The 247,567-nt window shown below is 42.4% G+C and overlaps 14 protein-coding genes and 1 pseudogene across 24 annotated transcripts; 8 read left to right on the top strand and 7 right to left on the bottom strand.

Annotated features, from left to right (window-relative positions):
- The first annotated feature begins 10,753 nt into the window (after window positions 1–10,753).
- LOC311508651 (chloride anion exchanger-like) lies at window positions 10,754–24,536 on the top strand. Its single transcript, XM_084573536.1, has 20 exons — window positions 10,754–11,266; window positions 12,094–12,233; window positions 13,349–13,459; window positions 13,532–13,695; window positions 15,302–15,466; window positions 15,555–15,707; window positions 15,972–16,054; window positions 16,602–16,749; window positions 16,850–16,963; window positions 18,834–18,911; window positions 19,006–19,101; window positions 19,233–19,339; window positions 19,821–19,890; window positions 20,991–21,083; window positions 21,316–21,411; window positions 22,677–22,907; window positions 22,991–23,045; window positions 23,810–23,955; window positions 24,038–24,097; window positions 24,228–24,536. Exons 1-20 carry the CDS (start codon window positions 11,136–11,138, stop codon window positions 24,249–24,251), a joined length of 2,265 nt encoding a protein of 754 aa, XP_084429662.1. The 5' UTR covers window positions 10,754–11,135; the 3' UTR covers window positions 24,252–24,536.
- A 1,741-nt stretch (window positions 24,537–26,277) lies between these two features.
- LOC311508653 (chloride anion exchanger-like) lies at window positions 26,278–35,490 on the top strand. Its single transcript, XM_084573538.1, has 18 exons — window positions 26,278–26,695; window positions 26,849–26,988; window positions 28,175–28,285; window positions 28,385–28,545; window positions 28,666–28,830; window positions 30,132–30,284; window positions 31,096–31,178; window positions 31,260–31,407; window positions 31,535–31,648; window positions 31,846–31,923; window positions 32,008–32,103; window positions 32,216–32,322; window positions 32,611–32,680; window positions 32,767–32,859; window positions 32,948–33,043; window positions 34,793–35,014; window positions 35,140–35,194; window positions 35,278–35,490. The coding sequence occupies exons 1-18, from the start codon at window positions 26,568–26,570 to the stop codon at window positions 35,439–35,441; spliced, it is 2,184 nt and encodes a 727-aa protein (XP_084429664.1). The 5' UTR covers window positions 26,278–26,567; the 3' UTR covers window positions 35,442–35,490.
- A 709-nt stretch (window positions 35,491–36,199) lies between these two features.
- cbll1 (Cbl proto-oncogene-like 1, E3 ubiquitin protein ligase) lies at window positions 36,200–40,387 on the bottom strand. 2 transcript variants are annotated; one of them, XM_084573414.1, is made up of 6 exons: window positions 40,370–40,387; window positions 39,222–39,386; window positions 38,119–38,225; window positions 37,955–38,038; window positions 37,797–37,870; window positions 36,200–37,533 (listed from the first exon to the last, which is right to left on the bottom strand). In XM_084573414.1, exons 1-6 carry the CDS (start codon window positions 40,380–40,382, stop codon window positions 36,516–36,518), a joined length of 1,461 nt encoding a protein of 486 aa, XP_084429540.1. In that variant the 5' UTR covers window positions 40,383–40,387; the 3' UTR covers window positions 36,200–36,515. The 2 variants fall into 2 exon arrangements, with proteins under 2 accessions (XP_084429540.1, XP_084429541.1); XM_084573415.1 differs by having other exon boundaries at window positions 39,240–39,386.
- A 1,135-nt stretch (window positions 40,388–41,522) lies between these two features.
- Window positions 41,523–59,324, top strand: ppp6r2a (protein phosphatase 6, regulatory subunit 2a). The gene is made up of 24 exons (XM_084573331.1): window positions 41,523–41,963; window positions 44,372–44,541; window positions 45,323–45,577; window positions 46,132–46,318; window positions 46,431–46,568; window positions 46,659–46,724; window positions 46,894–47,006; window positions 47,323–47,436; window positions 47,670–47,796; window positions 48,064–48,216; window positions 48,590–48,814; window positions 48,908–48,972; window positions 49,586–49,701; window positions 49,800–49,885; window positions 50,441–50,521; window positions 50,612–50,709; window positions 50,878–50,935; window positions 51,526–51,653; window positions 51,762–51,886; window positions 51,995–52,139; window positions 52,481–52,569; window positions 52,750–52,942; window positions 53,706–53,813; window positions 54,881–59,324. Exons 3-24 carry the CDS (start codon window positions 45,351–45,353, stop codon window positions 54,927–54,929), a joined length of 2,691 nt encoding a protein of 896 aa, XP_084429457.1. The 5' UTR covers window positions 41,523–41,963; window positions 44,372–44,541; window positions 45,323–45,350; the 3' UTR covers window positions 54,930–59,324.
- A 136-nt stretch (window positions 59,325–59,460) lies between these two features.
- Window positions 59,461–113,751, bottom strand: sbf1 (SET binding factor 1). Of its 5 annotated transcripts, none has more exons than XM_084573326.1 (42): window positions 113,399–113,751; window positions 94,573–94,661; window positions 92,473–92,610; window positions 92,057–92,179; window positions 91,721–91,831; window positions 90,528–90,605; window positions 86,323–86,428; window positions 85,732–85,864; window positions 85,510–85,618; window positions 83,494–83,607; window positions 76,846–76,923; window positions 76,269–76,382; window positions 76,015–76,143; window positions 75,777–75,875; window positions 75,488–75,695; window positions 74,993–75,105; window positions 74,640–74,789; window positions 74,061–74,129; window positions 73,719–73,874; window positions 73,272–73,531; window positions 72,984–73,156; window positions 72,812–72,885; window positions 71,429–71,621; window positions 71,203–71,330; window positions 70,938–71,113; window positions 68,604–68,740; window positions 68,216–68,423; window positions 67,928–68,124; window positions 67,623–67,760; window positions 67,408–67,503; window positions 67,056–67,130; window positions 66,356–66,528; window positions 65,968–66,144; window positions 65,777–65,878; window positions 65,504–65,689; window positions 65,075–65,201; window positions 64,873–65,003; window positions 64,315–64,659; window positions 63,290–63,495; window positions 62,897–62,984; window positions 62,670–62,801; window positions 59,461–62,250 (listed from the first exon to the last, which is right to left on the bottom strand). In XM_084573326.1, exons 1-42 carry the CDS (start codon window positions 113,451–113,453, stop codon window positions 62,152–62,154), a joined length of 5,793 nt encoding a protein of 1,930 aa, XP_084429452.1. In that variant the 5' UTR covers window positions 113,454–113,751; the 3' UTR covers window positions 59,461–62,151. The 5 variants fall into 5 exon arrangements, with proteins under 5 accessions (XP_084429452.1, XP_084429453.1, XP_084429454.1 ...); XM_084573327.1 differs by having other exon boundaries at window positions 94,573–94,658; XM_084573328.1 differs by lacking the exon at window positions 67,056–67,130.
- Window positions 113,752–124,620: 10,869 nt separating this feature from the next.
- Window positions 124,621–136,402, top strand: adm2a (adrenomedullin 2a). The gene is made up of 3 exons (XM_084573264.1): window positions 124,621–124,723; window positions 124,980–125,237; window positions 132,772–136,402. The coding sequence occupies exons 2-3, from the start codon at window positions 125,143–125,145 to the stop codon at window positions 133,178–133,180; spliced, it is 504 nt and encodes a 167-aa protein (XP_084429390.1). The 5' UTR covers window positions 124,621–124,723; window positions 124,980–125,142; the 3' UTR covers window positions 133,181–136,402.
- Window positions 136,403–148,737: 12,335 nt separating this feature from the next.
- On the bottom strand, window positions 148,738–156,659 carry LOC311508860 (annotated as a pseudogene). The gene is made up of 3 exons (XR_014699900.1): window positions 156,582–156,659; window positions 153,734–155,365; window positions 148,738–150,931 (listed from the first exon to the last, which is right to left on the bottom strand). The product of XR_014699900.1 is annotated as an uncharacterized misc_RNA (transcript).
- A 2,695-nt stretch (window positions 156,660–159,354) lies between these two features.
- LOC311508436 (E3 ubiquitin-protein ligase TRIM21-like) lies at window positions 159,355–162,331 on the bottom strand. Its single transcript, XM_084573189.1, has one exon. The coding sequence runs from the start codon at window positions 161,277–161,279 to the stop codon at window positions 159,642–159,644; it is 1,638 nt and encodes a 545-aa protein (XP_084429315.1). The 5' UTR covers window positions 161,280–162,331; the 3' UTR covers window positions 159,355–159,641.
- Window positions 162,332–162,677: 346 nt separating this feature from the next.
- LOC311508438 (E3 ubiquitin-protein ligase TRIM21-like) lies at window positions 162,678–169,232 on the bottom strand. Its single transcript, XM_084573192.1, has 3 exons — window positions 169,211–169,232; window positions 168,797–169,101; window positions 162,678–164,112 (listed from the first exon to the last, which is right to left on the bottom strand). Exons 2-3 carry the CDS (start codon window positions 169,097–169,099, stop codon window positions 162,775–162,777), a joined length of 1,641 nt encoding a protein of 546 aa, XP_084429318.1. The 5' UTR covers window positions 169,100–169,101; window positions 169,211–169,232; the 3' UTR covers window positions 162,678–162,774.
- Window positions 169,233–171,801: 2,569 nt separating this feature from the next.
- On the bottom strand, window positions 171,802–172,338 carry LOC311508859 (E3 ubiquitin/ISG15 ligase TRIM25-like; the record flags this gene model as incomplete). Its single annotated transcript, XM_084573850.1, has 1 exon — window positions 171,802–172,338. Exon 1 carries the CDS (start codon window positions 172,333–172,335, stop codon window positions 171,802–171,804), a length of 534 nt encoding a protein of 177 aa, XP_084429976.1. The 5' UTR covers window positions 172,336–172,338.
- A 3,951-nt stretch (window positions 172,339–176,289) lies between these two features.
- Window positions 176,290–180,786, bottom strand: glt8d2 (glycosyltransferase 8 domain containing 2). Its single transcript, XM_084573653.1, has 8 exons — window positions 180,300–180,786; window positions 179,762–179,948; window positions 179,503–179,620; window positions 179,343–179,427; window positions 178,793–178,905; window positions 178,299–178,465; window positions 177,550–177,662; window positions 176,290–176,766 (listed from the first exon to the last, which is right to left on the bottom strand). The coding sequence occupies exons 1-8, from the start codon at window positions 180,532–180,534 to the stop codon at window positions 176,588–176,590; spliced, it is 1,197 nt and encodes a 398-aa protein (XP_084429779.1). The 5' UTR covers window positions 180,535–180,786; the 3' UTR covers window positions 176,290–176,587.
- Window positions 180,787–184,918: 4,132 nt separating this feature from the next.
- On the top strand, window positions 184,919–190,179 carry ankrd16 (ankyrin repeat domain 16). Its single transcript, XM_084573530.1, has 7 exons — window positions 184,919–185,573; window positions 186,301–186,521; window positions 186,599–186,641; window positions 187,027–187,135; window positions 187,226–187,387; window positions 188,258–188,336; window positions 189,045–190,179. The coding sequence occupies exons 1-7, from the start codon at window positions 185,236–185,238 to the stop codon at window positions 189,185–189,187; spliced, it is 1,095 nt and encodes a 364-aa protein (XP_084429656.1). The 5' UTR covers window positions 184,919–185,235; the 3' UTR covers window positions 189,188–190,179.
- A 95-nt stretch (window positions 190,180–190,274) lies between these two features.
- Window positions 190,275–202,445, top strand: gdi2 (GDP dissociation inhibitor 2). The gene is made up of 10 exons (XM_084573529.1): window positions 190,275–190,416; window positions 196,537–196,644; window positions 196,821–196,920; window positions 197,124–197,258; window positions 197,364–197,562; window positions 197,718–197,849; window positions 198,666–198,765; window positions 199,310–199,481; window positions 200,500–200,699; window positions 201,076–202,445. The coding sequence occupies exons 1-10, from the start codon at window positions 190,372–190,374 to the stop codon at window positions 201,226–201,228; spliced, it is 1,344 nt and encodes a 447-aa protein (XP_084429655.1). The 5' UTR covers window positions 190,275–190,371; the 3' UTR covers window positions 201,229–202,445.
- Window positions 202,446–203,309: 864 nt separating this feature from the next.
- On the top strand, window positions 203,310–205,481 carry asb13a.1 (ankyrin repeat and SOCS box containing 13a, tandem duplicate 1). Its single transcript, XM_084573535.1, has 5 exons — window positions 203,310–203,722; window positions 204,305–204,461; window positions 204,551–204,685; window positions 204,980–205,171; window positions 205,285–205,481. The coding sequence occupies exons 1-5, from the start codon at window positions 203,489–203,491 to the stop codon at window positions 205,443–205,445; spliced, it is 879 nt and encodes a 292-aa protein (XP_084429661.1). The 5' UTR covers window positions 203,310–203,488; the 3' UTR covers window positions 205,446–205,481.
- Window positions 205,482–205,690: 209 nt separating this feature from the next.
- Window positions 205,691–213,385, top strand: LOC311508649 (ankyrin repeat and SOCS box protein 13-like). Of its 5 annotated transcripts, XM_084573534.1 has the most exons (6): window positions 205,691–205,792; window positions 206,373–206,560; window positions 206,747–206,903; window positions 206,982–207,116; window positions 207,374–207,565; window positions 207,945–211,569. In XM_084573534.1, exons 1-6 carry the CDS (start codon window positions 205,750–205,752, stop codon window positions 208,070–208,072), a joined length of 843 nt encoding a protein of 280 aa, XP_084429660.1. In that variant the 5' UTR covers window positions 205,691–205,749; the 3' UTR covers window positions 208,073–211,569. The 5 variants fall into 5 exon arrangements, 4 of the variants coding, with proteins under 4 accessions (XP_084429660.1, XP_084429658.1, XP_084429659.1 ...); XM_084573532.1 differs by having other exon boundaries at window positions 206,747–207,116; XR_014699765.1 differs by lacking the exon at window positions 205,691–205,792 and adding an exon at window positions 212,691–213,385 and having other exon boundaries at window positions 206,290–206,560; window positions 206,747–207,116; window positions 207,945–208,189.
- Window positions 213,386–247,567: the final 34,182 nt, after the last annotated feature.

The following is a 247,567-nucleotide window of genomic DNA, read 5'->3' as shown; positions in this document are numbered from 1 at the left end:
CTTAAAACTCAGACATAAATAGAGATAATTTATCTCTTCATCTTCATCTAATTAATATTACTATTGATACCACTGACCTAAACAATCACCATATTTTCCAGGTGACAGGAAGAGATGTGTGCTGCCTTACTAGAATGGGTAGTTGCATCCTTTCCACCAGTGGGAAGGAATCCATTAAGCTGAAGAAGGAGGGCTTTCGGACCTGGTTGGTCACAATGTCGTCTGGTCAGGGATGGTACATGTGGAGTCCCCAAGTGGGGGGGTTGTTCCATGGTGTTGTAAAGGAGACTCAAATGTATTATCAAACATCATAGTCAGGAAAAGCAATGCAGATTCTGTCCTGGACGTGGGACTATCCTTACTCTTGCAGATTGCCGAGAAGATCATGGGACAATCTAGTCTACACTTGTTCTGTAGACATTGACAGGCTTATAACGGAGTTCCCCAGGGAACTATGTTGGGGATACTGAGGGACTTTGGGGAACCTGGGAAATTGTTATGAGCTATCCTCTTACTACATCTATGTGCCAATAAATCTGTTTCTTATACCAAAAAAACAACTGCTGTCCATCCAGGGGAGCTGTAATGACACACTCAAATTTTTTTAACCATGCCTTTCCTGCTATGACAAGTGAAAAACATCTTCCGTGAAAAAAGCTACCTGATTTAATTTAATTACTGCGTGTATCCAGCAACCTCTTACTGATTTCCATAGTGAATTGCAGCAATGGAGTTATTTTTAAGGTCAATCCATCTCCGGGTTAAGTTGACCATAATTTATTTCCTTCTGCAAATGTAGACCCACACTTGTTTGATTTTGAGAGACAAAAGAATTAAGCATTCTTCTTAAGGTTGATGACTGCTCGCTATGTGACTGTGCCTGATCTCAGGCGTGAACACTTTCCTTCCTCCCACTGATGAGCCACCGGAAGTCTGAAAACACCACTGACCCCAGAGGAAAAAGACAAGCACACCAATATTGTCCTTGGGTTGGGATTTATCTTTGTCCTTACTCAATAAACAAAAGGAGAAGAAATAGGCAAATGACCTTGAGGGCACCATAATAAAAAAAAATAAAAAGCTTGCATAATATTAGTTTCAAAGCAACATAATGGGACAATCTTTTGATAAGCTCCTCATAAAATAAAAAGGAATGAGGCTCCATTTTGTGAAATATGTTTGTTCACTTTGTCACAACTTGAGACAGCATATAGCATAGACACAGTATCTAGCATATACCGTTTATCTATATATACAGATAGTAGTAGTAGATGGCGGTGAGTTATATAGATAAGTGACTTCAAAAGATAAGTCACCGCCATCTAACACTGGCATAAATGTGCACAGCAATAGCACACAGGCTTAACTAAACAAACCTCTTTGTTGTCAGGATCTTCCAGTTGAAGTGTGAATATCAAGGGTTGTGACATTGAATTGACTTAGATAAAGATTAATATACAGATCTGCATCATAACAATTTAGCAAAATAACATTCATGATGTTCCTGATAGTAGCCTATAGGTGTAGGCGTGTTCTTATCATTACAAAAGGAGAGTGAGAGCTGTTTAAATGGTTCTACTTGTTAAAACTGGAAAAGGTGTGCTATTTTGTTTCTTCTGTCTTACACCCTGTTTTTGCAGAGACATTTCCAATAAAATGTTGTTACAAAATGTAAATGTGTCATAGGATACAAATATAGACACAGGATGAGACAGGAACAGGAAACAAGATAACTTTAATAACCATTACATTGTAAGAAACAAAAAGGCGCTGCAACGTTAAGGCAGGGTAATACAAATAACCCAAGCATTAACATAGTCTGGTAGAAGTGCCAAGAAAATACAAAAAAGCTAAAGAAAACCGAAAATCCCGCAGCAAACCAAAAGCAGTCAAAAATAATTGGAGCAAAAAAAGACAAGGAACAGCAGGCAAGCACAACAGGTATCCAGAAAAGCTGAACAGACAAACAGAAACAAAGGGATTGGCAGGATTATAGTGAAACTAACGAGGGGTGGTAAAACATTTATTTTTAAGATATCATATAAATGATGGACAGCATTTTCCTTAATGAGAAAGCGAAAGGTACCAAAGCCCCATCCCTTCACATTTGATATCATTGAAAAGCCCTAAATGGCAGATATTTAGGTTTACAAATGTCCTCGGACAAATTTGAACTACTCGTAGTCAGTGGGATATAGGAAACCATACAAGTAAAGCATACTAAACTCACTTGTGAACTGTATGTTGAAGGTTGACATTCTGAGGATCTTTTTCTCTGGCATGTAGCTGCTGCACCTTGGGCAACCATTCTGTGACCTAATGCCGAGTAAGATGGCGACAATATGATAGCGGTCTAGTGCCTTGTATTCTGTAGCTAAGCTAGCTACACACCCGTAGCTAGCTTAGCTACAGAATACCAGCACTAGACCTGGCTTCCTAGTTCTGCTAGTAGGTTGCTTTGTATAACAGATTGGTCTTCTTACAAATGAAGAGCTGAATTTATAAGCAATAAAAGTCTTAATTAAATACACTATTGTTAACTAAGTTAACTAGCTAGTAATACAGTTTTAGCAAACTTGTGTTAGCTAGATTCTGTTGACCGTGTGACCGTGAGATTAGACTACATTTCACCTATTACTGGGACCCAATCTTTGTAAAGTAATTAGAATACTGAAAATGTTTTGTTTTGTTTGTTTTTTTTGAAAAAAAGTTTTTTATTTTTAAGATATCATAAAAAAAGAGTCACTCGGTCAACAAAATCAAGCAAAGCTAAACTTTTTTACGTGAGAGATTAGACTACATTTTGCCTATTACTGGGACACTTGATGGTAATTTACGATCAATATTCCTGGGAAAACAACAAAAAACACTATTCACAATATTCAGTCATTATCCATTCATGTATTATTGAGTTGCATGTTTAGCACAGTGTTGCTTACAGCTGATGTTTCCATCCCAAATGCAGTTCACTTACTACTTTGACTAATGTTATGTGTCGTAAATCCACATTGTTTTGTTACAATTCAACTAGAAAAGTAATTTGAAAAACAACCCAGTTGGCTGTGAAACTGCCTAATCTGGCAACATTCAGAGGTGTATTTGATTAAATTGGCTATGTCGTGCTAGTTTATTTGTGTTGTCTACTTAAAAGTGTATTATTCAGATATTGTGGATATGTAACAGAAACCTACAACAGCTACATAATGTAAATCTAAACCTATCAAAAAAATAAAACAGTAAATTAAATTAAATTTAAAGATCCACTCAAAGCTTTCAGGGAAACAAAGTCTTACTGATTGCATGTTCACTTCCAATGTTGTCATTTTTGTGGCGCTTTTGTGATCTTTTTAGTTTCATTTTCGTTGTAATCCACCCTGACATTTGACTAAATTAGTTGAATTTGGACTGAATCTCTGCAACACTGACTTGTAAGTGAAGCTGAGTTTGAACTTGGGAACATTTTAGGATGGTAACTTTATCGTTACTTCACACTCATGCTCAAAATTAAGTGTTAAGTGCTAACGTACCTTATTATCTCAATCTTATCATTGATTTATTTATTTTTTCCATGGGCCACGTGAACCTTTAAACTTTGCACCCCTTGGAGACATTCGTTCACGGGAGGAAAGCTCTGACTGGGGCAAGGTATCAGCATTGTTTTACTATTGGTGGAACAATGTTTACTCTGACCTCAAACACGATTGCTACAGCCACTGTACAGGAACACCTCATGGTCGGTAACATTAGTCACATGCAGGGGTTTTTCTCCCACACATACCGGCTGGCCCTAAGAAAAGACACTTTAAATGTACACCACAGCAGTCCGTGGTAATTCGCAACACACATAAGCAGTTTCAAGTGAGTCTGCAAATGTATAAAGGGAGACGGGCAAATATTAGAGCAACAAGGGATACCTGGAGACCGATCACAACTTGAGAGACCAGTCCACATCAGTAAGTGCCGCTATTACTGCACAGAATTTACACTTACTCCCCATCCTGGGGTGAGTTACACTGATTTACAGTTTCTCAGAATGGGAAGTTGTGAAAATCGGCTGTTGGTCTTATCAGTCTGTTGTCACGGATCTTTGATTGAACTGGTTATCTGCTATCTTTGCATGCCAAATCTCCAATATGACCACTGTAAATACTGTAAATATTTCTTTTCTTCTTCTTTTTTTTTTGCCGGCACTATCTCAACCAGTGGTTGTTGCTATTTATTGGTCGTAATGAGTTTAAAGTCTGTGTCATAAAAACACTTTTTTTTTTTTAACGTGTCAAGCTGCGGCTGCTGATAGTACTCAGTGTACGCACACATTTTGTTGGAAAGGTACCAAAAGGAGAATTTCCTTTCATGGATTTCTTGATAGCAGTAATTAATCAAATCTGGCTTTTAGATGGTGTTGTGTTGTTAATGCTTGTCATACCTAGAGTAGATATGGTTATCCTTTGCAGTAGTCTTTAATGTATATCCTTATAAATTTTATCTACTGGATTGTAGTATCAGAAAACACACAGTGTGGCTATATAGTACAAAAGATATCATTTACAATTTTCACAAAAGGCACTTTGACATGCGTGGATGTAAATTAATGGTGGTTTAATTCCATTCAGCTGCTTCAGTATTCAGGATCCGGGTATTTCTAACATGAGCTTAGTTTATAGTCGTGCAACACTTCTGCGCTGTAGGTACGAAGTAGCTACGCCACGTTGTAGCCTACGCCATAGTGTGACGTGCACCTCCCCAGAAATCTGTTGCAACGCAGTGTTGTGATTGGTTCAAAATGCGTTACCTTGTTTATGTGCCTCTGCGGCCGGCAGTGTTGCCAGATATACGATAATTATCGTACTTTTAAAATGGTTTAAGGGCCTGTACGATAGAAAAGGGCAAATATACAACAGTTTGCCATTTAAGTAACAATGAATAAAGCAGTTGTTTCATTTTAGTGAAAATAACTAATGGTCCACATTAATTAACTTCAACTCCAATACGAGCCACTCAGTTTCACTTGGCATTCTGTGAAGTACAGGTTGAAACTCAGCACAGCTGACGTGTTGCTGCTAGTGTTTTAGTGCCTTAGACTGGTTGCGGGAACATAAACCAATCTTTAGTGTCACACTGACATGGCTTACAGGAACACATCACTAGTACAGACCTATTAATATTAATTCGATAACAGACTTGCTTATGAGTGACCAGCAGAGGTTTTATATATGGCATCATCATATTTATGGTAGGAGGTAATACCCTGCTTAGTCACGGTGACCGGAGGTGAATAGTGTGGAGACAGGACACAACAACTGTGCGCTTAAATGACAGCTTAGAACAGCAGAGGAGAAAATATATTTAATGTTCCAGAAATTGTGTGATTGGCCGATTCAGACTGAATGGTTAAGCTTGATGAAAGAGAGAGTCGTCACAGAAAGAGAAGTGTAAGTTCCTGACCAAACTACCACTGAGCTGATTTAGTAATACATGTGAAAAAAAATAAATAAAAATGTTTTAGTGCTCATTAACACTTTGTGGTTTTCAAAGTTTTGTGTCTCCATACTCTGTTTTTTAAACTTCAGTTCCCAAATGCCTCAGTTTCACTTCTATACAGTAGGCAGTGTTTCTCAACTTCACCTCAGGTGTCTCCTTCCAATGGATAACGTATATCTTATGGAAAAATTTGAGTCACGACTATCGGAGCAGAGACAATGTTGCAACATCAGGTTAGATTACTCTAACCTACTTTTCTCTGCACATCCCCCCTATCTATTTCGCCACATCCTGTTCACACCAGTGCAGGACACCCTGTGTTCCAAAGTCACAAGCTGTTCTTGTGCTGGTTTTTAAAGAAAAAAAATAAACAAAAGCAGGCCAGGTATTAATTATGTTCTGATGTTGCAACGAAAGAGTTGGATGCCAAGACATCTACACAGTGACATTGTTGTCTGTTTTTGTATTCGTTCATCAGAACAGTATATTATCTTCCATTTGATAAGCCAGAACAGATAAGGCACACAGGTGAAATCACATACTGTATATAGTAAGCAGTACATGTCAAAATGCTTATTATGTTCTAGCAATACTAAAAAGCTGTTTTCACACATGCTCTGAAGCCACTTTTCTGGACATTACATAGGAGCTGCACACGAGAATGCAAATCTCCTTAAACAGACGTTACCTCGCCAGCTCCCTGGTATAAAATCTGTGTATTGTCCTATTCAGTGTATGTGCGGATAAAGCAAGTAATTCACGACGAGCGAGTCTGTGTGCTGACCTCCTCCCTCCTGCATGCTCCATCACTTAGCTAAACCAAACGAATGCTTTCCAGTAGTGAGAAAGTTTCTGACCCCCCTGTTTTGTGTGTATGTGTAACTATTTTTCATAAATACATGCATTAAAGGAAAAACTTGATGATTCCTCAATGTCATGGCATTGGTGACACCAGTTTATCAGTCTGCTGATACATCACTTTGGCTCAGACTAGGCCTGTCAGTAGATAAAATATTGAATCGCGATTAATCGCATGATTTCTGCGATTAATGCAAATGAATCCCTCTTTTTTTGGTAAATATCGGTTTTAAATGTACCTTGAAGGAAGGGATATTTTTAACTTTGTTTACTTGTATTGACATCTTAGCTCCTTCCATAATTCAGTTCACACTGACAGAAAATGCAAATAACTTTGATCTTGCAGAAAAAAGTCTCAAATCTGGTGGACTTTGCTGGCTGAATTTACAGTTCAAAAGACCTTGTTTCTTAATCCATTTCTCCTAATGCCTTTCCAGTAAATTGTAGCTACACACTCTCCCTCTAAACTGCCGGAGTCTCTGCATGCACATAGGTCACGCATTGCGCCACCTGCCACCACAAGTAACTTCTCAACCTATGGGAAACACTGCAGTTAAACTTGGACTCAAAAAATCAAAATATTTCTTTTTTTTGTCTCATGCACCAGTGCAGTTTTTATTCATATTATTGAGAAAGTGCCAGTGGTGATCCTTGATTCTGGACAGAACCAGGCAAGGAAGTTATAATCAACTCCTCCCGGCTACATGGCTGTTGAGGCAAGATTTATATACAGCGTGTAACATCAAGTATTAATACAGAATGTAGTGTGTTTATAGGAGGTTTGAGTCACCCACTGTGGCACCCTGATTTTGTAGGTTAATGGCTTGATTTGGTTCTCCTCACCATGTGGACGTGGCCGGCGTGATCTTTGAATCCTTTATAGAGTTTATCTTAATAGGTCTATGACCTAAATATAACCTCACGGAGCTGATAGCATATACACTATATTGCCAAAAGTATACGCTCATCTTTAACACTCATATGAACTTAAGTGACATCCGATTCTTAATCGATAGGGTTTAATATGACGTTGGCCTACCCTTTGCAGCTATAACAGCTTCAACTCTTCAGGTTTAGGAGTGTGTTTATGGGAAGTTTTGACCATTCTTCCAGAAGCACATTTGGATGTTCGATGAGAAGGCCTGGCTCACAGTCTTCGCTGTAATTCATCCCAAAGGTCAAGTTCTTCCACACCAAACTCACTCATCCATGTCTTTATGGACCTTGCTTTGTGCACTGGTGCTCAGTCATGTTGGAACAGGAAGGGGCCATCCCCAAACTGTTCCCGCAAAGTTGGGAACATGGAATTGTCCAAAATCTCTTGGTATGCTGAAGCATTCAGAGTTTTTTTCACTAGAACTTAGGGGCCAAGCCCAGCTCCTGAAAAACAACCCCACACCATAATCACCCCTCCACCAAGCTTCACACTTGGCACAATGCAGTCAGACAAGTACCATTCTCCTGGCAACCGCCAAACCCAGATTCATCCATCAGATTGCCAGATGGAGAAGCGTGATTTGTCATTCCAGAGAACACATTTCCACTGCTCTAGAGTCCAGTGGCTGCATGCCGTATGCCACTGCATCTGACGCTTTGCATTGCACTTGGTGATGTATGGCTTGGATGAAGCTGCTTGGCCATGGAAACCTATTCCATGAAGCTCTCTACACACTGTTCTTGAACTAATCTGAAGGCCACATGAAGTTTGGAGGTCTGTAGAGATTGACTCTGGAGAAAGTTAGCAACCTCCATGGCAATATAGTGTATGATTCTTGTCCTGTTTGCGACTGTTGGTTAATGATGTGCTAACCGTTGGATTTTTAAAGCAATTGGCCAGGTATGCTAATGATTCAGTATACAAATATGCTATGTGTTGCACTCCCTGCAGTTTTGGCCTTTATGGATTTGGCTTTAGAACAAAGAAGTGTCTCTCTCTTGTATATGCGGGTACGCCCAGAGCTCAACAGGTCCGCCTGCCTCATTACGATTGCTAAGCTATGACTGGACAACGGTTCCAAAACGTTTTATATAGCATTTAAAATACAATAAAACACAACAACAATAACAATAATGAAAGTACATTAACAATAAGCAATTAAAAAAGATGGTTTTATTTAATGAACCAAATACAAATTGAGCGATTTGGAGTGTGTTGATTTGATAAAGGTATGACAAGCTTGCGAAACAGGGGTAATGAATGACTTCTTGGAGCTGAGAAGGTAATAATTCCCACTGCTGCCAGTTTAGTTGGGTGAGTACGGGCCCAGGCGATATTGGAATAACTAATAAAAGGATAAAACATTGAATAATAAAGATTTAGCAAAACTTTTGTATTATATTACATAAGATAATGAATTTTTCATCTATAACAAAGTTTTCATCTATAATTACACCAAGAAAATGAATTGATTTGACATTAGCTATTGGGACATTATCAATCAACACAGTTATATTTACAGGATTGTTTTTAAGACTTTGACCAAATAAATTTTTTTTTTTTTTTTTTTTGAGATAAAAATTTGTATCTTATTTTTTGATAACTGATTTGCTAGATATGCCAAGTCATTGATAAAATTTTAAGGAACAACAATGTCCCCAAGACAGATCCCTGGGGTACGCCGCATTTTGTCACAAGAGGAGGAGAATTTACTCCTTTGAAAGCAACAAACTATAATTTTAATCAAATAACTAGAGAACCACAATAAAGACTGTTTATCCAGTTCAAATCTTTGTCTCTTATTTTTGTAACAGAATATGATGTTTTGCAGTGTTAAATGCTTTTGACTGCAGCAGACTGACTCTTGTCCTTTGCTTAGTATAGCCCATTAGTAAGATGTGTAATGGCCATGTACGTAGAACAAGATTTCCTGAAACCATATTGAAGTTTGGTATAATATTTCATTCTCTTCAAGATAGCTCAGCAGTCTGTTGTAAGTTAGCTCTTCGAAGATCTTAGAAATGGTAGGTAAAAGAAAAATGGGCCTGTAGTTGGTAAGGATGGTTGGATCCTCAGCTTTATAAAAGGGATAATTTTGGCTGTTTGAAATTTATGTGGCACAGTTCCTTTAATGAATGACAAGTTGAATATATGAGTCAGTGGATTGGTGATGGCATCAGGAATCACTTTAAGTAGCTCTTACTTTGACATTGTCAAACCCAGGAATTCTTCAGGGATCCTTCTATGACACAAACATATTATTCATTACTCCAGTATTTATTGCATTGTCACTAATTGCAACATGGCGTGACAGAACAAAGGGTGGCCACCTGACCACAGCCTGACTGCACAATGATATCACTCCAGTTTATTAATTTATTAATTTGTATGTGATGGAAATCTGAGCTCTGTGTGTAAAACTGGAGGTTTCACATATTCACACACATCATTCACACTCACACACAAACACACATTTCCCATGAACCTGGCCTGAACTGTGCTTGATCCTCTGCAAACAGAGCAGGCATAACCTCCACTTAATTCTGAGCAGACACTTCGATAAGGTCGTTCGCACACTTTCCTGTAATGTTTACATTCCAGCTGAAGGCACTGAAACCAGTGAGCAACACCCCCACCACCACCACTACACACACACATACACGAACACACACTTTCTACTCCCTACAAGTTTCCGCTCTTTCTTATCAGTTAGGTTTGTGCAGGTTTAAATTTCAAGAAAGACTTTTTCTCCTTGACTTCGCCTTGTGTCATCTTTGTGGAAGCAAAAACAAACAAACATTAAAGGTCAGTTGTGTTTTATGATGATTCATAATTATTATCTTAATTTGTAATGCGTTAAACTTTCATGCCAGGAATCTGATTATCAGAGGACCAAATTGTCCTATCACACTCTAGATATATAAGTTATTGAAATACAAATCTTGCTTTCAGCAGTTTCAGTTTTGCTTCCTGCCGCTTACGAACTATTTCTGTTGCTGGAGAGCCCGGCCTTTGCAGTACAACCTTTAGAGCTATTTCCCCTCCTGGAAAGCTACTTGATTTCCACTTCATAACAATGACCTGTCCTGTTCTGTCCTGTCTGTCCTGTCCACATCCTCCCTCCACTGAAAGTTGCAGGTTACGGATATCAGTGAGAACAATGGTCAAGGATAAGGCGAGCATCCAGCAGCTCGGCAAAACTGGGACTTCATTTTAATTGCTGTTAATAATTACAGTTGAGATAAGCAGCAGAGGTAGCATTTATTGATGGCAACACTTTCTGAGGACCCACTTGATCTCCAAGTGCTGGAGCAGAAAGAAGAGAGTGTGGAAGCTCTGAATTTGAGACCGATTAGGAGACTATCAGGTATGTGGAATAATCTGCAGTGCATCAAATGAGAGCAGGGAATTTTTATTTTTTAATTATTATTATTATTATTATTATTATTATGTCTAAAATCTTCATGTAAGAAGAAGGAGCTCCAGAGATGTGGATGTGTTCGGTCTTCAGTAAAAGGATGTTAATAATTTCGGAAGTGATTAGATCTTGAAAAAAAAAAAGTTAATCCGAGACGTTTCAGTGCTACAATTCATGGCAAAAGTATAAAAGATAAAAGTGTCTCTGGTGTTAATGTGTTTCTAGAGCTCAAACAGAGCTGTCCCATGACAATCAGGTCCTGACCTGGCTCACATGCCATGCCAGTATTTTTTGTGTCTGGACCTTTGTTGTTTGCTCTTAATGTTCTTTGATAAGTGATGTTCAAAGGTAAGACATGGCCCTCTTCCCAACCTAATGTGATTAATAGATCTCAGAGACACATAGAGAGGAAGCAGCGGTCTTCCAGGCAGCAGAGGCGAGATGATGCGACCAGGAGCTAAGCAGTATGTGGTGGCCAGGCCGCTGTATTCAGAGGAGTCCTTCGCTGAGGAGAATGAGAAGATCTACAGACAGCGCAAAACAATGCTGGACCACGTCACACAGTACTTCACGTAAGGAACAGCGCTTTGGGTCGTGGTCTTGGTTTCGGTGTCATTTCTGACTTCTAATAAGTGAAAAGCTGCTGTACTTTTGGAGTTTAAATTTGTGACGACCTTACGGGAAAGTCTGGGTAAAATGCACTAAATGCTCATTGTCATCAACAAAAGTTAGTATACAAACAAAACCTGCAGGATGTAATGTCATACTATAGCCTGAGCCTTGTGTATCTTTTTGTTTTTACAATTTAAAGTATAAAAACTAAAATGCTTGGTCAGTACAAAAACTCCAGTAAACTGTAGTTAGTAAGTTCTGAGCATAGGTGTTGGTAACTGTGCTGTATTTTCCTACTCTTCATTCTGGCCTTGGAGCTTTTCCACTTGAACTAATCACAGTCTTGCAGAAATATACTCATAAATGTGTTAACATATTGAAGTTAAAATCTATTTAATACAAATTTGACTCTCTTTTTTTCTCTCTGAATAGTAGAATACCCTAAGCTACTATATGGCCACTATTATGTATGGTCTTAGTGGAATTCTGGGTAAATAGTTTAAATGATTAAATTTAACAGTATTTGCTTACATATAAAATGCCATGTGTGCGGGATTGTTATGTTGTATGCATATTATATGTCTTTATTAATTCCACAGGTATACTGTGCTTGTGCACAAAGACAGAAACCGCCTATCTCTACTGTCTATCCATTTCTACAACTAGCACTTTGTGGTTATAACTGGCTGTTAAATATTTTTATAAGATCACCATATTTCATCAAATTCTCCTACTTGGTTTTCCTGTTTAATACTGACATGATGTTCTGGTTTACATATCACTGTAGTTGCGATGCCAAACGAGCCAAGAGCGCGGCTCTCTCCTTTCTGCCCATCATCGGCTGGTTGAAAACCTACCAGCTCAAAGAGTGGCTACTCAGTGACATTGTGTCGGGTGTGAGCACTGGACTGGTGGCGGTCCTGCAAGGTAAACAACGGCAAGTTTTTTTATATCATAGGTTAAATTTCTGGCATAATAAATGAAAAAAAAATAAATCTCCTTTTCATTGTTGTTTGTCTGATATTGTGTCTCTAAACAGGCAGATTTTGACAAAACTCAGTTGGATGTGTTATGTATTATATTTTTAACTAAGGATCTGGTAGAGCATAGGTTCAATTCTCACTCAGCAGGGAACCAGGACTTTAGATTGTGGGTACCTCCAGGAGGATTGCACGTTTCAGTGCGTGCAAGTGGTCACACTCACCAGATACCAGATTAAAATGTTATTAGGACAGCTTATTCTACTGCAGGATCTAAGAGCGAGAAGTAAGCCCACACAGCTTCAGGTATGCAGTACTGGTATCGGTAGAAAAAAAAAAAAACAAGTCTGGAAGTGAACATTCCAACGAGATGAGATTAATCTTTCTGCTGATACCCTTCAGGGTTTCCCTCTTTATTCAGGGTGTTTATGCGCTGTTCACATCATCACCTCACACATACACAGAAAGTGATTCCACCAAATGTTCATCCGCACATATTTAAGTGTCACACATCTACGCAATCTCCACGATTTCGATGTAGAATTATTTTGTTGTATGTCATGTCTATTCCATTTATTTGTTACCAGATGTTTTTGTCTTGCGTCTCTAATTAAAAAAAAAGAAAGAAAGAAACAGCTTGCGCAGCTTCTGTCTAATCTGATAGTATACGATAACATACATACATCCCCTCGTTTATTATCTGGCTGTTTAGCATTGTTTAGATAGGAGTTCATAAACCCTGAACTACTACCTTTTTTCTTTTCTATTTTAGGATTATCACTATTTGGATTATTTAGTATTTTTTAAATAATTATAATAATAATTTAAGAAAAAGAATTTATCGAAGCAGTGACAATGTTTAATGTCAAAGTAGGGGTATAAAATTCCATAAATGTAATCTTTTTACTTAATCCATTATACCTTTTACCAGGCAAGGTGTTTTATTCTTTATTCTTTTGTTTTTTATTGCATGTAGAGTAACTGAGATTGATGTTGAAGTATCTAACCATAACTCATGTTGAAAGTAGAAAATGTGTCAGTGTGTGTGTTTTGGTGTTGCAGGTCTGGCCTACTGTTTGCTGGCCTCTCTGCCACCCTGGTATGGACTCTTCTCTGCCTTCTTCCCTGTTATCATCTACTTTTTTCTCGGCACATCCAGACACATCTCAGTGGGTAAGGCCAGTTTCCTTTTCCCATAGCCTCCCTCAGAATGCCATAATACAAGTATTTTGCCCTCCTCTGCAGGTCCATTTCCTGTCTTGTGTCTGATGATTGGCTCGGTGGTCACCACGCTGGTCCCAGAGGAAGGGCCATCGACCTTCAACATCACTGGGTTTGAAGGCCTGACGAAAGACGAGCAGAGAGTGCTGGTGGCCTCCACTGTGACCTTCCTCGCCGGTATCATCCAGGTTAAACCACTCATCTCGTAAAATAAATCTTAATCAAGACTGTCTTGTCGACAAGCATCCCAGAAGCAGAACGAAACAGAGCACAATATCTGGAAACAGTAATGGCCTGGCTTTAAAATCTTGTAAAGATTGAGCCAGACTCAGAATATAAGTCTGGTAACAAGTAGGGGTTGTGACCCCATTTTAACATCACAAATTTCTGGCGACCCCAGAGACAGTTTTTTTCTAGAATTAGTTTTTGATCATCTGTGTTGCAAATACAGAGTAGCCAGATTACTGCACAGTGACATTTTATTTTCCCTGATAACATGTACAGTTAGGCGAGCTTGTCTTTACAACTGTGTCTCCGTTATCCGGTAATTACCGGACTTTGGCCGGTAAAATCTGCCGATGTGACGTATTTCTAACCCCACCGGTCAAAATGTAATTATTCCCTCAAAGCAAATTTTTAATTTTATTAAAATAGGCAATTTTATTGGTCATTTTGGCAAATAAATTTCAAGTGAGGACGAGACGGCTCATGCTACAGCCCCAAGTTAATTAGGATTCCATCAAGTGCGCAAGGCGACGCCACCGCTGCAATAGGGCCATTTTGGGTCAAGTGACTCAAGTGACTCGCACAACCCGGCTCATATTGACTCGGAGTGATCTGAATCCCTCGAAAGATCCGTGTTTTACACTACTACTGCAGAACCGAATCAAAACAGCGCTGCAGCAAAAATTCAGCTGCTGCACACTTCACAAAATGCGTAAAAAGTTAAAAAACGGCACTTTCAATAAAGCGATTATAAATTGACATGCTTTAATATCATTCTTATATAGCCTGCATATCATTTAGCATTTTAAGCTCAATAAATTCAGATAATATTTTACCAGAATTTCAAACATTTGTCCGGTAAATTGAAAACCTGCCGGTCACGTTGTCCGTGCCATTTTTTTTCTAGCGGAAACCCTGCACTAAATCCAGCTTCACAAAAAAAAATATTTTTATCAGTAATTTTTTTTGTCAATTACTAGACATTTCAGGCGACCCCCATTTGAATTCCACACGACCCCACGTGGGGTCGCGACCCCAAGGTTGAAAAACACTGTTGTAGAGGGTGATTTTTTGTATGTTTGTTTTTTTGCTGAGTGAGAGCCGCGTATTAAAAGTGTTGACGGTTTTCACGGTTGACAGTGGCACCTGTAAAATTTCCTTGCAAAAAAGCCTCCGTAGCTTCTTTTGTGTGAGGCCCTACAATATATTCAGGTCAAAAATATAGATTTCATTGTTTTAAAGCATTACTTTCTACTATGTTTTTATGTGTGACGTCGTCGACTAGTCGACGTCGACTTTCACCACATATTAGTCGACTTTAAAAGATCCATCATTCAACCCCTAACAAGGCAGTGGGGTTTCATTGTAGGACATGGTTCAACCAGTACAGTAATCATGCAATTGTATACTCCTACAGCCAAAAACGCTAAAAGAAACTAAATTGTGACAACCCATGTATAAATTACTGTGTTATGGAACAGGATGCTGCATTTGAGTATTTTCTTACCGTATTGCCCCTATTATTGATTATACTTCAGTGATCATGACTGCTCTTGATGTCTTTTCCAGTTGGCCATGGGTTTGCTACAGGTGGGCTTCATTGTCATGTACCTGTCTGACACTCTGGTGTCTGGCTTCACCACAGCAGCTGCCATCCACATCCTGGTATCCCAGCTCAAGTTTGTTTTAGGGCTACAAGTCCCAGGCATCAGTGGACCACTTTCCATCATATATGTAAGTACAGAACACTTTAAAGCTTTCTCTCTTCATACAACAGCCATGGTGGAAGTATTTATCTTATGGACCACTCACTATTTTTTAGACCCTGGAGATCATCTTCAACAAGATCACCTCCACCAATGGGTGTGACGTGGTGATCTCCCTGGTGATCATGGTGGTGGTGTTCATCGTGAAGGAGCTGAATGACAGATTCAAATCCAAGCTGCCCGTACCCATCCCAATAGAGGTTATCATGGTGAGCCATGTTGTACAACACGATCCTTATAAGCGCTTTCATAGCCTGTAGTGTTGAAGTTTTGTTTATATTACAAAAACAGCACATGACGCTGATAACGCTAATTTGGATTGGGACTTTTTATGACTGGGTGTGTGCAACGATCAATAAACTTAAGAGATCATTTTATTCGCAGAATGAACCTCTATCAATCATTTTGCAACAAATCCAGTGAGTTAGTCTTCACTCTTTTCAACTGTCTTTTATGTGCCATGTCTCCCTCAGACTATTATAGTATGTGGGGTTTCGTATGCATTCGACTTCAAGACGAGATACGGCATTGACATTGTTGGACATATTCCAAAAGGGTAAGCGATGGAAAACTAAACTTAAAGGCCAAATAATCACTGGATACTTCTTTTTATATCTGCTGTGAAAGGGTCAGTACATCCTAGTTTAATTGATAATTTGCTCCTAAAATCATGTAATTGTTACAACATAAAAGCCTGTGGTACTTAGTCTGTTGATGAAGATACATTGATTGAATTTAATGTTCAAAGTATTAATTAAGGATAAAAGATTCTTGAGCATTCTAAGATTTAATGGGGTTTTAAAGACATGTTGACAGTCCAAATAGGTCCTACAGACATTTCTAACACCACTGTACTTTGACAGTTGTGGAAAGGATGTCTTGAATTCATTCTCTAATGAATTGTTAATGTTTACCCTACTTTAAAGATTAACAGTATGTAACAAGTTAGAAATTATTCCGTTTTAAACTGAACAGGGGAGACACTATTTTTATTTGTGACAAAATGCATAATAATACCAACATCTCCAACATGCTGTATAAATATTCCTGGAAAGCATCAATGAAGTACTATACATAAGTGTGACTGACTTGTACCATTTCAGCTATGAGCCTCCGATGGCTCCAGACATGGACGTCCTCCAAGTGACAGCAGTGGAAGCACTTCCCATGGCCATAGTCGGGTTTGCTGTTGCCTTCTCCGTGGCAAAGGTTTATTCTGTAAAACACGACTACACCATCGACGGAAACCAGGTATGTAGCAGTATTTTGACATTTGCATCATTAACAGCTTAATCGGGACTTGTGTGTTATTTCTATACTAAGCAGTGTTTTCTCTCTGACCTGGTCGTAGGAGCTGATAGCCTTCGGAGTGAGCAACATCTTCGGGGCTTCCTTTAGGTCTTTTGTGGTGAGCACGGCTCTTTCCAGGAGCGCAGTGCAGGAAAGCACAGGGGGTAAAACTCAGGTAAACTAATATACTGCTTAATTTTTCCCATCTGGCTAACTGCTGTATGAAAGTATAAATATTTCCCAAGGAGCACGTGAAGAACAGATCATGGATTCTCTTGTTAATGAGTAGCTCTTGGATTCAAAGACTATAAGTCAGTGACTAGTTACTAAATAACTAGTGATAATGATATATAAATAAATCATTATTTAATGATAACATAACTCATATTTGTCATTTATGATTTCACTCTGAATCAACTACTGAGTGGCACAAACTAGTAATGACTCAGTATCTACTAGTAACTTAATGATTATTTATTCTTGTTGTTATTAAGATTGCAATTAATTAGTAACATTGTGGCTGCTCCTATGCCTGATTTAATTTGTAGTTAACCAAGGGAGACATTTATATTTTTATCCTCACCTAAAATTAGCTCACATATTATTCAAAGGTTTTAGTGAAAATAGGACCAGGCTGACTTGGACATTTGGGTTTTTTTCCTCATGAAATGTAAATTGACAAGAGAATACCACTCATTACCACTATAGGAGGCAATATGCATCCAATTCAACCTTTGACCATTTTATTTAGCCTGTTTTTCATCAAATTATTCCATTGTGCACGTTATAGAATCCATAAAAATATTTATATTTTTCCATATGGCTGTATGTAATTACCCAAGGAACGAGTTACCAAGGCATTTGCTATTTTCTGGATGAAAGCCTTATTGTACTTTTTAATTTGGTATCAGCACAAAGGGTAGTGGGGGAAGTACTCAGCATGATGTGTTGCTTTACAATTAATAGTTGAAGAATAGGTTTGCAAGTTTTCTGATATTTGATACACATTTACACGGTTTAAAGCACTTGTTTTTTATTTTACCAAATACTTAATTACAGAATCTGAACTTTTCAAATGAAAGAAATGTCTAATCTAATACATATATAACGTGTCTGGAAAAAATATCAGTTATCCTATTTATGGTATCAGTGCACTGACAAATGCACAGATCTTTATATTAGGGAAACAAAACAGCCCCTTTACAAACACATGGCTCAGTACAAGAGAGTCAATTCTTCAGGTCAGGACTCAGCAATCCACCTACACCTGAAGGGGCAAGGGACACTCTTTTAAGGACAAAAAACGTCCACGTTCTAGTTTTGTAGACATCTAGAGTCGAAAGATGAGTAAAAAAGCAATTCATGTAAAATCTCTGAATCTGGGAGGTGGACTTAGACACAGCTTATCAGAAGCTAATAAACACAGTCTAAATATCTGTCCCAAAAGAGTTTCACCTTCATAAACACCTTGAACCTACGTTTTTGTACATGGCAGGTGAAAAATGAGTGCAGAAGGTGTAATCAAAATATAACAACATGTAATCATTACCAATTCTGAACTTTAATAGGCCTGTAGAGCTACTGATAGGGAGATACAGAACATACTAGACGTAAACTAAGTTTATACATCCCTAACTATGTATCTATGTAACTATGACAGTTAAAGCTCACCTGGCCAAACCTATTTCCGAGACTGTGTTTTCCTCCCGAGATCCTGATACAAACACAAAGTTATGTCTTAAAATGATGCCACTTCAGTCACACACAATGCCAGTGTTTTCTCCATTTTGGCTTCTGTGCTTGATCTACGTGTTGTCTGGTTAATTGACACAGTTCAGCTCACCATGAAGTGACAAACCATCTTGAAAAGCGGTGCTGTTATCTATTGTATTGTCTGCTATTGTATGAAAGTTATGGAAGCTCTATTCAGAAAAATATGGTACTAATACATACATAATAACAGAACTGATGATCAGGAATTGCATAATGATGTTATTTATTGTTGTCAGATGTCTATAGTTCCGTACCTCTTCTGTCTTTCCCAGGTTGCCGGTTTACTTTCAGCTATTATAGTGATGATTGTCACTTTGGCTATTGGATTCCTACTGGACCCACTACCAAAGGTATGTAAACCTCAGAACTCACACAGTCTCTACTGAAACTGAAATGTATGATTTAAGACTTTGGAATCTGACCTTTGCCCCTTTGTTTTAACAGGCTGTACTGGGTGCTGTGGTTATCGTCAACCTGAAGGGCATGCTAATGCAGGTCAGAGAAGTTCCATACCTGTGGAAGAAGGACAAACCAGATTGTGTAAGATCTTGCACACTTGGAGTAGCTGTGAACAGTAATCTCTGCGCGTGAAAATGTATTTTGTCCGTTTTGGTGTTGTTTTTCAGTAAAAAAAAAAATAATAAAAAAAATCTCTGTTCTCTCATGTCCAGATGGTATGGGTGGTTACATGCATTGCAGCCATCTTGCTGGGACTGGATCTTGGATTGGCTGTAGGCCTTGGTGTGGAGCTGCTCAGTGTCATCCTCAGGGTGCAGTTGTCAGTATCTTGCCAGATGTATCCAAATGTTACACAAAATAAATGATACCAGTACTTCTTAATGTCTTAACTTGTGATTTTTGAGGCGTGGCAATGTCTGTTGGTTTGTTTATCATTTTCAAAAAAAAAAAGTTGAATGGAATTTTACCTAGTGACTGCAGTAATCTGTTGAATTTTGTTCTCTGACCCATGGAGATCATTATCCAGGATATTATCACTTAAATCCTTGATAATTATACTGCAATGACCTTTTGCTATCCTTTGCTATATTTCTAGCAATTTAGCAAAAGTTGCCATGGAGACACACTAATCTAAGACATTTGGCATGGTAAACATTGGACCAATTTCAAGATATCTCCATGAAGATTCTCAGTTATATTTGAAACAAAGCAAAAGCAACTAGTTTTTAATCTCCAGGTATGTTAACATGGTTGGTTTTAAAGCCTTGTTGTTGAAGTTATTACGTATTCTTTTGTTTCAGCCCTCGCTGTAGCGTGCTGGCCAACATCGCAAGAACTGATATCTACAAAGACAGAAAGGACTATATTGGTGTAAGTTGGCTTGCTTTGTGTTTTGGTTAAACTTAACCTTGAAAAAAGTCCTCTTTCTGGCAGAGAGATGGGATGAAAAGATCGCATACACTGTATGACTGTTAAATATAGGACTGCATAACACAGCCGGTTAGCTTAGATTAGCATTTACAAATGCTAACCTGGTATTATCCAATTTACGGTGGATATTACCACTTGAACACCAAGTATTTTGATGACTGTTAAATATAAGACTGCATAACACAGCCGGTTAGCTTAGCATTTACAAATGCTAACCTGGCATTGACCAATTTACGGTGGGTATTACCACTTGAACACCAAGTATTTTGAGTACCCCCCCCACACACACACACACACCCACCCCATCATAACCACAAGCATGTGAGTTCTGTGAAGGCTGCCCACTAAATAACCCCCTGTAAAATGTTGACTTGCCTTTTTTTGGATTGGTTCCCCTGGCCGTTTCAACCAATACTAATTTCGGGTAGAACTGGCACAGTTTGCATCTTAAAACCTGATATCAGAAATTTAGATTTGAACTGGCTGAAGAAGGAAACACTGAAAATTTTGTTTGCCCACAGCATGGGGGAGTGTAACTAACTGTAACTGCATTTCCTCATGTGCATGTAATTGTCTGTAAAATGTTGACATGACACTTTTACACTTCTGTTGTTGTAGGACTTCAACCAAAGAGTTATAATGTGAAACAACTACTTAGTGAGCTTTAGAAGTGCATTTATGAGGCTTTTGTTGCACCGTATAAAGCCAGGCTAGGTGTTTCCCCAGTTTTCAAGCTAAGCTATGCTAAGTTTGCTTGCCAGAAATAGCATATTTCTCCTATAACACTACATATTTCTTGAAACAAACTTTCCAGATTTGTTCAACCATTGCCTTAAGGCATATATTTTATTTAAATGTATTATTTATTAAGAGACCAGGTTTCATTTGCGTCAATTGCGACAATATCAGGTTTCATCATTCCAATAGTTTAGACTGTGGAAGAGGAGGGATGAGAGAAAACGTAGTCCCTTCTTCATTTGAAGACTAATTTAACCATAATCTTGTAATAAGTTCAGTCTTGTGGTTATGACTTTTTACAGATATATGAGCCAGAGGGAGTGAAGATCTTCAGGATCCCTTCACCAATCTTCTTTGCCAACATTGACTTCTTCAGAACCAAGCTGCTGGAAGCTGTAAGTCTCATGTTGTGGCAGAGTGTAATAGAGTGTAACAGTAATATAATAAAAAGGTGACTCAAATCCCAAACAATTTTAACAATTCATTTTCACAGACTCTTATATAGCGGAAAATTACAAAAAGGTGGCTGTAAAACAAGAACAATGATGCTGTAAAAGGATAACAAACGTCTCTGACCTCATTCTGTTGCATATACATGTGATTTGCATGACACTCATGTCCTCTCAGGTTGGGTTTAATCCATTGAGAGTGTTGAGGAAGAGGAATAAGGCACTGAGGATGATACGGAAACTTCTGAAGAAGGGTGACCTGCAATGGACATCAGTAAGTAATGAACTCAAAATCTCAGTGCCGTGGCCTTTGCTTAAGAGACGATACAAAGTTCACCCCCGCTTATCTTAAGTGAAAGTAATTGTGCGAATATATGACCTGGCCTGTGATCTGTCGAGCAGGTGTGAGTTCTTTACAACATGTCTCTGACTTGTTTATATGCAGGATTTACAATGCATATTTTGGAGTATAAAACATGCGCCAGTACCTTATAAAAGTGAAATATATTAGTCAGCTGATGTACTTCCCACCAGTCATAAAGTAGGTTTCCACTAGAATGTGGTTCAAATTTTAACTGGATATCCATAAATCTATATTCAAATTTGGGTCATTGAGTGACCCTTGCACCATTGCAAAAGAAGAGGGTAGAACACAATGCAAAAAACAAAAAAAACAACAACACAGATTAATTGTGTGATTTAATAGTGTTTCATGAAGGCAAACCAGAGCATCCACTACTGCGCTTAACCTAGCTGTTCCATCTATTAACCTGAAGCTATTTCTGGTTGAATTGGTACAGTTTGCATATTATACCTCCAAATCATGAATCTAGATTTGAACTGATCAAAGAAAGAAACACTGAAACAATCTTGTTTGCCCATAGTATGGAGCAGTTTAACTAACTGTAGCAGGTCTCCTGATTTGCACGAGCTTCTCAGGCCTTGTTAAGACCTTGAACATTACTTCTTGGCAATCTAGTCGTAATTGGCCAGCATAAATATTAAATAATTTAATTTCTTACTTCTTGTTTAGGTTTATTTATTACTTGGTTAGTTAACTTCCTCAAGGACAGTCTTTTTTAAAGGCTCTCGTTACTGATGAGACTTTTTCCTTTTCGGGCAACAGTTTGTTTTTCTGAATGAACAACATAAAACTCCACTTACAGAAAAGTACCCCTGCTTAGTAGAGGGTCTTTAATGTGACTCTTAAAGCAGGTCACTTGCTTTTTGATTGGAAAGGGAGGGATGTTAATGCTGTACGTGTCCTTAGTTTGTTTTCTATACACAGTCAAAATCTAAAGGCATGAACAAAAGTTTGTTCTAATGTGTCTAACAAACTCCCTCCAAGGCAGATTAAGCCGATTGTGCAATGTGGAAGAGGAAAACTCAAATATGCTTTGACTTTAAGTCAGCTTTGCTAAACTGGTCTGAATTGCTTGCTCACCTAACTTGGGTTCACCTCCAGATCTGCTGGGAAGAGCTGTAGCCATCTGTCAAGTAAAATCAGTAAGTGAGAAAAACAATATTTTGCCTTTGCAGACAGGGTTCCTTAATACCTTATGCGAATCAACCAACAAGGAATCAGAGGATGAAAACGACGTGGAGGAGCTGGACAAGCCGACTGACTTCAAAGACCTCCCCGTCCGGATCGACTGGAGCGCAGCGCTTCCCGCCAACATCGTCGTTCCAAGAGTGGAGCTCCACAGCCTGATCCTGGACTTTGCAGCTGTCTCCTTCCTGGACATCTCTGCTCTGAAGGGACTCAAAACAGTACGTTACTAATCCATAGCAGTAAAAGCAGCAGTCAGTTCAAGGTATTTTTTTTTTAATGAATCATTTCCAATCTTTTGCAGTTGCTTAAAGAGCTGATCCGGGTTGAAGTTGACATTTACATTGTGGCCTGTGATTGTAAGTATGAAACAACTAAAAGGATTAACGATTTGTAGTATCTGTAAGTCAAAAGTTTTACATGTTTAATTAATAATGCAGATTTTCACGACTATTATTTGTGAAATAAGATAAAATAACTCTGCACACTATTGAATAGTCCTACAACCAATCAGAGCCATTTTGTTGTGAACAAATCAACTCCATGCTCAGATGACATATATGACAGTCGCAACCCTTTTTAAGTCCACCCAAACTAATTGATTGGCCGAAGCATAATTAGTTCCCAAACTGTTACTCCAGACCTTGTGGTCGGGGAAAGTTGATCTGGCTTTCAGGCTAGCTATTCAATAATATAATAGAACCAGCTGGAGAGCTTCTATATAGTATGAAGTGTTTTTTCTCACTGAAATTATATGGAATAAAATATATAAATAAATCTGATATCACAAAACTGATATTAGGATAACAGAATTGTACGTTGGCCCCTATGGACATATCACATACATCAGTGACGGCACAAACATTAGGAGAAACATGCTCCAAATGACCATTTAAATGCAGAAGCTTTGTGTTTGGGGTGCCGCTTCAAAGCAATAGTGATTTTTTTTTTATTAATGTGCGGAATATATGACACAGAAACAAATGAAAAATGCCTATAACTTTCTAAACCACAAGCTGACATCATGGCAAGTTGTCCTGTTTACGATAAGACAAAGAATAGTATCAGACTTGTCACATGTAGGAAGCTAGAGTCATGAAACGTTTTTGGTTTTCATCTGCAGCTTACATCCTGGAGAAGCTGCACGGCTGCGATTTCTTCGATAACGAAGTTAAGCCATCAATGTTCTTCCTGACTGTGCACGACGCCATGCTGCACATCCTGGAGAGCCATCCAGACGCCACCAAAACTAAATTCCACGATGAAAAGGTAAGCGCGAATCGTATTACGCATGCTATTGTTAGTGCCGTCAATATGCCCAGACGGTTAAACTCTTTGTGTTGATGTGCAGATATTAACGACGGTCACGGTTCACTACCCCAGCGGCAACGCGAGGAGTCGAGATAGAAGCGTAGGTATCTTTTCTTGGTTTCAAAGCGACAGTAACCTGCTGTTCTTGTCAACACATTTACTTCATTTATGTTCTTTACTCCATGCTGTGTTGAAACAAACCGAAACATGAGTTTCGTCTTCATAAACAGGCTCCAGATCAAACCAAATTCTAACCTCAGAGGGAGAAGACAGCGATCTCTGGGAGAAGACGCCAAAAAGACCAAGGACAGAAAAACGTGTAAATATTTTGCAGATGATGCTGGATAGTGACCTGCGTGATAAATTATGATGTACTGCTTTAATTTAAGTTTACAGACACAGTGTTAACTGTAATGTAACCGTGATGTAAGGAACACTTGTTTTTTTTATACTGTACATAGTGAGTTTGTGGACAATTACATTGTATTATATTTGACATATTTTATAGTTAAATACACATTTTGCTCCAGCGCCCTGAAATAAATGTTCTGTGTGAAAGAATTAATGGATTTTGCAGTGGCAGAAATATTTAATTAAAATATTTTATCACTCTTGATAAAGGTGTGTCCATTTTTTTTTTTTTTTATTCATGTCTCTGTGTCTCATGAATGTATGTATCTGACAAAATGGCAGTTATAATAGAAAATAACATTATAAGCAAGTGCTATCACTTTCAGCCAGAATACATACAAGTTTTATTTGATTAATTGTTCATTTATATGTCACTATATCTACTTCATTGTTGTCTAGATCCATATCACCATCATCCTAACTTCAGTTCCATAAACAAACACTTTTTAATCCTTTTTAAATTAATCCCACTTGCACCATCCTGTTATTGAAAACACCTAAAGCATAAACCTGTATGTTTGAACCTGAACCCTATTTATAGGGACAAAAATGTTTGGAATTAGTCCAGTTTTGAGTGAGAATACTATAACGGACAATTGAAAAATGCCTGCAGTGTAATCACATGATGCCACAGTCCCCTGAACATGCCTGTAGTTGCCCATGACAGGCGTATTGTTAGTCCGGATACCAGGTTGACCAAATAAACGTAGCATATAACATCACCGGATATAATCATTGAAGTAGTAATAGCTGCTTCTAAAGCTGGCCTGCTAGGTGCAGACAAGCAGGTGTGTTTGTCCAGTCACTAACACAACTTCGCCATGTCCCAGTCCCCCGAAAAGAAGTCAATAAAAGCTTCTCAAAGTCTGATGCATTCTTTTGTTGCCACAATTTGGAGATGTCTAGATGACTATGCTTTCTCTCCTGTAAACTTGTCCCTATAGCTCTCCCTAACCCTTATGTTCACACGTAGGACTATTAGTAAAGACTCATGAACTCACAGGAGTTCTAAAGAGTGGTGTTAAAGATTAGTCTTGGGGCTCATTCGCCCTCTTGGAAGCGCCCGACCCGGCCTGAAGCTTGGTTACCACTTCTGCAATAGATCTATGCATGGCCTACGCAAGTGGCCTACACCAATGTAAGCATTTATACCTAATGTATACCTGATATAACTGATGTGTTGGGGCTGTTCTATAATTACTCAGATAAAATGCTTTTTTGAGAGTAGTCTTCAACACAGAATACAGCATAGAGCGAAGAAGAATACATCGCAACTAACCCAAAAATGGTGGAGGTAAATCGAGCTGAGGCGAACAGCTGATGGCAAAGCAGACACTGCCACAGCATCCACCTGTCAATCAAAGAGGACACGCCCTTAACTGAGCATAATTTTAAACCTTAATATAAGTTAAACAAGTAAAAATTCCCTCTCATTACAGATGTATGAGGACTACATTATATTAATTATATCTACAGTTTTTGTACCAGGCTGTAATACGGAGGTCTGTTGGGATTTGTTATTTTTGGAACCAGCCTCGAGTGATTTAAGGGAAGTTCGGCGATTTCTCAACACCAGAAGTTGCCACTAGGTTTGGTCAACAACTTCTGGTTCGCACCTTTGAACCGATTCCAAACATTTCTGTCCCTGTTAATCATTTAGGAAAAAAAATGATGAAATAGGATGCAGGGTTAAATACACTGTACCTGTACATTTCATATACAGGTGTGTCCTACTATATTCTTGATTTTGAGAGTTTGTTTTGAAGAAGGGTTGAACGTCAGATCTTCTAACAAACAGACCAGCAAAAGTGCATTAATCTGAAATATAGAAAACAAAATAATTTTAACAAACAGGGATCATTGTATCCCAGAATGTACATTTAGCATATTTCACAAGTGGCGGAAATGTCGAGAGGAAAACAGAGAGCTTCTTGGTAATGTTTAAGGAAATTGAAGTTAATTACAAGGACATAAAAAAAAAACTGTCATACATCAATGAATGACAAATCTGCGTATGTTAATGATTGAACAAAGCACAGACAAAACTGACATAAAGTTGAGATTGATCCCAGATTAGATACAGCGGCCAAAGGTTTATTCAGGGGCCTGTACATTACATTACGCTGAAATTGGAGTTCTCTAACACCTGTGCAGCAAGGATGGCGAAAGTGAGGAAACCGTATGTCGTGTCCAGACCTGTCTACACCGAGGACAGTTTTGCCGAAGATCATCAGAAAATCCACAGGAAGCACAAAGCCATCCTGGCCCATGTCAAAGACTTTCTGATGTAAGTGAGACCACCGAAATCAGCATGACGTTCTTTGATTTGGTGTAATAATTTGCATTCTTGGTTTAAATCTCTGGCTGCGATACAAATTTAGATGAAACTGTGAGTTAGGAGAATTTCTCAGAGTTGCTTTTTTTTGTGTGATTTAAACAGATGTGATTCAAAACGTGCCAAGAATGCAGTACTCACCTTTCTGCCCATCACTGGCTGGATGAGGACCTACAGAGTTAGAGAGTGGCTGCTGGCCGATGTGGTGTCCGGGATCAGCACTGGATTGGTGGCCATCATGCAAGGTGAGCAGCTGGATCATCATTTTGGGTGCATTCAAGGCAACCAAAATTTAAATCATCTGGCTAACTGTAAGGGAAGTTAGTGGTTCCATAACAAGAATAACAAGCACTAGGGCTGACTCCTGAATACGTGGACCTTACTTTTACTGTACTGTACCCCATTATTTGCGATCGGCAACATATTACAAAATGAGACAAAATCTGTAAACATATTCTTTGATCAGACATTTACTTTTTGAAACTAAAATCTTTATTTTATGTTCAGGTATACTTCTTACATCATCGCTTGTCACATCAGTTACAATCACTGATTGTGTTGTAGGAAATTATAGACCAGATAAGATAATACTTTATTGATTGCACACCAGGAAAGGGAAGCTTAAGCAACAAAAGACAGTAACTGCCGCACATCTGCTATAAAAGCATTTTATAGTAGATAAAATGCAAGCACTTTAATTTTGAGGTACTTGTAGAAATGTTAACTAGCTGCAAAGCTAAAGACAGTCCCATGTGCTGAAGCTGTGCTTTTTTTTTATTGCTTCCTTTCTGATGTTTTTTGTACATACATACATAAAAACATAAAAACATAAAAATGCTCATTATACAAGCGCTAACATCAACACTGAGTGATGAGAACATCCTTGCTAGGTAACTATTGCTGAATCTAGAATCTGGTAGTTAGCAAGCTAACGACCAGGTAGCTTAATGTAGTAAACTCAAATGTATAATGAAAAAAATGGCTATTGGGAGGTTTCTAAAATATATTATAAAACTACAAAGAAAAGAAATATACAAGTAAATCACAATATATTAATTTACCAGAAGTTAAACAGCACATAGTTACATTAGCCTTTAGCTCAGAGTGCTAATAGAGCTGCCAGCATTGCTACATCTTTACGTTCAAATTTTCGATCTCTGCGCTACAGGTTTAAATTTTAATTTCACAATTCCCTGCATAACAACGACTGGCTACTCACGGAAGCTTTATTTAGGAACTAAACAAGTATTTTGTGGATATTGTAACAATATAACTGCAAACATCTTCTTTTTTTGGGTGGAGGCGATTCACCAATGGCCTATGTTCCAAAAGGAATTCAAAGGCCTAAGAAGAAGAAGAGATCTACTTTAAAGTACTTTACATAACATAAAATAAATGACTGTTTATTATGATTTAATATTTTCTGTGCAGGACTTGCCTTCTCTTTGCTGGCCTCACTCCCCGCAAGTTATGGCCTCTACACAGCTTTCTTCCCTGTGCTAACATACTTCTTCCTCGGTACATCCAGACACATATCCGTAGGTATGTCATGCAAAACCCACCAGAAAGTATTTTCTTTTTTTTTTGTATTTACAACTCAATAACTTGACCTAATAAATCATTTTGCCACAAAATGGATAGGTGCCTTCCCAGTCCTGAGCCTGATGGTTGGAGAAGTGGTGACCCGTTTGGTCCCAGATGATGGACCACCGGCAAATCTCACAGACTTCGAGGGTCTGACTAAGGACCAGCAGAGAGTCTTGGTGGCCTCCTCTGTGACATTTCTCACGGGGATTTTTCAGGTAAACTGGATTCATAGGAAGAGCTCTGTGCTTCATGTCATCAGTTCTGGATATTCTCTGAGGTTTTTAAAACCAGGCTTCTTTTCTCTTTGCTTTCCTCTCCTATGCTTTTTGCTCCAGCTTGCAATGGGTGCCCTCCAGGCGGGCTTTATTGTCACATACCTGTCTGACACCCTGGTGTCCGGCTTCACCACAGCAGCAGCTGTTCAGATCTTGGTATCCCAGCTCAGGTTTGTGCTGGGGCTGACTGTTCCTGGAATTAGTGGTCCGCTCTCTATTATATATGTAAGTTCAAGATGTGTCTGTCAACTTATTCTTATTGTGTATTTACTGTGATTGCAAATTTATTTATTATTGTATTTGGACTATTTCTAAGTAGCAGTGGTTGACTACTTACAAAGTCATCATTGTTCGGGCAGGAGGAGGAAGAGAAAATAGATGAAGAGGGCAGGCTGCATGCCTCCTAAATGTTAGCTTTTCCTTGACAAGTAGCCAGCATAGAAACCCCTGCACCACCAATGATGAGCAGAACCAAAGTTGTGACTTCACTTTGGTTTGCTTGTTTTAAAGGATTAGTTTGACATTTTGATAATTAAACTTACTCATGTTCTTGTCCTGAAGCAAAGGAGAAGATTTATAAAACTCTCATATTTGTCCAAAGCTACTGCCAGCAGATACAGTCAACAGTAAGGCTGTGCCAGCCTCAAGCCATATTCACATTACAGTGAAAAAAACTAAAAGTGGTGGTCGGTGTGACACAGTGCAGAACCAGCAGACACAGTATCTACTACAGTGAAACTGGCTGGAGCTGTTCTAACCTGTGTCATTTTGTCTACAACGCTAATTTTCTGAATATGCTTGGTGATATTTTGAGAGAAATGTATTGTCCGATTGTGTTTCCCCACCTAATGGTGTTGGATGAGGCACGTGATATGAAAGCTGAGCTGGCTTCAAGCTTTTTTTTGTTGCTCCTCTGATCAACCAGTCATATGCATCAGTTTTTGTCCCTCGTAGTGCGAACGCACCATAGGTTGTTGCTTAGAAACAGGGAGCCCCTCTGATCGATTTGTTTGGGCTGTTGTGAGCACAGCAGCTGAGTTCTGTTCCGGAAAAACCGATCAGTAAAAAAAATCTCCAAATTATTTCCAAGAACGTAGAGTTGTTTTGTGTCAATTGCCCTGTGAACTCGAACCAAGGTCAATTGCAACATTGTGTTTTTGCCAATTCAAACACAAGTCAGTAATTACTGATTGCACAATCCTTCTCAGCACACATTAACAACCATGAAGAGCAGGAAACACAACATTTAGGAGGCAGTAAGGCTAGAATGTGTATACTAGCGAGAATTAGCTTACTTGCACTACTTTGCTTATAAATGTTAGCATAGCATAAAGCCTCACATTTACTTCACAGACATGAGTGGTCTAAACTGCTAATGCAGTCGTCTCGCTGCTGGATCGAAGAGCAAATAATGAAGTAAAGCATGCTATGTCAGATGAGCTGAATGGGTTGTCTCAAACAAAAATTGTTACTACAGTTGATCATAACTTACCGTGCTCACATGTTTCTTTGCTCCTGTTTTATAGACGTTGGAGCATATCTTTGTCCAGATCACCTCAACCAATATCTGCGACCTTGTGATGTCCATAGTGATTATGGTTGTCGTGTTCATCGTGAAGGAGCTGAATGACAGATATAAAGCCAAGCTACCTGTGCCCATACCCATAGAGGCCATCATGGTGAGGAAAAACCTTTAACAACTGAATTAACAACTGAATTGCCATGCAACATAAGACAGTGTAGGGTCTTTGCAAGTGGATCAAGTATTTGGACACAAATATTGCCCGAGCTCACTTCTATTTGATGCTGCACTGACTAAGGCAGGATGCTTAAAATGTCCAACTATTTTATTACACTAACCTGCCAACCCCTGCCTACGTGCTTCATCATATACTTCATGGCCACTTACCTGCATTGTTCATGTTGGCTATGTGGCGAGGAATAATGTTAAGGTGTGTGGACTACAGCTTAAATAGAAAGACAAACAATGCCAGCCTGGGAATTTTACCCAAGAATGACTGATCAGTAGCAGCAAGAATTCATTATACTAACAGGCGAGAGATGAGATTCCATCAATAACACATAACCCTGCAAGATGCATACAGCCTCCTGTTTTATAGTAAACCCATGGCAGATAATTGGCTGGAAATAGCCCAGGAAAAAAAAAAACAACACAACCCTAAACACATAGACAGGGGATACACTATGAATCCCTTCTGCAACTGCCGCATCTTGCAACCTGAGATTCAATGGGTATGGCATGCTGCATTGCTGTTGGTTCGAATGTGGTCGTATCAAAGCTGTTTTATACAAGTGCAGAACTGTATGGGTGCATCCCTATTTGTGTCAGTGTCCAAAGCTTAAAATATATAATATATAAGAAAGGTATCAGAAAGGTATGTAGAGATGGGCTCTGGAAAAGACATGTTTAGATTAAGTATAGAATATAATGATCCTTTAAGATTCTTTAGCGTCTGTTCATTCACACAGACTGTCATAGCTTGTGGGATCTCCTACGGCTTCAACTTTGAGGACAGATACGACGTCGACGTTGTTGGTAAAATGGTTAGCGGGTGAGTATCTCTCTTTGGTTTGATGTTCCGTCTTGTCATCCAGATCATTTAAATCCACAATGAAACCCAATCCTCTTCCAGGTATGAGACTCCCATTAAGCCCAGCATGGAAGTCTTCCAGGACAGTGCCGTGGAGGCCTTCCCTATAGCCATAGTGGGATTTGCTGTTGCCTTCTCTGTGGCCAAAGTCTACTCCATCAAACATGACTACACCATCGATGGCAACCAGGTTGGATACATGTAATAAATGTCTATCCATCATGAACTATACAGGTCAAAGAGAAACACTGAAATCAACGCAAAGGTAATCTTTCACTGTCACAGACCTAACGTTACTTGTCATTGTTCCATCCCAGGAGCTTGTGGCATTTGGGGTTAGCAACATATTCGGTGCAAGCTTCAGGTCGTTTGCAGCCAGCACAGCACTCTCCAGGACCGCCGTGCAGGAGAGCTCGGGAGGAAAAACACAGGTGAGAAAACAAACTCTCAACATTCATTGCATCTATTTCTTGGGTCATGGACATTTAGTAGGTCAAATGCTGCGCTATCTGATCATTTTGTCCCCCGGATTTGCAGTAAAATCGTTTTACGATCTTATTCCTGTCGCATAAATATTTCCATCATGTCCGTCTTTATATTAAACATTAACTTGTTTTTACACTTGCAGATTGCTGGGTTGATCTCAGCCATGATGGCAATGATTGTAACGGTAGCACTTGGCTTCCTGCTCGAGCCACTGCCCAGGGTGAGACTCATCTCTTATCTTATTTTTTTTACATGGGAGTTGCAGTGTTTGTTGTAATGTTCTTAATATCTGATTTGACTGCAGTCTGTCTTGGGCGCCTTGGTGATCGTCAACCTGAAGGGCATGCTAATGCAATTCAGAGAAATCCCTTACCTGTGGAGGAGGGACAAACTAGAATGTGTAGGTGCTTGACAACTGCGACACCAAAACCGAATCAAACTTTCTGCTAATCTAATTTAACTGCCACAGACTGTTCCAGTTTGAGTGTTTGATCTCAGGTGTTTGTCTGTAGGCAGTGTGGATGGGAACTTGCCTGGGTGCCATCTTGCTGGGACTGGATCTCGGCCTGTTGGTGGGCTTGGGGGTGGAGCTGCTCACTGTCATCTTCAGGACTCAATTGTAATTACACAGTTTGTGACATCTGAAGTACGCAGCACAACGTGGACAGAGCCTAGAGGAGATTAGCCACATTGGGACTGGGAACAAGTATATAAACCTAAGACGAGCTCTACTCTGCATTGACAATCTGTCTTCACACTGGTTAGACACATTACCGTGGCTAAGCTTTACATGGAAACACATAAGCATCTGATTACCAAAGGATAGCTGAATATATGAGCAAATAATTCTGAATGAGTTGTTAATATATGAGTACATGGTAAAACTGTTGACTTTCACACTTTCCAGTCCGCGCTGCTCCATCTTGGCTAACATCCCTGGGACCGACATCTACAGAGATCGCAAGGATTACCCACATGTAAGTATGCTAAATGAAAAAATAAATAATGAATAGTGACTTAAATGTTGTTGAATGGTTTCAGTCCGCAATGCCTCCCTTCTCAGCTAGTTGAACCAGAGGGAGTAAAAATCTTCCGGATACCGTCGCCCATCTTCTTTGCCAACATTGAGTTCTTCAGGGACAAGCTTGTCGAGGCTGTATGTATGACACATCACTCTCCACTGCGTTGGTTTGTTTTTTGCTTGGAACGCGCAAATTTAATACACGCCCAATACTTTGTTCCAGGTTGGGTTTAACCCTGTGAAGGTTTTGAGGAAGAGGAACAAGGCCCTGAGAAAAATCAAGGAACTGCTGAAGAAAAGGGATCATGCTGCTCGAGAGGTGAAATCTCAAACATACAGTAGTGGAAGCACAAATAATCTAATTTTCTAAAGGGAACATCTGCTACTTTATGTTGCCGTGAATTTAGTAAACTGAGAAATAAATTCTTGCATGGCACACAGCCGTTGTTGCACTGACAACCTACTGCACACATCGTACACGAGCAACCTGCCAAGCTCATGGAGGTGGATTGTTTCAAACCCAGTGTGCTGGTCTGCTCTGTCTCTGAAAAACGTAAAGGCATCTGAAAGTTATGCTCAACTTAAAGGGGAATTACCGTTTTTTACAACCTGGACCTTATTTCTGGCATAAAATACAATCGCTTACTCACCTATATAAGTTTGGTGTCATTTGGAGTCGTTCGGACGATATTTAGATCTGCGTATATTCATATAGTGGGAGTGACTGGGGCACCGAAACGCAGCCTGTAAATAACGCATTATCTGCCGCGAAACTCATTTATTTCACCGATATTTTGTTATGATACGCTAGTGCTATTCCCTGTTGAGTCCGGAGTTACCTGTTATCATCATCTGGAGTTTGTTGATTGACCTACTAACCTCTGACCTGGATGATGTAATCGCTGAGCTTGTTTACCTGTAATTTGCGACTGCTATTTTTTTGCCACATGGCTGAATATTTTACCGATTCTGAGGTTGTGGACAACGACTTTTGTTTATATCTTAGCGTTTTGAACCAGAGTATACGGATGAGGAGCTCGTTGAAAGGAGGATGCGGAGGCAGAGAGAGGAACAGCTGGCCAAAGAACAACAAACCGCTGCACGTCCACGAATAGATAACAGGCAACTCCGGACTCAACAGGGATTAGCACTAGCGTATCATAACAAAATATTGGTGAAATGAACGAGTTTCGCTGCAGATAATGCGTTATTTAGAGGCTGCATTTCGGTGCCCCAGTCACTCCCACTATATGGATATATGCAGCGCTCCACTCGATCTAAATATCGTCCGATCGACTGCAAATGACACCAGATTTATATGGGTGAGTAAATGACCGTATTTTATGCCAGAAATAAGGTCCAGGTTATAAAAAAAACGGCAATTCCTCTTAAACACTAAAAGACACTATATCTGTGAGGGAAGAAGCTACGCAAATAGAGCAAATGCTTTTGGAGAACAGATATCAGTGTTGATGTGTATCCTGAGCCTGTAGCTGCTACTTTGAAAGTAAAATTATGGCAATAGATTTATTTAGAGCAATATATAGTATATATATTATATAATTAGAGCAATTTGAGCTGACACAATTTTTTTTCCCCGAGCCACCTCAGTTTCTGGAAAGTTCCTTCTGACTGTATTGCATGCTAATGCAGCTGCAGCCTCTGATTCTCTCCGTTGGGATCGTCTTCCTCTGTCCACGGCAAAAAAAAAAAAACCCTGTTGTCTGTGTGACTCAGCCAATACACTATAAAAATTTCCCTCATTTCTCATTGACCATAACAGGTTCTGCATTCATATCAAAAGATGCCATTTTGCTGTTGAAAACATACAGTAGTTTGCAATACAAACAAGTGGCAGATTTTGAGTAGCCTCTATAATCCACCCCAAGGATTCCCAGAGACAGAAACTAAAAATCCAAGCTGAAATGGCTTGAAGTTCTTCTAAGACTCAGTGGTACAACTGGTTTTGAAGCAAGCCTCAGAGACACAGAGAGCAAATAACCAACACCTAACTAAGATGAGAAAATGTAAGGTTGAAAAAGTGCTTTTTATGACACCTGTACTACAGAAGGACTTGAGGCATTTATTCGGCCAAACAACTGATCAGACCTATGTGAGCATGGAGGACCTGGACCTGCCGACAGATGTCAAGGACCTTCCTTTCCAAATGAACTGGAACGCCGAGCTCCCAGCCAACATCAGTGTTCCCAGAGTAGACCTACACAGCCTGATCCTGGACTTTTCTGCGGTTTCCTTCCTGGACATCTCTGCTCTGAAAGGACTCAAAACGGTAAAAAGTCTTAAATTCTTTTAAGTACCGCACATAAATACTCTTTTGAAGGAATTGACAAATAACTTGTGATGTGCCAACTGGGGTTAAAACAATAAAAGCAATACTGCCGCATGTCTCCTCAGATGATCAAAGGGTTTACCAGAATTGAGGTGGACGTTTACATTGTTTCCTGCGACGGTGAGTATCACTGGTGTTTTTAACAGCGCTTTTTTCTGTTGCAAATTGCAAATCTAAATGGATAAAAACACGCATGTCGACAGCTCACATCCTGGAGAAACTGCACGGCTGCATGTTCTTCGACGACGAGATCCTGACCTCCATGTTCTTCCCGACCCTGCATGACGCCGTGCTGCACGCTCTTGAAAAACACCAGGACGACGCAAATCGTGGCTTGGATGGGACAGAACATGTGGGTTACAAGTGATAGATCTTCACAATATATTTTGGCATGACAGAGCAGGAAATGCAGTAGTATTAAACACGGCTCCAGTGAGCAAATGCTTTTGAAATTACACACAAGAGCTGATTTTCCAATATATACTGAAAAATAATAAATATCAGGGAAAGTATATCTTGTACACTTACAACATAATTATCTTTGTACAGACTTGTTGAGAAGCTTGGAAAGTCAAACATCTGCTGATCCATTTATCTGATATAAATTATTTTACGAGTCAAGAACAGGTGTAAATGTTTTGCCAGGATAATCTAAAGTGCATAAAGAAAACAAAAAAACAGTAATGCGTTTTCAGTTTCACTAAGTGGTGTAAACGTCTGTTTCTTTTGCAGATGACACATGCCAAATTATAGAAGAGCCCGTCTCCAGCAACATCCATTCGTGAAGAACCTTTCACTACAGACTGCAATTAAGTTCTTTTTACACTGTACCATATGAATCTCACTATAAATAAACCTTAAAAATTAATTTTGAAATTGAAGTTTATCATTAATTTCATTGCAAACTGTTCAGTACTTGAAGTCACAGGCCTTGTTACACTTTGTTGTAGATTCTTTTTGGAAACTGTTTCTGTAATAACTGTAAATCTAAATTTTTCAGTGTATTGGGAACTCCTGTTTCTTTATTAAATGCATACTAAACACATAAATGTTGTTTTCTGTAGCTTGAAAACTGGCCACGGTGTTCTTGCATCAACTGTCATGCAAAGACGAAACCATAAAATCTGCTGTTAAAAATTTATTGAGACAACGTTCAATGTACAGTACGTGTGTGACATCAGCTGACATATTTACACAGATTTTTACTGTAAGCTATTAAAAAAAGGGGGACATTCCTGCGCTTATCCAAATCAACAGTATGTTCAATGGGAAGTTGAGCACAGTTAACTAAAATGTGCACCACATACACATTTGCTTCGGGGCAGTTTAATCAAAATCAAAGTCCTACTCCCTGTAACCCTGAGGTTTGCTATCACATTATTCAGACAAGTAGTATGGAACAGAATGACACAGACTGTAGCCCATTTGTTCAGTTGGCAGTTTACTGATAATAAGGACGATAGCGGCCCTGATCTGGGTGGTGTGGCCCAGGCATCTGGCCCTGGGGCGGGGGACCCTGCATCCGTGGAGGTGGAGGTCCTCTCGGAGCGGGCCACATTCCAGGACTGAGCCCTCCCGGCTGGTTGAATGGGGGACTAAGAGTGCCTTGGTCTTCAGGGAACTGCTGCATGGAGTTTGGGTTATAGTGATGAGGTGGGGGGGCATTAACAGGAGGGCCACTGTGTTGTGGCGGAGGTCCTGGGGGTGGATGGTTCATATAAGGAGGCATCTGGCCCATGATGTGCGCTGGTGGTGGATTGATAGGTGGGGGAGCCGTGGACATGGGGGGAGGAGGGGCCTGGTTGTACACCATGTGTGGTGTCCCAGAGCCTTGGGGAGGGTGCTGCATTGGGTGGCTAATAGGAGGAGGAGGGGGAGGCGGTGGGCCGAAGTGCTGTTGCGGTGGTGCCATCATGTGGTGAGAGTGAGACACTACAGGAGGCTGACCAGGATAGTCCCCAGGGTGATGGTGGGGCGGCTGGCCAGGGCCTGGCCCACCAGAGTGGGGGTCACGAGAGGAAGTGGAGTCATCTTGGATGGGCACGGTGATGAGATTACTATGTTTGCGCGTGGTCACCGTGGCAATACGGAATGTCTCAGGACCCAGTGCAGAGGTCGGTGGCGGGCCCTCGTGACCGGTGGGTGGCGGTGGCTGACTGTAAGGGTCGTGACCGCCGTGCTGGAGAGGGCTGGGTAGGTGAACGTGGTTCTTAGGTAAGTGAGGCGGAGGCACGCGGAACCGCTCAGGGACCTCAGATGCAGGGGGCATGTGCACAGGCTCCTGGCGGCCTGACGAAGTCTTTGCTGCCCTCATGTGGCGGTGGTTGACGTGGGCCTGCAGGTCACGCTGGGACAGGTAGGTGCGCTTGCATCCAGGCACAACACTGCACATGTAGAGGGAACCACGCTGGCACTGCTCGATGCGCTGAACCGGATCTGTGCAGTTGAAGAGAGTGAGGCTGAAAAGACGGGACAAAGGTTGAGTATCTCAAAGCAAGATTCAAACAGAAACATAGCCGCGGCGCCGCATAAAATGTTTTTTCATAATGTTTTGGGTTTTCATTAGTGACAATTAGAGTTGGACAACACAAATACGAATCACGATGTGACAACAGAGCAAATAAACTGACGTCAACCTCATTTTAGAGAAATTTACCTTCCTGCCACGTATCAAAACTTAAACATTACAACCACCACACACTGAAAAGTTAAAAGGTCTCACCCTGGGCATAATTTGTCTCCTTTCTTCTCATGAAGCAAAGCACAGTCGTAGCAGAAAACGTGCTTACAGGGAATCTGAGGAGTTAAGAGGGCAAAGGTTAAGACATGAAAATTAATCTGACAACTTCAGCAGAGAAAAGGCAACATTAAAGTACATACCATCCGTCCATATAGCTGAATTGGTAGGCCGCACTTATCACAGAAGTGGATTGGGACTTCATCCCTCTCACCAATCAAATTTAACTGTTGGAAAAGAAACATCTTGTTTAAGATCTTGGATCTTCATGTTCGATAAATTCTTCCTCTCACTAAGGATGACATACCTTATAATCCCAAAACATTACTTGTGGGAATCTCCTCTGCGTCGCAAAGACATCACCAGATTTAGCACCACAATCAAACCTGTCCTCCTGCTTGAAGCCAAAGTTATCTGGAAAGAGACAAATGATGCGATGCTGGCAAACCGAGAAAGCCCCAAAACCTTTATTTGATCTGTAAAATTTTGTTGCTCCCAAAGTGGACGTCAAGATTTCCAAAGTAACATTCTAAGCAATCAGTGTGAAACTATACAACCACAAATGATAAACAACATTTCCCTATAGTTTTCCTGGACATCAAGCTAAATAAGTAAAACCTTTTTCCGGGCACCTGATCCAGCAGCTAAATGAAGTAAAATATTCTGTGACATCTAAAGTGTAATCAAGGACACACTCTGGAGGTATAAGACAAAACTACATGAAAATCTAAAATGTCAGCAATATCAGCAATTATTGATAATAAGTCCAACTTTTGACCTTCCGCAGAACTGACTGCAAAAAAAACAAACACTGTCTTTAATTCTTATCCTGGGCCTTTAAGAACCAACCAACACCTCTGAAGGTTTTAACACACAGAAGAAACTCTGGCTCCGTTAGGACCTTGCATTACCATCAACTGGATTTGGATTTGATGAAAGTGACAACCTTGGCGTGAACACATCCAGGACACACTGAGGACACATTTGAGTGATACAATCTCTGACCACATTTGGAGGTGGTCTGGGATGTTTCTGACCATATTCCTTTGGTAGGGTGAAAACACAATGCGCGCTGGGTCATATTAAAGACCACCTACTCGGCAGTGGTGATGAAATTATTTAAGACAGCACGCTGTCTGCAATTCAGTCATTTATAAACATATTGGTGTTACTGATGAGATCATCATGATGCACACATAATAGCTAATAGATAACAGAAATAGATGGTTCCATTCATGGTTCCATTGCAGCTGTAGCAATTCCACTGAGGCAGTGGCTGTATAGCACATAGCTCAGGGCGGATGTAAATGCAAGGTGTGAACGGGCCCACTATAAATAATAAACATCTAAAAATGAATTCTTAAAACACTGCGGCGATAACGGGCAGGCTGCACTGCACAGTGTGCCTACCATTTTCTCCAGGCTCACTTTTACATGGTCGGTTGCCGGGCCTCTGGACGCGCGGCGGGGGTTTGCTCCTCAAGGGCTGCTTGGATATGAGTTTAATGGGGATTCGCCTGCGAACATCCGGGCCACCCAAACTCCCGGAGCCATCGCTTCCTTGAAGATCATTGTCTGAAAGAGAAGCAGGGACGTGAAGTGATGCACTCACGCAGAATCACACAGTGAATTAAGACAGGTACATTGTGCAAGATGCATGGACTCAAAGGACACGCTCATATTTAATTGGATTTTTGTAAATGTTTAGCACAGAACTGAAATGAACAGAATGAAACGCAATGGTTTCTTTTGGCATTTGTCTTAAGCTGAGCATAGCATATATAGAAAAAGACAACGACTTTGAATTGGCGATGAGAGTAACTAAGACAGGGTAGTTATCTCTTGCCTGTTGACAAAAGCTAAAATGACATTACGAATTGGCAATCCCTTATTTTGCCGGGATGAAACCTTTTGGAGGAAATCCCCAAAGCCCTCGCGGCTAGGAAACAGTGACAACGACCCACTCAAAGTTAGTGATGTACTGTAACTTTGGTTAACTTACTACGTCAATATTACCATATCAAAACTAGTCCAATGTGAGCTTAATGGTTCCATTTTGAAAGCACAAGCACATAATGTCATATAAATATACGCAAATATTCTGAGAACACGCAGTTATCTTTTACAAAACCTTAGACAGATTAGTTAGCATGTGCTAGCATTAGTCAATTAGCATTCGCGCCCCAAAACAACAGCTCCTCGCGCTGCGCCTACTTAATAACGAGCTAAATATGCTCAGTATTTCAACTCAGCGCAGTAACTGCACAACCTTATAACACGTGCCCTGTAAATTCATTAAACGCGCTGAATGTTAACTTTTGGAGGAGAGACGCGGTCTGGCGTTACTCCATCGCTAGCCGATTCCAGCTAACAAGGAGCATGCTAGGTTTAACGGCGCCCGCAGAGATAAAGGTTTGCCGTAGCGAAGCCGTATTATGAGAGGGCCATTCCCGGCTATCAAACGAACAGTTACAGCAACCGCTACACCTGTGTAATTAACAAACGCATCGCATAAAAGAAGTTTGCTAACGTCGGCCCTGTTTTGGCATTTTGCTTACCGCTTTGGTCCATGATCCAACGAGTGAAACGCAGTGCATTGTGGGATACGGGCGAGGGAAGGAGGTGAAGTCAAAGGGAAGGGAAGAAGAGAGGAGGGAAGGAAAGCAGACGAGGAGAAAGTTGCTAAAAATACCGAGGGAATCCTTTCGCACTCAAAACGAAGTTATTTCGGTGAATTAATGTTGGGTAATCTTCGATTTCAGCGGTAGAACTGAGAGCAGCACGCATGTCATGGTGTGGATTCTTATCAGTTTCTGGGCTATTTGTAAGAACTTGTATTTGGTACATTTAATCAGAGCACTAAATGTATACATTCAAATAGTAATTTCTTTATTGCACTGTAATATTTTAATGTAACCATCTAACTAAAAATCACAGTTTTATTTTCTGAAGGATCTTTGAAAAATTCGGTCATATTTTGTCAGTCAAATAATAAAAGAAAGATCAGTGACTGGAAAAAAAACTGTTGAAGCACATTTTTCACTTAACCATATTTTGCCGTGTGTGTTGTGTGGACAAAAATAAATATTTACCTGCCACATAATAGTAAATTTGCCTGTTCTGAGGCTACGCTAAACTAAATCAACTCCACAACCAAAACATGTGTCTCACCTCCTGCGGATATATCAAAGTATATATCAAATAAACTGACATATACTTAAAATTGATACATAATTTCATAGTAAACAACAGTACAATTAATTGATGTTTATTTTAAATTAACTGTCATAACACATTCCACAGTCCACTGTGGCAATTGTTGATGATTACCAACTGTGGTAAAAGGAAAAATATTGTGCTATTTTGCATGTGGTGAACTGATTAAACAGAAGATCTGAAATTAACTGTATCCAAGTGCAAAGCAACTGTTTTATATAACCTATTCAAGAGGTGTGATAAAAAAAATATAGGCCTATTTCTTTAAATCTTAACTTGCATAGTTAAAATATTAAGCATGAAGGCCACTCTGTGTCAGACGAGAATAGGCCCCTGCAGCTGCAGTTCAACAAGTAATATTTATTTTATGTTCAGACCCTTAGAGTTTGACTATTTGTTTAATCTGATGTCCCACTGCCGCATCGTTTAGTACTCCAAGATGTTTTGCAGAGCTCAGTGCACTGTCTGAAGTCAGTGCACGTCCCCCGTGTAGGTCTACTGCGCGCTCTCGTAACCATGTCGCCATTTTGATTCGAAAAATATGACTGAGTTTTTCCTGCTTTGCATGCTAAACTTAGCCCCGCGTTTGAATTACTTTGAGCGTGAGTACGGATCATATACTCTATATCTGAATTAACCCGTATTGCTATTAATGCCAAGTAGCCATTAATGCAGGGGAAGTGTTCATTTGCTAGTCCTTAGAGTCACATTTGACTAACGTTAGCCAAGTTGAGCTAGCTAACAGTAGCCTGTGCTGTCGCAGACTGACCCCTTCAAAACAAATCACTATTCGCTCACAGGCTAATGTATGTTAGCTAACACGGCTAGCTGATAGTTAGCTGGATAGCTAGTGACTTAGTAGCTCGCTGCTTGACGAAAAACTGAAACATCAGTTCAGTCCAGACGGGAGTAAGAGCGGCGGACTTTCAGCCAAAGGTAAGTTTTTTTTAATCGAAAACATCATCCAGAGTTTTAGCAACTAGCTAACGTTAACTCTGCTGCCGAATCGACAAAGTTGGACCTAAGTTGGAGAGCTATTTAAGTTGGCTAACTCCGCTCAGCACACGTTAACTCTGGCTAATTAGCTTACATGCTAATGAGAGGAAAGGAGGAACTAACGTTAACGTTAGCTAAAATGTTTGCTAACTTCACAAGTCGGTGTCTACGATTCTCAAATTAACGTCGATCAATAACTGAATGTTGGTCGTTCGGCTAACTTTGCACAAGGAAGCTATTTAGCTCTTGGATTACTTAGCGCTAGTTAACGTAACGTAGTCGCGAAGTTAAGTTCAGCTGTTAACAGTTGTTGCCGTCGAATTTCTCGCAATTTAACACCCCACTGATATGATATCTCTTACACTGCTAATGTTTCGATTTTTCTCTATTACCTAATAACTAGTGCGCTAACGTTAGTTTAGTTCGTGGTGTTCTGTGCAGCCATTCGGAGTCGGCTGAGGCCAGCAGAGACGAAGCCTAGCTGAGACACCACAATACACAGTGCCTTCGTTAACATGCCGCTTAATTTGTAATTTGATTTAGTTTGTAATTTCAACCGTGTGGTTACTGTTACATTAATCCACGGCGTTTTTTAATCCGGTATTATTTTGTAGTGGTGTCTCCAACTGGAGTTGAAGTAAACAGAAATCTGAGCTCCTACCGCAAGTCAGTTGATGTGCATTTCATGCCAAGGCTATGGAAGCTCAGTTTACATTTCTTTAGCTACATACCCGTATACCTCTCATTGTTAGATCGTCTTGATAAATGAGGATCATGCACATCTTTAAAGTGTTGCAAATGATAGATGTACAAACTCGCTTTTTGCCATTGTCTTCAGTTGTTATGTGCAATAAAATAAAATAATGCCACATGACCATGTCAGGTGAGTGAAACCTGACGCTGTGCCTTGATTTTCAAGTGAGGAACCTAAAGCTGATTCAACACCATCAGCTCTTCCTATATGTGACAGTTTATTGTAAAGTCACGGACCATAATTTACATAAGAAACTATTTGACTCTTTTTGGACCACTATCTGTCTATAAATATAACATACAGGGTTCTGTTTAATACATTTACAACTAAACAGCAAGTTTAGTTTCCTGTTGCAAGTAAACAGCAACAGGATGAGTAAATCGGCAGCTTCTGTTTGTCCTCTGAAGTGCACTGCTGCAGATTAGTTAATCATTTGGTAGTGCATGTCACTAGGTTTCTAGTACATCACCAAGCGGCGTGTGCCGTCAGTTGCATCTTTATTTGCGTTCAGCAAGTAAAGGGGAGTCCATGTAAACATGTAGGTGGAATTCCCTTTCGCTTGATTTCACTGCTTTTTAACCCTCCTAATTACAGACTTTTGTCGACTCACAGCATCCACATGTGTGCCCATTGTGTGCCATTGTTCCTCATTTTATTGTCTGTTATATGTGCCAGCAGACTGTTTTTGTTGAGGTTGCCTCTGGTGGGTTCTATTTTGGATGTAAAAAAGTCAAGCATTTGCTTTCCTGCTCAGTGTCCACAGGGAGCGTTCGGCGGGTTATTATTGCACTTGTGTACTCTGTAAATGTATGCCAGATGGACGCTGCTGCTGCTGCTGCTGCTGCTTCTGCATGTGCAAGGAGAGGTCCCCCTCAGGAAAATAGGAAAAGAAAAAGGAGGAAGCACTATGATTTCCTCCTTCAGTTTTACTTCCATGACCAACAGTTGGTAGAAAGTTGTTCAGAAACACGTATTAGCTTTGACGGAGTTAGCGGACGTAATTGTTCTATGCGAGTGTTGGTGTGTTAGGTTGTGTAGATTAGCTGCCACAGCAACGGCACGAGGAAAAACAAACTAAACGTAATTGCTTAGTCACAAAAGCATCAAATGCTTGCTTACCGTTATTTAAGATACATTTTCCATTTAGCAATATCTGGTTGTGTGGATTTTATAGCCCCTGCTGTGGTGCTGAGACCGCAGAAGGAGAAGTTGACCAAACCTTGTTCGCCAGTTGTGTTAAAGTAACAGAGTGATGAGCGCACACTTAGAAGCTATATATACTCTCCGTGTAGTTTTCAACAGCAAGTAACCAGTCTGATTTTTTTTTCTTTGTCAGTCTGCACCTAATTACGGATGCCTAATGTGTATTTTAAACACAACTTTTAAATAATACTTGTAGCCTTATGCATTTTATATGTCACTAACTTTGAACTGACTCACGCGGGCGACATCACTTCACAAACTCTGTAACTCTTCATGTGTATGTTCACACTCAGTGGCAGGTCGAACATTCTGTCTGAATGATATGCTAACTCACTTGATGAAATTCGCTCTAAAACCTTGATGAGTAATATTCAGCCTTCATGTTGTGCAGGTTATGGTGAGCCTCTCAGCGTCTCATCTCCTAAAGAGGCCTACGTTTTAAGAGGAGACCCATGCTGATAAATGCCAGGCCTCGCCACACTCTCTGTTGTCTGCACAAACACAAATGCCTGCCTGCCCGTGGGGGAGGTCTGATTAAAGATATCCACATTTCATCCACTGGTATGTGTGAGCCCTTGACTGTGTGGCATTTCCGTTTCTTACTATACAGTCTATAGTTACATGCACTTGAACCGATAATCCAACAGTTGTGCTTATTGTGAATATAGTCTTATTTTAGGTACACACATAGGCACACAATAGGCCTTTTAATAATATGTTTAGTTCCAAATTTCTATTAGAGCTCACTGACATTATCTCCACATTATGTCACAGCCTCAGTTATCCTCCAGCTTTCAACGTGATCAAACCTCATTTTTCCATTATGTGGATTATGAGGTTTATCTTTGCGAGCCTCTACACGCAAATTTACAAGCAAACGCCGACTGCTTTCTTACAGTGTAACAAAAAAGATCTTCTCAGTAGAGCATATGTTGTTGTCTCAAAATCCTATGAAAAATTCAACAAAGTCGGCCTAAAGTGCCCTACATTAATGCAGCATTAACTGGGATAGGCCACATGTTAACGTGATCACTCTTATACAGAGTGTGACTTGACTTTAAATTAGCCAGACAATGGTGTTTAAAGTACAATATAAAAGAAGTAAATCCCTGTATGTTGCCACTATTACTTAAGTAAAAGCGCTGTGTTAATCTTGTAGTTTACACACTTGTTTGTTCACATCAATTTCTCTCCTCTGCTTCCTTCCCCACCTACGCGTCCACTCTTTCCTAACCCTCTCCCCTATTGTTTCTGGCCACCGTTGGGCTCCCCCATCCTCTCCCACCTCTGTTTTCTGTTTTCCCATCCACCTCAATCCTCGCTGTGCTGTGCCGCGGCGCAGGGCTGTGTCCCCCGTCCCAGCGGCCACCATGTTTTGGAAGTTTGACCTGCACACCACCTCCCACATTGACCACCTGCTGGACAAGGAGGACGTGACGCTGAGAGAGTTGATGGAGGAAGATGACGTCCTGCAGGAGTGCAAGGCCCAAAACCGTCGGCTACTTCTCTTCCTCTCCCAGGACCACTGCATGCAGGAGCTGGTCAGCCTCATTACCACAGAGCCACCTGCTGATCTGGAGGAGAGGAGCCGCTTTAAGTGAGACCCCATGCACATAAATGATGACAATGATAGTATAGTATATATTGCAATATACAAAACTAATAAAATAAAAATATTTGCCATTTTAGCAGACCATTAGAAAGTGACCCCATGCAAATAATATTTTTTTTAATGTAAAAGTATAATCTATAAAACTATTTAAATAGATAGATACTTTATTTATCCCATGGAAAATTTGGTAGGAAGCAGGGTAATATGGTTAAGTCAGAAATTGATTTGTTTTAGTTCAGTTTCTGTGGTATTTGTTAAATCTTCAGTTAAATGTATATATTGTTGTGCTTTTATGTATATGTTAACTTAAAAAAACTAAATTGTTAGTGTTTTGGTTTTGTTCAGCCTTCACATCCATTTTCCTTCAAATTCCCCTCAAACATAAAATTTGAGTTAACTTAATACAATTGAAGACATTTGTTACCTATTGTAGACATAACGGCTGTCAGATCATCCAAAAAACAGTTGAGAAATGCCACCTTGCAATCATTACTTGCACAGCAACGTCTTCTCACCGTCCATCTGTTTTGTTTTGCAAGGTTTCCTAATATAGCTTGTGAGCTCCTGACCTCAGATGTGTCCATTATAAATGATAAGCTGGGTGGAGATGAGTCTCTCCTAGAGATGCTCTACCACTTCCTGGAGCAGGATCCACCTCTCAACCCCTTACTGGCCAGCTTCTTCAGCAAAACTATTGGCAATCTCATTGCCAGGAAAACCGAACAGGTACAGTGGAAAAAAAAAACATAAAGCATATAAACAAATAGATGTTTGGATGCATGGTTCACATTTACACTTGTAAGGGTAAATCTCTTATTTAACATTTTGTCTTTTCCAGGTGATTACCTTTCTAAAGAAAAAAGAGGGCTTTATTGGTCTGGTGCTGAAACACATTGACGCCTCTGCCATGATGGACTTGCTTCTTCGCCTCATCAGCTGTGTGGAGCCTGCTCCATTGAGGCAGGAGGTTCTGCATGTAAGCTATTTAAATATGTCAGCATGCCTCCTCTCAGGAAACACCAGCAGTTAAAGACCCTATCTAATACTTGTTGTGTTTTTATTGCAGTGGCTGAATGAGGAAAGATTGGTACAGAGACTCACAGAACTCATCCATACTGGCAAAGATGAGGAGGTGAGGGAGTGGAGAGCTTGCTGGGAGTTTACTCATCACAGTTTTGACGTGATTGCCTCTTTGTCAGATGTAGAAACTATAATTCTATTGATATATTTTATAAATCAGAAGAGTCTTCTCTTGGTCTGTTTTTTTTTTTCTTTTTTTAATTTAACGATTTATTTTTCAGAGACAATCAAATGCGTCCCAAACGCTTTGTGACATCATCCGCCTTAGTCGAGACCAAGCCAGTCAGATGCAGGAGAATGTGGAGGCTGACCCACTATTGGCTGTTCTAGAGTCGTAAGTTTGCAGTGCTCTTCATGTTGATACAAGTACAAATTGTAAACACATGGAAATGCTCCATTGTCAGTGATGACTACAGATTTGCTATTTTTCCAATCTGGAGCAGAGAGTTCTTTTATTAAAAAAAAAAAAAAAACTCAGGTTGAAGCGTGTGTACACAAACCTTTGCTGGTAGAGCCTGCTTGACAACAGCTCAGATTTTTGTGCAAGTTTGAGTTTGTGCCCTCTACAATACTTCCTTGTGGAACAAGAGTAAATCAATGTGCAGCTTGTTGGCTGGCTTTTTACAACTGCGTCAACTTGTGTCGTTCAGGCAGGACAGTGTAGCAGGGCTTCTCAAAAACATGTTTGAAGGGGAGAGGAGCGAGGCCTCCATCGTTAATGGAACTCAAGTGCTACTTACCTTACTGGAGACCAGGAGGTCTGGGTGAGTTTTTCCTGTCATGTTTTTAATTAGAAATGTTTATCAATTGTTTAGTTTTGGTCTCTCTGGGTCTCTTCCTGGATACAATAACATCATGTTTAAAACTGTATTTTATTTACAGTCAAGAAAGTAGTTGAAACACCTCCTTGTGCTTTTATTTAAAACGAATACTAAGTTAATATTTTCAACACTTCCAGTCTAATGACCTAATGAATGTGTATGCTTGTGTCTTCCAGATTGGAAGGGCTGATGGATCTGTATTCTCAGGGTTATGAAAGGTCTTACACTGTCAACAGCAGTATTTTAAATGCCATTGAGCCCCATTTAAAGGACTTCCAGCAGCTCCTTCTGGATCCCCCCAAGGTAAAGTCCACAAAGCAGTGCCAAGTTGCGAAGCAGAACTGAACTGTAAACATGATGCCAGGTGACAGGGATTGCTTTTAAAAACACAGCAGTCACGAGTTGTAATCCTTGAACTGGCTCTGCACACAATGTTACAGGGCCTCATTTTACACTGTTACTGTTCTTGTATTATTGTTATACAACTGAAACTTGTGATTTTATATATTGGTACCAAGTTAACATTTTCTGACAACACTAACTGATGTGCTTCTCATATTGCCTCCACAGAAAAGTGCAATATTGACGACCGTTGGCGTTCTAGAGCAGCCACTGGGGAACGCCCGCCTTCACATGGCCCGTCTGGTGGCTGCCCTGCTGCAGACCAATTCACCCAGTATCTGCCAGGAGCTCTGCAATCTTGCCACCATGGACCTACTACTGGTAGATTAAACCCTGCTCTTTTTTGGCAGGGATATACTTATTCATTTACCACACAATCTGACCAAAGGGCAGTGGTTGTGGCTTCTTTGGAGCATGTTGTTGGCAGATTAGCAGCCAGGTCAAGCCCTTAACCGTTGAAATGTTTAAACACAATGGAATTTGGAATTTGCGGCTCAGATGTTGCGACCAAGCCTTTTTTTTTTTTTTAAATAACTGTCATAGATGGCATCAGAAATTATTGACAATGTCATGTTTTCAGTAACTGTTGTGTAGTGGGATTAAGTGAGCTATCCATTTAATTCAGTGTTTGTTTCTGTCGTTCTGTTGCATCTTACCGACATCCTTTGCCCTGCATCTTGCTCTGTTTCCATAGGATCTGTTCTTCAAATACTCCTGGAATAACTTTTTGCACTTCCAAGTGGAGCTGTGTGTGGCGGCTATCCTGAACCATCCTTCCTCAGAAGAACGGCCCAGCCTAGGCCTCCAGAACCATGACGGGAATCCTGCAGCATCCGACACGGAGGTGCAGGAGGAGGGAGTGGAGACGGGCAGGACCATTGACCCACAGACCTCTATCCATAATGCCCTCGTGGCAAATGTAAGTGGCTTGGTGTCGTTTTGCTTGTTAGGCTTTGGTGCTCTCTCTCAAATATTTCCACGTGATCATTTTGTGTATGTGTTTAATCCTCAGCTCTTCCAGAAGTGTCGTCTGGTTCAGAGGATCCTTGATGCTTGGGAGGAGAATGATAAAATACAGTAAGTATCTTCTCATAAGAAGGATTCCCACCTGTAATGGAATAGAATGCTTCCTATTGCTACATCTATCAGTGAGTTACTGTCTTGTTATTTTGAACTGTCTTCATATGAAACTCCTGAGCTGCTGGTTACAACATGGGAAGTTGCGCACACGAAATGCGTCAAGAGTTAACATCGACCGTGAGTCCTGAGAATATGGCAACTGCTGAAAGGCTAGAGATGCTAGTAGTTAGCAAGCTAACCATGAGCTAACATGTACATATAAAGGCATAGCAAAAAGAGGCCATTAGGAATATCATTATGTTATTTATAAATATTAAACACTACAAATAAACATATATACAACTAAAGTGAAATACATTAACTCAAACTTCACTTCCATCTTTTGAAAAAAATGTAAGCAAACATGTTACAACCTGGAAACTCAGACCTTATCAAAAGATTCCAGTTACAAGGTTGAGAATACCACGAGAGGGTCGTTCACATGACCTTTTCTTGTGAACGTGTCGAACACAACACCATTTGAAAGCAGCATAAAAACCAATTCTATCAGCAATATTGCTGTACTGTTACTTTGTTGAACGTAATCTAACAGCGTACGTGTCAATGCCAGGTCCGAGGGTGGAACCAGGAGAGGCAACATGGGTCATCTGACAAGAATTGCCAACATGGTGGTCCAGAACCTGGAGAAAGGACCAGTACAGACTCAGATTGCTGACCTCATCAAAGGTAGGGATGTGTCACAGCAACCCTGATACCCGATTCATTTCCACTTTAACTGAAAAGTCAGTGAAAATGAATATCCCTGCTGGGCTTTACTTTTGCAGAGCTGCCAGAAGACTGCAGAGGTCGCTGGGAGAGTTTTGTGGATGAGACCCTGAGAGAAACTAACAGGAGGAACACGGTAGAGCTGGTGAGACATCAATTAGTAACACTTTGTTTTGGTTAATAAATAGCATTCGTTTAACTTCCCCCTCATTTCCTCTTCTCTCCCACTTGAAGCCAACTATGTTCTTCTGCTGCAGTTATTAAGGACAGCACCGAGCAGCCCAGCACAGTGTCAGAGCAGCGTTACCAGCTCCCCAGCAAATTAAAGATTTCTTTTAATAAATGTCAAAATATAAGGAACAAAAGCCAGAAGTGTGTTTAATTGATGAACAGCGGTCCAGATCATTATTTATAGCAGCAACCCATAGTGAGTTCATTTAGCACCTTAGGATTCATTTTCACAGGGCAAGGTAACTGAACGAGGCTTGTTTACGAAATTGCAGCATTTGCATTAAAAGTAGTATGGTATTAAAAGTAAGTTTAGTCTGTAAGCCATTTAAGGTAAAACAGAATCTCAGTTAACTGGTGTTTTCCAATCATATTTGTTTTGTTTTAATATCATCTCATGAATGCTCTCTCCGTATAATCTACTTAAATCCTTAATGTTGAACTGAGCAAACTCTGAACTTGTGTCCCGCAGGTAAGCACCCACAACATGCACTCGTCCAGCGAGGATGACGACATGGAGAGCCCCTTCCCCAACGACCTGTCTCTCCAGCAGGTACGGGGGACTTCCATCTAAAGCAGATCAAGCTTGGCAGTGCTGTTGTGTTCTTCGTGTCACCTTACAAGTTCTCCTTTAACTTCCCAGGCTTTCTCAGACTATCAGATCCAACAGATGACTGCCAGCTTTGTGGATCAATTTGGGTTCAATGATGAGGAATTCAGTGAGCATGATGAAAATATTAAGTGAGTAGTAAAAGTCTTTTCACATCTGATTACAGCATCTAATAATTCTCCAAGACCCCTCCCCTTGTTTTTGTTAAATACGTGTTGTATTATTGTTAATTGTGTGACGTTTTACTTCACTACCTGATGTTGACTCACATTTTAACATTCTATGCTTTCTTTCCATAGTGCCACATTTGACAGAATTGCAGAAATAAACTTCAATCTAGATGCTGATGATAATAGTGTAAGTTTTCTTTGTGTCCTTTTTCGTTTGCTTAAAACATGTGTCATGTGCTTCTGCTGCTGTTGCCAGAGTTAATATGATTTCACCATTGCTTGTTGCTAGCCATTTTCATAGAATCCTCAAGCCAACTGGAACCAAGTCTCTTGAAAGGCAGGAAAAAAAAAAAGAAAATGGAGCCAATAAACAGGGCTTCATACTACACTAGCTTTGGGCTAATTCATCCCAGAATTCAACCCTCTAGGCAATCAGCTGAGCAATCCATCCTCCCCGTGAGATCACGTGGAACTGTACATTCATAATCAAAGTTATATCCTCTAGTGTGTGTATGTTTTTCAAATTTTGTTTTGAAATTTTAGAGATATTCTTCTCTCTAAAAACCATGGTTAAGGGAAGCATCGATAATTAATTTTTAAGTATCCGAATGTCTTTATAGTGGTTTTATTATTTTGCACATGTTTAATCTAGTTTAAGCCACAATAAAGAATTTAAATTATAGTTCAATTCCTCCGTCACTTGAATTAAACCTGCTGCAGACAGGTAGCCTATTGAGCTCAGCTGTCATTTTGAATGAAGCGTCTTTGTTTTCCCAGGCCAATGCGGCTGCTTTTGAGGCCTGCTGTAAAGAGAGGATACGCCAGTTTGACGATGCTGAAGAGGAAGAGGACATCTGGGAGGAGAAGGAGATCAACTATGCAACACAAGCTAAATCCAGAACAAGGTAAACTTTGTGATGTTTTCCAGCTTAGGATTTCCTCACTGCATGGATTTTAATTCTCCTTATGTTTCACTTGTTAACCTTTTGATTGCTTATGTCCATTTTTTCTAGGTTTGGGGTCTCCCAAACCTCGGAGGGAAGCTCCAGGAACAGCATGGAAAACGGAGGCCGGGAGCGAGATCACGGATCTGAATCTGATGAGGAGGAAGAGTCTGAGCAGAACATATCAGATGCAGGTAGATTAGAGGACAGCAGCTGCTTCAACGTGAACCTGTCAGTCGTCTTTGAGAGGCTTTCTTCTTAGTTTGAAAGTTCCTTTTGTTTGTTCGTGGTCTTGTTTCCAGGTCCTGGCTGGACGGCAAATTTCAGGGATTCTGGAGGGAATGCAGCATCCCAAACGCCAGCGGGGTGGGACAGCGCAGCTGAGGGTGGAGCACAGACACAGGGAACAGGCTGGGCCAACTTCACTGAGTTCCAACCTTTCTCCGGGTAGGAAGCAAACATGTTGATCCATCATCACGTGACCCTATAAATGAATGTACTATTAATCTGTCTAGTTGACCTGAGAAAAATCCCTTGACGGTCGGCTTGCAATGAAATAAATAAATAAATTGGTGCTGATTGTGGGGTCTTTGTAAGGGGTTTGTTGGTTGCTATGAGCTAGACTGCCTACAGTTTTCAAAGGAACCGTTTCTGCAACAGAAAGGGTTGCAAAAGTTTCAAATCTGCACAGTTTATGTGCGAGTAAGAATTATGGGATGCTACTCACTTACCATGGAAAGCATCATTACTCTTCCAACCCATTTTCCTTTCTTCCTGGTTTCCTACAGTACAGAGACTGATCCCAGATGCAGCTCTCCTGTGGACGCAGGCAGCACTGATGGAGATAAACAAGCCAAACAAAATAGTGAGAAGAGTGGTGAGTGTCCACCTGCATCTTCAGCTTAACCCCCCCTCCCCGCATCTGCTAGCACACTTCACCTTCCTAACTCATTTCCACCTTAAAACACGTGGCTTTGATGAAGGTCGGCAATAGATTAAAATAAGTATTCAGTCATTGGTACACGCGTTAATTTGTTCTGTCTGTCTGTGTCAACAGATGTTAGTGCCTCCTCTGGTGCTTTGCCAGCAGGAGAAGAGAGCAAGGCTCCCATCGTGGCCTCCGACGGCAGCTCCTCCGGGGGATCCGACAGCGAGGAGGATGACAAAAAAGCCAAGGCTCTCCCTGCCACGGCCGGCGCCTCGGAAACAGCCAGCAGCAACCCCGGCAACAAGACAGATGACCTCAAAAGGTTTGCACTGTTTAGGTGAAATCGTAAAGCCGCGTCTACACAGAATGCATAGCAGTGGCATCTCCGGCGACAAGTAGAATGCGAGTCGTACACCCTAAGAACAAGTTCTGTCAGGAGACTGGGAAACAGAGCAGAAGTGCTTTTTGTGTAGAACCGCTGCAACTCTCAAGATGCTGAATGGTAAAATAATCCACTGTTGACCAGTTCAGTGTGCAGCCATACACAGAAAGCTTGTGTGTGTGTGTGCATAAACATCTATATTTGAAACATAATTACCACATTGATGTAATTATAGACTGTACTGGGATCGGAAATTACTGGATGCATTGAGTTTTGCATTTCTAAGTACATCCTGGGAGCTCCTCTGCTGCTCCGAAGAAACTCCTCCTTAAACTGAGATTCACAAAGTTCAAAAGTCTTAAAAGAAAGTCTTTGTGGAATGTCAAAAAACTGGTGAAGCTGCAGTAGTAGGAAATGTATCTCTGAACCCATCGGCTATTGTCTGATGACAAATTATCTGCGTTCATATCCACATATCTGTTTAGAGAGATTACATTAGTGTTAACTTGTTTTCCCAAGAATACTTTCATCGGTGGGCCAAAGTTCACATCACTGTTCATTGTGTCGCCTCATGCAGCCGCAGCTAGTGACTGGACTTTTTTGTTTTTGCGATAACCATCTTGAAGATTGCCGCTTTAATACACTTATCAGGGCACAGTCGGATAACTCAATTTGAACTGCTTCTTTGCCGTTTGTCCCGCAGTGAGGAGAGTCTGGTGTCTCTGGAGAAACTCTCTCTGTCAGATCCTCCTAAAGCTTCAGAGCAGCAGCCTGCTGAGGACTCTCCTGTAAACACACAGACTGACAGGAAGTAAGAACCCAACAATCCACACCGTGTAGCATTTTAGCATACAACTGTTTGATTCCTTATTCTGCAAAAAATGTAACCGTAGTGGTGTACGCACTGTAAATGCTTCCATTAAAAACACTAAGCTGCTTGTTCACTGCTTTTGATAAACTGTATAAAACCTGTTTTATTATATTCTCCACGTGAGCCCTCCACAGCAGACTTGTGAAGTGTCACCGGTGGAGGGATGTGCAGGGAAGTGCAGGAAGAGCTTCCAGCTGTTACATTTGTGAAAATAGCCTTTGACTGTTTGTTTGTGTCAGGATTTCCCTGTGGATTCCTAACCACTGGATGTAAGGGGTGAAATTAGAGGCCGAGTGATGTTTGATGTCGAGTTTGTGTTCGTTCGAAACGGTCTGCGATCGTTTCGTTCGCGTCTTTTGAGAAGCGCGCACAGAAGAAGAAGCCAAAAATTGAAACGAGTGATAAAGATGATGCTTTTCTTTTTCCTGAAGTCAAATAATGGAAACTCAGTAGTTCACTCAGCAGTGAGCAGACACTTGGTGCAGGTACTAATCACTGCCATTTTACATCAGCACCCATCATGCAAGAGTCATTGTAGGGAAACCACAGCACAAAGCATTGTTAGCAGCATGTCTCCCTGTAAGTACCAATTCCAGGCTTCAGAGCTCTGAACACCTCTATTGATCAGATAGTTCCCACTGCCAACAAACAGTCACATACTGGCTATGTGCCAAGTGGGTTGTTGAATACTTTAGACACATGTAATACAACTACTATTGTCACTGAGAGTTTTATGCCTCTCTGCTCTTGTTTATTCCTATAACAATAACTTTATGAGCGCTCTGTATACCCACTAAACATTTCCACAATGAACACCGTGTTGTGTATTTGAGAAGTTGGCATTTCATGAAAGGAACTAGAAAAAGGAGTGGCACAGTTTGGGCTCGTTGGGCGGCTACGTCATCACTAGTTGAGCTATAAACACACTAAGGTCAGGAGATGATCCGGTGAGATCCCGCGCGTGTGTGTGTGTGTGTATCTGACCGCTTCCTCTGTCACCCTAACAGAGAGGAAACGCCACCGCCCCAGGAGGTGTCGGTCAACGGGCCCGTGTGAAGGGGCGACGCGGCTCCGCGGAACTCCCACCAGCGACGGCGCCGCAGGCCGTCGGCCTCCTCCAGAGTGACTCCCCCTCCCCCCCCCCAAATAACCTCACTGCAACTACGGTGTTTTTACTGAATCACTCTGCCATGTTATTGGACCTGGACACTGCCAATCAACACCAATAATGAGGCGGCGGAACGTGTAAAAAAAAATGAAAAAAAACACAAAAAGCAAAACAAAAAAAACATGATATGCGATTTAAAAAAAAAAAAACGACAACAGACAGGACGGAGTATAGAGGAATCATCTTCAAAGCCTTTTTTCCGATGTTGCACATAATTACGTGCGGTTTTAATGTAGCAGCAGTCTTTGAAACGACAGAATCCGAGGGGTAACATCATCATCGTTATTTTTTTATGTCCTGAAAAGATTTCTCTCCTACTCCCCAATTGATAGAGATTTTACATGGTCACCCCTGAATGGATAGCACAGGCCAATTTTTAAACGATGCCTCAACAATAAATACCTGTTTTTGAAAACTTTTTTTTTTTTTTTTTTCCTCTCTTCGAGCTTAAGAAAAAGCACTTATGCAGCCATTTACTGTACATTATAGCACAATGTAAGTGTTCTACCCTCATCTCTGCTGGCTGTCTTATCTGTCCTCTCACACCGATCGAGGTTTTTATCCATCGTTTCCGTTTTTTTTTTTTTTTCTCTCTCTCTTTGTTTTTGGTTGCCGTTGATGAAACATCCCTTTGTCGTCGCACATCACCAGGTTTCTGAATGTTTTGAAGTGCTTTCAGGAGGGTCCGTGGAGGAGGAGGAGGAGGAAGGGGAGGAGGGGCGGGTCGGTGAACAGAGCTCTCATAGTATTACTGTCTTTTGCTCATGTGCAATAATATCAATTAGCCATTTTATTTAAAACTGAAATCCAACCTTTATGTTCTTTTCCTTTTAAAAAGAATCAGTCTAGCGTTAAGAGACTCATTGGGTGTAGTTTTGGGCAAACAAATTTGGATTTGATCTCAATTTTTTTTTTTTTTTTTATTCATTGTTTTTTTTTTTTTTTTTTTTTAGTGCATGTATAACCAGTTCTCTGTTGACCTAGCTAGTGAGCTAAGACCTTCTGATTGTATTGACCTTTACGTTCTTATTGCTATCCCCCTTAAATCAACCAAACATTATCTACCTATATACAAATATTATCTACATTTAAAAGTAATTTTACAAGCAATCTTGAGATTACTATTGTTGTCTGTTCCTTTTTTTCCCCCCCTTTCTCTTTCTCTCTCTCCACCAAGCACTTACTCACAGGGCGAGAGTGGCATCTGGGCAGAGTGACGCTGTATTTTTTTTATTTTGCCTTTATTTTAATTTTTTTTTTTTTAAAGTTAATTTTATTTTCTTTCTGAGCAGCAGGATTAGAAGGAATTCAGGTCTGGGTTCTGCAGAGCTTCAGGCCTCTTTGGTGTACTTACTTAAATCATTTGACAACGATCAGGTTCTACGATCATTGTTAAAAAAAAAAAAAAAAAAAAAAAAAAATGAAATTAAAAGTGTCTGGTTGACCACATTAATACCAAAAGCTTTTGTTTCGCCGGTCTGATTGTTGTCTTTCCACCTCCGCGAAAAATCCAGATGCTTCTTCAGAGACCTCCACTGGTGTTTTCAGTTCTTTGGGAATGTTTTCTGAAGACGTTTTATCACTCATCCAAGTAGCTTCTTCAGTTTTAAAAGACCAGGGGAGGGGAGTTGGGGTTGCAACATCAGAAACTCACATGACTATGGTTTGTTAATGACCAGATAGTTGGAGGAATCTGTTTTGAACCTGTTTTCCTTCTCTAACTTTTTTGGGTGTTGATAAGACCTCTGATCAGGTTGAAACTGTGCTGCGTTGTGTACTCACAAAAATGATCCTGGTGTTGCATGTCCTCCCCCAGCAGGTTCCACGAAGCTGGCTGTGAAGGAGAGTTAGGGAGATGACGGTCAAACCGCAAAAGAGCTCCACAGGGAGGTCAGAGTGAGCTACAGAGCAGCAAAAGCTGGTAGGGAGACACTGTGTTATGGATGTCACAGTAAAGTAACACAAATAGTATTCGGTTTTTCTCTGTCATGTATTAGCCATTATACTCAGTATATTCCAGTACAGTATGGAAACCTGAAAAACTACTTTGACTGAGCAAATCTATCCCAGCCAACTATTAACTGCCTTGTCTTCGACTCATTCCATGCACCATGAACTTGTTTTATACCTCTGTCCACTCTATTCAGATCTTCCATTGTGTGTCTGCATTGCTGTGTGATTATACCATAAGATGCTAGTAATGGAATTGTTTCTTTAACGGTACAATAGCAATACAAAATCAAGTAAAAAAAAAAAAAAAAGAGTAAAGGCAGCTGTAATGGATTACATTACAACATTCTGTTGCCAGACACCACAGGACACCCTCAGAAGGTCCATGTCCATTCTCTGATACGTCACAACTCACCTTTGAGGCACAAGGGAGACCTACACAGTATTAGGAAGGTGGTCATAATGTTATGCCTGATGATTGTATGCAGTCATTTTGATGGCACCCAGTATCCTCGCTTTAACAATGGTATCTTCATTTCCCCCACAACTTCTGTTACTGAACTATGTGACTTGGGTTTGATCGGATACAACCTGTTCCACACCTTCTACCGACTTGCTGCTTTAATGGTGCCGACCCGTGCTTTCAATTCAGAAAGCCACGTCTCCAATGCTGTATATATACTTGTACCGCTGGAGGGTAGAGGACACACAGTACACCTCAGTAGGAGAGAGAATTGCGAGTATAGACAGCTATGGATGAGGTTATTACCACCTGTGGCCACAGAGGTCGCTGTTGCAAACACTCAACCACAAAAGTTGCATTTTTGTTGCTTTAACTTAGAGAAGTAAGGTGTATTTTAGGCAGTTAGGTTATTTAAAAACAAGCTAATAGCCACAAAGAGAGAATACATCCAGAAACATTCATTCATTCATCTTCTATACCTGGTTATTCCTGTTGAGGGTCGCGGGGGTCTGCTGGAGCCTATCCCAGCTGTCATTGGGCGAGAGGCAGGGGTACACCCTGGACAGGTCGCCAGTCTATCTCAGGGCTAACACAGAGAGACAGACAACCATTCACACTCACACACACACCTACGGCCAATTTAAAGTCACCAGTTAACCTAATGAGCATGTCTTTGGATGGTGGGAGGAAGCTGGAGTACCCGGAGAGAACCCACGCAGACACAGGGAGAACATGCAAACGCCACTCAAAAAGGCCAGCTGGCCCATGGATTCAAACCCGGGACCTTCTTGCTGTGAGGCATCAGTGCTAACCACCTCGCCACTGTGCAAAATGTGTTTTGCTGTCAGCGTATAGAGAGACGGCACAGATTAACATTTAAACCCACAGTTTTTATTTGTATTCTAAAAACTATATTGACATGATTGACAACATAACCCGGCTCAGAAGGTCATTTCTAATAAAAAAAAAAAAAAGAAATAAATAAAAAGGATTATGTCATAGTCTTGCAGTTAATGCAGCTGTTGTCTGTTGTAGAGAGTTACCACGGAGAGATGAGTAAACTAGAGTGAAAAGGTGAGACGGGGCCAATTGAATGTAGACTGCAGTCAAAGCACAAGGACACACTGAGCGTTCCCACGGTAGGTTCTGACTGCTGCAGCATCTGCTGCTTTGCTCCATCTGTTCTTCAGGGAAGGATTACGCCAACACACAAGGTCACCTAAAATGCCTGTGATCATAATGTAATTTTTTTTTATTTTGTTGGTCATCTAACCTCCAAACTGTTTTTATCTTAAAAAAAGGCAACACAGCAGAGATTCTGTGGATGTCGCAGTGACGTTAGTTAAAGGACCAGTGTGTTTGATTTAGGGGGATCTAAACAGAGCTGCAATCATCTGCTCCATGGAGTCCAACATGCTGTGCAACTATTTTTCTGCGGTTGCCCAGAATTGACAAAACAGACTCTAGAGAGGACCTTTTGTGTTTTTGCATTGAAGGGATGGCCACTGTAGGTATTCAGTCAGTTGCAATCTGCAATTTCACCACTAGGTGTCACTAAATTCTACACACTGGCCCTTTAAGACGTCACATGAAGTTATACAAATACTTTAGTTACAGACTTTGTTTATAACATTGTCACCATGCTTATTAATCCAGTACATAGTCAGCTACAGTCGGGACATCCTGATTGCAATTTAATAGCTTTATCAATTTTTAAAAAACTAAACTGGGTACCATTAAATATTCAGTGAGAAGACGGCGATCTGAACAGACAGAAGTTACTACTGGAGTCTAAGGAAATATCTCGTGGTCAATTACTCATCAAATATATTTGTGTCTTCGGAGATTTGGTCAGACTGAACACATGAAGATGGCATCGTGCACTCAGGAAAATTGTGATGAGCAGCTTTCATGTATCAACACTGCTGGCCCATCTCCTCACTGACTATTTCATGGGCCCAACAGTTGAGTGAACCCCAGGCCAGCCAGCAGAACCCAGCACCAGGAAGACTTCACTGACATTTATTGGGACCATAATCTACATCCAGAACATCCCCACCACTGTGGGCGAGCAACAACAGTAAAATCCAACCAACCTTTAAAAAGCTGCCCGCAGGCTTCGACTGCCACTTACACACCATCTCCACTCCTGCATTACCAGTTTGCGTTGAGTAAGGACAAATGTGTTTACAAAAAAAAAAAAAAAAAAATAGACATTGAGGGTTTACTTGTACACGTTCCAAAAAAAAAAAAGAGCATTAGTCACATTAATACAGAAAAAAACAAATGGCACATTGAATTCCTAATTTAAAAATAAAGTGGTGCTTGAGAAACTTTTACTGAAGAGACAAGTTAAATAAATTACTACCATAAACGTTACATACAAATCTGAAGTAGTATATACAAAGGAGTTATTAGACACAAAAAAATCTACAATTTTCAAATTTTATGTTCAAAGACAGCAGTAGAACCATATTTTACATAGCAGGGTTTGTGTTAACAAGTGTGGGTGAGAGTGGTTCGTGTGGGTGGAGGAGAGGTGGAGGGGCAGACTGACAAACCACTGACAAGTAAACAAGGGACCTGATGTTTGAAACCCTCCAGCTGACCCTCCTCTGTGGCTGACAGACGTAGACTTGGCCTGTGTTGGAGCAGTGAAGGTGACGGGCGTTAGTGATGCGTCTGTTAATGGGTACAGTGAGCCTCGACTCCGTCTGGTTCGGAGACGCCGGTGGAAACGTGTAGATATGTGGCCAGCGCTCACAGACACGTGGGTTACGTCCACTGTCCAACATCAATAAAGGCAAATTATAGTAGTTTTTGTTAACCCAAGTCTTATGTTCTTGCTATAAAAAGGTCCGGCTAAAATTGCACTCACTGAATGCATAAACCCAATTGTGGTCCTGGTCATTAAAGGGCTGTTAAATCGACATTATTAATGCATTAGCTAAATTTGTTTTGGAAGTACAGTATTATATATCTGGACACATAGGGCGGGGTCTGATTGACTCCAAATAAACAGTAGCTGCTTAGATTAACTACTGCCGCTAACTTCAAAGGGAGCCAAACCAGCTACCTAGCTAGCTACCTAGCTAGCTAGCTGGTTTGTGTACACGAATGAGGTTGTGGGTGCGTTGTAGCAGCACATGCCCCAAAAAAAAAATTTGTCCACCGGCTTGGTAACATCTCTGTTGCACAAATCAAAGCTGTACTATTGACTTATCTACCAAGTCTGCTACCTGGCTAACAAAAAAGCTAGCTTAGATAGCACACCGTTGAGCTAGTTTTTAGTCAAAGGAATTTATTTGTAGAAGTTTAAATGTTTTGAGTGCAAATCTAGCAGGGCCACATTTATGAGAATAGAACCCAGGTTAAAAAGACATCACATTTGTCCTTTAACAAACATCCTGTTTCCAACGCTCGCAGCGCTACGTTTAAGTTCATGTCCGTCTCTAAAAGCCGTCGTCTCCTTGACGCGTCCCATTAAACCGCTGTTCGTTAGTATCCCTCCTCTAAGTCTAACCTTCCACATCTCCTTCTCTAGATTGTTTTTAAGACATCACTACAAAATAAATCCCTCCTTTTTCCTTCAGCGTCCCTTAAAAATCTGAACGTTAATAGTGGTTGGTTAAAAAAAAAAAAAAAAGAAATGCGTGGGCGGGTGAAGAGCAGAGTTCAGCTTAGTGAGGGAAGTTTTCGTCTATTTTGTAAACACTCTCAGTGAAAGTTCACCGACACTCTCAATACCTGACCGACTCTAATCTCCCGTTAGCTCTCCTTGGTTTTGATCTCTACGACTGGTCCATGGCTTTCACAGTATGCCGTCACCACCTGACAGGACAGCTGATGGCCGGTGATCTCTTTCTGGTACAAATTTGAGATTTATTTTTTGGAGGAAGGACAAAAAAAAAAAAAGAAGAAGGGATATCCTTCATGAACCGTTGAGGAGCCCCCGCCGTGCCGTGCCGTGCCGTCCTCCCTCCCCCGTGCGGTCGCAGCAGCACGCTCCACTTCCTCTAGAAGTTCCTCTAAATCTGTGAGTGGCTACATCAGGCAGTGAGAGGCAAAGAGAGCCGAGGCCTCTTGAGGACTTGCTCGTCCGTTCCTCGGGCTGTTTTGGTCCGTCAACCCACCAGTTGCTCTTTTAGATCCTCTCTCCCGAAGCAGTCTGTTGAGTTCTGTACGCGACCGAGTCGGCTGCAGCTCCTCCGTCATTCCTCCCCAAAGTGTTTTAAAGGGTAGAGCGGGGTTAGTAATAGGGAGGGAGGGACTTGAGGGAGGGAGGTGGTTTACAGGTGGAGGGTCTGGAAGGATCTTCATGCTGGTCCAAGCTGCAGGGCGCCTCACAGAAACGCAGCGACGTGCTTAAATGTGCATTGTTTTTGTGCATACAGACATCCAGCACACATAGTGGTCAGACTGTCGGGGAGGTGAGAGGCTGAGAGGCTGCAGCTACGACAGCGAGTGGTTCTTCTGTTGTTTTTTTCTGTTTTTTTTTTTTTTTTTCCTTATTTTTTTTATAACAAAAACACTGAAACGTCGTGACGCGAGGTTATTAGTTCAACACTAGCGAACAGAGCAGAGCTTAAGTGGTGAAAGGCCCCGTCCCCTCTCTGTTCCGCCGGGATCGGCCAGCAGAGAAGTCCGTCAAATCGTTCCTGGCTGTATACGCTCCTTTACAAAGTCCCGCCTCCCCTCTAGGCGTCCGACAGGCAGCTCTGAACACTGTCCATCCACAGCTGCGCGTTCAGGCTGTCCTGGGCACAGAAGTTATACACTCGTTTGGTCGTCTTGAGCTGAAAGACCAGAGAAGATACGTTAGTGAAGCTGCCGTAAGTCTGTCATAAACCAAAACCACATCCCAGTAGAGTCATAATGTCTTCTTCGTCTTCTGTTTTAGCGGTGGTTGGCTAGTGTCAAAGCTGCCAGAAAAACATAGAAGAAGAAGAAGAGGAACCAAAATTGCGTGACTGGACATGTCTGCGATGTGGAAGTAAGTCAGTCAAACAGAAAAGTGGAAATGTGTAACGCGGATGTTTGGGAAGGTGGTAGTGTTTGATCATTATTCAATACTACCACCTTGAGTTCTTTTCATCCACTATCATCACTTCAACCCTACAGTCTGGCTCAGTTAAGGCTTAGACTTCCTACTTCCAGGCTAGAAGTGTGGAAAGCAACTTGGGAGTAATACGCTGGAAGAAGCAGCTGAACTCACATCAAAGAAGGCTTTTTCCTCAATGTTTTTGGGCGCTCCCATGGCAGGCGTTCCTGCCATAACAGACTCCACCTCGGCCAGATCGATCACCCCCTTACACTCCTTGTCCTGCCTGCTCTCGTAGTATCTCAGCTGAGGACGGAGACGGGGCGTTAGACACGGAGGCACAGACGAACCAAGCGCAACCAGTGCACAGGTCTGGGTCAGACCTTCGCTGGCCCCCTTACCTGATGTTTGGTTTTATCCAGAACAAACCACCGTGGTCTCCATGGTTTCAGCAGCGCTCCTTTCTTGAACAGAATCCCCTCAAAACTCCTGGTGGGGAGAGGACAGAACACAAGTAAAGACATGTCGGGATCTGACGCAGGTACTTGTGAGTGTTTTCTGAACAGTGCTGCCCTGAGAGTCACGCCTGCCCCTGATAACCTTTAAACATTCGTATGTCTTTGGTAAACTAGTAGTGATGTTCTGCTGTCTTAAATGTAAACATCTGGGGGCTCTGTCTCCTGTCAGCTGCACCGTTCTCTCTCCTCACAGAAGCAGAGCTGGGAGCCATGTGACCTCTCTCTCTCTCTCTCTCTGTGTGTGTCCTTGCATAAAAACACGGTGTGCCCACAGACCTGTTCTCGCTCTCCGTGCTCTGGAACTGGCTGTACAGCGTGCTGGTGCTCGGCCGGCCGGCGACGGGCGTGGACGTGGCGCTGGCCTCGCAGTCCAGAGCCAGGTTGATGGAGGATCCCACGCCGCTCTCCTGCAGGTAGACGCCCTGAGAGCGCCGCTGGTGGCCAATGTTGGAGGACATGAGCAGGGAGCTGGAGAACGACGGCTGCGGAGGAAGGGCAGGGTCGGACGGTGAAATCGGACTCATCTTTTAAGACAGTTGGACGTGTTCCCCGTGCAGCAGTTCAGCGAAACAGATAAAGTTCACCGAGACATAAAGCTGGGCCACAAGTCGGTTAATTAAAGTTTGTAGTTTAGTACAGTTTTTTAAATTTATTCATGAGAATCGCTGCCTTCTGTAGTTCAGAATGGGCTCAGTCAGCTTTCCCCTGTATTTACTTCCCACAGACACACAACACGGCAGCGAGCCGGGGAACAGGCTGTTCCCAGAAAAGGCACCGTCTCGTGTGTAGTTTGGAACTAGTTGGGTTCTGCGGCGTCAGACCTTAAACATACCACTGTTCCTTGCGAAGCTTGTTTAAAATCTGTTGCAACTGAAAGCGGCAGCACAAGCAGTTTATTTCAACATCTCAAATGGAGGCGTGCAGTCGAGGGGGAGAAATGCCGTCGGCTGAGATGACGCAAAGGAGCCCAGCAGTTCAGAAACGCACACAGAGATCAGGCTACTATGGATGCAGTGTTGATGCTTATCATTTAGATACAGTGCACGTTTAAACAGTGGAAAAGGTGGATATATTACTATTCATCATTACTTGTAGGGAGGAAAATAATGATGAAAATTGCAAATCAAGCCAGGTAAATAGTTGAATGCAGTATGCATAAAACCTACAGGTTTAGTGTAGATGTCACCGATTCCCAGAGTCTCCCCCTTTAAGGTCTTTTTCACCTTCATCTTCATCATTATTCATTAATCTGAGAAAGAACTGGACTGGAGTTACGTGAGAAGCCCCCCCCATCGTCTCACCTTGCTCTCCAGTTTCGTCTCAGGCCTCTGCGTGGTCTTGATCTTGTCCCACGTCTCCTTCCACTTCTCCGACGTCTGCCCGAGCTCGGCCTCCAGACTCTGCAGGTCCTGCAGCAGCTTGGTGATGGCGTCGGGCACCGCCTTGCTCAAGCTGTCGTAGCACGGCCACACGATGCGCCGCTGGGATTTCGGGCCGCTGCTTTCGGGCTTCTCCGCCGTCTCCTCGGCCACGCGCTCCTGCCGGCCCCTCAGCTCCCAGTCGTAGGACGGCCCCTCTGACAGGGTCTCCTCTATGTAGAAGTCCCACACCTTCAGGTTGGAGATGAAGGTGTACGGCCTCAGCACCTGGAAAACACGACGGCTCATTTTACATCCAGCTGGTAACACAGATGATGTGCAGATATTTGTTGGAGCATTATCAGTTCCTAAAAGAGAGACTCCAGACCAACTTTTTGCCACAAATATGTTGCGGGCAGGGAAGCTGGTCTGGCCTCCAGGCTGCTTTGAACTCCTGCCAGAGCAGAGAAGCCGTCAAACGTCTCTGTACAGTGGTCTCACCTCCTCCTCTTCTGGAGAGAACATGTAGTTGAAGAAGATGGGTGTTTTCTTGTTGAGCCTGTCGATGTAATCCCACACAGATTTGCAGACCTGAGGGCTTTTCCTCTCGCCCTTCTCCTCGTACAGCACTCCTGCACACAGAGGGACCGTCAGTAACTCAGAACTGTACAATCAGCTGATGCAGCGACAGCCTTCTGCTTACCCAGCTCGATGCGTTCGTAGTCCGAGTCGAGGAGGAAGGTGCGGAAGCGGTTGGACACGTAGTGGTAGGCCAAGAACTTCAGGTAGTACTGACTGAACTCAAACTCCATGGGGAACTGGAGGTGGATCTAAAGGTGGAGGGAGAGAGAAGCACTGAACAGAACGTGTGCTAGCCACCAACGCTGTACTTTCTGTCAGTGTGTTCTCTTCTTTCTTAGGGCAGCAGACACATACGTCCTACTCCTGCGTTACAGGAACTAACTCTTAACTCCAATGGGTGGCAGTGGTCTGTGTTTGTCAGTGAGAAGGAGAAACTGGAAGAGCTATTGTTTATTAGCTGGGAGGCTACGGAGAGCAACAAACCATCTTATAGAGCTGAACTCTGCTGAATCACGCTGATCAGCTGGACAGAGGTTTTAGCACGACCTACCTGGTGTACGCAGTCGAGGAACTGCAGAAAGACTGGGGTGAAGCCGCTGCTCTGGCTGCCTAGCGTCTGGGCTCCGCGGTGGCTGAACCTGTGGCCGAACGACAGCCACTCCTTCTCCACCAGCAGCCGGAAACCGTCGAAGGTCCTGTAGTAGGGATCGGACAGCAGCTGCACCAGGGACACCACCTGGAGACACACAGAGACGTCACATACGCTGCATCGCTATAATAAAACGGAGTGGGTTATCAGATGTTTCAAGTCCGTCAGTCAGACCTGTGTGGTGACGTCCCAGCCGTCCTCCAGGCTGACCATGACTGACGAGCCCGCGACCAGAAGCTCCACCACCAGGACAGACACCTGCAGCACCTTGTGTAGCTGTGTACGCACACACAAACGGACACACAGTCAGTCAGCACAGATAAAAGAAAAAAGTCCTACACAACCATAAACAGTGATGTACCGACCAGAACCATCCACTCAGAGTCCTCCAGGCAGCGCAGGAAGCTCATGTTGGGGTCGGCGGTCGACGTGCTCGGCACGCAGGCCTTCATCAGCTTCTTGAAGCTGTTCTTCACCTGCCGCACGTCACACACCTCGATGGGGACAACCTCCCACAGCTGGAACGAGTCCTGCTTCCCTCCCTGAAAACAACAAGGACAGAGTTCATACTGACACCAGAGCAGTCTTCCCCTCAAGATCCATAATGGAGTTAGTTAATAACCAACTACACTGACACAATGTCGTTTTGGTTCTTTGAGATGGGGGAGCAAGAGCATCCTTTAGAAGAACAGACAGCGTCGTAAAATCTGGTACCGGTTTCCTGTTCCCACCCCTGAGTGTGTCCTTGCTCACCTTTAGCTGAGCCTTGTCCCCGATGATGTACAGATAGGCCTTCTGCTGGCGGAAGAACAGCGCTTCGCTCGGCCCTCCGTTGGGCTGCGGGGACTCCTTCCCGGCCAGACGCGTCCCCACGTCTGGATTGTAGGCACTTAGACGCCCGCTGCCCCGGATACTGCCCCATTTACCTGGAATACACACACACACACACACACACACACACACACACACACACAGAGAAAGTACAGTCTTGAAAGGAATCATGACATGAAGAGTGCATCAACAAACCTCATGCAGCAGTCTTTTCCCTGATAAACAGCCATTAAGTGATCATTTCAGTTGGAATCAACTGAAATGATCTTTTAATGTGTGTGTGTGTCAGCACATGGATACTGACAGCCAAGCTGGTAAACAAGGCAGAAAGGACTGGACACTACCCAGTCCAGATTGCTACATCTATCTGAAAACAGCTACAGTATGATTGACATTCAGCAGAGAGAAGAATCAAACAGGTGACAACAAACAGGACGTCAGACAGCAGAGCTGCAGCAGCAGCATGCACACACTGCTAAACACAAGCAGTAATAAGAGACCATTAGTCCACAGAGACAAGGCTACCAGGGCTGACGCCAAACAGAGATCTAAATTAATTGAAGAGATCTGATTGGTTAGACAGGAGTGGAGGCGGGGGGGGAGGGGGCGTGTCCTACTGTACCTCTAGGAGAGTTCCTAGCCTTGCCAGACACTTTGGGCTGAGAGAGGGAGATGACTTTCGCCCTTTGACCCAGAGCTGAGGTCAAACGACAGAGATGGCTAGTTAACCAACAAGACACGCTACACAATGGAGGATGGTGTCACTCAGTCACTCAGTCACGCTCTCACTCAACAATACGAGCTACTAGGGATGTGTTCACAGATTCATCATCCTCCTGGACCGCTTCCAAGTTCAATCACATATTTCAGACAACAATTCACACATTTTGTTCTGAAACCAGGGCTGCAACATTTTACCTCAACCTAACTGAGCTACTACAGGAGCCACATGGAGCCCCACGGCTGTATCTCACCTCCTCTGCTGAAGGTTCCAGGAACGTCCTCCTTGGCGCCCATCACCTGCTTCATCAGAGCTCCGATCTTGGGCTGCCTCAGCTTATCCGACGAGTCTGCGGGCAGAAGAAGACACCGTCAGCTCTGTGAACCCCCCTCCTCCCAGTCTCAGTGATCAGCGAGGGTCTCTCGACAGTTACGTGCTGCGTGTGTGCGTGCGTGTCTGTCCACCCACCAGAGGTGCTCATGTGTGTGGACGCGAAGCCGCTCAGCGTGTTCCTGCCGCTGCTCTCACTGTAGGAAGGCATGGAGCTGACGATGGCCTGCAGGTACTTCTCCTGCTCCAGGCTGGTGGAGTCTGCCTGGGAGGGCACTGAGCAACGAGAGAACATGTCAACAGAGTTTTATGTTTTAGCTGTTGCAGTTTATGCGTCCAACCATCCGATGAGTACTAACAGAAGCAGTTAGATCCGATTAAAAGGTTCAGCCAAATACAAATGATCAACTTGATGCCTTTAAAAGCAGAGGGTTGTTTTTTACCTGCAGCAGGGGCATTGGGGGATTTGAAGAAGCCGACCACGCCTTTAGCATGAAGGCCTGCGGAGCGTAGCAGCACGGCCTTGGTTCGTGAATTCCTCCAGCACACCACAGGGAAGCGGTTCTGCCGGTAGCAGCGGCAGATTCTCTGGATGGTCGAGTCTGGGATGCTCTGAGGGACGATCAGCAGGCCCGGGTAGCTGCGGCACACACAGAAAGGATTATGGACTATTTGTATGTTGCTCCTATGTCCTCATATACTACGTCTGTTATTTTTCAGGGGTCTCCTACCTCCTGCACATGGTGTACATGCGGTTAACAGTCGAAATCCTGAAGGGCTCGTTCTTGGAGCGCGTCAGGCTGTTACTGAGCGTGCCCAGACCCAGGCGCTGGTAGTCGCGACAACAGGCGCGCTCCACGACGTTGCTCATGGTCTGTCTGTCTGACGAGCGGATGGTGGAGGACAGGGTGAGGGCGCTCTGGTCCACTTCCTCTGAGACTGCGGAGACACACAGCAGAGGACACGGTAGAGTCATCAAGGTAAAAACAAGGAATTTCATTTGCACGTCTAGGATATGGAGGATTTTTGTTTTTTTTAAGTCTACAGTTTTTAATTTTAATGCAGTTTTTTCTCTCAGTGGCTACTTTTTTTTACTTCAGATCATTTCGGCCACGATACCTGAGATTTCATCCTCATCCAGCTCCGACTGGAAGCTGCTCCTGTTCTCCCAGGTGGGCGGAGCATACTTCTTCCTGGTCACATATTGCCGACCGATGGTCCTCTTCGCAGTCTTCACCAGGTTTTTGGAAAGTGTCCTGAAAGAGACGGTGAGGGTGGGGGGGGGAAGAAAAGCTTTTTAAAATACATCACTGATTCATCAGCTGCTCCCACTCGCAGTCACTTAACATCCACTTCCTGTTGTGTCTGGCAGCGCACAAATGCGCATTTAGATTTAAAACCCCGTCCAGCTCCAGCGGACAATGGGCCGATTCGACTCGGCGCTCGTCTCCGTGCATAATCGGCAGCCATGAATTCACTGGTGTGTCGCTGGTCGCTTAGCGTGCCACAAGGCCGGAGTCGGAATAAATATGTCTGAATAGAACATTTTTAGCGCGCGCACACACGCAGCGCAGAGATGGAAACAACGGGGCCGATTAAACAGCTGCCACGTTTTCCACTGATGAATTATTCAAAGGCTGCTCTTGTGCTCCTTTAATTCTCTGCGAAAGAAAAGAGGGGAAAAGTTTGTGTGTGTGTGTGTCGCCAGAGGAGGGGGAGGTGAGAGCTGGTTGCTAAGAATAAGGAGCAGACAAATTAAACGGGATAAAGACAGGACACTGAAAAGTACAAGATGGAAACCTGAAGCCGCACTCTGGCCGGATTAGGGCATGAACCAGCAGATTTATCACACACTAACATCTGAGAATGCATCATTGTAAGATCACTTTGTACTCTGCATCACATACTTCACAGATATCCTCACTGATCTCAACCTTGTGCACACTACAAGCAATTACAGGATTATTGTGCCAGATCAGGGAGCACTGCTGGGGCCTCACGGGGTTACTGGTGTAAAGAGAATGAGGTGCAACAACTTGCTGTGACTTTAAAACAATATGTAGAGAGATCAGCTTGCCAACGCTGGTCTCCGTCGCTAGACTGTTAGCAGATGCAGCCTCAGACGATCCGTGTCCTCGTGTTTCACTGGCTATTGTGAAAGTACTGACTTAATCCTACGCAATTTAAATCCTAAATATCAGAAACACATGTTTGATATTAATCGGGGCGGCAGGAAGAATCTGAGCAGTTCAGGAGTTCTGCGAGAAGACCAGTTGACACATATATTACCAGATAATCTGGTCCAGAACCAAGCAAGATCTGGACCAGATTTCTTTCCCGGTGAACCAGGGGATAAACTGGCCCAAAGACTTGTAATCTGAGCTAAGTGTAAAGCTCCGTTTGACTAAAATGTTAAAAAAAAGTCAACAGAGAAAATGCGTCACGTTCAGAAACTCCTCCACATATCGTATATATATTATATTCTGCTCCAACCAACTCTTCTGCAGCAGTTACAGCAGACTGGGACCACTGAAGGAGGACACAACTAGAACATGAAACTGGAAGGAAATGATATCCACAGTCTCTTGGGAAAATGAAAGCTGCTTTGCACTCACTCTGGAGACACATTAGCGTGTTTTGGATTCACTCACACAGACACATGACATGCAAGGCTTTGGAAAGACTCCTCCTCCAGATGTGCTGAGCTTGATTTTAGTGCAGCAACCTCAGATTAAAGTTGGGTTTATACATACTTTTGTTCACTCCTGGGAACGCAGTTCTCATTACAAGCACGTTGATGTTTTCTTATGTAGCTCAATGAGCCCTGACAGCTATCAGAGCGTCAGTTAATAGTTCAGTGTTTTGGATAATGGATTATTCGCCTTCTTGCCAGGAGTTAGATGAGAACTCTGATACCAAATCCACCTCCGCAGCCCATAAATTAACATGGCATGTGTGAAATATGTCAAATGTGGTGTTATTTATTCCCCGTCTGCACTGGCTGCCTGGAGTCTCGGGCCGTTGCCTGGCAACCTCATGGTGACAAGACTCCAGGAAGTTATTGTGCCAGAACTCTGATCTTGAACCTAACTTGGACCGTTTACTAGTGTTCACTGTAAGGACAGCTGTCTTTGTAACCTGATCCACAACATCAATCCAAACGTTCCAGCAGTCCTCCTTCTGCTGCTTTTGTTGGAGTAGCTGGTTCCTGTTTTCTTTCTTGGCATTTACTCTACTACTGGTGCTTTGAAAGAAAACTGTCCCTTGGCTACACCAACTAGATTTCACAATGTGCAGCTCTCAGCCTCTGACACATCCCGGTGAGATGTGGAGTTAAAACGAGCAGGAAATCCAGCTAATGTTCCAGATGTGAAGCATTACCTGTGCCACTTTGTGACTTGCTGGTAACATGTTGCTTAATGTGGGCATATTTTTGTAGTCAAAGTTCCTTACTTGAGTGACTGGTTCTTGTCCTTGGTCTTGTGCTCCACCACCATCTTTCCACTCTGACCCACAGTGAAGGCGAAGGTGCCCTGGACGTGCTGAGGATAACGCAGCTTGTGCATGTGTTTCCGGAAAACCTCGGCCAGATCTGACGCCACCTCTTCGTCAAAAGCAATCTTCATGAGCTGCAGACAGAGGGAGGGGGGGTCTTCTGTTATCTCAGAGTTAGAGGTTTACATTTCACTCGTGTTAGTGGTATGGACTGAAGGGGTACCTGGAAGGTGCAGGATCGCAGCTGGAGCCCCTCCTGGACAAACTGGTCCAAGGATAACGAGACTGAGATCCTCTTCTCCTTGGTCAGAGAGGCGATGGGGAAGGAGCGGGTCACTACCTGCTCACCCACTGCAGGAGGAAAACACACAGAGGTCACGGGTCACGAACGACAGAGCGAAACGCCGCGACGCATCAACCGAGACCACTTTGTGTTTGCCGTCTCTCACCCAACGGGTCGGTGGGCGTGCCCTTGAAGATGAGACGGTACGTGGTGAGGAAGATGGCGCCCTCAGCAGGCAGTAGAGGCGGACCTCCCATCTGCCCTGTGGCCTCCTCGCGGCCGTCAGGGATCAGGTGAACCCGCATGCCGTCCATCACCAGCTCCTCACCGGGCAACAGAGTCGGCCTCAGCAGCTTGGGCTGTGGAGACGGAGACAGAGAGCAGGGCCGTTAATGAGGCTGGAGAGACAACGATGTGAACTCACATTTACTTTCATTTCCTCAATTTACACATCAAACATCATTATAGTTATTTAAACTGACGAAACGACGTTGCTCCACAGACAAGATGGACAAACAGAATCATCTTGGCGAAATGACAACAGTCATTTGCTTTAGACGTGAGAAACGGAGCAAACAACCACTCCACCCGTCAGAGTCTCATGCTCTCACAACCATGCTGCTGTTAGAGCGCGCCGACCCGCACCGGCTGGGGAGCTGGACGCAAGAAAACGAGAAGCTAATGTTGAAATGATTGTGTTATCGTTGCATAACGTCAGCCGAGCTGGTTCGGTGGGATCTTGGCAGAGATGGAGTTACTAACAAGAAGACAAATACACGGGAAGAAACGCAATAATGTTCACATGGGGGAGTTTATATGACGTGGCGCTTCTTAACAAATATAAAAACAATAAAAATCTTGTGTTTGAAGATTCTCCAGGGCAAAATGTGATTAAAGGGCTGAGAGCTCCTAGTGGGCGGACTGCAGAGTTTTTCTAAAAATGAACAGAAAGAAATTTGACGCTGGCTTTGTCCTCTGGACCCTTACATCACTTCCTGTCCTGCAGTGAGAGGGCTTGGAGAGCGTCCTAAGGAACTCCACCTCTGATAGGAAGTGAACTACAACTTTGGCAACCTGTTTCATAATCTGTTGCGTAACACCTAATGCCACACATGACTGCATTCCAGCTGCTGTTGCACAAATAAAGCAGCTTCCTCTGTAGGCAATACAAGCCGAGGACCTCAGCAGATGAATCACATTTTCTCACTCGGGAAACAAACTTGTGCGTTACAAAAGGAAAATGCACAAAGCCAACGTCCCTCTCCAACACCGTGCACACAGGACGAGCCGCACCCTTCACACAGAAGGCACTAAAGCTCTGGAGGACCTCGCTGAGCTCCACCAGCCTCAGAGACCAAACAGCACAACAAGGGAGAGCAATCACCCAGCATGCACTGCTCTGGCGTGCAGCGAGTCACGCGGCCCCGTCTCTGGCGTACCTGCTGTGACTCTGCGAGCTGTAGGGATTGGTGGAGAGGGGAGTGGGCGGGGCCGGCTGCGGTTCTGCATGGCCTTTGTCCAGTGGGACGTAAAAATAGGAATTGGTTACCTTTTGGATCGGGGGCAGCCTCTTACTCTCCCTGTGGACTGCGTCTAACGTCTCGATGTGCATCTGAACGATATCTGTAAAGAAGCAAAGAGAGGTAAGGAGCTTTCCAGGAAGATCGGTGTTGGTGGTACAAAGAGAGATCTATAACCGGCCCGTTTTTGTGCTTCCATACCTGGTATCATGGTGTGGAGGGCTTTAAGGTGCTCGTTCGTCACTCCACTCTCATTACACACTTTATCAACGAAGCGGTTGATGAAGCGCACCACAGAGTTGGCCACATCTGAACTCTCGGCGTCTTCAAAGCCGCTCTCTGTGTCGTAGCTCTCCGCCATGCTCCCTGCAATACTGTAAGAACACCTGCTTTGAACGTTCATGTTTCTAAATTTGAAACTTTTGCTGAATGGCTGCTACACAATGACACCGCACCGTTTTAGCGTGACCGTAACGTCCCGATCCCTACCTGTTGGTGACGTAGCTGTTGCTGACGCTCTCCACGTCTCCCAGGCCGGTGCTCCTCAGCAGGCGGTTCTTGCTGGTGTCGAGCGGCAGCAGCAGGTAGCTCATCCTGTTGGCGTAGTGGATGGCCTGGCTGAACACGGTGCTCTCCTCCTTCTGCACGCGCTCCGCCTGCATTTCCTTGCTGAGCGTCGGCCACAGCCGGTTCTGCTCCGACGCCAGCTCCAGGGCGCTGATCTCCCTGCCCGACCCGTCCGGCCGCTCCTGTGGACAAATTAAAGAGGCTCACTGGTGATGAATGGCTTCGGGACGAACGCGGCAGTCTGCTCAGCGGGTTGGGAGACAGGCTCATTAGCGCGCGTGCTGGAATGATAGATTTCTCCTAGAAATTCACCAGAAACTTAAGTTTGTAAGAAGAAAGTAAAACGGTGAGAGTAGTGCATGTGCTCACTGAGTTGTTCTGCTGCTCGTCTGTCTCCAGATAAAGAGCCCTGATGTGGTTCTGGACGTCGCTGTAGAACATGGCCTCCCAGAACTGCATGTTGGTCCACACCATGTGCTCCTGGACACAGCTGTAGGCAAACTGAGTGATGCCTGCGCCCAGTTTCTGTCAGACGAAGACACACAGAGCACATTTAGAGAGGTCGACACACAAAAGAAATTCATCCCATCAACAGCCGTCCCTTAAAGTTCCTCCCACTCAGTGATTAACACAAACAATACAGGATTTATGCCATGATAACTTAATTTGGGGAGTGCAAGTTGACTTCAGGAATGTTGCTTATAAACTTACTCTGCAGTAGGCTGTGACCAGGGGAAGGAGGGCAGCTGCAATACCATGTTCATCCATATGGGAACAGTCCTACATAGAAACAGATAAGGGCATATTTACAAAGTATAAAGACAAGACCCAAACTAAAACTTGTACTTGTTCAAACTGTGTGTTATCTTAAACTATGCATAGTTTCTTTACGCCATAAATGGTAAATAAAAAGCAGACATGTCTATATGTAATTAGGTATCATATGAGGGATCTTATTTAATTACTCCTTTAATTTAATTAAGTCCAAATGAAAGCACAGAGGTCCGCCTATGTCAAGACCAGAGAGAAATCAGCAACAGGCTCAGTTGATGCAGTTATGGAATTACTGTTTAACACTATTATTTCTTTCTTTCTCTAAGTTAAGGGTTGACTTGACTTAATCCTACATTTCCCATAATGCAGCTGCAATCGACTGCAACAGATTTAAGACACAGATTTAAGAAAGCAACAAAACCTTACACACGTTGCAGGACTCCTAGTGATACGTGAACTAGGATTAATGTGAAAAATTGGAGGGTATTGGAGGTATTCCAGTGTGTGCAGGCTCACCTGTAATGTGCAGTTCATCATGCGGACAACGTAGTCAAACTGCTGGTCATCCAGCACGGCTCGGTTCTGTAAGACGTGTTGATTGAGCTCCTGGGTCAAGCAAACCCGGGCTGCCCGGCCCTTCAACGCCCGCAGCACGGCCGGCATCAGCTAGACGGGGGAGAAGGAGAATAAATGCTTTCAACACACAAAAACAAACAAATAAAACATGGAAAAACACCAAATGCTATTGATAACAAGTATTTTTTGGAGCTGAAAGACAACTTTTAAGCTAGTTCATGTTTTAAGAGTGTATTTAAAGATAAGAAACTCTCCTAAACTGCCCCGTCAGCTCAGTCAAGCCAAGTCCTTACCTTCTTTGCCTCCAGCATCTTGTTGTCAAAGATGTATGTGATGCAGTTCCTGACCACCTCCAGCCTGCGAGCGCTGTTAGCCATCACGTTGCCGTTCCTGTCCACAATGTCTCCTGTGGAGACAGAAAAGGCATCAGATAGTCATTTATCACTGCAGCTCTGAGCTGAACACCATTAAACTCACACTGCGAGGCCGTCTGCCTGAAGTGAAAAAGGTCGCACAGGAAGTCTGAGGTCGGGGAGACGCTGAACTTGAGCTTACATGTTTTTACCAGCATGCAATTACACCTAACACCCACAGCCTCACAGCAAACCGTCACCAAGTGTCTGCCACGCTCTGTCTTACCACTGGTATGACCACATACATTGGCAGGCTCTCCAGTATGTTTGCCTTGTATCAGTTTGCAGTTTAAGATGGAGTCTTACAAGCTGCAGAGAACAATACAAGCAGCTAAACGCGATCTTTTGGATCACTCAGTCCCTTCCATTGCTCACCCAGTGGGGGCCCGGATGGCACCATGCCCTTGAGCTCCGCCTTGACCACGGGCGGCGCCGTCTTGAGCTTGGCGGCGGCGTGATCGATGAAGAGCTGCACCGCGACCTCGTCCAGGCCGGGGAAGGGCGTCTGATTCTGTGCAGTGTTCTGGCTTTTTTCCGTCAGCCGCTGGACTTTGTGCATGGCCACTGCGGGGTAGGGATTCTCCTGGAGGGAGGGAAAGAAAGTGATGAAGAGGAAGAAACGAGGAACAGCAGATTTAAGGCAGAAGTAGCAGATATTCCGTACGTTTTTGAAGAGCTGCTCTGCCAGCTCCTTGACGTGGTTCATGACTTTGTGTGGACAACCCTCTTCTTGTCGTATCCTCTCCACCTCGTTGGCCACCAGCTGTGGAAACAGGATAAAGAACCACATTTCACCCCCACTCAACACATGCTAGTGAATTAATTGAATAAGAATCATATTTGGCATCAATTACCACGCCCCCCTATGCACAGAAGGAATAACGTGTGCATGAAAGACTCACATCATCGAAAAGGTCAGTGGCTCTGTAGGGAGGGCCCCTCTCTGACACAAAGCCCGCAAACGCCATGCCGTCCAACACCTTCATGAGGAAGTCGTCCTCCGACAGTGACCTCTGGCCCAGGAAGGCAGCCTGCGGAAATGCACGTTAGTCCGATCTAATCACGCGGCGTCCGTTTCTCTTTTCCTCTCTGCACCCTCACCTACAAAGCAAACACATGGCTGGTCTGCAGCGTTCTCAACATTAGATCCCTTTACCTTATGGAAGCGGATCACGGGTTCCGGGTGGATGCGGATGATGTGCAGACACCAGCGGTAGCCCTGGAAGAGCCGAGCGAACAGCCACAGGAAGATGGCTCGGATCTCCTTATCCTGGAACATAAATCACGCAAAACACATAAAGTGAATGAGGAACTGAAATAGGAGAGTCTGGAAAGCTGCAAGAAGCCTGGATCTGCTGTCTCATGTTATACTGCTGGTAATTTCCTGACCTTTAACACCTTTCACATGCCAAGTAAAATATTTATTTGCTGCTTAGACATTAGACCTTTAAGAGTAGTTAGAAGCTTTGCTACTCTACTAAATTCATCCACTTGAGCTCCTATTTCCCGGTTTGATCACGTGACATCTTATTTTCGTATCTTAATAAAAAGGATAAGTTTATTTTTGATGATTTACAGTGTAACTACTGACAGTTGGCATAGAGATAAGGGTGCCAGTCATTCCCAACCAGGGAGATCTCACTTCCTGTCATGTCTCTACTGTTGCTGTCCACTAAATGCATTGAAATTTGGCATTGTGCGTTTTGGTATCATCACAACAGCTTCATTCTCACCTGGATCTTGAGTGAAGCCGATTGCGTGGACTGCGGGGGGAAGGCGTGATCAGCCACTTCCAGCTCCGGATCCAAAACCTGAAACAGGCAGCGACACAAATTCACCATCAGTCATTAGCCACCACATTTCCCTGCTCATTCTGGCTGGATGTTGTTAGAGGACGTTCGTGTAATTTATTAAAAAAAAAAGGCAGTCAAAGACTCGAGGTGTTTCCATAGTATTCAGAAAAGGACTGGCTAGGGGAAGAAAGTGGACACTGATCTTGAATTTATGTAAACATATGTGTATCTATAGTTGATAAACATTCAGAGAAAGACAAAGCAGCAGGATCAAGACATCCAGACGCCAGTCAAAACCTTCCTTGAAAACGGCTTTAGGCGTCGAGGCCATTGCCGGAAACACCACCCAGCTAAATGTAAGGAGAGCAGAGCAGCTAAGCCCTGATTCACGGTTGCTATCCCACAATCTACGGCGGCATCTACCTACATGAAAACCAGCACTTTTAGTAAATGTAGCAGATAATAGCCATGTTACACAAGGTCATATTTACAGGGACATCTGGGTCTGTTTGGACTTGGTCACTACTCATCCAGTTACAATCAAGATATTTTATTTATACATCTGTCCATACTGGGAGCTCTGCAGGCTGAGAACACCCACCTATAACCCAGTAAACATTCCTTTAAGCCACCAGTACAGACTAAGGACCACAACGGTCTCCAGGTTATAAGCCACAAAGCAAACAGAGCAGCCAGTAACAGAAGAAAACACGATCCCTGGATTTCACAATAAAAGTTCAGCTTTTAATAGATCTGTTTATTTTCAGCTTTAGCATCTCAGGCATTTGCCCTAAGTCAGCGGGTCCAAGTTCAGTGTCCTGCTTGAGGATGATGACGCAAAACGGGCCGTCAATTTAACGATATGATATTATTGGAATAGCAACACACACAAACAAGGATTTGGCTGAAAGCACTTCTCTTGATCTGCTGCAGATTAGCCTAGGGTCTGGTCCCTGTTCTTATTTTACTCATGCAGCTACTTTAACTTTTACATTATGCTGCTAGTTCTTTTTATTATTATTATTCAATTCTGCTCTTACTTATTTATCATCCGCTACAAGCTTGGGGTAAATTTATTTTTCATGTTATTCATCTGGTTGTCTTGTTTCTGTCTTTTTCTGATCACTAAAGAGAAGCCAGACAGAATTTCGCAACAATAAAGAACGTTCTTTCATTCATTCAAAATGGACAACACTGAACAATGGTTGCTGTAGTAACAGGTTTCAGTCCAAACACGGTCAACTCTGCACGACATGACCCGATTTATCACGTAGAACCAAACTAAACTCCTGTGTATTTAGTTCACCACTGACAGGAGAAGTAAATACGATTGACCATCTTGTGACAATACAAGGTTCTGCTGGGAAACCTTTGGACCTGTGTGGTCCATGTGGATGTTACTTAGACATGAACCACCCACCTAGACCAGACCTGTGAACACCCCCCCCCCCCCCCATAGCAATGACACTGGGGGAGCAGCCATCCCCAGCAGGATGCAGCCTGACACAGGAACACACACAAAACCAGTTTAAGAACAACTAAAAAAAAAACATGAAGAACAGCACAAGGTGTTGACCTGGCCTCCAAATTCACTAGATCCCAAACTGATCCAGTATCTGTGGGATGATCCACAGAGGCCCCTCCCCTCAACCCATAGGACCCAAAGCCCCCCCATTAACAACATTCTGTTTCCAGAGGACACCCTCAAGACACCCTCAGAAGGCCCATGTCCATTCTCTGATGAGTCCCAGCTGTTCTGGAGGCACAAGGGAGACCAACACAATATTATGGTAGCATCTACATCTCCCATTCTAAAGAAAAGTGCTCTGTCAGTCGCCCACGTATAACTGACTTTCAAAAAAACAAAGAAAGGATATCAGCACAGATAAAAGCAGCAGATAACAACATCGTTAATATGATATCATTGATCAGGGAGATAAAAGAAACACATCACACGGTGGTGCAGGAAGTATTGTGGCTAGATCGAGAGTAACTGTTAAGGTGGAGGTTGAAGCAGGCTGCAGACTCTGAAGGAGGGCCTCTTAGGACACAATAACCTCGTTCAACTCAACAGCAGACGTAAAGAAGACTGACAAATGTTTCTAACACAATCAAAGTCTACTTTCTATAAATGCTAGACTGGAGCGCTTGTACAGTTTAATGTCATAAGATGTATTTATTTCCAGAACAGAAAGTTTATTTCCATCAGTTTAAGCTATTTCCAAGTTGGCTTTGGCTCATCTTTTCTGGGTTTGGGGTTTGGGGCTCTCTGGGTAGAATCTCATAATGTTTCTTTTCCACCAGGTACTTCAAAAGTCGACACACAGGTATTCCGTATTTATTCAATTTGGGTCAACCTTTTAGTCGTGGTGGCCTACTTTCCCCTTTCTTTCCTTCTCTATTGTGTTTCACAAAACAGTCCCGATAAATATTGTATTACAACGTGTATTATTTTCACCCTCACATCTTGCATTAACCTAGAATCTAGCACGCTCTAAACGCTAAGACAATTACTAAAGGAATAAAACTGCTGCAGATTAAAAATAAAAGATAATCACCTGAAAGCTGACATTACTGCAGCTATCACTCATCCCAGCTCGCTTTCTAAATAGAAAATGTCTCTGGAATGTAACTAATACTGTGAGAGTCCGTGGGAAGATCTTATCAAATAAAAAAAATTCTGGCTCCTCAAAGCATCCAAACACACACTTGGCATGTGCGAGCTGCCAACTCCAGCCTCCCTCAAATAAACACATCCTGACCTTTGCCTCAGTGACAAGAAAAAAAAAAATCTAACCCTGTACAAACAGCAAAAGGAAACCTCTTCTGTAGGTTGTTCCAAGTCTCTTAATCGTTTACCACAATCTAAACAGTCTTTTTTTACAGACACAATAAGCATATAAAGGAATCGTAATGGTCTTACATGTGACTGCAATCACAACAACTCTGGCAGACAGTGACTTGGCGAGTATGACAAACGGAATGAGGAGCTTCCCACAACTAGCCAAGTGCAATCAACTTACTTTTGTGTAAAGACAGGCGTGTGATGTTTGGAATTAAGCTTGAACTGTTAGGGTTTGTTTTTGGTTTTTTTTGGATAAGGAAGTGGGAAGTAACTGCAAATGCAAAAACTTTACTACAATATTACAAATGCAACTTCTGCATTAAAAAAATGCAAAAAAAAAAAATATATATATAACCTGTATTATGCAACATATTTTAATTATGAACTTAATAAAGTATAAGCTGCTGTACAGATGGAGCTGCATTTAATGACAAGAATGGAAGGAAGCACTGCAACAAAACTTACATTAAATATTGCAGAATCTTGCCCTGTTGGTCCTAAAGCTGTTTAGTTAAACAAAAAACATCTCTTCGGTGCAACAGCTCATAAATATACAAAACCTGTCAACCACACTCAGCTTTTTAGTAAGAGACTGAAAACCCAAAATGGTGGTAAACCACATGGTCCACTTGGTTGGAAGCATAGACTGTATATAAAGATAGATAGCGGAACAGCTCTTCAAAGACGAAGCAAAAGCAAGTAGAGCTCCCCCTGGTGTCTGGCTGCAGTATAGGTCATAAGCTCCACCCCCTCCATGTTAGTGGATGGAACTTGGGCCAAACTAAAACACTAAAATACACGTCAAATATTTTTTTGTTAAGGATAGTTTCTCTCTCAAACACCAAACACGCAAGATGGCAGCGGCTGTATGAAAATAGCATCGGTTTGGCCAATGCAAGGAAGTGGTGACGCCTTGTCCATATTTATATACAGTCTATGGTTGGAAGCATTATCAGAAAATTATCAGTATCAGAAACTGGATAACTGTGCAGCAATCATTTGTCTGTACTTACATAAGGTCCTTCTTTGTTTGCAATATTGTATTTTTTTACACTGATAAACCAAAAAAGGACAGAACATTTTAGGGCTGTCAGAGTTAACACAATAACAGTCTGTTTACGCAAATTCCTTTTGACGCCACTAATTAGTTTGACGCATGTTTGAAGCATGCAGGTTTTCTGACAGTTTGGAAAAAAGGATGCAGCAGTAACACTATGGATGACAAGCAGAAACAAACCTCCTAGAGTAGAAATGAATAAAGAATGACAAGTTCAGCTTTAAAGCCCCGGCAGACGGTTCAGGATGGTTCAAAGTTATCTGTATTCAATGTCAATTTGATTGCCCTCCCACCAGAGGACATCGAGTCTTAAATACCAACTTGGGAGCCAAGCACCCAGCTGATGCAGAGAGCCATCCTCCCCCTTTGCTAAAGGCAGACCACACTAAATAGTTTGCCGTAATACTGGAGAGTGTTATCTGTCATTGTTCTAGACTGTTACAATACACATGTTTGCATAAAGTGGGCATATTTATTTACTCCCATGTTGATAAGAGTATTAGGAATCAGAACCGTATCGCTTTAATGTACATGTAAAACAGATTAAAAAGAAGTTCCATTCATTTGTGATTAATCCACAGTTACATAACAATCACACGTTTAATTGCGGTTTACAATGTTATCGACTGCTCTGCTCGGAAGTGCTCTGGTTGCACCAGGATAGTGACTGAACCAAAACAAAAATCTGCTTGTGCTTGATGTCTTGGAAAGCAGCTGCTCACCTTTGTTTTGCTATTTAAGTGTTGTATTTGCTGGGGGTAAAGCATTCCATCACATCCACTGTTTTTCAGTACAGGGAAACAATAAAGCATGGAACAACAGAGTCACCATAAAGGCTTTCTGATGCCGTTTACAACTCTAAAGCACATGATTTGGCAACGATTGCCGGATGGATTGTAAAATCCGTTTAGGAGGTTTATCTGCCGCATCCCATCATAGCGACAAGCCCAGATCAATATTTTGGATTCCCCATTTTGTTTTACACATGACTGGAACCATAACGGTTTACAATATGACCAGTAAATAGGGAATCATTTCCTTCAACATTTCCCATACAATGTCCAAACTTGGAACATTCAATAAAATGAGAACAACAAACCCCCTTTTACAGCATCATCTGCATCATTTGACATAAAATGTACATCGTACTCAGTAAACAGTCCCAACAACGGGAAGCTGCAACAAATTCAGCACCTTCTGTAGATATCAAGAAGTGAACAAGGAACCAGGAAAATCATTTGTTTACACTGAAATAGATAAAAAGTATTTCTCAGAATGGGTTGGCACTGTAATAGTGCTTGATATGAGCTGGCTTTATTTGATGTACTTGATACGAACACAATAACACCCCCACTGTAAAAGTGGGGGTGTTATTGTGATCGGAACAGCTGAGTTGAAATGTTACTGTGAATGGAATGAAATGATGCCAACTGTACAGAAAAGGGACTTCAGACTTATATGATATGGTGCCTGAAATGAGGGAGACATCAGACTGTCTGCATTGTTGGGCAAACTATATGGAGAACTATATTAACATGCATGAACGTACAGAGAAAACTAGGATAATAATTAATAATAGTTTCCCTTTTTAAATGATTTTTTCCCCTTATGATTTCTTATTTTTTTTTGTAAGGCCTTACAATCAATAAGTCGAACGAACAATAGATTATTCGAGAACATAATCAACCCATTTCTGTGGTGAAATAGTTATTAGCTGCTAACTTGTATAGAACAGAAATCTGAACTCCACCACGACTACAACTACAAAAATAAACTGCTGCCGCAAATGTGCAGTAACGGATGATTGGAACAATTTAACAACACATAACGCATAATAGTTTAAAAATCAACTGTTGCCATGTCTCCACATCAAGTCCAATTAAAACGTCAAGAGATGAGAGAGAAAATTATTCAAAGTCATCATCAGTTATGACCCACTATAAAGGCGTGGTAGTATTTTTCACATCCTTCTTCCTGTATTTTCTTCTTTTTTTTTTTTTTTTTGTTGTTCCGTTTCAGGATATTTCTGGGCAGCAACCTTTGGATATTGGGTCTGTGTTTCCGTTTGACCAAGGGCGGAGCTGATTTATTGTATTGTTGCATTTCTCTGATTCACTGCTTTGTTACTATTTGCTCATAAATGCCGCTCCCTCTCTTCACTGACTTTATGGCATGCTCACTGCTGATGAGGCAGGGAAGAGGTGCCAAGTCTGAATATTGTGTTTAGAAACAGCTACCCCTAAATGCTACCTGTCATACCCTTAAGCGCCACTATTGCTAACTATTCCATCTATTTTTACTTCAGATATATTTTCAATCTCCAATTTGGAGTAGATTGACAGTGTTTTAACGAGTAATATGCGGTTTAGGCTGCTGTGTAAATTTTACGCTGAAGTTGCGGCAACAGCCCAGACCCTACGTAGACCCTCAGCTGTAGCCTGAATATGAGAAGTGCAATAACGCAAGTATCTGAGCTAAAACTAAACAAAAAAAGCCCCATAAAACGACCTTAAACAACCTCTGAAAAAAAAAAACTTCCTGGCATCTCATCCCATAAAGCTCAAATGGGTGGTTTCTTACTGCATGTTAGAATCCACCCACTGGATGCTAATGAAATCTCCCAGTATGCGGTAGTACTGTGTATTACGGATATAGATCTGTGCTGTGTTGAGGTTGCAGCTCTTACCATAGAGATTGCGGTCTGGGTCTGCTGTAGGAGAGGTTCGGGCAGCAGGGAAATGTGGACACACTCTGGGATGGTAACCGTGCCTCCATCCAAGTCAGCAATGATCACATCCAACTGTAAACACACACACACACACACACACACGTGAACACAGTTTTCACCTCTGCAGCGTGATACACAGGCAGATTAGAGAAAGTGAAAGGCAAACGCAGAGACACGGAAAGTCGTCTCTGTCAGCGGCGGCTCATTACGTTACAGATGCTGGCTATCGAACAACAAGAACCACACATTCCTGTTTCACTGCAGGCAGACGGGAAGGCTGCCCAGACGATAGCCTCCGACCCCAACGTCTGCCCATACATTGATAATGGTCATGTGACTGATGTACCAAACACAGCCTCTCGTTGTTAATTGAAATAATGGCTCTATCCGGGGCGGCGAGGCGAGTGGCATGCGGCAGGATACAATCAGACACGTCCAACTGGAGCGTTCATTACACTCTCAACAAGCTTTAATAAGGTAGCAGTATAGATTTTGCTTTGATCACGGGGTTGAGACACTAATCATAGTTGTGTACTGTATATTGGTATAATTTTCTTGGCAAGCTCTGTAAAGAACACTGTATTAGAATCTGTTGTATCTAAAGAGGTCAGCAGGTAGCAAAGAGCCAGATGGCAGCAGGGCAATTTAATAACGGGCAAATGAACCAGCGTTTAACGGGTCAGTAAGAGTTTACATGAAACACACCTCTCCATTGTAATCAAAACTCAGATCCATGTCACAACAGCTGAAGGTCAGTTTAAGTAATTTATATATCAATAAACAGAGAAAGCCTCATAGAAAGTGCTGCTTTGTTTTTGTTTGAGGACAAGACAATCACCTTTTAACACAGATTGCTTTCACTCCATTGCATGGATCACATTTCTATCTACAGCTAGGAACCAGCAGCAGGTGTCGGTCTCGCACGCAGAGCACGGTGGCCTTTACTCAGTGATGCTGCTTGTTTGTTTACTGTTGACACAGGGAGTTGAGCGAGTGTGTGGGCTCTGCATTTTATCCTCCGCCTGTTTTTATTGCTGTTTGTTGAGTGTCTGGCAGCCGATATCTCGGCCGATGTCATTGTGTCATTAGGCCCTACAGAGAGCCCTGCCAATGACCCCGTGAAACAATTCACGGGGTCATTGGCACGAACAAAGGACAATGCAGTACAAAGTGTTTTTTAAGCCACCTTAAGCACCTCGTAATTTGGTGTTTATTGGTCACTGGTATGACAATGAGGTAATATTTTACCTGATGTGATATCAGTTGGACCTAGTCATATGGCATAATTTGCACAATAACAGTATTTTTTTCTCTGAACGCTTCCTTTCAGTGTTTTTTAAGGGACAGATTATTGTTCTAATAATATGTTTGATTTCACAAAGTCACACTACCCGAGCATGGATCGAGAACCACAGATTTTGTGCCCCGTCACTTTCTCAAAGTTGCGTGAACGTGTGATTAGTTCACAGCCAACATGGAGAAGAGGAATGATCGCAGCAGCAAATACTGGTTCATACTGGCACTTTCAGCATGGTTTAAAGACGCGGTCGAAAGAAATGTGATCCCATCCTTTAAACAATGGACATGCTAGATTAACTACACTCGATGAACAAGCTGGTATCACCCGCTGTAACTCCATCCAGCAGTGATTCGTTCCTCTGACAGCACTGTTTGATTTTCTCCCACACAAACAAGCACGTTGCTGTTTTCGGCCTCACTCTACTATGCAACACTTCAAACAATGCAGAGGAAAAGCTTGTCGTCACTGCAGTCGGATTGTTGTGTTTTTTTATCAGTCCAACATAACAACCAACCAGGACTTGCGTAGGAAAAACTACAAAGCCTTATGACGCAAATGTATTCCCTGTGTCGTTTCTACCTGTACAACTGCAAATCCTGATTGTTTTCACTATTAAATGTGTATACTTTGTATTTGAAGCATGTGTGTATCTACACTGTGCTGTATCTACCCACCAGTTCTTGTGTTTCAGAGCGGAAGAATGAGTTGACGCCAATGATGAAGGGCGTGGGAGTGCTCAGGACCTCTAGTAGTTTTCCCGGTAGGATGGGTATGTAGGTGAAACTGAAAAGACACAAACAAGAAGAGGTTTTACACGTCACCTGCTGCTGGTTAGGACAACGGAGAGAGAATGGCGTAAAGACACAGCAGAGGGAGGCGGAGGAGCGAGAACACACCTGTATTTGAGGGGGAACATTATGGCCAGAAGTCCTCGGCAGGCGTCCGTTAGTCTCTGGTAGCTGCTGGACAGGAACAGGACCTTGTGTTCCGTCAGGGCGGCACAAAACAGATACAGCACGTTGACTATACCTGAGGGAGAACAGAGCAGAGACGAGGCTCGGACAAGGTTCAACAAAGCATTAAGGAACAAATTCTGTTAAAGTTAGGCCTGTGGGCTTTAATCAGCAAATTCTAATGAGTTCACTCAGTTCGTTGACGTTGACGTTTTTAGCCGGATTTGAAGAAACCCCCATAAGTCTTTACTCAGATATTGTATTTGTGAGAATGGGACACATGGGAGATCTGTGGCCTTGTCCTGAGACTTTAGACCATTTGAAATCAGTTAATCCTTAAGGACAAGTGGACAAATTTGCAGAGGTCGTACTGTATATATGTAAGGGCCAAGCTAAAACATGGGTTTTACTGTGGGTTGTATTGCAATGGTTACGTCACTGTGAGTTGTTTAACAGCTGTGACACGGCAGCTGTACGTGAAGATCGAAAAAACATGCAGAAAATCTTCATCAGTTCCATCATAATTGCCCGTACCAAGTTGCCTGAAGAGCTGGGCCACACTGCTGCCGCTGACGGGGAGCGAGTCGTTGATTGGAGTTTGGATAACTTGCCGGTCGCCAGCACCTAACGTTATAGTCCTCTACAGTTCAAAAGAGAAAAGAAGGATTGACATGAGGGTGAGAAAACCAGGAGAACCGAAGCGGTTTCTCGGAAAACGAGCGGTTACTCGGGGTGCATTAATCAAAGAGTTGCGCGTGTCCAGAAAGCAGCGTGAGTCAGACAGAGAGATGGAGAATCCCAGAAGCTTAGCAGGTACATGACAAATAAAACATAAGCCATTCCAGCTGATCAAGACATGAATGAGGCTGGGCAGGACTCCATGCCAACGAGGCTGCTGCAAAACAACACCGTCACCACCACCGTATTAAAGAGCCTTAATGGGAAACAGAAATCCTGGAGACGTTGCAGGTGTCATGCGTGGAGAATTTTCCAGAGCAGCCTCATGTGGGAAGCGACCGAACAAGGTAACTGCAGATAATTCGGTTAGGGCTGCAAAGTGAATCCAACATTCCCAGCATTTAACTTTGCACAAATATACCTGAATTGTAATTTGCAAAAAAATAAACAATCAAACTGACTTACAGTATGTTTGACCTGAAAATCTACTGTAGTCTAGACAGAAGAAACAGCCGATAAGTATTGATTTGAGTGTGGTTTGGATAACAAGCGAATCTGGGAGTGGAAATAGATGATTTAGATAAGTTTGAAGACTGAATCACAAAATCACATCACTACAGAACACTGCACAGCACATGGACGTGATTTCTTTTAAGCGTTCGGACCAGTACGTCGGACAAGAACGGTTTCAGATTTACCCAGAGGGGGACAGGAAAAAGTGCAGCATCTTGCAATTTTACTACAGCAGCAGCGTTAGCGTCGGCAGCCACGGGCAAGCTGTTAGCAACTCAATACTGTGATCCAACATCTGATCATCGGGTGTGCGTAGTCTCCGGCAGCACTTCCAAACAGCTGCTTCAAATACACTTGAGAGGTTTGATAATAAGCGGCAGATTTTCATACAGTATGTGAAGATGTGCTATTTAATCTGCCACGGAGAGGTGTTACTGTGCTACTTCCCTGCTTGTTTTAACCATACACTGTATAAAGATGGACAGCAGAACTGCTCCTCAAAAGGGAAGCTAAAGCAAGTAGAGCTCCCCCTGGTGGCTGGCTGCAGTATAGGTCATATAAGCTCCACCCCCTCCATGTTAGTGGATGGGACTTGGTCTAACTAAATCACTAAAATACACGTCAAATAAATTGTTTTTCAAGGGCGGTTTCTGTCATTTTAGGTAGTTAATATAATGTTGAGGCATAGTTATCTTATTCAGTGATAATATCCTGAGTAAATTTTGGCCTCTAAAAGAGTTGCTTGCGCTTTCTTAGTCCTGAACATGTATCTACTGATGCTGATGCTTAGATAAGCATGCTCTACTAGTATCTATACTATTTCTAGGGCCTCTATTTCCTCATCAGAGCTAGTGATGTGAAGCAAACTATTATTACTGCACGGAGTAGAGCAGTCTGCGTGTGAAAGGATCAGTTGTTGGTCACATATCGAGCCTGTATCAAAGCGCTGTTATTGATTCTCCTGCTGTGGGAGGTGTGCATGGAACAGCTGGAAGGAGGAAATGGGTGGAGACAAGAAAGCTGAGAAAGCTGAGAGCTGATTGGTAGAGAGAATGAAGTCGGGCTGGCGTACCAAACTCTCCTCACTCTCCTCCTGGCTCGGCTACAAAAGCACCCAGCGGAGACAGACAGACACATAACACACACCAGCGGGATAAGACACAGGTTAGAAACAATAGGAGTTTTGGAGGGCCCAAAACTTGACAACAGTAAAGTAGAACAGTATGACGGTCATTTATCAGCAAATGGCAAAACAAGGAAGCTGCACAAACAATCAGGACGATGAACTGCAAGATGACAACTGAGTGCAAAAACATAGAATGCAACATCAGATATGGCAGACGCATGGGCAAAACAAATGAAAGCAATCATTCGGCATTCCTGTTTACAAGTGATGGGATTGATTTTTATATGAAACAGTAAAAGTACAAGCAAAGGTACCAAAGAGAAATCATCCTAAACACAGTTTGCTTTTGTTTTATGACACAGAGTACACAAAAGAAAGAAGAATCTATAAGATGATTCAGAGTCCAACTTCCATGCCCTTTAGTGGGTTTGACACACTGTGACAGTAGACCTGGTCTGAAAAGGGAACTTCTAAAGCCGACATAACTCAAGAACTGAAAATACCTAACCAAAGTTTGACTTTTACAAGATTATACAACTATTTTTAAAACATAACAGAACCTCAAACTGAAACTAAAAGCCATACGCCTGCAGGGAAATCCCCACGCAACAACTCTACAGGGACAATAAAAAAGTTCATAGGCTACGTGCCATGTTAAGAACGAAGTGCATCCCCTCGTGTGATCTGCTGTCTGGAATGATCTCCAGCACTCCAGATTATGCAACTTTCAGTTTGAGGTGGCTTTAACAACTGTGTGTTGCTTAGCCAACCCTGTCAGTAAGAGCATTTGGCAATGAGACAGGAGGTGTCGAGAAACGGGGGTTTGTTTCTGGAATTGCGTTAATTAATTTTACAGACAGATTTGCGCATCTTCCTGTAACGGCACTTGACTTTGACCCAGTCTAAACAGAAGTTGTCCATGAACACGGGAAAATCCAACACTACCACACACAAGGAGGTCTGAGGTCAGGGTCATATATTCTGGGGATTCACCATGTTGTTTAATGACTCTGGACCACAAATGACGCTATTTTTTCCACACTAAGGTCAACCCGCTCACTGTACTTTTGCAACTCATCATTTCTCAGATCAGGCCAACAGCCTTAGGGCTGTGTAATCTACTCAGATAAGTCTTGCACGTGTTCAATCAAAGTCTGCATTTTAAACAAGCTTTTCAACAAACTGTTATTCAATAAATGTGGAATGCTTGCACCTAAAGATTAGGTGTCTGTCCATCAATACAAAATATAAATATATATACTTCACAATGAACATCTGAGCCAGTCTTTACAGTTACAACTGTCCCATACACACAACTTAAGCATGTGGAGAAATCCAAAGCTTGTTGCTAAGCTCTGATTGGACGGTTGCTGCTCAGGGGAGGGTTTTTCCACACGATCAGCTGACTTGATGAGTGGCGAAACGTCTCTGAGAAACTCTACAAGTCCAGCTGCCATTCTTTAACGTTTTCAGATATACATACACCAATAAAACTCCCGTGTCGGCCAGAAGAAGGTTTGACAAAGGCAGTCTGTTGTGTGCGACAGCGTTGCCACGGCAGCATGCGCACCGGCAGATTATTTCAGCGTGGCCGTGTGCTGCTGCATTTAGCGTGTTGTGTGTCTGAGCAGAGGCCGACTTGAACAAACACTCCGTGCTAATGACAGACATTTTTGCGACGGTGAAAGAAGTCCTGTGTGATTAAACGGTTACAGGAATGTGTGTAAGTGTGTGTTGCTCTTTTTAAGTGGCCTGCCCTACTCTTGAGTCACAAGAACAGAACTGTTTGTGCAGTACGAACTCATCTGTACAGGCCTTTATGAGTGATCGGGTGTAATAAAGAACTAAGCGGGAGTCTGACCTCTGCACTGACGTGTGTGTGTGTGTGTGTTTTCAGATGTGTGTGAGGAGAGCTGCGCATTAGCTTTGCTGTTTGGGTCTGTATGTGTGTTAATACTGATTAGATCTGATTCTCTCATTCAGACGCCGCGCCGCCCGGTAGGAAGCCATCTGCCATCCCATATGGTCACCAAGCAACTGAACTGCGGCCTGCACAGCAACGGTGTTTTGCGCGTGTTTGTTTGAGTGTGTGTCAGAGGGTGAGGAAACTGCTTTAAAATAATCAGCGTTCTCAAATGATTATCGAGAGCTTCAGCAAATCAAGTTGATGACAAACGTGATAGAAGGAAAGAAAAAAGTGAAATGATTGATATGATCCCGGGGAAAACAGCTTGATCACAAAGTACACAAAAAAAAAAGGACAGGTCAACAGTAGCCATAAATCACACATGATTTGAAATGACTGCAGGAAAGAACACATTCCTCAAAGAAAAGAAAAACAACGCCGGTCTGTTTGATTAACAGAATCAATAACATCGAGCTGGTTTGTTGATTGGTGAAGCTTGCAGAACGGGAAGGTTACCTGGAGACAGGCCAGCAGCCAGTCACAGGCCAGGGCCTGAGGAACTTTGTCTAAACTACAAACGGGGGACTCATCTATCTGTAACACAGAGGAACCAGTGTACAGTAGGGTGCACGCAGAAGAACACACATGGCTTAGAACATCTGGAAACCACAGTGGGAGGGTTCATCTTATTCATTCAGAGAAAATAAACAGTCCCTACTGGATGAGCACCATGAGCACAAGTGAGTAAAAGGAGAGCATGGTTTAGTTCACTTGCATAAAAAATAAATAAATAAATAAAATAATAACAGGAATTAAAACAAAATCAGAAATTATACAAAAGAATGAACAGCGAGAGAAAATACAGTCAAACAGAACAAAACTGATGTCATGGCAGTCAGGTACGTTTAAATAGCCCAGTGGGCTCTCAAGTAAAACACGGCTTCACCTCATCTTGCACATGTCCACATGCACAAGCAGTTGCATACATGAAAAACTAAGATCAGATGCGGTTCGCTGCATATTACTGACTCAGATCAGTGGAGACTTTAAATGTGATAAGAGCAAATACAGTGTTTTATATGCGATTTGTTAGCTAAAAGAAAACAAACATTTTTATTTTGTTTGTCTGGTATCACTAAAATTGAAGAGAGTGGCTACACCAACGTGCGTTGACGGCTTCCTTCGTGGACAGAGATCTGCAGTCAAACCAGTCCTATGAGGTGGCTGGTGTCAGACCCCATGTCTCTCTCAAGATCTATAATTACCCATGCACAAAGAAATGTGCAGGCATGTGCACAGTCCCATGCATACGTACGAAACACATAAAGAGTCCAGACATTTCAAACACGCCTAATGTTTCTGCACTGTACCGAGCTAACATGAATGCACTGCTGGCTGTTCATGCCGAACAAGGAGCTGTTCTAGCAGGCTTGTGGCGAGCTCTACGTCCACACGCCGTTTGCTTCCTGCGTGAGCTGCACTGCTGAGCGAGGCATGGGGTGACATAAGAAGCGGTAACGGTGTAGGAAATGAGGCCGAGGAATGGCGTCAGAGGTTATTTTCAGCACCTACATGACAAAGTCCAAGTGCTGCTGGTGGGTGCAGACGTTAATACAATTTACAGCGACGGCTTTGACACCCAAACTCAGATCATGATCCTGCCTTTTATTGAAGGGAATCAGAGAGAGATAACTGGTCAATGATTATACCTGAGAGCCTCCAGCTATGGGGATGACACAAGTGAGGAGATTTCCAATCACCGTTTCCAAGGGCGTAGACAGGCCATCTACGTGGACGGTGTAGATCAGACTCAAGCAGTTCTGTTCAAACGATTAAGGAAAACTCAGATTAAGAGTCGACAAAGACCACAACACAAGGTCACATATTACCTACTGTATACTGTAACATCATTAGGATAGAGTATATTTACATTGTACCAGTTTCAACGTGTTAGATGTAGTCTTGACATTAGGATTTCTATTGTTTTAAGTCCAGGCACACAAACTCAAACACAAGCTGACATCTGGAGAGGTTTTCTATCGTACCCTGAACACCTCAGTGTAATCGAGTCGGGACACCAGCACCAGGCTCTTGGGGGCGAAGAACTTGGCCGACTGGACGACGGCCAGCTCCTCGTCGGCCTCATCCACCTCGCTGGCCTCGGCTTTCTGCAGCGTGACACGGTAGAAGCACACATTACTGCAGCTGCATCAGGCTGAGATAAACACTTAGAAATGATAGCAAATCGTAAACTCGATCTACATTTGAACACAAGTAATATATTGAGGCAGGCCAACGTTTGTCTGAGTGTGTGCTGCTCTCATTTAACCAAAACTCTACCCAGCTCTGGCCTTGCTCCAGCCTACTCTGGAACCTAAGATGGGATTGTTGCTGCACAAATAACTCCTCCAACTTGCGTGACAGGCGACAGATCTGTGCGAGCGGCCGACGTTCGTCTCACCTGCGGGTTGTCTAAACCCTCCCAGAAGGTGAAGCAGGCACAGTAGTGACGCTCTGAGTTGATGTCAGTCAAAACCGCTACGAAGAAGGAGGCAGGCAGCCGCTCAGGAGCCAGCTGCCAACCGCTGGGCTGACAGAACTAGACGGGAGGAGAGGAGAAAAGGGCCGAGAGGTGAAACAAGGACATGGGTTGGAATTAGTTGGTGATGGGAAGAAAGAGCACAAAATAAAATAAATAAATAAAGAGACATCAGTGTGGATACCACCATGGGTGATAAATCAGACATGACTGGTTCCCATGCTGTTGCAACACCTCAGGGTGGTGATTCATGTAGGGCTGGGCGATCCTTCACGCAACAAAACAGGTTCTGAAAACTTTCCGTCTGCTTTTAAATTATAGTACACCGACTCCTCCACAGCTCAGCGTGAGCGATGGGGATCATTTCTAATCACAATGTAGCTGCTTTAAACAAGTTAAGGTATGCGACTTTCAAACATTTACTTGCAAAACATGAAATGGCAATGGGGCAATCCTCAGTGTGACAGTGTTGACTGAGGTGACCAGACAATAAACAGTCAATATTAGCAGTGTTTTTGTTAAGATACGAAATGCATTATATCATTATTCAATAAGTTGCCTCGTTATTTGATCTAAAGGTGGCATATAGCACGGGTAAACATGTTAGCCTTTATCTTAAGTCAATCCGAAACCGTTTATCGAAGGGAACTCCAGCATCGAAACTGTCTATGAAGCAATATATAGCGGTTCGTTTCATGTCTGAATCACAGAGCGGCTTTCTAATCAGTGAGAGAATCCATGCTGACGCAACAGCCTGGACAACTGACCTTGATATTAGCGATGGGCCAATCTGATTCTCTTCTGCTTCTGGCTAATTAAGATGCTACAAAACTATCACAATTTTTTGTCAGACCTTGATTTTTGTTGTTGTCCTTCATTTCCGGCCTATCCGGTCAAAGCATAGTTTTGAAATGAGCGCAGGAGTGCAAAAAGAACTCCTAAATGTAGGTTATAAAAACTTTAAGGAGTAAATTTTGGTAGCACAGCCAAGTCATTGTCAGCACTTCCTGCATCAGGGATTTTCACAATCTTGCATGTAATCTATTTAGCATATGCAGGAAAGTACCAGTGGTAGATTTATGCACATGAGCTAAGTGCTATAAATAAAGTGAATGGAACATACATTGTATTTAATGTGGATTGGTGACATTTATATGATCTTAATAAGTCATTCAGTACTGGGAACAACAACGCTCCAATGCATAGAATTGGTTTATTCTTTATAATGGCTATACTACTTGTTTCTGGACATTGAGCCCCGCTTATGGGCAGCTACGTAGAAAAACTAAATCCCAGTGACAAACGTATTCTACCACCAGGTCCCCTTGAAACCCATCTTCCATTGCACAAGATAGAGCATTTGGTTGGTTTCTTCCAATCAAAAAAGACTAAAATCTAAAGTCTACCCTTCAATACTCTCGGACAAAACAAGCAATATATTCTTAGAGCCTTTAAGGCAATGTGGCAAAAAAAAAAAAAAAAAAGTCTGCCTCTGCGGTGGCCCTGGAGGAAACCACCAAACAAACACATCATCCATCCTCAGAAGTCCATACATGCAGTAACACTAGATGCTGTGTAGTGTGACTGAAATGAACCAAGTGATAATTCAACCCTCAGATACCACTGCACTGGTATATAAGAACTTCAGCCTAGTGATTCACAGCCAAGATTCTCGTTAAGCTTCTGGGTCAAACAGGACCATGATGGTACTTGAGTTTAAGAGTTTCCTCATATGTGGGTGTAAGAAGAATATGTTCTCCTACAGAACAAGTGCAATCAAATGGACGAAACCTTCAAAATAAAAGAACTGCAGGATTGTTAACTCCCTGTTTCTGCTAAAACACATCGAGACACATAAATAGTACTCATATGGGTCAGAGTGTGAAGGATGCATTAGTTCCCGTTATAAATCCTGACAGTTAATGTCCTTAACCAATGATTTGCCCCCTAAGCATCTCAGGGTTAAGTGTCTTGTTCTGACCACTGGGGTACACAGGAACATGGCTATAAGTGTTGACTTACCAGCTCTATGCCTTGTGGGAACGGGCTGTCCTCCCAGTCTTTCTCAGGAAACCGCTGGAGAATGCGACCTTGACCCTCACCCTCCACTGCTGGGAGAAACACAGAGGGACGAACGTAGAGGTCAGTCAATGTTATTGAGATTGTTTGTTGTCTAATTGTTTCTACTAATAAGCTCCTTGGAGTTTTTTTCAATAAACCTTATCAGCGGACTGGCGTCGCTTACATCTGTTGTCTTGTATGCTGGCAAACAAATAAAACCTCAATTCAAATAATCACATTAAAAGGAAATGCATGTTTTGCTGCACTATGCCACCGTGATTGGGGAGACTTGGCATACGGTCACACATGCTCTCCATTAGCTTTGTAGCCCATGTCTTTTGAATGGCATGCTACGTACAGCGAAGCAGTAAATCTGGATATTACAATCCTCAGAAGAGCGACAAGGAGGTTTGTTTGGAGGATGTTGCCTCACCGCAACACCCTGTTCTAATTGTTCAGATGGGGGCACACAAATACAACCAACTCTGTGGCTTTGCACCATCAGAATGGTAATATGTTTTAACATCCGTAGCTTTCATCAGCTTAATTACAGTTAAAAGCTTAGATCAAGCATTTCCAAATTACTGGTAATTACTCACAAAAGAAAAAAGCTTTGAAAATATAAACCTTTAAACTTTGTGTCAAAACATTCTACCACCATTTAAAATAGCATATTTAGCTAGCCAGCTATGGATCCAATAGGACCAATATTGGTGTGACCATCAGGAAATCTTAGTGGACGATTCATTTTCATTCAAACATTTGCGATTTACGATTTAACTCGACACTTTTTAACTTCTTTAAACCCTTGTTTTTCAGCTGTATTGGATGGATGAATTTCTTCGGCTCAAAATAGTCACCATTTAGAAGTTAAGCACCTTGGGTTAATCAACTCTCCCGTCAGGTACCATTAAACAGAAAAAAGGGACACAACGAGATGAAATTTTTCAAAGAGCGGATGAGACCTGGGCCAAACTAAAACAAAACAACACATGTCAAATATTTTTCAAGGATGGTTTCTGTCATTTTAGGTAGTTAACATAATACTGATGCATGTTCAAGTGTCCATTTTTTCTAATAAGTTTCCCCTTAGTTTGTTATTTGACTCTATAGAAACAGGATGTGACCGCCCATATCCCTGGGAAAGTAGTGTCACTTTGACGAATGCAAGGAAGTGGGGATGCATTGTCCATATTTATATACAGTCTATGGAATAAACCAGCTGGTTTTTATAAATGACAGCAGCCAGCTCAGATAATTGCAATCAGGCATTATGTAATAACTGCGACAGACCCAATTATCTTTGTTCATCATTCAAGGGTGCAAAACTGGCAAATTCCCTTAGAGGCACACCTTTAAACCTGAAGCATGCAGTCACTGACCCCAGGTGCTACCAGTCACATGCATATGGTAAACCGTATTTAAAAGGCAAGCAGGCAAACAAATTGCACTGAAGTATATTTGTCAACTGGTGGCTTGCGTTTTAAATGACAATAATCTGAAATCTGAAATAAAGTTGTAGATTGTGTATGTCTGAGTAAAAGCTGTTTTCACATGCATACTGTCACATCGGTCCATTAAACGAGTCCATATCTGCCTGTTAAACATTTGTGAGATGTGTTAAAATGCTCATTTGTTGCTGCATAATGAGGCCATTTCCACTGTTGGCCGGAGCCTGGCTCATCCCAGCGGCACAATGACACAACAAAGGCTGACTTATGTAACCACCACAAGCCCGTCTTTCAGCTTAGTTCCAACCGAAGCTCTGCAGACTGCTTAATGGCAGCATTCATCCGCACAGAGAATACACTTAACCTCCCGATACAATGGAAGGAAATCTAGAATAAAACGGCATGAATCAAAATAGCTAAATAAAAGAGAGGTTCTCCCCAGTATTTAAGCCGACCCTAAACATTTTGTTCTAAATTGTGCCTCGGAGAAAACAAAAGAGGCTGTGTCTTTTACCAAGGGAACTAAAACGGACAATACACAAACAAGAAAGTAGGCCAGCTCCCAAAACACACAGGGAAATGTTAAAGTCATTCTGTTTCCCTAGTGAAAAGTGACACGAGGACCCTTGTGGGAGTGGTGCTCTGTGACGAAGTCATTAAAGACAAGAGGTGAATTTCCTCTGAATTTTGAAATGATTCCAAAACCCCTTCCTATTCTGAAACATTTTGGCCTTAACAAATACAACTGAAACCTTAGAGGGAACGCTGTGAGGAGCACTGTATCAGTCCTGTAGCTTAGGGAATTTTTTTATTTGAAGCAATAAGAGGTGAACATTATTTATTATCATATTTGTTTTAAGAGTGTGTGTCAATTAATTGCGTTTCCGTGCATTATTGTACCACAAGTAGACAGAGGCCTCGTCAGGAGTCATGTTACTTAGCAAACCGCCCTGGTACCCAAGCCTGTCTTTCACAAGGAATCATCTAGGACAACATGCTGTCAGTAGATAATGAACACACAAAGGATCAAAGCTGGCGCACACACCTAGTTAGCCAACAGTCCGACAGGGTGGGGATTATTCAGCCAGTTAAAGCAGGACATCCTGCAGCAGAACGAGCGTGTAAATGAGGAGAGAATGACAGCGGTGGGAGAGACACAGCCCTTGTGGCCACAGAAACAACGCATGCGATCACTCTTATGTTAAGTGTTTAAACCCAGTTCGCTGGGCCGTTTTATCGCCAGGCAAGCTAGACACAACAAATTCCTCCAAGAGGCTATCGCTCAAATTAAGAGATGTAAAGGATATATCCGTGTGCACCAAAGGAATGTTTGGAATGCAAACCAGGATTTCACCTGCCTTTATAAATTCAGCAATTATTCAGATCAATTAGAGCAATATTGTCACCGTGGCATGGTTAAAAGTAAACGAACAGCTGCACCACTAGTTGCTCAAAAAGAAATGAAAGAAAATACTATGATTCTGTTTGTACCAGTGTGTGGGTTTCTACGATACTATCAAGCTGTCTGATAGTACGGTATGCAGTCTCAGGGAATGCTGATGGAACAACCTAAAAATATTTTTCCTCTTGGCAACAATGTGCAACTTTTCATACTGTGAACATGGCTGACCCATTGAAGTTGTTAACAAAGCATGCCGTTAATGAACCAGTAAGAAACACCAATGCAGACGACTGCCAAGGTTATGAATTTCCAGTTTTTCTCAGTCTTTGTCAAAACACAAAGGTTTTAGATGGCTCATAAAGGACTTTCAATACTCAACAATGCACTGGAGCTTATCCACAGTCTTGCTGCTGCATCGCAACTCAACATGACAATACGTGCAAAATAAACCAACTGCGTGAAGAGAGTGAAGAGGGAGCGTTTATGCTTGAGTGAGAAAAATCAGACTTAACTGGATTTAACACGTATGCATTCAGGCAAAGCAACACGTTTCCAATTTAAGAAATGGTCAGGCAAACGTTTACGCAACCTCCTCCATTCATCACCCGCATTGCAACTGGTCACTTGGGCATAGTTCTTTACATCCCATTCAGGTGTAGGTGCTTACGTCTTGTTTTGATAAACTTGAGTGACACTTGCTTTCATCCAGCCGAGCATGAAGTGCTATTATACGAACAGCACACTTGAAGTTGCAGTATTTACCAGAGGCACTATATTCAACAACAAATGGAGACTGAAATTAAACCCAAGTGAGATTTGGAGCATTGCGTCACGCAGCAGCTAAAACAGAAATAAAATGACATACCTGGAATTTCTGAACCCACAACGCCACAAAAAGTGAAAGCAACATTGAGCAGGAGTAATACTTTCTGCATGAAAACATATAGTACTACCCACCAGTCCTAGTAGGGAATTGCAGTAATGTAATTTCTCCATATTACGAGGACTGGTACAACTTCTGGTATCAAACTAGCCACCCTGGGTGGTAGAACATTCAGAGTGATAGACACCCAACAGGAGAGGCATTGGGTTAGTGTTTGCAGAGAAGCTTCAGAAGCTCATTTTGGAATATATTATTTCACAGAAACACAACGTCCCATGCATGATGAGAGAGCTGGGTTAGGTGATCGACATGGTTTGCACACACCTACGTAAGCTAGGGCTTCAAACAATTAGGGACAAACCCAAGAACAAGCTGTCAAAATGATTCTAGACAACTCCCTACCCACACATTATGTCTGTTACTTGCATCACGGGCTTCAAGCTCACAGAGCAGAGAGAGTCGTTTGAACGTAAAGTGAAACTAAGGAGGTTACTGTGAGCAGAGGTCATCACTTAGTGTTCAAAGGACTCTACACTATGGTGTACAGTTTAAGTTTGCGTGGACTTTCTCATAATCTCTTACACTAAGACAATGTGTTTGAGGAACATCTTAGCTAAATTGATAAGGTGGCGATCCCTACAGCTACATCTGTGCCATGGGACGGTAGGTAAGGCTTATGGCCTTCACTCTTATGGTAACGTCGATTAGTGGCAGCAAGTAATGGGTTAGAGGGAGAACAAATCTGCATGAAAGTGAAAGAGGTTTCTCGGGCGGCACACTTGGCAGTGATCGAGGCCAGACATGACTGTCGTGGTCGCCATTCTGCCAGGAAGTGGTGCGGCTGTCAACAATTAGATACTGTATTTCAAATGAAATGTCCCTATTGGTGTAAAAATAAATGAAGAATACGATCTGCTACAAACTCTCGACAATTTGGGATTGCCACGCTTCAGTGTATATTCTGCTCAGACTGAAAACATCGAACCACCTGTTAATAAGTCTAAGATTTTACAGCTCCCGCACAAATTCTGTTGTCACTCGACTTAGCAAACTGCTCGCTGGCAGAGCAGTGTGCTACCAAACACAGGACATTCTATAACGAACTCTAATGACACGTAACAATAAACATGTCATCATCAAAAGATGCAAGCTCTGTCCCTTGTCTCAGGATGGAAAAGGAATCTATTTATCGTAAAGCAATCATGTCTGGTAAGTATCTGTGAGAGCACAGCAGAGTCATTATGCGGTGGTCTGTAGGCCTCTGGAGGACACGACCAAAGCCTTGGCTGCCAGCTAACCTAAGAAGCAGACAAAACACGATGCCCATCATTGCACACAGCTACAGTTCATATATAACCTACACCTTTACAGTTCCTCTGTGTTTGTTTCTAACCAAACTGATTATTCCTGATAAAAAGCTGCAGGTTTCCCGGACAATGAAATTAAATCTGAATTTTGCCAAAGTGACAGTTCTGTGCCTGGCACATTGAGTGAGCGCAAGCAACACACCCATATTATTACATGAGCAAATACAAAGGCAGCACTGACTGGAACTGAGAGTGGAACTAATGCACGACTGATGATAATGAAAATGTTTACTTTGGACAAACACATTAGTGTTTGCAGATGATTCTGCAGCATGGCACTGAAAGTGATAAAGTGCATTTCATGGTGATGTGCAATTAGCTAAATGTCCACCTGTATTTGGAGAATTGCTAAATACAGGGTTTAGAAATTAAGGTCATCTGTTGGAATTCAATAATGAGAAATCACTTAGATACCGATATCAGAAAACTATATTGTTTAAACAAAATGTGAATACGTTGGTAATTCATTTTGTTTCTTATCGAGTTGACCGGACATGCCTCCCATGACGGTCTGATAATGCAGAGCTTGTGGACTGGCAGGTACGCTGAAGAAACAATCGACTGCCTATGAACTTGCAAACTGAGAGTCTGAGAAGCGCTGACCTCAAATAACTGTACATGTGTGCTGGACCAACAAGAGGCGGGTGCACGATGATGACGTGACTGTACGCTGCTTGAATGTCCTTAACCTCAAGAGTAATTTGATTACATAGCCTTCTTTTCCTGCCTGCATTCTTCACATTTCACATCATCACCTTGATCATTTTAGTGAAGACAGATGTTGGGACATTACTGTATGGTAACCTTGCATCTCAGATTTAATCAAACGCTACTTACTACTATGGGGGAAAGAACTAAAGAAAAATCGCTTCCTTTGAATCACAACCATGCAGCCCACACAACGAACATGGCAGCGGACTGGCACACGGTAGGTTAAAATACTTTCAGTCTGGTCAAAGTTGTTCAGGTAATAGACTGCAGTCTGCAGACATGAGTGCAGACAGAGCTGCTGGTGATGTAAGGCAGCACTTTCAAAGAGCTCACTATCAGCCTATGCGGTGTGAGAGGAATGTGTAACAAGCGGACTGGCCTTGCAGACATATGACATCCAGCTATCAGCCAGATCTGTCGCGCAACAGTGGGATAGTGGCTGGCTGGCTGGCTGGCTATCAGTTTTATTTTTAGGCTTTTCCTTTCGTTGCCTTTCTTCTTGCATTTGACACCCCTCTGAATACGTTTCAATTTCAGCTTATGGCAGACTATGGACCCTTACATTAGGTTTAAACTTCTGCAATGGATCAACACAGAACGCTGCTGTTCCAGTTCCAGTTCCAGAATGACCGCACTGCACCCTCCCATCCTCCAGAGTCTGTACTTCATAATCGAACTTGCCAAGTCTGAACTATCGAGTACGCGAATCCAAAGATCACAGCTGCACCGACGGGCTCAAAAAATGACCACTGATCTGATTCAACACCTCAAGCGGACTTGACAAAAATGGCAAAACACCACGCTGTTGCAGAGCCGCTGCACAGTACTCCACCGCGTTTCTGTTATTTTGTCCACCTCATGAATCAGAGGTGATTACAGTCTGAGCTGCACAATCAGCAAGCTGCAATCAGTGAATTGGGTTCTTGAGGTGCTGAGCGTGACTGCAGACTGTAAACAGGCCATTTGTCCACTGTTAAACTCTCTCTAAGAAGCAGCCATTAACAACCAAATAAGGCTTGCATGCTTCCTGGTTTGCCAACCGACCACTTTATTCTATTTCTTTACAAGTCCTGGTCCTGGCTGCTGGCAAGGAAAGAAATGAATATATGTTAAAAGCATAGGAAAGGTACGTTCTGGCACCCATATTTTTTCATCCTCCTGCAGACGAGGACACGGTTACAATCAGAGCCTCACGCTAGCCGCAATCCACAGGTCATGTGTGTGTGTGTTCCAGAGCCGGCGATGACTCTTGGCACAGATGACGACCAGCAGTGACTCAGGATGGAAGGAGCTCGACCAGTCATGTGATCCCTGACCGATGGCAATCAGAGCCGAAACAAGTGTGTAGCTCAGTGTGTGTGTGTCTGTCTGTGTGTGTGTGTGTGTGTGTGCAGTCATGCTCTTTTGTGCTAAACCAGACCGCAGCTTCTCGTTCGCAAGCTTCCAAACCACAGTGACACGACATCAGGCTGTTTCCACGGCGACTGCAGCCGCTGGGACAATAGAGCTCGGAGGCCTTGCGAGTTTTCATGTTTTTTTTGTTTTTTTTTGTCTGTGCAGATTTGCAACTATGAACAAGATGGGGTATCTAAGCTGGTCTGAAGACAGATGATTGCAGTTTAAGGCTCTGAGAGAGGAAGTATGTGCGCTTTTTACGCTTCACTAATATCCACGCTTAAGCAGCTCAATCTCTAACTTTGTGCCACACACACTGCAGGTTTGGTGCAGTCTCGGTGTCGATGGGATGAGCTGCATTACTTTTCACAACTTCAGCATCACTGTGGACTAAGATAATATCTGCAGAAACGTCCAAAACTGACATCATTAATTTCAAACTCCCCACCGCACCCTCTCACAACAGTCTCCAAGCTGTCCATCCAGCTTGCTACTACGCACACATGAATACGCCGTGCACGCTTGCGCACTTTCTGATGCACACGAGGAGGACAGGCCTGTAATATGAAGGAGTATGAGTCACTCCCTGATTGAAAGCAGCGCTGCAGTAACGGGCCGAGGGAAGTCGTTGGGTTGAGGGGAACACAGCAGGGTTTAATGTCAGTCCACAGAGGTGCTCACCAATAGGAAACACTTGATATTTGCTGCTGAATATGGTGTCAGATGACGGAAAAGATGAGAACCTTACATAAATGAATGAGTCAATCCATGGTCAAAACCAAATGGCTCAGCAGAGCTGCCATTTAGGAACAAAACAGAGGGCGAAAAAAAAAAAAAAAAGCTCCATCGAGCAACTGCCGTCACCCTGGAGACAATGTGGGACATTTTCTTTGTGCAAAAGCTCTTCAGCAAACTCACATCCTTCCTGCAAAACTAATGCCCCCCCCCCCCATTCTCCTCCACCAACCAAACCCCCAAAACAAAAAGAAAAGGCTTTCCAGGAGAGGAAATGGGCTCAGAGAGGGGCACGGCAGCCAGAGAGAGCAAACTTATTTCAGCTGTAGGTGGCAGGTTGCTTCAGAGCTCATTCATATCAAAAACTGACATTTAATAACATGAACTTTGCTTCCTCTCAGTTCTCAATTCACCCCTGCACCAAAAGGATTCAACGGACTGGGAAAGCCTGCCAAAGCTCACACAGCCCCAGTCATCTGCTTTCCAGTCACTCTGAGAGGCGTTTCTGAATCTGCTCCATTCAGGATTCTGCTTCCACTCAACACTAACAGAGCTGGGGCTGTTTATTCCTTCATATCCAGGTCATATATAGCGCATCGAAACAATACTTGGGATGATTTCTGATTGCAGACAATAACTCATTTGCAGAGTTTGCTGGGAGGGGGAGCTGCCAAGATGCCAAGGAGAATTTGAATCTACCCCTAATTCCAATTAATTATTATATATTATATTATATTTTTTATTTTTAAATGCATTCACACAGCCACCTATATCCACAATCATACAAACATTTAAGACAGCAAAATCTATTCAATCGATTCCCAGTTATCAGTTGTACATCTACTAAATAAACACCACAGAGTTCTGCTTTGGTACGTAGGACAAAGTCAAACTATAAATCATTACCAAGAACCTTTGACAGTGACAGACAACCACATAGTCCTGAACAGAGGACGAAATCCCAGCTTATCAGGTACCTTGACGTAACCTCCTCTAAGTCAAAACTCAAAGAAATAAAAATTGTTTGCATGGTACAAATGAGTCTTTTGAATGAACTACTATTAAGTGCTAAAAAGCGACGGTCGGGACAGTTTAGCCGTGCCACTTGCTGGTGTTTCTGGGGTTCCGACGCTACAGTTTTGGGGAAAACCGCCTCCCGACTGTCTGCCTAGATAACTCACATAATGATAACCCTATCCTATCCGTCAGACTGTGGGAGATTCCTGACAGCTTCTTGGGGAGCTGCTAGCTGCTTGGCAAGTGGTGGTTAGAGTAGACAAATTAAGCAGAAACTAGATTTTTGGGGGAAAGCTTGGTAAAGGTTGGCCAACCAAGCCAAGGCAAGTTTATCAATAAGAAATATGGATCACAGAAGTAAGCTTGACGAAATGACAAGCAAAACATAATAATAGAAACTAATGAATTTGTCTCCTCACAGCATTGCCAAGTCTGCTGTCAAATACCAAGAAACTAGCAAAGATCAGCTGGTATGGGTTGGATCTGAAATTGTAAATAACTACGTTTAAATGTGGCAGATGAAAGAGGAGGTGGTGAACAGAGCGAACTGATTTAGAAGTTTGCAAAGCACTAACGCTAAACTAACGACTAACAGAGCACAGTTTGCATTTTCAGGCCGCAGTTCTCTTCGGAAACCACCGAACCAATCAGCACACTGACGCATTTCGACAACTGTACACTCCAGTCTGGCGTGAGACCAAACCTCCGCCAAATCTTCCAACAAATTCTGCACAGATATGACTTTTCCGAGCAGAGCCTTGGAGCTTCTGCTGAAATTAACCAGATGTCCGTATTGACATCCTTTAAACGACAAGGCAAGACACTTCTTCTCCCTTTTGCTTTCTTTGTTTTCACGCAGTTGTCACCGTGAGTCCTACGCAGGTTCCACTGGCATCTGGTTTTGGCTGTGAACCAATAACACTGGTTCTCAAACAGTCTATTTTTATTCGTGCTGCACCATCAGTCTCCCATTATCCTGGCTTAGACATCTCATCAGGAATTCCATTGTTCCTCCAGAAAAAACACATCTTCTGTCTTAAATGAGCTCAGCACACAACCTGTTTTTTCTTACAAACGCAGCATTGAGTATCTTGAGCTGCAGAAAACTTACACAGGCAGTTGGTGAGACATGCACAAACAAAATAACAGTCCAATGTTCTAAGTACAAGCCACTCAGACTCACTGCCACGTACTACTACTGGTCCATATGTGAGATAATATTAAGCAATCTGGGAAAAAAGGTTTTCAAGAGAATAGCTCAAATTTTCTCTTTTATCCAAGCTTAATTCTACGAAAAGTTCAGCTTTAAATTAAGCCTTAAGAGGCTTAAGAGACATCCCGAGCGTATTGGTTAGAATTATTTATTAAATCTGGGAAAAATATCTTTACATATGTGTACATCTGTTTAAAGGGCTGCTGATCGAGCAATAGTGGCAAGACTTCGGACTTATGCGGAGCTCACCCTCTGCCAGTTGGCTGTGACTGCCCAGCCCCGAGCGAGTCACAATGAGCAGCGCAGTGTATTTACAAAGAGGCTGACAGTCATGAATCATCACCAGCTCAGCACTGTTTCGGCCTGAAACAGACCAAAGACAGTTCCCCTCTCATTGATTTCTCTCGTTGTAGAAGGCCATGTATCATCAAACAAACTGAATATCACAATATACTTGTATGGGATTTTATGAATCACATGAGTCAACTACTACAGTGAGCATACTTATCATTTCACAACAAGGAACATCAGCGAGGTTTAAGCATATTTTGGTGTTCTAGATCTAAAAAAGACTCAATCTATTTAGACACACATTAATGATGCCTGGTATGAGCTATGAAAAGGGGCATGTTTTGTGAAGTTTGCATATTCACCTACGTGCAAGTATGACTTATCAGTGGACGACAATCACATGATGAGGAAGGCACGTGGTACGCATGCCGACATGATGCTGTCACGCACTTTTGGCTCTAGAGGGGCACGAAGGTGTGGTGCTTGAAAAATATTTCTTGGCAAATGAAAGAATGCCGTCATCTTCCAATCAGCTGGGTCTCCTTCGCCTTTACTTAAAGGCAAGAGCAAAGGAGAATTCGGCGGAGCACAGCGACAGCACCTATGTAAGAATTAATAAACACGATTCTCCACCACAGACTAAATGAAATACAGGAAATGTGGTATTAATGCAAGCAGGTCCTCAAGAACGAGATACAAACTAAACTTCCGTGAGCTGCCTCAGAATACTGCAACAGGAAGCACGTCAGCTCTGGGCTAATGCACTCAATCACAACTTATCTGCTGGCACTCAGGTCTTTTACATCCCTCTAATCATTTAGACAAATGGTCTTCTTTCCTCCTTTACCTTCTCTTCTATCTTTTAGTTTAAGATTGAAGTCCAGAGCAAACTAACCCCTCAAAACTCGACCCCGGTATTATTCACCCGTGCACGCATACCAGAAATTACATCTTGCTTCTTAGGCAGCCAATTGCTGAGTCTTATAATTAAACAGGAAGCCGACCTAGTGACTCTCGGGCTGACACAACCGACCGACTTTCCAATTCAAATCAATCTTGATATAAAAGATACGATATTAATTCATAAGATCCTCATCTAGCTGACTGGTTCACTTGACAACTCTCACATGACTGTGCAGGGAAATTAGCTCACGCGTGTAGGAGATTCAAATCGTGGCAGAAGCTACTGCTGCGAGAGCACCATCAGGCCTGAAATCTGACTGGATTTAAAAAGTCTGACAACTGAGAAGAGCAGCACAAAAGCAAAGCCACGTGCAAGATTATCCAGCTAGAGGTAAACTACTGTGGAAATACAAATCCTTGGAAACACTGACAACATTTTTAGGTAAAATTATTTTAAACTGAAGTTTCTCTAAATGAACTGATATTGAATCAAATTGGGACCCCGTGAGTCGGCATCAAATCGAATCAGGAAATCAGCAGAGATGCCCAGCTCTAATTAAAAGAGTAAAAGGTAGCACATATGATTGATTATACACCACAGCCACAACATTAAAACCACAAACAGGAGAAGTGAATAACATTGACCATCTTGTGACAATTCAGTGTTCTGCTGGGAAACTTTTGGACCTGGCATTCATGTGGATGTTACTTAGACATGTACCACCCACCTAGAGCAGACCAGGCACCCCCACCCCATACCAATGACATTCCTTGATGGCAGCAGCCATCCCCAGCAGGATGCAGCCTGACACAGTTGTCAGTTGACACACAAAAATGTTTTAGGAACAACTAAAAAAACATGAAGAACAGCACAAGGTGTTGACCTGGCCTCCAAATTCACTAGATCGGTAACTGATCAAGTATCTGTGGGATGATCCACAGAGGCCCCTTGCCTCAACCCATAGGACCCAAAGGACACCACAGGACACCCTCAGAAGGCCCATGTGCATGTCTAAAAGGGGCTGTAACATACAGCACCGTTTATTACTTTAAGTGTAGGCTGAACTGCATGATGTGACACTTTTATCATACCTCTTGTAACAGGAATAGACAACCAACATAAAGTGCTTCAACGACGATCTGAATAATCTTCAAAGATCTATGTCGGGGGGGGGGGGGTGGACAGCAGAGACAGTCTAACACAGGCATCAAACTAGACCCAGACCAATAACTGTCCTTTAATCTGCACATTCAAACCAATCACGGGCTACGTATAGGATTAAAGCAGGCACAGTGGGTAACCGGGAGGCAGATTTCCTTCATTTTTCGAAAGACAGATCTGACCTACAGACAGTCTTAATGCACACGAGACTTAATCTTCTACCACCAGTCACTCTACCAGTGTTTTTGGTGCATTTATTAAGCCACTATGAAGAGAATTAGTGGTAAGTTACAGCTATAGCATAATGTCCCCTTGCATTCAGAGTGGTGTGGTTATCACAGTGGGCCAGCCAGCTAGAGTAATCCTAACAACCCCCATATCTCCAAATCAAAACTGCTCCGGACGCGCTGGGATCGCCCCTCGGGGATTTGGACGATTGCTCCCTTGAGCACCGACAGGCTAACTGTGAGCAGCACTGACTCAGCCTTTTGTCCTGAGAGGGGACAGCGAAATTCTCCGAATTCCAGGGAAACTATCAAAGCACTGAGGAGGAGGAGGGCATCCCTTACAACCCCCCTCCCCTCCCCTCCCCTCCCCCCCCACACACACACACGCCAACTTACACACTTGCAATCATGTCGAGATGAATATTTCAGTGCCCATTCCTTTAAATACACATTATGTCATCGCTACCGAGTCACTGCATTAAAGGAGAATCAATGAAAGGGTAACCCTTTCTTGAACGCCTTAAAATCAGGAAATGCAATTTCAATTGCACGCTGACAACTAGAATTGTGGTCAAGTCTAAATCTGGGGCAAAACACAGAGCCTGTTGCTGCCCCCCCACCCCTCCCCCCTCGGATGCAGGTCACATTTATTTAGCAACATACACACAGAGACACGAAACGCTCTCCTACACTACACAAGTACACAGTATGTGACAAGAACAAGAGTCCGCTGACAGCAGTGGCCTATGTGGCGGTTAATGTAAAGAAGCATATGCGTAGAATGCGGAGAACCATGTATCTGTATCCCCCCCACCCCACCCCCACCCCCTACACACACACATCCTCTCTCTTCTGTATCTGTGTAGTAGGAATGAGGGAATGAGGGCAGGGTTGGGGCCCCGGGGCCATCGTCTCCCTCATGAATAACAAGCATTCAGCACAACAGACGGGCTGCAGTAACAGAGCCACACATGCACACACACACACACTGAGGCTAGCGCAGCATCACACATAACATTGATATGATGGAGGTTTCAGCCTGACCTCAGCACCATGACAACGGCTGGTAACTGTTTTTTTTTAAATTCACAGTTATAACTTATGAAACTCTTTTTGTTTTGTGACCATAACAGACATGATGAGCGTCTACTTGCATGTATGAGTTATACGAACTCATCTTGGTGGACGGTTGTAATCGCATATAAAGACTGCTAACCATTGCTAACGTCAAAGCAAAACTACTGGTTCATCGTCATTGGTTTAAAAAATAAAAATAAAAGGAGGTAACTGGTCAGCGTCGCCGCAAACGCTCATCTCAACCCCCGGGCCGCATGGGGCAGAACGTTGCCACGGTAACGCAGCAAACACACACAGAGACGGGCGAAAACAGACAGGCAGACCATCTGAGTGGCAGGCGGGAGAGCAGCTCACGCCAAACACACACACACACACACACACACACACACACACACACAAGAGTGCACCGCAACCACGGCTGCGACCCAGCGTCACTCTGTCCCCCTATGAAAGGCAGATTGTGAGGGCTATTTCTGGAGGGCCTGAAAGGCTGCAGCCCTGCTCTGGAGCGATGGAGGAAGTGGCTGCCCACAGGCAGGCACTGCTGGCAGAATCACACACACTCCTCTCTCTCTCTCTCTCTCTCTTTCCCCCACTCACCCCCTTGCTTCTTCTTGCTTTCAGTCTGAGAGGTTTCTATTTCCTGAGCTTTATGTATCATCCTCTAGATCTTTGCTTTCATTAACACACTCGGTAGTGAATGCACTTGTGAGCACTACACTAATTAGACAGAGCACAGTAATGGAAATCCCTACTTCAATACTCCAGCAACAGTCTGAATAATGGATGTTGGAAAGAACCGATGCTTTGGTAGCACGTTGATGGCAAATTTCTCAAAACACTACTTGTTTAAGCTTCACTAAACGCTGTAGGAACTGGAGCTTCTGGACAACAAGATGCAAAATGCTGAGCGGTGGCCGCAAATACAGGTGCGGTGACAGGTTTGCCGCTTGCTGTAGACCACCTCTATCTACAGATAGAGAATGCAACGTGCAAACAGTTCCACAGGACATTTTGATCAATATTTTACCCAACTGATCCAACCTCAGGAAACATCGGTGGCCTGGGGTTTGAGGCGCCACCGATGCATCACAATATAAATAGCTGAGTCGCAAATCGTTGCGAAGGACGTTATGAATAAAATCCTTTGTCGATTTATGTCGAAATCACAGATATTTTTATATACCACATTCTCTAGAAATTTAAATAAATCATAGACGAGTATAGTCCAGGTATGTATGCGGTTTGGCATCTAACCAGACGTGCAACTAGCAAAAGTGCAAAATTAACCCAACAACAGGCCATAATAAATAGCCATGAGACATATCTCCTTCATGGCAATGCATTAATGATGACCTCATACTCTATTAAGTGTCCTTATGATCCACAACAGTGGACCAGCATGTTCTAAAGCAGGGCCTCACTTATATTATTATTATTATTATAGGGTGAATCGCTGTGTAAATGTGATGTGAAATGTGTGCCAACCGTCAAATTCATTTAGTTTCATTCATTCTCAACCCTACATCTCATACTGAGCTGTCCTGTGCAGACTCACTGCATGCAATTGCAATGCAGACAGGAAGCAAAGCAAGCTGAAACCAGAGTCTGGTGTATACGCGGACGACAATAAGAAAGACTCGGTTCAGCACAGAAACTAAACCGATACCTTTATTGTTTTCTTCTAACCTTGTGGAAAATGTTTTTCTACGAGCCAAACCTTTCAAATGTTAAGCAAGCAGCCGCACAACGGCTTAGTGTAGACCGAAATGGCAGATTTATGTAGCAAATTTGTGATTTAAATCCGTTAAACTGAGTTTGGAGCGAAAACACACTACGATTCAACAAAATCAAAAGCCTGTGTGTCAGCGTGGTGTCGCTTCCTTCATTCAAATCTCAGTCAAACCAAAACGCTGGCAACAAGAGTGGGGCCAGAAGTGAAATATGAAACTATTTTGCTTAAAGAGCCGACAACCAACCGACACCACAATCACTGCAATAAAACTGTCCGAGTCACAAGAGTCACAGCTCACACGTTTTTTGGTTCGTTCACTATGTTACAACACCCCTTACGTCTTGTTAGCAACGTCACAGCTCCGCAGTCGTGACTGTAAGGTGGCAACCTGTAAACACGAGAGCCCGCATATGTACTCGGTCTGGCCCGTGTGCACCTCTCTGTGTCCTCAGTGGCCTCTTACGTCGTGAATGGTCCCAAATTGACTGAAAGATAGAGGGGGGTGTGTGTGTGTGTGTGTGTGTGTGTGTTTGTGTGTGCGTAGCAGAGGCAGGCTGCCAAAGCTGTCACTCGGGCCCGAAAACAACCATCCTGCATTCTGTTTAGAGCAGTCGCCGCAATGACCAACACCCTCAAACTACAGCGGCGGAGTCACACAGATGGAGCTACAATAGAGCCCGTATGTTTGTGTTTGTGTGTGTGTGTGTGTGCGAGAGTTTGTGTGTCTCTTCGCCGTCTTGAATGAGACCGCCTCGCACAGACGCACGCAAACCGGACACGCCCCTTTCCTGGTTTTCAGACACGCAGAAGGGGGACAATCTGGATTCTCGCTCTAAACATAAAGTCTCCCTCGGGCCCTCTCCCCAGTTTCCTGTTTGGGCCTTGAACTGTGAATCCAATTGGCTGCCGGGTCCTCGGCACAGAGAAGGAACCGCTGTCAAAACACAGTGACATGCTGTGGAGTTTCTCAAGAGACCCTGGCGAGGAGGACCCCGCCCCGGCAACTGCGGACTCTTCCCCACGCCACAAGTCTGCCATCTTGGCTCTAACATAGCATCTGGGTTGAGCACAATGCGAGCAACCTGACACTTTCAGAGAGAAACGTTGGGGAGACAAGCGTTCGAATGAATGGGAGATTCAAGGCTCTGCCCCCGGGTTAGCATGCGTTAGTCGAGGCAAACTGTCACTTTGCGCTTAAAGGGCAAACAAAGGACATGAGCGCCGTGTAAAATCACACAGAAAGCGGCTCCGGCTGCAGGATGTTCTGTTTGTAATCGCCCACAAGGTTTCTGCCGGTGACGGCGCCTCTGAGAGGTAGGTGAGCAGCGATGATGTCAGCCGTGAAAACCTGTCAGGGCCTACGCTTGAAAAACATTCCACTGACTGAGTGATACGCACACGCACAAACACGGAGACAGGATGCATGAAATATTTAGACACAAGAGGAAACTCCACTGTACTGCAGAATTCCTGGTATTCTTACGATCGAGGACTGACAGAAGCCAAGTGTTGTCTTTAAAGTCCTTTAGTGTCAGCACACCACAGCTGGAAAAACGATAGTGCAAGCAAAAGAATACTGAGTGCATACATGATGTTGAAAGCATCAGACTTCAAATTCAACTGCTGACATCTTCGACTAACGGTGAAAGTTATTATTGTTTGGTGAGCGTGCTTTTAAGAGAAATATTCTTCCATCTTAAAATGGAAAAGTAGTGGGAAAGCGTACGGAGCAGGGGATGTACGCAGGAAGTTAATGACGACGATGGTGTTGCATTAAATGATGAACGCAGTGTCAACACTCCCCTCTCCACAACCAGAGATGTTTACCACAACAAAAGGCCTCCACCTAGAAACTTTAGCTCGGGTTGTCGGAACTCCAAAACAGCGAGGCGGCGGCAGCAGCAGAGGGGCAACGCCAACAATCATCATCAACCTTAAGTGTTTGGCTTTTACGAGGCATGGGAGCCTTGATCCATTAAAGCCGCTGTGGCTTTAATGTCTGCTTCCCAGATGCTTTTTAACTGGCTCGCTCCGCGCCGCGTTGCATTCAGGCACCCTAGAACAGGAAGGAGAGTTTCTGCAGCGTTTGCAGTGTCCACGTTATAACATCCTGTATTCACCCCCTTCTGAAGAAAGATGCAATAGGTGCGCTCGCGCAATCAGAAAAGAGATGTGGGTTGCATCAGCGTCACCGAGATAAAAGCCAGTTTTGCGCACGCTTTTAGTCACAGAGGGCAACTTCCCCCTTCTGAATAAATTATGGGCAAAAAAAAAAATCCACTCTGAATAAAAGACTCAACCGTGTTACAAGTTGCACGCCTCCATCGGATAGGGGAGTTGAATATTTCATGATTAAACGGGCCATTATACTGCACAGATCTAGGCCAAGGCTCAGGCTGGAAGGGAGGGAGAAAGGGGGGGTGGGGGCTCAGATAACGGTCCAAACCCCGTCCCAACAACGCAAGGGAACAGAGCTCCGGTCCGAGGGGGCTCGGGGAGGGGCAAAGCCATCTGGGTTAATCCACGCAAAACACAGACAAAGGAAACAATCAGCAACTCCGACAGGAAGGAGCATCGGTTTCTACTTTTTTAACATGAAGCTTCAGTTCAGTCCCAGGTGGAAATCAGCAGGGCTTTCGTGGTCTGTCACAAGTGACTGCTCGGGACCCTGCAGCCACAACACTGACAACTCGCATCACATGCCGCGTGAAGTGCTGCCTTAAAATGCCGCTTTTAAAATGTCGCCTCTAATACTTGTAATTTAGAAACAGCCGATGAGGATGCAGCCGAAACGGGTGAACAAATCCGCCTTAGGTCACAGTCGACCAGCCAGCCCCCCTCGCAGCTAGCCCGGCTAGCATTAGCACTTAGCAGATAAAGTTAGCCTAAGTTTGCTGTCAACAGGGTAAGACAGTTTGTTTTGCTGGGGCTAAAACTCCAGAAGCTAAGGGCTGTGATGGAGCTGTGTATTCGGTGTGTTCTCCAGTCAGAAATGCGTGACACCGGCTGACAAGCCTCACATTCAAGCACACTAATCCCGTGGGGCCTGTGCGTCCCCGGGCTAAATTTGACGGCTAATAGTCTGGGGACAGCGCCTAATGCCGGTCAGCTGTGAATGGCGGCCCGGCAATGTCCCCGCCTCCTTCACAGCCTCCTGTTTACCCGTAGCTAATAATACGCCGTTCAAGCTAGCAGAGCAGGCTAACTCAAGCACCCACCTCGCTTATCGAGGTCGTAACCGACCACAACAAAGTAGTCGGCGAGCCTGGCCATCTTGGGAGCTCACGGCGACAGGCCTTTCTCGCTAAATCCTCTTCTCTTTGAGCCTTCAATAGTCCATTTACGTCCTGCCGGCGATAGACACATCACGGGCGACAGTAGCATCCTTCCAGCTGCACCCCGCCGCCATACTGTCAGTCTGCCTTGCCCTGACAGCGGAGAGCCCTGAGTCTGCGCACTGAGGAGCTTCCAGGGAGGGGCTGCTCGACAGGAATGTCCCGTGCGGGGAGCCAAGCCAGCTCAGGGGCCAAAAGTCTGACCAAAACCTATAATAAACCCAATGGAGTTTCAACAGTGTCGCCGCTAAAGGGGTGAAAAGTGGCGACAATTTTCAAAGCACTAAAATGAAGAGGATCCACAAAAATCTAGTGGGACGGTCTTATTTTGAAATGAGAATGCAAATGCAATGAGCAAAATCGGAAGGGGTGGGTGGGGGGGACCAGGGTTGCTTTTTTTGTGGCTCAGAACTTCCTTACAGACATACTATAATTAAAAAATAAATAAATAAATAAATAAAAATATTATCCCACAGAGAAAACAGCGTTTCAGATCAGACTGAAGTATACGGTGCTTTTTAGATCTCACTTTTGAATGCTTATCTAATAAACCAGCATGGGTATTTTATCAGGATTTGCAGCTCTTGCAATGGATAAATCTGCCAGGAAGCCAACGCTTTTGCCACTTTTTTTGAGAATAAAGTAGATATATTTGGATTTTAGAAGTGGATAAATCACATTATGCGAAGAACACTCCTTGGGGACTCCAAATTGCTCGGAGTTTAGGATTGAGGATTCCAAACTGCTAATTTGGAGCATTTATAAAGCAATGCAGTGATTACTGGCAAATTAGCCAGTTATTGAAATAATCACTGAGTCACAGTTTGATGATTAAGTAATGGTCCCTTGATCCGTTGGGTTTATTGTACTGCCTGCAGCCTCTTAGAAGCAGAATTTAGGGAGGTGCAAATCAAACCTTTTCATTTCCTGGGCAGGCAGGTGCAGCAGCATGGTAGGAACGTCCAGTGTAAACGGCCCCCCACATCAATGGCTGTTATGATTCTGACCACAGGTCCCAGTGGTCCCCAACAGATTATGTCAAAAGGAGTATGTGCGCTGCTGAGGCATATTAGAACAAGCAGAATAACGCACGAAAGCGATGGAAAGCGATCGATCCTGGATGGGATGAATCATGATTTCCCCTTTGAGTCCTGCACTTACAGTGGGTGAAGTGATGGATGATTGTTTTGCCAAGCCAAAAGCTATTAGTTACCAAAATAAAATGGTTTTCTCCCAGAGTGCTGCAAACTTTCCTGTTTGTCGTGCATTGGAGGAGCGGTAGCACAAAAATTTCCCATTAAAAAGACATCAGCTCTGGTTTGTCGGCCTCATTTGTCATCGCGTCGAAATCTGCGAAAGCTCGGATCGAACTCCACACATCTGACACTTAAAATGATGGGGGCTCATTCATAAACTGACTTGTGCGCATTTTTTGTGTACGTGCGTTAGCTGCGGAACAGAAAAAGACGCGGTTGTGTTTATTTAAGAGTTTTAATGTGTCCTGTCTGTGCTGCAGCCAGGAGTTTAATGAAAGATCCGGCTGTACGGCGGATCGTGTTGCTCCACTGTAGTTTTTGGTTGGGAATTAGCGCGCTGACTGATGTGTGGGAGACATGTAGTAATTTAAAGGCGCAGTTCGGGCTAAAATTACAATTCAGTCATTAACAGAGAAGTCCTGCAGAAGTCTAACCAGGTTCCACGTCCAAACCGCTTCAGTGAGCACAACACGCTTTTACAGCTTAGAGAAACAGACGTCGACGACATAAATTTCCCCAAACTGCTTGTGCAGCGTTAATCCAATTTTCTGCAGCCAAGCCGTTTCCCAAACTCCAACATCTATCATCTTATCTGGTTACAGCCTTTAGTGGCAGGCAGAGCTCCTCAGCGAAGAAAACACTGATCTAAAAGGCATTTGGCCGTGGAAGAAGTTGAATTATGTTAAGCGAGGCTACAGAAAATCTTGGCACGGCGCCGCAGTGTCAGTCCCAGCGTGCAGATAACATGTCAGTGGGTTGTGAGGAAGGGATGATGGGTCCACATCCGTGTGGCCCGTCCTTGACTATCAGCGCTGTAACAAGCCCGGGAGAATTCCAACACTTCCTGCGCTTTGACCTTTGACCTAAAGTGCTTATCGCTCTCTGGTAGCAAACAATCCCGAGCGCATTTTTCTCTAAGTGCTTTGTTTTCCCCGACACTCAAAAAAAAAAAAAAAAACTCATCTCGCTATTTTCTCACACACAGTTGTGTGTGACTCAGCCGGTCTTTGATGAATACAGCTCCTTGCGAGCAGAGTTGCGCTAACAAGGGATAACGGTTTGTGAATGCAAGTCAACCTGAGGTCACCGCTGCCGTATTGATTCTTACGGCTGTTGTTAACTGCGTCTTAATCTTCCTAGAAAGACGACACCGGCTGAAAGAGGGCGATGCAAGGTCTCTGTCTTTCTCAGACTCTCCCCTCGGGACAAGGCACACACACACACACACACACACAGTGATCGACTTGTCTTCGCCAGACAAACTCGAAGTCCGCAAAAGTGCTCGGTCGCAGACGACGTCCCCTTTGATCTAAATAAAAAGTTGCGCAAAACTTGCTGTTGTTCCCCTTTTGTGAACACAGAAGATACAGTTATATTTAGTCCCAGATGCTGAGGTCATATTCAGTAGAAACACTGTGCGTTCTGTGCAACGAAAGCTGAAACCAAAATAGGGAACGCAACTAGAAGTAATTCCTCAGGTAGTGAAGTAAACTGAAACTTGACCAATGAGCTTTTGTTTGCAAATGACCATTTCTATTTTATTTCACAGTTCCGTTTGCTTCCAAGTGCCGCTAATAGAGTTTAACTGCGCTTCTATTTTTAGTCCTGCATTGCTCACACATGTCTTCCCTGGCTCAGTCCTATCTTGGCACGTTACTACTACATGTAGAGATCACTGAAATTAGCAAACCCTTATCTTTGCAGGAAGCCTTTGATTCTGCATTTACAATAGCAGTAAAAAAAAAAAAAAAACAACAACATATAATTTGTTTTGACTTGACTATATAAGTCATTAAACTGACAGTCAACACTTGTCGCTACGTGACGGGCGTGATGTGCCGCATATCAATAGCAGGGCATCGAGAACAAAGTCTAATACTAGGTTCACACAGCGTGCAACAACAATACAAAATGCCCACGTGTGGACAACTTGATAGCTAGCTTGGTGACATCAACCATTGATATATCAACTGGCAGATGTAACACATGCGCCGATCAGGCATAACATTATGACCTAATATGGTGCAGGTCTACCTTATTCCTCCAAAACAGCTCTGACTCATCAGAGAATGGACATGGGCCATCTGATGGCGTCCTGTAGATATCTATCTATCTATCTACAGAATGTTGTTAGTGGGGACCTTTGGGTCCTATGGGGAGGGGCCTCTGTGGATCAGTTTGCGATCTAGTGAATTTGGAGGCCAGGTCAACACCTTGTGCTGTTCTTCATGTTTTTTTGAGTTGTTCCTAAAGCGTTTTTGTGTGTGTTCCTGTGTCAGGCTGCATCCTGCTGGGGATGGCTGCTGCCATCAAGGAGTGTCATTGCTACGGGGTGGGGGTGCAATTGCGGGGTGTATCAAGGATGGACAAGTGCAGGAGCACAAGAATCTAGAGAACAACCTCGACTCATGGTGCGAAGCGAACCACCTCCGGCTCAATACAGCTAAAACCAAAGAGATGGTAATGGTTTTCTGGAGGGCCAGGCTTCAAGAAGCAGCCTTTAACCATCAACGGGGAGTGTGTAGAGGTTGTTCAGACCTATAAGTACCTGGGTCTACATCTGGATCACAAACTGGACTGGTCGGCTAACATAGACTCAGTCAGAGCCGTCTCTATTTTCTTAGGAGACTGAGATTGTTTAATATCTATCTATCTATCTATCTATCTATCTATCTATCCATCCATCCATCCATCCATCCATCCACCCACCCACTTGAATGCCAGGTCCAAAAGTTTCCCAGCAGAACACTGAATTGTCACAAGATGGTCAATGTCATTTACTTCTCCTGTCTGTGGTCATACTGTTGTGGCTGATCGGTGTACATTTAACAGATATGAAAATGACATCAACCGTCTCATGTGACTCTCGTCAAGAAAGCGAATCTAGATTGTTCCAGAAAATTCGGATCTATTCCTTTTTTTTCTTTTAAGTCTCTAAAAGTTTGTAACAAATATAACCTGGAGTCTCCCCACGAGTTGGAAATTTTTAAAACTCTGCTGTGCCATTACATCATATGGGCGGGTTTTATACGCTGATAGACGGATGAGTAATAGTGATGCAGACGTGCACGTCATCTGAACGCAAGTGGGTCAAATTAGTTTACCACAAAAGGCCCTGATTGGTTGGAGGACTATCCAGTTGCTTATAGATGTAATCTTTTTCTTTGTATTAGCTGAAAAACGAACATCAAGAAAACCGAAGAGTTTGTTTGTCAGGCTTTAATAAAAAGTACAGAATTACACTAGCTTATTAGTAGACTTTTACAAGGTGGATTCAATTAATATGCTTTGCAGCTTTGCTATTTTCACATTATTTTCATTTTTTTTAATACCGAGAACTTTCTTCTATTTCTAGGAATAAAAAAAGAAGAACGCAGGCAAAGTACCAGACCCATAAGCAGCCTAATCAGAGCACAGTCTCTGCAGGATGCAACAACCATGTGACTTCCTGTAGACTAACCAATAGACAGGAAGTGGTTTGAAGGCCTCTTGCACATCATTGCTCTTCACAGGGCTCTTCCAGCAGCCGACTTCCCCTCAGCTCAGGTGAAGCGTGGCACATGTAAACCCGTCGCCGAGCAGGTGCTGAACTTGTTACTCTAATTCCCCCGAGCTGAGACACACAGATGTCTCTATGGTCACAGATGTTTTTATTTGACACTCGTGCAGTTAGCCGGATTATAGAGTGTTTTGTTGTGGTGAATGATAAATAACGTAAAACACACACGGATTTCCTTGTCTTGTGTATCTCCCTGCTGTAACTGGAGATCCTCTGTTTCTGCGCACACACAGGCAATGTGGCAAATGACAGTGTGTACAGTAAACCGCTGAAAACAGCGAGATGTATCTGATATGTTTGTACCCATAGCACCCAGGAGAGATGACGACAAACAGAAAAATATCATGGTGTTTGCTTTTCCTCATTCACCTTTAACTCATTTCATCCCATACCAACGTTGCCTGTTTGGGTTACTCAGAATTAAAGCCTTATCAGTCATTTAAGTCATTGTATGTCCAAAATCCCATGCATCGGGGAAGGATAACAAAATCAGAACTTCTTCCTATTACAGGTAAGAGGCTGATCATTAACAGACCCTAGTTATATGAATTCACTAGATCCCAAATTGATCAGGTATCTGTAGGATGATCCACAGAGGCCCCTCCCCTCAACCCATAGGACCCAAAGGCCCCCACTAACAACATTCTGTTGCCAGACACCACAGGACACCCTCAGAAGGCCCATGTCCATTCTCTGATGAGCCACAACTGTTTTGGAGACAAGTAAGTCACAGTGCACGATGTGGCCATTGCTGCTGGCATCTCTCGCGATTCTCGGGGTGCTTAAGGGCACAGACAAACCAAACCGTCAGCAAAGACCTAGCGTCAACAAAAACCACAACCAGTGGTGCTTGCTTTCTTCACCAGGGGAAATAAGAGAAAGTAACTTTCTCTGTAGGACAGCACGGTGATGCAGCGGTTAGCACTGCCACATCACAGCAATAAGTTCTGCCCTGCCCTGTTCTGAAAGACTTGGGGGGTGGGGGGGGGGAGCATATGTGGGTGTTGTCCACCAGTAATTCATACAACTGGGGTTTGTTAATGATCAACCACTTACCTGTAATAGGAAGAAGTTCAGATTTTCTTATCCTTCCCCGATGAATGGGATTTTGGACATACAATGACTTAAATGACGGGTGAGGCTTTAATTCTGAGAAACCCAAACAGGGAAAATGTTTGTTTTATTGCTATTTTATTGTGTCATTACTGATGTGCGTCATCAGGACTCTGTGGATGTGGTTCGATCCGGTTTAAAGCCATTTATTTAAATGTAGCTCTGGTTGGTTAGGCTTGCACATGCGCACTTCATGCTCCTTGTAGTCCCGTGCATTGTACTGTCATCTGTGAGCACAGAGAGCACAGGACATGCAGTATGAGACCAAACCTCAAACCTGTGACCACCAAATATCCTGGTACCTGTTGCATGCCGCACAAAGTTAGCACAAGCAAATTTGACAAGTATATTAATCCTCTCATAAAAGGCCAGGCTCACATTTGCCGTTCCGGTTCATCTCAGAGGTGTTGCATGGGGTCACGGCTCTGTGCCACACCAAAAAGTAAGTCATTTCTTTTTCGCACCTGGTTTTGTGCAAGGAAAGTTTTTCTTGCCCACATAAACCGTCGCCTTCGTTATCGTCATCAGGCAATGTGATTTCTGGGAACTTATCATCCCCTTCTGTCCTGCACCATCTTTCCCACAACGAAATCCGATCCCCGATGTCCACAATGCCGTCCTGCTGGCTCCCTCCTCCCACACACCACCGCGCTGGTGAGCAGCCATCTCAAACAAACTCGGCCGAAAAGGGGACGACGAGACATGCGAAACAAGCCGACTGCACACATCTCGAACAAACAATGTAAATACATTTCCCTGATGAGACAGAGAGGATGCAAACAGCGTGAGGGTGGGAAAATGTCTCCGGACTGATACTTCACAGGGACTAAAACTGTTTTTTTGGGGGTTTTTTTTTGTGTAAACGTACAGATAAACGATGTTTGTTTTGCATTTGGGGCTACTCCTCATGGGAAGCACCTCTCTGGGCGAGATATGCTGCAAAGTGACTTTTTCTGATGTAACATGAGGTTCACTAGGGGGCAGCAATAATTAGACTACAGCACAGAGGCTTCTGGTGGAAACCGGTCTGAATCTGTGAAGGAAAGCAGCATTCTAGAATGCACACAAGAAAAATAACAGTGCAGACACATCCCCAAAAACAATAAATGGTTTTATTGCAGTTTTCCATGGATGTGTCACTTACTTGTGTCTGGAGACAGAAGGAAGCAGAGGGTGAGATCCTCCAAGGCGTGGTCAGTTTTGCTGTGTCACAACTGCAAAAATCTTAGAAATGTTGGGGTAAAGTGTTTTTTGTAAGAAAAAATAAGAAACAGTGCAGGACAGAAAGATCTGCTAAGATTCACAAGGGTTGGATCACACTCTGACCACATGCTGCTGTAGTTTAGACCTGAGAAATGCTGCGGGTGTTTGCACATAAAGTCCTTCGGCCCGGCCGCTTCACACCGCACCGCATGCCCCCGGGGGTTGATTAATTTGTTTTGTATCGCAGGCCGTCTCATCTCGTAGCTGGGACGCTTCAGTGTCAAGGTTCCGCTCATGGGACTTTTCACCCACAGAAACACATTGCATCGTAACTTCCTACACGTAGCAGGGCTGCGTACTACAGAAAATGAAAGCAGAGGGTTTGATCATTCATTCAGACAGACAGTTGATTTGTATAGAATTTATTTTGTGGTGCATACAGAAAATAATAATAACAATAAAAAACTCTTAAAATATCAGAAGCACCAACCATGAGCCACAACTTTCTGAGTGGATGAAGTTTGCTTTCTAGTCCTGAGCTGTCATCATGAGTAGTATAGTAAATCTAAAGTGTACTATATAAGTCCAGATGCAATTGAAAACTCTGGAAAAAAATGGAAATATACAGAAAGTTTAGAAAACACTGTACCACGGACCAGGAACTTATTAAAGCAGCTGTTATCAGTACCTGTATGGGTTAAATTTCTACAAAAATTACATATTTTTATAAAATTTAGCTCTCTTTTCGAGCAATCTGAGGGACAGATGTCTCAAAAGCTGAATCCAGTCCTTTTTGATAGGTTGATAACAATGGATCTTTAGTGAGAAAATATGCTATTTTTCCACCCACATGACTCAGAAACTATTAGAGTAACGCATTCATTGTCACTGCACAGCCGTGCAACAAGAGTGGAGTGCAGCTTTTCAGTGGTAGACAAAGAATAACAAGGATAAGGAGATAAAAGATGAATCAGGTGAATGAAAAAAACAGGTACGCAGCAGAAGAGAGCAGGGCCGTTGCATCTTACACACTTCCTTCTTTCGCAACGTAAAAAAAAACCTCACTAACAGAGGAAAATCGCCTCGATTAGCACAGCAACGGTCCCCAGCAAAATCACTCTTCCCTCTTGTTTCAATAAAGTTTAAAGAAGACTCACATTTTCCAACCGTTTTAGGAATTTGCAGAGAAAAGTTGTTCTTTATTTGCAGGAAAAGCATGAGCACTACAGTAAGGCTTGAAAGTAGTGTGAGGTTTCTGCTGATGGCTTAACAGCTGCAGGTTGCATGGGAAGGTACGATCGAAGCATAAACGACGTCCACCTACAGAAACTGATGTCAGCCGGACCCTTGATCAGTTTCGCGGGTGTATGCTGTGCGGGAAGTACAGTAAAACAGTGGCCGACCTCTGGGGCCACGGTTCGATGGCCACTTTTCAGCAGCTTCATGGGTGCCAGACATGTGAGATGAGTTGCTGACAGCTCATCGCTCTACTGGGCAAGTAGCAAAAACAGGAACAAGCAATATGCGTTTTCATAAGTCAGCGAGTGTGCTGGTTTAGAGCTTTGACACATTTGAGAGTTTGCCCCTGTGCCTTTATCGTGCCTAATGAGTGCCTAATGCTTTCATGCGCCAATTACAAAATTTAAAGCCACTGTGTCCCGATCTCAGCAGTTCAAAAGATCCAAAATCATAAGAATTCTCTTCTCTTTGATCAGTTGACTGCATCCCCCCCAAAAACTTTTCCTTCAAAGCCATGGATGGATGTTCTCTTGAAGCCGCCCCGTGTCACACTGGCCTTCATCACAGAGCGCGCGCTCTCATGTTCGCTAATTGCCGACTAAGACAAAAAGTACAGGCGGCTTGTGTCCGGAACCAGCGGAGAAGTGACCTGCTTTCTCAGCCAAGTGTGACTGATAAATAAATGAGTTACCATCAGCTGCCTCTCCACAGGGGAATTTTTTTCATGAATCACTGTTTCGTCACAAATCGACTAGCGGGGACTGAGGGTGAAGGTTAGCGAGACAATAAACACGGGATATTCAGTATGAACCAATCTCAACCTGACTTCAAGGTCAAAGGTCAGAAGCACACTCACTTCACTGTACTGTTTAAAGCGCATTTGAGTGAAGAAACTGGTTCTGTAACCCAAATTGGGCGTTAAAAAAACAAAGCAAAAAACAAAGACTAGAAAGAACTTTTCAGAGCTGGATTAGTGTTTCATCAGTGGGTCATTTCGCTGCTCTGACTCCGGTGATATCGAAAAGCGCTGACTAACCACACGAGACGACGTTAGGTGATACCGCTTTGGTATCATATTATCACTGAGGGTGAGAAGTTGGCAGTCGCTCTTGTTAAAATAAATCCTCTAAATAAGTCCTTTCATTGTACGCCAGGCAGGGATCATGTAGCGCATCAAAGCTAAAATCCAGCCCGAGACATGGAACGAGCCAAGGAGCCGATCCCTGGAAATGTTTCTGCAGCATGTGATGATCAGTATAAGATTCATTTCGAAAAACGCAAAGTCGTCATTGCTATACCAAAGCAAGATGACGGTCGCTCGAAAGGAACCCAAATTCAGCCTTTCATTATAAGCTTTATTGGTGTATATGTCGACGAAACTTCATGTATTTGATATTTTCTTTCAAAATTATTGCAATTATATCTTGCATATGTTTAACAAAAACTAAGAAGTACAGTTGAAAGTTGTGAAATGGGTTAAATCTATCTATCAATCTATCTATCTATCTATGGCAGGTTTACTAATGTTTATTGATATGAAGAATTGACGAAACTGAGACAATTTTTGCATCAGCCCACGTAACCGCAACTGCTGTCAACCCGTTCTTCTTGTAAATGTTGCGTAACTGCATTTGGGGCGGCACCAGGTGTATGCATTAGTTGATTGAGAAAGAACGGTAGGAGGGGACTTGGACACCGCACAAGAATCCATAATGAGGAAGAAATAAACCAGAAAGGATTAATCTGAGTCAGAGTTGTAAGATGCATGCTTAGACCTGCGCCCCGTATCTGTTATAACAGATTCCACGCCACAACTGAAAGTGATTGGGTTATATCTTGGTTACAAACCAATGCAAATTCCAAACCCCCTCTCCTCAACAAAAAGAAAGTAAATAAACAAAAACCCCTACCCTACCGCCTACCAGGAACTACTGAGAAGAGACGATGTGAAGGAAAAGCTCATATCAGGAAATTTCTCAGTGATGCTTGGTGGTAAAAGTGCATGACTCAACAGCTAGGGGCATTCAGTGAAGATTCCTGCTTGTCTCCCTATCGATATTGCACACTTGCCTGAGCATAATGATAAGAGATAGGAGGGGGGCTTGACTGCTTGAGAAATTCATGAAAATGGGGGCTTCTTCTTCCTGAGTATAGCACATGGCGGACCACGATAGTGCGAAACATACAGGGCTGAACATTGGAGGCTATCCTCTGTTGATCTCGGTTGAGCAATGGGTAATGTGGCATGTCTTTGTGTGCTAATTTTAAATTTACAGTGAACATAGTTTACGGTATTGAAGGTATTACAGCAGTATAACGGTACTCCTACGCTAGATGGTACTGCACTGTACTGCAGTAAATTCCCAGCAGTTGTTATGAAATTTTATGACATTCATAAAGCCACTAAAAGAGCACTGAGACTACTTTTTTTGTTGTTGTTTTTTTTTTGTTTGTTTGTTTTTATTTTTGGCATTTTTAAGTTTTTAGTTGCCATAGCAACACCAGCTGACTTTTAAAGGTTTTCTTAAGCTCATCACCGGATGTATGTGGAACTTTTATTGCTTCAAATACAATCAGCCTCTTCTAATAGTTTCATAACACCACAACATTGCAGGATACTCTGAACTTGGGAGGTAATAAAGTTCCTCCACCTATTGAAAGGCCCACCGGCGAATAAGCCCCGCCCACTGAGCGTTTAAATCCACAATATCACCCTGCGCTGAGCTTCACACTAGAGAACTTGATCTTGACCAACACGTTTGGATTCTTGGGAAGAAGAAGAAAAAAAAAAACCCTTCACAACTAAAACCCAGACTCTGAACTCCAAGTGCTTAAAAGGTAAGACTGACTTCATTTATGTGCACATTTTTATTTCACAAGATGTAAAAGAGCAAACTTTATTCAGGTTGCATTTCTTGGACTTTTTCAGCAGAATGGAAAGCCTTGAGGGACATTAGTTGCATGAGTGTGTTAAAGTGGAGGCTCAAAATGATTTTTAATGCAGATAAAGTGTGCTTTCTAAAAGTTGCCTATTATAAAAAGATTAATAAATGAAAAAAGTTAATTTTATTCAATTTGTCTCCCTCCCTTAAAGGTTCCACCTCCAGCCTGCCAAGCTTGGATATCTTTTTTTTTTTTTTTCTTTTGTATTTATTTACTTTTTTTTTGCATTTATTTATTTATTTTTAACTCCCAATCTCGGGATTTGAACACCCCTCCTTCTCAGAAGAGGGTGTAAAGTTAAAGTTGGCCCGAAGATGAGGTCCTTTCTCCAGCTCACTGTGTATTGCATCAGCCTGGTTTCCCTCCAGGAGCTGCTGGCTCTGCCGGCTCAGCGTCCCGACAGGAACAGGTAGGAAGGAAGCGCCGCTCACTGCCACTGTCTCTTCTTTCCTTCGCCGTTCCCTCCTGCCGCATCTGTTATTACTGCCTTACTACTGCCGGTGCTACTTTAGGGAGCAGGAATACTCGCACCTGATTGGCTGGCCGCACTCTTAAAACGTAAACGCACCTGGAGCCGCGTTTAGAGGTAATTAGAATAGCGTTGCGTCAGTTTTGGGCGCTCTATATCAACGTTAACCCGCTTGGTTGCAGGTAAAACCGCAATTTTATATGAATTATTACATGTAAAACAGCTAAAGCGTCGTAAGATATTAAATAACTAGTTGAACAAGGTATTTTTCGGTAAGTCCAGTAATGCATTTCCTTTACTTTGCTTGACATTGTTTGGATTTTAAGCTAATGTTAGCTTCTTCTTCTTCCGGTAATTTTCCAAATATGAACATAGTTTTTCAGCGGGGTTTGAATGCCCAGCGTTAGCATGCTGCATGCCCACGCAGCTGGTGAAAGGCTGAACCACCGAGTAACTTGTGTAGCCGCGTTCAGGAGTCACAGCGAGGGTTTGTGTGTGTAAAATGAGCCGAATTGTTGTGTCGGGGAGATAGTGGGTAGAGTTTGCTGCAAGGTCACAGGCTCTCCCGTGATGCAATAAAACCCTCACCTTCACATAAGTGCCAATGTTGTTATTATAGTTTTAAATAATATATTATTATTATTATAAACTTTAAAACGACCTCAACTAGTTTTTTTTTGTGTGTGGTACTTTTACTGTCATACTTTTAAATAAAAAATAGTGTTAAGTTCATCGTGAACATATTATGTTTTATGGTTTTATTTTCTATTGAAGGAATACCAAAAAATAATAAAAAAAACAAGAATAACTTTTGAAGCAAGTGATCATGACAATGTGGAAGATATGACAAGGGACCTGTATTTAACTTTACCACTGGCTTTACCCAACGCTGGCACTTAATCTGTATTCTATGAAAGACTGATTTTATTTTCCTAATTTAAAGATAACTTCTTTTATCTGCTCCGTCTTTTTCTTCCTCCTCTCCCAGCAGCCGTCACATGAGCGAAGGGTAACAGAGGTTTTTGATCTCCCTGGTAGTATGAATGGGACGTGTAACTTCCAAAGCGGGGAAACCAGTTTGTTTGTATGAATGGCCTTAATGGATTATTGTAAGTTATGTCGTTAGGCAATGAATGGCGCTTGTATTTTTCCAACCCTTAAGACAGAATAGCTGACTGCACGCACGTACAGTAGAGTCTACTCATTCTGATGTGTGACAGCGGTGCAATGTGTGTGTGTTGGATTGTGGAGCAGCAGTGTGGAATGCGGATGAGTTAGTGTAAAGGGGGCCCTCTTCTGGTGGACTTTAGATCAACAACTGGTTGAGTCAGCAGTGGTGTTGAATCAAGTGAAGTGGCGGGCCTTGACAATGGCGAGAAAAGTAATCCTTTCAGGGACTACTCCTTTTTTCTTACTCTTTTCTTCAGGCCTGCATGTCTATAAATCCGCTTCAAGCTGTGACTGCGCAAAGCAAATGTGGACCGACAATGACGAAGCAGTGGAGTCCACCAAATATACCGAGCTGGTGTTTCGGAAAGTAGCTGAGATATTGTCAGCGGTAATAAGAGTGTGTTTTTATTTATGTAAATAATGTTGCCTAGAAAGGCAGACAAGAATTTGGGAAGAAGGTGTGACACCAAGGTCCCGAGCTGGGGCCTGTTTCACCGAATCTGCAACAGGCGAGCTGTGGCTTGCCACGTGTGACAATTTTCTCTCGCACAGATTTTCACAAATTAACCAAAAGTGACCCATTCGTGCAGTAGACTCATGCAGAGTGCTTTTGTGAAGGTGCGAGCAATATTTAAGATTCAGTTTTTTAGTAGACATTTGCTACTAAGAAAATGTATTCCAAACTCATAAGAAATGATTAACAAACAAACAAAAAAGATTAGGTATGTGAAATGAAAGTGATCCACACCCAGTGATGCTTCAGGCACTGCAAGACGGGACTCAAGGGTGTTACACCCAACACTTTTACCCGACACTATTACTGATAATATAAGAGTGCAAGCAGATCCGGGGGTGGAATTTTCCTCCAGGTGGTCAAGCACGCACGTGGCCATCTCTTGCGCGTTTGTTCCCGGCGGAAACATCTGCCGCTGAAACCTAACCGAAAAGGGCGGGGGAGCTCTCTGTTTGTGCCGTCCTGGCCTCCTTCGCCACACCTGCCCAGCTCCCTAATCCCGACCAGCCCCTCCGTCTCCGTCTGAAAATACGAGATGCTCGTGTCACCGCCGTGGTGTTACATCTCGGTTAGAGAGAAACCGATACAGCAGCTGAGTGGGATTTAGAAGGTGCGTACTTCGACTGCCAGGTGTTTCACCGGAACATTCAGTTATGTCGCCACAAGGGCCGAGCATTAGTGTTGATTTAATGCGGTCTGTTTTATTTGCGTTGAATTGGTTGTCTACATTTAAGCTTGGTTTTACTATTTTGGACACTTTTTGGACGTCTTTGAGTCGATCTCTTTACAAGCCCACTAACCCTCAGTAAGGCAATGCTGAGAGGGACTCACAATGCATGAGCCTGTTATTTTTATAGTTTTTGCACTGCAGCTCGTCACAGTCTATACAAAAATATTTAACTCTGACAACGCAGTGAGAGGTTTTCCTCCACCACCAACCCTGCTTCACAAGCCTCCACATTTCTTACCGTGCAGATCATCTCTCATAAATGTCCCAACTTGCTTTTATTAAGACAGTAAATTCTTCCTCCTTTTTCAGCTCCATCCAAACACATCCCGTTCTGTTACCATTACACACCGACAGCGCGATAACAACACACATGACTACTGTTGGACGCTGAGTTTGTCAGAGCTCAGATGTCTGCGTCCTCGTTGTCTCTATGTGTCCTGATAAGGACACGACAAAATCCCACAAAGGCGCTGTAACAATGCCTGACGGCCGCTTTCCAAACAAGGAGAAATTGCATGTTCTTCAGATCACATACCCCTCATTGTCGTTTTACATAGCGTCTTGAGGTTTTCTTTGTAAGGAAAATAGCTGGGGTCCACAGCCAAACAAGTTAAATATGGCTTTAGCAGCGAAGCGGCTTTACAGTACAGATTCCAGAAGTGGGAAGCGGCTCACAGCTTCGAGACGGAGGACATGTAAAGCTGGTTTGCGGTCCAGCGTTTGCTACTTAGACCCACTTGGCTTCTGCTGTATATGGAACAGGTTATAATGACATGACAAGTATATGTTGTGGCCTCAAGTTGGTTCAAACACGTCCAGGGCCAAATAAAGTCATGTTTTTCTCCAAAGGATTCATTAAATCATTAATCCACTATTGGATTTGAACAGAGTGGGGTTTAGACGTCCAATATACCCTACAACATAATATTTACCTGCGAAGCAGACTGAATTCGTCCCACACAGGGTGGCTTCCTGCCTTCCTGGTGTTTGTTGAGGGGCTCTACTCATGCAGTTGGCTTTGGGTGCATCATGTAGATATCTCCGTTCTGACATGTTTACACCATATCAAGCAACAACAAGAACATTACTCTCTCTTTATTGTGTATACATCCTCTAAAAAACACTTTTCTGCCTGTAGAATGATGGAAACCAGGATCACCTCTGGTGTAAATCATCTCAAGAGAGGCCTCTTCTCGTATACATTCTTTAATATGTCGAAGCATTTGTAAACAGGGATTTTGGCTGCTCAGAAATAAATGTACAGTACAAACACTCATATGGCTCCATGGAGGTTAGTCTGACCAAAAGCACACGGAATTTGAGGTGGGTGAAATCTGCAACCAAGCCGGCAGAGAATTCCATTGTGGATTAATGTCTAAGACCTGAATTCCGGCCCTTATATCCCTAAAGAGCTTGATTCAGCTCCACACAGAAAGCCACACCAGTGCAAAGACATGAATGTACATGTTTACCGTACATTCACCTTCCAGTGGGAGTGTTGATCAAAAGGCCAAAGGGCCTCTTGCGTGTTTTGTCTGTTCACATCACAATTATGTGGTTTCAGAGCAGACGTATAGTTTCAACTTGGCATCATGGTTGTCCTGTCCGTGTAATTCCCTGGCTGTACTCAACGGACAGAGTTATAAAAGTAAGCTACATCCCGTTTAAGAGGTTATAAAAGTAAATCTAAACCCTGAACAAGTAGCACGTGTTTTGTGTGAAATAAATCACCTTTCCGTTATTTTTGTCCCCCACTTTGCCAACTATAATCTCCCCACTTTTACTTAGCGGGAGATTAGAAATGAGTGTGCCATATTTGCTACTGATTAAGGCTGCCCTTGGTAAGCTCCAGCCTCTCTGGGAGTCATGTAGTGTATTGTCAGAATAAGACATCTCCACACCTAACTGTCCAATGTAAGAAGTTGCTGAAATTTTTGTCCAGTTTACATCCAGTACATACTTATTTCTATTATTGTACAAAAGAACAAATTCAAAAACATTCTGCTGGATTGATTTGGGATTATGGTATGCTTTACCCTCTGAAGGATAGGGTTGGGTTTACCCTTTGAAGGGTTAGTGTTGGCTTTAGGTTGGGTTTACCCTTTGAAGGGTTTTTGTTGGCTTTCGGTTGGGTTTACCCCTTAAATGTTAATTTTAGGTACAACTTAATCTCTGCAGGGAGGAAAGGGTGGCTAAAACTCCACCTCTGATTCCACGCCATAAAAGCAGCAATGCATTTTTCTCTGAGGTTAATATGGAGGTAAACCTGACAAGGCAGCATAAAGGGTTTGACTCTGCCTTCTGCTAAGCTGTAAATCCCTGGAATCATCTTCAGGCAAATGGAATTTTGGTTTAAACCCTTAAAGATAAAATGAAACAAGGCCTCAAAACCCTCAGAGCAGACTGAACTTAAAGTAACTTTGATTTGGGCTTTGATATCTTTGATCGTCTGCCAATCATAAAGTTCCCATTTACTGTGAGATGTAGGATTAAGCTCCTAATAGACAAATTAGCTTGTCTTGTTAGATCAGATGTGACAAGGTCAAAGATTTCTCTAATCCAACGTTCTTATAACTTCCAGAAGAAAAAGCACCGTAGTCATTTTGAAGCGGATATAACTAGAGCTGCTTGTGGCCAGCTTTTCCTTTTATTGCACATGCTTCACACAGCCAGTAGTATTTAAATTAGCTTGAATACTTTCCAGACGTGTTTAAAGAGTTCTTGTGTGGTAAATCTTTTAATTTAGCTGGATTAAATTAAGTTGGATAAATTGTTGGCTATTCATCCTGATGTCTGGGGACCGGGAGCTGATTTTGAGTCCAATCCTGTGTGATGGTTTCTATTTAAGGGTTTGTGTTAGATTGATCAGATGCCAAGCAGTATCTGGTGTGAGTGATTGTCAGCTGACTGAGAACAAAACACAGACCTTCTACTCAGTCACCTATTTAGAACTGTATGTTGCTCAAATCGGACCATTGAGTCCGTGACATGTACCAGGTACGCAGGTATTCAGGCCAGGGTGCTAGAGTGGTCAAAGCACTGTAGTCATCTGTAGCTTCCTTCACTCTTACTTTAAACTCTTGACCTCTTGGATCTAAAATACAAAAGGAGGAGTCATGAACACCACAGATTACAGTTCTGTCTTGTATAAAGAATGGAGCCAGACTGGGAAACACATAAATTATCACCAACTGTGAATCCAGCCTTAAAACTGTGAAACTGCTATACAACAAATATACTCACAGAAACACACGGAATATAGCTCTTGTGATTGGGTTATGTAAAAGAGAGTCATTTTTACGTTCAATGTCAAGTCTGTGTGGTGCAGCCATGTAAAAAGCTTCCAAGTGCTCTCAAATGAGCAGGCCAGGTGGGTGTAACTTGGTGATGTGGCACCACGGCACACCAAGCCTGTCTGGAAAATAGTGCCTCTGTGGCCTGGTGTTACGCAACTATTTATTCAACCACTGCCACCGTTGGACAGTGGGTCCTTAACAGGCTACTAGACCTACCGTAGGGCAGCGAGCCAGCAGCTCAACTGGTTGAGTTGATCAAAAACTTCACATTTCCGAGAGGAATGGCAAACCTGCCACAGCTCGGGCAGGCTGGTAGAAAAGCCGCCTGCGTGATCTGTCACGTCTCAGCCTCCAGTAATGAGTACAGGCTGAGTGGTCATGGGAAAATAACACGAGTCAGCATTTCACAAGTGGAACACACTTTCTATAATTAGATCAAATTGAGTCTCTGCCTCTCAGAACATGGGAAATAGTGCCAAACCTGCCACTGAGAAAGAATTTTCCCTTTGACTCAGAGGAGCAAACATAGCAAATATATTCACCCTCAGGCTGTATTTAAACCTCTTTACAAAAGTGGAATCTAACGTTATGTATGCAGCTTTTTCGTCCTACCTGTCCTCTGGCTGCTAGATGCCACATCATTTTCCTACTTGCTTCTCCCAACCGTCAGCGGTGATGAAGGGTTAACCCTCAGAGACTTGAGTCACACCGTGCTGCACAAACATAGTGCTGACAGTTCAGCGAGGAGCTGCGCGTTCAAGTTGTGAGAAGCAGCTGTCTTTATCAAACAATGAACAGATGGCGGGTCGGTCAGCGCTGTTTGCTGAGTGGCCTGTACCTGCTGGTCCAGTGCACTGCAGACCGTGTCCATCTTTACAGATCATTTAGTCTGATGTCCTGAAGCCCATTTCTCCTGAAACGGCTGATCACATAATACAAAACAGTCTGCGTGACTAGATACCTCCAAGAGATAGTGGCGTTACATCTTGTACACATCTTGATGTAATGAGACTTAATATCTTAAAAGAAGGCACAACAAGTTTCTATAAAATCTAACACTTTATTTTAGCAGTTGAAAGGTTAGTGCTTTCCTCTAGAAACTGAGACATGGGAGGCCAGGCTGAATCTCCCATGGCTACTGTTACTGTGATCCAGCTGGCCTTTAGAAGGCAGGTTTGATTGTATAACGTAATAAGCAAAGCAGACACACACAGTTGTTTTAGGCAACATGTGAAAACCCGTGTCCACCTGGACTGGAGAGTCACGCTGTGTTCAGACAGCAGGCAAAAATGATTTGTTTTTCAAGGCTGTTTCATACCGCTGTTGGTTGAACAATGCTGGCAAGTTCATTCATTCATTTTTAGTCCTGTCAGAGGGATATAATACACATATTTCACTTTTTCTTTTTGAGGAATGATAGTTTCGGCTTGTTGGTCCACTGCTGTAGGTTGATTTCCATGATGTGTCACATTCATATTGTGATTTAGTTTTTTAGGTAGGGATTTTTAATCATAGCATGTTAGCAGGATACTGTGCTAGACATACGCTGTGGACAGGGTACTGATTATACCTGTTTGACATGTGAGCAACTAGCACAAAGTTAGCTGTTTGACTATGTACCCGTGTACACATAGACTCTTTGCCTTATGATAGCATTGAAATTCAGTCTGCTCATTTTTCCAGGCATCAGCATTTCTTCCTGTCTTTTCTGCTCTTTCTGTTGAAAAATACTGTATTCACACCTGATTTCTCTTTTCTCCTCAGGTTGGATCTCCTCAATAAACTCACTGGCCAGACAGAGGATGACTCGTTGGCTCCGGGAAGCCAGACCAACAGCGCCGTCCCATCTGCAGCCCCACGCCAGACTCCTAAATGGCTGTCAGCCTTTCTGAGACACCAACCAGCCTCAGGAGCGAAAGCAGCCCCTCCTGGCCTGGCGTGGGCAAAGCCCGCTGAGGCTTCGCAGATCGTACGGAGGCCACTGAGAGCTCGTCGCCATGCCCGCTCTGGATCCAGAGGTTCTCACCACCCTGCCCAGCTGATGAGAGTGGGTTGTGTGCTGGGCACCTGCCAAGTGCAGAACCTCAGCCACCGACTCTATCAGCTCATTGGCCAGAACGGCAGAGAAGACTCATCCCCCATTAACCCCAAGAGTCCCCATAGTTATGGATGAATTAGTCGACACCCCCAAACGCCCACAGCAAGTCTATCTATATCTGCATTTATTTATCTCTTAAGGTATTATTGGTAGTTTTTGCATTAGAGTTTTAGGTAGTTCATAACTGCCATTATACTCAGCTGAGATGACTGTTGCCTCTACTTTTTGTGCTGGAATGATGGATTTGAAGATTCAATTTAACATCACAACTGACTAAATCCTCTTTGAACCCACCAACCTTGAGTTCTCCCCCCATTCTGAGAATGTTTGCTTTTTGAAGGACATTGAAATGTTTTTGATTCTCCTTCCTGAACACCTAAAAGAAGCCAAGAGACTGACTCTAGTTGGGCTGACATTTTAGGTCCTGTGTGCCAGCTGACCTCCCCAGTGGTTGTTATCCTGCAGCTCATTGATCAAACACTTAAGCCCCTAATGTGGATTTCAAGCTGCACCCTGAGCCGGATCCCCGTCAAAACCAATGTATTCCCAGAGACCTAAATCACCCAATGAACTCTTTTACCTCTTTTTTTTAATGCCCATTTTTTGTCAACCTTGGAGTTTATGAGCAGTTCCAAAATGAACATTGCCATCCCTGGAATCGTCCACAAGATTTCAGTGGAACTGGAAATCCGTCACTCAGCAGGATGTCATGTTTCAGAACCATACTTTATATTTGAGACCAGCCACAGCACATGACTTAAAGCAGATTTTGATATCGGTCTAAGTCAGGACTTCACATATCGAAAGAAAGAAAGAAGATGGTCAGCATCCAACGCTTTGGAAGGGATTCAAAGAGAAACTGATTCCACTGAAGCTCTATTTCAATTTTGCATTAAAGTATCAGGTTGACTGGAGCAGTAGGTGGCAAAGTGAAACTTGGAGCCATGGGTCAGCACTCTGTCGCACCACTGCTGGTATTTTCCCTGCCAGGGGCCAGGTCTGAAATATTAGCCTTTTCACGTGATTCAGAGTTTCCCCTTCAAGTTAGGACAGCAGTTTAATAAAACTCACTCCAGCCGTATGTACTGCCCCAGCAGGGGTGGGGGGCCTGAGCCTCCTACGGTCTGCAAAACTAATATATAAATTAAAGGAAAAAGGCATGTGGCTTGCACACATATGTGCACATCCAGGCTTGAAGGTTGCAGATTTTAAGGGGTAGGTTCACCAAAATGGCAAAAGACATTATCGTATGCCCCCATAGTCTGAGCTTCCTTCTGTAGATTTGACAAGATAAAGTGTGCTTTCATTCTGGAAAAGAAATGTTACTGTCTGATGGTATTTATTACCACAGAAATACAATAACTGCGCTAGGCTAAAATCTTATAGGCTGATAAATCAAAAATAGTTTCTATGGTGGAGAAAAAGTCTTATTCAGGACAAATGATAAAGAAAAGGTCATGTAGTGTGTTTAATCGTTTTAAATTAGTCACGAGACGACAGCTAGGAGCTTTACATTGTGGTCCTCTAATGAGACCACAGCGACCTCAAATGTTAGGTGTGACAGTGCCAAATTTCCAACGTGTACGCAAAATAGCGCAGCACCATCCAAAACACATGCCCCGTCTGTTTCTTTTACTCTATTTATATTCGTCTCTGAAATGGTGGGCGGATGGTGGACTAAGAATAACGAGGTCAAGCTCTCCTCATCAAGCATGCTCAAGTGCAACCTTAAACTTTCCACCCCGCATTTTTGGTGAGGAACACAATTATATTACATATTATTTACATACTTCTAAACATCTATTCCAAGCCTTTACTGGATGACAGGGTGCTGTTAACTTTTAAAGCGTGTTTTGAGTGTTTTATTGTAGGAATACAGGCTACTTTCACAGTTTCTTTTTTTTTTTTTTTTTTTTGCATGTAATTTCACAACATGAAAATTTGGTATTCTTGAATGAGCATTCACTCACCAAATACCTGGTAATACTTGACAATTTGAGTGATTTTACATCATGTGACCTGCATCATATACAAACATGTTCTTTTATGTCTTAAATGGTTTCTACTTTGTGTCTTTTTTGTCTTCTGAAGTTTCTTTTTTATTCTTTTTTTTCCTGCTCCGTTTGTAATCATGGGGGCCGGGAGGTTACAGGGTAATAATAATCAGAGGTTCCTGGGTCTTAAGTCTAATCTGTTCAATGGCTTGCTGAGGTGAAACATGCCATTTCTCTCTGCTGTAACCGAGCTAATCAATGTCTCGTGACGGATCATTAAAAGGCTTTTCAAACGCTGAAAAACCCTGGTGAATCTCTCTGCTTTTTCAAAATTCTCTGTTTCTCTCGCACATGATACATGTGTGTTTGCTCTGCCCAACTATCAGGACACTTATCTCCTGCGTTGTATCTTTGTCCTGCACCATTGTGCTACCAGTTCCTATTTTTTTGATTTTTTTTTGTGCAGTATGTTTTGTGACGTCAGGTGATGCGTCATGTGGAGTTGTGTTAGCAAACTGTGCTCGACCGCTAATACCTCCCTGTGGAAAACGTCTGGAGCTGTACACGGCGCTCTGTTGCAAAGACATGCGCAGGAATGAGTCTGAAAATGTTTTTGTTAGTTTTGTTAAGATACAGATCGATCTAGGTAGGTTTTGATTTTTCTGCATTTGAGAGTCACGTGATCTCCTTTAGGGTCACAGGAAAGCACTTTAAGGCAAGCATGTGTGCGGATGGTTTCACCTTGAATTTCACTCAATGTGATGGACTTGTGAAAGCTGGACACGGCTCCTCTTTTAAATGTTGCTTTTGAGATTGTCTGCAAACGTGTTTGAAGATGTGAGTGCACTCCATGTGGCACGAGGACGAACACTGTGCATTTGTGAATACATATATATATATATAAATATATATATATATATATATAAAATAGCCAAACTATTTAAGGAAAGTTATGTATTTAAGTTATCTTTGTATGTATCTGTATGTCACCAAAGACTATTTATCAAATCTTTTCCACTGCTCCTTAGACATGGTAGGAAAGGAAATCTTTACTGTAGTTAAAATGTTACTGTTTGATAATGTCTGTAAAATAAAGAACTATACTGTAATCCAATGGAGTATAGAGTGATTTGTGTGTTCAAAATGTCCCCAAAAAACATATTATTCAGTGTATACCCTCTAATCAGTTTCACTCTTGCGTGCGGTACTGTGCCCTTGATCGACTGCTCTGACAGTTCCGCTCAAGTCAATCATTGCAAAAGTTTAATGGGGGACAAGAGGACAGTGCAAATGAAACATCGAGAAATCAGGACATGATGTGACAGCGGCTACGTGAGCGGAAAGGGCCCTACGACTGGACAGGGTTAATGAGTGACGTTGACGAAAGCTGACAGCGTCTGGTCACGGGGTGGTGAGAGGAAGGACGGGAGCGGAGTCAGATTTAAAAAGTCATTTATTTCCACTCGCTTTTTTTGCCTTCAACCTAAACCTGTAATAGCCAATTTAAACACATTTCTAGGTAGCAGAAGTAAGAAAAAAACTTTACACTGGTTAAACACATGAACCGATGGATCTGCTTTTTCCAGGAGTTATATATACGAAAGTAAAAGCATGCTGCTTGCTATAGAGCATAATAAAAACTAGTAAAGATGAGTAATAACCTAGCCTTAGAGACAAATCTATGGTAAAATAAAATAAAGTGGCATTAGTTGTCTCCTTAGGGAGCAGGGCCTGAGCTATGGACCTTCAACTGCTCCAGACAGAATAATCTTTAAGTACCATAGCCCCCCTTAGATCGTCAGGTGGGAGTAGCCGTGATTCAGCGGTTGTTCAACTCCAAAACTTGAGCAACAATGACCAATCTCTCTGTAAACTGTGTTTTATCAGCCCTCCGACTTCATGCAAATACCAGCTCACTGGAATGCTCACTGGAATACCCCAAACCAAAGGGGACGGGGGAGCGCTGCCTCTTGCAGCGACCAGGTGTTTTTGTCAGGCCCTCAAATTATAAATACACATTCCTTCTCCATGTTTGTATTTCATTCCGTTATCACTTTTCTCCTACATTTTATCGCTATGTAAATATCAAATACCAAATCAGGAGTTTATGTCACACCGTCCTGCCTGCAGCTGATGTATGTCAGCCTGCACAAACCGTGTCACACAGCAGTGAACCATCTCTTATCATATTTATGATTTAAGCTCGTTGGAATCACACACAATGAGGGCGGAAGACTTCATGTCATTTTTCTAGACCAACGGAATAACCAACATCGTCCAAGTGTTGAGAACGAGGGTGAAAAGCAGACCGTGTCTACACAAAAAAACCCACTAAGTGTCGGTCGGGTCAAGTGACTGGAGATAGCTGACTTATTGCAGTTATTTTTAAGCTAGTGGAAAGTCACGGGAAGTCAGACCTGCTTCATGTTGCTTAATGGAAAAACAGAATAGAGGAATAGCCGGCAGTATTTTACACATGGTGGATCTGCACAAAGTTAACGGCAGGAAAACCTTCCACCGCAATCAGTGGAATGTGATCCTCGGGGTATTGCCTGTGTAAGTCTGACACTAACACTGGAGAATGATGAGAGGAGAGGTACAGACAGGGAATGTGGAAAAGGAAAAATGAAAGTGCTCTACAGTTTTGGAATTAACAGAAAATGAATCGTATGATCATTTTTCCTTCACTGTTCCGCCAATTTTTTAGTCCATGAAAAAAAGGGAAAACAACTAGTTTATCAAATGTCAAGGTTTGCTCAACCAACAAGTGAATATACTCATTCGAGATCCTGAAACCATCAACTTTTACAACAGCATTTTTACGACCAATTGTTTCTGTTCTTTATACATTTGTCAATCGAACTCGGACTTTGAAACCAAACCTTCCACCCTGCTATGACAAGGTCACCTGTGACAAAACCACAAATGATCGCAAACGTGGTGACATTTCCCCGTTACTTTCCGTCTTTCAGCTCATAGTTTTTGTTTTAGGGCACAGAGCGTTACTATTTTGTTTCACTCTCTCAGCTTAAAAAAAACTCTGATAAAAACATTGTGTATGTCTGTACTTAACGGCAGGCAGACACAGTTAGATACAGCTAGCGAATGAGCATGAATTAATTTCAGTTCAGTTTTATTTATATAGCAGCTCTTGTGGTTGGTGTCACCACGACACATTTCTGGGGAGGAGCACGTCAGGCTACGGTGTTAGGGTCTGGGCTGTCGCCGCAGCTATGGCATCAGATTGACACAGAAGCATAAACTGCACATGACATCCTAATCACTCTTGTGAGCCCGACCCAAGTAAAGAAGGATTCAGACTCGTTTGGAGGATACCGACCCCTCAGAATGTAAAAACTAACTGGACCTAAAAAAGCTAAGCTAAGAACACTGGGACTCCAAAACTTCCTTTCAGCTGTTTCAGCTTCTGAACGCACATTAATGCACTTCTCCAGCTGAGCCAGCTGCCTTCCTGTTGGCTCCCCACACGCAGTGGGAATAGACTAACATTAAATCATCATACTGCTCCTCTAGACTTCAAATACCACCCGACTGAATGCATTCTACTGAGAGTCATATAATGAACGTGGAAGCTGTACTAATTTAATTTGACGATTATTAAGTTTACCACATGGTCCGTCGACATTCCTGGAGGCTAATGTAGCTCCATCTGTGAGATGATAGCTAAGCAATTGTCTCCAAACATCTTTTTCCATGACACCTTTACGTACAGAAAATTACGTACAGGTTTAGAGACGTATTCATGACAAAGTCAACAACTGTGACAAATACTGACTCAAATTTTGTCTTAAAACCTTGTGATGTCAAACGTGTCAGCAAGCTATATACTATATTTGCATCTAGATTAGCCTAGTTTAGCCACACTCTGTCAGAATATGAGTCACCAAAAGTCACAGTTTGGATTTAATTATGGGGCGTGTTTCAACTGATACAGAGAAAAAAATACTTGTGCACACAACTGGGTAGTCCTACAACCAACTGGAGCCATTTTGTTTTAAACAAGTTCAACTCCATGGTGCTCAGGTGTCGTGGTTGACCACATCTCTGTTGCTCTTCAGTCCATCACCACATGAAGCCCCGCCCGAACAGTTTGATTGGTGCAGCAGATCTTTGCAGGAGAATGATCAGTTCCCAATGGAGAGACCGCAGATTGACCTTGCGCTGCAAAAAATTTGCAGGCGAGGGAAGTTGTTCTGGCTTCCAGGCTAACATTGGGCTAGCAGCTAGCTAGCCGCTAGCTTAATCTGGCTACATCTAGTTGAAGTTCTCCAAATTTTGGAGAAGCAAAGCTTAAAAATCCTATTTCAGATCACTGTCTTTTTAACATTTGACTGATTTGATACGATTTCCCCCAAGCACTGTATCTTTAACTTCCCAAACATTCATGATCCCCAGCTAGTTGCTAACGTTTTTTCATGCAGCAGCTGTTTTCATATGATGAAAGCAGCATAAGCTTCTCATTAGCCGCAGACTTGGATGATATTCTGTGGCCTCGTGGCCTTAGAGGAAACCAGATGATGTCAGCATCTGTTTTTATTGTCTTTTTCCTTAAAGGCTCCTCAGCCAAAATGAATCACTTAGTGAAAATTGGAAAGCAAAAGATGAAACTGCTAAAGCAGATTGTGGCAAAGTATTTAATGCTAGCCACGGTCCACCGGGGTGAGTGTTATAAACAGACGGAAGACAGACACGGTCCACACCTCACGCACCTGTCCACAGACGCATCTGGATCTACACTGACGCTCTTTCACTGTCATAACATTTACATTCCGACACACGACACGGCTCGGGGCTCGACCTTTATGTAACAATCACGCTGATACCTTAATCTATGACACGCATACTTCGGATTTGAACACCTGCTAAGACCTGCTAATGTACATGTATGTACAGTTGGCATGGTTGGAATGTCATTGGAATTTATAACGGTTTGCCAGGAACGAAACAGCAGATTGATTTGTCGGCTACACCGAGCATGCGCAAAGTCTGACCAATGTATGGAAGGTACACAAGCCCTGCCCTTGCTAATGCATATCACGAGGAAGCCAAAAAATTTGAGGAAGAGTGAAAGAAGCATCCGTTAAGATAAAATATACTAAATCTAGCTTTTGCGTATTAAGTACTTACTGCACAGAGTGACACTATTCATTATACATTCCGATGGATTCCAAGTTGTAGATTCATCCTGATCACGATTCAACACAGTGTGTAGTACTTCTGTTGCTGCCTCTTCCTAGCTCAAGCACAGGGTATTTAGCAGTGTGTCACCACCGGTATTCACAAATGTATGCTGATTACGTACGGGCTGTCTTCTGAAAAACATATCTCAACCATCTGTCAAGATAAGGAGTACTCAAGAGATTGCGCTACTAAACAATGAACCGCAGTAGTTTTTAGCAGCAGTAAATGATTAAGCAAATTTTAAGTACTTTAAAGGTAATATACTGATACATTCTTACACACAGTATGTGATATGATAAAATGGACCTTTTGATGAGATTTTCAATTTTTGTTTCTCTTTTAGTCTATTCTATTAAATATTCTATGACAACGGACCTATTCAAAGCCCCCATTTAATAAAATTCAATGTTGAAGTGCTTTTATAGGATATATGTGGAAATATACGTCATCTACACACCAGTAATTGGCCTAACAATGATAAAAAAAAAAAAAAAAAGTGGTTTTGTGGGTATTCTTGATGACTCATTCTGCACTCTAGGACGTATACTAATTTAGCGTCCAATAAAACACAGTATAGTATTTCTTAAAGTTGCTGGCTTCCAGAAACTCTGGACTCTATGACTAATTTCCAGAATGTACCATATTTATTTCATAGACTGTATAAAGATAGATGGTAACCCTAACCCAAAGCAAGTAGAGCTCCCCCTGGTGTCTGGTTGTAGTATAGGTCATAAGCTCCACCCCCTCCATGTTAGTGGATGAGACTTGGGCCAAACCAAAACACTAAAATATACGTCAAATGTCTTTTTTTCCACAATGGTTTCTGTCATTTTAGGTAGTTAATATAATGGTGATATACACTCAAGTGTCAATTTTTCTGATGTTTTGTTTTAGTTAGTAATTTGACGCTACAGAAACAGGATGTGACTTCATGATGACTACCAGTTGCCATGGCAAAAAGTACAGTCTATAATCCAACATTTCATTGTAACTGGTGGAGGTAGAGCAGAGTGCAGTATTAATTAAACAAAAACACAAGGTTTCTTTCCTTAGAACGTTCCTGCCCTTTGAGGGTGAGTCTCATTGTAAACACTTCAGACATTCATTGTTTCTCTTCAAAATGCAGTAAGTATCCTTGAGGTCTGATAGATGTGCATATCCTCCCTCATAAGATATTTGCAAAGTTACATTTTTGAAATATTCCTGCATTTCCTTAGCCTGAGGTAGCCAGTCTCACTTCTAATCTAGAATATGAGTTTGTTGACACTCCAATTGGATTTCATATTAGGGCGTGTTTCAGCAGATAGAGAGAGAAAACAACAAGAACAAGTAAGATCTGTTTTGTTGTCAACAAATTCAACTCCATGGCCCTCAAATGACGCTGATCGTTGCTGGAGCATTATCAGTTTTCCAACAGAGGGGTTCCTGACTAGGCCAGCATTTCATAGCAATACCAATGGTCATAAATTCCGCAGGGGAACCTTTAAATACCCTTGCCTTTAACACTACCTTCTTTATGGCATCTTCTCAATCAAACCAAATCTAATTTGTAGAGTGGTTGAGGGTGCTTTAAAGATTTAATGACAAATCCTGGATAAGTAAATGGAAGTAGAACTATATCTCAGCTATTTGTGTGTGGTCCAACAGTAGGAAACCGTAGCTTGTCATTCAGTTAGCTGTGGTTTGATACACTGTCTGTACCATATATCCCTGACCTGTTAGTTTGAGATGTACAGAACAGTGTGCACACCGCTTATCTGTCAGCTGACAACAGTTTGGGCTGTTACACCAAGATAACAGAAGAACAAAAGATTGGTTTCAAGGCTTTCAGTTTGCTCTGCACCCTCTCAACGCGTAATTTCTATTTCATATGATTAAAGTAACAGTGAGTTGGCAACTGGGGCTCTTGCTCAGCTACACTTTCACCAACATACAGTTGAGCTGCTACTGTGAATGACCCTTAGCATACATCAAACATTGCTTTTAACTGCTAAGGCAATACCACCCCCAGGGCATTTGTCAGGCTAAACCAGGCTTTACCTTGGCTTGTACTTTCTCCCAAGCTGATGTACTTCTGCTTCAGTTAGTGGTCACCTGTACTTTCCCAGAATTTATTCTGAGAGGCTGAAAACGGCATTCAGTGCAGTGTAGAAGTCTGCCTTTTCTACAGTGGACGCAACCACAGATTCTTTTTCAAGAGACAGAATCATTTTTCAAGGGTTGACTCACTTAAATGGCACAAGCTTAACTATAATGGAATATATCTGTTCAGATGGAAGGTGAATGGCATTTTAATTGAGGTTCTTGCGGTCTTGAAAATGTGAATTACTGAAATGATTGTTTAGGTTAAATGCAACACTGTACCAATAGTGTGTAAATTATAAAATTATTATAGCTTAAGTTCAGGAACTAGACCATGGCCCATTCTACTTCCTGCTTTTACCTATAAAACTGCGCCCTAACCCCACCCCCTCTCTCTCTCTCTCTGCTTGTCTCAGTTCTCAACCAGGGCTGTCATGCTCTGGTTGTGTAAGGTGTTTTAAAACTACTGGAACTGACTTTCACTGAATCAATTTTAAACTCTTTTGGGGCACAGGGATACGAAGTTTCCTGAGATATCCCCTTGACCTCTTTTCATCCCATCCCCTTGACCCATTTTCATTCCATCCCATCCCATCCCCTTCGACCCCTTTTTCATCCCATCCTCTTCGACCCCTTTTCATCCCTTCCCCTCGACACCCTTTCATCCCTTTCATTCCATCCCCTCAACCCATTTTCATCCCATCCCCTCCACCCATTTGTCTCATGACCTGTATACCAATAAACATATTTACATCAATTAAGGTGTGGTCTTTGTTAATGAAACTCCTGAATTGAAATGTGAAATAAACGTGCTTTACAGAACACATTCAGCACTATTTTCCACCCTATTTGCAAGAGCCACATAAGAAAACAGCTTTTTTTCTTTTCTTTTCTTTTTTGCCAGTAAAAAATCAATTGTCCACTGTTTTGCAGGAAGCGGTCGTACGAAACGTGATATGGGAAAGTAAAAAAAAAATCTTGCACTCCTCACTGTAGCCTAATTTCATTTTATCAACTGTTGAGATTGTCCTCCATTCCGACTGCTTTCAGAAATCACGTTCTCCAGTTATCAGGTGTCAGGTGGGTTTTGCTGCAACATGAAAACTGTAAAATCGTGACTCACTGCCTTGAGCAAGAACACGTGACTGCACGCAGCAGAGGAAGTAGGACAGGGATTTGAAAATGAAAGAGGTTTGTGTCCTCTGCAAACCACAGTACAATTACATGAATCCATGTAAAGCCATGCACACCCACAGAGAAGGCCCGACACAATCACGTACTGAAGAGAGTGGCTGCATTTAGACTCAGTGCAGACAATGCAAACAGGAACCAGGATTCCTGTTGTCATTTTAATGCATAAAGAGGATGTGGTTGCCATGATATATCACCACAGGACCCAGATGCATGTTGATCAAACTAAACATTTGGTAAAACAAACACTCCAGTGATCACTGTTTTAAACAAAGCTGTACAGACGAAAGCAGATCAGTCAAATATTCCCTCTGAGGGAACATTTTGGACAACTTAGGGAATATTAGACAAGACACAACAATCAAATGTCCTGTCAAACTTAAGTTTGACATTGAATTAACCGCCTGCCCCACATCTCTGTAGCATCACTCATGCCATCTGTGACTGATAGCACAAGTGTGTCTGGTGGTAACAGTTCTTCAGGGTCACATGGGTCATGTATTTCAGGCAGACAAAATAACTTTATTGCATAACATAGAACATAGACTCATATGCTGGTAAAACATGGAATCTAAAGCAATCACTGACTGGTCATAATTACCTCGCCAAGTGAATAACAATGATTATAAAGCAAGTGAACATTTTGTCCTCAAAGTTGATGTTAGAAACAGGAAAAATGTGCAAGTGGAAGATGAGAAAATGCAATGGCTAGACGTGTGGGTTAGAGCATCTACAAAAATTCAGCTCTTCTGGTGTGTTCCCATTATGCAGTGGTCAGCAACTTTCACAAGAGGTCCATGAAAGTAAAAGAGGTGAAAATGCGTCAGGGTCAAAGGCGCCCAAGGCTCATTGAAGCATGTGGGGAGCGAAGGCTAGCCATTGTGCATTGCCGAAAAAGTTAATGCTGTTCATGATCGATTGTAGGTGGCTGTGTAGCCACAGACCACTCAGGGTGCTCATGCTGACCCATGTCTATTGCCTAAAGTGCCTACAAGGGATCAGAACCAGAACAAAGACTAATGGAAGAAGGTGGCCTGGACAGATGTACCACGTTTTCCTTTGCATAATATGATTGTATTGTTTTTCATACCAGCACTGGCCACTATCCATTATCCCATTTATACAATCAGTTGACTGATATGCAGCTGATCATAACAAAACCATTGCTGCCTTTCGCTTTTGATGGTGTCCGTGCTTCAAGTGCCAGCTCAAAGGTTAATTAGTGGTTAGCTGATGGATAGCATAGCATTCCGTTTCCTCAAACTCAGATCATACTCCTCGTATTGCTGATCTTGTCAAGTAGAGTGGTTACAGTTAGGGAAATAAAGACATTATTTTTGAAAAAAAATGCAATAAAGAGAGTGGACTTGGGTGAACATTCTGAATGAACAAATGTACTTGAGTAGAATTATGGCCATTTAGTCGGATTTTACAGTAGCGCTGCCTATGGCTTAAATGCCTGAGGATTTTACAAAAGTGCACACAACAGTAAGTGCACACAACTGGTGAATTTGGTGGCAATTTCAAATGGCAAGCAAGTGCTTTGCAGATGTAACAACGTGACTGGAATAAGAGGTATCGACTTTGATTGGCTAAATGTGCAGTGGATTAGAAGATAAGATAAGAACTGTCTCAATTGGGGCATTCTATACTGTTCTCTTTCATAGCATTTGTTTCATGTCTCACTACGGGAACGCCTCCTGTGTGACCTCATCAGAAGCTGAAGTCACATTACGCCAGCCCTATAAGCTTGCTCCTGTGGCATCTATGCCAGGAGGGTCCAAGACCCTCACCCTATATAACAGGCTGGAGTAGCGCTGATTGTCATTCAAACAAACTCACCTCATCCTCGCTTCAACAGCAAGCACACACTCACTCATGGTAATCAGAGAACCAGTCATAACCTTCATTTTTTTAAAAAAAATCTGACTAAAACAGCAGTCAACAGTAAATTTGTTCGGGGCAACTTTCAGTGGCAAATTTATCCACATTTGGTGCTTTAGTGAGTATTTTTTGGCAACAGGACACTAAATGTATCAAAAAATGTTGTAGTTCATAGTTGTGTTTATTATACATTTTAGACCACAGTGGAGCTCTATGGCACAGATAAATGACATCTTTGCGCAGACACACAATATGTATTTATTTCTGGTTTTGGTAATCAATTTAAACCGAAGGATTTATTGACATTAAGGTAAATAAAGAATGCTTAATGTCCATTATGTGTGTCTCTAGACTTCAGAGTGGACATTTAGGCGGTGCACTGGAAAATAATCTATGAAAAACCTGTCAGGCAGGCAGTGATGTCACACAGTCTGCCGCCTCCATGAAGCAAAGATAAACGTGACTCTGCTCACGCACGCACGCACACACACAGTCAACTAACAATGGCACACCGTTATCTATAGCCTTCAACATGCAACCAAAGTATCACCTACAGGCAGCCTCTCATTTACGCACACACACCCACTCACCCACTCACACACACACACACTGCGTCTAAGCTCTTCCTGCCCTGTCTGCCAGCTGTGGACAGCATACGTGCAGTCTTACACATAGCCTCCTCGCTGGCCACAGCCTTTTTCTCTCACTGGTTATTAATGCAAGACAGAAAATGATTCTCAGCTGTGTCTCTATGGTGCCGCTGAAAATTAAAATATGATCAGTTCAGTTCCTAATATGTCAATGCACAGATTAGGAAATAAAAAAAAATAAAATAAAATCAGCTTTTTTATTTATTTCTTCCACCCATCCCCCTATTCAACTTCAACCCTGCAACACTCATAGGAATAAATGGGACTGACACGCTCCAGTCTGCTCAGGGTGTATGCAGAACAATATGATATGTGCTTAAAGGTGAAGCCAAGTCTCGCCACACCCACTGCTGATGCCGGGTGCAGTCACATGATTAAGACACCTTGCTTGCGTGGACAGCAACACATCGCATGGCTGTAAAATATAAAACACCAGCAATTTGTGGTAATTGGCTTAGATCACCATCTATCGTTTGTTTATCCATATATTAATTCATTTGTTCATTCATTCTCTCACTTTATTATTATTATTAATAATAATAATATCAGTAATATTGCTGTGTGTCACCTGCCATGTCACGAATAAGAATTTGACCAACACAGAACAGACCTAATAATTGGAATTGTCCATGAACCCTAAATTTATACAGTAATAATTTTAGATTATGCTGCACATAAATCTTGCAACAGTAAATGTTTTATATTCCCTTGCATTGGCTCAGCAAGTGCATTGTAACTGTACAGTGAAACTACATATACAAGGTTACTGTGTAGGTATACAATATACCAGTATAACTAAAGGGGTACCACAAGGTTCTATGCTTGGTGCTTTATTATTTACAGTCAAAAATGGAATTTCCTGATAGGAACTGTACAATGAATGTACCAGTGGTGATTTTGTGAGACTACAGTGAGTGTGAAGTAGTAGTTTACTGTTTTTGGAATGCTTTCAAAGACTCACTTACATAGACAGGCCCTTTTCTTGAATTCATATTCATATTGTGCCTGGTTCATTTTGCCGCCCTGCTGACAGATCTGCTTGAGTAGTGGATTTATGATGATGATTCATGTTTTGTTTGTACTTTGTACTTGTAACTCATCTTTTTAAAAGTGCAAGTGTCACAGATTAAAAGGCTATTTCAACTAATGCAACAAATTAATTGCATTCTAGTAATTTCTAGATCACACTGTTCTTTTACTGAGTACCGTTCAGACAATTTGTGAAATAATTTCTAATAATTACAGTCATTACTCCTCTTTGTAATATAATGCAGTGACGGAGTGGTGACGTCCTGGAGTCTCGCCTGGCAACCTCATGATGTTGACTACACCCAGCCAAAGAAACAGCCTTGCACACAGCACCTTGGAAAACCACAGCTTTTTAAAAATACAGAGTAAACAAACTGATGTGCTGTGTTAAATGGCGAGCCACATCGGCCTTTTAGGCGGAGTGTTTTAGCTTGGGACAGAAGCTAGCTGCCCCCCTCTGTTTCCAGTCTTTATGCTAAGCTAAGCAAACAATCTTCAGGCTCCTGCAGGCATGACAAACGTCTGCTCTTGCTTTGCAAACAACCAAACCTCACAGGTGGCAATTAAGGTTGCCTTGACCAGAGGACAGTTCAGAGAGTTTGGAAATGTCAGGAGTGGGTGAAGTAAACACATGAACAAGTCAGTGGTATTGATTGGTTCTGTCAACAGCAGGTTAACCTGTTTCCATTGGTGAGACAGAAAAGAAAACCAAGTATCTTTTTAATGTATACTCTTAAGATAGTCCCAGTTTAGCTTAGTGCCACACTGATTTCCTTGGGTATGCCAAATAATGTTGAAACATTCAGGCTCCTGGCATCCTATCAAAGTGTCATGTGTAACAGTCCAACAACTCCAACAACAACTTTGAACTTGAACTCTGACGTCCCGGTGACGTGAAACTACACACACCACTACCGCTGACGCATTCAGTGAAAGCTCCCAGCGTCCACAAATCATTCAGCAGATTCCAGGAGGTGTGCAGGGGGAGTGAGGAGTGATGCTTTCGTCTTTCTCTGCACAGACATAAACACACTTACACCTGCACACAAACAGCTTTGTACCTATATGGCCTTGACCCTGGATTGATATATGGACGTCCAAACCAGTGTGACGCATCACTGGAGTAACATCATTCCTGAAATCATAAACATGAAAAGAGGGAACGTCCACTCCCACGAGTAATAACCATCAGCAGCATAAATTGCATGACTGGGAGTACCCCTTGAAAACACTCACACGCACATAAAGAATTTAGCATCAGTGATAAGGAATTTCATTTGAGGCCATGAATTGTTGTAGGCAAGAACAAAGCATTTAAAACTCTATTCTGTGAAGTCGGACAGAAAGAATTTCTTCACTTGCCGACAGGTATCAGTTTGGTGTGTTTTTACTGTAAGGTTAACCCGGGACAATTTCCTGCGATGGAACGTTAACATTGCATGGGTTTGAAAGACATTTCCCGTTAATCAAAAGAAAGAGACATTCCTGGATAATCCCCATTGATGATGGGGATGGGTGGGATTTTATTTTATTTTTTAATCAGTGATCATTTGCATTTTTAATCGACATTTTGACAGACACAGACCTTCATGTAGCTGTGTTTATACACCTTTACAAGCCTTCCAGGACCTACTGCTGAGAAGCCTCTGGACAGCATGATGCTACTACCACCATGCTTCGCAGTGTGAATGGTGTGTTTGTGGTGAACTGAACTTTATGGTGTGTCATACTTTTTATAGGCACTGTATCTACATTGCTTACACAATTTTAATAAAAATATGAATCAAATAATAATGTGTGTATTGTTGGTTATCCAACAATACACACATTATTATACACACCAATTTCATCATTTCTATGTCTAAAAAGCATTAATATGACATTTCACAATGACATTTTTTTTGTGCATCCACTCTGGTTGTTGCCGTTTTCAGTACTTTGAACCTTTTACCCAATGGCACCTGCTGTGATTACTGTGTTTACCGTTTGCTGACTGGACAGATGATGAGAGGAGTGGAGTTTTTACCACAATTATTATCACACGGGTTGAAGAATGGGTAGAGTCCCTCACTGAAGTTACAGCCAGTAAAGGAGTAGATGCGAGCTGCTGCATCTACATCATAGAAAGAGACCAGACCCTCCTCATAATCCACAAACACCCCCACCCTCCGAGGCTGGGACTTCAGACACAGGCTAGCTGAAGATAAAGCAACAACAGAGACAACGGCTTCATACTCTTTTCCATTTTTCAGACGTATTGCCCAGATTTCATTCTCTGGTGTCATCACGTATGTCCATTTTCTACCGATGGACTCTCTGGCCACCCCTAAATACCAGTCAGTCTTCTCTTTAACCTGAACCTCAAAGTAAAATCTCCCTGAGGAGAAACTCTGCTTCCCTAGAACAGAATAACTGGAGAATCTGTTTGGACTGTCTGGAAGATTCTGTGTTACATTTCCCTGGCTGACTTGTTTTCCATCACCAGACAGGAGGAGACAGACATTTGCTGTTTCGGGATCAAGAGTCACATCAACTGCAAACTGCTGGACCCTCTTCAGTTCCACATCGACACTCAGCTTCTTCATCTCTTTACTGAGGGTCTCCTCCAGCTCAGCCACAGCTCTCCCCAGAGTCCCATGATACGACGAATGAACTCTGACCTCAGTCCAGTCTTTATTGGGTGGAGTAGTGTTCAGTGATGATGAGTATCTCTGAAGGAAGTGGAGGTGATCTTCATCGTGTGAGAGCTGCTCCACCTCAGAGCTTCTCTTCATCAGCTCAGAGATTTCCTCTTCCAGCTCTTTGATGAAGCCTTCAGCCTGTCTCTCTGTAGCTTTCTGCTTCTCTTCAATGGTGTCAGTGAGCTGAGCCAGACCTCTCTCTACAGACTGGATCAGAGCAGTGAACACCTGCACACTGGCTGCTATCTCTATGTCTGCGTCTTCCTTGCTCAGCTTCACTGACTCTTTGATCTGCTCAATCTTCAGACGTCTCTCCTGGATCATCTGCTCAAGTTCACTTTCATTAAACCACAGTTGAGCCTTTTTTTCCTCATATTCTTCTGCTAAAGGAGTGATGTGATGTTCCTTGTGATCTGTCTCAGCGCAGGACAGACAAACACACACCTGGTCAGCCTTACAGAACATCTCCAGAGGTTTATCATGCTTCTTACACATCCTGTCCTCCAGATTCTCTACAGGATCAATCAGCTTGTGTCTTTTCAGGCCTGTGATTCTGTGATGAGGCTCCAGGTGAGTCGCACAGTAGGAGGTCAGACACACCAGGCAGGACTTGAGAGCCTTCAGTTTGGTTTCAGTGCACACGTCACACAGAACGTTTCCTTGGTTGGCCTGTTGTTGTTGTTGCTCTGAGCTGACACTGGCTTTAATTTGAAGTGAACCTTTGAACTGAGCAACCATCTCTGATACGAAAGTATTGACTCTTAGTTTAGGTCTTCTTTTAAAAATCTCATTACACATGGGGCACTGACACCGGACGTTAACATGCCAGTGCTTTGTGATGCACTTCTTGCAGAAGTTATGTCCACATGGTATGCTGACTGGAGCAATGAACACATCCAGGCAGATGGGACACAGAAACTGATCTTCACAGAGGAGGCTGGTGGCTGTAGCCATGTCTAAGAAAGAAAGTGAACAGGTGAGATAAAAACAGAAAATAACAGAGCGTGTTTCAATATCAGCAAAAACAAACAAGGTTCTGGGCTTGAACCTGCTGGCCAGTTGGGGTGTCACTGTTAGGAATTTGCCTGTATGGGTTTTCCCCGGGTGCTCCGGCTTCCTCCCACATTCCAAAGACATGTTTGTTGGATTCATTGCACGTTCCAAATTAGCCATAGATGTGAATGGTTGTGTGTGTATGATAGATTGGCAGGGTTTATAATGGTGTACCCCACCTCTTGCCCAATGACAGCGATACACACATCTACCGCCTTTTTTGGAGGCTACGTTTTTCTGAACCGAGACTGCATTCATGAGTATAGCCCTGAGCATAGGACGTCTTCAGGACTGCATTTATGTGAAAGGCAAAACCCAATAGTGACTGGTTTTGGAGGACGACGCCTACACTCGTAGAATCTGGGGTTGTAGTATGCAACCATTCATTCATTCATTCATTCATTCATCTTCTGTAACCGCGTGTCTTGTGAAGGGTCGCAGGGGGGGCTGTAGCCTATCCCAGCTGTCATCGGGCGAGAGACAGGGTACACCCTGGACAGGTCGTCAGTCTATCACAGTGCTAGTGTGAAACCATTCACTCTAAACGTGACTTCCCACTGTTGCTCCACCTCCTCATCAGGGTCATCTTGGAATGCTTTGTTACCTTTTTCTTTCACAAATACAAAAGACAGCTTATATTCACCTGAAATGTCACATGTGATTCCTCCGTGGTGTCTGATGGTTGTCTATCCCTGTAAGATCCCGAACTGCAGTTCTGAAAGAGCAAACTCTGTGGTGGAGAAAAACACAGCATACGATCCAGTATAAGATTAAACTGAAAGACACAAGCCATACGTATCATGACAGCCTCAAAAATTTCTGCCATATGAGTTCAGTATTATTTAATGCACCCGTTTAACTGGCAACAGAAAGCATCAGTGTTAAGGTGTAAGATTAAAAAAAAATCAAATCTAAAATTGAATGCTTTTACTGGATGTTGTGTGTATATGCGATTATCCCATTCAGCAATTTCAATAATAGGGAAGGAGGAGCTGTGACAGTCAGATCAGCACTGGATATTTAGGACTATCATACCCTCTTGTGGCCAACTTGGAGACCAACAACTGGGACCAACAACGTCCAAAGGTGGAAGAAGCAAACACAGCTGTAAAGTAATGCATTACAACAAAAAGTCCTGCCCTCTGGTCTGACTGGCCAGCTTCTAGAAACTGCCTTTTACAGAGCAGCTCAAAAGCTACAAGTTCAAGCTTAAGTAATCTGATCCCACTTCCTTTATTTGATCTAAACTCAATAGGTCAACTTTACAAATACACTTGTGCTTGATCAAAAGCAGAATCTGCCTTGCAATAAGCTACAGGACAGGAATTACTCACTGAACAAGCAGGACAAAAAAAAGGTCAATTCAGACTTTTTCTCTTGTCTTGTGAGAGTACTCACTGTTCTCTGTCGATTCCTTCGATTGATGAACTTCAGCCGCTGTGCTCACTGGTTGTATCCATATGCTCCGCTGTACTGCCGAAGGGCTGAGTTAAGTTTCATTTACTCTGAAGCACGTGACTTCTCGCCTGTTGCTCCGCCTTTTTTACTCAGGTCAGCTGGTGATATTGATGTTCACCTGAAATGCCATGTGTGATTCCATTATGTTGTCCGGTGGTCAGTTATCACTGTCAGATCCTGAACTACAGTTCTCAAGAGCAAACACAGCACGGGATTCAATGGTAGTTAAAAGATAAAACTGGAAGGTACAGGCCATATGTAGCACGACAACCTCACAAACTCTGTCATATCAGTTCTGTATTAGTTAATCAGCAGAGACGTGGCTGATTGTGGCAGTTAGAGATCTCAGCGTATCACTTAATGCACACATTAAACCGAGAACTGTAAGAAAGTATCAGTGCTAAAGACTGTTGACATCATTTAAAATAAACCTATTCACACTTCTTAAACTTACTTTACTTCAGTCTGAGCAGAAGACATTTCTCTAAGCGGTTTCAATGAAAGCGAGTCCTTTGGGGTACAAAACATCCATCCTGCTCAGCAGAAATCGGTCTAATTTTTGGGAAGCACAATGAAATAAAAACAAAGGGTTGCTCCTCTCATTAGAAGTTAGAACTAAAGCAACAAGGAATCGAATGTATCGTGTCCTTTGGTGGCTGTGTTGCTCAGTCCAACGATTGCCAAAGGTATTAGATATATCTAGATCTCGTAGTTGAGTGAAAGAAGTCATATCTCAAATCAAAAATAATGCATTACAAGTAAATATCCTGCAATCAGTTTTGACTGTCCACTTTCCAGAAATTGATTCTGTGGAGATGCCCCCAATTCTACATTATCAAATATGTGTAATCTGTTATTTTTTCTGCTTTCTCAACAAGTCACCTTCTCAAATACATGTGTACATGCTCAGAACAGTATCTGCTCTGAAATACTTGAACCAACTGAAGTCTGTGATTTATTACTTGCAGGGAGAATTCTGAGATCCATCTGGGACTGCAGACAATATTATACGTGGTCCTAACCTGACGTAGCCAGACTCAGTTCTTATCAGCATATGAGTCTGGTAACTCATACGGAATAGTTCCTTCCAAAGCGTTTTACTATTACATACATTTAATTACAAGATTACATATATCAGATTCAAGAGTTGGAGCAGAAGTATAATACAAAATAAATCTGATTAATTCAGTGAATAAATGTGGCTCAGAACACCAGACCAACTTTTGCCATTGAACTTTTATTTGTTTTCTTCAAACACTTAAACAACAATCATTCAGCGTGTGGAATAAATTCTTCTTAAACCTTGAAACGGTCACAATGCCTCCTCTATGTCAGGTCTTTTGAGATGACTGACAGTTGATCATCTCTGGAAATACAGCAGTGAGTCTAGTCAGTGTGACTGACTGGACAGATGATCAGAGGAGTGGAGTTTGTACCACAAATGTTATCACACGGGTTGAAGTATGGGTAGAGTCCCTCACTGAAGTTACAGCCAGTAAAGGAGTAGATGAGAGCTGGTACATCTACGTCATAGAAAGAGACCAGACCCTCCTCATAATCCACAAACCCCCACCTTCTGAGGCTGGGTCTTCAGAGACAGGCTAGCTGAAGAGTCATCACCTATGAAGACAGCTGCTTGATATTTACTTTCATCTCTCAAACACAGAGCCCAGATGTCATTCTTAAATGTTAATGTGCATGGCCCTTTTCCGACGATGGACTCTCTGGCCACTCCTAAATTCCAGTCAGTTTTCTCTTTAACTTGAACCTCAAAGTACAATCTTCCTGAGGAGAAACTCTGCTTTCCTACAACAGAATAACAGAAGAATCTGTTTGGACTGTCTGGAAGATTCTGTTCTACATCTTCATGGCTGACTTGTTTTCCATCATCAGAAAGGAGGAGATAGACATTTGCTGTTTCAGGATCAAGAGTCACATCTACTGCAAACTGCTGGACCCTCTTCAGCTCCACATCAGCACACAGCTTCTTCATCTCTTCACTGAGGGTCTCCTCCAGCTGAGCCACAGCTCTCCTCACAGTCCCCTCATACGATGAATGAACTCTGACCTCAGTCCAGTCTTTGGTGGGTAGAGCAGTGTTCAGTGATGATGAGTAGCTCTGGAGGAAGTGGAGGTGGTCTTCATCATGTGAGAGCTGCTCCACCTCAGAGCTTCTCTTCATCAGCTCAGAGATTTCCTCTTCCAGCTCTTTGATGAAGCCTTCAGCCTGTCTCTCTGTAGCTTTCTGCTTCTCTTCAATGGTGTCAATGAGCTGAGCCAGACCTCTCTCTACAGACTGGATCAGAGCTTTGAACACCTGCACACTGGCTGCTGTCTCCATGTCTGCGTCTTTCTTGCTCAGCTTCACTGACCCTTTGATCTGCTCAATCTTCAGTCGTCTCTCCTGGATCATCTGCTCAAGTTCACTCCCTGTCTTCGCCAGATCAGCTCTCCTTGTCTCATACTCTTCAATCAGAGGAAGAAAGATGTGTGACTTGTGATATGTCTCAGTGCAGACCTGACAAACCAACACCTGGTCAGTCTTACAGAACATCTCCAGAGGTTTATCATGCTTCTTACAAATCCTGTCCTCCAGGTTCTCTACAGGATCAATCAGCTTGTGTCTTTTCAGGCCTGTGATTCTGAGATGAAGCTCCAAGTGAGTCTCGCAGTAGGAAGTCAGACACACCAGGCAGGACTTGAGAGCCTTCAGTTTGGTTTCAATGCAGACATCACACACAACTTCTCCTTGGTCTGCCTGTTGTTGTTGCTCTGATCTACTGGCTTCCTTTACAGTTTGTTTGAACTTATCAGTCATCCCTGATATAAAGGTGTTGACATGCAACTCAGGTCTGCTGGAAAAATCTTTTTTACACATGGGACACTGACACTGGACATTGCTGTTCCAGAGTTCAGTGACGCACGACTTGCAGAAGGTGTGTCCACATGGTGTGCTGACTGGATCAATGAACACATCCAGACAGATGGGACACAGAAACTGATCTTCACAGAGGAAAGTGCTGGCTGTAGCCATGTCTAAGAAAGAAAGAGAAAGTGAAAGTGTGAGATAAAACCGATTTAAGAACAGATATTATTACAGGACCAGCAAAAAAAAAAATAATAAAAATTAATGAAGCAAATGGTAATTTAGGTATTTAAATGTCTGTGAAGGTTCTCAGTCATCCAGGTCATGGTATATCCAACAAAGGTTCAAAAAAGGCCACTGGACTTGTCGAGTTTTTTGAGAAGACGTTTCACCACTCATCCGAGTAGCTTCTTCAGTTCTAGGGGACTGGTGGGAAGTCTGAGGTTTAAATAGGAACAGCATACACCACATTACTCTGTTTTTGCCTGGGTGTTTTGTCTTTTGGGTGGACCAGTCTTTGCCTAAGTGTGTTTCCTGGTTTGAAATAAACTGGAATACGGTGATTTCTGAAAATTCTCCTGAGTTTCTCAGTTTAGACTGGTCCACCCAAAGGACAAAACACCCAGGCTCATCAGGAAACGATTCAGCGGTCCACCTACACCTGAAGGACAAAGGACACTCCTTTGAAGATAACAACGTCCAAATCTTAGCCAGAGAAAACCGATGGTTTGAAAGAGGAGTAAAGGAAGCCATCTATGTCATACTGGAAAAACCTTCACTAAACAGAGGAGGTGGACTGAGATTTAATCTGCCATCTATTTACAATACAGTTTTAACTTCTGTCCCCAAGAAGTTTCAATCTCATTCACACCTTGACACGGGAGCCTCTAACGGACAAGAGTCGTTAGGGAACCATTCATAGGGAAGAGGAGGGGGACAAAACAGTCGCCCCTCAACTACAGGTAAGTACCCAGTCGTTAATGGGTGCACCAGTTTCTGGTTGTTGGCATAACAAGCAAGTTTTTTCAGGAAGAGTTCCTATTTAAACCTCAGACTTCCCACCAGTCCCCTAGAACTGAAGAATCTACTCGGATGAGTGGTGAAACGTCTTTTCAAGAACCTTTGTTGGATATTTAGGTATTTAAAGTAACCTGAAAATACAAAATTATTTAAAAATCATTCAATGATTTTCTGGATTTTTATTGTAGATTCTGTCTCTCACAGTTGAAGTGTACCTATGATGAAAATTACAGACCTCTCCATTCTTTATCAGGGGGGAAACTTGCAAAATCAGCGGTGTATCAAATATTTATTTTCTCCTCTGTATACAGTCCAGCTAAAAGTCAGAAAAAAAAAACGGACAGTTTCTTTTAAGAGAGTACTCACTTTTCTCTGTTAATTCCACAGATCAATGAACTTCACCACTTGTGCTCACTAGTTGTATTCAGATGCTCTGCTGTTCTGTTGACGGGGTAAATTATTTTTAATTTTAATTCATTAGAAAGCACATGACTTCCCACTGTTGCTCCACCTCCTCATCAGGGTCATCTTGGAATGCTTTGTTACCTTTTTCTTTCACAAATACAAAAGACAACTTATATTCACCTGAAATGTCACATGTGATTCCTCCGTGGTGTCTGATGGTTGTCTATCTCTGTCAGATCCCAAACTGCAGTTCTGAAAGTGCAAACTCTGTGGTGGAGAAAAACACAGCATACGATCCAGTATAGATTAAACTGAAAGACACAAGACATACGTATCATGACAGCCTCAAAAGTCTCTGCCATATGAGTTCAGTATTATTTAATGCACCTGTTTAACTGGCAACAGAAAGCATCAGTGTTAAGGTGTATGATTAAAAAAAATCTTATCTAAAATTGAATGCTTTTACTGGATGTTGTGTGTATATGTGATTATCCCATTCAGCAATTTCAATAATAGGGAAGGAGGAGCTGTGACAGTCAGATCAGCACTGGATATTTAGGACTATCATACCCTCTTGTGGCCAACTTGGAGGACCAACAGCTGGGACCAACAACGTCCAAAGGTGGAAGAAGCAAACACAGCTGTAAAGTAATACATTACAACAAAAAGTCCTGCCCTCTGGTCTGACTGGCCAGCTTCTAGAAACTGCCTTTTACAGAGCAGCTCAAAAGCTACAAGTTCAAGCTTAAGTAATCTGATCCCACTTCCTTTATTTGATCTAAACTCAAAAGGTCAACTTTACAGATACACTTGTACTTGATCAAAAGCAGAATCTGCCTTGCAATAAGCTACAGGACAGGAATTACTCACTGAACAAGCAGGACAAAAAAAAGGTCAATTCAGACTTTTTCTCTTGTCTTGTGAGAGTACTCACTGTTCTCTGTCGATTCCTTCGATTGATGAACTTCAGCCGCTGTGCTCACTGGTTGTATCCATATGCTCCGCTGTACTGCCGAAGGGCTGAGTTAAGTTTCATTTACTCTGAAGCACGTGACTTCTCACCTGTTGCTCCGCCTTTTTTACTCAGGTCAGCTGGTGATATTGATGTTCACCTGAAATGCCATGTGTGATTCCATTGTGTTGTCCGGTGGTCAGTTATCACTGTCAGATCCTGAACTACAGTTCTCAAGAGCAAACACAGCACGGGATTCAATGGTAGTTAAAAGATAAAACTGGAAGGTACAGGCCATATGTAGCACGACAACCTCACAAACTCTGTCATATCAGTTCTGTATTAGTTAATCAGCAGAGACGTGGCTGATTGTGGCAGTTAGAGATCTCAGCGTATCACTGAATGCACACATTAAACCGAGAACTGTAAGAAAGTATCAGTGCTAAAGACTGTTGACATCATTTAAAATAAACCTATTCACACTTCTTAAACTTACTTTACTTCAGTCTGAGCAGAAGACATTTCTCTAAATGGTTTCAATGAAAGCGAGTCCTTTGGGGTACAAAACATCCATCCTGCTTAGCAGAAATCGGTCTAATTTTTGGGAAGCACAATGAAATAAAAACAAAGGGTTGCTCCTCTCATTAGAAGTTATAACTAAAGCAACAAGGAAACGAATGTATCGTGGCTCTGTTGCTCAGTCCAATGATGGCCAAAGGTATTAGATATATCCAGATCTCTTAGTTGAGTGAAAGAAGTCATATCTCAAATCAAACATAATGCATTACAAGTAAATATCCTGCAATCTGTTTTGACTGCCCATTTTCCAGAAGTTGATTCTGTGGAGATACTCCTGATTCTACATTATAAAATATGTGTAATCTGTTGTTTTTTCTTCTTTCTCTTTTCTTTTCTCAACAAGTCTGTGATTTTGTCAAAATTTTGATTTCTTCCTGCTTTTAAGGTCTCTGTGACCTCATCACCGAGGATCACAGACAGATCCATCAATGGGGGTATTTTGCAATGGGATTATAGTTTATTTGTTTGTTTAAGATTAGGTAGAGAGGATAAAGAGCAATGGAAGGTAAAGGCCAATAGAAAGGTGCTGGTCTGTTTGAGTAAAGGAAGTATATTTACAACTTGTCACTTACCTTTCCAGAATGGGAAAGGTGAACATACCTGTTTAATGGTATGCACCAACATGATGTCGGGAAGTGCTAATGAGTAGCACTATAAAAGGAGTTGCTTGTCAGCCCTTGGGAGAGAACAACCATGTTTGTGTAGCTGGGTGCACGTTACGTTACATTACATTACGTTAAATTAATCTAATCGAAGTTGCAATACTTTTAGTTTTATTCAGTTTAGCTTTGTTAACTGTTTAATTTTTGTAAATTTTGTAGATATTCCTTTTTTTTCATTATATGTATGTTTTGGTGACACCTGGGCTCGGACAAATAAACACCTTTTTTTGGACTGGAAAAATGTTTTGAGTCTGTCTCCGACCAATTCCTACCGCTCATGGCCAGGCTTCCCCACAAAGTCACCTTCTCAAATACATGTGTACATGCTCAGAACAGTACATGCTCAGAACAGTATCTGCTCTGAAATACTTGAACCAACTGACTGAAGTCTGTGATTTATTACTTGCAGGGAGAATTCTGACATCCATCTGGGACTGCAGACAATATTATACGTGGTCCTAGCCTGACGTAGCCAGACTTAGTTCTTATCAGCATATGAGTCTGGTAACTCATACGGAATAGTTCCTTCCAAAGCGTTTTACTATTACATACATTTAATTACAAGATTATATATATCAGATTCAAGAGTTGGAGCAGAAGTATAATACAAAATAAATCTGATTACTTCAGTGAATAAATGTGGCTCAGAACACCAGACCAACTTTTGCCATTGAACTTTTATTTGTTTTCTTCAAACACTTAAACGACAATCATTCAGAGTGTGGAATAAATTCTTCTTAAACTTCGAAAACGGTCACAATGCCTCCTCTATGTCTGGTCTTTTGAGATGACTGACAGTTGATCATCTCTGTAAATACAGCAGTGAGTCTAGTCAGTGTGACTGACTGGACAGATGATCAGAGGAGTGGAGTTTTTACCACGAATGTTATTACACGGGTTGAAGTATGGGTAGAGTCCCTCACTGAAGTTACAGCCAGTAAAGGAGTAGATGAGAGCTGGTACATCTACGTCATAGAAAGAGACCAGACCCTCCTCATAATCCACAAACACCCCCACCTTCTGAGGCTGGGACTTCAGAGACAGGCTAGCTGAAGAGACATCACCTATACAGACAGCCGCTTGATATTTACTTTCCTTTATCAAAGACAGAGCCCAGATTTCATTCTTTGTGCGTGGCCCTTTTCTGCTGATGGACTCTCTGGCCACTCCTAAATACCAGTTAGTCTTCTCTTTAACCTGAACCTCAAAGTAAAATCTTCCTGAGGAGAAACTCTGCTTTCCTAGAACAGAATAAGTGGAGAATCTGTTTGGACTGTCTGGAAGATTCTGTGCTACGTCTCCATGGCTGACTTGTTTTCCATCACCAGACAGGAGGAGACAGACATTTGCTGTTTCAGGATCAAGAGTCACATCCACTGCAAACTGCTGGACCCTCTTCAGCTCCATATCGACACTCAGCTTCTTCACCTCCTTACTGAGGGTCTCCTCCAGCTGAGCTAGAGCTCTCCCCAAAGTACCCTCATACAATGAGTGAATTCTGACCTCAGTCCAGTCTTTGGTGGGTGGAGTAGTGTTCAGTGATGATGAGTAGCTCTGGAGGAAGTGGAGGTGGTCTTCATCATGTGAGAGCTGCTCCACCTCAGAGCTTCTCTTCATCAGCTCAGAGATTTCCTCTTCCAGCTCTTTGATGAAGCCTTCAGCCTGTCTCTCTGTAGCTTTCTGCTTCTCTTCAATGGTGTCAATGAGCTGAGCCAGACCTCTCTGTACAGACTGGATCAGAGCAGTGAACACCTGCACACTGGCTGCTGTCTCTATGTCTGCGTCTTCCTTGCTCAGCTTCACTGACTCTTTGATCTGCTCAATCTTCAGTCGTCTCTCCTGGATCATCTGCTCAAGTTCACTCCCTGTCTTCGCCAGATCAGCTCTCCTTGTCTCATACTCTTCAATCAGAGGAAAAAAGACGTGTGACTTGTGATATGTCTCAGTGCAGACCTGACAAACACACACCTGGTCAGTCTTACAGAACATCTCCAGAGGTTTATCATGCTTCTTACACATCATGTCCTCCAGGTTCTCTACAGGATCAATCAGCTTGTGTCTTTTCAGGCCTGTGATTCTGAGATGAGGCTCCAGGTGAGTCTCACAGTAGGAGGTCAGACACACCAGGCAGGACTTGAGAGCCTTCTGTTTGTTTTCAATGCAGACATCACACAGAATGTTTCCTTGGTAGGCCCGCTGTTTCTCTGATCTACTGGCTCCCTTCACAGTTTGTTTGAACTTATCAATCATCCCTGATATAAAGGTGTTGACATGCAACTCAGGTCTGCTGGAAAAATATTTTTTACACATGGGACACTGACACTGGACATTGCTATTCCAGTGTTGTGTGATGCACTTCTTGCAGAAGTTGTGTCCACATGGTATGGTGATTGGATCGGTGAACACATCCAGACAGATGGGACACAGAAACTGATCTTCACAGAGTAAGTTGCTGGCTGTAGCCATGTCTAAGAAAGAAAGAGAAAGTGAAAGTGTGAGATAAAACTGATTTAAGAACAGATTTTATTACAGGATCAGCAAAATATTAAATAAATGAAGCAAATGGTGATTTAGGTATTTAAAGTAAGACATGACAGTACTGACACATTTCTGGAAGGGCAGAGCACATTACCAGTTAAACTGCAACAGACAACTTTAGTGACAGTAGACATATATAGCCCAGCTAAAAGTCAGAAAAAAAAACCCGGACAGTTTCTCTTGAGAGAGTACTCACTTTTCTCTGTTAATTCCACGGATCAATGAACTTCACCCCCTTTGCACACTAGTTGTATTCAGCTGCTTTGCTGTTCTCTCGGCGGGGTAAATGACTTTTAGTTTCATTTACTGCACAGGTGTCAAACTGATCCGTGAAAGGGCCACTGTGGCTGCAGGTTTTCATTCCAACCATGCAGCAGCACACCTGACTTGGCTCAATCAATCAACTGAATTGCCTTCACACAGTCACTTCAGGTGTCCTCTTGCTTGATTGGAACAAAAACTTGCCAGCCACACCCACTGCACGGGTGTTGCATGGTTGGAATGAAAACCTGCAGCCACAGTCGCACTTTCACGGATCAGTTTGACACCCCTGATTTACTGGAAAGCATGTGATTTCTCACCATTGCTCCACCCCTATGACAACTATGTAGTTCACAACCTCCCAAAGACAAGTCCTATGGAGTCGGAAAATCTGTCTTTTTTGGGAAGTCGGCACACAGTGGCATAAATTAAAAATAACTGATATTTCCCCTCAGAATGGATTAATGCAGTAAGCCTGTTTTGGAAAAGTGAGGAGTGGAAAGCAGAGATATTTGTTTAAAATGTAGAAGGTACAAGTGAAACGTAAAGTGCAGATACCTGAAAACTCTAGATCAGTATTATAAGTGAGTATTTGTACTTCAAAGGAATCAAAATAGTCCTTCAGTGCATCAGATCCTTTGCAGTGGATTTTCAGGAGAATAATCCCCTCTGGTGGCCGTCTTGAAGACTCTCAGCTCAGTGCTGCTCAGTGACTTCTGACATCCCTCTGGGATTGCAGAGCTAACTCTGGTGATAAATGGTGACAGTTATGTGTACGACATTATACTTGGTCCTAGCCTGACGTAGCCAGACTCAGTTCTTATCAGCATATGAGTCTGGTAACTCATACAGAATAGTTCCTTCCAGAGTGTTTCACAATTACATACATTTAATTACAAGATTAAATATATCAGATTCAAGAGTTGGAACAGAAGTATAGTATAAAATAAATCTGATTATTTCAGTGAATAAATGTGGCTCAGAACACCAGACTAATATTTGCAATTGAACTTTTATTTGTTTTCTTCAAACACTTAAAAGACAATCATTTAGATTGTGGAATAAATTCTTCTTAAATTCTGAAACGGTCACAATGCCTCCTTTATGTCAGGTCTTTTGAGATGACTGACAGTTGATCATCTCTGGAAATACAGCAGTGAGTCTAGTCAGTGTGACTGACTGGACAGATGATCAGAGGAGTGGAGTTTTTACCACTATTGTTACCACACGGGTTGAAGTATGGGTAGAGTCTCTCACTGAAGTTACAGCCAGTAAAGGAGTAGATGAGAGCTGGTACATCTACGTCATAGAAAGAGACCAGACCCTCCTCATAATCCACAAACACCCCCACCTTCTGAGGCTGGGACTTCAGAGACAGGCTAGCTGAAGAGTCGTCACCTATACTGACAGCTGTTTGATATTTACTTTTATTTCTCAAACACAGAGCCCAGAGGTAATTCTTTGACGTTATTGTGCCTGGCAATTTTCTGCCAAAGGCCACTCCTAAATTCCAGTCAGTTTTCTGTTTAACCTGAACCTCAAAGTAAAATCTTCCTGAGGAGAAACTCTGCTTTCCTAGAACAGAATAACAGGAGAATCTGTTTGGACTGTGTGGGAGATTCTGTGCTACGTCTTCATGGCTGACTTGTTTTCCATCATCAGAAAGGAGGAGATAGACATTTGCTGTTTCGGGATCAAGAGTCACATCTACTGCAAACTGCTGGACCCTCTTCAGCTCCACATCGACACTCAGCTTCTTCATCTCTTCACTGAGGGTCTTCTCCAGCTGACCCACAACTCTCCCCAAAGTCCCATGATACAATGAATGAACTCTGACCTCAGTCCAGTCTTTGGTGGGTAGAGCAGTGTTCAGTGATGATGAGTAGCTCTGGAGGAAGTGGAGGTGGTCTTCATCATGTGAGAGCTGCTCCACCTCAGAGCTTCTCTTCATCAGCTCAGAGATTTCCTCTTCCAGCTCTTTGATGAAGCCTTCAGCCTGTCTCTCTGTAGCTTTCTGCTTCTCTTCAATGGTGTCAATGAGCTGAGCCAGACCTCTCTGTACAGACTGGATCAGAGCAGTGAACACCTGCACATTGGCTGCTGTCTCTCTGTCTGCGTCTTCTTTGCTCAGCTTCACTGACTCTTTGATCTGCTCAATCTTCAGTCGTCTCTCCTGGATCATCTGCTCAAGTTCACGCCCTGTCTTTGCTAGATCAGCTCTCCTCGTCTCATACTCTTCAATCAGAAGAAGAAAGACATGTGACTTGTGATCTGTCTCAGTGCAGACCTGACAAACACACACCTGGTCAGTCTTACAGAACATCTCCAGAGGTTTATCATGCTTCTTACACATCATGTCCTCCAGGTTCTCTACAGGATCAATCAGCTTGTGTCTTTTCAGGCCTGTGATTCTGAGATGAGGCTCCAGGTGAGTCTCACAGTAGGAGGTCAGACACACCAGACAGGACTTGAGAGCCTTCAGTTTGGTTTCAGTGCAGAAATCACACAGAATGTTTCCTTGGTTGGCCCGCTGTTTCTGTGATCTACTGGCTTCCTTTACAGTTTGTTTGAACTTATCAGTCATCCCTGATATAAAGGTGTTGACATGCAACTCAGGTCTGCTGGAAAAATCTTTTTTACACATGGGACACTGACACTGGACATTGCTATTCCAGTGTTCAGTGATGCACGTCTTGCAGAAGTTGTGTCCACATGGTATGGTGACTGGATCAATGAACACATCCAGACAGATGGAACACAGAAACTGATCTTCACAGAGGAAACTGCTGGCTGTAGCCATGTCTAAGAAAGAAAGAGAACGTGAAAGTGTGAGATAAAACCAATTTAAGAACAGATTTTATTACAGGATCAGCAAAATATTAAATAAATGAAGCAAATGGTAATTTAGGTATTTAAAGTAAGACATGACAGTACTGACACATTTCTGGAAGGGGAGAGCACATTACCAGTTAAACTGCAACAGACAACTTTAGTGACAGTAGACATATATAGTCCAGCTAAAAGTCAGAAAAAAAAACCCTGGACAGTTTCTTTAAAGAGAGTACTCACTTTTCTCTGTTTATTCCACGATCAGTGAAGCTCACTAGTTGTATTCAGTTGCTTTGCTGTTCTCTTGGCAGCGTAAATGACTTTTAGTTTCATTTATTGGAAAGCATGTGACTTCTCACCATTGCTCCACCCCCATGACAACTATGTAGTTCACAACCTCCCAATGATCTAAACATCAAGACAAGTCCCATCCCTCTGGGACTGCAGAGCTAAATGGTGACAGTTATGTGTACAACATTATAGCAGTGTTTTTTGGCAGAGGAAAGCCCTCGTCGCTGTGGTATCTGATGGTTGTCTATCCCTGTCAGATCCTGAACTGCAGTTCTGAAAGAGCAAACTCTGTGGTGGAGAAAAACACAGCATACGATCCAGTATAAGATGAGGAAGTGGAGGTGATCTTCATCGTGTGAGAGCTGCTCCACCTCAGAGCTTCTCTTCATCAGCTCAGAGATTTCCTATTCCAGCTCTTTGATGAAGCCTTCAGCCTGTCTTCAGTCGTCTCTCCTGGATCATCTGCTCAAGGTTACTCCCTGTCTTCGCCAGATCAGCTCAGTTTGAGTTTTTGTCTTATGTTCATATAGTTTGTGGCCATGTTTAGGTTTACCTTTTTTCTCTCCAGCAGTGCAGGTGGTGGCTCAGGGGTGTGGCTGACCCACTTATTCTGAGGAGCACAGCAGAGTACACCTGAGTTCCATCTTGCAATCACCACTCCATAAAAGCCTGGCTCATCCTCCGCACCAGTGTCGCACAATTCTGTTTTCTAGTCATGTCAGTGTCCTTGCCATCTGCCAGCCTCCAGTCACCACCGCCTGCAGCGCTCTGCTACCTTAGGCGGCTTTTTGAGTTGTTTTTGAACTGAGAAGAAGCTGAAATAAACCTTTGTTAAACGTGCTACAAGCCTCTCTGCATTTTGTACTCAGGTCGTCACAAAAACCGGGTAAAGAAGAATCTGATTGTAGTTCTTACCATCCATTTCTCTTTTAAATGTTGATTAGAAGATTTTAGCTAAAGCACTGGCCCTATGACTTTAATCGATTATGTCAAGCATCATCTCACTTGACCAAACTTGGATGCGGAGAAGGCTTTTGATCGGGTGAAGTAGAGTTATCTGTTTGAGGTCTTAAAAAGGTTCTGCATTGAGTCTAAGTATATATCTTGGATTACACTTTTATACTCTTACCCTAAAGCATCCGTAAACTGGGATGAAATCCGAATATTCAGTAGAGGAACCCACCAAGGGTGCCTTTTGAGCCCGCTGTTGTTCACTATGGCGATCAAACCTTTGTCTATCGCACTTAAATCAGCCGGTTTTAGTAATGGAATTTTCAGAGGCAGTTTGGAACATACAATTTCTTTATATGCGGATGATTTATTATTGTTTATTTCAGATCCAAAAACTACCATCCCCATGATAACTGAACTGCTAAACAGTTTTGGAACATTTTTGGGTTATAAATTGAACTTTGCAAAGAGTGAATGCTTTGCTGTAAATAACTTGGCCCTTGGGATCTCCGATGAGTATCTCCCATTAAAAATGTCTAAAAGTAGCTTTAAGTATTTAGGTGTGCATATCTGCCGTAAGCTATCAAATCTCTACAAGAACAACTTTAAAACAAAATTAAAGATGTTACAGAAAACAACAATTAAACTGGTGTAAACTGGAAACTAAATCCTGTTCCACCTCACTTTTGGCTTTGCTTACATCAAAATTGCCCTTTCGATCATCCCAGTTTACATGTAATCCACTTGTCGTTTCCATCCTTAAAATCTGGTTTCAATTTAGATATACGTTTGGACTAATCCATAACAATCATGTCTTCCTCCCTCCCAGCACAGACACAGCCTTTTCTCTATGGCAGAGTTCAGGCTTTGTCAGGGTAAGGGACCTCTATACTAATGCTTTTGCTAGCTTCAGTGAACTATGTGAAAAATTTAACCTTCCAAAATCTCACCTATTCTGATACTTCCAGGTTCGTAACTTTGTTAAATCAAATAGCACCTCTTTCCCCAATATTCCACCTAACTCAATAATTGACTCAATTTTGGACATTCCCACAAATCAGAAGAGTCTTATCTCAAACATTTACACCCTAATCTCCCATCTTGGTGAGACATCTCTTGATATAATCAGAAAAGACTGGGAAGATGAACTTGGCAGTTATAGGTGACAGTGACTGGGACTCGGCATCAACTCAAGGTTGTCCACCGTATCTATTTTACCAGTTCCAAACTTTCCAAAATTTATTCCAATGTTGCAGATTCATGCTATAGATGTCACAAGACACCAGCAAACATGACACACATGTTTTGGAAAAACAGCAAGTTAAAGGATAGTATCGTCTTTGCATCCTTATTAGCATGCAGAAGAATCTTGTTGGAGTGGAAGTCACCACTTGCCCCCAAAGCCTCCTTGTGGCTTAAAGACCTCATGCTGTACATGGACTTGGAGAAAATTAAGTATAATCTGAGGGCGACACCTGGAAAATTTGATTCTGTCTGGGGCTGTATGATCACTTATCTAGCTGAATTAAAGATGTTACAGGAAAAAATGAAATGCTCATCTCTTACAATCTTGTCACCATATTTTATTTCCCTCTTTACCTCATTTCAATCCATTGACAATGCTACTTCTCCGCATGTTGCTGTTTTCTGTGTACTTATTTACTTGTTTATCTGCAAACAGCAAGCAGTACAAGGAAGGATTTGTATTTTTTTATTATTTTACTGTAGGACGGGGGGGGGGGGGGGGGGGGGCTTATTTTTGGGACAGGAAAAAAAAGTCCCTATATCTCACTGTATGCACTTGCTTGTCAAATAAATAAATAAAAACTCGTGGGCAAAAAACCCCAAAACAAAACTAGATGATCGCAAGTGATCATAAAGGGGTCCATGCCGTTGCGAAGTTGCCCCCGAGCGGGACGCAGAGGCACCAGTGGAAGTCACCAGTGGAAGTCACCAGTGGAAGTCACCAGTAGCGCCGCCTATAGACCGTATTGCACCAAACTTAGTGGGCTTGTAAGGAGTCATCCACAGATTATCATTGTCAAATTTCAAGCAGGTGACTGTGGTGGTTTGTGAGATATAAACATGTTGTCGTTGTAGCGCCACCTACAGGCCGAATTTCACCAAACTTGGCATGATTGTAGGCAAACATAATGACGGTTGCGTAAGGATTGGGTGAATACTTCCAAGGTTATAGGCCTTAAAGTCATATGAAATGTTTCTGTGTCACCTGTAGACGTAATGTCAAGCAACTTGATGGGCATCTACACAATATTTTACAGATTGTGTATGCCAAAGTTCATTAAGTTAGCTATTGCAGTTTTTATACTGTTGCACGGCATAAGAATTAAGTAGCCATTAACTTTGTAATTAATAACCCTGCTAAAGTTATTTTGAGAACTTTTCATTATCTTTGTCCATGAATGATACATGCCAAGTTTGGTGAGAATTGGATGAACGGGCTAGAAGGAGTTGATTTTGCTTTGAGGTGCAAAATGGCAGGCGGGAATGGGCGTGGCTTGGTTCATTAGAACCAGTGCTATCTAAGAAATCAGAGGGAGAAAGAATTTTGTTTCTAGGGCACAAGGTTCTCGAGCTAGGAGGCAAAACTTAAATTGACTTATTAGCGCCACTTGGCTGCAGGCATGTGTATTGACACCAAAGTGACATGTTAGGACTTCTACCAAGTTACCAGGTTGGATGCCTTTCGTTCTTGCAGTTTGTCCTGGGCAGACACTTTAGCTACGCAGAAAAAGATAAATCATTATAATAATAATAATAAGAAGAAGAAGAAGAACAAATATCGCAACAAAATCAGGAGGGTTCCTGTAACTTCGTTTACATGGACCCCCAGAAAGAAGAAGAAAGACGTGTGACTTGTGATCTGTCTCAGTGCAGACCTGACAAACCCACATGTGGTCAGTCTTACAGAACATCTCCAGAGGTTTATCATGCTTCTTACACATCATGTCCTCCAGGTTCTCCACAGGATCAATCAGCTTGTGTCTTTTCAGGCCTGTGATTCTGAGATGAGGCTCCAGGTGAGTCTCACAGTAGGAGGTCAGACACACCAGGCAGGACTTGAGAGCCTTCAGTTTGGTTTCAGCGCACACGTCACACAGAACCTCTCCTTGGTCGGCCTGTTGTTGTTGCTCTGATCTACTGGCTTCCTTTACAGTTTGTTTGAACTTATCAGTCATCCCTGATATGAAGGTGTTGACATGCAACTCAGGTCTGCTGGAAAAATATTTTTTACACATGGGACACTGACACTGGACGTTGCTGTTCCAGTGTTGTGTGATGCACGACTTGCAGAAGTTGTGTCCACATGGTGAGATGACTGGATCGGTGAACACTTCCAGACAGATGGGACACAGAAACTGATATTTACAGAGGAAAGTGCTGGCTGTAGCCATGTCTAAGAAAGAAAGTGAAAGTGAAAGTGTGAGATAAAACCGATTTAAGAACAGATATTATTACAGGATCAGCAAAATAGTTAGGACAGTTTCTCTTGAGAGAGTACTCACTTTTCTCTGTTAATTCCACGGATTAATGAACTTCACCCCTTGTGCTCACTAGTTGTATTCAGATGCTTTGCTGTTCTGTTGACGGGGTAAATTGTTTTTAGTTTCATATACTGGAAAGCATGTGACTTCTCACCATTGCTCCACCCCCATGACAACTATGTAGTTCACAACCTCCCAATGATCTAAACATCAAGACAAGTCCTATGGAGTCTAAAAATCTGTCTTTTTTTAGATAACTGATAGTTTCCCATCAGAATGGATTAATGCAGCAAGCCTGTTTTGGAAAAGTAAGGAGTGGAAAGCAGAGATATTTGTTTTAAAATGTAGAAGGTACAAGTGAAACGTAAAGTGCAGATACCTGAAAACTCTAAATCAGTATTATAAGTGAATATTTGTACTTCAAAGGAATCAAAATAGTCCTTCAGTGCATCAGATCTTTTGCAGTGGATTTTCAGGAGAATAATCCCCTCTGGTGGCCGTCTTGAAGACTCTCAGCTCAGTGCAACAATGTCAAAAAGAGAAAGAGAAAAAAAAATAATCCATTACAAGAAAAGGTCTGACGCCATGTTCTGATTGGTCAGCTTCCTGAAGCTGTTTCTAAGGAGATGACTATTTGCTGCAGATTCTAAAAAAAATCAAACATTGCTAATCTGAACTTTGACTGTCCATTCGGGTGTGTTACATTATTAGATGTCCGGTATTCCGGGGTTTCATCTGAAGCTCTAACCCTAACCCTAATATACAACCAGCATGCCATAAAAGAACACAAACTCTTTACTATCTTAAATCGTCTCCAGAGCTCCAGAGGTCTATCATCCTTCTTACAAATCCTGTCCTCCAGATTCTCTACGGGATCAATCAGCTTGTGTCTTTTCAGGCCTGTGATTCTGAGATGAGGCTCCAGGTGAGTCTCACAGTAGGAGGTACTTGCTGAGAACTGTATGTGTTCTAAAACACGTGCCTAACTGAGTGAAATCGGTGATTTATTACTTGCAGGGAGACTTCTGACATCCCTCTGGGATTGCAGAGCTAACTCTGGTGATAAATGATACACAGTTATGTGTACGACATTAAACGTGGTCCTAGCCTGACGTAGCCAGACTCAGTTCTTATCAGCATATGAGTCTGGTAACTCATACGGAATAGTTCCTTCCAAAGCGTTTTATTATTACTTACATTTAATTACAAGATTAAACATATCAGATTCAAGAGTTGGAGCAGAAGTATAATGTAAAATAAATCTGATTACAGTGAATGAATGTGGCTCAGAACACCAGACTAATATTTGCAATTGAACTTTTATTTGTTTTCTTCAAACACTTAAACGACAATCATTCAGCATATGGAATAAATTCTACTTAAACTTTGAAACGGTCATAATGCCTCATTTATGTCTGGTCTTTTGAGATGACTGACAGTTGACCATCTCTGGAAATACAGTGAGTCTAGTAAGTGTGACTGACTGGACAGATGATCAGAGGAGTGGAGTTTATACCACGACTGTTATGACATGGGTTGAAGCATGGGTAGAATCCCTCACTGAAGTTACAGCCAGTAAAGGAGTAGATGAGAGCTGGTACATCTACGTCATAGAAAGAGACCAGACCCTCCTCATAATCCACAAACACCCCCACCTTCTGAGGCTGGGACTTCAGAGATGTTATTGTGCGTGGCCATTTTCTGCTGATGGACTCTCTGGCCACTCCTAAATACCACTCAGTCTTCTGTTTAACATGAACCTCAAATTAAAATCTTACAGAGGAGAAGCTCTGCTTTCCTAGAACAGAATAAGTGGAGAATCTGTTTGGACTGTCTAGAAGATTCTGTGCTACGTCTTCATGGCTGACGTGTTTTCCATCATCAGAAAGGAGGAGACTTTCAGCAGAGTTCATGGAGCTACATGTGTTTTCTTGCCGTTCCATCACTGGAGCATAGCCCGGTTTCAACCTTGCTTCCAAAAGCAGTGTTTTTTGGCAGATGAAAGCCCTCGTCGCTGAATCCCAGACATTACCAGCTCTCTTGCCAGGTCTTAGAGGGCGTGGCCCATCCAAAATAGAAAACTGATTGCTTATGACAACCGCAGGTGATATAGTGTGTAGCTGTAGCCCTCTAAGCTGCAGGTGCCGCTCACTCCACCTCTGTCAAGTGAAGAAAAGTTATTATGTACTGCATTCATGAGTATAGCCCTGAGCATAGGACTTCTTCAGGACTGCGTTTACATGAAAGGCAAAACCCAATAGTGACTGGTTTTGGAGGACGACGCCTACACTCATAGAGTCTGAGGTTGTAGTATGCAACCATTCATTCATTCATACATCTTCTGTAGCCGCTTGTCCTGTGAAGGGCCGTGGGGGGGCTGGAGTCTATCCCAGCTGTCATTGGGCGAGAGACGGGGTACACCCTGGACAGGGCTAGTATGCAACAATTCACTCTAAGTGTGACTTCCCACTGTTGCTCCACCTCCTCATCAGGGTCATCCAGGAATGCTTTGTTACCATTTACCTTCACATTGCAAATACAAAGGACACCTCATATTCACCTGAAATGTCACATGTGATTGCACCGTGGTGTCTGATGGTTGCCTATCCCTGTCAGATCAGAGTGCAGACCTGACACTCACACACCTGGTCAGTCTTACAGAACATCTCCAAAGGTTTATCATCCTTCTTACAAATCCTGTCCTCCAGGTTCTCCACAGGATCAATCAGCTTGTGTCTTTTCAGGCCTGTGATTCTGAGATGAGGCACCAGGTGAGTCTCACAGTAGGAGGTCAGACACACCAGGCAGGACTTGAGAGCCTTCAGTTTGGTTTCAGTGCAGACGTCACACAGAACCTCTCCTTGGTCTGCCTGTTGTTGTTTCTCTGATCTACTGGCTTCCTTTACAGTTTGTTTGAACTTATCAGTCATCCCTGATATAAAGGTGTTGACATGCAACTCAGGTCTGCTGGAAAAATCTTTTTTACACATGGGACACTGACACTGGACATTGCTGTTCCAGTTTTGTGTGATGCACTTTTTGCAGAAGTTGTGTCCACATGGTATGCTGACTGGATCAATGAACACATCCAGACAGATGGGACACAGAAACTGATCTTCACAGAGGAAAGTGCTGGCTGTAGCCATGTCTAAGAAAGAAAGAGAAAGTGAAAGTGTGAGATAAAACCGATTTAAGAACAGATTTTTTATTACAGGATCAGCAAAATATTAAATAAATGAAATGAAATTTAGGTATTTAGAGTAAGACATGACAGTACTGACAAATTTCTGGAAGGGGAGAGCACAATACCAGTCAAACTGCAACAGACAACTTTAGTGACAGTAGACATACACAGTCCAGCTAAAAGTCAGAATAAAAATCCCCAGACAGTTTCTCTTGAGAGAGTACTCACTTTTCTCTGTTAATTCCACGGATCAATGAACTTCACTCCCTGTGCTCACCAGTTGTATTCAGATGCTCTGTTGTTCTGTTGACGGGGCATATTGTTTTTAGTTTAATTTACTGGAAAGCATGTGACTTCTCACCATTGCTCCACCCCCATAACAGCTATGTAGTTCACAACCTCCCAATGATCTATACATTAAGACAAGTCCTATGGGGTCTAAAAATCTGTCTTTTATGCAAAGTATACACATAGTGATATAAAATAAAAATAAGTGATATTTCCCCTCAGAATGGATTAATGCAGCAAGCCTGTTTTGGAAAAGTGAGGAGTGAAAAGCAGAGATATTTGTTTTACAATGTAGAAGGTACAAGTGAAAAGTAAAGTGCAGATACCTGAAAACTCTAAATTGGTATTATAAGTGAGTATTTGCACTTAGTTACTTTCCATCTCTGGTTGGAAATGTTAACCTTTAAAGATCAGCTAGTTTTGTATAATCAAAATCAAACTGGTTTTTGTTGAGGACATTTTCCTCAACTAAAATAAAAGGAATCAAAATAGTCCTTCAGTGCATCAGATCTTTTGCAGTGGATTTTCAGGAGAATAATCCCCTGTACTGGCTGTCTTGAAGACTCTCAGCTCAGTGCAACAATGTCAAAAAGAGAAAGAGAAAAAATATAATGCATTATAAGCAAAGGTCTGACGCAGTTTTCTGACTGGTCAGCATCCTCATATACGACCAGCATGCCTTAAATGAAACGATACAGCACAGTGTCTACATCATAAAAGAACACAAACTCTTTACTATCTTAAATTGTCTCCAGAGTGAGTCTCACAGTAGGAGGTCACACACCAGGCAGGACTTGAGAGCCTTCAGTTTGGTTTCAGTTTCAGAAATCACATACAACTTCTCCTGGTTCAACCAGTTGTTGAGCTGCCGCTGGCTTTATTTACTAAACTGAGAAACCATCCCTGATATGAAAGTACTGACTCATAGTTCAGGTCTTATGTTAAAAAGCTGGCATATGGGACGCTGACATTAGACATTGCAGTGCTGTGTGTTGCACTTCTTGCAGAAGTTCATCAGTGTCCTAATGGTGTGCTGACAGGATCAGTGAACCCGACAGATTGGACACAGAAACTGAGCTTCACAGATGACACTGCTGGCTGTAGCCATGTCTAAGGGTGTATTCACACCTGCCTTGTTTAGTTCGATTAAAACGAACTCAAGTTAATTTCCTTGCTTGGTTCGGACCTTTTTGACTGGTGGGAATACAATCACTCGAACTGGTGCGGACCAAACAAGCGGACCGAGACCCAGCTGAGGAGGTGGTCTCGGAGCGGTTCCTACCGAACCCTGGTGCGGTTCCTTTATGGTGTGAAAGCAGCCCGACCTCGATCCGACCCAAGTTGCAAAAATCTACCTTTTTGGATTTGACGAGCTCCCGTAGTTTTTGCGCATCTATCAAGAAGCGTCTGTGTGTCTGTCTGTCTGTGGCACGCATATGTCGCGAACCGTTGGCCCGATTGATTTGAAACTGGGCAGGTGTCTCGCTACGGGCACGAAGATGTGCACTGCTAAGTTTGACGTTGTTTGGATAAGAAATGTAAAATATATCGGTAAGATAGATTTTCTCCGCTCTAATATTTCCAGTTGCCTGATGACAGTTCTAAATTATTGCGCTGGCTCAAACGCTAGATGGTAACCATGGCAACGGAGACTCAACGTTATTTTACAGTTTACAGACAAAACATGAGTGATTTGATCATCTATCTATAAATCAAGAATTTCTTTTAACTTATTTGGTGAGTTTGTGTCTGTCTGTCTGTCTGTCTGTCTGTCTGTGGCACGCTGATTTGAAACTGGGCAGGTGTCTTTGTGGGGAGGAGACATGGGTCACGACAATGGTCACAACTGAAAAATCTTCTTCAGCTCCCACTATAGGAATACATAGGCTACTTCCGACGGGCACTGCACTAGTTATGGGAAATGTAGGATAGCCCAGTGACACACACAACAGAGAGAGACACGTGAAGCAAACAAACGCAGGTAGGTTAGGTAGAGATGAGCCGTGGCTTAACCTGGAGCTCTGAGGAGACACGCTGCCTCCTAGATATCTGGGCAGATGTCCAGATATCTCAAATGCTGGAGAAAACACATAAAAATGCAGAAGTATATAAGATTTTTAGTAAACAAATGAGAGAGAGGGGATTCCAGCGCTCAGTTTATAAACCATATTGCTAGCATAATAACAAGTAGACCTACAGTACGCAAAGTCTCCATTGTAGCCTATTTACGTGGGACATTTGGCTTCCTTCTTTACCCCGCCTATACGTTTACCAGCCAATGGCTGAACGATCTTAGCACATGTGTTTTTGTTTATAAATTCTGGTCCGGTTGCAATTAATCACAGTGTGAAAGCGAACCGCACTAAAAAAAAAAAAAGAAAAAAAAAATTGGTCCGGACCAAAGCAAGTGAACTAACGGACCTTCCTGGTGTGAATACGCCCTAAGAAAGTGAAAGTGACAGTGAAAGTACAGTCAAAATTGCCATGGTAAGGAAAACACAGTGGAGTTTCAGTCCATCATTAAAAAATTAAAGGAATGTGGCACATGCATAAATCTGTCTGTCCTCACAGACTAGGTCACTAAGCAAGGAGGAGACTTGTGAGGAAGACCACCTAGGCACCTATGACTACTCTGAAGGAGTTAAAAGTTTGATCTCAGCAGCTGAGATAGGAGATACTCTGCACATAGCAACTGTTGCACAGGCTATTGACCTATGGAAACTTAGTGGGAGGGTGTCAAACAGAGTATCTTCCAGATTTTGCCCAAAGGCATACGAGAGACTCCAAGGTCAACTGGAAGAAGGCTCTTTTGTCTGATGAGGCATTCGACTATATGCTATGTCTGGTGGATATCAAACAATACCCCTCACCACAAACACACCATCACCACCATGAAACATGGTGGCAGCATCATGCTGTTGGGACGTTCCTTGACCTCAGGCCATGGACGGCCTTGATGAAGCAGAACCACTTCCCAGAGGGCAGCCACTTTGATTGTGGGTGAGATGATGAGTGTCTTTGTTGATCCACTGTGCCTTGGCCCTGCATCTCCTGGTGTAGATGTACTGTGGCAGTGCAGATCTGATGATGCACTCTGCAGAGTACATCATCAGATCAGTATCTTAACCCGTTCAAGGAGTACTGTGGGCAGCTCTGAGGTACTTGTGGCTGCTCAATCTTTCAATGGGCATCCAGTAGATCTCTACCAGTTTCACAATAGCTAGGGCTGTGTAGTTGTGAGTGTAGATGAAGTAGGGCAGGGGACTCCGAACACAGCCTTGGGGAGCTCCAGTGTTGAGAATGATGATTTTGGAGGCATGTTGCCCAATCTTCATTGCCTGTGGTCTAACAGGCAGGAAACTCAGGATCCGGGAGCTGAGTAAAGAGGTCAGCCCCATGTTCCTGAGCTTGGCAACAAAAATTTGCAACACGATAAAGAGCAATTAAAACACATCAATGTGGACCAAAGTACTGGACTGACCGATTAAACAGTTTCACCATCCAGAGAGTCATACCAAAAAATATTGGTTAATGTAGGTTTAGACTTGAACAGTTTTGGTACAAATGTACCAGTAAAGACAAACATTTATTTCAGATTCACAGTTTACAAACGCACAACATTCTTCTCCTAGTTTCTCACTTTCACTTTGAAGACATTCTAAATACTATTCTAATATCTTCACAGTCACCATTAATACAGCATATTTTAGATTGAGCACAGTTTTGTATTCAGTCACATTTTGTGTTTAGCGTGCATAGCATCTGCTCTCTGTACTGTACATACTACGCTAGACCGACATTTCTCTTGCTGAACTTTCCTCAGCATTGCGTCCACCACGTCCATTACTGTTTTCTATTACACCTCTGATCATTGCCAAAGTCTTGGCCTTCCTTGGTGTCCCCCAACACGGTGTATTCTGAAGCCCTTAGCTGTTGCTATCAGGTCGTGCCAAAGCGAACCTTCCAGAGGGGTCTGGGACAAACCACCTCTCCCAGAGATCCAAGTGAACAGCAGGGTAATTCCATGGTTTGAATGGGCCGTTCCATTGTAATAGGTGCGCCTCTTGTAGGAAGCTCTCGGAATAACGGGCATCTGGACTCCAGCCTGGGTGCACAGAGAAGCTTTTTTGGATAGTGTTTTGGGGTGGCACAATGCACAACATGAACTGCAATCCTACATTTTCCTTTAAAATATGTCCTTATTGACGGGCTGCTACTACATTAACTGACTGGTCTACATGCCTTTTAGTTGCATCTCCAGAGTAGCTTACACACAAATTTACAATAAATATGTGATATGTGATTTAAATGTTTTCTGACACCTTGTGATCACAGATATGATGTCCATTCAATTCAATTCAATTCAATTTTATTTATATAGCGTCAATAACAATACAAATCGTCTCAAGACGCTTTACAAAAACCCGGCCTGAAACCCCCAGAGCAAGCCTGAAGGCAACGGTGGTAAGGAAAAACTCCCTTTTAACAGGAAGAAACCTCGAGCAGAACCCAGCTCATATGGAGGGACCCATCTGCCTAAGGCCAGCCGGGTACAGACAGAAGAAAGAGAGAAGAGAATAGCAAAGAGAGAGGAGAAGAGAACAGCAAGATAAACATACATCTGTCATAGATACACATATCTGACTAAAGTGTACATGTGGAATCTTATGATACAAACTGATGATGTTACATGACAGTTTGAAAATGTAAGAGGAATCATAGGCAGGTTGGAGAATTGTTCATTCAGGTAGGAGTGGATAACTGCAGGATTCCATGAAGACTGGGCAGGCTGATGAGACCACGACAACAGATGTAGTATGGAGCTCCACAGGGGAAACACCACTCCAGGCCAGAGATAATTGTGAGTGAAGAGTATTAATGACCTTACCCATGTGTCTGACGTTCCACAGGGGGTCCAGTATTGTGTATTTTTCATGGAAGACTATTAGCATGGGTGGAGTTGCCACACCTCCTGCTACGGCACTGCTGTAAATGTTCAGCCTGTTGGAGAGAAGGATGACCAGGTTGATGTTTCTACTAGCCTAAAATGGAACACAAATAAATCTACCTAGCAGTCAGGTGAGGTTGCTATTGAACTAAAAAGTCAGTGTAGGGAGGAGGTTGGGGTGGATGGATGGGTGGTTGGACTCCAACACAGAAGACAGATTGATACTTGTTTATGTCTCTTTGAGGGAACACAACCCTTTTAAATTTACTTTTTTCAATCCGTCAGTGGATAAAATCTTGGGTCTGTCAGTACTTTTTCATAATTCTGTCGGTAATGCTGATAACTTTCTGTCAGTAAACATTAACCTAATCACATCTGACTGATCTACAAATATCACATGATCTCCGAAACAAAAGCAATAAGTCCTCTTTGTTATGTAATGTATATCTGGAACCTTGTAGTCTTACATAACTGAACCACCAACCCATGTGAAGGAGGTACATTTTTATGTTTAAACACAGAATTGCTAACAGTTGCATCTAGTTTGCTGTTTCCCACTAAACAAAATATTCCATTATATCATATAGTTCTCCATTGATACTAATGCCTTTGTACTTGTTACATAGTAATTCACCATGGGACTGAGATGTGACATCTCAAAATGAGGGTTTCCAGATTCTTGTGTGTACCTGAAATTGTCTTCCATCCATTTCTCCAGCTGTTTGGTGATCTTCTGCTTCTTCCACTCTTTAATATCTGCCACAAACACTCCAGGGTTGAAGGAGCACTCGCTGGGATTGATGCCGAGGTCTTTAACTTCCTGTTTCCTGTAGTCCAGAAAACCCATGTAGGTTGTCTAAGGGGTGAGTTCAGAGCACAGCACACAATGTTTCAATCATGAAAGCGGTCTTTCCAAGGGTCACTGTGGTGAATCAGTTTCAAGTGACTATTCAGGAATGTTACATTTAGCATTAGTTTCATTAACAAAATAAAGAGAGGAATTAGGATTTCATTAAAAAGCACCGTAATTACAAAATCAATCAAATGAAATGGACTTCAGAGTTGAACAATGGAGATTAAAGCCTGTCCTTTCACAACAGCATATTGGTATAAAGTGCACCTTAATATAATTTAGTGTAATCAGACATTAGGATTAGCCACTTTAGGAAATTTAGGAATCCACCTGCATGCCGATGCTGCGCACCATCTCGTGCGTGGAGGGCAGGTCACAGTCTGTGGCGAAAGCAGCAGCATGTCCTGGTTTCAGTTTGATATTAAACAGATCCTTGATGTCACCTGGGAACAAAGAAAAGCCTATAAATATAGTTTATAGTCTCAGGGTTGCTCCATGTTTTCCAACACAAGGTTTCACTGCACAGACAGATCTGTGGCCCTATTCCTAGCAGTGACTCTGACTCATCAGAGAATGGACATGGACCTTCTGGGGCTGTCCTGTGGTGTCTGGGCTACAGAATGTTGTTAGCGGGGGCCTTTGGGTCCTATGGGGTGAGGGGAGGGGCCTCTATGGATCATCCCACAGATACTTGATCAGTTTGGGATCTAGTGAATTTGGAGGCCAGGTCCAAAAGTTTCCCAGCAGAACATTGGATCGTCACAAGATGGTCAATGTTATTTACTTCTCCTGTCATAAAGGTGTGGCTGATCAGTGTATGGTATATGTTTTTTTGTTTGTTTGTTTGTTTTTCACGTGGATTGCCTCCTTATATACGTACCCTGCACAATGACATCATCGTCCAAGTATATCACCCTCTCGTGGTTGATGTCAAGCAGTGGCAGGAAAAAGCGCACAAAGTTCAGCTGCAAAACAAGACCGGTTATTTTACTTCTTTGAGACAGTAACTCTGCATTTCAGTTGTGGGGTGACACACTCACCGGATGTAAGAGGTCGGGTCGAGATGAATCCGGCTTCACCTTTCCCTTTAGAACCATTGGGTTAAATTCTAATATCTTATACCTGATGCCTTTGAGTTTTGTCTTTTCTATATACCTCCTGGAAAAATGAAAAAAAAAGGGTAAGATGTACGAATTTCCTCGATATGGGCAATGCATTTGGGAGGTCCAGCACAAACACACATGCACTTGAAATTGATTGTTCATTGCTCCTGTGACGACTGACACACAAGTGGCGCACCTTGTGAGTTTGACCGCATCGCGAAGAGTGACAATGTAGAAGAAAACACTGCCGTCTGTGTTGCTGATGATGCTGTTGACGGTCGCCATGGTGGCACCCATACGCTCCTCTGACGCACAGATGACCACGGGGACGACATCCTCCTCCTCTGACTCTCTCACTGCACTGCCGAGGCTCTGCCTGTGATCTGATGGAGGAGTCACAGAGGGAGCTTAAAGGTTTGGGTATCATCTTGGATGCAGGTGTTTTCAGAGAGGAAGGGTGTGATTTAAAGTATGACATTGACTATGCCTCTATATGAAGCCTTCGAAAGCGTTTCCTTAGTTTATTTTTAATTTTTTGCCCATGAACAGCATTCTCATTAAAATCAAGTACAACAATCAGCAAAGATTGTCAAGATCCACATAGGCTACGTCAGAAGTTCACAGAGGTGTGTCTTCGGTGGGGTTTAGCTGTACCACCAAAGACTACCATGCAGACTCTGCAGCCAGAGAAGAAAAGAAAAAAAAAGATCTGAATAAAAGTTTCACTGATGTACCCGAGAGTCTGGTGTGAGTGGAGGCTCTGAGCAGAGTGTTGTGCAGTAGGAGACACACCATCAGCACCAGCAGCACCAGGAGGACCCGATTAACTGAAACACAGGCAGACATAAATAAACAGTAAGTTTCAAAAGAAATCTGTCTGTGAAGATTATCAGTCATCCAGGTTATGGTATGTCCAATAAACAAGACAATTGGACTTGTAGAGTTTCTTGAAGACGCCTCACCACTCATCCTAGTTGCCTTTTCAGTTCTAAAAGACTAGACTCACATGACTATGGTCTGTTAATGACCTCACCTGTAACTGGAGAAACTCAGAAGCTCCAGTTGCCCTTGTTTCAGCTTGAGTTTTGGATACACTTAGCACAATGGGGGCAGCAGTCTTGCTGTTTTAATTTCCCCCCTACTTTTTTTTTTTCAGATTTTCCTAGTTGCTAGAAAATGCCAAATAATGAAAAAAGTTTTCTGAAGGACATGGTCAGAGTCCTGAAGTTTTGTGCTCAGATATCGCAAAGGCATCTGTTTTCCACAAATGTGCGGATTAAACCAATTTCTATTCTACACAGGCACAACCTGGAATAAAGTTTATTTTTTATAACATTCCAGCTTGATTTTCTGACTCTAATTTGAGCCACTGCATGCCATCATGTCGCATATTCTGCCTGACCAACAGCCCAAAACACAAACGTATTCAACTCTAAAGAGCGGACCTTTTTTATCTTTGTGAACACTGGATACGAGCAGAGACAAACAGCTACCCTCTCTTCTATTTAAGAGTTACCCCCCATTAAAAACTTAAAAAGTGTTGTTCGGTTGGAGTATGAATTAAAGAGACACAATGTTTTAAATAATGAGCAGAGATGTGTGTCTTTTTAAATTTGGACTAATTGTAATCCTTGTTTCTGTGTAGTCTTTAAGCTAACCTCGGCTAGCGGCTTAGCTCAGACGTGTCGGACCAGTAACACAACAGCATAATAACTCTTAACTGCAAATGTTTCACTTTGTTTTAGTGCAAAGAACAACCTGAAATTATGGTGCATTGCTGCCCTCTGCTGTTCAGTTCTGGCTCTTACCTAGCGTCGTGTTGTGTTACGTTCACAACTCTGACTGAAACAGCACAGCCCAGTAGAACGATTAGGAATAGTAGTTACTTTTATTAACAAATTGCCCATAATGTCTTCTATCTAATTTTCCCACTTTGGAAAATTAGATCATCCTGCAGGCCAGACTGGACCCTCTGGTGGGCCGCTTTTGGCCTGCAAGCCATATGTTTGACACCACTGGCTTAGCTTCACTACCTCACAACAAAGTGTCAAACTATTCCTTTAAACAATTTAGTCTTGTTTTTGACTATTTTACTAAAGATTTGTTGTTAGTCTAAATTTTCCAACTCTAAATACCGACGGAAAAATATGTGTCAGTGAGTTGCAGTAATTAAATTCTTTCCCGCATAGGGCAGTTCTACCATGTGAGCTTTTCTGTGCTGTGCCTGTTTCAACCAGCTGCAGGACAGACCAGAGAGAAAGGAAGGTCAAATACCCATGTGAAACCAGTTATGAGCCCCTCTATCATTTTTTTGGCTGGCTAAATCTAGGTACCACAGTACTCTCCTGTCTGCGCATATATGCAGCCTAACCAGCACTGGAATATCCAGGTGTTACTGAGGAAGGGATTACTCATTTATTATTTTAAATTCTAATGAGGATCCATTCGAAATGTTTGGGGCTTTTATTGGCATTTTATCTGTCAGAGAATGGTGGTAGCTGAAAATAATTTTAAATCTGCAGGTGAAAACCATGTGAGAAAATAACAGCAACCATTGTAATTTTTTTGTAAATGCATTCAGTCCGAACTGAAGTTGTTCTGCCAGCAGGTGGAGTGAATGGAGCTCTTTACAGCCTCCTGTCATCTGGATACATCATCACACCCTCCCCCATCACACAAACATGCAGTGCATGTTCATAGCCGCTTCCCTGTTCCCATCCCTGGAGAGGAATATTAAGTTGTTGTTTTTACTGGCAGTAGCTGCGTTGGCACTGTGCAGCTAAACTTCACTTCAAAAGGTTGAATCAGTCATACTACATTTGTATTACATTTCATTTTCACTTACTTTTTCTCAGGAGAGCCATATTTCATGTTTGCTTCCAGCGACGACTGCGAGACGAACACAAAGAAATAAAAACACAGACCTCATGAAGTCACCTAAGAGAAACAAAGGATTAAATATTCCTGGGCTGTAATACATGATACATGGAGGGTGGAAGGATTTGGATGTTTCCTTTAGTGAAATGTTAACCATGGACCCTGCCAACACCGCTAAAATGACATTCATAAAGATTCATATGTGTTTGGAGAAGGGAGGAAAAGTTAGAGTAAACATGAAGACTCTGGGTCAGAACTGTATCAGCCATAAGCACCGAGTAGCTTCTTAGAGTACCAAATATTTACGTGGCTGAGAAGTTTGTAGCAGATGGGAAAATATGGATTTAAACATGTTTTTTTTTTGTTTGTTTTTTTTGTAAGCTAAGCTATGATCTTCAACCTAAAAATGGAGTTTTGGTGTGTTTGGCAACCGCTTGTCCTGGGTCTGCTGTCATCGGTCGAGAGGGGGGTACACCCTGGACAGGTCGCCAGTCTATCGCAGGGCTAACACACAGAGAGACAGACAACCATTGACACTCACTTGGTATGACCTGGCACGCAGTTCCACAAAATTTGTAAATGAACATACACGTTACGGATTCAGTCTGGTGTGGGTCTGGGGTGATTATTCCAGGTTGACTATTCGATTTCAGTCGTAAGACCGTGAGCGGTTCGTGTGTAGCCGACGTGGCTCGGCATGTCTCTGTGGCGCAATCGGTTAGCGCGTTCGGCTGTTAACCGAAAGGTTGGTGGTTCGAGCCCACCCAGGGACGTACATTTATTCTTGGAGACAGACGTAATCTTTGCGATTGGAAAAGGACATTTAGGACCGTAATGTCACTGGACCTCCCCCCACGATTATTATTAAGGAGGAGGTGTTTATCTGATTTAGATACCTTCATGACTTGACCTGCAACAAACTCATTGTAGCCCAAAGCCAGTAGACACATATGGCTGTATTTTTTTTTTCCAAATTCATCCATCTCTTCCTTCCTTCCTGTCTGGTGCCAGGGTGCCATCAAGGAATCTATTTGCCTTCCAGCCTTTTAAATATTTATATAACTGCAATAAAAAATGCTTATACAATGAATGACAAAAACACACATCTCAGTAGTATAAAAGCTTCCAAATGCTTCTCTGATTCTTCTTTGTCTCTATCTCCTCTCCCTAGAAGCATCACTGGGTTTCATACACGCGATCAATTACATGCTCAGTGCAAAGTAACAGGAAACACTTTAATTGGAGTGTGACACTGCGGTACATCCTCAGAAACTGAACTGTCAGCTGAAATGAAACAGGACGTGCAGCAGTTTGCACAGTTTTGTTTCTGGTTTGTTTGCCGCTGTTTAGAGCAGCCTGAAACATCTGGAACTGATTTGCTTCGGTCACCCTCCCTTCAGAGAGCAGAACAGCCTGACGCTAGGTCCCTGCTCTGCATTCCAACGACTGGCAACTCCACTAAAGATCAATAGTGTCTTAATATTACAGTTATTACAGTGATGTTGTCACTGGTTTTGCAGATTTGCATAATTGAGGAATATGATCAACATGAATTATTTGTGCTTATATAGCAAAAAGCCAGTCTCAAAGGGCTTGTCTGAGCATGTTTCTGAGTGTGGTGGGTGGTTCTTGTTGGTCAAGACATATCTCTTTAAAAAAAAGTGTCAATCTCCTAACCTGGAGAAATAAGGACAGCTAACTTTTCTCGTGGAGAAAATTTCTATAGGATTTTTTGAAAAGAGGTAAATTTAGAGTATTTTTTGAGACAAGAAAAGTCTCAAATACTGTAGACAAGAAAGAAGGGAGCAGAAGTCAGTTACTACAAAGGGTTACTGCAGGCTCAAACATAAAGTTTACAGAATACCTGCACAATAGGCATATCTGTAAAACTTCATTCATTTAAGTTCACTTTAGAAAACAGAGATAATGTATAAAATGCACTTACCAACAAAAAAAAGATGGTCTCTGTGGTCAGTCTCATTCCTTGTGATTATGGTCAATGCAGTAAAACCTCTGAGAACTGAGACTCTGAGGCTCACCCTCGCCAACAAACCCACTTTTCCCTTCTCCCACCTTTCCCCCCTCCTTCATCACACCATATGTGACTCATCATGTTCACCAGTGCTTTTATTTCTAGGATTACATCACCTCGTTTTATGGAAGCATAGCAGGGACTCTAAAAAGCTAAAAAATGTTCCGAAAACTGCTCCAGATTTGTTACTTTTACCACAAGATAAGAAGAAAAGTGATAAAAAAAACGCATTGAATTTCAACAATAAACGTAAGCTCTGATTTATACATAGTTAGGATGGTACTTATTTTGTTACTACTAAGAATAATCGTTGCGATTTTAGCAAGAAATAAGTTATTTAAGACCATTTTGTAACTTCTAGCGAGCCAAATCGCACACTGTCACAAATACTACATTTCCCAGGGTTCTAAGCGTGTCGGACAACAAAGGTTTAGCCCTCGGAATTGTCGTCTCCTCACGTTTATCGACACTTAATTAACGTTAGCCACTCTATATTTTACTCCAGTTATGTTTTATCTGTTCTGTTTGTTTAACTATCAGAGTTTATCTAACTGTAGTACAAAATAATTTGAGCTTGAATTTCCTACAGGGTAAGGTCATGGTTGGCCATTTAATTTTAGCCACTCTGTGAAGCTAACACAAGCTAACACCTCTCTTCGGCATGTCTTTAATAGTTCACAGTAACTATTGATGAGTCTTTCGGAAAATTTGACAGATAAGTCTCTTTGTGCTCCAGCAGCAGCACTTCTCCTCCACCCAACATGGATGAAAACACTTTAAAACAGCTGGTGAAGCTCACTCAGGAGGGACAGTTAAGCTCTCTGGAGAAACAGATAACACTAAGTGGCTCGGCTGTGTCGCAGACCCTGAGCAGCAAACACTTTGGCCGGTCAGGAGACACGTTGCTGCACTATGCTGCCAGACACGGACACTTGGACATTGTGGAGTATCTTATAAACCGGGTGGGCTTGGATGTGGAGGTGTACAACAACGACTATAAGAGGCCTCTGCACGAAGCTGCCTTAATGAGCCACAGGGACTGCGTTAGCTACCTGCTACAGGAAGGAGCCCAGGTGGACAGTCTGAAGAAAGCTGACTGGTGAGAATGTATTAGCGGTCGAACAGCCAACATGCGTAGTAGATTACGTGTAAACATGGCGCCCTCTGTTGGATTTAAGACTGAAGTGTCGAGCCATCATTTTCAGCTCCCTTCGATAGCTCAGTTGGTAGAGCGGAGGACTGTAGCGGCATAATGCTGAAATCCTTAGGTCGCTGGTTCGAATCCGGCTCGAAGGAGAGATGTTTTTTTTTTCTTCCGTTACTGAAAATTACAGCAATTTAAAGTAAAGACGATAGTATTTTTATTATTAGGCAATTATGGTTTAAATTAAAGGATTATCTTAGTATTAAGTCATATATAATGTTATACATTATAGTTTACTGTAAACGTAAACTATAATGTATAATGTTACGTATCTACGTAATAGATTATATATATCATTTGTGTCATAATACTCAATTATGTAATTATGTACTATGTACATAATAATATACATGTACATACTCCCAAAATATGTACATTCAAGGAATTTGCTTTGGTGTTGTTGCACCCATTACACATAAACAAAGAAAATAAAATAAAATATAGAAACTCGGCTCTCAAATATACACAAATACAAAAACTATATACACAGTATACAACAACCAGAACATTTACACTGGGATAACCACTGTGCATTCATGTACATGCTTGCAAGCTAATAATGAGATTGCAAGCTTTAGTAGATTTCACTTTTTTCAAAGGAGGTGTCTGTGTTCTCTATCAGGACTCCTCTGATGATGGCTTGCACTCGGAGGAACCTCGAGGTGATCCAGGAGCTGCTGCGCCACGGCGCGGACCCAGCACTGAGAAACAAGGACGGCTGGAACTCCTTCCACATCGCCTGCAGGGAGGGCGACCCACTGGTCGTACGGCATCTGCTCCTTGTAGCACCGGACATCTGGAGGACTGAGAGCAAGACGCGCAGGACATCACTTCACACTGCAGGTAAGGCAGCTGAGCATACACCAAAAACACTTTTGCATTCCAGATTGCAACTAATTCTTTCTCTGTTCATTATCCAGCCATGCACGGTTGTGAGGAGGTTGTTAGGATCTTGTTGGAGAGGTAAGTCAGCATTTTACCCCGTAAAACAAATAATTCAAGGTGTCATATCATGTGCAACTAGTGTGTCCTCAACCCTTTCCCTCAGAATTGTATGCTCAAAATCCCCTAAAATAATAAATACACAACATAGGACTCATACCCTTGACAATAACTGTGATCCAAAGGTTTCTGGTTCCCTTACAACTAGATAAATGTAGTTAAGGGAAAATAAAAATGCAGCACTTGCTCCTTTTTCATGCCACTGCATGCTTATAGAATCTTAACTGTATGTGACTTGTTTTGGGACAAATATGCATTAGCTCCATGCTTCTGAGCTTAATGATAATTTGCACCCACACAGATAAGTTTGTGTGACTGACCCTCGCCTTTACTGGTATTTTTCCAGTTGTGGCTACACCCCGGACATTAAGGACAGCTGTGGAGTAACTCCTTTCATGGATGCAGTCAGGAATGGGCACATTTCTGTGGCCAGGCTGCTTTTACAGAAGCACCAGGTAGCACAAAGAACTCCAGCATAATAATATTGCAGCGCTGACCTAGGCGTTTCTGTCTTCTCTCTTGACCTGACCTGTGTGTGTTCAAAGGCATCTCCAACGGCAGCTGACATACTTGGGACTCAGCCCGTGCACCAGGTCGCTGTCACCGGCCAGGAGGACGCTCTGCGGTTCCTGGTGAGGGAGCTCAATGTAGATGTGAACCAGAGGGCGACTTCCATCCAGCTCACCGCCCTGCATTATGCCGCAAAGGTCAGTGATTCTCAGACACGGGTACTTGTACCTGAGGGGTATTTCAGCTGCTGTATGGAAGGTGTGTGGAAATATCTGCATAAACTTAGCATTAAGGTAATGAATAAATAAACTGTGAAATAGCTTAAACTATTGGTTACATTGTTAAAATATTACCCAAAACGTAAGGATACATGGTTGCAGTTGTTGAATAAAAAGGATAAATGTTGACGGATGAATTGAGAAATTGATAAAAACTACTGCACGATCGTTTTAAAGCTAAAATTGATGAATAAATAGTTTATGTTAACAAAATATTGTTGCTATTGTTAGCCAAAAGAAAATGATACATAGTGAAATAGCTAGAAATTGTATTGTAAATGGCTGGAATTGTAAGCTTAAAGCCTTAATAAATGTTGCTAAAAGTAATGGATGAATTATTAGAACCAATAGCTAAAAATAATGGACAATAAATTGAATTAAATAAATCGAGGAAGAGTTACACCTCTGATTTCTGACTATGTTGTTCCCCTTCAGTTCAAATGGGTTAGTTATTTCTCTTTGATTAAAGTGGTTTGATAATTCTTACCCTCTATAATCTTCTACTATGGCTTGTTTGGTCCCTTGAATAACAACTTGATTATGTAACCTATATAGAGGATAATATAGAACAAGTCTCTTATAGGTAGCATGGTTGCACTTAATTATTTTGTCTGCGTGGTAGTGGTTCTATTTTTGCAATAACCTGTCCATATTCATATCCAGTGACCTATCTTTCCTACTGATTGTCATATCCGCACCCTGTGGATTCTCCTGAGCTACTTCTTGTAGTATTCATAGTGACAGAAGTAGTTCCGAAGTATTCACACTTCTTGAACCTGTGTTTTTCAGGAGGGCCACACGTCCACTATCAAAACTCTGCTGGAGTTGGGGGCAGATCTTCATGTACGGGACAAAAAGGGGAGAACCGGTAAGCCCTGTATCTGACCACATGATGTGTTATGTGCTGCAGCTAGTGTACTCTTTATGTAATTATATTATTACAACTTAAATCCCCTAATAATTCTCGGAAGTGTGTGGACAGATTGGATTGCAGTGACTGGATGAAACAAACAAGGCCACAGCAACTTTGATGGCTTAATGGTTTGCATGGGTTCCTGTGTTAACCAAAACTGAAAGGGATGAAACTTCTCCACATAGACTGCCCATCACTGTGAAAATACAGTCGTCGTTATGGTTATTATTATTATTTCATTTACTTTACTAATAATGTTGCGACTATCATGAAAACCAGCTTAAGTTTGATAGTGATGATGCATTCAAGGAAATGGGAAAATCAGTTTGCATTTGCCCAGGATGATTAGAGGGTGAAAATCAATCAGTACTGAAGGTAACTACAGTGTTTACTGTGCCTGGAGGCCAGACCAACTTCCCTGACCAGAATTTCTCGGTGGTGGAAAGTTGGTCTGGAGTCTCTCCGTTGGGAACAGATTATGCTCCGGCACGATCTGTTGGACCAATCAAATCAATTTGGGGCGGGGCTTTATGTGGTATTGGACAGAAGCCCCATTGAGTCAAATTTGTTCACAACTGAATGGCTGTGATTGGCTGTAGGACTATCCGAATGCCGATTAGCGTCCACTACTCACCTCCGTCGTGTTTCCTCCTCTCCTCTCAGCTCTTCACATGGCTTGCATCGGGCAGCACGCAGCAGCAGCCGGGACGCTCCTGCAGCTCGGCCTTAAAGACTCGGAGGACGCTTCTGGCACAACTGCGCGGCAGCACGCCAGAAAACCGGCCGTAGTGCAAGTGTTTGAATGAGGCCTGCCAGACACGTTGTAAACAGTACTCTCATGAATCTAAACACACATTAGCAACTGGTCCTTTTTATGACTAAGGAGCTGAAGCATTTAATGTGATTTAAGTCAGTCCGCTCAGTTCGTGTGGTTTACCTTGACGCCTCTGGATTGGCATCTTATTCTTTCAGTGAGGTTTAGACAGACTTGGACATGCTAATGATAAGCTCACCTGCCTCATCTGATTGTGTTTTCATATTTATTTATTTTTTATTAATTCATAAACCATCTCTCTTGCTAGTAGAGTTCCTGTAAAGCGTGACGCATAACAAAACCACCACACCACACAGCTGGCTGGCTGGTTGATGAAATTACTGTATGTAAAAGCAGGAATTAAATGTTCATGAAATAAATGTTTATCTCTTTCCCTTCAGTTACTTTTTGCCTTCCAAAAGAGGAGATGCTTGCGTTTTCAAAAATGTCTGTACTGCAGCAATCATTTGTTTGTTTCCTAAAAGCTGTCCTCTACGGACGGATGTGAACACGAGTGACTAACACGGAGTCTAACTTTTATTTGTTGCTTGGTTTGCTAAACAGGTGTGTCCACTATGAGCCTATCACACTGACAGCACAAACAGTTGTCGAATGTTGAATCATCACTCACAGATGGAATCCTAATATATTACGGTGCCTTCCTGTCATAATAGGTCTGAATGGACAGGGAATGATAGTGACTGTTTATATAATGTGCAGGACAAACTTAAGAGACTGTAGAGAGTGCAGAGAGAGATTCAGTATTTGGAAACCCATAAGAGTTAGCAATTAGTTCAAGAAAAAGTGTTAGCTTATACTGACTAAATGCTTCCTGTAAATGTGATAAAAAGTGTACAGTACATTAAAGTTGCAAGCTTATGTAGGAAGTAGTAAGTGATGTGAAAACTAAAAGAAAAAAAGTTGTCATTTATCACGTCAATATGTCTTTTAGTTGATGGTGTTACTAGTATTTCCCACTGACTCTGTATATAAAAGGTGTTTCCACCATACAGTTAATATATACTGCGCCCGTCTACCAAGTGATTGACAAGCTCCGAAGCCCCGCCCCCCGAGGCGCCTGACGCTGAACCGCAGCCCCTTCTCATTGCCAGCCCCGCAGATCTCCATTTTCTTCTTTCCCGATATTCTGGAGCAGAAGAGTCAAAATTTGGAAAAATGAATGAAGAATACGACGTTATCGTGCTGGGCACCGGGCTGACGGTGAGAGAAAATGAAACGACGCGATAGCTAGCGTGTGAAGTGATTTGCAACCTGTTACCAACGCAGTTAGCGCTTGACAGTTTGGCTTTGAGATAACTGGGCCTAATAAGCGAGGCTAGCGCTAAGTAGCTAGCTTAGCCGCTAACTGAGAGGCAGCGACTGCGTGTTGGGTAATGGAAACTGTTAGCGTGGTAGCTAACGCTAACGGTTAGCCCTGTGCTATCTGCAACTGATATCCGTGCTTGAAAAGATTAACGTTAGCAACTGCTATAGAAGTTAAGACACTCGTGGTGTAGCTGTCGTTAGTACGGACTGTGATGATTCTGAACATAATAAGCACCGGTTATTCACCGCTGAACGCCAATACGGGCACAGTCCAGATAAGATTATTACGCGGATGATGAGTCTGCTAGCCGACCTACATTAAGCTAACCAATTAGCCTGCTAGCGATCGGGTAACGACTTGTCACTGCTTCCTGGATTAATCTTTTGTTCGCGGTGCTTGGTGACTAGGTTATTTGCTTTATTCAGCTGTGATGTTAGCGCACATTACTGTCAATCGGATGTAAATATATATAAGTTAGCAAACTAAGTTAAAATGTTTTAAAGTTTCCGTTCAGCAGTGCCTGTCCGTGCTGTGCACTCGACGGATAAAATTACGTCGATTAAAAAGACTTAATGATGCAAAAATGTGGAAGTTGTTTTGAATTGCTTTGGGCCATGTAACTGCTGCTGTGGGCCACAAACTTTTTTTTACTTTGTAACTCTGTAGCTTGAAGTTGAACTTCAGGCATACTAAGAGGCCCGGAAACTATATTTGTCGGCATCTACATGGCATAGCCACGTTAAGAAAGTTAGACTATCTGACAGGCCTCCTGGCTATCAGTTAGTTTTACGTGGCTGGAGCATGTCTTAGATATCCCGTGATGACAGTAGGACGTTATTGGAGACCATTGGTTGTCAACTCTGGGACGGTGCATTCATTGCATTTTTTTGGGATCCGATTTGAACCTGAACAACCTCCGCATCCAAGTTAAACACTATTGTTAAATGCTCAGCCTATTGCAAAGTAACATTTCCCTCTGATAGCAAACACTGAGTTATAAAGTGCTTCGGGATCAGAGCAGACAGGGGTAAGTTGAAATTGGTGAAGAGGGTGTTGATTTAGCACACATTTGGGTGTGGTTGAGGAACCGAAAGTACACTGTGAGTACTCTGCAAGCCTAGTTTAGTGAGAGCTGGTGGCCAGCCAGCCAAAACAGTCAGGCAGACCACAACGCAGAGGAGGTACAGTGTAGTTTTGCATGGTTTTAGTTCCTAATGCATATCAGTGAGTTCACTTCCTGATCTGCTACGTGTAATTGCTACACGTTCACAACAGGATACACAGATTCCTGAAAGGCTTTTATCCAAAGTTATGGGACAAGTAAAGAATCATCTGATCTTACGTCACTCGAGAATTCCCATTGAGTCAGTTGCCGATCTTTAAGGCAAACTCTTAATTACTTCAGTGTTGTGTTTTCTTAAAGAAACAGTGTTTATTTATGTTAAATTACTTCCCTCTTGAAAGTCCAGGTAGAAGGTAACTCCTATTAAACAGTCTACTGCACAATCTAATTTTTATATGATCAGATGAGTTCATCTTTCTGCTGTGTGTCTTGGATGAAGATGATTAGTCGGGCCTTTGTTTGTATCCCTCCTTGCATTTTTGGTGGGTTAAGTGGCTGGGGGGAAGGGGTTCCCCATCTGTCTACCACTGACACATAAGGGGAGTGGCTTGGCACAGAATATCAAACCGTACCTAGGTGCAGTCTGGTTCACAGAATGATTCTGTTGGTGATCCCAGGTAAGCAGCTTTTAGCCTTCAGATGAGGGAAAGGAATAACGCAACATTCAGAGGAGCACACAGAAACTGCTGTGCATAAATATGAACTGATTCAGACCTGCATGGGCTTCAGACTGTACTACGATCACTGGCCCTAGCCAGGAAACCAGACCAACATCCCCACCCACACATTTTTGTGGTGGCAAATTAGTCTGGAACCCCTCAGTTTAAAACTGACTATCCTCTGGCAAAGATCTGCCGGGCCAATCAAATCAAAATTTGGGCAGACTTTATGTGCTGATGGACAGAAGAGAAACCGCAACGAGTGAAAGCAGAACTTTTAGGGGACACCTTAAATTGACCTGCAGTGCCATTATTCAATTTTTCCCCAGTTTAACTGTATTAAACAAATGTCGTCACAGCACAAGAACCACAGCTTAACAACGGTGTTTTCATACACGCAAACACACTATGTGGTCAGAACTGCACGAAAACCACAACTAAACAAATACATTAAATGTAAATAAGATGAGTGTCCATCAGAGCTTAGAACAAGTAAATAACTCATGCTTGGTCTTAGTCGATCTTAGAACATTGTTCTGTAATTACACCATTAAACCGCTAGCTGACAGCTAGTCAGTAGCTCATGTTGGAGTAGGAGCTAATAAATGTTGAACAACAGTTACTTTTATTGAAATTACCGCAACAGAAATAAGAAAAGACATCTGAGATGGTGAATACAAGGCAGAAAGAGGGAGAATTTTTGGTTCTTTTGTGGTATCGTATCTTTTTTTTTTTTATTGTTGTTTTTTTTTGGTTTTTCATGACATAACTTGGTAATAATATAATGTCTTGTGACGTTAGCTCCTCGGTCATAAACTGAAGCTTGCCAAACTTTTTAACCTCTTGAAAGGAAATTGTTAATTTAAATGTATGTTAAATAACGTAAGATCAAGATGACTGGTCAGGGAAACCCATACCTTCAAATGAGGGTGGACCAACGTGACATACGTTGTGGTGGGGATGCTGATATTGGCCGCTGAGAGAGGTACAGTCAGGAGTTAAGGTGTACCTACATGATAAAACACCATCAGCCCGACAAGCACAGATTATGAGCCCTTTTTCTGCTTCCTACACATCATCTACTCAGATGGCTTCTCTCTTTTCCGTACCACAATAATTTAAAACGTAACTTCTGTTTAGAAATGATTAACTCCAACTCCAGCATGATCATAACTTCCAATTGCCATTGTGTGAAGTTCACAGAGCATGAAATACTCATGCTATTTTTCTGCCCACCGAAAGGAGGAAATGGTGTTAACGGAGAGGAAATGGACACAATGGTTACCTTAACACTCACTATAATAAATATCGAAGCTCAGCACTTTTAAAGAGAATTTAAGAAGTGATGATTTAAAGCTCACAAAAGCAGAAGATATAAAGATGCAGTATTATTTATTTACTAAATATTGTCATTAACTACTGTTATTAAAGTTCAGAGTCCAGAACATTCCAATCTTATGTTCTGACCTTATCACATGTTTTACGTGTAGAACTTTAATATGTAGATTACTGTAGTGAAGTAAACTACAGTACAGTAAACTACAACTTTCATTCATTATCAAGTTATTTTCATAATTTAATTCTTTTTAAAAAAACAATGCAGAAAAATGCCTCTCACATTTTTTTTTTACATGTCTTCATATGTATGGTTAAGTTCAGTTACAGCTCTATAACCTAGTTCCCCTCATTTTATGTCATTTTACAGCTTTGTTTAGTCCAGCGCAAGTCCAACATGTGACATGCAGCAATTGACAGTGTGTTGGAAATTGAAGCGTAAAAGTTACGCGTGTCCCGTTATTCTGTGGTCGTGATGTCCTGTCATGTGATTGTGTCTTTGCAGAAAACCACTCAGGTCTGGCTTCCTGTGTTAGACTTTGCTCCCTCTCATATCACCCTTCTCTGATTTTTACGGGTCTTATGTGTTAAAAATTGAACTGGTCCGTAGCATCTGCTCTCAGCGTTTTTTAATGGCTAGATTTTATGCTTCACTGTATTCTGGATCAGTGTGTTATTCCCCGTGTCAGCATGACCCTCTGCTATCTGGCAGAGCTGGTGATGACTGGGCTGCCTCTGTCTTTCCGTCAAATGGTCAGCAGGCCGGCTTCAGTCGCATGCCACAGTGGCACATCAGAACTGCCCCAAAGTCCTATCTGTAGCCCACTGCAAGTCCTTCCAGTCAGTGGCATTGCAAGATTACACAGTAGATAAAACATTTACAGATGCACATGATCAGATTTCAATGCTGCATGTGTTATTTTGAGTGAGCATCTTTGCTGAATCTGGCTCTGATGTAGAGGATGTAGAGAAGTGTCCCTTGTGAAGGGGGTGATTTGACTTTAAGTTTACTGGATTCCTGGTAAACAAACAGTAGGTTGCAGTGTTTTCACTGTGTCAACAATATTGCTTACCATTTTCCGCTTGAAATCTAAAGAAGAAGCGTGCTTTCACGCCAAGCCTGTTGTTCCAAAACTATGACCCAGCCAGGTCAGTTGGTTTGGGCTGGTGTGAACAAAGCGATTGCACTCCGCTCCAGAACAAATCAACTGAGCTGAGACCGGTTAGAGAGAGTGGTCTCAGCCCTTTAGCAATCACTCCCTTGAGCAATTAGTTTGCACATGCCATCCATTCACAACGCAAACACGATGTGATGCAGAGGTTGGCTTAGATTTTCTTGTTTGTCATTTAGATGGACCAGGCTGTAAAAGTTATGCCATTATCTAAAATTTCCCGTCATTTCCATTTCAGTAATAAAGACATATTTAAGTGCTGAAAGCACAATAACAATCGTTATACACAAGTAAGATTGTCATAATGATACTAAACTAAATGGTATTGCACACTGCATTTGGCATTGTTAGGAACGTGTGGACGCCTGCTATAGCGCATCACTAATCAACACTGTAGCTGTTTTCGATGGCAGTTGCTGCTTGTTTTATTTTAGCAACGACGCAGCCGTCTTTTAACCGAGCTGTTACTTTCAAACCAAACTGAATAAAGACACCCCGTACTGAACATATAACTTTTTAGTTATAGACACATAGAAAGAGAAACGAGCGGCCAACAATGTGGCAGAGTATATGAGGGTCTGTAAGTTGGTGTGAACGGAAGTATGTCATCAATCTGATTTGTCCATTTGACCATAGTGCACAATTGTTCCCCTTTGAAGTGAAAGACAAATTCAGCAACATAATGTTGTTGTGGTCAAGTGAATTTCCAGCGAGTAATGTCACAGCATTAAACTTTCAGCCTGTTGGCTTTTTTCTGTTTCTGATTCATCACCTTCAGAGTGGTCATTGTTTAGTTATTGTTGTTCTATTTGAAGGATTGATAGCTTTAAGGATTTTATTGCTTGTCATTGGACATCTGTCATCCTACATCAACAGGCTGCGTTAAGAGATGAGCGTGACCGTTCATGTACCCCTTTTTGCCTCTGAAAAGCCCACTAATTTATCTTAATAAAAGCAAGTAAAGGGTAACATCCTCGTTCCTTCCTGTGCCATCACCCATAGAAAGTTATGACGCATTGTTTTTTTGTCACGTGAGAAACGAATGCCACATAGCCACCTGAGTGCTAAGCTTTCTTTTAGTTGTAAAACTAGTTTTAGAGTAAAGTCCACAGTCACATGATGCACACAGCGCTTGCTTGGACTTGCTGCTGTAATCGTATTAAAGCATTTGGTGTGTGGGAATTCCAGGCTCTGGCAAGCATGCACAGCCTCCCTCATCACTCTAGAGCCCCGAAGTCCATTGAAAGCTGCGATCTTGATCCCAGCTCCATTGGGTTACGTCACAACTGGAATGCCATCGATTCACTTTAAAGTGTGCAAAGTCTTGTGTAACAAGCTCTGCATCGTAACATGTGTGCCCTCGAGTGGAGATTTTAGACTTAACGATTCTTAGAATGACAACAAAGTCAACATAAGACAAACTTGAGCATGATTACAAATAGTAATACAGAAATACAAATTTCCTCAATTAGCCACCAGGTTGCCTTGCATACAGTAAGAAAGTCCAGTTCATTGATTTATAGCATTGTTTGCAGTAGTTGTATAAGGACAAATATATTTATGATCTGTAACATATCGCCATGAAAGTCATCATATCGGCTAAATATAGAATTATTTTCAACACCCTGTAAAGTGTAATCTTTAAAAACCAGTCTGCTTTAGTTTTTTTCTGTGTTTTTGTTGTGGGTCATATTTCTAATGTTTTTTTTTTCTTCCTCCCAAAAGGAATGCATTTTGTCAGGCATCATGTCAGTGAAGGGGAAGAAGGTTCTGCACATGGACCGCAACTCCTACTACGGAGCTGAGAGCGCCTCCATCACACCTCTTGAGGACGTAAGTTGACCTCTTGCCCGTCTGGTATGACTATGGTTACTACAGGGGAGATCAGATTTACTTTGTGTATTATGGCTAACAGTTTCTTTTGAAATGTGTCAACAGTCACCTTCAGCTTGTTGCATTTCTCAGGTGGAAGTGGAAGTCATTGGCTGTGTTTCTGTTTCTCTCTGCAGCTTTACAAGCGTTTCAGCCTTCCTGGGAGCCCACCTGAATCGATGGGAAAAGGCCGCGATTGGAATGTGGACCTCATCCCTAAATTCCTCATGGCCAATGGTATACTCATTTACTTACCTTTAGTATCACGTGTCTGAGATTTTGGTGCGCAAGACCTGCAAAATGTCAACCAGGTGCCCTGATACTTCCAGCTAACTTGGTTCGAACATAAAAACAACATCTGTCGCCACAGGAACACCCAGCTGCAGCCTTATTTTGGTTACTATGAAAGTAACACTGTTGTTTGTATCTCCTCGTTTCAGGTCAACTGGTCCGCATGCTGCTGATCACACAGGTGACTCGCTACCTGGATTTCAAAGTGATTGAGGGCAGTTACGTGTACAAGGCAGGCAAAATCCATAAAGTCCCCTCTACTGAGACCGAGGCTCTGGCATCTAGTGAGTCTTTTAAATTATTAATCAGTTTGGTAGACAGCTTGGTGCGCACACACGCTGCGCTGCTTTCAGAATGGGTTCACTGAATATACAAATGTCTCTTTTAAGGTCTGATGGGGTTGTTTGAGAAACGGCGCTTCAGAAAGTTCCTGATTTTCATCTCCAATTTCGACGAGAACGACCCCAAGACTATGGAAGGTGTCGACCCCAACAAGACGACAATGAGGGCCATTTTCCAGAAGTTTAGCCTGGGCCAGGAAGTCATTGACTTCACTGGCCACTCCCTCGCACTCTACCGCACAGACGAGTCAGTGCTCTTTGTAGTTGTTTTACTTTTATTTGTTTCTTTCTTTTTAAAAAGCCTCCTAATTGCACATGATTGTTGTTGCATGTCTTTCCCCCAGCCTTGTTAAATGGTACAGTGAGTAGAGGTTTGAAATGTCTTTGTTTCTCTGCACTCAGTTACCTGGACAAACCGTGCATCCAAACAATAAACAGGATAAAGCTCTACAGCGAGTCTCTGGCCAGATACGGCAAGAGTCCTTACCTCTACCCGCTCTACGGCCTGGGAGAACTGCCACAAGGCTTTGCCAGGTAAGGGACTCCCTCTTTGTAAAACAATGTGGCTGAGATTGCTGTGCGTTGGATCACAATGGCAGGAAATGGAATAGGAAATTCTGAAGAAATTCTTTAAGGAAATAGTTTCATGTCTTTAGGCACTAAATTGTACGAGTAAAAATTTCAATAATTTAGTCTTTTTCCTTTTGTGTGTGTCAGACAAATAAGCAGTCATCAAATGTTACAATTGCAAGAGGTTTCTACCTAGAAAATTGCCCTACAAAAAAATTGTAGACCAGTTCCATTCCAGATAAGTGATCAAGCCCTGCATTCCTGTCTTAATCTTGATAACAGAAGCTCAGAGTGTATTTATGTTTTACACTTCCTTTAGTAATTAACCTGTAGGCAAGCATTTCATCAATCAGTGACACTCCCAAGTAAACAAAAGACGCATGCAGAGCAGAAAAGTAAAAATTCGGTCTCCTAGACATTTTCTATTCCAAAGCCTTCAAAACCCAAGAGTTGAGTTTAGGAAAGAGCTGGTGCTGAGACTAACTGCCCCCTCTCTGATGCACTTTAACAGTCTCTGAACAATACTGCTCTCTTAAACACCAATCAGAGTAAAGCAAACTGTAATGCAATATATATGTACATATTTGGAACATTTAAAGAAGGAACAGGCTGCTTTTGATCAATAAGTTTACAGATTTTGGTCACCAAGTTTTCCCAAAAAGCCTAATTAATGACTACAGATTCATCTTTAAAGTTTAGAACCACTGCCAGAACTAATGAAGGTAGTAGTTATGAAGTTGATGTTGACTTTGAATGTCCTGAACTGTGACTTCTTTCCAGACTGAGTGCTATCTACGGTGGGACGTACATGCTGAACAAGCCCATAGATGAGATTGTGGTGGAGAACGGAAAGGTGGTGGGAGTCAAGTCTGAGGGAGAGGTGAGCACGCTTGTCTCAGAGCAGTTCTGTTATATTTGGAAGCTAAGGTTTACCAGGTCATCCTTCCTAAGTAAAAGCTTGCTGAAGTTTAAGCAGATTTCCTCTGGATCTTATTTTTGATTCATATTATTTCAACCCCTGTAGAGTTATTGTCAGCTCATACTCGGTCAGTGCCGTTTATGACCCACGTTATGGTCTCTAATCTGTGGGTCCAGTTGTGGGAAATAACTTGACTGGGAGTTTTTTGTCCTCAGCTCATGGTAGGGGGTAATATGGAATCAAAATGTTCAATGATTAACAACTTCTAGCTAGTTTATTATTGATGTGGACATTGGAGTTGAAGAAACAATACGTAACAGGTTTGTACCACAACTCTTTATACCACTTTGTTTTGTAATTCTATCTACAATTTGGCTTTATAATATACATTTTTACTATTCAATATTATGAATGAAAAATGTCCCTGCAGTCCCCTTTGTTTATATTCCCCTCCCCTGGAATGAAACCTCTCTCTCGAATCCTTAAATGTGTTTTCCTTCCACAGATCGCAAGGTGCAAGCAGCTGATCTGCGACCCCAGCTACGCTATGGATCGCGTCACCAAAGTGGGTCAGGTGATCAGAGTCATCTGCATCATGAGCCATCCCATTGGTAACACCGGCGACATCAACTCTTGCCAGATCATCATCCCCCAGAATCAGGTCAACAGGAAGCACGGTGAGCGCACACAGGAAATTACAGTTGATCTAGAGTTTACAGTTTTTGGGATTACTAAGAAATACGAACAATCGTTACTTGCAGCCTTTCTTGAAATAACTGTGGAAATGCAGCCACTGAAAGCTTTAATCCTCTTTTGTTGCTATTTAGTTTTCTTCAGTGTGCGAAACTGCAGATCTGGTGGTACATGTGTGAAATCCCCTGCATCTGCTTCGGTTTTAACAGACTTTTCTCATATTATAAGCTGCTACCCAGAGCAGTGAGATTAAAAGTTCATACACAGTAAATGTATGTTTCTAAATGTCTTTGCAACACATTGTGATGTTTGTTTAAAAAGCCCTGACCCAAACATCAAAACTGAGGAGAGAGAAACCCATGTGCTTGAGAGACACTTGTCATTGGTAGTTGTATCCTGGGGCAGTAATACGACCAGTTGATTAAAAACTGCCAAAATGTTGCACAATTAAACCACTCCCACTGAACTGCTGAGTATTTGGACTGTTACAGTGAATCACAGCGTTGTGTCCAGATGCTAATCGCTAGCATGGCCCTGGTGCTTCCTAGTTCATTTTCAAGTTGGTAGCATCTTGTTTTTGCATGTATAGACTTATAAAACTAGACATAGATTTCTATCAACGTTAGGTGTAAGTGGGTGCAACCCTTAGCACTGATTTGTATCACAGTATGAAGGTTCTAGGTTTGAACCTGTTGGCTGGGTGGGGTCTTTTTATGCAGTTTCTGTGGAATGAATTTGAACTTCTGTGGTGTATCATTTGGCAAAAGTTTGAAATGGGTTCTTCTTTCAAAGATATCATTATAAAATATGTTTACAAGTTCTGTTTGTTTTTTATTGGTTAATAAAAGGATTGACTACTCAGAAAATAGTACATATATTATAAAAAAAGCCGTATTGATTGAAAAAATAATCAATGCAGCCCCAGTCAGAATTGTAAACAACATTTGAGCTTCACCACAATGAAACCACCAGACATTAACTATTAGTTTTTCTTTTTCCCAGACATCTACGTCTGTATGATCTCCTTTGCTCACAACGTGGCAGCACAGGGTAAATATATCGCCATCGTCAGCACCACAGTGGAGACGAGCGACCCCGAGAAAGAGATCAAGCCGGCCTTGGATCTGCTGGAGCCCATTGAGCAGAAGCTTGTCAGCATTAGCGACCAGTATGTTCCCACTGACATGGGCAACGACAGCCAGGTATGATCAGCGGAACAAGACGAAACGCGTGAACAGCACTGTTCCTATCCTTCTTTCTTTGCCGACTGTCAAATCTGTAATCGGAGCGTAAAAATGAGCCTGAAGACTGCAAGAAATGTAGCAGGGTTTTTGGCAAGCTGCTTGGTGGCCATACATTAGTAGTGATACAAAATTTCGAATTTAAAATAACATGTTGCTCTTATGTAAGGAAATACAGTCACCTATGCCATTGTGCAGAGAAATGTAAGAACAAGAAGCACTTCAGTGCTGTTAGATTGGATCGATATTTAAAACATTGTGATCAGATTAGAGTCTTGTAACCATCTCTACGTGCACTGACAGAGTGCTTACAGTTTGACCTCTTTTCCCATTCTAGATCTTCATCTCCCGTTCATACGACGCCACAACTCACTTTGAGACCACCTGTGATGACATCAAGGACATCTACCGGAGGATGACGGGCTCAGAATTTGACTTTGCTGAGATGGAACGCAAGAAGCAGGACATCTTCGGTGACGCCGCAGAATAGAGGGGACATGACCGCAACACTCACGATTATCAAAGACAACGCTGCCGACAACTGAAATCTTTCAAAAAAAAATAGAAAACCTACACAAATCTGTACACGCCAGTGGGCTGGCTGATAATTCAAGTATACAGTTTGCCCATTGGGGAAAGTTCATGATATATAGAAGAGATATGATATAGTATTGTTGGATAGGGTTCAGGGAGGGAGATATGCTTTTTCAGATCGGGTGGATGTTGCACTAAACACTGGTTATGCCTAATAGACAATAATACCCTACACCATTCTGATCCATCATGTTAAGATGATGCATAGTCCAAAGATGCCAAATCAAATGCTAATTCATAATACTTTACGGAGAGTGTCCGGGGAGGGGGGTGGGTTGAATTTTTCTGTCATTGTGTAAAAGGTTCTGGAAGATATATATATAACATCTACACATCCGATACTTTGCCTCTGCTGGTATATTTTCTTTCATGTTAGCTGAGTGTTCCTCGCAGGATGTGACAACTTGAACACGTTCGGGCCCAGCAACAGCAGAGAGCCGTGCGAGGCAGCACCTCAGCCGTCACATCATATGGTCAGATATTGTGAAACAACGTGGTTTAGTGGTTCGTAGGTTGGCTTTTTTTTGTGTGTATTTTATCCCCCATTGTTGTCTAAATCCTACTCAGCCAGGCAGTATACTGTAAGCCAAGCCACAGAGGAGACTGTAGTTCAGCATAAACTACCTGAACCTGTTTTCAACAGCTTGAATTACTATAATGCGTCAGAGGAGATATATTAGTTCCTGTATTATGCAAAATGATTGAAGACCCAAGCATTAACAGCAGATTGACGGCAAGTGTGGTTCACTGTAATTGCTTAAGAAGGACCAAATGTGTACTGCAGCAGTATTGAATTGATTAGAGCCCTGTGATATTTTCTGTTTTGAACAACTACATAAAAAAAAGACATCTTGGGCTCAAATGATTTCTGTACTGCAAAGTAAAAAAAACAACTTTGTCAAAAATCAAATCTGTGTTTTTTTATTTTATTTTTTTTTTTTTTAACATATATCTTTCAGTAAATGCAAGACAAGTTAACTCTTTACACAAATATTGTATTTGAGAGAATTTCCATTTTACTTGTAACACAACTGTCAACAATTTTATTCGCAGGTTAAATTTCAAGGCATGATCCAGAAACTGATTCTAAATTAAACATTATGTTTCCATTAATCTTCCGTTTGATCCATTAGACCTGTGAGAAACAGGAAGTCATGGGATTTTATTTGAAAATGTGTTTGCAGACACAAACCAGATTAAATGGCAGCATACCACAATCACTTGCACTGAAAAAAAAAAAGGGATGTGTGACGGTATTGCATCTTGTTGTGTTGGGCATTGCCACAGAACACGTGTCACTTAAAATGACGGGCAGATACAGGATATACCACGAGTAGTGCAGGAAGTCTTCAGTAGACTACGATTCCCACAATTCGATGCTGCACGTATTCGACACCACTTGCAGCGTCAGCTCATGTTTAGAGCTCTGCGTCAGCTGTGTACGTCGTCTACCACCAAGGGATTGATTTACCGGTCTTTTCTATACAGTCTATGGGTTAAACATGGAGGTGACAGCAGCCCGCCGGTCGTTTCTTTGCGATATCGGTGAGCGACGTCAATAAACATTATAGCAATAACTTGAACACCAGCAAATATTAGCCAGAAGCTAACAACGTCGAGAAATACAGACAGCGTATTAGCATAGTAACTACACTGTGTGCGCCATGGCAGGGAATTAAATACATTTTGCCATCCATGACTAACATACAGGCTTATTGACAAGTTGAGACTAATTACAATTAAGAAACTGTTTAGTTTTGACTGTATAATGTTACAGTTTTTGTCTTAGTAAAGTTCTACTATAACAAACACAACTGAGGAATATAAAGTTTATTATATACAAATATCCAGCTAGCTAATACAGCCACTGCTGTTGCTAGCTATATACAACACTTTCTTTTCTGTTATTCTATTAAAATATAGAGCTTTCTGCTTTTGTTTTACTCATTTGTTTACTATAGACCATTCACAGCATATCTTTTTTTCTTGTTATATTAAAGTAAGCAGAGGAAGTTAAAATTAACTCTACCATTTAGGTGACATCTAAGGGAACTCCAGGGTCCTGGTGCTGTTCAGGCTGCCTTATTGCCATGACTACTGAGAGACTGTTCCAACAGTTATTAAAACTGGTCTCACCTGTGTTATGACTGGTAAACATGTATACTGTTAAAATGTTCTGTTATGTGCTCATGCGTGCACAAGGCTCCTGGGCAGATCGGACAACCCTGCATGAAGCAGCGTCCCACGGCAGGGCTCTGCAGTTGAAACAGCTGATAGAAAGTGGAACATCTGTGAACCTGGTGACGGTGGATAACATCACTCCGCTACATGAAGCCTGCATACAGGCTCATCCCAACTGTGCCCGACTCCTTCTGGAGGCTGGGGCCCAGGTAAGATCAAGTTAAGTGGAACAAAAGTGTATGATAAGTATGAACGAATAAAATGCTGGAATGAGCTGAATTTGGACACCTTATTGTGAACACAACACAAAGTGATTCATTGTAATACAGAATAATGATTAGAGTTGGGATCTACGCTCACTCGCCAGTTCAACAGGTGCACTAGTGGTCAATGAATGCATTCTGATATAACAGTCTAGCACTATATCTCCCATCGTGGTTGTTCTAATGTCCAGTTGATGTTGAAACAGGACAGGAAAAGTGGTAATTCAGCTGGATGCTCATTTTGGAGGACGTCTTTGTGGTGCTGTTAAACTGAATTGAATTAAACAGTAAAGTGTTTGTGTCATTAGGACCAGCTAAAACAGGGTTGTCAAAATAATATAAGCATCAGTTCAGCACAATACAATTCAGTGGTACCACAAACCGCAGCCTCCGAAATGAGCCTCAACAGCTCTCTTTGTTATTTGAAACTAATGTTGAATACCATTACCTTCATGGAGTTAAGATTTAGTGCAGGACTGTTATGTTAGAATGCACTGGTCTCTTTCAGGACTTGTTTCTTTTCCCCAGGTTGACGTGCGTACCATCCATGGCAGCACTCCTCTTTGTCATGCCTGTGCTTCTGGTAGCCTGGAGTGCGCCAAGCTCCTGTTGGACTACGGAGCCCAAATTAACCCGTCCCTCACAGCTCTCACCGCCTCGCCACTCCACGAGGCCTGCATACAAGGTAAGACTGCAGCGGCAATAACACTGGTTTCAGTCAGTCATAGCCGGTCATTCCTCGCCATGGTAAGTCAGATGTTGCGTTCCTCGCAGGTAATGCTGACGTTGTGAGGCTGATGATAGCCAACGGTGCCAAGCTGGAGGCATTTGACGTCCACTTTGGTCCTCCCCTTCACATAGCATGTGCGAAAGGGCAAATAGATTGTGTCAAGGAGCTGCTGTGTGCAGGTCAGTACAAAGAGTTAAGATTAGAAACTATGTTCAAGACAAATATGTGTTAAAGAATGACATTTGTAAAAGGAGCCCATTGCTCTTTGAGTCTGAGAGAGACTGAATCTGCAGGACAAAGAGAAATGCATCACAGTCACTGTGAGCCACAGAATGCAATATTTATTATTAGCTGAAGTCACATTCCAGGATGTGCTTAATTTACTCATCATCAGATTAGATTAAACCTGCAGATTTGTTTTAGCCGTGATGACTCTAAAATAAAAGGTCTAAACTCATCTCAACTTTGTGCAGGTGCCAATGTGAATTCAGTGAAATTCCACGAGACAGCTCTGCACCATGCAGCTCGAGTTCAAATGGTGGAAATGATCGAGCTGCTGGTGGAGTTTGGCGCCAACGTGTATGCCAGCGACAACACGGATAGCAAGCCTGTCGACTACACAACAACAGCCTCTCCCTCTTACACCTGCCTCAGGTTTTATGAAAGTGAGACAGCCGTTCGGACAAGAGTTACAGTATTAGCGATCGCTTTTCTTTTATTTCTGCTGGGCTTGTGATTCATGACAAGAAACCTCATGTAAACCTCTTGTCCTTGACAGGTAACCCTCTGAGCCTGCAGCAGCTGTGCAGAATTGCTTTGAGGAAGATGCTGGGTACCAGAGCATCAGAAGTCATAGATCAACTAGATATATCCCACCGCATTCACAGCTACCTCCACTACTGTGACCACCCTACATCACTACACATGATTGGTGTTTGAGTTTACATATTAAACCTTTAAAATGATGCATCATGGACTGCATATCTGCTTAAATGTAAATGCACTATTCACCTTATTTCTGTAATATACTCTGTTTATTCTGAGGTGGAATAAATATTGATAAAATAATGAATTTATAGTACAAACTACAAATTCCAGCATGCATTTCGAGTACCAGGTATGTCACGTGACTCCTGCCGCATGCAGACGGCGTGAACGCGGCTGTTTACAAACAACCCCTGTCGCGCTGGTTCACTGTCAACGTTGCTAAGCTAATCATACGTGGAGAGGAAAAAGACCGAGGATGGAAATAGAAAATTCCCAGCCTTACTTCTTTGGAGACATTGGTGAGAATGAAATGAAGACAACATGGCCGGGGAGACTGTCGCTATCTCAAACCTTGACCCAGTTTGACGTCGGCGTGTTTGCGTTGAGCTGTCACCGGCTAGCTAACAGGCTAACCAACGGGCTAACCGGTGTCGTTCACATAGTGTTACAAGTTCTCCGCCGAAGACCTGTATTATTCATTTTTCGTAGGTTTAAAGCATAGAAATATACTGTAGAATGGCTTCTCTTTACAGTGTTGTATTTTTTACGTGATTTTTTTTCCTCCAAACCAACCAGGAAACATAGCCTTAAAAAGAAGACTACATTTGTTTTCTTATATTCTAGAAGTACACAAAATACAATATAGTTGTACTGTTGTTGTAGTTCACTTTTGTACTTGAACTTAGCCTAAATCTCAACTGAAATAGGCAATAATAATAATAGTAATACTAGTAATATGGAGTGAAAAAAGCATTGTTACAATAACAAGAAGACTGCTGTCACATATATTTATTTATTCTACTAAAAGAACATCTATGAATAAAAATGGCAACAACATCACATATTGTAATGTTCAGAGTACAACCTGCTCCCCTGCAGGCTGCTGGGCAGAGAGGACGGAGGTTCACAAGGCAGCGTCCCTCGGCCAGGCGTCCCAGCTGGAGCACCTCATCCAGAGTGGAGCCTCGGTCAACATGGTGGCTGTGGACTCCATCACACCGCTGCATGAGGCCTCCCTGCGCGGACAGGCCCAGTGTGTGCAGCTGCTGCTGGAAGCAGGAGCCCAGGTGAACCACCAGCAGATACATGTCCATCATACCGTGGGTTATACTTGTGGGAAACGGCTGGGAGTTTACTACAAATACATTATGTCAGAACTGAACAAATGAAATGCTTGAGGAAAGACAAGATTGTAGATGGGAAGAGGAGATGAAGTACTCCTGTGTCACCCTGTGTCTTACGATGCATCTCAGGTGGATGCGAGGAACGTGGACGGGAGCACCCCGCTGTGTGACGCCTGCTCATCTGGTAGCTTGGAGTGTGTGAGGCTCCTGCTGGAGCACGGTGCCAAGGCCAACCCTGCCCTCACCTCCCGCACCGCCTCACCTCTCCACGAGGCCTGCATGGGAGGTGAGTGCCTCAGTTTTATTTATTCCATGCACAACGTTTTTATGAAACAAACTCAAGTACTCTCTGATGTTCTCTCAGGTAACTCAGACTGTGTGGAGCTTTTGATAGCGATGGGTGCTTGTCTTGAAGCGTATGACCTTTACTACGGGACCCCGCTGCACGTGGCTTGTGCTAACGAGCACACGGACTGTGTTAAGGTGCTGCTCAATGCAGGTGGGTGTCAGTGCAAAGCACATTGGGGCCTTTGGATTTAAATTTGGCACTAGGTTGTTTGTTTACTTCTCTCACATTTTGGAGGCTGTAGTTTAAATCTAGTAAGTAGTATGGTTGGCCAACAATCCAACAATCAAGTAAAATCTAGCATGAATAAAGACCTTGCTCAGTATTGAGAAAGTTATCTGGTAGTGTGAGGCGTTCACAGATTTTCATGAGATTTATAAAAAGCCGACGAATTTTCTTTGTCCTTCTAGGCGCTAAAGTGAACGCCGCCCGGCTGCACGAGACCCCACTGCACCACGCTGCCAAAAACATGCGGGCCGAGATGATTGAGATACTGGTGGAGTTTGGGGCCAACATCTACGCGAGAGATCAGCACGACAGGAAACCCGTGGACTACACCACACCGGGTTCTCCCTCTGCAACCTGTCTGCAGTTTTACGAGGGTGAGTTTTCACAAAAGTCTGGTCTGCATGAAATAAATAAACATTACCGTTTGTCACCAGCAGATGGCAAGCAAGGATGGTTTTTCACTTTAGTGAAGCCCCAGATAAATACACCTGTTGTTTACCATGTTACTACTATTTACAGCTGACAAACTATAGGATAGTCTCTATAAATGGATGCACAAGACATCCATACTTGCATCTTTTGATTTCAAAGATCTATTTATAAAAATGTATCTCAGCATCAAACTCATACCTCCAGTTTGGGTATCAGTTGACAAGTTTCGTCTTTCTGATGTTTCCATAATTTTCCAGAGGCTAACATTATTGACACACTGTGTGTTACAGACGCTTAGTTTTCCTTTTTCTTCTTCTGTAGCCACTCCTATGAGTCTGCAGCAGCTCAGCAGGTTAGCTGTGAGGAAGGAGCTGGGCACCAGGGCTCTGAAGGTCATAGGTCAACTGAACATGCCAAAACTCATCATCAGCTACCTCCGCTACCAGTGAGTGTCACCTGGAGCAGGAGCTGGGTCAAAGCTCGACAAAGGACTGGAGACATGTGGTGCTGCTGCTGCTGCACCATTCTGCTGCAAACGCAGTGAAGGCGCCACTGCTTTAGATATGGTAACAACTGAAACACAGTTTAGTGCCAAGGTGCCAAGCACAATGCCATCACATGCTTTCATGTTTTTTTTTTTTTTTTTTAAACTGCACTTTCTTCTTAAGACTTGAACTGGCCGAGTGGAGGCTGAGACTTGCACAGCAACAATATGAGTAAATCGGTTTAGGAAATACTCTCATACCAAGACTAGCCGTTTTTAGAGGAAGCAATTACAAGTTGTTAAGTCTGTAGAATCAGTGGTGCTGGAAGATTTCCATTTTCTTATAGCGTGTTTTAATGACAGTTAATCGTGGATTTAAAAGGGCAACATTTAGATAAAAGCTCTTCTCGACAATCTCGGTACAATCTCGGCTCGTGCCAGCTTGTGCCAGAACTTAAATTCAAAAGCAGCTTTTATTAGAAAAGGCACCAGCGCTCGCTTTGCTATATAAGCAGTTGGCTTGGGTTGGTGATCATGGCCGCTCTGTCTGACAGTAGTTTGTTTAGACGTTGGCTGCGAATGTCAACAATAAATGTCTTAAACAGCATTTAATAATTTCAGTAATAAAAAATAAACAGAACCGGTGCCGCAAGAGAAGATCACGTCTAATATTAGCCATGATGGTGATATGGAATTATTTCAATTCAGTGGTACGTTTTGTTTGTTTGTCAACTAAACGCTGCTGCTGCTAGATCAATTCAATGATTTGCCGGGAAAAGGCAGGCAGTAGCGGTTAAAATATGAAATGGGACACGGCGTGCTCGCTTCGTCTACATTCCCTGACCAAGAAAGAAAAAAAAACAGTAAAAATACAAAGCAGTGTTGTTGTCACAGGAGCACTCGGACCGAAGCTTTCCAGATGCTGCTTCACTCATCTCAGTTTTTTATGATCGCAGCATGCATAGCAACAGCCTCTGTTTGATATTGATGCTGTAGTTTCAAGCAGACATCTATCCCGTCTACATATTTATAGCTTGGGGCCAGTGGCTCTGTTAAATTTGCTTATATACGACCCAGGGTCCTCAGTCAGGTCTAGTTATTTTTAGCCGGAGGCACGGGAAGTTGTTAATGAATTCCGCAAAGATGTGTTTTAAATCTTCTAAATTGTCATGACCTGTTTTGTCGGTCCAATAACTTTGATTCATTCTTCGGAGGTTGAATCAGGCCATACACACATTCCTCTGGATAACAGAGGAGTGGAATGCATCACTGTGTATGTGTTATTTATGATGCCATCTCACCTGGCTCAGCCTGTCCCAGCAACACATAATCCATCTTTTTACAGCGAACTTTAATTTCCAGAGTGGTGTAAGCGTTGTGTGCTTCCTTATCTGAGTCTGGTGACACTGAGAGGAAACATTAGCTAAACCACAGCGGCTTCACATACATGTTTTAGCCCTTTAACTACATATTTACTTTTTACGAAAAGAGCACTTTACATCACATCTGAAGTTTTGTGTGTGTGTTTTTATTTATTTTAGTATTCAGTTGTTCAGCGTACAGCATCTGGAAACTTGTTTGAGAATAACTCTTCTTCACTCTTGTAAGTTGTGTGAAAACCTTCGATAACTGCATACACCGATCAGCCACAACATTATGACATTATGACAAATGAATAACACTAACCATCTTGTGACAATCTAATGTTCTGCTGGGAAACTTTTGTACCTGGCATTCATGTGGATGTTACTTAGACATGTAGTACCCACCTAGACCAGACCAGGCACCCCCACCCCAGTGGGCCTGACACAGGCACACACAAAAAAAATGGTTTAGGAACACCCCAGCTAGAACCACTACTTCACTAGATCCCAAACTGATCGAGTATCTGTGGGATGGTCCACAGAGGCCCCTCCCCTCAACCCATAGGACCCAAAGGCCCACACTAACAACATTCTGCTGCCAGACACCAGAGGACACCCTCAGAAGGCCCAATATTAGGTCATAATGTTATGCCTGATCGGTGTATAATATAATTTGAATCTTTTCTAATAAACTCAAGCTCATGGACATTAATAACCATCATCAAATGTAGTTGTGCCAAATGGCTAATCAAAGCACAATAGCATAAAGTTGAGCACAAACAACCAAATTTGGTTACCATGGACGTTTATAAAGATATTCAGTGAGCGTGACTTTTTCTCTTTCTGTATCCCCCCTGCCCCTGTTCTTATTAATCATAAAACACAGTCCACGTGCAGTCTGCTGACGTTAGTATTCAGGATTTTGGGGTGTTTAGGTTCACTGCTTTCAGACCTCTTATTTTTTTTCCCCTGAGCTGCCAGCGAGCATGGTTACCTGGCCATCTGACAGCTCTCATGGAGATCAGAACCAGTGGGGGTTACTGTGTGTCTGCCAGACCTCTTCCAAGTAGTAAACACTATTTCATACTTTCAGACCCGCATCCATATCTCTCGGTTCACTCCCCTCATTTGGCTGGTGCCCTAAACGTGCCTGGGCTGCACGATGCTGGCTTGAACATAGAGCTTGTCTGATACGCTCCATAAACAGGCCAAGCTGTGGGAGTTTTTCAAGTCAAAATATAAATTCTAGTAACTTACCTACCATCATAACAATCTGTTTGTACTGTTATTAACGCTATAAAATACAGGTCACTGTAATCAGGCCGGTAAATAATCTTGAAGCACGTATCTCATGGAGCGATCCCTTTAAGACATGTTAAAATATCTGACCCTGATACAGACGGCTCTTCTCCTTGCAGCTTAAAATAACCAGTACAAAACATGCTTGGGTTCAAAGCACTTTAAGTCCAGAGAAGGGACTGGAAAAAACGATGAGAGGATGGCAGGCATGAAGGGAATGTCTTGTTATCTAACATGAGAAATGGCCCTTGCTTCCTTATAGGAATGTTGAACTTCAGGTTGATCAATAGCGTGGTTGGTTGGTCCTTTTTAAAACTTTCCTCCTGGTTCGTCGGATTAAAGAGCCTTGGCAGTTCTTTGAGTTTCTTAATTGTTATTGAAATGCTAGGTTTAATCTGGTGCCATGTTCAGAACACACTGATTTATATGTTTAAGGTGCTACATTTTGAGGACCCCTCCACCACCACCACCACCACCAACACACACAAAAATGTTCTATAAATACTTCTCTTCTTAAAGTGTTTTGATCTGAATATGATTAATATGTTGATTTATTGAGTAAACTGTGTCAATGACGTGCTGTCCTCATGTTTTTGCGTGCATCTGGATTTCAAACCAAGTCATTTAACACGTTTACTGTATGTCCTGACACCTAAGAGCCGTGTTGTGCTCTGTATGTCCTCATGGTGGTGCCTGTCTGGCTGCTGCCAACTTATTCTTGTAAACACACACACCAAGAACAGTACATGACAGGAAACAGGTCATCTCTTTAACTGTTTAGGTCTGTGCTACATAGGGTACCAGCAGTTCCATCATTTGAAGGATCTATTAGCAGAATGTACTATGTATGCTTTATGTCAGGAACTTTAAATTGTTACTACAGAGCAGGTACATGCTCTTAGACCAAATAACTACACTGATCAGCCTTAATATTATGACCTTTTACCTAATATTGTCTACCTCCTGCCAAAACAACCCTGACCCGTCTAGGCATGGACTCCACTAGACCTCTGAAGGTGTGCTCTGGTATCTGGCACCAAGACGTTAGCAGCAGAGCCTTTAAGTTCTGCAAACTGTGTAGGGCCTCCATGGATCAGACTTGTTTGTCTAAAATATCCCAGAGATCCTCTACTGGATTGAGATCTTGCGGACTCTGGTGGTCAACACCTTGAACCCATTGTTGTGTTTCTCGAACCATTCCTGAACTATTTTAGCTTTGTGGCACGGAACGTAATCCTGTTTAAAGAGGCCACTGCCATCAGTGAATACTGTTTCCATGAAAGGGTGTACATGATCTGTAACAGTGTTTAGGTAGGTGGTACATGTCAAAGATCTCCAAGAAGAACATTGCCCAAAGCTTCGCACGGCCTTTGCTGTCTTCCCTTGTTCCTATAGTGTATGCGGGTGCAATGTGTTCCTGAGGTAAGCAACACATGTATCTGGCCATCCATGTGATTTAAAGAAAAACTTGATTCATCAGAGCAGGCCACGTTCCTCCATTTCTCTATGGTCCAGTTCCCTTTGTAGGCGCTTTCAGTGTAGGACAGGTGTCAGCATGGGTATCGTGACTGGTCTGCTGCTACACAGCCCAATACAAAACGAACTGATGCTCTGACACCTCTCCGTCAAAACAGCAGTATGTGCTACAGTCGCCCCCTAATTTCATTGGACCACACAGGTACTGACCACTATAGACCAGGAACACCCCACAAGAGCTGTAGTTCTGGAGATGATCTGAGCAACAAGTCTAGGCATCTCAGTTTAGCCCTTTCAGACTCTCTCATAACCTTCCACTTGCCCATTTTTCCAGCTTCTAACACATAAACATAAGGACTAAATGTTGCACCTTATCCACTCACTGGCCACTTTATTAGGTACCCCTACTGAGTTGGACTCCCCTTTGTCAATTCTTCATGTCAGAAGATGGTTACGCTTTGGTCTTAAAGGGATGAACATGGTCAACGACAATACTTAGGTAAGCTGAGTAAATAAACATCTTGTGAAAATATGTTGTAATTACAGTATTTAGTTCAAACTGTGATCATTTGACTAAATTTGAAACAAAGCCTACAGTTTGACCAAGTATACTAAGCTCAGTTCCTCTCATTTTCCACTAGGCTGTGCCATGGATAAAGAAATAAACTGTCGGCCAAACGTGTCAGCCAACTACAAGCTGTGCTGTAACAGTCAGCGTGTGTTAGGGGCCAGAGGGCAAAGAGACAACAAGCTCCTGTAACCGGTTAGTCACCGGCTGGTGGCTAATTAAGCAGACCTCATTGATTTGCTTTCCCGAGGAAAAGATCTTTGTCATTAAGCCATGAACAGAAGGGGGAATAGTTCTTGGCAGCAGAAGAGCAGAAGAGGAAAGGGAAAAGAAGAGAGCAGATTGTGGATCTGAGGTGCTAAGCAGACAGGAACTGGGAGGTTTTTGTTTAAGAGTTAGAGATAAACACACAGCTAGGACGCTGTGATGGTCCAGTGCTATGCTCACCCATCAGACACTGCAGCCGGAAAGTCACTACCCTGAAATGAGCTGCAGATGTGAGGCGCTGCACTGAAGACTGATATACAGAGAGATGCATGAAGACAAGAACCAAACATATATATATACACACATAGAAAGTGCACAAAAAAATAATTTTCTGCTCATGACATGACTGATGGGTTCTGTGGAGCTGACTCATGCTTTTAATTTGGGCAATCAGCTAGCTCAGTTCCGTTTATTGCTCACAGCCACAGAGAAGTGTAATGTCACATTGTTCACAAAAAATACGCAGTCAGTTGTGTGCACATAGTCAGATCAGCCCTCACCCTACAGCTCTTCATGTCTGCAAACCATTGCAACACTACGTGTAGATATCGTGGTTGGCTTAGCATAATGACTGGAAACAGGAAAACCGCTAGCCTGGCTATGTTCACAGTTCAAATACACACCTCATAACACCCGTATGGATAATTTGTGATAATGCTAATATAATTGATTTATAGAAAGAACTGTGTTTTGATGAACAATAATTTAACATGTCTGTGAAGGATGTCAGTCTTGCAGGTCATGATATATTAAAAAACAAGGGCAACCAGACTTGTAGACTTTCTTGATCCCATCATCCTATCAGAAATGTCTGTAGGTGTTGCCCATCAGAAGCTTGCATGTCTAGAGTCTACACCCCCAGATGTTCCTATTTAAACCCCAACTAACCACCAGTCTTTTAGAACTGAAGAAGCTATTTGGATGAGTCAAGGAAATGTCTGCAAGCAACCCTACAAACCAAGCTGCCTTTGTTTCATAATTCAGTCTACAATGATTAGCCACAACATTAAAACCACTGACAGGAGAAGTAAATAACATTAACCATGCAATGATACTTCTTGATGGGAACAGCCATGATGAGTCACAACTGTTTTGGAGAGGCACAAGGGAGACCTACATAATATTAGGCAGGTGGTCATAATGTTATGCCTGATCAGTATATATGCTAAGCTAGGGTAACCCTACCCTGACACCATCTTAAATTTTACCCTCAGACTGATCTCATGTTCAGGATTAATGTATTGAGTCCTTGGTTACCATCAGAGAACTTGGACAAAAAAAACACAATATTCCTAAAACTGCTTTGGCATGGGAATGAGAGTGTTCAGATTTGAAGAAACATCAGTGCAAAGTCTAAACCTTAATGAATAATCTCGAAGTTTCTATAACAAACATACAGCAGTAAGGATAAAAGTTTTTGTAGACTGCCTTGCGTCTGTTTATCAGTTACACAGTATGTGGCTTTATGTTGACTTTGGTTTCCGCTATGGACTTTTTGGCTGAGGCAGAGGCCTTTACCGTGACACGTGGGATAAGATTATTCCATAGCCATTCTCTACAGAGAGCCCAGCATGAATGGATGAACACTCACTGTGAGCGGATGTGTCTGACAAAGCAGCTGTTGTAGCTGTCACACAGTCATGCCGGAATTGAAACCACATGGAAAGAAAGAAAGATGTTATCGGTGTCCTTATCGTCTGGTATCACTGACTTTATTTTCATTTTTGGCATCATTCATACACATTGGTAAAAATATTATATTAATACAACTGATTTACATATAAATACACAACTGAGCAAATAATATCAGCATCTCATAGCAGGTATTGCCCCTTCATTTCTAAATGTATAACACTATGAATGAGGGATGTCCACTATTAAATAAAATATGCGGAAGGTTCCAGTTCATAAGATAATTTTCTTAGGTGCAGTCACTAGTCAAGCCGAAAGGAATGTCTTTTGATAAAGGTGTGAGTCATCACTAAGCGATTCAGTGTACTGTAAACAAAACATCTGATAGGCAACGGTCACTTGACAATTAAAATAATTGTGTCAAAAACATTGTGACACAAAATTGAATATGTACTAATGGTAATTTTTACCTTATAAACATTATAATGTCCCTTAAATGTGTAATTCTTTAGATAGTATATGATTAACTACAGCAGTGGCCACTCACTGGCTTGCTATAGCTAGCTGCTGAGTTAGCCTTAGCTAAAGCCACTGGACTTTACACACATTGTTCAGTTTCTTCTTCGTTTTTGTCCCAACGTGTTAGTAATTTAGTTCATTCACACACATAAAAGTTGAATATAATCATAAGAGGTGGGTACAAACACCACATAAACTACTGGTGTTGACATCTAACGAGCCTAGCTTAGCAGGCTAGCAGAGCAGCAGAAACTAGATTCTAGTATGAAGGGTTTTTTAAATATTTATTTAATCTAAGCTAATTACTTTTTTATATATATATAGAAACTATTTTCCTTGAGTGCAGGTTTAAAATGTTGGTTTCTGTTGCATAAGATTGTAAAAATAAGGAGTTGTGACCTAATTATTTGTCAGACTATTTGGTTATGGGCCTTCAAGCTAAATGTGTTGAAAATGTGTTCCTCTGGATTGCCATTTCCACGTTATTCTGTTGTATAATAATGAGTAATATTAGGCAGATTCAGCCTTAAAAAAGATTTCCATGTTAAGCCTATTTTTTAGCACGATATGATAACGATAATCTAATCTAAACTGTGACTCACTGTGCAACCTATGAGATACTTCGAGGTCTCTGGTGGCCTAATCAGTAACATACAGCAAAGTCTGAGTCTGAGGGTGGACACTGACATCTGACCAAACCTGATTTCACCATAAATTCCACAGAAGTTCTAAGCACCACCCACAATGCCCTGAGAAAAACACACGGCGCAAACTCAGCATGCACACATGTTCTAAATTACAATGTGAGGGAAACCCAGCAAAGATGGTGGAAACAAATTTAGATGATTAACACTTTTAATTATAATAATTCATCGATTACACTGGTAAATTAAAGACTCCTTAAGCTATGTTAATTGTTTTCAGCTTCAGAGTCTGGCCTCCACCCTCCCGTCTGCTCCCACTCAGACTGCTTTGGTTTGAGAAAATAATATTCATGTGTGTCTGGATCACAGCGCCTGAGGTTATACACACTCTCTCTCACACACAAACGCATCAGGACACTTCAAAAGCAGCTAGATGACCAAGCCATCTGCTTGTATTTTCTGAAGGGAGTCCCCCCGTCACAGAGTTGCCCATTCGCCAATACAGTTGCTCTGTTGCGGATGAAATCAGCAGGGCTTTCTTTCCCAGACGCTTTCCCTCTCTGTCTGTTTTTCAGCTGCTGACGCATGCCTTTGTCTGATGTTCCAGTGGAAGTTGAAGATAACTTGGAAAGCCTCAGTGACGGTCTGTCTGTCTGTCTTTGTGCTGTTCTTTGAAGTTTCTAAAATCTTCTTTATTTGGAAAAGTTAAGACTACACTTTCCCTGCTTTAACTAATTAACTAGAAGATATACTAAATTTAGTTTTGCTCTGTAGAAGCCACCAAATCTAAACACACTGTTAATCAGGGGGCCTGGTTAAACTACAGATACCATATGTACTCAGATTATGTCTGAGTGTAAACAGTGCATAGAAAAACTCATCCCAGTGGACTACTTGTAACTAGCAAGTTTGACCAGCTAGCCTCAGTTTGACTGGTGGTGTCTTTATAGATGCCTGCCTTCTACCGGTCTTGTTTAATGATAGACCTGAAACCACATGATAATATGCCCAACCCACACTCCCCTGGCCGGTATATACAGTATATATGTGGATGTGGATGTATACGGCTTATACTGTGTGTATATGTGAATGTACATGATTGGGTTGTTTCCATTTAAAATGACACATTATTTTACTTGACCTTTCTGCAGTATGTTTGATTGGTGATTGACCAGGCCATGTGTTTCATGTCATCCTCCTGTCTTTCTTCATTGTCTATACCAAACGGAGGCCAGTGCAAAAAAAAGGAACACACCAAATAATACAATTTTTTGAGGATACTTTTCTGAGTTGCTGTAGCAGAGGCTGAGATATGCATAAACACAGTGAAACACGCTTTTTCCCCCTATAGTTTGATGGACTTCCACAGAGTGCTCGCACAGCCTGTTTGTAATGCAGGTTAATCTGCTGTAAATGTTTAGGGTTAGTAGAGATAACTGCTTGACTCTGATGACATCCATATGGTGTCATCATCTCTGGATTGTTTTCTCCAATTTTGGAGTTCTCCCTCCAGAGCCTCCTACTCAAAATGATAACTGCAGCTTGAGTGATTGCTTTGTGAATGTGCCCTGAAAGTGTCCATTGATATTTTTAGCTCAGTTTGGTTAGTGATGATATCACCCAAAAGCAGACTGCAAAACAAAATGTGAGCCATAGCTTTTGTTAGTGCCCAAACATAGTCCACAAAGCCTCTAGCTGGGTTATGACAACTTGCAATCCTGTGGGTAAATGCAGCGTCAAGCACTGAGAAAGCAGCAGCAGGGAACATAGTCTTCTTAAACATTAGCGAGCTGTCACAGTGTTTTCTGTCAAACTGGACTGAATACCTGAAGGTGAAATTCACGCCCTGTTAACATTTAGAACACTCACTCACCCTGAGAAATTTGAGGCAAAGCATCTGAGCGGACTGCATAACATCTGCCTGCTCGCACTTAAACGTTTTACTGTGCAGCTCCTCTTTGTAGTCCATCAAACGTAAAGATGGCAGCTTAAGGTGAGGCAAATATGTTGTGTAACTAACCTGGGAAACTGTTATACAACCTGTGGAATGCAAGAGACAAATCACTGCCTCTGAAAGCCCTAACGGTAATGCAATGCAATATTCCGAAGTTATTCTATATGGAATGTTTTATTTCAAAGTTAATCCAAAACTATAATGCAACTGCGATTTCTAAAGAATAAAAAACAACACAACGTTCTTTGAAGAAAACTTTCCTGAGAACGCCCTTACAAAAATGTTCTCTGGCAAATACCATGGGATCTCTGTGTTTCAACTACTCCATGCTCAAAAGCTAAACAAGTCTGAGTCTGTTGACTTCTAATAAATCGGGTCCATAGTTCCTACTCTGGGGTTTTGTGACTTACTGCAAAAGAACCGCCCAACAACGCCACTGATAACACACTTGGTTTGATTTGGTGATTGTGCCAAAAGAAAAAGAAAAAAAGTGCTTATGTAAAGCTCTGACCTTGCACTATGACCTTTTGCTAGCTTTAAGTGTAACTCATCGGCCTGTCTGCATTCTCCTTTTTTGGCCGGAAAACAAACAGCATTCGGTGCAGAAAGTTCCCAACAATTACTGTCATAAGAGAGCCCTGACAGATAAAGTCGAGTAAACATTCATTGACCATTCTGTCATGTCACAAATACTTTGATTTGAAATTATTTTGACAAGCTGGATGCTATTTAACACAAATGATTATGTAATAATTGTTGAGTTGGATGCGTTGAAAATTGACCATCTTGTGACAATACAATGTTTTACTGGGAAACATTTAGACCTGGCATTCATGTGGATGTTACTTAGACATGTACTATGTTGCAGAAAACTAACTGCACATAGGAGACTCGAGATGTGAGCCCCCGTGTGTCTGTTGTGACACTAGTGCTTTGCACGCCCAACATCCACCCCGGCCTCCAGCTATCTCTGAGGAGAGAGGGTTGCAGTGAAATGTGCTGACATAAAATTTAGATTCCGTAGTGTCTATAATTAAAAGGGAAGTTTAACCTAACTTACAAATATAAAAAATACATATACATACAAAGGTACATGCATTCTTTGAGCATATACAAGTGTATTTATATATCATGCGCAATTTATGCTTCTGCGTCAATTTGACGCCATAGCTACAGCGTCAGCCAAAACTCTACCCAGACCCTATGCAAACCCTAACGCAGTAGCCTGACACGTACCTCCCCAGAAATGTAACTACCTGCACTTTAGTATTTGCGGCTGCTACTCCAGTTCCGCAATTTTCAAATTGATTGTTTTTTGGATTGATAAAGATGGAACACAACGAGGAAGGGTGAGGAGGTTCGGAGATTCATCTTGGGTGAAATTTTGGCGAAAGTTTCAGTCGCCATTGTTGAAAGTGAAGCAGGAATTAGAAACAAAAGTGAACCCACCACACTGCAATCAACCGCTTCGGAGAGCGATTGCTGTGTGCTCACACTGGCACAAATGATTGAGTGCGGATAGACGCTCATAAACCAGTTTTAGGACAACAACCCGGGTGTGAAAGCCTCCTAAAATAAAATCCTTTCACATGAACTCAGCCCTGAAATTAATTTAATCTCTGTTTACCATTTGTTGAGTCACACCTGTTTGAGTAATTCATGACCTCCACCAGTGCTTGAAGGCAACCTTGTGCTATCAGTCTGTGCTGGTTGATGGAAGGTCATTCCTGAGCCTCAAAAACAACCCTAAAGTACAGAATGTTCGGAAGGTAGAAACTGCACTTGTGTCCCTGACAACTATTAATTAGACCTTCCTCACACCAGTGCTTGACACACTGGGAGTGGAGCAGAGGCCTAGTATGTTGTCGCACTGCTCTCCATACCAGCAGAGAACTATATTAGCGCTGGAAAAGCCGAGGAGGAGAGTGTTCAGGTTGTAAATGCATCAGCTGAAGCACAACATGCTCATTAACGTTGTCGTCGCCTGTATCGTTGTTTCTGATTGGTTAGTTGTATATTTCCACGCTTAAAATCCAGTCGGTGCTCGTTATTTATTGGACGCCACGTAACAGTGCTAAGCAAACATCATGCTTCATGACCTCATTGTTTTATGTGGATAGTTAATTGAGATATTTTGGCAAACAGAAGTTGAGTTACTCAACGTTTGGCTCCCATTACGAGCCACCTTCTTTCTGGCATGACAAAAATGCAGTTAAAGTAAATAAATGCTAACTGTTGCCATTCCATTGCGGCTTTCTGCAGAGAATACGGTAAATGTGAAGTTGTGCAACTATTTCTATTAAGTCATGATATAAACAATGTTGTCCAGATGAGTGTGGTTGTAAACCGGCCGTGAGCTCGTGTCCATAAAACACAATACATTTAGTGAAAGTAGGCTACATACTGTACAGTAATGGCTACAACACCTCATTAGATTGATTGAATAAATACATTTTCAACCCAGTGGCGACGCTAATGTTTCCTTCTTTCGACAATCCAATGTTCTGCTGGGAAACTTTTAGACCTGGCATTCATGTGGACGCTACTTAGCCATGTACCACCCACCTAGACCAGACCAGGCACCCCCACCCCATAGCAATGACACTCCTTGATGGCAGCAGCCATCCCCAGCAGGATGCAGCCTGACACAGGCACACACACAAAAACAGTTTAGGAACAACTCAAAAAACACAAAGAACAGCACAAGGTGTTGACCTGGCCTCCAAATTCACTAGATCCCAAACTGATCAAGTATCTGTGTGATGATCCACAGATGATCCACTCAACCCATAGGACCCAAAGGCCTCCACTAACATCATTCTGTTACCAGACACCACAGGACACCCTCAGAAGGACCATGTCCATTCTCTGATGAGTCACAACAGTACTGGAGGCACTAGGGAGACCTACACAATATTAGGTGGTCATAATGTTACGCCTGATCAGTATATGTCAGATCATTATATTACCCTCCATCCATTGCAGCAGTTTAGTTACAGAATTACAGAATCTTTCTCTTACTGCAACCTAGGGGACCCGAGATGTGACCCTGTGTGTCTGTTGTGACACTAGTGCTTTGCACGCCCAACATCCACCCTGACCTCCTGCTGTCTCTGAGGAGGGAGGACTGCGGTGAAATGAGATTGCTTAGCATCTGTAATTTAAAGGGAAGTTTTACCCAACTCACAAATATAGAAATTACATATGCATATCCATATACATATACATATACATGTACAAAGGTACATGTATTCTTTAAGTAGTATCTAGTGAAGGCTGTGGATTATTCAGGGAAACAGGGATAATAATTTTGACCTGCAATATATTTATATATTAGGTATTTTGAAAAAAACTCTATTTGCAGACCTTATATGTAAATCTGGCAAACAATCATTGTCTGTTTTCCAAAATTAGTAAGGCCTGTTCAGTTTTTCATCTCGGCATGCCTAAACTAATCGGCATGACACTAGTGCATTTCCTGAAAAATAAACCAGCGTTGGCTTTATTAATTTTATTATTCATAAATCGTGTCCGCTGTTTTGCAACTTGTTCCAAAACCCAGTTTACGCAACAGTGGGGTAGTCGAGGTCAGGGGCTTGAGTGAACACGCATTCAGAACATTGCTGCTCATGACAAATAGTGCAAGTGTGTGCACATGCATGTTTGTCTGAAAGCTCTCTGTATTTACTGTAGGTGTGTCTCTGTGTCTGGATACATCGTGTGCTCGCAGCAATAAAACAAAGCTTCCCAGTGGATTCAACAAAGCGCTTTCCTGCAGCATTAAATTGCTCCTTCTCTTTAAACTGTAATAATAGTTTATAGGAAGATGAGATTAGCCTCAACATATCAGCCTGGCGCCTGTGAGGTGCTGAGGAGGACGGTTTGCACCTGTGGCGGTCTCGCTCCCCTTTCAGCCCTCACGTGCCTCGGCCTCTTTATTTTTGGCTGACTGGTGACTACTTGTTTTACTGTCTTGTGTGTTTATCTGCCGCTGATAAGGTGCAGCGCCGTGAAACTGGAGATAATGGGGGCACAAAACTCTCATGGCTCATCTTAAGCTCAGTACCAGGAGTGTAAACACCAGCTTCATTTGTCTCTTAATAGCTGAGGTTAACCTGGGTTAAGTCCAAAACAGAGTTAGGCATATTATTCCCACCTACCAGAGAGCTGTATAGACTGAGAAGTTACTGTACTTAGGGAATCCAGTCTTCTAGAAATAAGAGTACAGTTTATTTCATATATACACTGATCAGGCATAACATTATGACCACCATCCTAATATTGTGCAGGCCTCCCTTGTGCCCCCAACAGTTGTGACTCATCAGAGAATGGACATGGGCCTTCTGAGGGTGTCCTGTGGTGTCTGGCAACAGAAGGTTTTTAGTGGGGGTCCTATGGGTTGGGTGGGATGTGTTATTTTTCTGAGTTGTTCCTAAACTGTTTTTGTGTGTGTGTCATTGCTATGGGGTGGGGGTGCCTGGTCTGGTCTAGGTGGGTGCTACATGTCTAATCCGCATGAATGCAGGGTCCTAACGTTTCCCAGTAGACCATTGTATTGTCTCAAGATGGTTGATGTTATTTACTTCTCCTGTAAGAGGTTTTAATGTTGTGGCTGATCGGTGTGAGATTGCTTTATTGTTGGGAGTTCGATGAGGTGATTCATACCATTGTCACGTCTGTTCATTAAACACAAAGCTACAACCAGGAGACAGTTAGCTTAGCAAATATGCTAACAAAGGGGCTAACAAAGGGGCTAACAAAGGTTGTTCATCTCTGCACTTCTAACACTCACTACTTAGCTGTTGTACCACATTTGCTCACAAAAAACAAAGGATAGAAAGACAAATTGGGGTTATCTTTGTGTTTTATTAGCAATGAGTTACAAGAGCATAACCAGTTAAAGTGCATTAACTTTGAGCACGGCCATCCTAGCTGTTCCCCACTGCGTCCAGTCCTATGCAATGCCAAGCTTACACTGTCTGCAGCTCCTGAATAGAATGTGTATAGTGTTTTTCTAAAAGTGCTAAGCTGGTACTTCAAAAGCCCTGTTATATCTCAGAAAGCGTGGTGGTAAAATCCAGCCACAGGGCTTAAAAATCTGCTGTTTGTTTCACTAACATTAAGTAGAAGCCTGAGCTCAATCCACAGGAGCATATTTGATCAAACTAAACCTAAATGTAAAAATCAGAATCTGAAAGATGCTGTAAATACTTACAAATTACACACTGATTACATAAATGATGTACAGTATTTTTATCCTATGTCCTCACTAAGGCCCCGTTTACACGAAGGGAAAACGCAGATATTTCCCTGCGGTTTGGCCTCTCATTTACACGAAAACCCCGTTTTTGTCACAGAAAACGATTATTTCTAAAAACTCCGGCCAAAGTGGAGATTTCTGATAACGCCGGTTATGTGTTGCCGTGTCAACTGGGAGAAACGGGGTTCGGAGAAAACGATGATGTCATCGCCACACCCCTCGAGCCTTCCACCACTTATATCCCGCGATACGTCTCATAACAACATCAACAACAATGGCGGACTACATGCTCGTGTTCCTGCTGGAGAAGATATTGAGCCTATTAGGGTTACCAGGGCAAAATATCATTTCTCCTTGAGTTTGTTTTCTTCTAAAGCCGATTTGTAAACAGCGCTCAAGCTTTGTGCGCATGCTCCGCCTCTTCCTCTCCGTTTTTGGTGAATTTCTGAAAGTGAAACAGCGGCACCTATAAGCCTGGAATATGAAGTAGCGTTTTCAGTCGTACTGAAACGGATCTGTGTGGACGCGGATATATCTTGAAACGATGCCATCGAAAACGAAGAGGGAAAAGATCGTTTTCGTACGTGTAAACGTGGCCTAAATGTATATACCTACATCCTCTAATGTAAGTTGTAAGCTAATGCCTCATCCCGGGCTAATGGCTCCATAAATATCCCTTTCATAGAGCAGGCCTTGTGCTGCGCCCTCAGAATGTTGACCTTTGACCCTGAGCTAAAGAGATCCTGGCCTGCCATTGACCCCCGCCACCTCCCTCACCCCATTACCACCGTCCGTTTCCCCCCGCCCGTCAATATGAACACTCAGAGGAAAGTTAAATGTGGATCTGTCACCTCACTGTTGATGCAGCATTTTTTTTTTTTTTCACTCAGCGTCTCTACTGTCTTACTGTTTCTCTTCTGTCTGCACGATACAGATTACTCCGTTGAAAACAGAGTTTTCCACAGGAAATGCTTGCTCACACTTTCCAGGCTCACTGTGAAAAAAAAAGGAAAATCGATGAAGGATGAGAGGGCAGGGAAGGGGACGAGTGTGATTCCTGGAAACCACCTCAGGAAACTCACCCAGTTGTAGTATGGCTCCTCTGAGATGTGTGTGTTTGTGTGTGTGTGTGTGTGAGGTGTTTGAGGGAGGGAGGAGGTGAAAGGGCGCCCGGTTAGCAGTGTGAGGTGGAGTGAGCGAGAGGGTCGGCCACCTGGCTCAGACATCAGAGGAGATGGCGGCGAGGGGCGTCTGCAGTCCCATATATTCCGTTGGCATGCATTAGCAGAAACATGAGAAGATTTAATTGCGGCAGCCCTACAAATCCACCACTCAGACTTTCAACAACTTTTTATTGCAAGTTCTCCATTGTGTTCTGTCCAAATCTAAATAAAGAGAGATAAAATCTGTTTTAGTGTTTTCAGGCTCAACCACATCTGTCTCTATAGCAGCTAAATGTTCCACTGTGTGAACAAGCTCACGTACGTAGCCTACGCCGGTGCGAGCCATTTCTACATGTACGCTTGTCAGTCTGGCTCGCTCTGTAAAAACGGCACCCAAACGCTAGTCAGGGCTGTGTCTTTTTTGCCAGTGGGATTCATTTTTGCCGAAATTTTGCTAAATTTTGCTAAATTTTGCCAAAGACGAGTCACGCAAATGTTTGTATCTCTGAACCTCCTCAGTTAACCTTTCCTTGATGTGTTCCATCTTTATTGATCCACAACAATCAATTCAAAAATTGCGGAGATGGAGAATCAGCCGGAAATACGAAATCAGAAACACGCTACTACTAAACGGACCAATCACAGGTCTTGCGGTCTGCGTCGCCGTGACATATAGTTACATTTCTGGGGAGATGCACGACTACGGCGTTAGGGTCTGGTTAGGGTCTAAGGCAGTGAATGTCTGCTTATGGTTTGTTTTTGTCCCCTACCATGAAAGAAATGTGTTTAATTCATTCAGAGGACAAGTTATTTTTCCTTTAAAAGTCACAGAAAGTAGACCAGCAGCTGTGCTCACAAATGTCAATGTGTCAACAAGTTACTCTCTAGTAACAGACTGACATCTAATCTCACGCAATGAATGTCACAGACTGAAGATATCCAACTCTAAATCTCCACTCTTTGAAGTCCTTTCATCGCAGCAGATATTGACTTGTCTTTCATGATGTGTCATTCACGTCTGTTCTGACAAATCTCCCCTGCGACTTCAAACCACAGACTTGTCGAACAGTCACACGCTCTTTTAGTGTGTCTGTAAAGGAGCGTGTATCCCCTCGGACCCTCTCGGGATATTGGGTAATGTCTGGATTCCTTGCATTGCGGCGGTGCTGGCGGTCTGCTAATGCAATTGTGAAAAAAGACACTGGAACCGGCGCAGCCAGAATGGGAACTAACGATGTGAACGAGCTGCAGTTTTCCATCAGAGGCCGGGGGCTGAATGTCTGAAACGAGGGGCTGAATGCTCGGAAAGCAGACATATGTAATAAGAGACTGAAAGCGTTCGGTGCCTTGCATAGATACTCCAAGTGTGTGGAGCTGAACTGGAGGGATGAACACATTACTCCTTCATTTGGTGTTATGATGAAGACCAGTCTCAACTCACAGTATGATGACCAATTTACCACTTATCATTCTGTGTGCTTTTGTACACGGAATAGATTTGTCTGCTTTTTTTTCACCTATCTGGATGTTGCAGAAGTTAGCACTGCATCTGCAGAAGAGATTGTATAACTGTGCTTATAGCATAGTAACTTAAACTCAAAGGTGCTGCTTGTCGATTTCCATCAGCTTAGTTTTATGTGCATTTTAAATTTCCTCATGTTGTTTTTAATGATCAGTTGAGTTCTAAAAGTTACCGCTGGAAACCAACTTAGCAAATAAATCAAAATGTGCACGAGGCAATTGACTTAAACCAAAACTATGATTGCTTTTTACCAACGCATACACAAATGCTTGCTTACCATGCGTGTATTGGGAGGATTTAAAAGTATCTAATCTAATAATTAATGGCCTAACTATTCCTGGCCGAAAATGGAGCATCTTCCTGGTCAACTGCTGTTCAGCATGGCAACACCGAAGGAAGCTGGTATATTGTGCATGTTTTTTCCCCATTGTTGAGGTGACCTCAATCTTCTGCTGACCTTACTTTCTGCCTCCCACGATCATATGCTGAACTGCACCTCACAAGCGCATAGCTTTAGACGATGTAGCGGTGATGAATGCATAAACACAGCACTTATTAACGCCAAGTGTATCATATTTGATACATCGGTCACACCAGCCACATAATCGATACCTCCCTGAAGATCCTGTTGTCCACAATTTGAGACTTGTCATCTTCCCCCTGGTGGATTAATGCATGTTCTGCAGTCAGTTGCAGGCTTTTGGCAGCCATTTCCAAAATGGCTGATGTCACGGACCAGATTTTTTGCAGGGAAATCTTTGCTAAATTTGAAAAGGTTACAGGAAGAATTTCAGTCATGTTGTTACTGATATTTCAGTATGAATATTTCCTTTTTGAAGCAACTTTACGTGTTGTAAAGTTGTGTATGAAAATGATACACAACTCGTAATTCATGGTGATTTACCTCAGCCATTCCTATTAATCATTTCAATCTGCAGTATGTCTCCAACAATGTCAGTTGATGTTTATGTTTTTTATCATTTAATTCAACTGACTCTTTAAAAGATGTCCGTGTTGTGTGAAATGATATCCATGTCCACCAATTACTGGAAATGTTTGGGTATTTTTTTGGTTGGTTGTACTTTCATCTGTAGCAGCCAGGATTCACTGATAATCCATTCTTCTTGGTGTATGGAGCCAAACCAACCACTTCTGCAATAGACGAATGCAGCCCAAAGGGAGATTTAGCGCTTGTCCTAATGCTTGCATAACAGCAGAAAATGACTTATTTTGCCAGTTTTCTGCCATGTAATTTGCCTTATAAGGCTGTATTCTTGGTTTAGCAGTGCTTTGAAATGCAGAAATGCTAACATGCTAAAAAATCCTGGCATGCTAATGGGACCATCATTTTTTCCCAGGTGAATCTTGACTTGAAATTTCCAAGGGGCCGCAAACACGAGAAGGATTCGTCCTCTGTGGACCATAAAACATGTCATGTCATGAAATAGACAACACAGATCCAGATATAGCATTGCAGCCAAAGATACCCAAATCCACATCCACTGTTTTAAAGAATTTTAAGCGTAAATACGAGTCTCTTTGGTGTGCAAATGTTTATGCTCACGCTATGCGGTGTGTATCAGTGTATCAATGTATCAAAGCTGCGGTCCGAGCCTGAGTCGAAAATAGAAAGCGAACGGAGGGAGGAAGTTTTGCCAGCTGGCACCATTAAACATTGCTGCAAGTTTATTGGTGAGTGTCAGCTTTCTGGAGGAAAACCCTCTTTGAATTTTTTACAAGACAGTTAAAATTCTTCTGGGCCCTTGAAGCGGATCGGTTTCAGGGAAATCTGTCTAAACGCTAAGACACCGTTGACAGAGATATTTTGGCGTGTGTCCCGAAATGAAGGTGTATCCTGGGGTGGCAGGCAGGGAGGCAGGCAGGCAGGCAGGCAGGCAGGTGCGCTGTCCTCAGGCTTTTAGGCACTACAACAAAAGGTCAAAGATCAAATTCTTATGCAGCAGACCAGTGGTGGGGTGCTTGACAGCTTGTCAGAAAGTTGCAGCCTTAGTGCAGCTGACATCCCCTGAAAACTTAAATAGATTGAGAAGACCAAGTGAGCGTTGGCAGGAAAATCTATTTGGAAACACTTTGAAAAATAGCTTTTGGCATTTGTTGGTCGATGCTATCTGTCTCTGGATGATGCAGTCGATGAGTTTTCTCAAATATATTTTCGAGAAATGTGGGGCGACACTGATTGATTGTATATGACAGATTAAGAGGATCTGGGGTTGGATATTTCCTGTAATTACGTGACGTACAGTATATGTAGAGCAAGTGTCCAACAGAGAACCACGTTTTTTTCCACAAGGCGGTTGACCTTATGTAACAAATCCACCACAGATCAGTTGAGTCAGGTCCGCGTTAGACGTCCCACTCTCTCATTTGGTGCTCATAATGGTTTTTTAAGGAGATGAGATTGGATTACGCCTCTCCTGCAATGACTGACTTATTTTTATTTTTATTTTTTTTATTTTTGCCAACCGCATCCATCTTTTGTGACTTAGGTTATATAATCCCAGGTTGCAAACACGCAATCGTCTGGTCCCTTGGCCCAGGCCGATGTCTGGGAGGTTCTCGACAGTGTGTGTGTGCGCATTAATCTTTACAGATTACCGTCATTGCGCTAAGTCACCAACTGTGTTTACATGGATTGCTTTATTTAGACCATAACTAAAACTGAGTAACATATTCCCATGTACAGATAATTTTCGGATAACCTTAACAGATTAAGTGTAATAAATTGGAGACTTTGTGAGTTTCAAACATTTGGTTACATAAACCGGTGCTCCAAGATGAGAAAGTGGCTAACAAACCTCATACTAATCCAACAATTAATACTGCTGTCACATGTGAAGTGATTATTACGTGCAGTGTCTCTGAGAGCTCATTACTGGTGTACTTTACTGAACATGTAGCCTCCCATTCACTCACTTGTACTTTAATTTGGTTAGTAATTTTTTATTTTTTGTAATTTCCGGCTGCTTCTCCATCTACACAATTTCTTAATTGATTTTTTTGGATCAATAAAGATGGAACACATCGAGGTATGGTTAACTGAGGAGGCTCTGAGATACAAACATTTGTATGACTTTGTATGACGGCGAAAGTTTCAGTCGCCATTGTTGAAAGTGAATCAGGAAGTAGAAACAAAAATTATCCTGGCTGGCAAAAATGGGTGGGTATGGGTGGTGTTTTTACAGATCAAGTCAGACTTAGCGCAGTCTATGTGCGTAGGTTACGCCGTCTATGTCCCGTAGTACTTTAGATGAGCCTTAATGTTTGTTTTCTAGCTAGCCGACTAGCTATGCTAGTGATGACGGCCCTTTTAAAAGTGGTTTTTGCTCAGCTATACTTCAACATAGCATGGTAGAATCACTAAATGTTAATAACAAAAGTGGTTTGCTTTAGTAACTACATATCTTTGCCATAAAAAACCTTTCACCAGATATTTAATGAGATCTGAAAAGAAAAATAGAGCAACGTATGTCCGTGGATGAACTCAGGCATTGACTGTGTGATGAACTACTGCTTCACAAACAAAGCATTCAGACTGCGAGTGCAGACTGATCTGACCCAGCACCCATTTTGCTTGCTCTTTCTGCAACGATACTGTAAATACCCTTTGTTATCATTTTCCTTTGGAGATTTATTTTAAGAATACACACTGAACTCTCTTTGGTTACAAATTGTCCAAACATTTAGACATTAAATGCACCTCTGAGTCCGTTTGTAAAAAAGTTTTGTTCTAACAGGGGTCTGGTATCCTTCAATTTGGATTTCATTATTTTAGAAGCAAAATAGCTATGGATTTGGATGGGACAGCAATTGAATATTCCTACAACAACAAAGAACCTGACATTAAGTGGTTAAGGCATTGCCGACAAATGTCTTAATAGATGCAATAGCACAATCTAAACATTAGCATTTTGTCATTAACAAATTTAACTCCATGGTGCTCAAATGACATGTATGACTATGTTGCTGTTACTCTTCCATCCATCAAGGCATAAAGCCCGCCCAAATCATTTGATTGGTCTGGCAGATCTTAGCTGGAGCACAATCAGTTCCCGACGGTGGGTTTCCAGACCAACTTTTTGTCATAAAAAAATGTGTAGGCCGGGAAGTTGGTCCGGCTCCCAGGCAAGCTAAATGCAACTCATGAATTATCTACTTTTGTGTGATCTGCTGCACTACTAATCTTATCCTTGCTCCCTTTCTTCTTCAGGTTGTTGTTAAAAGATAAGTAAAAGTTATGTTCCTGTTCATGTTGACCTTTCCCTGCCTGCCACTTTCCATGAAACGCCTGCTGGGACCTCGTTTTTTCCTTCCCGGCCTCACACCTCTTCCTCATTCTGTCTCTTCTAGCATTTCCACAGTTCAGTCTCCCCTCTTTCGGCCGTGTCCATACATTAAAGATGGAAAACAGCTGCCCTCCGCCTGGATTTCCCAGCATCCCATTGCTTTTGGAAGACTCCCCCAGTCTGACAGGCCTCACCTGGAGCTGAACGCACTCTACTGTCTGGACGGAAACAATGACAAAACTCAGACGGATTGCTGCTGTCCAGAGCCTTTGATCCAGGATTTAGCACCTAATGTCTGACACATGCTCAAGGTGTGTTCGCTGCTCACACACACGTACAGAAGCCTTTTCTCTCACAAAAAGGGAGCACTTTTAATTTCTTTTCTTCTTTCGAATTATGCTCTTTGGGTCTGGCCTATCGCATGCAGGCCTGGTAGATCAGTTGGTTAAGTTTGTTGTCATTTGTGTCGTCTCATATCATCAGAATGACAGTAAAGTGGCACCATTTTTCCAGCTCTGGCGTGTCGTATGAATCGTTGCATAATTTGACGAAGTGATCTTGGTTAGGATTAATGAGCAGGATCCAGACTACACACGCACACATTCCTTTCGAGGACTTTTGATGGCTTACCCTGAAATCTAGCTGTTACCTAAGGTCTGGGCCTCAAAAATGACATTTCAAAGTAAACATAATTGCTGCCAATGGGAAGTCAGATGCATCTGATTGCTGCAGAGATGCCAGACAGAACATCCGTGTGTCTGGCATGACTGCAGCTGGTTGACAGATATGTCTGGGTGGTTCCCATGGGGTCAGAACTAGATTAAAAACTGCGCACCAACGCACGTCTCCCACCTAATTTTCTCTCCTTGCCTGTTGAAACGTTTAATTCCAGACAACAACTAAAACGCCCATTCCACTCTCCTCCCCTCACACACGTCCTAGCAGCCAGCGTCTGTCCAACATCTGCTTCTGCTAGACATTTAATTTCACTTGTTACGTCAGCCGCACGGTCTTGCTTCCAGTGGAAGCCATTAGAAACATGACCCTGGACAAGGTCTGAGGCTGCAAAACAAAGGAGTCTTTCAATGCAGCGTCGGGTCCCGTCCACTTTTGAATGGAAACATTGGTGTTACAGCTACACTGCTGCACAGAGAAGCCATCAACCTCCACGGAACATGATCATAAATATTCAGACAAAACAAGTAGTGTATAGGAATGTTGAATGTATTCTCTAGTATTTCTGTTTAGGGCTTATTAATGACACATTATGGTTGATACTGACAAGGCGTAAATGAAAATAAAAAAAGGTCAAATAAGGAAATTAGTCTATTTTTAGACAAAAATTGACCAGAGACAAGTATAAAAGTAATATGGATTACCTCATTGTCACACTCAGTCCCAGTCTATTAAAAGAAATCTGCATGGCATTACTTTTTAAAGACCCATACCAATGACGAAAGTAGCAGCATTAAAAACGGACCCAGTGGTAAAGTGAGAAGTGTCACTCAAACAGAGGATCCCACTGAGAATTAACTCCATGACTTCACAGTTCCCCTTAGCGCTTTGGTGTGTTTTGTTTTGTACACTTCAATGTATTATTTCATAAAAAAAAAATTAAAAAAAAAGACCCAAAATCTGTTCAGGTTTAATGGCTTCATTGTGAAAACTACTTGGTTTTTGGGCAGATTGAGGCACATGCTGACACTCCATTGTAAAAGATTATATGGTTATTGAAAAATACTCAACAAGATTTATTATTATTATTATAAAAAGGATGATTTTGATGGAACATAGGAAGTTAAGTGAAAGCTCTTAATATCTCACTGTAAAAAATGTACGTATAGACGTATAGACATAAAACCATGTTATAGTATTAACATGTCTCCTGTTTTTGTATAAAAATGCGTCTCCACATGTGTCCCCAGCCAGCACTAGAGACATGATCTGACTCTTGTGCTCTGCAAATAAACACCAACATTATTTGGGACACAGTAGAATATTAGAACAGATGCTGTCTCTAGTGGATCCCTACTGCTGCATCAGAATCGCAGGCTGTTTGGTGTGTGGGCGTCATGACTTGGGGAGATTATACATATTTTGGAACAAGCTGTGAAGTCTTTTTACTTACTGAAATGACACAAGTTATTCCGCGCTGACATTAGTTATTTTTAGAGACCTGCACGAAGCTCAGATTATAACAAAAATGTACATATGCACCGTAATGTCACCGCCGTACTATTTAAGCTGACTACTTGTGATCCGATTGCACAGGCCAAATGTTAACATCACAGTTAGCCCACACGACACCTTCACAATGCTTGTTCTGACCTTTGGACTAAAACTCCAGTCTGCTTTACGCACACACATTCTTACCTGACATTTACTGTATAGAGTGTAAAGATCTTTTATCCTGAGTACTAAACAAACATTTTGAATAATGGAAAATCAAAATGGTAGAAAATAATAATTTGCCAGAGAATAACCACATTTTACCAAAGTAAGTGAGGTGATCTCCACATGATGTTAAAAAAACACTCCAGCCTTGACCTTGAGCTCTCAGCAGCTCTGTCTACAGGTACCCTGAAACTTCCAGAGAGTCAATAACACAGAAATGGACACCAGGTGACATGGTGTAGAAAGACAACACCGGGTCGGGATGCTGGTAAACACGGATGAGGTGAGAAACGTTAGAACGCTTGCGTCATGTTTCAGTGCAGAGACGCTGGTATGAAGATTTTACACAAAGAACACCAGTCCAAGGGAATGGATTTCAAAATGCATTGATATTTCAATCGACAAACATCCCCTCTGAGCTGTAGTGCACATCCTGCAGGTTACTTGCAGGCATTAAGACATCGCCGCTATAACTGAGGATAAATTCACGAAGTTAGAGGTCTACAGTGGCTACGTGTTTGTGTATAATCCCTCACCCAATTCTGCTGAATTTACGCACAACTGCATAAATAAAGTCCATAATATCCACTCTGTCTTACTGCTGTTTGACAGTGTTTTCATTAGCGGCCACAGGCAGAAAATACAGAGTCCGTCCTCTGGGTTTTATTTGGGCATGTGACACCCAGGAGTGTTGGAACATCTGTTAGGCGGACAAGGGGATTCTGGGAAGGACGGGGTATAACTAAGGGGTGGGGCTGGAAGGTTGTGTACCGCTGGACAGAACTGGAAGCCGAGACTGGAAAAGACACGGTTGGTAAAAAAGAGGAGAAAGTTCTGAGTGGTGGTTGCGGTATGGCACGTAACCAGGGTTCAGGAGGAAAGGGCTGCATGTAGGGTTTTTTTATTTTTTTTGTTGAGTGTTTGATGTGCCAGATATGTGGGTTCATTAGCTGCTCTCTGAGGAGCAGGAAACCCAATCTTTTCATGGCTGCTGTAAGTCATTTTCCCATTTGGAACTGCCAGGGCCTTTAAACCTGTCTGCTGCATGCATTAGAAACGAGGCCAAATAAATAACCCCTGAACCAGTGCTGCATATATGTGTGTGTGTGTGTGTGTGAGTCTGTGTGCGTGGTTCCCCCTGAATAGGAAATGAAAGACCAATCAAACTGGGCTGTGTCGGACTTATTAGTGCAAACTGTGTTTATACAGGGAGTGCTGGAGAGAAAGAAAAACAGAGAGGAGTGTGAAAATGTGCTGAAATCAGCAGCAGCAGGGACACGGTTTAACACACGTTAACACACAAACATGCATACACGCGGGGGTTACTGTAACTGGAACACACCGACATTCACTGCGACACAGTGAGGTAAAAAAAATAAAAATAAGATTGTGGTCATTAGATGAAAATATAGATTGCAAAGTCAGTCATGCTCAGTATTGGGGGCTTTCCAAATAAGAAAGGTGGTGTGTTTGGATGGCCCTGATCGACCTTTAATCTTGGAGACACGGGGAACCAAGTTAATGTTTACATTCAACAAAAGGTGCTGTGTCAGGCTCCATCCTGTTTGGGATGGCTACTGCCATCAAGGAGTGTCATTGCTATGGGGTGGGGGTGCCTGGTCTGGTCTAGGTGGGTGCTACATGTCTAAGTAACATCCACATGAATGCCAGGTCCAAAAGTTTCCCAGCAGAAGACTGGATTGTTACAAGATGGTCAGTATTAATTACTTCTCCTGGCAGTGGTTTTATTGTTGTGGCTGATCGGTGTATTTCTAACAGAGTTGAATACCTTTATCACAGGCGTACCAATCAAACGATTATAGAACATAAACATAGATAAAGAGGCACAGAATAAGGAGGTAACTTACTGACATCTCATTTTTATTTGTAGTACTTTGGAGTTTGATGAAACAGCAATTAGCCTCAGTCAGATACATTATTTTGTATGTCTCCAGACAACAGAGAATGTCTAACAAATATTACATCTGATGCTTTGTCCAACAGCAGGATTAATACTCAAGACCTGCACAAATTAAAATGTTTTTCCTTATCCCTGCAGGGATGCATGGGTGGGGGTCTGTGTTCTACACAACACATGGAACGCAGACTCTGTGCAACACATCAGGACCAGCTTGTTGAGTAGATTCAAGAGGGCAGATGTAGATATATGAGCTGTGAATGGGCGTCAAGTGTCTGATGAGGGAGTCCAGCATGTTGGGTTTGCTCACGTGCACTTGGACTTCTGTCTGTCTGCCCCTTAACCCCACCGCCTGGCCTCGTATCAACTAAGTGTGAGCTGCAGTTCTGAGTCTGCTGTTTCAGACAGAACTGGTGGAAATGAAATTCCACTCCCAAACAGTCATCGCTGCAGTCACGTTGGGTCGAGGAGCCGCGTCAAGCTTTAACCAGCGGTTTGGTCTAAGTTGAAACCCTCCCCCACACATGCTAGCGCACGAGAAGATGCAGTAGCACGAAAACTGCCAAGACAACATACGTGCTAAGAAAAAGTTCCCCCTCGGGACCACTCCGTCCCGTGATTACAGCAACACGCTGTGCCAGAGCATGTCGGACGCCAGCCATTGTTTTAGTGCTGCGTGAGCACTGTAGCGCTGCCTGAGATGTGTCTGTCAGAGCGCCAAGCCACACTCACTGAGGACATGAGGGAGGATGGCGGCGAGGGCAAAGAGTTAGTACGCTGATTCTGCTTCACAAGAGAGGACGCCGTGGAGGACGACTGTTAAAGCCAAGTGACTCGGGTTTGGGAGGGTTCCTAGACTCTCATTGTGCAGAGTTTAAAAAGAGCAGTGTTGAAGAAACACAGCCTGACATGGTTTGGATCACAGTTCAGGCTGAAGAATATATGAAAATCTTACTTTCTGCTTCCAAATAGCCAGAGGAGGCTATTTTTTACTAAGTGAAGGGGTTTTCAAACAAATCCCAAAAATTTATTCTGGAGCCATTCTCCATAAAATAAGTCATTTATTCAAATAAAACTCACCAAGCTTATTTTGTATTATCTTTGGTAAGAGAGAGAGATGCAGGAAAGATGAGACGAAGTGGCAGCATTGTGGATAAAATTCATACCACTATACTCCTCTGAGCACACAGATACACAGCAATCAGCCACAACATTCTAACCACTGACAGGATAAGTAAATAACGTTGCTCATCTTCGTCTGAGGTCCGTGACACACTGGTCACACGTGTTCTGGTGTCGAGCTGCGTATCCTACACTGCTGGCATAGTCAGACCCCCTTCGGTGGCCGATGGGTTTAGAGAACTGGTGCCGGAGAAGAAAAACGGAAGTGATGAGTAAGTAAGCAGAACAACTCACAGAAGGCACTTCTTATTTTGGTTGCACTTTGCAGAAGTACAGTACTTTGCAGAAGAAAACGGAAGTGACGAGTGAGTAAGCAGAACTACTTGGAAGGCTTTTCTTATTTTGGTTGTACTTGGCAATTTTACATTTCCGTTTAATCTGAAAATTCTAATTCATGAATCATTTTACAGTCGTCATCCAGAGTGAATAAACTCTAGTCCAACTGATTCATATGGTGGGTTGTAGCTCCTTCTAGCTTCCTAGCATCCCAGCTAATAGCTCTTCATGGTCTTTCGCACATGTGCAGAACGTACTGTATGTGCTGGCTTGCTGTTAGCTCTAGCCTTTGCAGCCCGTTCAAGTGCAACTTTTTGGCAACGCGAGGTGACGTCACCTTCGTTGCCTGCGCTTCTTTGATGTGGGCTTGTTGTGTCCTTACCTCAAAACCTTAAAAATTCCATGATAACTGATGAGCGAACATGCTAACGAACACCATGTAATACGCTCAAAAGCAATGTAATATTGACAGACACAAAATTTAAGCTCTGCTAATCAATGTTTATTGTTACATAAACTGAAATGAACAATATGAAAGCTGCACACCATGAGGCAGCCATTGGTTTTATAATAATTTTGTACAGGATAGAAATCATGAAGCAGATTTTTGTCTATGTCGCATGACCTGGTTCATTCCTTATATTGTGTTGAGGTGAATGAACTAATAAAAGCGTGTAGTGTAGAGATAGTAAATCCAAACTCATAAAACACAACAGCTTAGTTTAGCAGAGTTTTACTGTGACGTGCAAGTGTGGCATGTAGAACTGTTAAAAACACCCTCTTTGCATCATGAAAAAAAATTGTAGACAACGTTAATATCACACAAAAAAACCCTCCCAGAAAAGCTGTAATGTTATAAACTTCACCAGGGCCAGTGTAACCGAAGGGCTGGTGCAGCCAAAATGTGCTGCTTTATAACATTACAGCTTTTGTCAAGATCAGCTACGTGTGCTGTGACCTGCCTCTGCTCTAATTGGAACCTCTCCTCTCCAGGCTTTCTGTGAAGGAGGTCATTGTTGTCCAGGTATTTTGGCAGGCCACAATGTGTGCAACGACAGACAAATGGTACCTCTGGCTCACCTGCTTCAGCCTCTCACAAAGGGAGGATTTTGTGCAAGGAGTCGAGCTCCCTGCTTGGTTTACAGTCTCCTGTGGGAATCCGGAGAGTGAGGCAAGAGAGGGGAAGATGGGGAGATGGTAAGGAGTAATGCCGCTTATCAGATAAAGCTGTTCTTTCTGTGTGCCAGGACATTACACAACTGGCACGAACAAGTACACAAAAACGAAGGCAGCCTTTGTGAACCCATTCAGTTGCACGCAGCTGAAAGACGAACCTGAAGGCGTATAGTGTTGAGATATTTTTTAAACACTGCTTTGAAAGGAACTATCATGACATGGTGCTATGAGAATTACACAGTATGCTAAAAAAAAAAAAAAAAAAAGCAATGATCACTCTTCCATTTTTCAAGAGAATAAAAGCATTTGAAAAATACGTGAGTCCAGATGGATACGCCCACAAGCGATCAGGGTGGTTAAAGCGCTAAACACAATCTTTTTGATGAAAACCATTAACTGTATCCGAAAACCAAATTGTAACTGAACATTTCCTGCATTAAGTTAGGCTAGCAAAGTAGCCTAGCAACAGTCTTTTCATGATACACAGTCAGTGTTGCCACTTGCCAAGCACTTTGTGCACACAACTTCCCCGTGTCATATCTATGAGCTTGCAAAGTTCTATTTGAAGGAGGTAGCAATAATTTAACATTTAGTAGGACTCGTCGTGCTGGCATGCCAACCTCCACGATCTCCACTCAGAAAGTCCATACTAGCATACATTAATTAATACGGTAGTACATTGCAATTTCTCGTTTTCTGTTTGAAAGTATTTTTTAAAAATAATCTCTAAAAGCACCGGCAGTTCAGTGCAGTAGCAATGCTGTAGACAGCAAGCGGATTCTGAAGTGCAGCCATGGTATAATAATAATTTTACTGCAGAGGGCAGTAATACACCCTGTAGCGTCAAAACTGCCAAACATACCAAAAGAAGTAGAAGAAGAAATCGTCTAGAAACAGACATACAGAAACTGATGAAGAAATCGGTCTTTTACAACAGTAGCTTCAGCTTCAAGGTCCTGCCACATGGCCCTACTGACAAGAACAAAGGTATCTGCATTCATCGTATTGAGTTATGAACTGAGCAGAGAGCTTTCTGAGCTGTTGAAATGTTGATAAGAGTAATACAAACCTGATAAACATGCCTTCAAAAGTGTGATTAATTTAAATTCATGCACATTAAATATGGAAATCCTGCGATTAATCATTAGATTAAATACCTAACTACAGACATTAACTTCATTTAAATGAGCTATTAAGTATGAGCTAAGGTCCTTAGCAGTGGCAAACAAAAGACCACATGCTGAATCTTTTACAGAATTTTAGTTGCAGTTTAATTAATAACAATTTATTCCTTAGCAAACAGAATTTTTATTTGCAGTTCCAGTTAAGCTAGTTTGAAACACTCCAAGCCACCCATTAGCATTAGCAGAACTTTGTAGGATAACAAGTTTGCGGGGAAAAAAAACAAACTTTCCGCAATTCAAAAACCTGTAATTATGAACTAAAGCTTTAACTTTCCCTAACACTTCAACAACAACCTCATACTCATTTGGCCCTGATTGAAACAGAGTCTCCTGACACGTAATAACGCTATTTATACCGCAGCTCCACCACTAAAAGAAAAGTACGCTGAGCCTTGCCTCTGCTGTCTCCTGCTATTATCTGCCGGCCTTGTTTGGAAGGTGTTACTATGTCGTGTTAAGGCTAAATCAGAGGTAATTGCCCTTCATTATATCCTTGTGAATCACGGGAGGCATGCAAAGGTGATGCGAAGTGTGCAGACACAGGGTGGGAGGGTTAAATGTGGAACAACAACCTGTAATGCACCCCTGCGGGCTAAATGGAGGCCGCAGAGCCCGGAATACAAACACAAGCCCACAAGGGAGAGGTCGTGATCCCTGATGAGTGAACAAAGGCAACATGTGGGGACATGGAGGAGGGAGAGAGACCCAGTGTGCAGTTGGCAGGTTAGGCAGGTCAGAGTGTAGGGGGCAGAAGTCACCTCAGCCCACAGAAGAGGCTACTGATCATCTTACAACGAGCGCACGTAGATTTCTACTGCAGGGAGGGCACGTGAGAGAGCAAAAGAACACTAAAAGCACACATATGATCGTCCTGAGCTGGGCCAGATTAGAGCTGCCAAACACATGCCAGGTTGCAACAAAGGAGAGAGACAAAGAGAGCAAAACAACACCGAGTGTGAGGATCTGGAAAAGCTCAGCCCAGACAGGAGAGAAGCACGGCGCTGCAAGGAGCTGGACCTGGGAGCGTAAACATGCCACAGCCTCCCGGATTGATCGATGTGAACGCAAAGTACACACAAAGAGCACAGTTTTGTCCCGTGCCAATAAATCAGCTGGTGGAGGTTAATTCTACGGTCCTCAGGAAGCAGAGGAAATCAGTCCCTGTCTGCTTGTACACAGCCAAATCTTCATCTGCAGAGCACGGTGCCGGGAAAACAAGCTTTGCGTTTAAGAAGCCTTTCTAATTACTCATCTTCCCAGAGAAAAGAACTCTGCTGTCAGGAAGTTGTTAAAGACTGCATGCGGTTTTATGAACTCTAACAATGTAAAGTGTTTTTTTGGTTATTGGAATATGCCGTCACTAGCCTTGTGTAGCCAGTTCTTATCAGGATGTGAACACTCCTAACCTTTGGGATTTCATTATGGGGCATGTTTCAACTCATACAGAAAAAAAAAAAGAATACCTCTGTGCACGCAACTAAATTGTCCTACAACCAATCAGAGCAACAGAGTTAACTATTTGTCCCTTATAGTGTTTTTGCAGATGCAATAGAGTTTAAATTGCCCTTCATTATGCTCATAAAGGCATTAGTGTTGAAGCTGTCTACATATCACTTAGAAGTAGTCGCCATTAGTCAAGTGTCGGAAATGTTGATCACACACTATCTTTGCCGCGTTCACATCATATCTATGTTACCGTAATTACCAGGTCCTCGCTTGTAAATACAGTCCATGTCCACATGACTGGGAAAGCACCCATGGGAAGCCGGTCGGCCTCAGCCAGATGTGCCCCAGCCATTTGTTAAGCTAAAACAAGACAAGGAATAATTGTTTTATAACATGAAACACAGTTCAGCAGCAGATTCAAGCCTTTTCATCTGCCACTAAACGTGTCTGTACCCTCAGTGCAGACCCTTTGAATAATCTCCGCCAGAATCCACCAGTGCTAGGAATTACTGAGGGAGAGAGAACTAAAATGAGAGACAGACAGCACAGTCATCATCTCAGATGTATGAGCGGAGCTTAAACATATGGGTTTTTTGGCAGCGAAGAGAGACTATGCTCAGCACATCCGTCAGCCAAATGCGGTAGCCCATTTCAGGACAGCACGCAGGAAATTAGAGTGCAAGAGTGAGTAAGGAGGGAGAGGCAGTGAGGCCAAACACGACTGTCTGAGGGCCTTGCAACTCAAGAAGCGAGGGAGAAATAGCTGTCGAAGTCGTCCTCCGGGTTCTGCTTCTCTGCACGTTCTGCAGAAAAAGTGGGTCGAGAGGAAAGGCTCAGACCACCGTGGTGCACAGTCTACTCACTTCAGCTTTTCCTCAGGAAACACAGGGAGGGAGGGAGGGAGGGAGCATGCGTTGACCCTGCGCCCTTAGATGAAGTGCTAGTTGAGTCCTTTGGTGGATGACTTTCAAAAATAGGCTTTCCCTTGTTCAAAATCCCCTCTTCCCCTAAAGGCTTCCTCATCGCAAGGTTCAACAAAGAGTATATGTATGTGTGGTATACAGCGGCTCTGTAGGGGCAGGAGCCAGTAAGGTTTTTAGAGAGGGCTTTGTGAAAATCGCTGAGAGAGCTTTTCCTAAAGCTCCACACTGACCTGCTTTTAACTTTGGCTCTCTTGTGTCAGCAGCTGATACATTTCCAGCAACGGAAACTTTACAATAAAGATTAACCATGTGATTTTAAAAAAGCCTGTTGAGATTTAGATATCTTCTAGTAACATCTGGAATTTGACAAACAAACTCAGAGTAATTGGTATTAGAGTCATTTGTAGACTTTGGTTTTGATCGATAGACGACTTAGAGTTAGTTAAATGGTATTTAAAGTAATGAATGCATGAGGAAAGAATGATCTGTCAGCAGATCTATAGGTGCTACTGTATGTCAGGCAAACATTAGGATTTGTTCATTACTTGCTAATACCATTCCTGCAGTGAAACACGGTGGTGGCTGCATCATGCTCTGGGGTGTTTCTCAGTGGCAGCGACGGGGAGACTGGTCTGAAATAAGGGAAGGGTGAATGCAATCGAGGTTATTCTTGAGAAAAGGTCTGTTTCGTAGTGCAGCAACCAGAGACCAGAGTGGTGGCTCATCTTTCAGCACGGAGCACGGAGAACAGAGCCAGGTTAATGCTGGAGGCTGGCTTTAGACCGCCTCAGAGTGGTCCTGCTAAAGCCCAGACTTAAGCCCCATAGAGCAGGTGTGGAGAGAGTTAAAGATGACAGTTCACATAAAGATTTGTATCCAGCTTGAAAAGTTTAGCCAGGAAACTTGTGACTTTTGTTAACTAGCACTAGCATGCTAAAGCTGTATGCTGCAGGTTAGTTACGCACAATCACCTCTGATAGTAAATTACTGACTTTTACTACCTATTTCAGGTAGGTGATCCACAGCATGTAGGTTTGCCATTGGAACAATGTTGCGGAGGTGATTATATTTATAGATCCTGTCCTTAAATTTGCATAATCATGACGCATCACATGGTAGGCTGGCAGGTGTAATGACATGCAAAGAAGCATGTGAGCAGAACAAAGAACCCAAGTTGTTTTGGAGGGTGTCTCATTTTCAGTTTACATTGTTCCATGTGAGCTCCTTTTATTACAGGCTTTAAAGGGCTTTAAATAGCTCATCTCTCTCCCCTAGCTCTGTTTAGTCAAGCGTTGTGTATTTGCAGATATATAAAGCTGATCAAAGCTACAGGCTTTAAAAAGCTACATCGCCGCTGCTTGGGTGGCTTCATGTTCGACTGCCTACGTGGCCGCTTTTACCCCCCGTGACAAGAGGCCCACTTCAGGATGAGCTGTTCAGGGCTGAGATTAGGTTTCAGCAATGAAAACTCAGTTTTCTTTGTCTCGTCTCTATCCCTAGACCCTCCTCAAGCACCACCGGCTCTCACCCACCCTCCTCACCTTTTCCCCTCAGCCTATGTGTTGTCTGTTGACCCCTTTTGACGGAAAATCAAAGGCACGCTTTGCTGTGTCAACATCACTGGCTGCAGGAGTATCATTGTTAGGCTAGGCTGAGATGGAAAGAATGGGCCGAACAGATAAAAGCAAGGATCCCGTGTCATAGCCATTAAGCTCCTTTGACTAAAGTCTGAATCAGGGTTCACTGAACTCTTGGCCTTAAACAAGAAAGTATGAGCAATTTGTAGGGAGAGTCTCACTTGGATCGTGACTGGTTTCAGTTTATTGGTCTAGACAAGAGACTATCTCTGCAGACAATGAGGTTCACTAGTTTGATGTTCAAGTGCAAGTGCAAGATTTAATGGGAAGCCATTTATATGGATGTATATAGAATGAAATTCTTTCACAATAACTTTGCTCTTTCAAGGCCTAAGACTTAATCCTGAGAAAGGTTTTGTGAGGCTGTATTAATTTAGGTTAGACTTTAAATGTAGAACCTCTCAAAACAAACCCACCACAAACATCGGCCACAAAAAAGACACGAGTGTTAAAACCGCCGCAGCTAATTCTTTTCATGTTGCATTAGCAGCAAGTTGATTTGTTTTCCTTTAGATAGTGTTGCTAATGACCGAACAGCTCCGTTTGCCTCATTCGTTCAGGAAAAAAAGCAACCGCTTTTATAAATGTTCACCTGAAAAGGAAAAAGCAATGTGATGTCTATCCATTAATAATGAGAGCCTTCTAAAATACTCTGTCCATGTAGCTACGAACTAACTAAATACTAAATAAACCCACACAAGAATTAGCAAATGGAATTATTTATTATGAATATACTGTTTGTGTGTGTGTGTTCCAAAATATAAATCATTTCCTCATGTCACGACCCAAACACAGCAAACAGCTGTTTGTGGTTCTAATAGAGCTCCAGAGATCCATTAGAGACAGCAGCTGTTGAAAGAAATTCCACTGCGCCACAAATGATGTCGGTGAGATCGGATCCCAAGTGTGGTTTGGGGACACATGTGGACATGCAATTTAATGCCAGGCGTGAACCCAGGTCCTTGGAGCTGGCCACTGGCGTTCAGATTTCCCAGGTCAGATGTGGAAACAAGTTCTGAACAGGGCCCATGATGATGCCAACAGGCTAAAACCAAACTACGTTAGCATATTTAACTAAGTGCAATCGGACCTTGCAGACACGTGTTTAGTAAAAGAAAACTTTTTCTTGTTCAAGATTACATACAAACCCCAAATCATAAAAATGAATACTTTTTACAATGTGATCATATTTCACAGCCTCATTTTGATCATAATTCAATATCTAATTCCCGGTGAACTGTCAGTTTTGCAGCGTGAAGTCATTCCAAGATCTGTCGGCCAATCAAATCGTTCGGGCAGGCTTTATGAGGTATTAGATGAAGGGTAACAGCGACACAGTCATACACCTCATCTGAGCGCTGTGGTGTTGAATTTGTTTACAACAAAATGGCTCTGATTGGTTGTTGGACCAATTGCGTGTGCATACGTGCCTCCGTATCTGTTGAAACATGTGGACACACACACACAATGGAAATTTAATTATTGAGTCAAAGCCTTGAGAGTTCCTAGACTGCTACAAACCTTGGCATTGTCGGACGACATCCTACACCAAGTGGCCACACACGCCACATAATGAAATCCAAATGGCGTGTAACAAGACTCATATTCTGATAAGAACTGAATCTGGCTATGCTGGGCTAGGAAACAGGTAGGTAGCGATAATCATGTCTGAATTTCATTCAATTTCAGGCTCCTGGTATTGTTCCTACTGCCTCACTGTCGCATAGGTATTGGTATAGGTATTGTTGACAGTAATTTTCTTACTTTGATGAGTAAAAATTTCTGTTTGATTTTATTCATTGATTTTTGTGGGTTACTGAAAATATCTGAACTGTGCCCCACTTTTTTTTTAGCTCCTGAGACGTTTCTGGGTATGCTAAATGCTCTTACCTGATATCAATAATATGTGCCATGTATAAACATAAGGAAAATGAATGACTCTTTAGCCCAGGTTCGTCTCCCTTGGCTCGGCCCTCCCTCTCCCTGTTATTTCTGTCTTGCCCGGGAGAGATCGGGGTGCCTTTCAGCGCAGATCTCCCCTGGATTAGCGAGGAATGCGGCTTCATAAGGGGGCTTCAAATGCACTTTTCATTTCCAAAGTGCTAGGCCTGTATCAATAGCAGCCTGCCGTGAACCCAGTGCCTAAAAACAAACTGGACGCTTGGGGCTTATCGCAGCATAGCCTGCCACTGTGTGCACAACCACCCACTGGAATCATTTCTTTAAACCCGCACACAAACATGTGGATAAAATCAAAGAGACAAGAGTGGATCGAGCCACAAACGCACTGTTACATAAAGTATAGACTCATTACGTTTGGATTAAGTAAATCCACAGAGACAACATGCATTTGTTGTGACAGTATTACAACATGCTAGGGTAACACCACTCCACATTAGTCACACTTCTTTTAACGAGTGAGGAGAACTTTTAATCCAGCGCTGACTCACAAAGCGCTGCTGTCCCTTTCTAGGCGATGGGCCTCTTTATGGCCGCACCCCCAGCAAGTGACGTCAGTTCAGGTGTTCCCCTTCAGTCAAAGGCAAAAACACCTGCTGTGACCCAACTGCTGCGCCTCTGAGTCACTGATCACAACATGCAATCACAGGCAGTGGGATCCCGAATGAACGAAAGCACAGAAAACAAGCAGCGAAGCAGATGTTTTTTGGGCTTGTACCCTGGCAGTTTGGATAAAGAACAAAGGGAAAGAAATGATCCACTGTTGCATTTCACTTCAGGTCTGCATTGTGTCCACATTGGCTTTGAATGAATAAAACCAACAACAAACAATAAACAAATACAATGTAGACATTGTGAAATCATACAGACAGAAAGGTGATGCCATCCTGAATCATCACTATTATCAACAGGAGCTACACAGGGAAATCCGTCTTCTGCATTTTAATGCTTCTAATGTGGATCCTTATGTTTTCTGGTGGTATGAAGAGTTATTAGACTGCAATTGGATTTCATGTTGTGAACGACAACGAAGCAGTAGACAAAGGAGTTTTACTACATTACTCTCAGTTCAGTAAGTTTATTACAAAAACAAATAGCAGTTTCCGTTGTTTCTGACAGACTTAAATCGCAACGGATGCCTCTCACCCCGCCAACAAACTATTTTGCCCTCCTGCCCTCTAGGAGGTGATACAGGCCTCTTCGAGAGGGTTTCTAACTAATCAAAAAGGCCTAAGTGCAGCTTATGCCTCTGCGGGACATAGGCTGTAGCCAGTGCGAGGCATTTCTACTTGTGCGCTCATCAGTCTGGCTCACTCTGTAAAAACACCACCCAAACACTAGTCGGCGCTGTCATTTTTGCCAGTCGGGTTAATTTTTGTTTCTACTTCCTGCTTTACGTTCAACAGTGAAATTACATTTTGAACTGAATTTTTGCCAAAAGACAAGTCGTACGAAGTCAAACAATCAGTTCCAAAGTTGTGGAGATGGAGAAGCAGAAATACTAAAGAGGAAACATGCTACTACCAAGCGGACCACTCACAGCTCTTGCGGTCTGTGTCGCTGTGACGCGTAATTACATTTCTGGGGAGGTGCACATCAGCCTACAGCGTTAGGGTCTGCGTAGGGTCTGGACCAGCACCGTAGCTACAGCGTCAAATTGACGCAGAAGTATGAACCATGCATGAATGTTCTAAAACACCATCTTTTCAAATGCTCCTGAATTTCTCAACAGTCCAAACAAACCAAGGTTACAGACCAGACAGCAGAGTTTGTTTTAACCAAACTAAACAGGTAAGGTGTCAACAAAGAACAAAGAAAGTACAAAGAAAAGTGTCAGAGATAAGGCTGTAGCTGTAGTTTGACAGGACGAGTCAATCTGCACTGACTGACGCCGAGAGATGGGGTACCGCTGTGAGGCAGCTACAGCAATATTATACAGTTCATTTGTGGAAAATACTAAGGAGGTTTGATCTTTTCCAAACAAATATAGGTGAAATACACACATATTAATATTTCCTTGTGTAAAAATGACCAATTACCACCAGTTAAGTGTTGCTATTTTTGTAGGTCACAGAGTTTAGGACTAATGTGGACAGGCAGAAGAGGACAGTTTTGCATAATGTCCTTCAAAACCTCCTAAACTGTTACAACCCATTAATGAAACTATCCCACTAGCGTAAATCATGCTGTCTTAGTCATACTGACTACACAAACCTCTCATCTCACAGTTTCCAGTACAGTAGGTGAGTAGTAACCCATTCAGAGGCAACTCCCAGTGGGTGTTTGTTATATTATCAGTGGCGAGGCTGTTACATCAGGGGGCCAGGTGTTTTCCAACACTGTAAAAACAAATCAACTACACAGTAGACGTGATTAGAATAGATGTGTAGCGTGCGTTCAGTTACAAGACTGAGGAGGAAGACGAGGAGGAGGGGCGGTATAACGGCACCCGAAAACCAGCAGTAGGACACAAAGAGGGCACTGACATCATCTGTATTTAAATACGAGGACGCAGTCTTTCACTGGCGTCATTTCTATTAAATCTTAAATTTAAGAATTAGAAACTGTCCGCAAACCCTTCTGTTTTTAAATGTGAAGAAATATTATTGAAATAATGAAATATTGTCTAGTTTGTATGTTAGAAACTAGACTTACTTTTCATAACTACTAGCATCTGATCTAGTAATACGTTTAGGTTCTTTTATATTATTTAGGTTATTATTTTAACTTGGACATTTAGAGTAAAGAGTAAAGTTATGATTGGTTGAAAACCTGTGTCATTGTAAAACATTCACTTGGTTTCCAGCTACCCCAGACAAGAATAGTGGTAGATCCAAAGAAGCTTCTAGAAGCCAAAACAATGAGCTGAAAAAAGCTAAACGCTAAGAGGAAATTGGGTTGGGTTCTACGATTACACTTAGTTATATGATTCCTTGTGAATAAAAAAAAAAATCAACACAGCATTAAATAAACCATATTATAAGTACATTGTTAAGTTTTTTTATTTTTTCACAGTGTAACACGTCTTCTGGTCAACGTTTGGTGTCCCTCTGCTGGCTCTGCTGCTGTGATTACTGTTAACCTTTGGCCTGGTGAGATAAGACGATAAGAGCACACAGGTCAGTTTCCTCCAACGCTGAAACCTCTTCCTTGTCCTCTCAAGGCAGAAACAAAACCAAAAAAACAACAACAATGCTTGGAAGTGTTGTTTTTCTTCTTTTCTTCCTATTGCAAATGAAATTATCTCATGATTATGTCTTTTATTGGCTAGTATAGGGTTGATTATGCAATAAAAGGTTATTTATGTGCAGTGAGCAAGTAAACACTGGTGCAGAATTGCTATTGCTTACTTGAAGGATGCTTCAAACGCTCTAAATATAAAATGTGACCACT

The sequence above is a fragment of the Chelon labrosus genome, assembly GCF_963514085.1.
Source record: "Chelon labrosus genome assembly, chromosome: 23".
Classification (NCBI taxonomy): domain Eukaryota; kingdom Metazoa; phylum Chordata; class Actinopteri; order Mugiliformes; family Mugilidae; genus Chelon; species Chelon labrosus.
Note: the sequence above shows the minus strand (reverse complement) of the source record. Positions and strands in the feature narration are given on the sequence as shown.

What these genes read in the sequence shown, in the direction of transcription:
- LOC311508651 (XM_084573536.1), top strand. Translation starts at nt 11,136, where the DNA reads ATGATGCGACCAGGAGCTAAGCAGTATGTGGTGGCCAGGCCGCTGTAT. An exon ending in GACCACTTTCCATCATATAT is followed by an intron (nt 15,467 to 15,554) that starts GTAAGTACAGAA and finishes ACTATTTTTTAG; the next exon opens with ACCCTGGAGATCATCTTCAA. An exon ending in GTTGGACATATTCCAAAAGG is followed by an intron (nt 16,055 to 16,601) that starts GTAAGCGATGGA and finishes GTACCATTTCAG; the next exon opens with CTATGAGCCTCCGATGGCTC.
- LOC311508653 (XM_084573538.1), top strand. Translation starts at nt 26,568, where the DNA reads ATGGCGAAAGTGAGGAAACCGTATGTCGTGTCCAGACCTGTCTACACC. An exon ending in GGGACAAGCTTGTCGAGGCT is followed by an intron (nt 32,860 to 32,947) that starts GTATGTATGACA and finishes ACTTTGTTCCAG; the next exon opens with GTTGGGTTTAACCCTGTGAA. An exon ending in GGGATCATGCTGCTCGAGAG is followed by an intron (nt 33,044 to 34,792) that starts GTGAAATCTCAA and finishes CCTGTACTACAG; the next exon opens with AAGGACTTGAGGCATTTATT.
- cbll1 (XM_084573414.1), bottom strand. An exon ending in AAGTGAGCCTGGAGAAAATG is followed by an intron (nt 38,226 to 39,221) that starts GTAGGCACACTG and finishes GTCTCTTTCCAG; the next exon opens with ATAACTTTGGCTTCAAGCAG. An exon ending in GGAGACAAATTATGCCCAGG is followed by an intron (nt 37,534 to 37,796) that starts GTGAGACCTTTT and finishes CCGTCTTTTCAG; the next exon opens with CCTCACTCTCTTCAACTGCA.
- ppp6r2a (XM_084573331.1), top strand. Translation starts at nt 45,351, where the DNA reads ATGTTTTGGAAGTTTGACCTGCACACCACCTCCCACATTGACCACCTG. An exon ending in CAAGCTAAATCCAGAACAAG is followed by an intron (nt 51,654 to 51,761) that starts GTAAACTTTGTG and finishes CATTTTTTCTAG; the next exon opens with GTTTGGGGTCTCCCAAACCT. An exon ending in AACACACAGACTGACAGGAA is followed by an intron (nt 53,814 to 54,880) that starts GTAAGAACCCAA and finishes TCACCCTAACAG; the next exon opens with AGAGGAAACGCCACCGCCCC.
- sbf1 (XM_084573326.1), bottom strand. Translation starts at nt 113,453, where the DNA reads ATGGCCAGGCTCGCCGACTACTTTGTTGTGGTCGGTTACGACCTCGAT. An exon ending in CCATAGCTGGAGGCTCTCAG is followed by an intron (nt 90,606 to 91,720) that starts GTATAATCATTG and finishes TCTGTGTTACAG; the next exon opens with ATAGATGAGTCCCCCGTTTG. An exon ending in ACTCTGAGTGGATGGTTCTG is followed by an intron (nt 65,879 to 65,967) that starts GTCGGTACATCA and finishes GTGCGTACACAG; the next exon opens with CTACACAAGGTGCTGCAGGT.
- adm2a (XM_084573264.1), top strand. Translation starts at nt 125,143, where the DNA reads ATGAGGTCCTTTCTCCAGCTCACTGTGTATTGCATCAGCCTGGTTTCC. An exon ending in CAGCGTCCCGACAGGAACAG is followed by an intron (nt 125,238 to 132,771) that starts GTAGGAAGGAAG and finishes TTTTCTCCTCAG; the next exon opens with GTTGGATCTCCTCAATAAAC.
- LOC311508436 (XM_084573189.1), bottom strand. Translation starts at nt 161,279, where the DNA reads ATGGCTACAGCCAGCAACTTACTCTGTGAAGATCAGTTTCTGTGTCCC.
- LOC311508438 (XM_084573192.1), bottom strand. Translation starts at nt 169,099, where the DNA reads ATGGCTACAGCCAGCACTTTCCTCTGTAAATATCAGTTTCTGTGTCCC. An exon ending in AAGGAGAGGTTCTGTGTGAC is followed by an intron (nt 164,113 to 168,796) that starts GTGTGCGCTGAA and finishes ATTCTGTGTGAT; the next exon opens with TTCTGCACTGAAACCAAACT.
- glt8d2 (XM_084573653.1), bottom strand. Translation starts at nt 180,534, where the DNA reads ATGAGTGGTGAGGCGTCTTCAAGAAACTCTACAAGTCCAATTGTCTTG. An exon ending in GACCCGACCTCTTACATCCG is followed by an intron (nt 179,428 to 179,502) that starts GTGAGTGTGTCA and finishes CTTGTTTTGCAG; the next exon opens with CTGAACTTTGTGCGCTTTTT. An exon ending in CGATGATGTCATTGTGCAGG is followed by an intron (nt 178,906 to 179,342) that starts GTACGTATATAA and finishes CTTTGTTCCCAG; the next exon opens with GTGACATCAAGGATCTGTTT.
- ankrd16 (XM_084573530.1), top strand. Translation starts at nt 185,236, where the DNA reads ATGGATGAAAACACTTTAAAACAGCTGGTGAAGCTCACTCAGGAGGGA. An exon ending in AGTCTGAAGAAAGCTGACTG is followed by an intron (nt 185,574 to 186,300) that starts GTGAGAATGTAT and finishes GTTCTCTATCAG; the next exon opens with GACTCCTCTGATGATGGCTT. An exon ending in TGCTTTTACAGAAGCACCAG is followed by an intron (nt 187,136 to 187,225) that starts GTAGCACAAAGA and finishes GTGTGTTCAAAG; the next exon opens with GCATCTCCAACGGCAGCTGA.
- gdi2 (XM_084573529.1), top strand. Translation starts at nt 190,372, where the DNA reads ATGAATGAAGAATACGACGTTATCGTGCTGGGCACCGGGCTGACG. An exon ending in CCATCACACCTCTTGAGGAC is followed by an intron (nt 196,645 to 196,820) that starts GTAAGTTGACCT and finishes TTCTCTCTGCAG; the next exon opens with CTTTACAAGCGTTTCAGCCT. An exon ending in GAGTCAAGTCTGAGGGAGAG is followed by an intron (nt 198,766 to 199,309) that starts GTGAGCACGCTT and finishes TTCCTTCCACAG; the next exon opens with ATCGCAAGGTGCAAGCAGCT.
- asb13a.1 (XM_084573535.1), top strand. Translation starts at nt 203,489, where the DNA reads ATGTATACTGTTAAAATGTTCTGTTATGTGCTCATGCGTGCACAAGGC. An exon ending in CAAGGAGCTGCTGTGTGCAG is followed by an intron (nt 204,686 to 204,979) that starts GTCAGTACAAAG and finishes AACTTTGTGCAG; the next exon opens with GTGCCAATGTGAATTCAGTG. An exon ending in CTGCCTCAGGTTTTATGAAA is followed by an intron (nt 205,172 to 205,284) that starts GTGAGACAGCCG and finishes TGTCCTTGACAG; the next exon opens with GTAACCCTCTGAGCCTGCAG.
- LOC311508649 (XM_084573531.1), top strand. Translation starts at nt 206,309, where the DNA reads ATGAATAAAAATGGCAACAACATCACATATTGTAATGTTCAGAGTACA. An exon ending in TGCTGGAAGCAGGAGCCCAG is followed by an intron (nt 206,561 to 206,746) that starts GTGAACCACCAG and finishes GATGCATCTCAG; the next exon opens with GTGGATGCGAGGAACGTGGA. An exon ending in CTGTCTGCAGTTTTACGAGG is followed by an intron (nt 207,566 to 207,944) that starts GTGAGTTTTCAC and finishes CTTCTTCTGTAG; the next exon opens with CCACTCCTATGAGTCTGCAG.